The 207,211-nt window shown below is 37.3% G+C and overlaps 8 protein-coding genes across 11 annotated transcripts; 5 read left to right on the forward strand and 3 right to left on the reverse strand.

The window, feature by feature from the left end:
• Nucleotides 1–6,748: 6,748 nt before the first annotated feature.
• On the forward strand, nt 6,749–11,919 carry LOC134750603 (charged multivesicular body protein 3). Its single transcript, XM_063685808.1, has 7 exons — nt 6,749–6,878; nt 6,952–7,012; nt 7,113–7,292; nt 7,388–7,428; nt 8,691–8,864; nt 9,636–9,790; nt 10,626–11,919. Exons 1-6 carry the CDS (start codon nt 6,834–6,836, stop codon nt 9,786–9,788), a joined length of 654 nt encoding a protein of 217 aa, XP_063541878.1. The 5' UTR covers nt 6,749–6,833; the 3' UTR covers nt 9,789–9,790; nt 10,626–11,919.
• A 1,300-nt stretch (nt 11,920–13,219) lies between these two features.
• On the reverse strand, nt 13,220–24,211 carry LOC134750673 (solute carrier family 53 member 1). Of its 2 annotated transcripts, XM_063685905.1 has the most exons (12): nt 23,880–24,211; nt 23,400–23,553; nt 22,868–23,103; nt 21,832–22,093; nt 18,383–18,753; nt 17,686–17,833; nt 16,477–16,503; nt 15,962–16,156; nt 15,416–15,588; nt 14,868–14,998; nt 14,462–14,617; nt 13,220–13,395 (listed from the first exon to the last, which is right to left on the reverse strand). In XM_063685905.1, exons 1-12 carry the CDS (start codon nt 23,946–23,948, stop codon nt 13,284–13,286), a joined length of 2,034 nt encoding a protein of 677 aa, XP_063541975.1. In that variant the 5' UTR covers nt 23,949–24,211; the 3' UTR covers nt 13,220–13,283. The 2 variants fall into 2 exon arrangements, with proteins under 2 accessions (XP_063541975.1, XP_063541976.1); XM_063685906.1 differs by lacking the exon at nt 16,477–16,503.
• Nucleotides 24,212–25,132: 921 nt separating this feature from the next.
• On the reverse strand, nt 25,133–168,288 carry LOC134750549 (exosome complex component CSL4). 2 transcript variants are annotated; one of them, XM_063685752.1, is made up of 4 exons: nt 168,278–168,288; nt 26,502–26,694; nt 26,152–26,400; nt 25,133–25,402 (listed from the first exon to the last, which is right to left on the reverse strand). In XM_063685752.1, exons 2-4 carry the CDS (start codon nt 26,670–26,672, stop codon nt 25,154–25,156), a joined length of 669 nt encoding a protein of 222 aa, XP_063541822.1. In that variant the 5' UTR covers nt 26,673–26,694; nt 168,278–168,288; the 3' UTR covers nt 25,133–25,153. The 2 variants fall into 2 exon arrangements, with proteins under 2 accessions (XP_063541822.1, XP_063541821.1); XM_063685751.1 differs by lacking the exon at nt 168,278–168,288 and having other exon boundaries at nt 26,502–26,867.
• LOC134750646 (coatomer subunit alpha) lies at nt 27,096–50,887 on the forward strand. Its single transcript, XM_063685866.1, has 22 exons — nt 27,096–27,425; nt 28,820–28,936; nt 30,009–30,245; nt 30,942–31,079; nt 31,684–31,847; nt 32,553–32,690; nt 34,464–34,547; nt 35,182–35,362; nt 39,860–40,012; nt 40,556–40,776; nt 41,040–41,177; nt 42,110–42,213; nt 42,964–43,130; nt 44,054–44,251; nt 44,333–44,514; nt 44,974–45,103; nt 45,309–45,417; nt 46,304–46,436; nt 47,392–47,567; nt 48,072–48,287; nt 49,456–49,661; nt 50,569–50,887. The coding sequence occupies exons 1-22, from the start codon at nt 27,198–27,200 to the stop codon at nt 50,824–50,826; spliced, it is 3,678 nt and encodes a 1,225-aa protein (XP_063541936.1). The 5' UTR covers nt 27,096–27,197; the 3' UTR covers nt 50,827–50,887.
• On the reverse strand, nt 51,996–67,364 carry LOC134750701 (facilitated trehalose transporter Tret1-like). The gene is made up of 11 exons (XM_063685931.1): nt 67,028–67,364; nt 61,653–61,805; nt 61,096–61,298; nt 60,378–60,564; nt 58,359–58,523; nt 57,366–57,502; nt 56,889–56,981; nt 54,302–54,413; nt 53,716–53,830; nt 53,225–53,374; nt 51,996–52,051 (listed from the first exon to the last, which is right to left on the reverse strand). Exons 1-11 carry the CDS (start codon nt 67,089–67,091, stop codon nt 52,012–52,014), a joined length of 1,419 nt encoding a protein of 472 aa, XP_063542001.1. The 5' UTR covers nt 67,092–67,364; the 3' UTR covers nt 51,996–52,011.
• LOC134750702 (platelet glycoprotein V-like) lies at nt 55,002–56,783 on the forward strand. Its single transcript, XM_063685932.1, has 2 exons — nt 55,002–55,139; nt 55,531–56,783. Exons 1-2 carry the CDS (start codon nt 55,118–55,120, stop codon nt 56,766–56,768), a joined length of 1,260 nt encoding a protein of 419 aa, XP_063542002.1. The 5' UTR covers nt 55,002–55,117; the 3' UTR covers nt 56,769–56,783.
• Nucleotides 89,134–114,046, forward strand: LOC134750600 (homeobox protein slou). The gene is made up of 4 exons (XM_063685805.1): nt 89,134–89,958; nt 109,959–110,115; nt 112,850–113,003; nt 113,337–114,046. Exons 1-4 carry the CDS (start codon nt 89,679–89,681, stop codon nt 113,583–113,585), a joined length of 840 nt encoding a protein of 279 aa, XP_063541875.1. The 5' UTR covers nt 89,134–89,678; the 3' UTR covers nt 113,586–114,046.
• A 23,953-nt stretch (nt 168,289–192,241) lies between the features above and the next one.
• LOC134750449 (uncharacterized) lies at nt 192,242–195,447 on the forward strand. 2 transcript variants are annotated; one of them, XM_063685605.1, is made up of 4 exons: nt 192,242–192,419; nt 193,695–193,862; nt 194,441–194,794; nt 195,178–195,447. In XM_063685605.1, exons 1-4 carry the CDS (start codon nt 192,330–192,332, stop codon nt 195,424–195,426), a joined length of 861 nt encoding a protein of 286 aa, XP_063541675.1. In that variant the 5' UTR covers nt 192,242–192,329; the 3' UTR covers nt 195,427–195,447. The 2 variants fall into 2 exon arrangements, with proteins under 2 accessions (XP_063541675.1, XP_063541676.1); XM_063685606.1 differs by having other exon boundaries at nt 192,243–192,419; nt 194,441–194,650.
• The last annotated feature ends 11,764 nt before the right edge of the window (nt 195,448–207,211 follow it).

Consider the following 207,211-nt stretch of genomic DNA (forward strand, 5'->3'; position numbering starts at 1 on the left):
GGGGACATCATTGGATCAATCAAAATTATTCGTGAGGGGTCTGAAACAGAATACAGCAGGCTCTACATTCAACTAGGGAACAAAGTTAGATTATTTTATTAAATTTTTTTTTATATGTGTTGTTAACACACATTAAAAAATGTTTAAGGTCCTTCCTTCCTTCGTTTCAACCTCATAGTGTGGGATCAAAATAAGGGTCTTAACAAAGTTTGAAAACAAATTAGTTTATAAAATTAAATATTTTGTCTAATGTTTTTTTTTACCCGATGGCCTAAAGGTTTGTCGCGAAAGCTCAAGACGCTAGTTCAAATTGGTCACTTTTTCTTTTCTTTCTTAATACACGTGATGGACACGTGAAAAATAACAAAAAAATACGGTAGTACCTACTTACTAAATTGTAATACATATGATTAAATTGAATTATCTCGTTAATTTGTTTGAACTGTAGACCTCTGAAATGAAGATTACTTGAAGGTTGTTTCTGTTATTTGTTTTTATTGTTGAGATATTAACATGTGTACTCTACAGATAACCTATAAATTGCATACAGGACACACCTACATAATATGTAGGTCAACGTATATTATACCTACGTTGGAAAAAAAAAATAAAGATATTTTGTAAGTATATTGCACGAGTATGATATGCGTTTATTTTTAGATAACTAAGAATAATCCACAAAGTTTTGTGAACAACTTACCCCCTTATTTATAAAATTAAGCAAACCTCTGTGAAATTTTGTCATTTTCTAACAAACTCAAATATCAAAAACTGACAAATAGGGCCAAATATTAACGCTCCCATCACTGGAATTCTTCTTAAACACATCCAGGAAAATAATATAAAACTTTAACGGCTCTACACTTTCTGGTACTTGCGATCTTATATCTATTGTTCATTTCTTATTTTTCTCCTTATGTTGGCATGCTTCTTAACTGTCAAAACTGTCCCCTTTCCCGCTCTTTTTCTAATAAACTGTACATAATGTCCTGTGTTGTCTGCAGGGACTGGTCCGCTATCCCTTATCGGGGTTTTATAAGGGTATTGCATAAGGCTTAACTCACCATACCCTTTGCCAGACGAAACCCTTTGTTTTGCTTTTAAAAACCTTTATATAAAGCTACCACATTTGAGTAATCGGTAGCCCAAATACCCTTACAAAACCTTTATCATCCGCTCACCAACACCTTGCATATTGCTTATAAGGGTTAGCCTTATAAAGGGCTTCCCTTTTAGCATATAAGCATGCTAATTTAAGTCGTCTACCTTGTTTATAAAGCACACATTACTTCGAATACGAGCGATCGTCGGCGGCGACGGCGGCGTTCTTTGACTAGGCACGTATTTTCTTTCCTTTTCATACACTACCGTAGATATATACTAATCCTGTCTCTTTCACGCAAAGGGAAACCTTTATAAAAAGCGCTTAAAGATAAGGGTAACCCTTATTAAGAGCTAGCCCTATTTTTGGTTAGCTTTTCGGTAAGGGTTAGACAAAGGTAAGGGTATGAATGGGCTTGCAGTTCAAAAGGGAAAGTCTTTCAATGTGTTAGCCGTGTTTGTGTCGCCATTGAAAGGGTTTTATCGCGGAAAGGGTTGTCTGGTCCCTGGCACAGATTAATAAATAGTTACTACGTAACAGATACATCATTCCCATACAAAAGCGAAAATACCTACTCTATAATAGCCTACAAAATCTTAATAATAATACCTGCTGCTCAGGACGAGAAGAAATGTACCATAAGTATGCGCACAAATAGCCGAGACTGCCTTACTCGCCGTGCGAGCCACGTGCCAACGCGTCATCGTAAGAATGCGCTAGGGTTGTACTGTTACTTATGTTATTATTGTAATAAAACGAATGTTGCGAATCAACTATATTTTATATTAGTCAATCAAATATTTAAAAACAACACTTATAATACCTGACTCAAAAAACTCCTTAATTTACGATTTATCTACTTATGTTCAAATAAATAAATAGTGACAAAATTCATAAAGATAGATTTTAAATACTACTCACCTTTCTTCGTCTCTCGGAAATGAAAAAACCGGCCAAGTGCGAGTCGGACTTGCCCACCGAGGGTTCCGTACTTTTTAGTATTTGTTGTTATAGCGGCAACAGAAATACATCATCTGTGTAAATTTCAACTGTCTAGCTATCACGGTTCATGAGATACAGCCTGGTGACAGACGGACAGCGGCAGCGGAGTCTTAGTAATAGCATAGAGTAACTTATACTAGAGCGGTACTGTCATAGTAAATTTTGTAACCCCAGTAAATTCACTGCCATCTGTCGACACACTTTAAAACTAAAAATGAAGATTTATAAAAATACGATAGAATGTATTTAAATATAGATAAATGATTTTTTTTATTTGCATTAATTATTTTTATGATTTTGACCCATGTTCTTTCACTGATATGCGTTAAAATTGTTAAATAACAAACGAAACCGTCAACGCCATCTATACGACTGTAGGCCAAAACTAGTAGCGCCCTCTGAACGAGAATCAAATTTTCTTGATTTTCGAGGCACGTTTTTTCCTTAGACTGTATCCATCTATTACGGAGTTAAATCTATCTTTGGTAATAGGGTGCCGTTTTTACCCTTTGGGTAAGGAACCCTAAAAAAACGACAAATTTTCTTTTGTTTTTTGACTTTTACACCCATCTACTGCACAATAATTACGTGGTTTCGGTATTTCGAAGCGTAAGCGCGGGAAACGTGCGGTGCGAGCGCTCAGGCGGGCGTTCGGCGGCCCTCTGTCGATTATATCGTCGACGATACGCCGAGCGGTAGGCATATAGCGCGTGGCTTTGAGCGAGTGAAGGAGGCCTGTCCCTGGTTGTCTGTGATGTCCATAACAATAAATGTTTTTTGTTCTAGGTTTAGGAACATTCTCTTCGTGCGTTGTACGTCATAAAACGTCATCATTGGCAAAATCCTTCCTGCCAAAACCCACAAGAGGGGAAAGCCATTAAAAAAAATTTAACGCATTGTCCCTAAAAAACTTGACGTTGGCAAAGTGGCCTGGCAGCAAAAGCCATTCTAACTAAGGTGTTTATGACTAAGGCCACTGTACCAGAATTCATTACTTAATCTTCTGAATTTATTCTAATATCCTAATTCAGTTTCATGCATGATTGACTTGGTTCAATGTTATTTGTGGTATTTTCTATAAAAAGGGACCATATAGTCGATGGCGCTTACGCCATTATAAACGATGCTCCGATATAAATACAATGCCGCGCGAAGCTGTGCGGCGTAAGCGCCATCGACAATAAGGTCCCTTTTTATAGAAAATACCAAATTTATTTCGCAAGTCAGTCTATAAACAGGGGCTGAGCAAGACCAACCTCAATTATATAAATATTTTTAATATTAATAGTTAACAATGGCTAAGGTTCTCAACCGATTATTATAAATATATGATTAGCCAATACTCACCTGTGGGAAACATGTACAAGTAACTTATAGATAAATATGCGTTTCGCTGCATTTAATATAAATAAAGAGATATTGAGAAATGAGTTACAGGCAGTGGCCTAGCGTGAATTAATCTATCCATGGGGAAAGTCGCATCTGCAAAGCCCTTTTCTTTCAATGTATATTCCCAAGGTAATAAACAGGACCCAGGGTTCTTTTAGGATACAACCGGGAAAGAAAGAGGGTGTATCACACAACAAACAAAGGTTCAGCAGTAAAAATCAATTAATAATCAATGTAGAAGGAAATTAGATACTGTGTTTAAAATCTCTTTACAATACAAATACTCTTTATTGCACACCTCATTACAGAAAATAACACAAGTAATACAGAAAAGAAAAGGTTAAATAACAGGCGGTTTTATCGCTAAAAAGCGATCTCCTCCAGACAACCTTTAGGTAGCGGAAATTAATAAATTTATGTCATGTCAATAGGTGTTTCAGATTCAATAAAATAATTGTAGGTTCCAAAAATTGTGCATATTAATACAGCTAAATCGATTCAAGAATCTACAGCACACATGCTTGAGTATAACACACATGTTTGGGTAAAAACTTGCTTTACTTTTAGAACTACATATGTATCTATTCTGATATAAACTGGCAACATTCCAAAAATATCGTTGTCATGGTCACAATAGACTAGATATAGTTGGTCAAACCAAATTGTCAGTAAATAAGAACAAAAAAACTATACCCATCCTTTTCTTTTGGGTGCTAGTACTAGTGTAAGACAAAGATAGTAAGATTATCTCTGTCTATGTTTGAAATGAGACAGTCCTTTGACAAACTATATAATAAAAACACAAAAGTAATGGTTAATGGTTATGGCTTCCTTTATCAGTTTATAGTGCTATACTAAAGGTGCCACTGATTTTAAAAAGTGATTTATATGAGACTGAAGATTGTAAAATTTTATAACTATTTTAAGTATCACAAAAATATATTTAATTATGACAACCTATTTAGTTCAGGGGAAAAAATCTCAAAAAGCCACACTTTTAACTAAACTCTTATCCTACAGACAAGCAAGGTTTTCATATTTTCAAACAATTTTGTCTTTATATTGTCTTCCGTAAACACAATAGACATGACCTCATGACATAAAACTACTTGCAAACATTGTAATTTTGACAGAAGTGAATATATTATTCCTAGTCACATGTTGACCATGAGCCATGAAAGCGGTAAAGGGTTTGAAACGTTGGGATGAATTTTAAATTCATTATGTGATCTGTCTAAATAGTGAAATTTGAATCTCATGAATTTAGTTACCAATTTGGAGATAAGACTTTGAAACACCTTTCTGTATGATATGATACTAAGGTGGATTGGGATAAGATTTAAAGCATTTTTCATAAGGGGTAAGACCACGGTGAGACAAACGGCATTACGGGCGACTTTTCATCTTACCCCTCATAAAAATCCTTTCAATCGTAACCCAACGCACCATACAGTTGTTTATCATATGCAAATCCCAACCAGAAAATGCAATCAACAAAAAAACAAACAATTTAAAATTTCACCTTTATTCTGACTTACTGTGCCGCTATGCAATTTTGTGCACTAAAGTGTTTAAAACACTTAAAATGGAACACCACAAATGAGTGCCAATTTCAACATAATAGTCAAGTAATTCTCCTGCAATACAGATTCCTAAATTGACAAAACCTGTATGTTGTAACTATAATTGTAGTTGTTGAGTAAACATTAACTTATCTCAAGATAAGAACAATAATATACACCTGAGTGCAGGTCAAAGATTCTTAACGCAACAACTCAGATACTGTTTGTGTGGGAAAACAAAAGACTTTAAATAAAATGAAATTACCATTTTATTTCAAGTCCTAAGGTCCATTACATGATTTTTTACATGCCTTTTCTTAACTTCCCTTATTAGAAAAAGACTTGTTTTATATGTTACAGGCTTTCATGAAACAAGCCCTAAACGGATCACAATGATCTTTTTATATTAAAAACCGGACCCCTGAAGAAACTAATTGGAGTCCCTAGTCATATTTTTGTGACATTCTAGCTTATGAAAATAAATTTAAAACCGGGCAAGTACGAGTCGGACTCGCCCACCGACGGTTTCGTACTTTTTAGTATTTGTTATTATAGCGGCAACGGAAATACATCATCTGTGAAAATTTCAACTGTCTAGCTACCACGGTCCATGAGATACAGCCTGGTGACAGACAGAGGAACACCCAGACGGGTAGCGGAGTCTTAGTAATAGGGTCCCGCTTTTACCCTTCAATTAAATGACGCATGTCTAATTACACAAAAGTTTTAAAAGTAGTAATATTATGTGATAATGTATAATTTAACACATACCGAGCACCATTGACGCTTAGTAAAAGATAAAACTGATAAGTATTTGAATTCAAATGAAATCAGTACCAAAAAAAGTAAATTTTACAGATTCTTAAGATTTTTGATGAATGAGACAAAGAGCCCCTTTTGCAAATTTAGAATGTCTATTAAAAAGACTTGCAAACACTTGCAACGTGCTTGCAACATACGAGCTGTCTTGTCTTGCAAGCTATAATTCAACGACTGTATTACAAAGAATAGAGATAATAATCAAGTACTTACCTAATATTAAGCTCTCCGGATAGACGATCTAGATTGCAGTGGATTAATCACAGGAATACAGCACTTACAAAGTTTATGGAGTAAATTTTATTTGTTCATTCAGTCATTATTCTGAGGAATGAACTTCATTCACAGTAAACAGAAATGCCGCAAACAACCCGCAAAGTCCCTGAGTAATAATACCAGTGTATTGAGTAATGATTTCCTCAGAAATGGATTTTGTTAAGTTTGTATTAATGAATATACTCCGTTTTGCATCCATTGGTATTATACACATAATTAGTCTAGTTTACTACATAACCTTTATTTAAGATTTATATTACCTAGTTCAAGTTCTTTGTGGACACTCGTTTTTAAATAACCGGCAAAGAAGACAGTTTTAAGCTTGGCTTCGGGGTAATTTCAAAAAATGGCAACAGTTTAACTGTCAAATTTTTGACGTATACGCTACGATTGACGCAAATACCTTGTTGTTTATCTTAGATATGTTATAAACTAACTTACTATGAGTGAACCTAAAAGTTCATGATAATTGATTTATGCTATTTTAAAATCATTATTTTTGCATAAATAACTAAAGGATTACCCAAACAAAAACTAGATACAACTTTGTATCTATTTACGTTCCGTTCATCATCAGAGTACGCAGATGAGGTCATCGGGCTTGGCAAGTGTCACATTAAGAATCTGTCAAAACAAATTGGTCAATGATACTTGTGTCGAAATTTCCTTAATTTACCAACAAAATGGGTCTATTTGGCAAATCTAATGATCGAAATCCAAAAGAAATGGTGCGTCATTCTTTAATTAACATTCACAAACTCTCAAATCGATTAGGAATGTATATAAGCTATTTAATTTCAGGTAAACGAATGGTCACACAAACTACGCAAAGAAGGGTACAATTTGGATAGACAAATCCGAGGTATGACTAATCTTTAAGGCATTAAAGCATCTCGTATTTGTTGGTTCTTGTAATGGACTGCGTAAAGGCAGTGAGTTTACGGTAATACTTTGTTTTCCAGCAATACAGCGGGAAGAGGAAAAGATCAAACGTTCGTTAAAAGAGGCAGCCACAAAAAATGATAAGCAAGTGTGCACAATATTGGCGAAGGAAATCATACGATCGCGGAAGGCCATCAGTAAAATATACACTAGCAAAGCACATTTGAACTCGGTACAAATGCAGATGAAAAACCAGTTAGGTAATTCAACTATCATTGTATTGTATATTTTATGGCCACAGTAAGTTTGTGTTCCCACAGTTTTTTAATGATTTATAATTTTTGATTTGTTGCAGCTACTTTAAGAGTTGCGGGGTCATTGCAAAAGTCCACTGAGGTATGCAGTTTTTTGTTGCAATAATCTTTGAAGTATTTAGAAGCTATAGTTTGTCAAAGGACTGTCTCATTTTAAACATAGACAGAGAGAATCATACTATCTTTGTCTTACACTATTAGTACTAGCACCCAAAAGTAAAGGATGAGTATGGTTTTTTTTGTTCTTATTTACTGACAATTTGGTTTGACCAACTATAGGTAACAAAATAAATAAATAAATACCAGGAAATAGGAAGAACCATGGTTACTTCCAAATAAATTTGGTAACAATATGATTATCTTGTTAGACTTAAATAAAATTTTGCAATCATAATAAAGGGTTATAGTATAAATATTGATTTTTCTAAAACTGTAGAGTTAGCTAAAAAACCATATACCATCAACTGCTTCAACATTGCCTAAAGGGGTCCACTGAGTTGTTCGGAACGGACTTTTTTTTTTCTAACTGACAGGCCGATATCGTCCGGCGGACTGATAGTCAGTGGGCCCCTTAACCATGCCAAAAATTGCTTGTTGAAGCAGTTGATAGTACCATAAATTCTTTACGACATAAAAAACCAGCCAAGTGCGAGACGGACTCGCGCACGAAGGGTTCCATACCATTACTCAAAAAACGGCAAAAAAATCATGTTTGTTGTATAGGAGCCCTACATATTTATTTTATTCTGATTTTAGTATTTGTTGTTATAGCGGCAACAGAAATACATCATCTGAGAAAATTTCAACTGTTTAGCTATCATGGTTCATGAGATACAGCCTGGTGACAGACAGAGACGGACAGCGGAGTCTTAGTACTAGATACTGTCAACCCATTTTTAGGGTTTCCGTACTCAAATGGTAAAAACGGGACCCTATTACTAAGACTCCACTGTCCGTCTGTCTGTCACCAGGCTGTATCTCATAAACCGTGATAGCTAGACAGTTGAAATTTTCACAGATAATGTATTTCTGTTGCCGCTACAACAACAAAAACTAAAAAGTATGGAACTCTCGGTGGGCGAGTATGACTCGCACTTTTTTATAATTTATTATATAACTAGCGACCCGCCCCGGCTTCGCACGGGTGCAATGCTGATGTATTATACATATAAACCTTCCTCTTGAATCACTCTATCTATTAAATAAAACCGCATCAATATCCGTTGCGTAGTTTGAAAGATCTAAGCATACCTATGTATGCTTAGATCATTATGCACAGACATCCATCCAGACAGCAGGAAGCGACTTTGTTTTATACTATGTAGTGATAAATAAACTGTATAGGTAATGCAAGCAATGCAAGCCCTCATCCGTTTACCAGAGATAGCCAACATCATGCAAGAGATGAGTAAAGAGATGATGAAGGCGGGTATAATTGAAGAGATGCTGGATGAAACCATGTCTGCGGTGGAAGATGAAGAGGAAATGGAGGAAGAGGCGCAGAGTGAGGTTGACAAGGTTTGTGGACCTTATTGCTTTTATTTTATGGTTTACTAGCTTTTGCCCGCGACTTCATCTGCGTAGAGTTGTAATTTGGGTAGCTTATTTTTTTATCCAATCTGTTTTTTATCGATTTCGCATACAAATTTCCACCCCACTTTTCACCCACTATCTACCCTATGTCCTTCCCCGGGACTCAAACTACTATGCCAAATTTCAACTAAATCGGTTCAGCGGTTTAAGCGTTTATAATATTATTATGGATTTTGCAATCTACGCTGTCTATAAGTCAACAGTTTGATGCAGAAGAAAATGTTCCTTTATTTGTAAAATCATTTCAAAGCGTAGGCAACCCTAGTGTTGTTTTACCGGCGCGTGCGGTCAACGACCCGCGATTTGAAGATCGCTCCATTGTATCTGTTTAGGTATATATAACTGTTATATAATCTGTGGTGATGAGGATCATTGAAGAGGAGGATAGGAGGAAACGGTAGCATCGTAAAGGATGAAGACGACAGCTAGATCTACGAAATTAGTGGACCTTATTGCTTTTTGGTTAAGTTTCATTTTGCGATGGTGAACCGTTTGGCCTTTTGATTAAGGTTTATTTTAGTAATAGTTTGCCGTAAACTAATAGTCTAGGCCAGCGGTTCTCAAACTTTTTTGGCGACGGAACCCTTTTGGAAAGCAATTTGACGGAGCCCCATATAAGAAAATTGCGTCTGAAAAATTAACTGTGGACCAGAGATATAGGAGAGCTTATATATATTTTATTTTTATTCCTTTCAGGTGCTATGGGAGCTCACACAGGGCAAACTGGGAGAAGCGCCGGCACCCCCCACGGCCGTCGGGGCGCCGTCCACGAGCCGCGAGGCGGAGCCCGTGGCAGACGAGGCGGAATTGGACGAGATGCAAACCAGACTCGAGGCGCTGCGATCTTAGTGGTAAGGAGATAAATTTTCATTGCTTTTTATACTCTGCATATTTGTACTGGGTAAATTGTTAATTCGTTGTTGACTTTCGCGCAGTGTTGCCAGGACTTTGAGTCATAAGTTAGGTAAATTTTGTTTAATAAAAATGACAAAAATTTGACTTTTGCAATAAAATGTATTGCAAGTCAAATTTTTGTCCTTACATTATAACATTAAAAAAAACCTGCCAAATCATAAAAGTCACGCACATTGTCGCACATGTCATAGACGAGGGCCAAAAGTCACGAAAATTTTTATTTTTGTGACCATCTGGCGACACTGCTTTCACGCGTGAGGTTTTTTTGTAGTTGTTTTGTGGGAGGATGTGGCTTGGAAATCTACTTAAAAATAATAATAGTGGTTTGTAAAAATATCAGATCGGAAACGGAAAATGGGCCATTTTAAATTTTGAAACCTTTTCTATGCTTGTGCCGCCCACCGCCCACCATACAAAATAGGGCTAAAGAAGTTGAATCTGGTTGTATTTTCAATTAGGTTGAATTTCGGTTCAACAATTTTACGAGACAAAGGAAATGCTATACTTGTTTTGCTACGCTTGTTTTAATTAAGGTTGATATTCCATTGAAACAGGGTGTACATCGTAATGTACATTGAGCGGCATCAACACGAGGTTTTGCTACTATTTCAACCTACTTATCATTTGCCTCTCTTTCAGTTTTTAGTATGAAAATTCGAGCCCACGAAAGGTGTCATTTTTTGCCACTTCGAGCGCGAGCGTGTCAGCAGCTTCCCCCACCACACAAAACGTGTAGTATACCTAATTTAATCAAGTACTTTTCTTTTTCAGATACGAAACTTACTTATAAAGGACTCGCTAGACGGCATGGAGCGTGAAGTTTGCTATTGCCTTGTATTTTGTACATAATAAGTTCTTAGAGAATAGCTTAACGTTTAATGTTCTGCATTTTCGAATATTTAAAATTATTTTTATTATAGTGTATTTATTTACTAATTGGCAGAACTAACGTCACATTATTTTCTGTATAAGTGATCATTTTTAAAGGTTTAACCCATACAACGATATTAAAAATTCAACGCTAATCAACAAACAAATTAGCCCTTTAAACGCCACGCCTATCGCGTCATCGTAAATCTCGTCGGATTGCAGGAAGGTTGATATTGACGTTGACGTATTTAGAGGTTTTCTTTACATACCGGGAACATTATCATGTCGATTATGGTATAGCGATGTGAGCGTAAGTTATTTAACTTTCACGATTTCTACACATTATTAAATTGTAGACTTTTTTCTCATACCACGTCGGTGGCAATCAAGCGGGGTCCCTTTGTTTGACATAATTATTGAAAGTCATAATGTAATGATTGTCATATTATCATTAGTCATAATTCTGAAACCGTGAACTTTTTAGGATTTTCCTCGGGTCATTCTTTAGATAGGTTAGGTTAGGTTTGATTTATGGCAATTCTGAAAAGTTACGCTTTTCTGAGTAAAACCAAATTATGACTAACGAAAATGTGGACAAACAATACGTTATGACTTAAAACTATATAGGAAACAATAGAGACCCCAATAAAGCATACGGCCCGCCTGATGATAAGCAGTTACCGTAGCCTATGGACGCCTGCAACACCAGAGATATTACATGCGCGTTGCCGATCCTTTAAAAACCTGTACACTCCTTTTTCTACTGTACACAATCAATTACTGTCAACATAGCGGAATACAATAAAAATCGGCTTCTTTCGGTCTTAGTTGTGATTGTGACGTTCGAATGATCTTTAGTCTCTGTGATAGAATAAGGGAGGAACCGTTTCTAGTTATTATAATGTCATTGTTATTAATAAATTTCACGCTAATTTTCTTCCATAATTTGATCACTTGTCTCTAATTTAGTACAGATTTAGCTCTCATAATACATTAAGAAAGTGTTATTTAATCTTGTACTATTTGTTTCCGATGTTACCTGTATGTAATTTGGCATGTTTTTATACAGGATGTTTTTTTAGGAACTCAATCACAAAAGTTATTGTATAATTATAATTACTATTGTTATGAACATGCTGTTGGAGCCTGAATGTGAAGTTTATACGATTGAAATAAATTAATGCACTAATCATAATTTGTATTTGTATTTACAGATCCTAAGATAGTAAACTAATCATGCAAAAAAGTACCTATAGATACCAATATCTGTATAAAACCAAAGATAGATATAACTCCGTAATAGATGGATACAGTCTAAGGAAAAACGTGCCTCGAAAATCACGAAAATTTGATTCTCGATCAGATGGCGCCACTAGTTTTGGCCTACTCTCGTATAGAGGGCGTTGACTGTTTCGTTTGTTATTTATAATTTTAACGCATACCAGTGAAAGAACATGGGTCAAAATCATATAAAAATAATTAATGCAAATAAAAAAATCATTTATCCATATTTAAATACATTTTATCGTATTTTTATAAATATTTATTTTTAGTTTTAAAGTGTGTCGACAGATGGCAGTGAATTTACTGGGGTTACAAAATTTACTATGACAGTACCGCTCTAGATAAAACTCTAAAACTTAAAACTCCAAACATAAAAAAAACCTTTTGACAGCTATTTGCCAAAACGAAAAATATTTTCATACTTAACTATTGTATTATTGTGCGTTTAAACCTCTCGTCTGTGTATGACAAGGATCTTGACCGAATTTGAGTCATCTTTTTGCATTGCATTTTTTTCTGCTCTGAATATACAGCACAACCGAGGTTTAACCTTTTAGACGCCAATGACGGATATATCGGCACTGCAGGTCCAACGCCAAAGACGGATTAATCCGTCACAGCCCACAGAGCAACATAGACCTACGTGCATGTGCATAAAGTTCAATTTCAGTTTTGACACTTCGGTGACGTGGCGTACGAGCTTTTGTGTTTGACACGGCGCCGAAAAGGTTAAACCCACAAGTTTTGACACCACACACATGAAACGTTAAACGGTTTTCTTGTTGGATTTAAATGCCTAGAACCCGGATAGAACTGTTACTTTTTTGCTAGTAAAAATTGACCCTTATCACCAAGCAAGACAGGTGATTATAGGAAACTAGAGAAAACGGCGCGAACGAGTTACCAGAGGACGGTCTCACTCGCACTAGTTACAGTATTAACATAAAGTGACTTATCGTAAAGTTGTTATTATTGTAAATTGTTAAACCGAATATCAACCTAATTGAAAATACAACTAGATTCAACTTCTTTAGCCCTATTTTGTATGGTGGGCGGTGGGCGGCACAAGCATAGAAAAGGTTTCCAAATTTAAAATGACACTAACAGTTCCATGTCTGCACACGACTTTGGTCGCGTGTGCCACTCTCTACCATTCAATCCCTCGTGCCGAGCGTTCTTACTTTAAAGGGGGTGGAAAAAAAAGTCAAATATAAATGATTTCTATAAATATAATGATAATTGGTAATAATACTATGTGTCGTGTATCACAGTGGGTCACAGCATCTTGGCAGACAGCTCTAGCTGCAGGTCTTGGATGGACTCCTTCTTGATCAGCGGTCGCAGGTCCAGGTCTTTCACCTTCTTCATGTTCTTTTTCTTTGTTAACCTGAACAAATAGCTTAAATTATAAACTGAAATAGATTTCAGACCAAAGAAACAGTGGTGGCCGAGGCCGCAATCGAACCGGTGTCTTCCGCTTACGCGGCTAACGTCCGGACCACTAGACAACCCGGCGGCTTAAACTTTAGAGTAGCTTTTGTGAATAAGTAGTTAGTTTAATAACAAAACTTCCGTGAGACCCAGACATATTAAATATATTAACGTGAGTTACCCGTTATTAATATATTTAATAAGTAGTTAGTTGTGTCAAAAAATGATTATGGTGTTTAAATTTCAAGAGAACCAGTCTGCCGACATAGACAAAATATCCACTCATTCATTTTTTACATGCAATCTCCAAAATGTCTTGGATTGGATACCTATGATAAAGTAAGTGCCTACTGAAACACTATCTAGATAAGAGTATGATGTCCGCTTGGTCGGTGTACTGCGGATCTGTGTTGCACGGCTCTGAATACCGCTGTTGGTTATGGGGATCAAATATATCAAACTATAGTTAGTTTATTTTAGCATTAGAAAGAAGGTAAGCGATCTCTCTTATTCTGTCTCTTGTGATGTATCTTTATTAAAAATCACTTTTGAAGAAAAAGTCACAGCAAATGTGTAAATCATAATACGATCTTTTACATTCTTTTGCTTTCATAAGTAATATAAACTAATTTTTTAAAAGCGTTTTACGATATTTTTCAATAAAAAGACACGTCAAGATTGTTTACCTTTTTTCTAATGCTAAAAGAACGACCTATAGCTTCTGCCCGCAAATTCGTATGCGTGGAATAATGATGATAATTGATGAAAACTATCCTATATCCTGCCCTAGACTTCAAACTGTCTCCATACCAGGTTCAGCAGTTAAAGTGTGAAGAGGTAATAGACAGACAGAGACTTTCGCATTTATAATATTAGGGATATTATTACCTATTGACAACGCCGTCCGGATGGTCCATCATCCGGATGATGTCAGCTTGGTCGGAAGAGTCCAGCGGCGCCACGGAGATGTCCCGGACGGGCTCGAAATACCTACCGCAGTAGTCTGTATGGACCAAGCTTACCTATTGACAACGCCGTCCGGATGGTCCATCATCCGGATGATGTCGGCCTGGTCGGACGAGTCCAGCGGCGCCACGGAAATGTCCCGAACGGCTCGGAATTTCCCGCAGTTGTTCAGGTGCTCGTTCTCCAGGCGGAAGAAGTTCCAGATGAATCGTCTGTAATATAAATTATATACTATTCGAAGTTACTCATATAAAACGTTTGTCAAACCAAAACACGAGTATATACAGTTTATACAGATTAAAACTTGTTTGTCCTTAAATGTTTTCTAGTATTTTATGAACCTATTTTGACTAAAATAGGCACCTTCAATTTTAAGAACTGATTGTTGCCATTCATAAGGACTACACAATTTTGTTATGTCGACCAAAATCGATGATGCAAAAAAATCACATAAGGATTTACCTGAACACCTCCAACGGTGCAAGAACGGAGACCATAGTCTCATTAGACACAAAACCGTTGTCGGTCAACAGGAATGAAACGATCCAGATGAAACGCAGCACAAAGTCCTCCACTATCGCGAAATAGTAGAACTGTAACAAAAACAACTATGTAAACATAGTGACGAAACGTATTTAAAGTTTTTAAGATGTAATTTATTATATATTTTTTGTCACTAAACCTCTATTTTCGATTAATAACGTAATTGACATCTATGGCCTTCTCATAGAAAAAGCGGACAGGCTTTATTGTTTTTAAAACCATACTTTGAATTTTTGGAACAATGCAAAGCTTTTGACACTGTATACATCCCTACATTTATAGCGAATTAACAAAGCATTGGAATTCGTGATTAAGCCTTTAAAACTATTACTAATTACTTGACCAACCACACTGCATGAATAAAAATAATAATATATTTTAGGGACAATGAAGTGATTTCTCCATGTGGGAATCCACAAGGTAGTGTTTTTAGGCCACGACTTTTTCTAATCTACATTAGAACTTACGCCTGGGTTATATACGATTTCCTCTCGCAGAAATCGGTTCTCGGCAGTGGGCGGGCAGCTGAACAGACCCCAATCCATCTTCACGTCCCACGTGTACGTGTACAACGAGGATATCAGCTGGCATACGAACCACGCGTATAGAAACGGGTTGTCGTATCGGTCTTGGTAGTTGTCTGGAGAAAAATAAGTTTTTATGTTAAATGCCAAAAATAAGTTTTTATATAAAACTACAAACTGGAAACGGTGGCATTAAATAAATTTTGTCGAGTGGTAACTTATTACTGAGTTTCAAAACCACTTACTTATGTTGATTTTCATGGTAAAAACTATCCCATGTCCTTTCCCGGGACTCAAAATTCGACATACTAAATTTCATCTAGCTTGTTTCAGCGTGAAGAGGTAACAGACAGAGAGTTACTTTCGCATTTTTAATATTAATATTTGTGACACTAATTAAATAACTTTGAAATCATGTCTCTAGGGACAATTAACTTTGCGATAGAATTTATTGCCAGACAATGTTAAAGTAGGATTAGTATAACTCACCTGCATAAAATAATCGTAGTGTAGTAAACAACGCTACAAAAAACGTGGTGGAATATTTTCCCGCGTTAAGTAAATGTGGGAAGGCTTCCCGACTATCCCGGTAACGCCGGAGACATTGCGCGAAGCGGGTCCAAGCGGGTACTATGCTTACTAGTGCGCGGGTTATGATGAACCACTTCGTTGATTCAAATGCATCTAAAATAAGTTCAATAATAAATTAAAAACCGTTGTCTTACGATACTTTTACTGTAGAATCCAACTTCATTGAGGAAAAACTTGGCTGATCGTACTTCAATACTTTCTGGGACTTTTTTCCACGATTTCATGGTTGGTCCTTAAAAATGTTCGCTATAAGCTTAATCTTTTTTCAGTTTGTTTGTTAAAATTTAAAATGCATACTTTTACTATCAGTTATTCTTATCAATAAACGTTATCAGACGTTATCTCTGCTTATTTTATAACATGTCAAACGTTAGTTACTTAGTAATAAATAATAAAATAAAAAATAAACTTACTTAATGGGGTAGTAGGAGAAGCGATATCTGAAAATGATACATAAAATTAGAAAAGAAGAATATGCAATGCAAGGAATCAAATATTAATTCTTTTATCTACACACAATCATAAATCCTCTATGATGCCTTCAAAATCCGTAAATAATGGCCAACATTAAGATAAACTGTTTTGTTACAACAAATTTTTTATCTGTGAAAATGTTATTATTGCTAAATAATAACATCGATTTCGATAATATTATTTTATTAAAATATCGAACGTCTGAAAAACATAGAAATTTGATTTGACCTCTATTCTAATATCAGTCGAGATGACGTTTTATTCGAAATGAAATGTTAATTGCATAAAAATTTGACAAATCTCGCTTGTTAGTTGGTATCGAACGATATGGCAATCGACCCCCACTCTAGTTTGTCTCTGAATTTAAAAAAAAACTACGGATGCGTGACATGCGTGAAAAAAGTTTTCTTAGCCGCCATTTGATGATTTGACGTGCAATTTATCTTTTAATTAGTTTGTAAGTAAAAATAATTTGTTTTGTTGTTTTTAAAGTAACTCTAGCAAAAGTTTCGTGTAAAATGTGCGATAAAGAAATTTCGGAGACGTCACCTCATATCCGCGAATTCCGCCAGAAAACAACTATGCCCCAATGCCCCAAGTTTATAATATGTGTGTAGATAAATCAGTGTATGTAACTGTACATAATTAGGCATTAAAACACTCGTGTGATTCTTTTATGAAACTCACTACGTTCGTTTCATAAACCCACACTCGAGTTTTAATGCCTTTCATTATGTAGCAGTCACATAAACTACTGTTATTCAAGGTTAAATAAAATACGGCTAATGTGTAATGAACGCTCAACAGAAAGAATAATGATGGACCCTTATATTATCTGACTTTGTTTATTGGCGAAAGTGTTTAAAGTCAGGCTTAACATTCCATTTTGGCTTCCAGATAGCAGCCCCATAACGCGTAATGGGGGCCTTTGTAAACTGTAGAGGGAAGCACCTGCTTATTGGTATGAATTTTCGATTTAGGCCACACCAACAAGCACAACATGGCAGTCCGTCTAAAGCGTACGGTATAGCATTGTTTACAGGACTAACACAATGCATGTGACTTGCGGAAATGCCTCAAATAGCGCAAGCTATTTGCGCCGTGTGCAAGCACAAAGTCTAGTAAGTATAGAGGTAGTAACAACTCACCATTAACTTTGAACCAATCTCCGCCCGCCACGTAAAACGCGACCAAATAGTGGAAGTCAAGGAAGGCCACAGCGAAAGAGTTCCACTGGTCCGCCAGCCAGAAGTCCGCGAACAGTACTGGCATGAACGGAGCGGCTAGGATCCGTCCCTGAAATACATTGTAAATTAAATAACATGTGGTTTTTTAAATAAACCAGAACTTAAACCAGCTTTCACAAAAAAATATTTTAAATGTTCTGAAATTGTATACCTATTTCAGAGACGGGACCGTAAGCACAGAATAAGCAATTTCGTGCGTAAGAAACGGCAGAGATCGTTTGTGAAAAACGGGCCAGAAGGATATATTTTGCGAAATTAATTAAAAGCAAGGGCGAATAGGACTTGATTCTGGAAAGGAACATATTGCGAGTATGCTAAAAGTGGTATGTTTTGTCAAAAACACGCATTATCTGTCATGATGAGAACCTTGCCTCAGTGCTCTATTTGGATTAAACTTTGGCTTTTTAACGGCGACAGCGTTTATGTTTCAATTCTTCTAAACCCATTCGATTCTTACAAACCAAAATTCTATAAATTTTCTTTGCTTTATCACCTAGCTACCTTCAACTTCCGTTATCAGATCAGCTCAATGTTATAATGACCGGTTTTTCATAAGTATAACACATTAAAACTCAGTCGAACGTTAATGAATACTCACACATATCCTCAAAAACCAGAACCTCGCCTCGTGCCGAAACATCTTCAACGGATTCACCAAAAACACCAACATTATAATGACCAGCGCCAATGGATTCACAAAAGGCGGTATACTCAAACTCGCACTATATATAAAGCTGAGTATACTCAAAGCCCAAACTACACCGAATATTGCTGCTAGTTCCATCAGATGTTGTTCTGATAAATGGTTTCTTGGGTCCAGCTCGAATATTAGCACGTGGTTGACGCCTGACGACCGCCAACCGTAGACATTGATGCCTATCAGGAAGATGAATTCGACTAGAAGGAACGGTCCTCGGTAGAGTCTGAATGCTGTTTTGAAGTTGTCTGTGCCGCCCTCGTGGAATAGCGCTGGAACAAATGATTGTTATTATCGTGACTTTCAAACATTGGACTCTTATACTGATTTAAACTAACACGATTTTGACGTGGCGTCACGTTCGAAACGTCAGGCCATAAATAAACGTAAGTTTGTACGCGATTAAGTCCCGTATTAGTTTTAAATTATTGGACTCTTAACTGCATGATGCAAATGGGATTAACGGTAAACCTGCTTCTTTTCGAAGTCGGATAAAAATTGTGCTATACTTATTTACATTAGAAGTAGAAGGCCGTTTCGGACGTATAAAAAAAGTTTAATTCAGATCATTGATCCATAGGTAACATCCATAGGTAGTATAAAAATCTTAAAGACCATGGTAATTACTAAAGAAAATACTTAATAACAAAACAACAACAGAACTAAGAACTAGGTACCAAAAATTAGTTACAACGCTATAAGGTGAAATTTCATTAATTTCTTTCAAGGTGCTTAGACAAAATACCGGATGCGTGTACGGAGACATATACGTGCGCGTTGCAATGTCATGGCATACCACCGCTTGCGTGACGTGTGCGTGCACGGCTCCAAAATTTTAAGCGCACGCGCACGTGCAAGTCTGCCCGTCGTACACACGCAGCAGGGTCTTCAGGCTCTTTATTATACTGTGCAGCAGGTGTGCTCTGGCCGTTAACACATTGAGTGCCGGGACACCGCTCGGCGAGTTCTCTGTTTGTGATCGCTTTCCTTTACAAAGCGGGAAAACGTTGGTACCTAGTGAATGTGCTAAATATTATAATAGGTACGTATTTTTCCCTAGTCCAACACAGGGGTCGGAAACCGGTATTTGCTCCATACAAAAATACCGGTATTATTACGTTCTTTTTCGTTCTTTTGTTTATAATTTCATTTTTAATGGGACGTTTTAATAATGCAAAATTGTTTTCTAAATACATGATTCAGTCCTACGTAATGAGCATAAAAAAATTCAAAATATTGGGCTATTTCGGGGTTTTTAAAAAATCCCGGTTCCGAGCCCTGGTCCAACAAGGAGGGACAGAAGGACAAGAAGGAAGTTATTGAGGGCGCCACTGACTTGAATAGAGCATAATATTGCGTAATAACTCCAACTCTATAATTATCACATTATCAAGCGATTATCTCTAAACCAACAAGTTCAAACAATATTTACAACTATAATACGATCTATAAGTCGCCATAACACACAAACCAAGGTAAATTTACTAGGCTTATCAGTACGCAAATACCAATATTAGGACTAACAGCAGCAGTAACAATTGTAGACCTTAAGTCCGTGGAGGAAGGCTCATGAATAGTCAGGTCAGCAATCAGTTTTAATGTTGATAAAGAAGATAAATTTGAATCTTATTCGAATATCTCTTATGATCTAATGGAAAAAATGCTTGAGATTGAGGTGCACATTTTATCATATGATAATGAGACTAACTGAAGCATATATATGTATAGTAAGCTATGTACTGTATTTTGTATTTAAGTATCTTTTGAATACATTAGTTTTTACGTTGCTGGATTCGTCAATCTATGCTTCCAAAGTTAAAATGGCCGTTTTTGTTTTGAGTTCATAGATCGACGAATCCAGCAACATAAAAACTAGTTTGATGTGTTCAAAAGGTGCTTAAATACAAAATACAGTACATAGCGGCCCCCTTTTTTAAATATCTATCGTTAAATTTAAATAATCACAATTATTTACCAGTGACGCTAGTGAGCAAGTTGATGGGCTTAAAACAAAATTTTCCAAATCAGTTCAGCCGTTAGAAATTAGGGAGCAAAGTTTTGAAAGTTACAAAGAAGATCCCGACCAATTAAGATTTTTTTTAAATCGATTAAAACTGAATGGACATAAAGGACATCTTAAACAATTAACACTAACATTAAATAATTTTACGATTTAGACTCACTTGTTTTTAGTCACTCGCGCGACATGTTTCGACTGTTTAAATTCGACAATTAACACATTTCTTGTATTAAATTGAAATCTAAGTGTTCGTGAGTATGTTATTAGGAACAATACGAGTAATTTTCATTCACAGGGCAAACTACCCAATTATTGGCACTGAAAAGTACTGCACCCACATTCGAGAATTTCTGTTTTGCCCTACGGTTGACTGGTAGAGAATGCCTTGAGGCATTAAGTCCGCCTTTGTACGTGTTTTAATTGTGCAATAAAGTTTAAATAAATAAATAAAAGTACCAGTCGTTGTGATCTCTTTTTGCGTCTATAATAATTAAGTTGAGTAAGCTAACTTTTGGTGGGTTGTCGACAAATTCATTCGGCTCATAATTTTCAGATCACAGCAAAATATATCATCGTATCAATATTAAAGCGATATAAACTAATATGTAGGGTTCAAAACGGATTGTGCACTATACTTCATAACTATCCAGATGTTATTTACTATCGTATATTACAAGATGAGCGCTCATTGAGTTGATGAATACTATTGTATTCTTAATGAATCGTAAACTTGTAGGTACACAACATCTATACATACATTGGTACTAAGAAATAAACTATTATCACTGTCATGTGTACATCAGAGGGCCTACCGCGAACATAGAAGTTCACAAATTACGGGCATCTTTCTCTGTCACTCTTATTACGCCTTATTTGGAGTGAAAGAAAAAGGTGCCTGCAATTTTCGAACTTCGTTGTTTGTGGTAGGCCTCCTGATGCTTTATACGAATTAAAGTTACCTTTATTTTTATGGCTTCAATCCTTCTATGCCTAAATTATAAAATATTTCTGTTCTACGGCCGGAAAGAGTCAACTTTCGGCCCACTGCGTTAAACGAAGACCGTTTTCTGGCTGCGTCGAACAGAATAGTACATAGTATGTAGTAGGAAATTCGCAACGAGTGGCGATAAATTAAAAGTGCCGTCTAAAGCAGGTTGTATCAGGAAAATAAGGGTATTTTTGAATACCATGACGGTGGCAAACAAGCGTGCGGGCCGCAGGCAGCCACCGCAGCCTATGAGCGTTTGCAACTCTAGTGGAATAACGCGCGTTTTGGACCCTACAAGCTTACAAGGTATTTTATTTTATAACAATCAACTTAGGTACTCACCAGATAGTACAACAGTGATGAACAGCACTATAAAGGAGCCTGAGAACAGCCCGACTTTAAACGTTGTCCACGGACTCTGCTGCTCACCGAGCGGCGGAACCCTTAGCTTTTTCATAGCCTTCTGACGGTCACCGCCTTCTAGCTCGTTGGTTACCGTTGCCTCAGTGTCGCTGATCAGTCTGTCTATGTCTTTGTTGGTGTAGAAGTGGGACGTTTCGACGTGTTCGGCTCGCCATTGGGCGCCGTTTGTGCCGTTTAATAACTAAAGAGAACAATTAAATTAGATTCCTGTTTTCAGTGCCCAGGGTAAATGTTGATGTCCATTTTACAAAGTCACATTTACAATTTTACATACAAATACATATTGGACCATAACTTAGAATTATAAAAAAAATGGAGTAGTAGAAAATTAGCTATTTCCTGAAAAGAAAGAAGTGAAGGACTGCAGGTGTAGAGTAAATAAAGAATTATCTTTGCTGACAGCGAAGGAATATACCCTGCCCCGGACTGACGCCAGGCAATCGCGACGCTTTGACCTCATGATAATCAAGATATTATGTAAACTAGAGATGGCCCGAATATTCGATAATTATTCGGTATTCGGCAAGTTTTGCAATGTTTGTATTCGGCGGAATTATTCGGTTAAAAGTGCCGAATATTCGGCAAATATTTTCTTTTACCTTTGTCTTGTTGCAACACTGTAAAATATAAGCTCATCAAAAATTTTTCAAGTACTCTATTCTATCAGGTTACGTTTTCCCGTTGTCATTAAAACACATGTTGAATTCATAGGATGTTTTGATTATGCGGAGTGTGTTGAAAATTTGTTTGCGAGACCCTTGCTTTCTGATCTGTTGGTTTCCCGGGACTGCCTAGGAAGCGCTTCATCTAATGTAATTCAAGCATTTTCAAATGGTTTATTAAAATGATACAGATGAACCGAACATCTGGCCGAATATTCTTATTCGGCAAACTCCATATTCGGCCCATCTCTAGTGTAAACAATATTATACGAATATATGAAGTGTTAACCTACCTTATCATGCTTCTTTAATATCTTCCTAAATCCTGTATAATTCAAATTCTGATAGTTCTGCAGCAGAATCAAACTGAGATAAAACTCGCTGAACGCCAATTTGAGTTCTTGGACCTTCCGTCGAGGTATGGGTGCTTTCTTGCCGTCCCCACCTGCTTTGGGTTTCATACTATCATACTGACTTTTCAACTCGCTCTGTAATGTGGCAAATTTCCTTGTTGCTTCTGCTAGTTTTTCTGTGAAAGGTGTAAGTATAGTATGAATTTTCTCAAATGATTTTTACGCCTAAGACCCTAATCTGTTAAACAAATGCCATTGTTTCTTTTATGCAAGCGGTGGGTTCCCATTTTGAGCGCATAGTAAAGCAACAATGTCATTTAAAAAGTGGCTGTATTGTGGTGGTTTCAAATCTATGGAGGTTCACCTCCTAACTAGTCCAAACAATGTTACGGAGTCAAAAATTGTGTTCCAAGCATTTCTCTCTATACCTTCTTATTGCTTGGCCAAAGATGGTTCCATATATTAAATGTACCTGAGTAGAATGTAGTGATTTTCTTAAGCTCCTGGTCACAATACAGGAAGAAAGTCTCATCAAAATTGGCAAAATGACGGGACAACACCTCAGGCTCCACATTTTCGGCTGATGGGGCTTCCTCCACTGCTGTGTATAACATGGCTTTCATTTCCTAGAATTAGTAAAAATATTTTGATTACATTATTTTATTGTCAATGTTTTAAAGTACAAATGCATGCAAATATGACTCATGCTACTAAATAAAACAAATGTATCAAGGTATTCAAGGTGTATGTTTTATAATATTATACTGTTTGCCTGGTAAACAGAGACATTAAGACATGAATAGACTATTAAAGATAAATATTGCAAAATCTGTTCATTTTCCGGAGCTGCAGTAAGGCAATGAGTGTAATGGACATGACCTTGCCCCTGAATCTTTAAAATATAAAATATTGTTTTTAGACCAAACTATTACAAACAGAATATAATAAATACCTCATAGTTGATATATTGTTTACGCCATTCCGGCGTTATGTGGGCACCTAAATGCTCGGCGAACTTCATCTTCAGGCGTCTGTCAGGCTTAGGAGATCGTTAAATACTGCTACAACTGAATCTATACACTGCCATAAAGACTAACGTTTGTTTAGCGATAACCGGACAATGGTGACCTCATTACACTAAAGTTAATGCGTAACAAAACAATGGAATGATTACAGATTTATCTTAAATTTATAATCTTGCTCGGCTCCTGCGTAACTTTAAATTTTCCTTGTAAATTTCATGAGCGAAAACTACATTGCCTACAAATATTTTCTGAGAATTTGACAACTAGAAGTACCATGCGTTCAAAAACACGCTGTCAATATTTGTTGACATTTTGATTACAATACAAACAAGAGTATTATATCTAATATTAAAATCAATTGAACGAATTATTAATAATAAGTCAAATACCATAAGAAACTATTGTTTTATAGCATTTTTATATGAAAAAAATTACATAAACCGAGTTTTTGAATAAGAATAATTACGTGCTAAAGATTTCTGAACGTCAAACATGTGATTGATTGACAGCTTCGTTCAGAAACCAAATGAACGGATTTCGCCCTGTAAAACGTGTAAACGCTATTTACCTTTCTATAGTTGGTCAAACCAAATTGTAAGTAAATAAGAACTAAAAAAACTATACTCATTCTTTTCTTTTGGGTGCTAGTACTAGTGTAAGACAAAGATAGTGGTAGAGAAAATCATTTCTGTATAATTATAGTTGGTCAAACTAAATTGTCAGTAAATAAGAACAAAAAAAATACTTATCTTTTTCTTTTGGGTGCTAGTACTAGTGTAAGACAAAGATAGTATGATTCTCTCTGTATATGTTTGAAATGAACCCTTTGACAAACTATAACTACGACACATGTTAGATAGAGGCAAACAGTCATAAAACGCAACTCTTGCCGGGTTTACTGCGTTATGTGGGTTCCCATAAATAACAACTAAATAAATAACATTTTTATTTTTACGGTGGAATAAATATCCGCAAAGGTAATACATTTTTAATAACACAGACCTGCCATTGCGGGTTACGGGGTCCACAAAAAGTCATACAGCAGTAAATATGATTTTTCGTACATAATCAATCAAACCTTGATTTCACTTAAAATATGGTGAATAGTTTTTATGATGATGCCTCATCATTATATGATCATTCATAGCAATCATAGCCTTTTTAGTATTAAAACAAGCAATACACCAAATAATTTTATTAGTTAATCTTTAATTTCAACTACTTCCTTCTTAACTTTAGTAGGGAACAAATTTTGATTCATAATGTTGTCCGGGATAACTCTGGCCACTTTTCTGGGTTCCTTGACCAGTGTTTTAGGACACTGCATCTCTGACCAGCTGATGGGCACCATTCCAACTCCCTGTGGGGATCCCTCGGCTGTTGCTATGACGACGCCCAGCTCATTCTCAGCTGTTGATATGTGGTACCAGTGGATTTCTGTCATTGGCAGCTGAGTGTTGTTCAGGAATTGTTATAAAAAAAAATTGAAGATGTTTTTATTTGCTTCAAGCAAGATCTTCTAGGCTTAGATAACACACCATTAAAGTGTCCTCTAGATTGTGTGATTAAAACATTGCCATTGCCCATGTTATATCTGTAATACCCTTTAAATTACCACGACTCATACTGACATTGAAATGAGGACACTTCACAGTTAAGCCTTTGTTTTAATACTAGGGTACCTACCCAGGTTAATAAAAAAACCGGCCAAGTGAGAGTCGGACTCGCCCACCGAGGGTTCCGTACAACTGTTTCTTTTTACAAATTTATAGTTTCCAATTTTCAGATTAGTATTACAATATTACTTGCCAAATTTCAGTCAACGGGAAGTACCCTATAAATTTTGAATGCGTAAAGAGTGTCAAAATATAAGGTTTTTTAGGTTTTAGCAGCATAACCGGCCTTATCTTTTTTTTACATTAACTTAGAAGTTTGATTTTTTCACAGCTTTAAGAAGCTTAGACCTGAGTATATGGTTTTAATTTCAACTCCGTACCTCCATGCATTCCCAAGATAAAGGGTCTTGACAGACAGACGCACAGACGGACGGACGGCCAAAAAAAGGGTATAAGGGTCCAGTCTTTTTCTTTTGAGGTACAGAACCCTAAAAATTGATAATTTCTTCCTATTCTCTTATTATTTCTACATATTGTGCCCAGTGATTTTTACCATATTTAAATTTGTTAAAACAAAGGATACAACTCTAGCCAATATCACATCTCCTGGCCGAAAACATTTGTAAGGATCAATTCTGTCCTTATCAGTACTCTTGATATCCTCCTTTTTCAAAATGCCCTTGTACGGTCTCACCAGGACTGACGGACCAACACACAGGATGACACTTTGCACCATTCGGGAATTCACCACTGTTACTTTAGCTGTGACTATGTCACCAGCTTTTGGCAGGATGCTTGGTGTTCTTGGACTTTCTACAGATATGACTTTGACCTGAAAAAAAGATCACATGTAATAAATAAATGATAGATCTTATGTAAAGAAAATGGTTCTTCAGTATTGTATAGGTTTTTTTTCTAAACAAAAATGATTACCTTAGTTTTCTCATCATCTTCAGTTTTTAAGACTCCAGTCAATGTGGAATAAATGTAACCTTTAAGTTCATAGGTTCCAGGCCCAGCCATGTGCTCCTTGTCGGCCAAACTCAGTCTCATACCGGGAATACATATTTGCCCAATTTCCTTCAAATCTTCACTCACATTCATATTTAGTTGAGGTTATGTTGTGGTTCTCAAAACTATCGATAAGTGTCTCAAAGTGAATTAAATCAATTTTGAATTAATTATAGTTTTCTGTACTGAGAAATACTACTAATATTAGGGCAAACAAAAAGCAATAAATGTAAGCAAATCAACTATTTGCAACAAACCACCACTCCAAGCAAACTTTGTTCTTTGTTGACATCGCGTCACAATCACATGCGTCACATGCGTGATGCGTCACGGTGACGTTTTTTTTTATACATTGCCTGTGATGCTAGTTGCACTAATTTCAATTAAATCTCGTTAGTATTCGTTTTTGACATTAACTTTATTAGCATCTACCATATATTTACGTTCGGATACTTTGCTTAAAGCACGACTGATTGAAAAACCGATTATTATATTTTACCGATTCGCATTGCACATCCCTGTTTGGACGTGTCACGTCAGCCGGTTTGACATGTCGATCGTTTGTATCTTTCTGTAAGAGTCTAATTTAACTAAATATCTCTAGAAATTCGCGTGAAAATGCTGACGAAATTCGAAACAAAGTCGGCGAGGGTTAAAGGCATATCATTTCATGCCAAACGACCATGGGTTTTGGCTAGTTTGCACAATGGGGTGATTCAGCTGTGGGACTATCGTATGTGTACATTGCTGGAGAAATTTGATGAACACGATGGTCCTGTACGTGGCATTTGTTTCCACATTCAACAGCCCCTATTTGTGTCCGGAGGAGATGACTATAAAATCAAGGTAAGGTCTTTTAATGCCGACAGGAAGTATCTGACACTGGATGAATATCTACATGTTTTTTGATACAGTGCATTGCGACTGTTTTCGGTGATACATACTTTAGAAGATGGTATTATGTGCAGGTTCCTAGACTATATTCAGCAATTACATTAAAAATGATAAATTTGACAACAGTTAAGAATGTTCCCATTATGAAGATGAAAATGTAAACTACAGTTTACAGTCCACATCAGTGTTGCCTTATCTTAGTCTGAATAATAATTATCAGTAATTTAACATTTTAAATCTCAAACAAGGATATACTTTTTATTGAATACTTATTTTTTTTTTTAAAGTTTGAAGTTTTTTTTGAAAGTCTGCATTGCTGAATTTATTCTGTGGAAGGAAAGTTAGGGTTTCCCTTTTCAACATCATCCTGTCTCTTATCCGAAATGAAATCAAGAAGTGCAATGAGTGTTTAACTAAGTCTGATGTAACCATCATGAAACTTTATTTATAATCTTATTTACTTCCTTTTTAGGGTTCCGTACCCAAAGGGTAAAAACGGGACCCTATTACTAAGACTCCACTGTCCGTCTATCTGTCTGTCACCAGGCTGTATCTCATGAACCGTGAAAGCTAGACAGTTGAAATTTCTGTTGCCGCTATAACAACAAATACTAAAAAGTACGGAACCCTCGGTGGGCGAGTACGACTCGCACTTGTCCGGTTTTTAGGTAATCTTTTCTTAATTCAGGATATTGAGGAGAGCTATCACTTAACATGTTTTTCTATTCTACGCAATTAATGTTTTAAACCCATTTTAAATAAGAAAGTTTAATATCAAAAAGTCAAAAAAACTGATCTATAAAGAATACTATACATATTTAGTAATAATAAACAACTATTCTTTTTTTTGTTGTTGTACAGTCAAAGATATTACTTTCCGACCCATTTCGTACCTAACTAATTACTTAGAAATATTCTTTTATGTCATAAATCCAAAGGGACAACTTGAAATCACCATTCATTACTTTAGATTTCTAATAAGAAACCATCACATGTGTAATAGGGAATTACGGGAAACTATGCGCAGGTCTATCGAGAAACAAGAAAATCGAAATCTCTGTCACTTGCATATTCGAGCGATAAAGAGGCAGATAGCGAAATTTCGGATTCGTGTTCGCCTTGATGCATCAATGTCATATTTTATTATCTCTGAAAACTTGTCAAAAACCTGTTAAAGGTACAGTATGTATAAGTTACTCTATGGTTTACTAAAAAGGCTAGTGCTGTAGTGCTACACTATGGTGGCAGATCATTGCAGTAATATCCCCTATTTCTTAAATGTGTGTTTAAATATGCCATTATTCATAAATATCACACAAACCTAAAATACAGATTTACCCATTCAGGTGTGGAACTACAAGCAAAGGCGCTGCCTTTTTACCCTGCTGGGACATTTGGACTACATCCGCACCACATGCTTCCACCATGAGTATCCATGGATCCTTAGTGCCTCAGATGACCAGGTAAGTCACAAAAAAGTTTCAAAGTTTAATTTTCACATTTGGACATTAAAATTATATTTCTAAGTTACTTACGTATTGAAATGAAAAATGAAAATGAAAATATTTGTTTCAGACACCAGGTGTCCATATTTTTGTCTACAAGACTATTAGTACTTAACAATAAAACATAATACTATAAAACTATATAAAAATAAACGTTAATGTTAGTAAAACACATAATGCTCATTGGATCGAACACGTATTACTGGGGCCCGTTTCTCAAAAGCTTGTAACTTGTAATACAAGCGGATGTCACTTTTTGACAGCTTTTGTTAGAAAGGGATTTCCACTTGTATTACAAGTTACAAGCTTTTGAGAAAAGGGGCCCGTTTATCAAAAGTTTGTAGCTTGTAATACAAGTGGAAGTCCCTTTTTGACAGCTTTTGTTAGAAAGGGACTTCCACTTGTATTACAAGCTACAAGCTTTTGAGAAACGGGCCCCTGGTAATCATCCATGTCATATCATTTACATTTACAAACAGAGGTACAAATAAGATTATGGCAGATGACCTAAGTTGTGCACTATGTTATTCCTGGTGACTACATAATCTGTCTTATGCAGCGATTGATAATAAACATAGATTAGGAACTAGCTCTGCAAAATGACCTCACACAATTTGTGCCACGCTGGGTGGGGCGTAAATATTGAGCCACGGCGCTATTTAGATCGAAAATGGCGGCCCGTTGTCACAGTCGTAATAAGAATACTAGATTATTTCTTTAAGGAAAATTATTGTGCTGTTAAATGATGTGCTATATTGTTGCCCGGTACTGAGCAACTCGATCAAAATGTATAAATCGTTTGTTGCGCTCCGGTCGCGTGCGTGACTAAAGCCAGATTCCAAAACAAACTTGAATATTAAAAAAAATTGTTAGTAAGATGCGTTGGGGTAAGATTGAACGGGTTTCTCATGAGAGGTAAGACAAAAAATCGTCCGCATTACGGGCGACTTTTCATCTTAACCCGCATGAAAAACCCTTTCAATCTTACCCCAACGCATCTTACTTTTTTTTATTGTTTGCACCTTCACAGACAATCAGAATATGGAACTGGCAGTCCCGCCAATGCATCAGCGTCCTCACCGGCCACAACCACTACGTGATGTGCGCGCAGTTCCACCCGACGGACGACCTGATCGTGTCCGCGTCTCTGGACCAGTCCGTCCGTGTGTGGGACTTCAGCGGGCTACGGAAGAAGAATGTTGCTCCGGGACCAGCTGGGTTGACTGAGCATCTTAGGAACCCGCAGGCGACAGATTTGTTTGGACAGGTTCAATAACTCATTATTGTTATACAGGGCGTTTAAAAAAAAACCCCTAACCGCTTAACCAAGTTCGAGATTAGGAAGGAAAATTAAATTCAATGACTTGTCTTGTAGCAAAGAATTTGGCGTACGGTTATAACAAAAAATTCAAAATTTTATTATGTTTGCAAAACCACCGATGTATTTGTACATTTTTTCGGCCGGTCAGTTCTATTCGGTCACATACTATAATTAACAAATACCCAATTAGTTAACTAATTTAGCGGTATTTTTTGCAGGACAAGAAACCTGTAAGTGGCTACATGAATTATAATTAAATACTCATGTTAATCATACTTGCGTATTTACTAGCTATATTCTTTTCCTTAACTAAAAAAACATAGTGAAATTAGTGACGCAGCCAGCTATATATCTAAAAAAACATGTCATCACAACATGCCAACATCATAAAAAAACATCAGTGTCATGTTTAATTCATAACAAATAATCTGTGAAAACTTGTCAAGAAATGTTTAAGACGTAGACGTAGTAGGTAGGTTACAAGTTACTCTATGATTCACAGTTTGTGCTAGTGCTGCCTCTGGCCCCAAAACATTGTGTATTACTTGGTAGTACCTACCTCTACTTAACTACAGTTCTTGAACAAATTTAAACAAGTTTCAGGAACAAATTTGCGATGTTAATTGTATCCTATTATTTCAGGCTGACGCAGTAGTAAAGCACGTGTTAGAAGGGCACGACCGCGGCGTCAACTGGGCAGCGTTCCATCCCACTCTACCGCTCATAGTGTCCGCCGCTGACGATCGCCTAGTGAAACTGTGGCGTATGAACGATGCCAAGGTAAAGTGGACTTAAAGTTTATGAGTCTAAGGTTGAGACCTAACTGGGCAGCTTTCCATTTTCATCCCACTCTACCGCTCAGTGTCAGCTGACGATGGCCTAGTGAAACCGTGGCGTATGAACAATGCCAAGGTAAAATGGACTTAAAGTTTATGAGTCTAAGGTTGAAACCTAACTGGGCAGGTTTCTATTTTCATCCCACTCTACCGTTCAGTGTCAGCTGACGATGGCCTAGTGAAACCGTGGCGTATGAACGATGCCAAGGTAAAATGGACTTAAAGTTTATGAGTCTAAGGTTGAGAGTCAACTGGGCAGCATTCTATCTCCCTTGTTGATGACCGACTTGTCAAACTGTTGCGTAAACTATGGCAAGGTAAAATCAACGCAAGTGCTAAGACACTTAAGGTCGAAACTTAAGTGTCTGCTGCAGATGATACACTCTTCAAACTGTGACGTATGAACGATGCCAAGGTAAAGTGGACTTATAGCTTATGTGTCTAAGGTTGAGACCCATAGTTAAGGAATACAAGCTCGATTTCGAGATCTCGCGAGATCTCGAGCGAATTTTCGAGATTCAATCTATTGACATAAACTTTTTTTGCAGGCATGGGAAGTGGACACGTGCCGCGGACACTACAACAACGTGTCCTGCGTGTTGTTCCACGCCCGACACGAGCTGATCCTGTCCAACAGCGAGGACAAGTTCATACGTGTCTGGGACATGACCAAGAGGACTTGTTTGCACTCGTTCAGACGCGAACATGAACGGTAAGGATATTTTCATTTCTCATGCTCTGAAAGAGGTTCATTGTTGTTCTAAAAGGTGTGCAGAAAATGATACGTGTCTGCACTAGAGCATTTTACGTTCGAATTACGTTTTTTTTTTTACGATAAGCAATTAAATTTTGAGTTTAAATGGATTTGTTATACAATTTCCATTCTGATATTTGTAAAGTGTTAATTGAAAGTACCCTCAAGAAATACTGTAAAAAATTATACTTAGTCACGTTTTTAAAAAAACACATACATTTTACTTTCCTCGTATTCGAAATGAAAAGTAGAGTGTTTAACTCGGGTGAAAGGCATCATTTCAGCCTCGGACTATTGGCGCTCGAACGCATTACTCGGCAGGAATGAGTGCCTTCTATCCCTTGGTTAACAATCTACTATTATACGTTAAAACTTGAAACAAAGTTGGACGCTTTAAGAGAGGGACCACTTGGCGAGCGATTTACCTTTTTAGGGTTCCGTACCCAAAGGGTCTTAACGGGACCCTATTACTAAGACTCCGCTGTCCGTCTGTCTGTCCGTCTGTCTGTCATGAGGCTGTATCTCATGAACCGTGATAGCTAGACAGTTGAAATTTTACAGATGATGATGTACGGAACCCTCGGTGCGCGAGTCCGACTCGCGCTTGGCCGATTTTTTCAATTCTATTAACGTTTATCGTATAATAATATATAATTGTTGCAGGTACTGGGTGCTAGCGTCGCACCCTACCCTGAACCTGTTCGCGGCCGGCCACGACGCCGGCATGATCCTGTTCAAACTGCAGAGGGAGAGGCCTGCGTACGCCGTGCATAACAATCTGCTTTTCTACATAAAGGACAGGTAAGGAAAATATAACTCCACGTCAAACGTTGTACCTCTACAAGTTCAGTCACGGTCTAAAATATCGATGCGAATAGAGGGTCCAAAATTCCTAAACACTACCTCAACGTTTAGGCAGGTTTTCAGGGTTCCGTACTCAAATGGTAAAAACGGGACCTTATTACCAAGACTCCGTCCGTCCGTCCGTTAGTATGTCCGTCTGTCACCAGGCTGTATCTCATGAACAGTGATCTAGCTATCACTGTTGAAATTTTCACAGATTATGTGTTTCTGTTGCCGCTATAACAACAGATAATAAAAACAAAATAAAATAAATATTTAAGTGGGGCTCCCGTACAACAAAAGTTATATTTTTGCCGTTTTCTGCGTAATAGTACGGAACCCTTCGTGCGCGAGGCCGACTCGCACTTCGCCGGTTTTTTTATGCCTTGGCTGTGCATGTGTAGCCCAACTAGTCGAGTCCTATGCTGATGAGTCGACTTTTATGGTTCGCTTTATGGTCTTGTTTAGAATAGGGAATATTACGCGAAACTCTGCGTAGAGGGTGCCACTACCATAAATAATCCATCACAATCTTTGAAATTTTGTTATCTAACCTCTCTCACTCTTGCATATTCGAGCGATAAAGAGGCATGATAACTAAATTTAGATTTTCGCGTTTCCCGGTAGGTCCTCTTGTCCTCTATAAACCATGGGGACTGTATAAAGGATTTCGCTCTATGTATGAAAAGTGTCCATCAAAAAACAGTAATTAGGCGGCGTCACCATACACCGAAATACTACCAAAAACAACCTACGTAATTTGGTCGGGTTATTTGTTGCCTTATATGGTTCATGTTATACTCATGTCCCAGAGCCTAACTAGCGCCACCGGAGAGATTAGGAACTATTATTTAAAGCTTAACGCGGTCACTTTTACAACAATTCTGCCATAAGAGATTGCGATCCTTTCTATACCATCCATACTATAAACAAACCGCCTTGATGCATCACAATGACATATTTTATTATCTGTGAAAACTTGTCAAAAAAAAAACAGTTTAAGGCACAGTATGTATAAGTTACTCTATGGTTTACGACAGGTGCTGCACTCTGGCGGCAGAACGTTGTAGTAATACCCTCTATTAACTTTTTTTATAAGTTATAAAGTCTCGAGTAGTAGAAAAATAAAAACTATATACCTTTTAACTACTTATTAATCAACATAGTCTGTGTTTTGCGTGCCACGCTTAACATTTAATTATCCTTTAAACCACAGTTGGTGAAAATTACTTTTAAATATAAATGAATTAAATCTTATTCTTGTTTTTTGGCTTTTAGCAGGGGTGCGAAACTCCTCGCTTCGGGTAAAGTCGGCTCCGTTCGGCTCAGCATTGTTTTGAGCAATTATTAGGGTTGGCACAACTTGACGTCCCTGCGTGCACGACCATAAATAAGATAATGACTTGAATTTTGACAACCCTAAATAACCGAAAGGGATAGCACCATATATTAGAAAGGGGCCGCAGGGTTCGACCCTGAACCGCTGTCAAACTTTTTGTAGGAAGTTTCCTTTCTGTACGGTAGGACTATTATTTGTGCCATTTTCAACCAAAAGGGTACTTATTGTCGCTTGTCAGTAAGGCGCTATTTCCATATTTAAAAAAAAAACATAAATAAATATAGCTTCAATTAGAAATCTACCTTATGAACTAGCGACAATGTGGTACCTTTTGATTGAAAACGTCGCATTTACTCTGTGCTTTTAGTAAACTATCTTATTTATGTCAACAGGCAGATTCGCAAGTTGGATATGCAGACGAACCGCGATTCTCCGGTCATGCAGATCAAGGGAAGCGGCAGGAATCAACCCTACAGGTAACATTGTTTTTTTTATTATTATACTACGCCGGTGGCAAACAAGCATACAGCCCGCCTGATGGTAGGCAGTCTCCGTAGCCTATGGACGCTTGGAACTCCAGAGGTGTTACATGCGCGTTGCCGACTTAAATACTCCTCTCCCTCGTTGAGCTCTGGCAACCTTACTCACTGGCAGGAACACAACACTATGAGTGTAGGGTCTAGTGTTATTTAAGTCTGTCTCGCTCAGGTTACGATGTTAACACGACAGCTAAACAATAAGATTGCTCCCTTGTATAACAACAATTTTAACTGTTATTAATTTTGTATAAAGCAAAAACGTCTGCGAACGATGTCTTTTTTTAGTGTTCCGTACCCAAAGGGTAAAAACGGGACCCTATTACTAAGACTCCGCTGTCCGTCTGTCACCAGGCTGTATCTCATGAACCGTGATAGCTAGACAGTTGAAATTTTCACAGATGATCTATTTCTGTTGCCGCTATAACAGAATAATATAAATATTTAAATGGGGCTTCCATACAACAAACATGTTTTTTTGCGTAATGGTACGGAACCCTTTGTGCGCGAGTTCGACTCGCACTTGGTCTGTTTTTTTAAGCTTAATTTTAACCGTACCTTGTCACTTTTCCAGCATGTCACTAAACCACGCGGAATGGTGTGTCCTCGTGAACTGGAGGATCGGGGAGAGCAGTTCGTACGAGCTGTACTTGGGGCGGGAGGGCGGCGACACCGCGGAGCCGCTGCGAGCGCCCGCCGCGCACGCCGTGTGGGTCGCCAGGAACCGCTTCGCTGCCCTGGACAAGAACCACCAGGTTAGAACCATAGCTTAGCTTAGCTGTACTTGGGGCGGGAGGGCGGCGACACCGCGGAGCCGCTGCGAGCGCCCGCCGCGCACGCCGTGTGGGTCGCCAGGAACCGCTTCGCTGCCCTGGACAAGAACCACCAGGTTAGAACCATAGCTTAGGGCACAATGCTGACACAATGAGGGCTACCGCGTTTAATCTTATTTTACAGTACATATGGTGCTACTTTCTCGCACTAGTGCGGGAATGAGCACTTTTCGTGCATATGTCGAAAGTTTAAAGGGCCATATGTACTGTAATACGTTGTACGATACACGTGCGAAAAGGTAATTCGCAACTCGTGTCGATTTAAAACACTCCCTGCGGTCGTGTTTTAATTTATCGCCACTCGTTTCGAATTTCCTCTTTTCCGCACTTGTATCGTAAATAACTATTATTTATCTGGCTCACAAAACAAGTTATAGACATTTATATAAATTACATTAATGACTTACAGTTCAGATCTGGACCGTAACTCTAAACATGTGTGCACAAAAGGAAAAGAACTTTCAGTTAAAATATAACGCTACAGGGAGGAGATGTCCAGGAATAGTACATTACTACAGAGGCCGGGAAGGAAGGGGTTGCCGGCCGAATAGAATATACGGCTGCACGTAGTGAGGCCGGATAGTTATGAGGCCGACAACCCGTTTTCACGCCGATGTATGTATAGTGCTTTTCTCAAACGTTTAATATAGGTATATAGTTTGTCAAAGGACTGTCTTATTTCAAACATAGACAGAGAGAATCATACTATCTTTGTCTTACACTAGTAGTAACACCCAAAAGAAAAGGATGAGTATAGTTTTTTTTGTTCTTATTTACTGACAAGATTTGCTTGACCAACTATATATCATAGTCATAGTCATAGTCATTTTATTCATATAACAATATACATTGCGTTTGAATTTCACATTATATCACAATAACAATTTTATAAATAACAATTAAAAATTAAAGTATTAAAACTATCTAACATAATAACAATTTGGCTTATAATAAAATAATAATAATTCCCAAGTCTATGTCAATTCATCTAAATTAATTATTCGATACTATTGATAATGTCAGAAAAAAAGAGAACAAAAAAAAAAAAACGATTCATTAATACTATATTGTACTCTGAGCTGACAAAAACTCATCAACCGAATAAAAGCACTTCTTTAACAAATAAGTTTTGAGACAATTTTTAAACAAATTTAATTTAGTGACTGTCTTCAAATCGGATGGCAATCTATTGAATAGAGTAACTGCCTAGTAAGCCGAAGTGTTTGACCACTTGCAGTTTAGTGGTTATTATTTGTGGTAAGTCCTTCCTTCTGGTTTCCAATCGCTTTTGTCTTTCTTCCAACGTTTCAATGCAGTTAAGGTACTTTATAAGGTCGCTAAGAATCACAAGAATATAGACACTAGGTACTGTGAGAATTTCAAACTTATTAAAATAAGTTTTACATGATGTCATCTGAGAAATTCTGGCTATTGTTCTGATAGCTCTCTTCTGGGCCACAAAGGCAGACTGAATGTTGTAAAGGTAGCTGTTACCCCAGAATTTAACGCTGTACCTAATTTTAGATTCGACCAACGCGCGATATACCATTATTAGTTGAGCCGTATTTGCTTCTTCTCTAAGGCTTCTTAGTGCCATAACAGGCCGAACTTATAGAGTTGACTAGTGACGATAGTTCTTCTTTCCAACACAAACTCGAATCAATCCTGACTCCGAGAAATTTAACGCAATTCACTTGTTGAATTTCAACTCCATTTGATAAAACCTGCAGACTGTCTTTATTTCTCGAAGTGGTTTTAAACAGTAAAGCATTGGTCTTTGCACAATTCAGTTTGAGGTTGTTTGTGCTGAACCAGGTATTTAGAGCTTGCAGAGTAAAGTTGACATTGTAGCTCAGCTGTATCATGTTCTCCGCCGATACTATAGCGTTGGTGTCATCCGCATAGACCACAAGTTTTACATCCGGAACAGAATTCCCTATGAATGACACTAGGTCATTGATAAAAATTATAAAGAAGATAGGACCCAGGATCGATCCTTGTGGAACTCCTCTTTCCAACTTGGTTATTTTTGATCTATGTACCGTTTCTTTGCTGTCTTGAGTCCATTGAACCTCAACGAACTGTTGCCTGTTTGCAAGGTAAGACCTAAAAAGGTCAAACATTTTCCCTCTTATGCCGTAGTGTTCCAATTTTGCAAGCAGAACTTCATGGTCAACGGTGTCAAAAGCAGAGCTCAGATCAAGGAATAAACCTGTTACTTTCCTTTTGCTATTGAGTTGGAGAACTATGTCTTCAATCAGTCTTGTGATGGCATCATTTGTGCTTCTGCTTTTCTGGTATCCGTATTGTCTGTCACTTAATATATTATGTCGATTGAGGTGCCTTTTTAGTCTGTCTTTCATAAGTCTTTCCAGGACTTTGGACAGAGTTGGTAGGAGAGAAATAGGCCTGTAGTTCGTAGGATCAGTTTTTGGTCCCTTTTTATGAATGGGCAGTACTTTAGCCACCTTAAACTGGTCAGGGAAAGTACCAGTCGTGAAACATTCGTTAAAAAGGTACACTAATGGTTCGGCAAGAATATCTATGTTGTCTTTGATGACAGATATGGGAATCTCGTCGTATCCACAGGATGTTTTGGGTTTTATATTTTTTTAAATGTGTTTTAGCTCTACTTCATTCACCGGATCAAAAACCATGTTATTTTGAGTTTTGACGGCATGAGCCTGTAACAGTGAGAGTGCTTCTTTTGTAGTGCTACATTTGCTGTTACTTTGTGTGAATTTGTCTAAAAAGGCGTCACATACATCCTCAGGGTTGTTAAGACGATTTGTAGCCCCCTTCTCTTGGGTAATTTTTAAGCAAATATTGCTACTTGTCTGTATATATCAATCAAATATCGTTTTTTTTTAACTAGGAGTATTCCAGGGTAGCAAAACCGTCTCGTGTGATGCGGAAGGGTCCTGGATTTTCCCCAGGCTACCATCCCCCCACACAGACCTACCGCTCTAATGGCCCTAGTGCCATATAGAGCCCAAGTCAGGTTAAAAAAAAATTTTTTTTTTTTAATAGGCGTATTGGCAGAATGTCATAAACGAACCAAAAAGCAAATATTGCTTATTTTTTTTTAATGGCTGAATTCCATGATGCTGTGCCACAATTATATGAGAAATAGAAATTAAAAAAAGGCCACTTCCCGGCCTAGGCCTGCAACTTTGTATGAAATTTCATTACAGACTTCTCGTCTACCCGCGCCTGAAACGTGATACTTCCCAGCCTAATATAAAGAACGTAATATCAATATTACTTAGCATGTTTGAGAAAAAATATATAAACAGTAGTAAGATCTTAAGTCTACATATACGTAATTAAGTTATCTACTACTTAAACTAGGTCTAAAACTAAGCAAGACATAATTTCGCCGCTAGAGGCGCTAGTGTAGATGGAGGTCTTTCAAAATGTCAAATGCATAGAAGTTTTCAAGCTTTTTTATGGGGAATTTTCACTCCTTACTCATAATTGTGGTAAATCTTTGTCCATCTTTGATTAATCGTGGTAAACGATAGATATAGCTCAATGAATGTTAGTGGTTTAAAAAAAGTGCCAACTAAAATATATGCAAAATTAAACAGGTCGAAAAAATGGCACATTTAGACGTTAAAATACTTTTGTGTACATTAGACCGTATTGATTTTATAAAAATAAGCATAAAAGAATTTTGAGATCTGTTTTTCTGGTCCTACATCTACAGTGGCGCCAACTGGTGAGCACAAAAACGGTAGCCCTCATTTGTTAGAAATATCACGTTCCACAACATACTCAGTGGGTGAGCTATAGACAGGAACCGCCAGATGTATAAGTTTAAGATTGTAACCGCCTTGGCAACTAATATATCTGAAAGCAGTTTATACGAGTAGTCGCCGCACATGCAGTTTGGGTGGCTAGGAACCGCTTCGCTGCTTCAAACAGGATTATAAAAGCAAATAAATTAAAAATATCTCGAGTATCTACTAAATAATATTTTTCGTTATAAGCAACACTTTTATTTTATCTACCATTTTCCCAAAATTATACCTTAAGCATAATCATAATCTTCATAATATTTTTATTCAAAATAGATTCATACAGAACACTTTTTGAAAGTCAAAAATTGTAGAGAATAATTAAACATTGAATATATAGGTCTATTAAAATTACATAATATATAGGTCTATAAAATTATAACTTATACTTTACGTAGTTGGTCTTTCGACTCGGATGTTAATTTGACATTTAGACTGGATACATCTCTAACAAAGTACCTAATATTTTATTGATTCCATATTTGTAATTGCTTTTTTTTTTAAGTTTTGGTTAATTTTATTGCTTGTAAAAATTGACATGTAAAAGTGCCCCTGTGGCCTATTTGCTGAATAAATGTTTGATGTTTGATGATAATTTAATGCCTATGTATTTTTACAGCTCGTCATAAAGAACCTGAAGAACGAGGTGTCCAAAAAGATCTCCACGCCAACTTGCGAGGAGATCATGTACGCCGGCACCGGGATGTTGCTGCTTCGCGAACCAGAGTGCGTTCAGCTGTTGGATGTTCAGCAGAAACGAACCATTGCCACGGTAAGACCCTTTAGAATTCAGCAACATTTAGATTATATTTTAAACTTAGATTCCGCTATCGCTAATTTTCCGACCTCTGTATCTTCTACAGACAGAGAAATCTTAGTAATAGGGTCCCGTTTTTACGCTTTGGGTACGGAACCCTAAAATAACAGCAATATCTATGGCGACCGACCAATCCTACCAGAGAATGGAAAGGTATTTTTCAATCGATTTAATTTTATATTCAATTTATGTTCGACAGCGAAATTTAGCGATAGGTCGTTTGCCGCGCGGGTTTTTAACCTTTTGGACGCCAATGACGAATATATACGCACCGTAGGTTCAACGCCAAAGACCGACTAATCGGTCATAGACCACAGAGCAACATAGACCTACATGCAATGCATATTATTATGCATAAAGTTCAATTTCAGTTTTGACACTTCGGTGACGTGGCGTCTGGATGACTGCTTTTGTGTTTGACACGGCGTCGAAAAGGTTAAGAGTCACATCAATTCTCTTACCCTTTCTATTTTTGGCTTAACCCTTTCAATTTTACAGGTGAAAGTGTCCAAATGCCGCTACGCCATCTGGAACTCCGACATGTCCCTCGTTGCTTTATTGGGCAAGCACACGGTCACCATCTGCACCAGAAAGCTGGAACAGCTCTGTTCCGTGACAGAAGGAGCCAGGGTCAAGTCTGGAGCCTTCGATGACAGTACTCCGCAGCCAGTGTTCATATACACCACTACCAACCATATCAAGTACTGTTGCAGAGACGGGTGAGTGTTTAATGAAGAAATGGCAAAATCAATAGTAGATTGTTAACCAAGGGACGAAAAGCACCCATTTCTGTCGAGGTAGTTTGGCACTCGATCGCAGTGAGTATTTACCCTTTATCCTTCCCGGGGACTCGAACTATCTCTATACCAAATTTCAACTAAATCGTTTCAGCGGTTTAAGCGTGAAGAGGTAACAGACAGACAAACACACTTTCGCATTTATAATATTATTATGGATTATGGATTTATGTTTTTTTTTGCAGTGACTATGGCATCATCCGTACCCTGGACGTGCCAGTATACGCCGTGAAGGTGCTAGCTTCAGAGTCCGGTGCTAGAGTGGTGTGCCTCGACCGTGAGGCCAGGCCCAAGGTGCTGAACATCGACCCTACAGAGTACAGGTCAGTATATAAATGGTACATGGAGTTTATCCAAAAAAAAATTTGGTGTCTTTATACTCAGACTAGACTAGCCTCTGTCTGCGAAGTCTTTAGTACATTACGATACAAGTGCGAAAAATAAGAATCCCTCCCTTTGGTCGTGTTTTAATTTATCTCCACTCGTTGCGAATTACCTATTCGCACATGTGTCGTACAACGTTTTACAGCACATATGGCCCTTTTAATTTTAGACACAGTTGCCTAATGAGCTTATTATCGCACTAGTGCGGTAAAGTAGCACCATATGTACTGTAATAATAAGCTCATGTAGCTCATATATCAATGATAAAAAATTTAAATGTCAAATAATTACAATCCTTGAAACAAAAAACCTCCATAATCACATACTAAAAATCACCAGTTTCTGGATATTTTAAAATTTTCAGAAAATGAAAATATTTCGTAAATCTAAGTTAAAAATCGGAAAACGGATTAGTTTTACTATTTACATAATATATAGGAACAAATAAATTTTATCTAATAATGTATAAAATTAGATGTTTTTGTTGTGTAGGCTGCATCCATCACTATGCATTTAGGCTGGTTTTAGTGTCACGCGGACCGTCCGCAGACGGTCTCCGCGCGAACCACTCTAAAACGCTCCCTGTATTGGTCCGGTGCGGAGCAATCCGCACGGACGGTCCGCGTGACACTAAAACCCGCCTTAAGGCTGGCGTCCACTAGGCTCGCCGAGGCGAATCGCAATAATTCGCCTTCTATACTATGCCTTTTATACTTCTTTACTATGAAACTGCGTCTATTGATGAAGAGCCGCGGCGCGTCGAATCCAATTTACCATTCATAGTGTATAGAAGGCGAATTATTGCGATTCGATTCGCCTCGGCGAGTCTAGTGGACGCCAGTCTTTAAACGTTCATTATGTTATGTGTCAGATTCAAGTTGGCGTTGGTGACGCGTCAGTACGACCAGGTGCTACACATGGTGCGCACCGCCAAGCTCGTGGGGCAGAGCATCATAGCCTATCTACAAGAGAAAGGTACTCACTATACCAGTGGTGGGCAAAGTACGGCCCGCGGGCCAGATCCGGCCCGCGGGAGGATTTTATCTGGCCCTGGCCGGTCATTTGAAAAAATAAAATAAATCAAATAAAAATGCATTTTTGCTGTAAGTCTGGCCCTCCTCTGAAATCTCTTCAAGTTTTGGCCCCTCGTGAAGAAAGTTTGCCCACCACTACACTATACCAAGTTTTTTATGGTTCCGTACCCAAAGGATAAAAACGAGACCCTGTTACTAAGACTCCGCTGTCTGTCCGTCTGTCTGTCCGTCTGTCACCAGGCTGTATCTCATGAACCGTTAGAGTTGTCAACTGTCTAGTTGAAAATTTTCACAGATGATGTATTTCTGTTGCCGCTATAACAACAAATACTAAAAAACAGAATAAAATAAATATTTAAGTGGGGCTCCCAAACAAGAAACGTGATTTTTTTGCGTAATGGTACGAAACCCTTCGTGCTCGAGTCCGACTCGCACTTAGTCAGTTTTTTTTTGGAATATTATGTCCTGGATGCCAACCCTTTAAACCAAATCTCGTAGAATAAAACTAGAGAAAGGGATAAGCTATGATATCTATGCATACCTTTGACTATATGACTGATTATCAGATTTTTTCATTCTTTTTGAAATCAGTTAAAAAACTGTGAAAATAAGTTATAATTTGTCGACCTATCCAATATATCTTATGTCGATACCTACTAATATTAAACTAATAAGATAATGTATATTTTAGGTTATCCCGAAGTAGCCCTTCACTTCGTGAAAGACGCCCGGACGAGGTTGTCTCTGGCCCTACAGTGCGGCAACATCGAAGTAGCCTTGGAAGCAGCCAAAAGCTTAGATGAGAAAGCTTCGTGGGACAAGCTCGCTGAGGCTGCCTTGCAGACTGGGAACCATCAGGTAATGTACTAAATACGACCTTATATATAGCATAATAAGGTTAAAATCTTGGTGGGTCAAGAGGTGAGAGAATTATGATGTTGACATACTAAATAGGACCTTATGAAGTGTGTAATTAGGTTCAAAGTCTAGTTGGCTTTGCGGCAACATCGAAGTAGCTCTAGAAGCAGCTAAGAGTTTAGATGAGAAAGCTTCATGGGACAAGCTCGCTGAGGCTGCCTTGCAGACTGGGAACCATCAGGTAATGCACTAAATACGACCTTATACACCGTGAGCTAAAATAAGCCGACAGATTTTAAAGGTGTATTCTTAGCCGCATTCATAGATTAAAATGTCATACACAGTTTATTGAAATCAGTCTTGTTTTAGAGATAGTGACAAATATTGTGAAAATTTGTTTTTTTTAAATAACTGAGTGAAAAACACCTTTTTGGCTGCGACACTGCCACTATATGACTTTGTTTAGACATACCTACTGACAGACATTAAAGTTTTAATGGAAACTCGCAATTTTTATCTGTAATAAAAAAACGACTTATTCATTGTAATGTTTTTTTTCTTCGCCAAAACGTAAAAAGAAATAACGTGTCGTGTGCAGAAAACGCAAAAAAAAATCCGTATGATCTCCTTTGCTTCTTATGACCTCAGGAATGCGTGGTTAAAATCTGTCGGGTTACTACAGCCCACGGTGTATTTATCTAACTTTTTGTTGAAAGACTTGCACGCTTACGCTCACTTGCACCATTAAGTAACCCGGAGTTAACCGGTTAAACCTGGAGTTACCACGGTTACCAGTACAATTTGAAACTGGGTTAACGGTTTAACCCCGGGTTAGTGGGATGGTGCAAGTGGCGCTTAGTCTCTTACTATAAATTTATTTAAGTTCTAAGTTAATATAGTGACATAATATTTCCTCCCAACAGATCGTAGAGATGTGCTATCAACGCACGAAGAACTTCGACAAACTCTCCTTCCTTTACCTCATCACCGGTAATCTGGACAAGCTTCGCAAGATGATGAAAATAGCAGAGATTCGGAAAGATACATCTGCCCAGTTCCAAGGAGCTCTGTTACTTGGTGATGCCGCAGAAAGAGTCAGGCTGCTTAAAGGAGCGGGACAGGTAAAATATTCAGCCAACTAATAATAGTTTCTTACAAGTATAACTGGAAGCAAAATTTGAACCTCATTAAATTTCCCCTAGCTATCTCTAGCCTACCTGACGGCAGCCAATCACAAGCTCGAGGAGGACGCGGAAGCCCTGAAGGCCCAACTGGAGGCGGCGGGCGCTCCGGTGCCGGAAGTGAAGCTGCAGAACAAGGTGCTCCGCCCCCCGCTTCCGGTGCACAACTCGCAGCCCAACTGGCCTCTACTCGCAGTCTCCAAGTAAGTATAAAACCGAAGTGCGATTCTAACTCGCGCACCGAGGGTTCCGTACTTTTTAGTATTTGTTGTTGTAGCGGCAACAGAAATAATCCAGTCCAGTAATTAAACCTTTTTTTTGCGCTCCTCTAAATTTGTCGATGATTATACACGGTGGCTAAAAAATAAGTGCATTACCGTTGCCAGGGAGGTTTTGGGATTATGCTGATAAACTTTTATTATGGGATCAACCCCGAAATCGCGAAAAAAATTTTTGGCTGTTTCATACATTTTGGCTGGTCTATTTTCTATGGGAGGGTAAAAAAAATATTCGCGATTTCGTGGTTGGTCCCATAGTAAAAGGTGCTCAGTATAATCCCAAAACCTGCCTGGCAACGGGAAGGCACTTATTTTTTTGCCACCCTGTATACTAATCAAACCGCAGTTTGGTGAAAGTTTTCAATGTTTGCTCGTCGTGTACAGGTCCCTGTTTGAAGTCGCAAGCGCAGCTCGCGCCAGCGGTCTGGACACGGGCGTGGGCGCGGGGGCTGACGAGCCCTTGGAGGCTGCTGGCGCCTGGAATGACGATGAAGATGTACTTCAAGATAACAAGGTACAACACGATTTTTACGCCAAAGACTCTAATCTGTTAAACAAAAGCCATTCATTCTTTTGTGTTAGCGCGTGGCCAGTGTTTTGAGCGCGTGGCCATTGTTTCTGAGCGCGTGCCACGCTCTCTCGGGTCTCGCCCGTGACAGTGAGTTTTATTTTTCCTTTATTTCTAATTAATTGACCCGTACCAATGTTATGAACTACAGGAGGCTGGTGACGGCGCTGAGGAGCCAATGGAGGATGCTTGTGATGATGGCGGCTGGGATGTGGGTGACGAGGACCTGGACCTGCCTGAGGAGCTGGCTCCTGTCTCTGGTAATAAACAGTTTTATATAATTGCTGTGTGATTTTTTCTGGGCATTTTCTGCAACTCGAAATCCAATGTTTCTATTTTTCGTATTTATGAGTACAAAACGGAATAACTGGTACACCACTGGTATTGGCTATTAATCACCGGCAGTACGAATTGTTATTTTTATTGTGCATTTCATACAATTTTTCAACCAAATATGAACGCTCTATCTTAGTAGTTCACAAAGTTGACTGGGCTCCGATCCACCTATTTAACAAAACCTGACATTTTTGGGGCCCAACTCTTGGCCTTTAAAAGTGGGCAATAAAATATTATTGGTAACACTCAGATTTCCTAGCAGTTTCAGCACCTCGTTCGCGGACCGTAATTTAGGAAATGCTGATCTATCTTGTTTTTATCACGTTAGAAACGTCGATCGCTAGATTAAAGCCATGAATTTATTAGCCAAATTTAACGTTCCTTGTTTATGTAATAGCAAACCTACCTTTATTTCATTCATGTTTTTTTTTATACCACGTCGGTGGCAATCAAGCATACGGCCCGCCTGATTTTTGTTTTTAGAGTTCCGTACCCAAAGGGTAAGAATGGGATCCTATTACTAAGACTCCGCTGTCCGTCTGGCCGTCTGTCCGTCTGTCTGTCACCAGGCTGTATCTCATGTACCGTGATAGCTAGGCAGTTGAAATTTTCACAGATGATGTATTTCTATTGCCGCTATAACAACAAATACTAAAAAGTACGGAACCCTCGGTGCGCGAGTCAGACTCGCACTTGGCCGGTTTTTTATTTATTTTAGTGTAAGCAACACGTTTATTTTTTGTGTTTTTGTTTATATGTGTGTATTGTGGCAAACAAATAAATGGTTTATCTGTATGTATGTATGTGTAGCGGACATCGACGGCGGCGACGACACGCCGGCCTACTTCGTGGCGCCGACCCGCGGCTCCAGCGCGTCGCTGTCCGCCAAACTCAAGACCGCTCACGACCACGTCGCTACCGGACAGTTCGAGATCGCTTTCAGGTAATATACACGGTGCCTAAAAAGTAAGTGCATTCTCGTTGCCAGGTTTGGCATTATACTGAGCAAGAAATCGAGAAAATTTTTTTATCCTCCCATAAAAAATGGATTTTTTCGCGATTTCGGGGTTGGTCCCATAGTAAAAGTTGCTCAGTCTCAAATCTCAAAACCTGCCTGGAAACGGGAATGCACTTATTTTTAAACCCACCAAAAACATATTCATGTAAAATGTTGCTAAGACGAAAAGTTATCAGATCTCTTGTAGAGCCAAGCTTCTGATTCTACAAGCCCTAACTTCACAAACTACACCTTAGTCAAATTATGTGGCTTGGCCGTTTCGCTACCCTCACATGTGCGTAAGGTAAAAAAAATATTTACTATTCATTATTTTTTTATTATAAAATGGTTCTTGTAGGGTAACGAAACGGCCAAGCTACATATTTTGACTAAGGTGTAGAGTTTGTGAATTTAGGGCTTGTAGAGTTAGAAGCTTGTCTCTACAAGAGATCTGGTAGGTATAATCAAAACCCAAGTTATATAAGGGTTAAAAAAATGACAGCGCTTCGAGAAAAGGTAGGAAGTGCCCTTGCGCTTCGCTTTGCCCGTCTTGGCGGGGGCACTACCGTGCCCCAGATATCTGTCTAGGTTGGAATTACAATATTTTATTGTAGCATGCTTCTTATAGCCTGCATTAAGAGCAGTTATGTCAGTGATGTTTTTGTTAATGTATGACATAACCTCGTAAGGCCCAATCATACAAATGAAAAATCCAAAATTTGCCACTAATTTTTTTAACCTATAGTAGATTTTGAACGAAACAAAGCAAAAGCAACTCTGTTCTAATTGAATATGATTTAAATTTCATCGAACTGAAGAAGCACTATAGGTATAGGAACGTGGGCCTTAGAAGGATAAAGCGTTCAAAAGGTTTATAAACACGTATTTTCATTTTCCACAGGCTTCTAAACGAGCAAGTGGGCGTGGTGAACTTCGAGCCGTACCTAGAAACGTTCTTAGCCATGTACAGCAGCGCGCGACTAACATTTGGAGCTCTCCCGTCCACGCCGCCGCTCGTCGCCAACTTACATAGAAACTGGCAGGAGGCTAGTGGCAAGGATTTACTGCCTATAGTCAGTAAGTATACACCATAAGTAAAATATTTATCAGTACGGTTTTTACTCACTATTATTTTTAGTCGCTTTTGGCGACATGTTTCGGATTCTTTGGGAATCCATCCTCAGGCACGAGTGTCCGCGGCGGTTGTACGTCGTGCGTGATAAATATTTTGAAATATGTCTCACAATAGTTTAAGTGACACCATAAGTAATTGTAAATACTGTCCGACCGAAGTTTCGGTTTGGGTAGGTTTCGGCATAAAAATCACGTTTTGTCCGAAGGTAATCGGTTTCGGCAAAAAATCCAGTTGGTTTCGGTCGGACGCTAACTGAAAAGAAGAATAAAATTCAAAAACGTGTGTTTCTTTAGTATTCTTCATAAGCTATAGTAAAATTGCTTGACTGATTGAAGCATAGGTTTATAGGTGCCGTGACCAGGATCAGAAAATTTAATTAGTCATAAAATTATAACAAAACAGACATTCAAAAAATTAATCTTAACATTTGTTAAATCTATTTCCAGCCGCAAAACTCAACGACCTTGTCACCCAGCTCCAACAATGCTACCAATTGACGACGGCCGGCAAGTTCACCGAGGCCACGGAGAAGTTACAACGCGTCGTGCAACGCGTGCCGCTGTTACACGTAGAGGGGAAAGCGGAGCTGGCCGAGGCGCAACAACTACTGGCTATTTGTAGGGAATATCTGTTGGGACTGCAAATGGAGTCGGCTAGAAAAGGTGAGGATTCATTTTATGGTGGCCCATGACGGGAAAATTCTACGAGGGGTTCTTATGAGCGTCATTTGGGAGCCTGTGACGAATAGTTGCAAACTACCGAGGGCTTTAGATAGAGACGGTCGGGAAAGTAGATGTTATAACGATACACTGTATAATGGCACTGTGTAAATTCATCGACCTACTGCTAAATATCCGTTGGGTGTGCAGGTCGAGGCAGCTATAAAACGTAACATTTGTCTTTCTCTTACCCTCCATCTCTCGTATTGCTTTAAAGGGGAATGTGTGCTGTTCATTCCTGGTCATCCATTAATTACGTCACACATTCAGGGAAGGGGTCAAGAAAATGTGACATGTTGTGACAAGGAGGGGGGAAGGATAACAAAATTATGAAATGCGTGCGACATAATTTATGGATGACCGCTTTTCCACACATAAGTTTTTGCAGTTAATGGCGTATTTGCTAAATATTTTTCTGTTATTATTATTTTCATTGCTCCGTCACTTCATACGTCATTCGCCAAGTGATAAAATTGATAGAATGATCGCACTTTAATCAATTTAAATTAGATTAAGCCTTTCTGTGCCACGCCGGGCACATGTGGGCGATTTTAGTATGCAAAATAATGGGTTTTCACTTTTTAAACTACATTTTATAGTATGAAATAATTTGGATATTAAAATGTTTAATTTTGTACAGATTATATGTCATGTAAGTACTGAAAAAATATTTATGGATGGTTTTTCCTGAGACATAGTAAATGGTTTAAACGAAATTAATGTAATAATCTGTTACACGTTTGTTTTTGTTTGTTGATTTTCTTTATTTTTTGTGATTAATCAAGGAATTTTAATGTCGTGTCTGACCCTCATTTTATTATTTCGTGTTCTAACCATATTTTATGATATTTACAGATGTAGTCCATAATTGTTTTCCATCGTGTTTTCTCGGAAACGTTCGTATTTGTCATGCTACTTCAGTCAACCTCAGTACTTTTTGTACCGAGACTGACTGAAATAACAAGACACAGTCGTACGTTTCCGTGAAAATACGATGAATGGATGGAGTGCACTACATCTGTACAAACCTGTACAAAAATACTTCCTCGTGCTTTTTCTTTGGCATATGCATACAACTTTTTTGTACATATTATTCTTTTTATTTTCACAGCAATGCCCAAAAACACCCTTGAAGAGCAGAAGCGAACCTGCGAAATGGCAGCCTACTTCACGCACTGCAAACTCCAGCCTGTCCACCAGATCCTGACCTTGAGAACTGCCCTGAACATGTTCTTCAAACTCAAGAACTATAGAACGGCGGCCTCATTCGCCAGGAGACTGCTCGAACTTGGACCTAGGCCGGAGGTCGCTCAACAGGTAAAATATCAAAACAAGATAAGACTACTTTACTGCAAACTGCAGCCTGTCCATCAGATCCTGACCTTGAGAACAGCCCTGAACTGCTGGAACTTGGACGTAGGTCCGAAGTCGCTCAGCAAGTAAAGTATCTGTTTAACACAAGATAAGACTACTTCACTGCAGACTCCAGCCTGTCCACCAGATCCTGACCTTAAGCACTGCTCTGAACAAGTTCTTCAAGCTCAAGAACTATATGACCGCTGCTTCATTCGCCAGGAGACAGACCTTGTATCTAAAGTAGGTCAGCTAAAGTTCTGAAATTCTGGTGGTAAATTGAGAGTGAAGGGAAGGGAAGGGAAATAGCCGGCCCTTTATCGTTGAAGTAGCTAGTATTTAAAAAATAAATCGACTTAGGGTCGGTTGCACCAAACTGTTTGTTATCGTTAAAGAGTTCGCAAAATTTTCATAATAAGCGCCGCGGCGCGCCGGGTGACGTTGATCAGTCTGTCAAGTGCGATCTTTGGATGTTTAGAAACAATCGATTTATCCTCTAGCCGCCCAGACGTCAAAACTTGCCAAGACAAATGCAATTTTGATTTGTCAAAACAAAGATTCAAATAAGAACGGAACAGGAGACCTTTTTATAGGTCTCTGGGAGGCTAGAGGATACAATTATTAGAAGCACTTAAGACTACAAAATACCTTATTAAGATATTGCCCATTTGTTTTCTAAAACTGCGCGAACTGTTGAATAAAAATATAAATTTCCATTACTTTTTTGTATAAAATTCCTGGGACACTCGAACATCAATATATTAAAATAGGTGAGTCGCGTTTTATAGGTCGACAATTGCTCGATAAGTTTCGAGGAGCTTTATCTAGAACCATTCGCACTAATCGATAATAAACAACATCTATTTTACAGGCAAGAAAAATCCTCCAAGCCTGCGAAAAAACCCCAACCGACGAACACCAACTACTATACGATGAGCACAACCCCTTCACCATCTGCGGCATCAGTTACAAGCCGATCTACCGCGGCAAGCCGGAGGAGAAGTGCTCCCTCTGCGCCGCTTCTTACCTCCCCGAGCACAAAGGAAAACTCTGCCCCGTCTGCGGTGTCGCCGAAATTGGAAAGGATGTCCTCGGACTTAGAATCTGTCCCCTTCAGTTTACTAGATAATGTGTATTCCGTTCTGCATATGTATATAATTGTAAGAATATATAATAAAAGTATTATTATATTGAAGTGTTTTTATTAAAGTAATATAACAGTTTTGTGAAGTTTATTTTAATATTGTCTTCGGTTACCGCGATAGTTACTCATGAAATAAAACTATGAAAACGGATTATATCGCGTATATTGAATTTATAATACATCCCGACGTTTCGCACGTCGTTACATACCCAGAATGCTGCGCGAGGCCATTGAGATTAAGAAATATTCAAACTTTAATAGGGAAGATGGCTTTTCTCTACCACCAGCTTGGGATCCTGTAGTCCATCTGATAAAGGAGCAAGCGAGACATAGACTGTGAGACCTTAGTGTTGGATGATGCTGGACATTCTGATGTTTTGAAAAGATGTGTCCCGCCGAGTTTGTTGCCGGTCCCATATTGGGATACCCTCCTACAATTTAGGAGGGAATTAAATCTTCTCGGGTCCGTGGTGTAGGGTTGGAGCCGGCGTAGTTTACTTGAAAATAATTGAAAATAATTGTAGTGTATAACTAGCCTTATGAACCGATTTTGCATGTACAACCAGCCTTAAAGTTTGTAGTCTATGATTGTTCATTATTTTAGTATGTAGGTATTTTTGCACTTTGTAATTTTTCCTCAGTCACCCGTTGACCACGAACGCTGTAAAGGGTTCGAAACGTCAGGATGTATTATAAATTCAATATACGCGATATAATCCGTTTTCATAGTTTTATTTCACAAGTTTATTTTAATTTAGCGTAACATCAACATGTTTTTTCTTATACATAATCCTATATAACATTAATGCTCTATAGGTTGATACTTGCCCAATAGTTGCCACCTTCTAATAGAAATACAGGTGATAAACAGGCCGTCAACTATTGGATTAGGCTGTCAAACACTAGAACGTTTATGTATGATTTTCCTAACTTAGTGACTAATTTTACATATGGGCATTCCTAATAAACCCTTTTAAAGCCGAAAACAAAACAATTAGTTGCGAGTTGTCGTACTTGTAGCGCTAAAAACATTTCTTAAGTTTTATGTCCAAGTAACCTTCATGCTTCCAAAGATTTATAATTGCTAGCTTGTTTTGGATATAACAAATGGCGGTTAGAATTCGATATAAATAAAACCTATAAAAGGAATCCTCATAATTCTATTTATTTCTAGACATCAACTGGTTTGGGCTCCTCTTCCTTGTTAGATCTGAAAAACAATACGCACTGTCAAAACCTGGCATTTTGCATGCTTATAACTTTTGTATATATAGAAAGTAGAAAAAAAAATATTTTTATATAAAGTCAGTCAGCTACTTCATGTACTGTTGATTATGGAGACAAGCTCTGTAGATACGCCAGCCCACGTGCACAGAGCACGCAGGCGGCAGAGAGCGTTGTCAATGTGCTAATTGCCTACAGGGAAGACACCTACGTAACACACAATTTGGTGACACGTAGGTACAGTTTAAAGCAGAAGCTAATCAAGCTAATAGGTATTTAAAATGAAATAAAACAACTTGACAGTAAAGAGAATACAGGAGAAGGAGGAGGAGGAGGAGTGTGTGGAGAAATACAGGGTGGAAAACATTAATGGGCCCTGGAGCTCATTTTACTTAAAGGAAACATTCTTTTATTTTTCAAAAGAAACAAAACTAAATATTTGAATGCAAAGATTTTTCATTTTTTTTTTCAATTTTGCTTGTCTAAAAATATTCTTGAATACTAATATAATATTCGATTTTATGGATATTTTGTACGACATACGAGTGTGTTGGAGAAATGTTATCATTAAAATACTGTATCAAATAGTAGAATAAAAGTTTATTTTTTGAAATTTTTAGTTGGTTCGATTCTCGGGCGAGGCAAGCGAATATAAAAAATCTTTAAATGCAGTTTTGTTTTTTTCTAAATAAAAGAATGTTTCCTTTAAGTAAAATGAGCTAACTTAAAGTTTTAGGACACTTTCCCTCCAGGGCACATTAGTTCTTTCCACCCTGTATATCTCCACACACTATTTTGTAGTATATTTTGTCAATATTTTGTAGTAATTGCACTACTATAAAATTAAGTTAAGTACATATGTAACTAGAGACTGATGACCCCACAGTCAAACTCATTATTGAGTTTTGCGGGGCTATGATTATTGTATGAATACTCTGTATTTTATTAAATAAATAAAATAATAAGAATAATTCTCTTTACTGTAAAGTTGTTTTATTTCATTCTAAACACCTATTAGCTTGATTAGCTTCTGCTTTAAACTGTACCTAAGGTTTTAAGGCACTCCCTCCTCCAGGGTCCATATTTTTTTCCACAATGTATACTCGCCCGCTTTACCCGCTTCTACTTCGACTGTAAACGTCAGTAGATGAGACCTTACTTGTTAAGCATCGCCTGTATCTCATCGAAGGTCTTCCCCTTGGTCTCGGGTAAGAAAGCCGCGGAGAATATGAACCCGAAGCCGCAGCACACGGCCAGGATCCAGAACGCCGTGTAGATGCCGTATGATGCTTCTACTTCACGGAAGAACCTGGTACATCATAGAAATGTATTTTATAACAAGTTTTTTTATACCACGACGATGGCAGATAAGAGTGCGGCCCTCCTGCACATAGCTAACACAGTGCGTCGTTGGTTGCTTTAAATAGAAGGAATTCAAAAAACTGTTTATACTAGTTGATTACAGAAAGGAAACGGGAATGCGAACGGCCTGATTTATTAGGCGAATGAGTTGTGGCAAAAATTCAAAGTTTTTTTCGTCATACACGAATTATTTTGTTTGTTCTTATTTATTCTTTTCATACCTAATGTTCTCGAAAAACAAACAAAAACCGTTCTTATGAACCGAAATAAATAAATTAGCTAGATAACCTGGTCCATACGAATCCGGCGAGCCAGCACATGAAGGAAGCGATGCCGCTAGCTAGGCACTTGGTCCGCACCGGGAACATCTCCGCCACCAGGATCCACGGAACTGGGCCCACACCTGCGAAAAGTCATTTATGTCAACCACCCAATAAGTACTTATTTAGGCTTTCAGACCGACATTTGGACTGCTAGCATGCAGCAATGTTTTATGACCAAGAACTGATATACCTATGTACCTGAGGGCGATAAGTCGTAAATCAGCTAAGAGCATCGGACAATAAAGCATCGTGAAAGTCTACTGCCGCTCTTTTGATGAGGTAGAGTAACTATGATTGTACCTATGATTGACGAAATTTGTACCATGGCTGGGGTTGAGTTATTGTGTTGTGAAGTACTTTTGATACACAACTGGGTAAGTTGCTCACAATGAAACAATAACAACTTACCCAGTGTGAATATAATCATGTAGAACACGAGGTAGACGAGCGGCGCCGCGGAGAACGAGCTGGCACCTTGAAATGCAAGTCCAGCACTGCATACACTCCGATCAGGAACTGACGGAACAACAGATAATTAGAAAATAACTCACCCAGTGTGAACAGAATCATGTAGAACACGAGGCAGACGAGCGGCGCCGCGGCGAAAGAACTGACATCCACTTTGAAGTGCAAGTCCAGTACTGCATACACTCCGATCAGGAACTGATGAAAAAAATGATTGAAAGAAAGAAATAAGGCTACGACCACGGGCTACGGCCAGACTGTCGTTCTCCTCCTGCCTTTTCGCGGGCCCAATGTAAAGGCTAGCGGACCGTATTTTGGAAACCCCTGCTATAAAGTTCATTAGGCTTTACTTTCGAAACTGTTTTAAAAATCGCAAACAATTAACTTATTAGGTACTAAACAAGCGCTTTACACTACATTTCGAAAAAGAAATAAGTGGGTTCCGGGCCCGAAGAAACGGGGAGGGGTGCACTGAGGTTGGGTAACTGTCATCGGATTGGACGGTACCACACGGTACGAAAATGAATGAAATGGATGAGTCCATTTTTAAGAGCTTGTGAGCAACTATGCGCCTGGACTATCATGAAGAGCAATTTACTTCTGTAGTTCATGAGCTCTCATTTTCGCAGGAATTCATATTAAATGCTAGAAAAGTAGAAAGGCCATTCGTAACACCGACCATCGGTGGACCTGTTTATGAACTGTCAGCTAATAGGTAGTGTGAGCGATGGTACGACTTAATACTACTCTGGAAACCGGCTTGATCGGTCGTCTATTTTATAATAACCGTTGGAAGTAAAGTAAAGTACTTATACGTTTTAACCAATGGCCGGTTTTCCTCATTTGATAAATTATGTTAATTTAGCCTTGTGAGCAATTTGTTTACAAATTAGTGCATAATAATGCGTTGTAATTCGATGTTGGGTAAGTGATATTTACAATTATTTCTTTTAAGACTTGTTAATAATATTCTATAGGAAGTAATTTTATTTATTAGACAGTTTTACATTTATAAAGCTTGAGTAGAGATACGGTAAAAAAAGTTGGTAGTTATAGGTGCTTTAAATCGTGTTGCAATAACAGTTTAGTTAAGTGAAATTATTGAAGATCCCTTGCATCCCTTCCGATCTAATTAAATTTACCATAAAATATTTAAATATATACCTACCCGATGTAGCGGAGATAAGTGCTCAGACGAAGAAAAAGAAAGACGGTTGAATTTTCTAAGCTGAAACCACCGGCACATTTGGCCGGCCATATTAATCTATGCTCGAGTCAAAATTTACGTTCTTCTATACTTTCATTAACATTGCAGAAATGGCTTCAAAAGCGTGGATCATCCTACTAGCAACGACGGCGGTCAAAGCAGACCCCACATGTACTCACCGTGGCACCGACGTGGTCTGCTCCACTGACAACTCGGACTATGTCCTCAAACGGGGCCTGGTCTCAGAAAACAGCAAAACTACTGGCATTACCCTTCGCAACTGCAGAATCACAGACGTCGAAATGGAGTCCTTCCACCAACTACCCGCTTTGGAGTACCTCGATATAAGCGTGAACAAAATATCCCGATTGGAACTTGGCGTCCTCGATGGATTCAAGAAGACACTTTTCTTAAATCTCTCACATAACAGATTGACAGAGTTTCCTTTGGGGTTGTTCGATGAAAAACCCAATTTGGAAGTGCTTGATTTGAAAGGGAATAAATTGGAAAACCTTGAGCTTGGCATTTTTGATCCTTTACACAAGCTGAGACATGTAGATTTATCAAGCAACAAAATTAAAGGAAGGAGCTTAAATCCCTACATTTTCGACCAATCTCCGCAGATCAAATTCATGGATTTTTCAAGGAATGACATGAGTGGTACTCCAGAGAATATGCTAGCGGCTTTTGAAGCTATCGATCTTCTCAATTTAGATCGGTGCTCTTTAAAGGAAGTCCCTAATTTCGCTACCAGATCAAATTTACGAACGATGAAACATCTCGTACTATCAACGAACGAGATAACCAAACTTGAAAATCCTAGAATCTTTACGCATTTAGAAAACTTGGAAAAGTTAAATCTAATTGCAAATTATATAACGGAAGTGCATCAAGACGTTTTTAAACTATTGAAAAAAGTACAACAGATATTTTTAAGGTATAACAAGATGAAAAATATTCCAGAGACCCTGTTCCAAAATATGCGTCATTTAAGCAACATCGATTTATCAAATAATGTTATAGAATACATTCCAGTTAACGCATTCCGCGGTACAAATTTGAAGAGACTGAATTTATCTAATAATCGCTTCAGCTACTTACAAGACAATTTTAACCTAGAATTAAGAAACTCTGGAGTTAAATTATCGCATTTATTCTTTCAGAATAACCCGTGGCAATGTGCGTGTCTTAACGACATTTTGGTAGAAGTTAAGAAGTACGGAATATCCTACAATAGTGATAAATATGATGGGCAACGCCCTGTTTGTGTCACGAACGAATTTACTTGTAAAAGGCAATCGAACTTTAATAAATTTTATAGTGAACTATATGATAAGGTTATTTAATAAATGGGCTAGTATCTTAAACCATATCAAGTTTTCATAAGAGTTACCTTACCAACACCCTTCCCCCTCCTCCCCCTCTGGATCCGCCTATGTCAGTAGAAGGAAATAGAAATAACTTACTAAGAAAATGGTTAGTCCGAGCGAAGTGGTCCACATCAGGAACTTCCTACCGAGCCTGTCCACTACCAGTGGAGTGACGCAGCTTGTTATGACCTGTGAAAATAATTAATTTGATATGGGACACTCGTCTGTCACTTTGTAATGATGATTATTAGGTACCTTAGGTACTTATTAAGTAAAATCTAGTAAAAACAGAGAAGTAAAAATATAATAATAATACCTATGGTCCCGATTGCGGCGGACATCTTGGTCCCTATCTCAGTAAATATTTAACACAATTTGTCATGACGAGGACCCGTCATTTAACTGCTAATGCTTGCAAACTACCAACGCTGCCAACATCTGAACAACGCCCATTATTTGTATGATCCCGTTTCTTCAGAAGCTTATTGATTGATTATTTCGTATCTAGATATATTTTTAGTACAAGTTGCTTAGGTAAGGACGTAAAGTTATTCCGTCAATGGTCCCACAAACCTGGACACAGCCCATGAGAATGGTCCCGTTGGCGGCCGACATCTTGGTCCCGACTTTCTTCAGCAGCTCCTCCATGTAGAACAGCAACACGTCGATCCCGGACAGCTGCAGCAGCATGGCTAGGAATACGCAGATACCTGGAAATCACAAAATATATACGAAACTGTAGGTAAAGACACAAACAAAATGCTAAGAAATCAAATAAAACGTCTGTAAATCCCACAAAATTTAGCCCTCTGTGATACACAAGAGTGTACGAGAGCATCCATAGTATTTTTGTAATGGGACCCACCTCATAATCATGAAATATTGTCTATTTTCATACATATCGGCTGGATATGGTGATGAATTGATGATCTATCTTTATGATATACTAGTACTTAGCCAATTATTTAAACGCGTAAAAGTTTTTCACTATGACCAATGAGCAGTGTGGGTAAACGTTTAACACATTCACCACTGAGCTACGGTCATAGCGCTACATCGTAGTCGTCGCCGATAACATGGATTTCGCGGCATGTAGCGAAAATGCTTCGTAGAGGCAAAACGACAACGTGTTGTCATTAGCGCTGAATGGGTTGGAAACACACACCCTCTAAAGATAGGCGGCAGTGGCAACAAGACCATAGGGGAAGCTGTTCTACCGCGGACAGTTTTTTCTTTTTATGATTTTTGGAAAAAAAGTAAAGGTTGCAGAATTATTGTTTATCCGAATATCGTAAGATACCTACAATAATAAAAACTATATGTAATAGGTATGATATAAAATTTAAAGATTGGGTTATTTATTTTGATGCGATACGTTGATGAAAAAAAGGGAAAGTGTCCTAGGAACAACATGATGTACCTTGGTCATGTCCCGTTGTACCTCGGATATGATTGATATGACTTTGCCACTCGAAAATCCCAGCTAAAATGCATCTAAAACAAAATTTCAAAACAACCTAACAACATTTTCCATTACTTGCTATACTTACCTAATGCAATACTAACCTAATGCCTTAACGTTACCCCTGGTAGCCCATAAGTCCTTAAACCTGGGTTCTTCCTTGAACTCCCGAGCCACCATGGCTTGCAGTCCATCCAACTCTGCTTGTACTGCATCTTTTGATGTTCCTCGTAAGCTTTGGAGCACCTTTGAGGCTTCTTCTGTATGGCCTGAAAGAAGGTGGATTATTTATATGACAACAGAAAGATAAAAGAAAGAGGAAATTCTTTAGGCATGGAAATAACCTGCGCTTTCTAGTAAGCTATCAGAGAGGTTGGCTTCATCTTCATCTATTCATAAAAACTGTCTGACTGAAAGAACTGTCATGTCATAGACAAGTCTGCCAGTCACCAATAAATTAGGCTAAAAATAATAATATAAAAACCTCCTGACGACTTGGTGACAAAATTTCACAGTTTAAAATTAACTGTCATATTGACAAAGAGTAAAAACTGAAATGGGGGTTATGCTGCGAGTAGGATGCCGGTCGTCAGTAGGCCGAGCACATGATTGACGCGACAGTATCTCGCCGCGAGATAGACTACGCGTCCTTTACTAACTGCAAAGATAGATATAACTCCGTCATAGATGGATACAGTCTAAGGAAAAACGTGCCTCGAAAATCACGAAAATTTGATTCTCGATCAGATGGCGCCACTAGTTTTGGCCTTCTCTTGTATAGAGTGCGTTGACGGTTTCGTTTGTTATTTATAATTTTAACGCATATCAGTGAAAGAACATGGGTCAAAATCATATAAAAATAATTAATGCAAATCAAAAAAATCATTTATCTATATTTTAATACATTTTAACGTATTTTTATAAATCTTCATTTTTAGTTTCACAGTATGTCGATAGATGGCAGTGAATTTACAGTGGTTACAAAATTTACTATGATAGTACCGCTCTATCTTATTATATCCTCTTTGCTAACTGTATGAATCAAGGGGGACGGGTAGTCTATGTCGCGGCGAGATACTCTAGCGCCAATCATGCAGGGATGCAGGAGGTTAGATGAGAACGCAAAACTTCATGACCACGGTATTCTCCAAGGTCAAACAGCCGATGCGTCGGCATGCGCAGTAATCGTCAGTCATTCACAAATCAATTGATCGTCACGGTCCACCAGACGAAATAGTTGACAGATTAAAATAGCTCTTAAGGAAGTGGGATAAGGTAGAGTTTGTCTTGTGATAAGATGTTTATGTACCTGTTTTGATGAATGACTTGTAAATTAAGAGAGAATTGGCTCATGGCAGATTGGTTTCAGTATATTATGGATTTATTTACATTGCTTATATTATTCAAATACTGGCATACCTATTTTGCATAATGATTCCGATAATTGTGCCTTGCATTTGACGCCACGCAAAATACGCCGCGAGTTCTCTAATCGTGTATTAGACCAGGATCTCTACCTCTACAACTGTGTCGTATGCATAATACATAATGCATAACCGCAGCTTGACTTCTATTCCTTGTAGTGGTGTTCCTAGGGTACTCTTCTAGAGTTTACTCGTCATAATTATAAAAGCAAAAACTGTATTTTTTCGTAAACCGCTAAAACCGGTAAAGGGAACATAGAATAGAGACAAGATATATTTATTAACGTAGGTATTACATATATATTTGTTATACTGTTACTTCTAATTTTTATCTTATTTTATTTATTTTCGCTCTCTTTTATAAATTTATTGACTTTCCTCTAGTCTATTGTACCCAGTGCTATATTTGTCTACCGTTCTTCATCAATTCTCATCTACTCAAAGGTTAACTGGAAGAAATCCCTTAATGGGATAAGTTCGCCTTTGTACTGCCTATTTCCGTGCCATATTTGTGTTCTGTGTTTTGTACAATAAAGAGTTTATACATACATACATACAAGATCCTCCTAGCAGCGGTGATGCCCCAGTAGGATGTGGGACCAATGGCGTACGCTAAGAGGAAGCCGACGTTGATGAAGAGGAGAGAGTGATACAGAGTGAGATAGAATGAGTGGAAAAAGCTTAGTAATTGAATCTTACCTTTCCAGACCAAATAGAAGGGCGTCTCAGGAATGAACCAAGTGAAAGGCACGTAGAATAATGACAGGATCCCTCCAGCAGCGGTGAGGCCCCAGTAGGATGCGAACGGACCGATGGCGTACGCTAAGAGGAAGCCAACGTTGATGAAGAGGAGGAAAAGCGCGCTGAGGGCACCGCGGTTTGCGTCCTATAGACAAATATATACCGATAAAAGGGTCATTCTACAGAAATCTCATTCCCCTTGCCACACCTTGCCTATGCATAGGTACCGTAAAATGGGGTAAGTAGGTTTTGCGGGGAGAGTTGGGTTATGAATAGGGAGAGAAGGTTTGAAAGGGGGGTGAGATGGGTTTTTAGGGCTACTGCTACAAAAATAATGTATTCCAATTTAAAATGGAGCTATAGAGCAGTAGGAGTATTAACTCATAATAAAAAAAAAACGATCCAACAATCTTCCAAAATCACCTTTGTATGAAAACCCATCTCACCCCAATTACGAGGGACTACGGGGTGAGGTGGTTTTTCCTGTTTATCGTCAAGGTTATGAAATGGAACTAGCCAAAATAAAATAAAAACTAAAATACAAACGTCCGGAACACTTATTATATACACCATTCAGTTTGCATATGTAAAAATAAGATGTTATCGAGGTTTGAATGTCAGTTTTGCTCCTACTCACCCCATTTTACGGTACTCATAGACATAATTGATAACATACCTCAGCAATCTCGCCAATATAGAGCGGTATAGTAGCAAACATCATCCCTGTGGCGCATCCCCACATCAGCCGAGCGACGTACAATGTTGGTAACGTTGTAGCCACACCAGCTAACAGCCAACCCAGGAGAAGCGGTAGATTAGTGGCGATGATGATCCAGCGGCGACCGACGTACTTGGATAGGGGGACCGTGATGAGGGGACCTAAACGGTGAAGAAAATTATGTACATTTATATCCAGAATAAGATAGTAAATTGATTAGAACGCCAATGCCGTAGCCATACCGTGTCCGCTTTTAACTGGAGGTCGTAGTTTCGAACCCTGGTTTGTACAAAATAAGTCCTTGAAACTCTTCGGTAAATGAAAATATTGTGAGGAAACCGGACCAAGAACTATTAGTTCCGTCTTTGGGTTGGAAGGTCAGATAGCGGTTGCTTTCTAGAAAACTGCTGCGCCAATTCTTGGTATTTAAAGACAAAAGCAGACCTTGGGCTCTTTTATATGCTAAAAGGGCTCAATCCCATCAGGAAAGGCTCTAAGAAAAGTTTAAGTCTCACCGAAGAGACCGCCCAGCACCAGGAGCGATCCGATCCAGGACTCTTCCTGGTGAGAAGGCGCTTCTTGCAGAGGACTGTTGGGACCGCTCAGGAGAGGCATCACGGGGGACGTCCAGCCCATGGACATCCCCGTGCATAGGCTGCCGTAGCTTGCTGTTGGGAATTACATTTAAATAAATAAAAAGTGTCAAGGCTGAATTTGAGGGACGGAATGTCTATGGTCACGGACGGAATATTATTCTATGTACTTACCTACACAAAAAGCCAGGTGCCATAGACAATACCCCGTGACAATAATAATAAAGCTTGACCAGGAATATATGATCACGTGCCATGTTGCGGAATTTCACTGGAACTATTTTTTTCATACTATACTGAACTGTCGCCCTATGCACCCTCTTGACAATGATCATATATTACTGGTCAGGCTTTAGAATATTTATTTAGATTCCGTCATCCGGGGCAATAGGTTTTTTTTTCTATATAAAATAAGACACACAGCAGTGCGTTAAATCTCAAAAAATGGACTAGAAGAGAAATTTAAGCACTCAAGACATACCGTTAACCGGGGTGAATATGGATAGCTGGGGTGAATAGGAACAAACCTTAATAAACGGTGATTTAATTGACAATTTCTTAAAAAATACCTACGCAAATTGTATCATACCAAATCTACGATTATTTTCAATGAAATATTACAATTTGTGTGAGTATTTTTTATGTAATTGTTGGGTTCAAATCCTTTGGGTCCTATATCAAATTTTAAGTTTTGTCTTATTTTATATAGAAAAAAACCCACAGACTACAGACCCTTTTTGGGTTTCCGACAGTTTGAATGGAACCATGTATAATCTGTGGGTTTATAACCTCATTTATACACATGTACACCGGAAAAGTATAACGATTTCACCCTTGTAAATCTTGTAATCAATGTTACAGCAATTACTTACGATCTGAGAACTAACAAGCTATTGTATAATAAACATAAATGTTGCTAATAAAGTGCAAATAAATTATTCAAGCATGACTTAATTCAGATTTATGTTAATTGTTGTACTAGATTTGTATCAGCTGTCACGAGATTAATGCAACATATTCCTATGCACTATTGCTATATGTACCTATGCTTCGATTTCATATTTTCAAATAGGTACAAGTTCGGAAAGTCAGATTTAACTTGCCTACTAATGATAACAAACCGACGAGTAAACGAATGGAGGCTGATATTGCGCAGTTGATAGGTTAGGATTGTTAGTTTTTGTTTTTTGTTTTAGCCTTAAGTAATACTAACATTATCCTTGTTTTGTTTTTGTTTTGTTATTTGTTAAGTACTAACCTATGTTTATGGATACCTAATGTGTCTGAAATAAAGTTTTTCAATTTCAATTAAATAATATTAACCCACCTTTTGGCTCCTCCGAAGTTGGGTAAAAAATTGTCCGCTGTAGAATCCTACAATCAATCGATCATGATTGTCATTAGATATGTCATATCTCATAGATATACATAGATAGACATAATAAAACTATATAATATAACTTCAGTACAAACCTAAACCTAAAAAAATTGCACAATAATATTTGGCAAAACGTTGAAAAACAGCCGGTAGTAAATACTATGGCTATGGCATCTAAATCTTATACCTGAGTATTTTTCTGTATGTATTATGAATAGTCAACATAAAAAGTAACGGAGCAGACAACGCGTCAAAAGTAGCTATATATACTCCATACTCTACAATTTTTACCATTCTCTTATCTACATATACAGAGTGGCTGAAAAGTGCGTTCTCGTGGCCAGGGAGGTTTTGGGATTACTTATATACTGAGCAACTTTTACTATGGGATCAACCACGGAATCGCGAAAAAAAAATTTACCCTCCCATAGAAAATGAACCAGCCAATATATATGAAACAGCCAAAATTTTTTTCGCGATTTCGGGGTCGGTCCCATAGTAAAAGTTGCTCATTATAATCCCAAAATCTCCCTGGCAACGGGAATGCATTTATTTTTTAGCCACCGTGTATATAGAAAAATTAAACTGTTGCAGATGCCATTTTAACGTCGACATATATATCTAATTGCAAAAGTAATATTATAGATTTTAATGATTAGTTTATTTATTGTGTTTGTTATATAAGTTGTAAACCTACGTATTGTTATTTAAATAAAATAAAATCAAAAGTAATCAAGGGGTGGCAGTCAGGCAAATATTTTTGGCACATTGTTTTAAACATTACCTACTATTGATGACTGTCCATTCAGTTTAATCTACTTTTGTATCTCAGGCTTTATAATTGTAAACATGTTGTAAATATTTATAAACAAACCAGTTGCAACTGGCCTGTTATTCTCTCGACTTACCGAACGCAATCGAAACAAGGACGAACAACTTAATACATACGTATTTAGGTAAATGAAACTTTGACGTAAGGTGCGTTGGGGTATTTATTTTATTTACTAATTAGGTGATTTATATACCATACAAAATTTGCAGATGTTAAGAGGAAAGGGGACGGCCGTTTTTCGATAAAAACGTAGTCCCCATTTTCCTCTCTGTATATTGACGTTATGTAAAATATTTTTAAATAATTTATCCCTACGTTTGAATTTTATCGATTTTTTAATTATTGTAAATTTAGGAGCGAAAAACAGATTTCATACAAACATTTAAATAATTAAAAAATTAAAAAAAATCAAACGTAGAGGCATAGCTGCAGTTGATATACAACAAATTATATCAAAATATTTCAATAATGTTAATATCCAGAGAGGAAAATGAGGACTAGGTTTGTATGAAAAGGCGATTTCGCGCGGATCTTAATCCAGAAACATTAATCCGTCAACTACCGATTTTTGCCTGTCTTAGCTGCTTACTGGTGATTAGCTGCAGAACTGTAGTAACCTCTGTTTCATTTACCTAACCACTATAGCTATGAGTAATAAATTGGAGATCACTCTTCACTGGTATGCCTACGAGTAGTTAGCAAATAAGATCACTGCAATCACAATGTCGGAAATGCAGAACTAATTTACAAGATCGAGGCTCGATCGGTGGTATTGTATTGATTCGCTATTACAGCTTGTGGGTTTATTTAAATTAACATAAGCTATGTTTACACGGAAGTAACTGATTTGTAGTAACTAGTGGCAGTGTATGTGTATAATGAAAATACGTTTAAATCGAATGTAAAATGTAGAGTCGAATGTAGAATGTAAAGTTGGCATAGCATCAGATTAAATAGTTTGAAGTAGAATATATGTGGCGTTACACGGGTAAAGGTACCTTATAAATGGCGGTCGGCGCTTACGCTGTTAAGGGGCCCACTGACTATCAGTCCGCCGGACGATATAGGCCTGTCAGTTAGAACAAAAATTTGACAGTTCCGAACAACTGACAGGCCGATATCGTCCGGCGGACTGATAGTCAGTGGGCCCCTTTATTAACGACGGGGCTACGCGACGTAAGCGCCAACCGCCATAAGGGTACGTCACATATTTTTATTTCTTAGGCATTTTATCTATCAGGGTGGCAGATAGATACATTTGATGTGTTTTAATGTATTTAAACTTTAAACCCCAACTGTAGAGATATGTATATCACTATTTGTAAAGCTATGAGGGTGGCAGATAGATAAACTTGATTCGTTATTTTATCCGCTATTCTACTTATGCACCGTGTACCTAAAATATTATAATGTTACCTATTCATTTTGGAAAACTCCATAATAATGGGTCAATTTAAACAATAATGCATCTTGAGGAAATAGGTTAACAGGTTAACATATTACTTTAAAATGTTAACTGAGTAGCCGACCAGCCTTGATTTCGGTGTCTCGGTGTGGACAACTTTGAACAAAAACTCGGTAAAAAATATCTAGGTATGCAAGTAATCTTAATTAGAGGCCATGTTTTTCGAACGAAGTTCCTTATCGGACGGTTTGCGGATGCTAGGTGATAAAAAAAAAGTTTAGGATTTAGCCGTCACAGACCATATTACTGCGATAGATGCAAATGTTTAATATTTGCGTCACATACCATATTACTGCGATAGATGCAAATGTTTAATATTGGCGTCACATACCATATTACTGAGATAGATGCTAATGTTTGATATTGGCGTCACATACCATATTACTGCGATAGATGCAAATGTTTGATATTGGCGTCACATACCATATTACTGAGATAGATGTTAATGTTTGATATTGGCGTCACATACCATATTACTGCGAAAGATGCAAATGTTTGATATCGGCGTCACATACCATATTACTGCGATAGATGCAAATGTTTGATATTGGCGTCACAAGCCATACTAGAGAACACAACACAACAGAACAGAACACAACAACACGAGAACACTAGAGACAAGACAAAAACATGACATGAGCATAACATGAGCATGAGCATGAACATGAACACTTCACCAGCCTTTCTTAACTTCGTTCCAACCGAGTGTTCTATGACACTCGATCACTCTTTTTTTTATTACACTTTTTTGGACCTTCATCTATACAGGGAGGCTAAAAAATAAGTGCATTCCCGTTGCCAGGGACGTTTTGGGATTATACTGAGCATCTTTTACTATGGGACCAACCACGAAATAGCGAAAATTTTTTTACCGTCCCATAGAAAATGAACCAGCTAAAATGTATGAAACAGCCATATTTTTTTTCGCGATTTCTGGGTTGGTCCCTTAGTCAAAGTTGTTTAGTATAATCCCAAAACCTCCCTGGCAACGGAAATGCACTTATTTTTTAGCCACCGTGTATGTAGGTATTAGTCAGAATTAGGTACCTAGAGAGAGTACCGTAACTAACTTTTGCGGTGCCAGATTTAACGTGATAACTGCGTATGGCATCACACGGCTTCCTTCACTTTGAAGTTTAGATACACACACTCAGCGTCAAATACTCTGTAACAGTCAAAGTGGCCAAATAGTTCGGTACACCATACTAAATATATGGTGTACCGAACTATTTGACTACTCTTGTTGCTATAAAGTATTTGACGCTGAGTGTACTTAATTTTAAATTACCTATTTATTGTTATAGCGGCAAAAAAATGATACATTATGTGAAAATTTCAACTTAGACATACACACAGGCAGAAGGCTTAAATAAAATAACTTTCTGTTTATCACCCTTAGGGTACAGAACCCTAAAACATATATTAATATGGCATATATAGAAATGCATACCAACTCGTAGTTTTGTATTCGGGTCACACACATTTTTAGTATGTATGTAACAGTACTTCAAAAATCGGATATTATGTACATAAAGTCGGAGCATCCCAGCGGTTGTCTTGGTACAAAAGGGTTGTGTACGATTTTTTACTTAATTTTTAGTAAGTAAACTTAAATTACTTACCTAACGATGCTGCTAAATATTGACGCCATTTTAATCTAAATTGCGCTTTGAACGTATCAAACATCACTTTTTATTCATAAAACCACAAACAAATTAATCACTTATGAACTCTATTTTAAACACAATATTTATTAGTTTTCGAATGGACTTTATTTTTTTTGTTTGTTAATTTACTTCGACGCGTGCACTCTCTGCCATAGCTGTTAATTTGTGGTAGCATATGCTTTGTCTCTCGTCCTAGAACCGTTCCCTTCACATTTTTTTGTTTTGATTTGTTTGTTATAAAAAAATAATTGCTGTTTAAGCCTGTATTGCTTATGAGACATTTGAAGGTCGTGGAGACGACCAAGGAAATGTTTTGATGCTATCACATGAGTAAAAATAATTTAATGTAGGTAATGATCTTTTTCACTTTTTTTTTGCTAAGGAATACGTACTGGAAGTAATACATTATAAGAGTTTTCCCTGATAGTCTTAAACACATATCAGATGTCAGGTGAGATGGCACTCGTTTTGATAAAAAGCACAGTGCAGTGCAATCTTTTAGATTCCAAAAAAGCTTTTCGGATGCAGCCGGGATAGCACTAAGATGTAAGTACGTGCGTTTAATAAATATATAATAATAAATAAATATTATAGGACATTATTACACAGATTGACTAAGTCCCACGGTAAGCTCACACAATTCTTAACAATGCATTTTTTTTATGGAAACGTGAGTGAATCGTCTATAAAAAACCCGTAGGGGTCAGATCAAAAACTAAGTAATTAAGTCCGAATCACGCTTGACTGCACATTTCTAATAGGTTTTTCTGTCATCTATAGGTAAAGAACTATTTTGAGTATTTTTTTCAAAATTTTAGACCCAGTTGTTTCGGTGATAAAGGGGGGGGGAATGGTAATTTTTTGCCTATTTTCTTGAATAGCTTCTAAACGGTTTACCCTAAAATTATGAAAAAATATATATTTGATATAGTTTGAATAACTTTATTTTTGATTTCTCATTTACCTCACAAAAGTGCCCCCCATGTTTAAAATTCATTTGTTTACGTTACATGTCCATCTTTCAAAAGTCAAAAAAGTCAAAAGCATTTATTTGTTCAACATAGGTAAGGTACATAAGTACAGGTCTCACATAATCATTGTATCACTATGTTGTGCCGTAAGGCGTACTTACAATTTTCCATTTTAGGCCGGTCCGCACAGTTCAAAATGTATGAGAAATCTACATTCATTCTCACATTAGAGATTTTTTGAGATGTGATGACCTATGTTACAAATAATATATTTTGAAAAAAATCTCCACAAAATATGTCAATTTGTTTTTATAAATCCAAATTATTACTAAAATAGAGAAATAAACCAAAACATCAATCCCCACACTAGAGATTTTCTAATATGCTGTTCTCAGGCATATACTCATTAAGTATTTATATTTTCTTCCAGCTTGGCACAGAAACCTGCCCCCAATAACTTTCTTTATTAAAATTTTTTTTTACATAAAAATAACAACTAATGTGTACATAAAAATTACATGTTAGTTAAGCTCTTTATATTTACTATATTCTACAAAAAAATCTCTAACGTAAATGAATCCGTTTAATTACTATTAACCATTTTTTTCGAATTTTTTTTTGTTGCTTATTGAAAATGGACACTCGACTTTTGTTTCACTTTCATAAATCTCTTACTCATGTTAGTGTAATAACAAAAAAAATCTCACGTATATGTAATATTGTAAGGAATACAACCATAATTATTACGACGTCCAAGCTATTTAAATTACCCACGCAGGCACTAACTGACGGGTACTGATTCACTGTAGAGAACGTTTGATCGACTTCCATATCTCCGTCTCACTTCAATGTTCGCGGTAGACGATCGGTCCGCTTGAACTGCCGAGAGTTCGCGATGCGGTCGACCGTTAATTCTCCCATGACTAACTTACCCAGTTTCATCGGTACGCGTAACGATTGTTTACGCATGTTTAATTTTGATTGCGCGCCTACTTAACACACCTCAGGCAAAGCTCCGATAAAACGCGCAATGCATACATTGCGGCATATATCTCACGTATGTCAGCTATGAGGCTATGACATAGCAATGACAGACAGTGGCAGTTAGTGCCAAATTAGAATACAGACTTTTTTACCAACCATAAAGTTTAGTGCAAAGAGAATTTTAAACTCCTTAGTGAAAACCTCACGGTTTGTGCGAAATTGAGCGTTAAGCTATGCTATGCTAATAAAGATGATGGTGTGATTTACGGAAATTAATAATAGATATAATTTATTTTATTGTATAATACATTCCCGTTTCATTTACACCGGATATTATATCTTTTTCCGTAATCAAATGCGTTTATAATTACTGTAACCGTCTGTGTAGTGTACCATAATATACGCGATGGTTTGTCCTCCGGGCCCAAAATCGATGATCCCCTTTGATTATTTATTTTAAATGAACGTCAAAATCCAGACAGGAAATTTGATTTTGACATTTACGGCTACTGCCGTAGCAGTCGACAGCAATGTCGCGCTTCAATATTGCTGCAGTCGACTGCATTGCTGCAGAAAACGTGAAAAAGGTCATTCAATTCAATGGGTAGTAGGGTTATGAGATGAAATGACGCAATAATGAAACTTTAGTTAATTAACAATATTATATTAAATAATTATTACATACTATTTTACTCGCAAAAAGGTTTACTACCAACATACTTCTTGGTGCCCAAATGAAATAAATAGTACATTTCGATGCTAGTGCGGAAAGTATGTCATTACTTCACGACTTTCACGAGTACCGAGATAGGTATCTTGGCAAGACTCGGGACGAGTGAAGAATGACATTTCCGCACGTGTATCGAACGACGTTATTTAACACAGTTGCGAAAAAATAATAAAAACAACAAGTGAGGAATAAAAACAACAAGTAAGGAATAAAAACTTGGAAACTTAAAACGCCGCTTAGTAAGAAAAAACGCCTCTTTTTTGACAGGCGTTTCGGCAGCTATTCCTTTAAAGTGATATTTTCCAGAATGAACAATAAATGGGCTACATTGTCCATTTTTTTATTTAGTGCAAATCGCCACACTGTAATTGTAACAGGGAAAATTGTCACAAAAAATTACATATTTAAATTTTTTGTAAACAACTCATTTTTTTTGTATGGAAAGGTCTAATAATTTTTTCAAAAATGAATTCCTCGTTCCTAAATTATACGAAAATGATATATAAGTTGCCCTAGTTGCTAAGAACAGGAAGAAATATAGCATAGATTGGACTTGGGGAGCCGACCCTTTCACCCCCCTTTTGGGGGGCGTTACGATCTCGTGGCTACCGGGCTGAATCAGTTTTATTTGCCCTAAGGATCAATCAATCGTGCCAAGCGGCATCGCCTGAGACAAAAGTGCATACTCAATGCGCTTACTTACCACTATAATTTAATAATCAAATTAAGGGGCCCTGGAGGGAAATTCTCTGAAAACCTTAAGTTAGCTCATTTTACTTAAAGGAGACATTCTTTTATTTTTAAAAAGAAACTAAATTGCATTCAAAGGTTTTTAATTTTTTTTTTCAATTTTGCTTGTCTAAAAATATTCTTGAGTACTAAATATTCGATTTTATGGAAATTTTGTACGACAGACGAGTGTAAGACCTAATGTTTCTTGAAGAAATGTTATCATTAACATTAACTGTATCGACGTGGTATCGACTAGTAGAATAAAATAGGGAGTGTTTATTGTTTGGAATTTTTAGTCGGTTCGATTCCCAGGCGAGACAAGCGAATTTCAAAAAACCTTTGAATGCAGTTTTGTTTCTTTTTAAAAATAAAATGAGCTAACTTAAGGTTTTAAGGCACTTTCCCTTCAGGGCCCATAAAAAAATTCCACACTGTATATTCAGAGCACGTCTTATTCTCAACTGTTAGACTTTAGACTAATATAACTTGATCCCAAGTTTCCTTACAATTATACGTAATCGAGGGCCAGGTTCATACTGGTTTCATGTCGCGATGCGCTCGCTGACAAATACCAAGCGGTAAGAATTGCTGACATTTGCGTCTTTTCACTCTCACAGCTCCCGCTACTAAAAGCATCGGATGACAGGATCGTTGAAAAGGGACAAACATATCGTTTGACGTTACGTTACTCTTCTCGTGAATTGTCAAAATTTAAAATTCGAAATTAGCTTTATAATTTGTCCGGGCGGCTATTCGAAGTATAACTAAGTGGACGGTCCTTACCTTACTAACCAGTAAGATTCAGATCAAGCATAATAGATAGTTGTAAGACTTCAAGGGTCTATTTATATCTGACACAGCATCCAGTATTCTAAACGTTTTGTGAATAGATATAAAAATTTGACAGCTATCGTTTTTCATATAAAGACAGACACTTAATGCATTGAACTATTGAACCTTAACGCAATGCCATAAGCCATAAGGTATACTTTCCTAATATACCTTGAGGCTAATTCGAACTTTGTTATTAAAGATATCATTTTTTTAATTTGCGTGTGCGTTTCGCTCGTACTAGTTAAAATATGTTTTGGAGCGAGCGAGACGGTCGGGCGAATGATAACAAAATGATATATTATTGACATCTTAAATAAAGTTCGAATTGGCCTCTGTGAATGCCTGGAAATACCGCATACTTTTTAATTTTTTTATGCTGGAAATTGATTTAATTATCGAGAGAAAAATGAATACGTTATTCTTCCATAACTTGTGCAGTTACTGGCAAAAAACTAGAAATGTCCATTAATTGTGCAGAACATTATTTGCTGTTTGTTTCCAAAATCTTGCTGCTATTCTACAAATATAGTAGTGACTCGGGAGATTTTTAAACATGATCGATATAACTACTTCATAACCACCATAGTAAACTTTTCTCTCGGTGTGGGAGTTCCTCGGTCATGAAAAACTTACAAAATAATAATTTGTTTCAATAAATCTATAATTTACATTATTGTCGAGAGATATTCTGACCGTGTAGTCGTATAAACTTCATAACCCATTCTACGAAAAATATCTTATGTGGGAATTATTGTTTAAGTAGTATAAAAGATTTAAAAAAAAGTTTTATTTCTCAAAAACGGGAACTGATATCAAGTTGTTACTTTACAGACGGGTATTCAATATGATATAGAATTCACCCATGTAGAAAAATTTGAGTGTGCATTTAATGTAACTTAAACTTTATATTGACTCCACTATTTATGGACTGTGGCTGCATGCTGAGCACAGTTACCATTACTTATCAAAATCATCTAACAAAAATTCACTTATACTTTAATATGCTTTGTCAATTAAAAATTTAAATAACTTACTTTTAAAACTAATCATGTCATCTGTATTTCTTAGCTCATTTGGAATTTCTTTGGGTCACAAACTTACATGTGTACCAAATTTCAACTTAATCGGTCCAGTAGTTTCGGAGAAAATAGGCAGTGACAGACGGACAGACAGACAGACAGACGCACGAGTTATCCTATAAGAGTATAAGGGTTCCGTTTTTTCCTTTTATAGTACGGAACCCTAAAAAAGCCCTTTTGATAAGACACTTCTCCTTTCGTAATACAGAGTATAGAGACTATAGAGTTAATCCTGTTTGATAAATTGACATGGTAAGTTTTTTGTGGTATCAAGCGATCCTGTTTTTGCAAGGGTGAAAATAAAATCGGTCTGGATACGGAGCCGATTGTACCTAATAAAAGTACCTACCAAACCAAAACGAATAATCTAGATATCGAAATATCAAATCACTTATCTTCCTCTAAACGAGTCGAACGATTACGATAAATATCAGAATAATTACGATTGTCCTTGATATTGAATGCAGTTAGAATGTATTCTTGACGACAGTCAACTTTGAATCTTTCCGTTTTTTGTTTAGAGTTGTTTTTACTGTGTCTTCGTTTTGAGTGGATAGGCTTGGTTGATTGTAATTTGTGGTTTTTATGGGTTTTTACAAGTAAGGGATAATTGCGAAACGAAAGTGTTTGATGAACTTTTTGTGCTTAGTTTTATTTTAGCCTTAATTGTTTAGAATTGGAGGCTAAAGGTCGAATGAATAATTGAAGTTAAAACTAGTAGTGTGGACCATATGAAGAGTTCGATTAATTTTAAACTAACCTTTTTTACTATTTTTATACTTACTAAACATTTTTACAATTTGTAACACAGGGCCGTGTTGCCTAATAAACTACAACTCGCGGAACTCCTTTTCTAATTCCACTTATTGGAAAAGGAGTTCCGCTTGTAATATTAGTTGTAGTTTATAGCGGAAGCCGCTCGACCTCAATTTCAAAGGAATACCGCAAATCGATGTACAGGTTAGCCGTTTGGCACACGCATACTAGAGGTCAAAACAAATTTTTTGACCCGCAGTTCCTAAAAAAATTTCGCTGGGGGGGGGGAGTGGTAAAACATTATTTTTTTTGTATGAAAAAAAAAAGATCCAAAACCTATCGTGTGTAGTATCATACGAAAGGGCTTTTTGAGGCGATTCTAAAAATATATCACATCATTACATTTCGGGCATTTTTTTTATTAAAACAAAAAGAATTTTCGAAACATACCAAGTTTGGGCTCCTCCAGACACGATATGGCAGATTTTTTTTGTACAATACTTTTTTTTAGGAACTGCGGGTCAAAAAATTTGTTTTGACCTCTAGTATGTGTGTGCCAAACGGCTAACCTGTACATCGATTTGCGGTATTTTTATACGAACGGGTAAGACTATTATTATGCAACACGGCCCTGATTAAATAAATTTATTGAAGGCGGTTTGGTAGGTTTAGAAAAACATAAAAAGGGTAAAATTGCAAGTCAGTTATATCGGAGTTCATTTTTTTCTAGACCAAAAAAAAAAAGGAAATAAATAGACATTATTTATTTTATTATCAGTGCAACTGTCTTTTATTGAGAAAGTGTATATCAAGTTTTTTTTTTTATATTTTAGTGTTTTTTCTCCGGAAGCATAAAAAACTTTGCGATTCGGACTCGCGCTACTAGTGTTCCGTACCACCGCAGATTTTTTTACGTTTTTTTGTCTAGACCGACTAACGTTTAGCCGGTTTTTATCATGCCGTACCAATACTTTCGTAAGTATACTCTGGCAAACCCACTTTGTCAGTAGAAAAAGGCGCGAAATTTAAATTGTGTATGGAAGACTGACCTTTCGCGCCTACTTTTCAAATTTGCCGCTTTTTGCTACTGACGGAAATGCTTTGCCAAACTATATATTTAATATTACATCTAGTTTAAGATTTGTATGTCTAAAAGCTATAGAGATACATTTTTTTATTATTAGCCATACTTCGTCTTCCCGCCATCTAATTTCGGCCTGACTACACTATCTATATGGAGGTCGGACTCGCGTACGAAGGGTTCCGTACTATTACGCAAAAAACGGCAAAAAAAATCACGTTTGTTGTATGGGAGCCCCACTTAAATATTTATTTTATTCTGTTTTTAGTATTTGTTGTTATAGCGGCGACAGAAATACGTCATCTGTGAAAATTTCAACTGTCTAGTTATCACTGTCCATGAGATACAGCCTGGTGACAGACGGACAGATAGACAGACAGACAGACGGACGGACAGCGGAGTCTTAGTAATAGGGTCCCGTTTTTACCCTTTGGGTACGGAACCTTAAAAAGCGTATAGCCTCATACGCTTAGGAAATTCATTATAAATAAATAAATAAATCTTTAAGTAAGTAAGTAAGTCGTTTATTGCAAACCATGGTACAATACAATAGATGTTACAATTAAAAAAGATCACATGGCACCCTGGTAGGGTATGACAATTATCCTTAAAACTACATTAACTAAATACTAAATAAATTAAATATAACATTTAGTACTTACAGATAACACTTCTTAACGTTATATTATTGCTTTTTAATATTTTCTAAGTATAGGAACTTTGTTTACTATCATAATAAATCATCCTGCATAAATTCTTCGATGGTATAGTATGGTTTTTTTAATAGAAGGGACTTGAGTTTATTTGTAAATAAGTGATTTTTTTGTGTATTTTTTATTTCTGTAGGTAGCTTATTATATATTTTTATTGCTCGGTAGTACGGCCCTTTATTGCTTTAAACCTTAAATATTACATTTTAGATAATTTATTTTCAATTCTATGGACTCCGCCCGGTGGAGGTAATTTTTACTTCAATCTAGTTAGTATTAGTGTTAGTGTTAATACTCCATAAAATATTTTTCATTAAAAATATAAGCATAAATTGTAAACACACAATAGCATACATAGAAATAAGTACACATATTTGTGCCAATTAAACTTTATGTATTACCCAGATTACCTCGCCTATTAATACCTATCACCAGTATCACGGCAGTCAATGGTTTTAACTTTTTTTGCAACGCGTTTATTGTAACCAGATACCAATTAGCCAGCACCCCAAGTGCCGCGTTAAAAATATTGTGGCGGGACACTTTCCCGCCGCGACACCGACGCCATATTGATTTTTCTTTTTAAACGAGCAGTTTTTGTTTTCAGCCAACATCGTCGCGTTTTTTTTTTAAATAAAGTTTATACGATATGTTCGACGACAACAAGGGCAACTTTTGTTACTGAGGATTGTAGTAAGTACGAGATGGTACGAGGCAAGATAAGTGTATTATAAATTTTAACTCAGTACAACTAGCGTCATCTGTTATTATTTGCATTAAATGATACCAGTTGCACAGAAAGGCAGTTTCCATTCCAACTTTATTCGCCTTAAGCCCTTGATTATTCTCAATGTGCACTGCCGTAAATTACCTGCTCACGCTCACAGATGGCGTTACAGGTATGTTACTGCATATATTTTTTAAATGATGTATTTTAGCAACTTTGGTTTAAAGTTAAAAAGCTAGGTAGGTAAACTAGATGGGGGGGTATTGTTGTAAAAAAAAAACCTCTAAAAAGTAACAAATTGCACCAAATGATTACATCAATCAAATTAAAAACGAACAGATTACAAACGCGTATCAAAACCGATTCGGACCTTTTTTTCCCGCCACCTCTATCGTCTTTTTGCTCATCGATTTCAAAGCCGTATGTTTTTGAAAAAGGAACGTCGCTGTGAGAGCATCCACTAATTGATGGTTCGGGCGGATTCGACGCGCTGCGTTCGTGTAATGTTGAAGTATCGATAAAATCGATAAAAAGTCGGTGAAAAAAGTCGATGTATCGAATCGGTTGGTACGCCTGTCGGCACCAAATCTGTTTGGATGTCCACAGATGTCAGTGGGAATCGAATGACGTTAAAATTAGTTAGATACAAACATGTGGCAATTTGAAAGTATTATTGTGTTTTAATTAGGGAATGTTAAGAAAGACGGTGACTGTGCACAATATTAATTGCTTGAGGGATACGAGTGGCAGATGGAATTGAGATTATTTGTCATTGCTTTGAATGGTGAATCGTTGAAATTTTAACAACTTTTGTAATGTAATAGCTTTGTAGTGCTGTGTAGGATTGGTAACATATACTAAAATAACATCGCAGTGCTTTATATTTTATTTATTTATATACTTATATTAACCTATTGTCTATTTCGTTTCTGCTGTCTTCTGTTCGCCCCACAATGATTCTTTGTTTGGACTAACGGTTGAATAAATATTTAGAAATGTTCAGTACCAATTCATGTGTATTTTAATTTCATTTACCTACTTTAAAAATGGTATAATTTCAAAAATGAGTATGGTAAATATGCCTCCAATCTTAATTTTCTTTTAAGTAATTATATCAGACATCTCTTTCATTGTACACGTTACGGTGATTATGCAAAACAATAACGGGTTTACGCAAGATACGCCTGAACTGAACTGAAATAGTTACCTCCCCGCTTTTTATTCCAATGACCCCAAACAATCAAACCCTTAGGCGAACCAGAGAAATACTGAACTCAACTTCCGTAACAATCATGTGTCATGGGAAACTGCCCTACACTGGTTCGTTCGTCTATTTTCGAGGGCGATAAGAACTACATCCCAGAGGGCAATTTGTCACACATCGCGACAGAATGATTTATCACCATCCACAAAGACTGAATAGGCCCCCTCGTAAACCAAACACCCAATTTGGGAGTCATTACGGGCATAAATATCCTATAACATGTAAAGTAAAACCGGTCCTAATGACGTTATAATACGGTTCAATAACAATTCTCAATGATCATGTTACTATCTGTGGAAATGAGTTTGATCTATTTATAAAGTTCCCGCCAAAATTGTCTATGGTTTCCCGCCATTTTGCCGCGCTGTCATTTCTTAAGGATGCGTTCGCATTCCTCTACTAATTGTATGTATCGCGCCGTACGAAACACATTTGTCAATTGTCGCCGGGCCCCCTGTTCATAATTAGTTAGTTAGTTATTTCTGGAACGCTTTGACGGCTTATTAAGATTTCAAATTGAACACAAATTAGATGTCATGCCTAACTTATTTCTTAACTGGTATCGAGATGAGTTTTCCTGCTGAAAAATTTGTCTGTCGACGTGTGGACAGGTTCGTTTTCCGGGCGTCAAAAAGCTATCTGTTAAGTGGCGACATCTACATCTGTGTTCCATATTGCTTAGTTAATGCCTTGTTCTATTGGTTTTTGACTACTGAAATTAGTCAAAAATAATAAGATTTCACTTTGTTTATCTACACAGATAGATTTGACACGATATCAATGCGAGGCTTCTAAGAAGTGTAAATTTGGGAAGTTTTTAAGTGACATGCTATTGGTCATCACTTTTAAGATATCGCCTGACCAGACTATCTGCAAGACGTTTAAACGATGTTTGCCCTTAAGGTGGTTCACCGGGAATGTCCGCGATACACGCCAGCCTAAGCTGCCGGTCGCCTTCACTGCGGCCCCGAAACCTGGCCCCGCTCAAACGGTATCACCAAGCTAGGGGTCGCGGGGTTGGATAACGGCCGGTAGTGATAAAGCTGGCTTACACCAGATTACACAGTCGTCCTCAAAATGACGACGGAAGACCGCCCCACGAAGATGGGGCGCGAATGGACACAGTCTCCGCAGCAGGGATGCGGTAGAGACCCCTCACACCCTCCCAAAAGGGTATCGAGAAGAAGCAACTAACTAACTAATGTCCGCGATTGTAGCTATATCCAAGATACATCGTATGCATGTTCAATTAAAAAGATACACACACATAAACTAAAGAGAAACAACTTCAAATGAGATCAATTAGTAAAAGTCAATGCATCATGTATAAACGGCACAATTAGGAGTGCGATATCATGCGCGGGAGCACTTTGAAGTCACTAACAGGCAATAACGATCGCAAGTAATAGGTTTCATAACGCATTATGTACCAATCGCTGTTCTAAATGTGGCTATAATAATAATAAGAAATTCTATTATTGAAGATGACGATTGAACTTGGATCAATTTGCTATGCCTAATGTAATTTCGCAGTAAAGGTAGGTTGGAATTGGAAAAAAACTGGCATATTTTTATCGATATTGAACCAGTGTGCACCGGTCAAAGCGCATTAAATACATATATCAGTCAATATCAATAGTAGCGGCTCCGACTCTACCATTCTGTACACTACTACACAACACGATTATTTAACAGTATCTGCCATTCCCCAATACATATCTAAAAAACCAGGACAAGAGCTAGTCTGACTCGCCCACCGAGGGTCTGTACTTTTCGGTATTTTTTGTTATAGCGGCAACAAAACCCCCATATAGCAAAATTACATCGAAATCGTTAGAGCCGTTCCCGAGATCCCCGAAATATATACCTATACAAGAATTGCTCGTTTAAAGGTATAAAATGAATAGTCGCTTATGACATTACTCCTTTGAGTCGGACCAGCGCCCGCGCATATAGCTGTGATTTATCAGCCTACGTTCAATTTACTCGAAAGACGTTTATTTTATTTTTATTGCCGATCCATTATGCGACATTTGGGTTCTGTATTTATTTCATCATTCATATTCATATCAAACCAAGTTAACTGTGCAGACAAGTGCGGGAGCACCGTGAACGTGAAATTCCCATAAAAATCCACACTGCCTCAATTAGTCATTGTCAAGTCTGTGCTGAATTAGTTTCTCTTTGTAGCATTTGACATGATACAGGCATGAAAGTCATGTGACGCGAAAGGTCAAGGATTAGGTAAGGTAGGTAGTAAGATAGGAATGAATGTGGAGGGAAATAAGAGGAAAGGAAAACTAAGGGAAAGGTAGATGGGACTGTGTGAGAGATGGTATGAAAAGAAAGCAGGTGAATGACGAGATGACTAACGACAGAGAGACGAGCGCCGACCCCAAGTCACAATGGGAAAAGGGCAAGCGAATGATGATGATGTATCGTTTGACTTTATTGGTTCTAAAAAGCACTTTCTTAACAGATTACATTATTAGCGGAACCCTAATTCTCGCCTCGCGGTAGATTTGTTAAATACAAATTGGTGATTAAAATTCCGTGCGCTCCTGCGAGTATTCCGAGCGAAGCGAGGGTTCTTTATGAGTTCCTGCGGGTTCCGGATGTTTTGACTGCTGTTAATAAGGACATTTGACTGTTGTGAATTAAAATATGCTGTTAATAATGACATTTGACTGTTGCGAATTAAAATGAATACACTAATTGAGTCCGTGTAACAAAACAAAGTTAGGGAGTGCATTTGACATTACCTAATGATGACATCGCAACACTTTGTCATTGCAAATGAAATGCAGTTAGCTTAAGTTAGATAAAGATAAAGAGACAAAGAAAGTTTATTATTCAAGTAGGCACATTACAATGTGCTTATTGAACGTCAAATAAAGCTACGCCGGCTCTAACCCTACAACTCTGCCTTGAGAAGATTGAAATCCCCCCCTCAATTGGAGGAGGGTATCCCAATATGGGACAGGCAACAAACTCGGCAAGACACATTTTTTCAAAACAATACATCTTATTATTAACATCACTTTAATTTGCATTACGAGTAAATAAGAAAAAATAATTTTTTCCCCTCACTAGCTCGGAAAGCCGTCTTTTAACCTTTAAAACAAGCGGAGAAAAACGCATTTTATCCACTAGTGGGGAAAGTAATTTGACCTTGGATAGAGCGTGTTTAAGTAGCTTTTGACAGATAGCAAAACGTAAAACGCTCATAATAATGGTTCGTTCGATATTAATTATCATTAAATAAATGGTTTGAGAATTTAATAAAAAATACCAAATATAGCTTTATTTAATGATTTTAAGTCATAAACCTTAAATTCCTTAAGAAACATTTGTTTTTTTAAATGATGTTGAATGTAATTCTGAACGCACAAGTTGAGTCGATGCAATTTCAAAACGCATCGTCAGAAATGTCAACATTGTCAACAAAAAATTTCTCACCGACTCCGACACACTTCCAGTTTTCTGTTATAATATCGTATTATCGTAAAAAAATGAGTGATTCCAGTGATGAAGATGATCTAACGCCTGTGGATGTATCACTTTCCTCGCTATAGTGCGGGGAAAAGTTTTGTGTTACACACGGGTGCAAATGTATTTTACTTCTCGTGTGTTTCAATTCCACACTCGCGGGTAAAATACAACTTTGCACCCTTGTATAACAAATAACTATTAAATTACTATAGAATTCATGCAATTACATAATGTAGGTACTTTTCTTTATAGAAATTTGATTCAAAAATATATATGTACATAAAATCATACAAATACGTAATAAAAACGCGTTCCTCGTAATAAAATTGATACAATAATACTATTTGTCGTTGGAACAAATCCTGACAACTTCTATAGGTTTAATTTTAGATTTAGGTATAGTTAACGCTATCTCTACTGAGCTCGTTCACTTACCTGTACTAACAATGGCATTCTGTTAAACAAAAGCCATTATTTCTTTTGTGTGAGCGCGTGGCCTTTGTGCCTGAGGCTCACACACAATGGCCACGCGCTCAGGCACAAAGGCCACGCGCTCACACAAAAAAAAAATGGCTTTTGTTTAACAAAATGCCATTGTTAGTACAGGTAAGTGAACGAGCTCAGTAGAGATAGCGTTAACTATAATTAATTACCCTCTTCGGGGTAAATGGCTTTCGTTTTCGTCATATGCCATAGCAAAAGTAGGCAACAAGCTGAACATTAGGCAACCCGGTGAGAACATAATTCTATCGACGCTCCGTCACAAGAACAGTCAGCAGAAGTAGCTAAGCGGGCGAAGTGTTCAAAATGATTTTGACACTTTATTGAGAACACTAGCGTGTGTATAACGTTTTTGTCTCCTTGCCCCTTTGATACTTCTGCTGTTGACTGTACTACTACTGTACTGTTATCCGTACTTATGTAATAAATCCTCTTAAACCCGAAAAATAATTTTTTGAAGTTACCTACCATTAATTTGAGAGATCACTCAGACATTTCGGATCGTCTAGCATCCTTAATGATCACTTAAAAATAAAGTGTCATAATGAATCCAGATAGAATTTTAATTGGTTCCTTCAACGACGTAAACGTATGGACTGGCAGTTGTGTGCTGAAATATTCGCCTATTTATCTTTGCTTTCTGGCGCTGAGCCAATACTATATTTTTATGTTATTACGTTATTAGCATTGGCAATTTATGTTCCATTTATGTTATTGCTTGTTTAGTTCTTCGAATAGTACATTTTCTATGTGGTTACGATGACGACCGAGGCGCGAGGTCGTAAAACTTCACATTCACGTTTACGTGGTCATGGCAAGAGTGAGAGAGATAGTGATATCGCCGCTATACTTACTCAACCTCGTATCTACAACATTCCTTTGATGACAAAAACACCCGTATTCCGAATGAAAGAAAAGCGACATTTCCATCAAATGATTGTTGCAGATATGAGGTTGGGTTAGTATAGTGACGATATGACCTCGGTCCTTACATTGGTTTGCAGATAGAATAGCGAGGAGGAGCAGGAGGAAACATCCTTGCACTTGAACTCTTCGGAACTCGTGCGCGGATTTTACGCTGCATCATGTGAATAAGTAAGGTACCTTATGTTACGTTCCTATTGATTAAATTTTTTTACTAATGAGTACGTAACGCTATTTTTTAACACTTTTCATAAAGCTAAGATGCCGATATTGCCGATATTTGGCATGAATACATAATATCCATACTTACTACAATATTATAAATGTGAAAGTGTGTCTGTCTGTCTATCTGTCTGTTACCTCTTCACGCTTAAACCGCTGAACCGATTTAGTTAAAATTTGGTATAGAGATAGTTTAAGTCCCGGGGAAGGACATAGGGTAGTTTTTAACCCAGAAGTCATTGTTTAAGGGAGTGGAAGTTTGTTCGGGGAATCGATAAAAAGCAGATTGGATAAAAAATAAGCTACCCAAATTAATAACTCCACGCAGACGAAGTCGCGGGAAAAGCATATTTATTTGAAATAATGTTTCTGTGGAATGCCCTTAATAAGCATTAATGGATTTGCCGGTTTTAAATAGTAGATATGTAAGGATTATTTTATTTATTTTAAACGTTGTACCTAATCCTTATTTTTAAATAATTGTTACATTATTAGGTACTTATAATTCTACCTGTAAAAGTACAATCACTTTAGGGAATTTCAAAATTATTGTTAAAAAAATTGTCATGTCGTTGTCTGCACAAACGCTTTCTACAAAAAGCGCGTCCTTAAACTTCGCAAGTCTGTGGGTCCAGTCGTGCGTTTTTTCGCAAACTTTTTTAATTAATCTGAGGCCCGGACGGATGGGATTTCAGCCAGACTTGTTTATTAATGAGAGGAGTTTTATTGTCTCGCAGATTTATATCCAAGATTTGTTTATACCTAGGGTAAACGTGGGATAGTTGCCCGTAATTTATTTATTACGATAAATTACCTGTTATATAGCATGCCGCTCTACCTTAACATTTAAATATATTATTTATTATTTTAACCTCGCGTCGAATGATGTTATGTCAGATCATTTTTATATTGAGTAGCAGTCATGCAGCTGCATTGTAGGTTAGACCAAGGAAAGTCTGCAGAGATTTTGATAGCACACGCAGTGCAAGTGTTATTTATATGTCATCATTTCATAGAAGTTTGACGTTTAAAATAACACGTGCACGTGCAGAACTCTAGTCATTTTCTGTAAGTTAAGCATATTAATTTATTTAGAGATGAAATATTCAAATAATAAAAATACGGTAAAAACATATTTATTTAATTATATTTTAAATTTAGTACAAACAAAAGACAGTTTAAGGGACAGTGTCTTAGGGAACATCAGCGACGTGATAGGTATAGGCTTTATAGCCATCATAATTTGGGCACGTCCATAAGAGACGTGGACCTAATTGCTATATATGATGCTACAAATATTTGTAGGTAAAGATACTAAACTCCAAGAATAACACCCCATCATGTATTTTATACCTACGTACTAGGTAAGTACATATAGAACAAAAGGGTCGGGTATTTCCGGGTGGATGCCCACGTCGACACTGCGAGTGATTAGGGCAGATTAAGGGCTTGTGATCAAGCCCTAACCTACAGACCTAGAGTCCGACCAACCTAACTGCACAGATTTAACAATGAAAAAAATAAAATGGATATGACTTTTATTGTCGCATTCCACACCTTCAGACGATGCAGTTAACCGGGCAATCGGGTAAATAACTGGCAAATAACAAATAATAATAAAATAAAAACAACTCGTCTTATTTTATAACTTACAATATCTTAAACATGAGAATAATTACATGGTCTACATAATTATTCCGTCTAAGATTACGGTTAGTTTTTAGGGTTCCGTACCCAAAGGGTAAAAATAAAAACGGGACCCTATTACTAAGACTTCGCTGTCTGTCTGTCCGTCTGTCACCAGGCTGTATCTCATGAACCGTGATAGCTAGACAGTTGAAATTTTCACAGATAATGTATTTCTGTTGCCGCTATAACAACAAATACTAAAAACAGAATAAAATAAATATTTAAAGGGGGCTCTCATACAACAAACGTCATTTTTTTGCCGTTTTTATATATACGGAACCATAATGGTACGGTTTTATTAAAAAAACCACTTGTACCTGAGTAAACCTCATAGACCTTGAGGTCTATTGCGAACACTGAATGTCAAAATTGGTGTACCTATTTCCTCTTTTAGCTCTTCACTGAACTGAATGCACAGCAGGCAAATTGATGCGATTGATTTATTTCAGGCGCCACACATTAGAGTAGATTAATTTAAAAGCTTATTCGAAATTTTGTTATCTGCCTCTCTATCGCTCTTGCATATGCGAGCGAGAGATCGATTTTCGATATTCGCGGTAGAACCTCTGATTACGAACGCAACGGGTGCTGACAGCTAGCCGCAGGGGGCATTGGTTCCACTAGCAGTGATGAGTTGAGGTTTTGGGTGAACCGGAAAATATAAACAAAGTAAAAAAGGTTAGGTACTTAATGTCATTTAGTACCCGTTTAGAGTGATATCTTACAAGATATAGGTATCTTGGATGTCATGCCCAATTGCCCGTTTCGGTGCAATCTGGGGCGAAACAAAGTCATTATAAATTGATCTAAAGTTTTATCTACAAGTTACATTTCACATGTCTACGTAGACTTATAAAATGGTAAATTGTATTTTTGATTCGCAAGACAGAAGCCTAGAAATACCTAAGTATTTATATTGGCATAATAAGACATTTATAGGATATTTTTGGTGTCCCTATGTTTGTCTGTCACACATCAATGTTGATGCAACGCTATACCTATAGGTATAACAAAATATATAAATCATGTCCACTTAGGTATCTAAGCCGTATCTTATTTGACTTGCTTTTTGCTTGATTTTTCTAGAACAAGTTGTCTCGATATAGGCAAGCCGGTGGGGATCGAGTTCTAAGTATGCCCTGCCACTGCAAGTTATAGTGTTCTATAGTCCAGAAGTTCTGGCGCCAGATAATGGTTAATAAAGTCCGTTGATAGCGCTCCCAGCGGGGCAAGGTACGCGAAGGAATCCCGCTCTTTTTATATGAACTACCATTCCTATACAGCCTGATTTGGATCTGTTGGCCTATTATGGTACCATTATAATCGTTTTCCGTGCTAACGTGTATTCGGATAATTCCAAAAAGGGAGTCCTAATACAACGGAATACCTATGACTCCTATGAGTGATTTTTGAATGAATTTCGGGATTAGCCAATTTTCGAAATTACCCTAGAATATATCGAGACGCTGACAAAAATATCTCCAAAAATAAGTAGTATGATAAATTTATAAAATGCATATATATGTTAGTCTGTAAGGCAGCGGCGGCTGGTGATTCTATATTATGGGTGTTCACTATCACAGTAAAAAACTACACATTGAATTAACCGACACAAAATACGGTCATTGAACTCTCTTATAGAATTTCGCTATTACGAATATCTTGACGACCGATAGACGCTAACTGCAGTTCATTTTATAAATGGATTCTAGGTTGTGAATGTTGTTTTCAAATTTTATGGAAATATGTGCTAAATTGTTAACACATCGGTTTCGGTCCAAGCAAACTCACCGCACAGCCGTCGCCCGGCCCGCCCGCGCCCGCTCCAAACAAGACATATACTTAGGTACATACATGTACTTAGGTAGGTAACACGATAAACTAAAACACCTAGTTACTTTTATCACAGCGACATAACACAACCACGGTGTTTTTTCATATTGATCTTATTTAATGACATATAAGTTTTTGTTTTTGACGAACATTGTTACGAAAGTTCAAGGTTTTCCTTTTATATTGAACTCGAGTCGATTTTGTAAACTTTTTTCACATTCTCCCGTTAAATTCATTCTTTTTAAACACCTCACAACAAACAAATTATGTGCACTTACTGCTTAAACTCTTGGTTAATTATTTATAATAAAAAAATGCCAAAATTCCATTCACGCGCGTACTTTAAAATTGACTACTAACTAAGGTCTGTTTACAAACAAGTGACAATATGGCGCACACAATGCGCGCGCATTCGACGAGAGGGCGCAAGGTCAAACGGGCTACGGAGCGCCGCTCCAATTTTACCTCTTTCTTCATAGAAAATCTTCTGTTTCACGTGCGGAACTGTAGCGAAACTTCTCTTTCGCTCTCATTGAATTTCCTATTGATTTTATGTACTAAATCTTTTTCATAGGAGCGCAATCCAAAGCGCTCTGCTTCGCGCGTTACCTATGATTCCTATGAAATTATAGGAGTAGGCCGAGTAGTATAGGCCGTCTATAAACTTATAATGAATAAAGGTAATTATTTAATTGGTATTGACTTTTGTACGATAGATCTTAAAGAGTAATATATTAATTAGGCACTATAATTTTATGGGAGTGCACTGCACAAGCGCTCCTTAGAGGAAGCCGCGCCTGCTGTAAGGTATTTGTAGTGTGGGCCTTGTTGCCTGATTAAAAATTATTAAAAAAAATATATGTTAGTATGTAGATAGGTATTTGTAATGAAAAGTTATGCGTCCAATAAATATAGTAGTAGTAAATCACTTTATTGTACAAAAAAAATAAGTATAAAAAATCCATACTAATATTATAAATGCGAAAGTCTGTCTGTCTGTCTGTCTGTGTGTTCCCTCTTCACGCTTAAACCGCTGAATCGATTTAGATGAAATTTGGCATAGAGATAGGTTGAGTCCCTGAGAAGGACATAGGATAGTTTTTATCCCGAAAATCATCCCTTAAGAAAGTAAAAAGCGGAGTGGAATTGAGATAATTAATGAAGTGTCTGCTAATTTGTGTGCATAATATGCTTAAATTGAATAATTGCTATAAGACTTTCTCCAGGCGCTATTCTTACTCTAGCTGGGCTTACTAAGTCCACGCAGACGAAGTCGCGGGCAAAAGCTAGTATAAAATAAATATAAGTCTATTATTTTTTTTATTTTATTTTTTTATACCACGTCGGTGGCAATCAAGCATACGGCCCGCCTGATGGTAAGCAGTTACCGTAGCCTATGAACGCCTGCAACACCAGAGATATTACACGCGCGTTGCCGACCCTGAGGAGGAGGAGTGTCTCTTCAAAAGGGCTTATTTTTGTATGGTGTTCATAGAGAAATAAGCCCCTTTGAAAATACTCTCCTCATATGAGACCAATAAATATATTATAATCTCTATAAATAATATTTATTTTACGTGGTAATACCTATTTTAATGTAACTCTAATCTTTTCTCTCATATCCGATCTCCAAGCACCCTATAGGCCTATAGATAGCTTTTTTATTATCGGAAGGGCGTATCGGAGCAGAAATCGTGGGTATCATCGTGCTCTCCAAAAGGACATCATTTATATGGAAAGTAGTGTCGGTTACGTCCTTTTGTATGCAGTTATAGCATTGGTGTTACTAAATGACGGATGATCAGCTGCCATTAGTCTTTTAACATAAATGATACAGCGACTAAGACAGTAATAAGAAGTTTATTGGGTTTGAAGTTTGACGACTGGTCTGGCCTAGTGGCTAGTGACACTAGTGACCCTGCCTGTGAAGCCGATGGTCCTGGGTTCGATTCTCGGTAAGGGCATTTATTTGTGTGATGAGCACAGATATTTGTACCTGAGTCTTGGATGTTTTTTATGTATTTATGTACTTGTATATTATATACATATATCGTTGTCTGAGTACCCGCAACACAAGCCTTCTTGAGCTTACTGTGGGACTTGGTCAATCTGTGTATGAATGTCCTATAATAATATTGTCTTCGGTTACCGCGATAGTTACTCATAAAATAAAACCCGTTGACCACGAACGCTGTAAAGGGTTCGAAACATCGGGATGTATTATAAATTCAATATACGCGATATAATCAGTTGTCATATAAACAAACTATTACTTCTTTCTTTCTTTATTTATTCTTAACAATAATTATTGTGTCGAACATAGTTTCTTAATAATTAAAATTATGTACATTGTACCTATTAAAAATTAAAATACATATTGAAGATAGGTATAGTATAAAATTACAAATTACAATTACAAATGTCAACATATTTACAAAATTATTAAAATAAAAATTCACATGTACACATCCAATTTAACAATCACTTACTAGAAAATAATTACAAATGCCAAACTCAGTCAAATTTCAGTACTACACTTCACTTCAATAGTATATATATGTTTTTATTTTAATATTATAGTTTCTTAAGAATTTGTTTTGACGACCGGTCTGGCCTAGTGGGTAGTGACCCTGCCTGTGAAGCCGATGGTCCTGGGTTCGAATCCCGGTAAGGGCATTTATTTGTGTGATGAGCACAGATATTTGTTCCTGAGTCATGGGTGTTTTCTATGTATTTAAGTATTTATATATTATATATATCGTTGTCTGAGTACCCATAACACAAGCCTCCTTGGGCTTACCGTGGGACTTAGTCAATCTGTGTCCTGTAATATTTATTTATTTTATTATTTATTTATTTGGTTTTAATAAGAGTAAGTATAATAATTATTAAAGGTTTTGCATATAGAACTTGTAAACCATAGTTCTAGTAGGTACTGGGGCCCGTTTATCAAAAGCTTGTAGCTTGTAATACAAGTGGAAGTCCCTTTCTAACAAAAGCTGTCAAAAAGTGACATCCGCTTGTATTACAAGTTACAAGCTTTAGATAAACAGGGCACTGGACTTTATTTGGGTGGATTTACGATGCCTAATAGTTAGTACCCATTGTGTGCCGGTCATTCCATTCATAATAATAATAAATTCCATTCAGACTGTGTGCGCGGAAACAGGCTAAGTACCTAACCTAGTAGTAGGATAGTTTGTAATGCTTTTATCACGGAAACCGTCATTCTACGCAGAATAATCGCGCGCAGAAACTAGGTAGTAAGTAATAAATAAATTTAAAATATCTGTGTCATAGAGTTCCTAACACTTATTAAAAACTGATTTGCTATATTATAGGTATACCGCTCAAATTCCGTCATTAGATATTCGTATCAAATTGTCAAAATAATCTTAAATTCTCAGCTAAATATGTACTAAGAGAACTTATAATGTTATCTCTATCTTTAAATCCTTATCCTACAAATGCGGCCTCATGTCATGTCATGACCTTTATCTGACAAATAGTTCTAAAATCTCAAGAATCTGACGTCTAAAAATCAAGCCTAATAGCCAGTATTGTTTCAGCATTTACGACGCGTGTTGTTGTCATACAGTTTAACGGTGTCGGCCATTACAAACAGTGCGGCCGCGGACTCCAACCACCTTCTCTAATATTCATAAGTCAATTTCCTGGCCCATTAATACGTAACGAAGTCTCGCAAATGGCCTTATCGCTCGCGCCCGATTACTTGCCGCCGCTCTCTTACATAATTCAGCGTATTAAACGAAATTGTTTAAACCTTATTGCTCGATTACGTCTCCCCACCCCTGGCACGCCTCGGGGCCCGTCGCCAATCGCAGCGCAGCCCCCTCCTAGCCCACCGAAGTCCCCGCCTCGCGCGACTCCCGTTTCAGTTGGTACCGAACGCTCCCGATAGACGGACTGGATTACAGTGTCCATACGCTTTACAATATAAACTTTTTTCTTAAGTGTCATGTGATAGTGCTTTATAAACTAACTTTTTTCAAACTGACTGAGCACGAGAAATATATTATCCAGACAGATGTACAGAGTTTACACATAGGCCTTGCTATGACGATGCTTGCGATGGCGCGAGGGTCAGAAGAAAGGCGAGAGGATGAGGCAGAGGCCGAAGCGGGGGCCGAAGTAGATGTAGTGGGCGTTGAAGAGGCCGCGCCCGTGGATTTAACGAGGAGGCTCGGCCTCACGAGGCCGCCGGAGAGGTCGGCGATAGCGTTTTCAGTAGAGAATATTTTAGACCCTAATAAGTTTACTGGAAAGTCGGAGGTGCCGTTGAGATACGACGAGCAGTATTGGAGACCACATTATGATAGAGATGACAGTGATTCAGGTGAGTTTTTCTTCGACATGCAATAGGTATCCTAACCTAATCCATAATATAAATTTTCTATTTGTTTGTAGGTTAGGTACACTAAATTATCATCTTCAAATCTAGTATGTTGATAAATTTAGTAGCTGAATAAGGATTCATAAAACTTAGCAACCTCTTAAAAAATCCGTATTTTTTTTTTCTTTTTCTAAAAAACGGAAATGTCAGAATGACGGATAGGGACAAAATAACGGTTTAACGGTTTGTTAAATTTGGCAAACGCTTATGATTAACACCATATTTACCTATTTAAAGAAAGTGCGTATTAAACTTGCTCGTATATTTTGGCTATTTGGTTTAGATAGAGGAAGTTTGTTTTTATGTCTAACAAAATACAAACATTTTATATACATATTAGGTAAATAACTACCTATTATCATGTATAAGTAAGTCAGTAATAAACACACTATTGTACGAAACAAGGATTGATAACAGCAGATATACCTACCTAAATTAGAAAATACAAAGGCGAACTTATCTCTATGAGAGATCTCTTCGTTATTCGATTAAGTAGGTTATGGGTATGGGTAACAATAATAATGTTCAGGTATTTCTTTTGATGATCTTATTAAAGTTATGTGTATTTAGGTTTTGTACTTTAGGTAATATTGGTAGGTACTTTACATTAAACTAAAAGATTCAAAATTAAATTAAACATTTAAATTTTACTACAGAAAAAGAAAATTGAAAGGGAAAATGTTGTGCCTAAATAAAAATGAAAAGGATTCCGATAATAAGGGTGGATTTTACAAGCATTCGGTAGGGTGCCGATGCCGCGCGATTAGCAAAGTTAGTTGGATTCTTATTAGATCATATTTATCGTGCGGTAAAAAAAGTTTCTGTTATGTATTATGAGTTATGGGAGAGGTTGAGCAATAATCACGTTTCGTACATATTTAGTATATTATTATTCTTTGTAATTTTATTGCTTCAAGCTTCAATATATGTTTTTAATATTTTAGTTTCTTATAAATTTGGTTTTAATAGTAGAATAATTATTGAAGGTTTAATAACTAACCTTCCTTAAAATATGATAAGAAAATAAAGTTATTTCCAGATCCGTGCTGGGCTTTTTGTAAAATCTAAGATAGAGTTGCCGGCAACGACATAAATTTAGTCTGTCCCAACAGAAATTCTTTGGCAAAGCTGCGGACTATTAAATATTCCTTAATAGATACTAATAACTCAAATTCAGATTTACTATTCCCGAAGTAATTCAGCGAAAAAAAGTGTTGGTACATTACAGTATATAACCGCAAAAAATAAATCTAAAAGTAATTTACATTGTAACAACGTGGTAGCAACACGCTTGCACGCTCACATTCTTAATTGAGACATCAACTTTGACACGACACCACTTAAAACGTGCGTATGAAAAACTTGAAATTGATATATTTTATCACTTATTGATATGCCGTTAAAGCTCAAAATCATTTAGGATGTTTATTTGAGGAGTGTATTGTATTTGTTTGTTAATAAATAGTTTAAACGGCGTCACGTACTCAATCTATTTAACAAAGCAGGAGTAATAACTACCTAATAGGTATTGTTGATTTCAACTACCGGTAATTTTAATGACTCAATTTAAATAATCGTTATTGCTAGATATTTTTTAATGGACAGAGAATTGTTTTACCTCAGCAGCTCAACCAAGCATAGGTAGGTAGATACCTACTTTATACTGACAATATAGACGGCAAAATGATTGTTTACCCACTGCGCTGCATGAGAAAATATATTTATTTATTTATTCAGAATACTAGTTTTTAACTTTTTATTGAACTCTACGATTACAATCGTAAATACGAATAGCAAGTAGAATTTTATAAACTCTTTCGTTTAACCTTAACTCACAACTCACAATCAACCTTCGTAGCATAAAAAAACTTTCTTCCTTATTTATGAATTAAGTGTTAATTAACTATTAGAAAACGGGTAAATAAGGCTACTGGAATTACTAGCTATATATGTATATGAAAATGTCCTGTAATGCCGTATTTTAAACAATTAGTTTTTTTTCGAGTGGATAATGGAATCCAACGCCGCGCCGGCGGATCCTTTAAATTGAGTTTTAGAAACGGGATGAATCGATATATAATTATAATATACTCGTACCGGTATATCACCGTTAATAGGGGATACTTTACGTCTTGCTATAAACTTGAGAAAATTTAAGGGGTGACTAAAATTTGTCTGGTCGCCTATTAAATTTTCTTATTATAAATATGAGTGCGTCAAAATTTGTCAAAAATAAACTCTGTGTGTGTCTTGTGTGTTTGTTACGTGGCGTTGTTAATTAAATAATTAAACTATATTATCTCTATCTTCTTGCATTTTTATTACAAAAACGTTACGATTGAATTACATTTTATTTAAAATTGTTTTTTAATAGCCGCACTTAGTTCATCAAATAAGTGCAAATCTCGCCACGATTCACGGTACGCTACCGTCGGTAACCGATAGATGTAATAAATTATTAAAATGTAAATATTTTCCGAATTAAAATAAAGTGATATAACGTCGACTGCTTATTCTCAGCAGCGACATCCAGTATTTTTTTAGGGTCTCTATTGTTTGTTTGTTGTATAGTTTTAAGTCATAATGTATTGTTTGTCCACATTTTCGTTAGTCATAATTTGGTTTTTCCCAGAAACGCGTAACTTTACAGGATTGCCATAAAACAAACCTAACCTAACCTAACCTATCTAGATAACCTGAGGAAAATCCTGAAAAGTTAACGGTTTCAGAATTATGACTAATGATAATATGACAATCAGTACATTATGACTTTCAATATTATGTCAAACAAAGGGACCCCATTTTTTTTAGTCGGACTTTAGGTAAGTACTGACGTAGATTTAATACTTGATTAAGCAGCTAACTAACGATGGTGATACAACCTTATTGATCATTATTAACGGATCCGGATTTACTGTCATCTTGCTTGTTTTGGTTCTGTCACGCCTGTCAAACTGATCTGCTGGAACTGGGAAAACCAATTACGTATATATATATAGGTACAATAAACTTTTTTTGACAGACATTCCGATTTTAATTTAAATTACTTTGATTTGGCTGTTGAAGTTCAACTTACAAAATAGTGGTTCTACGGTTGTTGTCACGGTTTCGCGCTCTTTGATAGAGAAAGATAGTCTTATTGCGATTCCTATAAAAGGAAAGAGAAAATATGCCATGCTTTGTCCTTATCACCGACCGGGTGGCGTCATAGGTAGGAGGCGATGGGAAAATACCGAAATTTATAAGAGTGAAAAAAATCCTATGCTGCCCAAATTTTATATGAATATTCTTTCTCTTACCCCCGGTCGCTCGGTGGCGCGTCTATTACTACTTGTTTAAACGACGTCCATGGTTTTGCGACGGAATAGAGACAGAGTTGGTACACTAATGCATTGAGAGGAGATGTTGTTTATATTTTATTTCTTATACAATATTTAAATTTGGATAATTATGAACTTTCGGAAACTACTTATATGTTGTTTACGACAAAACCAAACTGCACACCGATAAATCTTTTCAAAACACAAAAATACCAGCTACGTACCTAAACCTGACCTAGCCTAACCTGTTACTTAATACCTATATACAGTTGTTATACCTACAATACGTACCTTATACCTAATAGAAAAATATTTATTTAAATTTAAGTTTACTATGTAGTAGATAATAAATTAGTATAAGCAACACATTATTATTTTTATATTTGGGTTATGCCTACTGTCATTTATGATTAGCTTATAAAAGATTATCAATTACTCTTACTTGTCACTGTTCGTTTTCATCATCAACCACCACCAATCAATTGGAGATTACCCAATCTCCCAACACAATTAAAAAAAATAAACTTAAAAATGAATAAATTAATATCTATATACAACGAAAATTGATAGCCCATATTAATCAATTAATTATTGTTTTGTTAAGAATCGAACTATATTCAAAACGTAAAATATTTTAAAGCAAACGGTTTTTTGTATTTTTATTATTACTATTAAGTAGACATTATTACGTTCATAACATTCTAGTTTTCCCTGTCTTCCTTTATTTTCCTTCTCTCCCTCATTGTGTCATAAAAATATTAGTCGAAGAGAAGTGGCCGGCCGGTCAGTTGACAGTCCGGAAACTGTAACGCTGTCAACGGGACAGATGTGGCGTCCGTCTCCTGTTTGGCTTATCTGATTATTTAATTTATGTCGTATCATTTCTCCATTATCAAGCATTTTAATTCATTTAGGCAAAAAACAATATTGTGTAAGTATATAATACCTTGCGCCGTTCAAATTATAGCAATATTTTAGGTATACGTACTTACCTAAAATACGTTGTTGTTGTACTACTACCTACTACGGTAGTAGTTAGTAGCGGTAAAAGGCAAAATATTGTGGCAAAGTAAAAGTTCTGTACGTGTTTATGTTTATACACGTAATATACTTGCAACAACCAAATACAGATACAACATTTAATTATTAGCGATTAGGTAAGTACATAAGATTTGTATTTTTTATTAGGCGTGTTTGTAAATGTATCTTCTGTAGTGACTAGTTACTTAATTACATTTAAAAATACTTGATATTTGAAAACTAAATGGCATTTTAGTTTAAGGTAAATTTATTTATTAAAACCGAAAACATTTTTATTTAATAACAAAATTCGAATAAAACAGAACCTTAAAATTATGTCAACTTACAAACTTAAAATTAATACCTACATAAAAAAATAAAAAGATGGATGACCTAGCAAATAAATAATGCATTGGAAGATAATTTATTAGACAAACTCGATCAACATTTAAAAACATAATTATATCGGGTCTGTCGCGAATTAACGCCCGATATAATTATGTTTTAATATGTGTTCAAACCGCGGAAGTTTTACGTACAATACAGGCCATTTCGACTGACATCAGATTGATGTCATTTAGTTATCGTGCGTCTCGCGCTAATACATATACGGACAAGTACAAGCTAAATGCACGATAACTGAATGACATCATTTAGATGTCAGTGTAAGTTCGAATTGGCCTGCCGTATTTCCGGACCGATACGACCTTCAAACCTTCAAGAAAAGAGCGTACTCCCATCTTAAAGGCCGGCATCGCACTTGCAACCCCTCTGGTGTTGCGGGTGTCCATGGGCGGCGGTGATCGCTTACCATCAGGTGATCCGTCTGCTCGTTTGCCTCCTATATTATGAAACAAAATAGAGTGTCCGGTCAGACAGTCCGGAAACAGTAACGCTGTCAACGGAACAAACAAAGGTGGCGTCTGTTCCCGGTGATTTGATGCTCATATTTTTAAACGTTGTATTTGATCTTTAAAACATATTGTCAAATAGTCAAAATAATTCATGGAGATTTCAATACCTACCATCACACAATTTTATGTTTTTTTTCTGAAGTCAGTGTAGTTTTACCACTTTTTCTATTAGTTGTTATATGCAAAATGTTGCTTTAAACCAGATGAAATTTGGTATTTATACCTATAACAACAAATACAAATAAACCTATTTATTTTAATTCTATTCCATTTTTGTTCCAAAAATGAACGTGATTTTAACTATATTTCCTAACCTGTAGTAATCGTTTATTTATTTATTTGTAAAGTGTATAATAATTGTTTTAGATAAATCGGAAACAAAACTAACTATAGGCGTCACCAAAGCCAATAATATATATGTACCTACTACTTGTAACCGACTTAAATTTCAAGTTGTCGCTACTTTTTTCAAAAAATCTACTAGCGCCATGATTTAACCGGCGCGACGGTACGAAATGTACGAATATAGCCGACTTAACACAAAATCTAATTTTTAGCAAGCAGACGCCTGCCAGCGATGCTATTAAGCTTACAATAAATTTAAAAGTGGAAAAATATAATAGGTGAGACGTGAACTCACGGCCTCTGCACTCTGCTCTGCTCTGCGGCTGGGCTTTGGCAGAGCGCTGGTGTATCGAATTATCGATCCAGAGGCCGTGAGTTCAAGTCTCACCTAAGGCAGTAATTTTTCCACTTACATTTTTTCCCCATAATTTTCAACTACCAATTCATGTGTCAAATTCTATCGTCTAGGTAGGTACAGTATTTTTACTACCTCCGTAAACTCAGTAAAGCAGTTATTGCGAAGCGTCCAAGCTTTAGATCCAATTTGATAACATGATGCTGCCAAATCCTTTGATCTGCCCAATGGCTATGGCTACTCGGCCGTAATGTTGCATCTCTGTCATTTAACAGGAAAGCGAAGGGGATGCAGCGCGTATTAGGCCAACCATGTGAAGAGATCGCTTATCTGATGCTTATCTGTGAATGATATTGGTTCCGCTATTTGACTGTAGATAACTTGTATGTTATGTACGACATGTACAGTCAGCTGCATAGAAAAGGAAAATTTGAAATTTTATATGAATCATGTTTTATTTATTTTTATTCTTTTATTTTTGACATGTTTCCTGTAACTTAGTTAATATTTTAGTAATACATATTTTAATTTTTAAGTTTGTATTTTAATTTTAATAGATTTTTATGTTTCAAAGCTTTTATGAGCCATGTTGAGCATACAAAGTTCTGTAAATTAGTATGGACGTGGGGTACCTTTTTTCTGCAGCTGACTGCACCTAGGTATTGAAGGTACTTAGTTTGTTAGTATTAGCATTGATTATTTTCCCTCCCCCTCCCACGAAGGGTCTCTATTGTTTCCCAAAAAGTTTTAAGTCATAATGTATTGTTTGTCCGCATTTTCGTTAGTCATAATTTGTTTGGTTCAGAAACGCGTAACTTTTCAGGATTGTCACAAAACAAACCTAACTTAAACTCTATCTGTAGGATAACCTTACGAAAGTCCTGAAAAGTTAACGGTTTCAGTTTTAGGACTAATGATTAATATGACAAACAATACATTATGGCTTAAAACTTTATGTGAAACAAAGGGATCCCCATACGAAGAAGATGTATATGGCAGTTATAACATTGCATGCACTAGTAAGCGGGTTAAAATAAAAAGAACTCCGCAAAAAGTTGTTATTATCGGGAATTGAACACCATAAAAAACAATTAAGACCTAAAGTAACTAACTATGTTAAATATAACTAACTATGTACCTGATATTCATTATTAAATTGTCAAAGCTGTAAGTAGAATTACAAACTCGTACTTGGTGAGCATGATAGTTTAGTTTTTAGTATTAAGTTCAATGTTTTTGTACGCCGTTTGGTAAAATATAGTGAAACTGTAATAATTATACAAACTGACCACCACTGTAATTGTACCTATATTTACAAATAAAACACTTACTTACTTATAGTTTGTCAAAGGTCTGTCTCATTTCAAACATAGACAGAGAGAATCATACTATCTTTGTCTTACACTAGTACTAGCACCCAAAAGAAAGGGATAAGTATAATTTTCCTGGTTGTTACTGACTGACAAATTAATTTGACCAACTATACTTACAGTATGGCAAAAAAGAGTAGAAATTAAAAAGTGGCAACACTGTAGTGTCGTCCCTTTCAAATCAATCTAAGAAAAACGGGACGACACTACAGTGTTGCCAGTTTTTAATTTCTACTCTTTTTTGCCAGACTGTAACCTGTTTATTACTTCAAATATTTACTTATCGGTACCTTTAGGATGTAGAGTTATTTAAAATCCAAAAAAAATGTAAAAAATAAGATAGTTGTTGACGTATCATGCAGAGTGCCTTAAATATTGACTGATAAGGTCTAAGTATTACCTATTGTTACTAACATATTTAGTTTTAATTTAGGATTAGTTATTTTATTTTATTTTAAATGTAAATGTAATTGTATATGGAATTTTTTATTCTGAAATAAATTAATTAAATTGAATAAGCAAAGCGGTCAGATACGTGGGTAGGTAAATATTGTGTACATTGATTCCTGTTGTTCTAGTGTAAAGTTTATTCGATAGCGTGACATGACGTACGCATTAAGTCAAATTTTGTATGGGATTTTGAATTTCCAAAAAGTCCCGCTACGCGCGCTAATCATAATCTCATACAAAATGAGACTTAACGCAAACGCGTATGGATGGTATAGAAAGGATGCCAATCTCTTATGGCAGAATTGTTGCAAAAGTGACCGCTTTCAGCTTTAAATAATAGTTCCTAATCTCTCCGGTGGCGCTAGTTAGGCTCTGGGACATGAGTATAACATGAACCATATAAGGCAACAAATAACCCGACCAAATTACGTAGGTTGTTTTTGGTAGTATTTCGGTGTATGGTGGCGCCGCCTAATTACTGTTTTTTCATGGACACTTTTCATACATAGAGATTTGGCTCCTTTATATAGTCTCCATGCAAACGCGTAGGTAAGTACGTCACTAGACTAGGGGTTCTGAAAATATGTAGTGAAGTTTAAGAAAATAAGAGAGCTCTATATCCCTCACACATACACCCACACTTCAATTTTAAAAGTCTAGGTACAAACTTAACAAAAAAACATTAGGTACTTCCTTATTACCGGGCTATTTTATTTCCAACGCGCCCCTTTTATAACTTTTAGCTGACTTACATACTTCAAACAAACTCTATAATAAAACTCGAACTAAATATTTACACAGGGAACACAATTTGGGCTCCATCGGCCTCGTATAATATGCAATGGAATATCGCCCCTGCACCTTCTAGTGATGTACCGCAAATATTACCATTAAGAAGATATTATATATTTTCAGAAAGTACAGGAATATTTAATGCAAAAACAACGTGAGAAAAATATCTGAATTTAGTCATTGACTTAGGTACCTATTATATTACCTACTTCGTAAAGACGGGCCTTTACGAAGTTTAATAAGTCTTCTAAGTTAAGGCCTTTGGTGTTTTGAGATAAATAATTATCATTTTAATTCTATCGTGTTTCAAACTATGATACTTAATTATTTATAGCTAACAATTTACAAAACAGCTTTCGATAATTCTTTTAAATGTAAGTAGTTTATTATAAATAATCCCAGGAATAAGTCGAAGCAATTCATTCTTGTAAGTGACACCTGTTTAGGTATAGTTAACGCTATCTCTACTGAGCTCGTTCACTTACGTACTAACAATGAGCGCGTGGCCATTGTGTGTGAGCCTCAGGCACAAAGGCCACACGCGCTCACACAAAAGAAATAATGGCTTTTGTTTAACAGAATGCCATTGTTAGTACAAGTAAGTGAACGAGCTCAGTAGAGATAGCGTTAACTATACCCACGTAACACCTAAATAAAAATTAACATAACATGAAACTTTGGCGCGAATCTTGAAAATTCAACATTCCTTATTTCTCCTTGACCGAGGATTTATTAGGCAGAAATATTCTCTAGAACATCCCATCACTGCTCGTATAATATGCAACAGAAAATCGCCCCTGCACCTTAAAACCTCACCAACCCGCTAACACTGAAAATAAGAACGAGAATCTGCTTGCCCGACGATTGGTCGACAGAGCGAGACAACACACACGTCTAGTAAAGATAGAGAGTGAGGGGGATAACCGACCCTTTGCGCACCAATCCGTGAAATTAGACTCGTCTAAACGAATCTAACGATTATTTTATTATCCTTTTTGCGCTAAGATTTGTTCCTTGCTCAGTCAAATAAAAAGAAAAGGTGAGTAAGCGAGGGTCAAGCGTCTCGCGTTTAGGAGCGGCCTATTTGCCGGGTGTTTAGGCAGGAGAGCAATGGCCGCTACCTCCCGTAAGGCGCAGGGGCGGCAAATTTTCTGCGTACAGTAGAATCCGCTTATAATGACATCGAAGGGAAGTGACAAATACGTCATACTGAGCGGACGTCATATAAAGCGTAGTTGATTAACTTTCTTATTTTGTTAATTTTTCCAAATTAATCTCAAAGGGAAAGACGTGGGGACGGCCACGAAAACCAGCGAATGTGTCAGTATAATCGGACAGAATTTCATGAAAATAGGATTAATAGGTTAATAATATAATAAGCGATTTATCACTATAAGCCGACTTTGTCAACAAGAATTTTATATGAAAACCAAACCAAACTTCGCACAATAATTACGTCACAGCGAGCGGTTGGTCAGTATAAGCGGAGCATAATAAACGGATTTCTCGATTTTTACACTAAACTTTTGTATTTTGTCAAATGATTTGTCTATTTTTGAAATACATTTTATAATATTGAACCAAGAAAGCAGGAAAAAAAAATGATAGTCCATAGTAAGCTAACTTTGCTCCGACTAGTCAATGACAATATGTGGGAGTGACATTTCTCTTTCTTCTTTCAATGGAACGAGTTTGCAATTTCTGTTCCTCAAAGCAGGCTTGTGCCCTACCAAACTCCAAATGCTTTCTTTATAAAACACTGACCTGTTCCAGCAAAGTGATAAGTCCCACAAGTGCGTGAAGTGCGCTTGTGTGTGAAATGGGGTAATTTGACCCATTACCCATGATCATGTAAATTTTCCTCCTTAAATATGTAACTTGATTGGTATGTGCGCCTCCATAATGCCTCGCCTACTGGTAAGTGGACGCCCTAGCCTATGACAACTATGGTCTATGACGTCTATGACCAGTCACATGAGAATAAAATTGAGGATCGTCTTGCGTTTAAAAGCGGCCTATTTGCCGGGTGTTTAGGCGCGAGAGGAATGGCCGGAGGCGCTGGGGCAGCAAATTTTCTGCTTATTTGAATTTGGAATCTCAATTTTCCAAACTTATTCGAACCAGGTACAGCTTCATGATTCGAACTAACACTATGTCTGAGGGACTTCCGGTTCGAACGCCATCTTGATAGTAGCCTCGCGATTAATTCCTTTGTTTTTTGCTCATTAATATTGTTTAAAGTGTAATATCGATAGCTTTATTATACAATAATCTAATGTGGTAGTGTGCAGTGAATGGAGAATTAATCTCAAAGCATGTTTAACCACCATTTTGGAGTCAACGACCGGTAGTCCACGTGCTTCTCGTAAAATCCAGCTATCGGTTTTACGAGACAACTACAACAACCACCGAACAGCGTCGTGCTCTAAGAGCATTTATTTTGTTCCTACCCTTTTACGTGTCATTGGCTATGGGCAACACCGCCCTCAAGTCCATCAAGAAAAAAAAAAAAAAAAAACTATGTCTGAGTCTGACACTGTTTTGTTCCCGTATAAGGTCAATACGAGTAAGGGTGGCTGCGGGGTGTCTAAATGTGACTGGCCTTCACATGGGGACCTGTTTACACATTGATTAGAGTATATTGCGAGTTCATACATTTGCCACTAAATGCAGATGTATGAACTCGCAATACTTGGACCTAGACCTAGATTTACCTAATGAAATAGGAATTGTGTAGTAAGCTACACAATTCCTATCTCATTCATTCTTACTAAGACTAACATTCGTTATATTCACCTCTTTGAAAACGAGGAGATCCATTAGTTACCACTATTTTGCGTGATACTTACCAAACATACGGCTGTTTTGCTGTCTTTTATTTTGCGTGATACCTATAACACATACCTACCGCTGTTTTACTGCCTTTGAAAGAGGCCTAGCAATAGTTAGGTAATACTTATAGCTAAATAGCGGTAAGTATCTAACACCGCTACTTCGCGTTGTATCTACCTAAAATTACAGCTGTTTTGAGTTTAAAATCACCCAAAAACGTAACCCAGCCACAAATTAGCATTCGGTGCGCGCGGAGCATTTTCACCTAATTTCCCCCGTAATTAAAAAGTCACCGAAAGTAAGCCGTTCGTTAACAACTTCCGGAGTAATAAATACTTTGACGTTCGCTCCGGGGTGCTCGGAAGTTTGTAAGGGTTGAGAAACGATTTTTGTTTGTTTTTGGGAATATTTTGAATGGGGGAAGTAGATTTTGATATCGCGAAAGGAAAGCGCTAAAATAGGCGAATAAAAACCTTTTGACCGCAACACAATATTATGCAATAACAATGACATAAGGGAGCATATTCACCACTCAGACACTTTTTATATTTTGATTTTTCTAAAATTGGTCTTTAATGATAGATTGCTCAATTACCTAGTTATAACATTTTGCGAACATTCCGTTCCCTACCCAAAAAATTTGAAGTCTATAACTTTTATAAATGAATGAATTGAATTTTAGTAGAAGCTCTCGAATGTACAAATCTACCCCACCGAGAGGGTACATTCGTACATAGGTAGGGGAACATTGAGAAAACATCAAAATAATTATCAAATATAGTTTTGATTGGCCATGAAAATAGCAATGACGTAATAAATTAAACGTTAAAACCTTTTGTCAACAAAATAATACTTTTCTTACATAACAAAATGTAACACGGTACAGACAGGTTTTTGTGAGACAATGTTCCTTCCAAAACATCTTTTGCCGACGTAATATTTTCTTTTATCTTTTAATGTGAATCTAGTGTGTCTTTCTGCTTATGATTACCTACAATTTGTGCAAATTTTGGTAATTGGGGTACATTCGTACAGTTTATTTGTAATACAAATGTGCCCCTGTTATAGGTATACGCACCTACCCCAAAGGTAAAAAAATAAAGATCTGTATTTGTACCTGTCCATAAATCATGTAGAACAACCTACAAAATATATACATTATTACTCTCGTGATCGTATAGTTACTTAATTACCATTGAGCAATAATTTCATAATTATAATTTAACACTACTTCAGCACGAAACATCTGAGAAAGAAACAATGCCTTTTGTTTAACAGATTACGGTATTAGGCGTAAAAATCATTTGAGAATATTCATTCTATAGTAGTAGTAGTATTTAGTACACACATAGATCATTTAATCATTTCTATTAGGAATTATTATATTGCGCTATTTTTATACGGTGGAAAAGAAATGAAAAGTGTAAAGTCAGCGTCACATCAAAAGTAGCGGATGTCACTACGCCTCAAAAGTCATATTTATCTATTATCTAAGTATGTTCAGTGAAGCACGTTTACTAGCTAGAGCATCTTGCTAACGTCCCTACCTTTCTCAAGTATTAATAAAGCTTTATCTATACAGAAGCCTTCCTTCGAAGTTGAATACAAACATCAATCACAACTACCAAGTACCGTGACGGCAAACTGCATGCCGACGATACTCCTCAGAATCAGAGCCAACCGCACCCTCCCTTGTAATCGAGAGGCTTTATTAATTACAAACTTGGACCGCAACCCCCTTCTTCCACCCCCAAAACAATATTCACTCTTAACACCGAAACTTAAGGTTAAGATTACCCCAACCAGCCCTTATCTTTTGGGCGTAAGCGTTCTCAACAATGCTTAAATACAAACTGAGCAATTTTCAACCATGCGTCTTTTGATTTAAGGTTACATTTGTAACGGGGAAGGAAAGCAAACAGACGATCAATTTGTTAAATGAAGAAAATGGCGAAGTGTAATTTGGGTCCCATGTTAGCAGTTACGCTGAGCGGTATGAACGCTTTTGAGTTAATTTGTACGCTGCTCCATCGATTTGCAAACGGAGGCGATTACTAAAACTAGTGTTTTGAGGGTTACGGGTTTATATCAAGGAAATTAACTCGCCTCCCGTCTTCTTAAAGCTATAGGTATATATACGACGTAGTCGTGGCCAGATCATAGAATTTTGTCATTTTAGAATTGATCAATTCATGACATGGTTAGGTTGGACTTTTTGACTACCAACCAACCAAATCATTTCATGAAATGATTGACACATCGTGAAATTATGAACTCTAAGATCTGGCCACGACATATAGATGTAAAATAAAATGTAAAAGTACGTTAGTGAACGCTGAATAGCTACTATTAGTGATAAAAAGCAGGAAAATGCGAAATTATTTCTCTTCGAGAAATTGGTTAAAGTATACTTGATTTTAGAACAATCCGGGTTATCGAGACGGGAACATCTCGATAAACTAGACATGCTTTTAGATACTAGACTTATATTGACCGGGATATAGACCGTGATTACCTTTTGTGTTATTTGTGAGCTCCCGATATTTCGACGCAGTTACATGCATCATGTTCACGGGTGACACACACAAACAACACAAAAGGTAATCACGGTCTATATCCCGGTCAATATAAGTCTAGTGAAACTAACCGTGAATCATTCAAAACTCTAATGCTTTTAGATAATCTACAAATCGCGCTAGAAGCGTACTCTATATTCGTTTGGGACAGGATTACATAAGGGTATTTATCATAATGATACGCAAATGTTTCAAAGAGTTTCGGAAACCCACATTCAGGGATTCCTATGTGTCATAAGGGTGTTAGTGTCCTTTGGTCCTTTTGCTAACTTTGCTTTACTGGCAACCCTCTAAACTCACAGCTCACAGTCAAGTCCATTTGTCTGCTTTAAGCGACAGGCAATTCCCTTCCCACTTCAACAAATCATCACAAACTCTCCAAATCTCAGCAATCAAACTAAGCGTTTCAACTCTGCCAATTCTAGATGTCTACCGACGTCTATCCCTGTCGCTCTTGCGTTCGAGTGACAGAGATGGACATACAATTTCGAATTTCGATTGAGGTACCCCTATCGACGCCTCACGGGGACTCTACGGCTTGCAACGTAAACCCGACGGGGAGCTAAGCCTACAAATGTCTGCTTGTTGACAACGGGGGATAAAGTAGCTCTTAGCCTTGTAGGGATCATGGTGCATGTTGATACATGCTTTGTTTGAATTGGGTGCAACTGCAACTGACACATTGGTACTCTGTAGTCTTTGAGACTAAGTTGTATACAGAAAATATAAAATAAAAGTGTGAAAACGGATTATATCGCGTATATTACAGCGTTCGTGGTCAATCCGTATAATCCGTTCACGCTTATAATCCGTTTTCATAGTTTTTAGGGTTCCGTACCCAAAGGGTAAAAACGAGACCCTATTACTAAGATTTCGCTGTCCGTCTGTCCGTCTGTCACCAGGCTGTATCTCATGAACCGTGATAGCTAGACAGTTGAAATTTTCACAGATGATGTATTTCTGTTGACGCTATAACAACAAATACTAAAAAGTACGGAACCCTCGGTGCGCGAGTCCGACTCGCACTTGGCCGGTTTTTTTAATTTCATGAGTAACTATCGCGGTAACCGAAGACAATATTACAGAAAATATAGTTCGAATAAATTTTAAAAGTTGAAAAATTACTGCCTTGCGTGAGACTTGAATTCGCGGCCTCTGGATATGGATGAGGTCTTGGTGGCTCAGTTGGCAGAGCGCTGGAGTATCTATCCCGAGGCCGTGAGTTCAAGTCTCACCCAAGACAGTATTTTTTCCACTTTTAAAATTTATTCTAAGCTTAATAGCATCGTTCGCAGGCGTTGCTGCTTCTTTACACAGATACACCTAGTCCCACAGTAAGCTCAAGAAGGCTTGTGTTATGGGTACTCAGACAACGATATATATAATATACAAGTACATAAATACATAGAAAACACCCAAGACTCAGGAACAAATATCTGTGCTCATCACACAAATAAATGCCTTTACCGGGATTCGAACCCAGGACCATCGGCTTCACAGGCAGAGTCACTATCCACTAGGCCAGACCGGTCGTCGGAAATATATTTCGATTGCCCAATTCACATTCCAGTGCTTTTGTACTGAAATGGCAAAATCTGTAGGGCAAATGGCAAATCTAATTAGGTCATTCTAGTATCTGGGTACTTACGAGTAAGTATACCTATATGAAGAAGGTTTAGCGTTTTATACTTCACGGTGATTAAGAGCCCCCTGAAAGCTGGGCCGAATCTCACCTTCCCATACAAACGGAGTTCCGTTCTCATTTTAAAACTACATAGGTCTGTAATTAGTTTATATAGCTCCAGTTTATAAAACAAACGAAATAGAGCAAAAATTAAGTTTTGTATGAAAAGCTTAAATTCTCTGTATTTCTTTAACTATGGTATCTGAAGTAACATAAACTAATTACAGTCATAGATGTACCTTGCCCTTTTGTAAGTACAAAGTTTCAGCGCAAACTAGCTACTGGTTTTAAAATGAGAGCGGAACTACGTTTGTATGGAGAACCGAGCTTGGCCGATACAACAATTATCAGGATAAAATAACCCTTAACTAAATCTAACTAACCATTCAAATGCATCAAAGCACTTTTAAGGACGAGAGATTGATCAAATAGGTGGTCAGACTTTTTGTTCTTGCCCGGTTCCTATTTGGCACGATCAATTAACAAGATATGCGTGCGCGCGCGCACGACAGACAGATCGCCGCCATATTTATTTGTTTTGATTGTCTTAGGCGTTGGCGCCACTGATTTGCTAATAGTGTTTAGACTTTTCGATTTTATGTAAGATAGCAAATTTATACGATATCGTATGTCGGATGACACTTGAGAAAAACTGCTGCTAGAAAGTCCTTTTATTTTTACATTAACAAACGCGGGATCCTATTACGTACTAAGGCTCCTCTGTCCATCTGTATGTCTGTCACCAGGCTGTATCATGATAGCTAGACAGTTGAAATTTTCACAGATGATGTATTTCTGTTGCCGCTATAACAACAAATACTAAAAAGTACGGAGGTTGAGGGTGGGAGAGACCGACTCGCACTTGTCCGGTCTTAATACTTATTTCACTGATGCCTTAAAATTTCTACCGCTTTGCACGTTAAAATTGAATGTCGTCTTTTATGTTTTCAACGTCTTTAATACCTACTCAAGAGATACTTAATTACTGCAATTGGTGTCAGTCAACGTACCTAATTAACAAATCAAAACTATGTCTTTTTCTGCGGTCACAGATAGTAGGTACCTATGGCGCAATTTCTTTTTTCAAAGACAGAAATTAATGAAACGTTACACTTAAACAGTTAACCGATATTAAAATCTTATTTTTTAATACAGTTGCTCAAAAAGTGCCACTTTTCGTGGCTGTTTAGCGTGCGGAAAGTTGGTTTTCGCGAACTAGTGCTTTTTACTTTTCCAATTTTTTTAAATTTTTATTTGTTCCAATTCATGACTACTTATTGATGAGTGTTAATATTAGTTTCCTTTAAACGTCGTAATCAACATAAAAACTTACTGTTAATGTAAGAATACGAAAAATATGCATATTTCATATTTTATTACTTACCTCTTCATCATTATAAGTATTATAACACGTTTATTTTTCGTATTGAAAAACCGTTCTTAATAATTTGTCTGAATGGAACGGAACGCCTGTCAAAGAAGAGGCGTATTTTCTTACTGCAAGAATGTTTTAAGTTTCCAAAGGCAACATTAGATATTGTTTTTATAAATATACGATACACAAATAATCGTAAATAACGATATTTAGGTAATAATAGTACAATGTTTTAATATTTACAATTGTTTCTGTCTTATAGAACATGCATTTGGAAAAAAAACTTTCATTGAAGTGGGTTCAATAATAATAACAAAATCTATTCTAGTCGAATAAAAGCTAGAAGAAAAACACCTCTTCATAATGTCAATGTCAATGATGTCACAGAATTAATAATATAAAAGTTCCGAATTCCATTCCTTACTTGTTGCTTTTCTTATTTTTTCTCAACTGTATTAAAAAACGTCGTTCGATACACGTGCGAAAATGTCATTCTTCACTCGTCCCGAGTCATATCTCGGTACTCGTGAAGTAATGACATACTTTCCGCACTAGCATCGAAATGTACTATTATAGGATTTGTGGTTTAAGTAGGTACGTCTAAATTTTGGTGCCACGTCCATTATATTTCCTAACACTAACAATATGGTTATTTCCTATATTGTTCGTTTTTTTTATCCTGGTTTCCCCTTGCAAAAAAGTCTGTTAGAAAAATCAATACAAATTTGTACCAATAAATCCTCTACAACATTTAGTGAAATCCAATTAAGTGTCTTTGTTAAGGAAAGCTATAAACACATCATCATTAACTGCTTTTAAAGGACTCCGGCCTAAGCAGTCGAGTTTGCGCCTTATATCCATCACCATGACTTTTACAGGTCCCACACCAAACGATCCTAAAACAAAATCCATTCCACTGCATTTTTGACTTTAAACTTTAACATCAAGGTTGAAATTGCAATAACTCGCTCAGTTAATTAAGTCGTTTTGGTTTGTTAGTCTCGACATCTGCTCGTAATTATATCGCGTTAATTCGTGTCGGATAACTCTGGACGATCAGTTTAGTGTTAAACAGTCGTAAATACGTTTGTATGAAGCGCTTAACTTTAAACCTTATTTATATCTCACTTAAGTGTAAAATCGTTTGAATATAGTGATTCAGTTTGGACAGTCGCCTTGAGCAATGTAGTTGTAACTATAATTACTCAGCTATAAGGTATGTTTTAGCGTGTCATTTTAGGTAGTTATATTCCTTCGCTGGATGTATAGAAGTACAGTTTCCGATATGTTTTTGTTTGTTTAACAAAGTTTCGGATTTGCTTTACGAGCTGCTGAAAGGAGTGTCGAAGCGAAGTGTTATCACTTTTAGCAGAATTTATAGAAAAGTCGTAAAATTGCAAAGTTGCTGTCTCACAAGCAATCGGTGATCAGTGCTCTGGGGGCCTAGTCAAGAAGAATCGTACATCAACATGCGCCAAACGAAAAGAAAAAATGGATCGGGATGACTGATGCTACGAAAAGTCAACACATTATTAAAGTTTCGACACTTTCGACTTCGACTGGCCTTCTTCTATTTTATAATCAAAATGATCATAATGCGTGAAGCTAAAAGTACATTCTTCTACTGATTAACAGTATTGTAGTCTCTTCTCTATGTTTAATAAAATTAAAGTTTTTAATCCCATGTTTGTTTTATGGAATAAATTAAGTAGGTAAACAATTTTTTTAAATAAAAAAATATTGCTATAGAAGAGAGAGAATATAAATGTGCTAGTTGCGTTAATTTCGGTCACATAAATATGAAAAAAATTGCGCAGAAAACTTATATATATACATATACATATATTATATCTACGTAAATGACGTTAAAAGCCGTCAATTTAGCAGACATCTCGCGCACTAAGTGCCCGACACCATTTCACTAATTTTATTATTTCACGGAACAACTGTCGTAAATTATACTTTAATGTTTCCGGACGTAAGAAATTTGCTGCCAATGTTGCCACATCAAAAATTAATAGCCGTTTTAAAACTATTTCGCATACAACACCGCGAAGCGAGCAGGAAGCGGAAATGTCTATTATATCATCTTAAAAACATGAAAATTTTATGAAAACGAGATTATGAGGAAACGATAAAATTAAAGATATATTCGTTTTCCGAAGCGTGTTTAGTTTTTATTATTGGCGTGATAATAAATCTATTTGATAAATATTTTAATGGCGCTGATAAAATGTTGTGTGAATTAAAGAGTTTAGTGTTATTTTAGGGATTAGCATTTATGAACAGGATGGGATTATAAGGTTTTTCCTGTTGTTGATAGCTGACATGGCACATAAACTATTAATTAAATGTCTATGATTTCCAGGTTTGTATTTTTATTCAGGCCAGTTTTCCGAACTATTATTGTTTAGAAACATGCTGAAACTGCTAAAGAAGTTGTAAATAAAACAATCAAGTTGATGCGTCCGTTTGAAAAAACTTCGATTGAAGGTCTAAGCTAAGCCAATCACATCACAGTTTGAATTTTGCACACATGTATCCGAAATAATGGTACATACGGATAAAAGTGATGTTATAATTTTAGATATGTAGGGAATACCTATACATACACTGAGTTAAAATGTAGGCAGAGAGGTAGAGTCGCTAACACAAAACTGTGGTTTTTACAATACGTCGATTTCCTCGTGATTACGTACTACACACACTTTCACAACTCGAGGGCTGAGGGCTGAGCGGTGAAAGGCTTAGACAAGATAAGTCAGTGTGTGTGCGTTTAAAATTTGCTTGTCATTAAGTCAGTTTTGTCTTAAGCCATCGTAACTGTCTATCTGTAAACCATGTACCTACCTACTTGAATGGGTGTCATATATACTCCAATGTCATAATTATTAATTTTCCTTGTTGCAGTCAACCAGCAGCACTCAGACCTGGAGACGGATGAGGTGGAAACAGACGACCAGACTTCCAACATGGACGACGACCTGCTCACGCAGTCGGACCTCGACGAGAACGGGGACCCCAAGAGCCCCAGCTCCAAGAAGGGGAAGTCCGGGTCTTCTAGTAGGTGAGTCTTGTTGGTTATTTTTATGCGCAACCTTGATATTTTAAGTATTACGGCTGCTATAAAGCCGAGATTCCGTTGAGGTGATCGAACATATAAAAAAAATTGTCGGCTTGGATCCTGCCCGTAGAAGAATTGGTAATGCAATCATGTCCCGGCAAGGTTCAATGTAGGGTTTAAATCCCACCGCAGTTGATTATTTTTGCAAAATCTTGTTAAATTTGGGGGCATTATAAGGGTATTGTAAGGGTGTTGCCAGTACAGTCTGCGATCTCACCCAGGCTGCTCTTCGGATTGTAGAACGATGGTGTAGAGAATTCGACCTATCAGTCAACCCCACCAAAACAGAAATGGTAATGTTCACCAATAAAAGAGCGCTTGGTAACTTTACCAGACCAACACTTTTCCAAACCGAGCTACAGCTGACCGATGAAGTTAAGTACTTAGGGCTAACTCTCGACAGTAAACTCAACTGGAACAATCACATCAACAAACGTATAGACAAGGCGGGAGTTGTCTTTTGGCAATGCAGAAGGATGATTGGTAAGAGGTGGGGACTCAACCCAAAAATTACTCTCTGGCTCTATAAGACCATAATCCGCCCCTTACTCTGTTACGGTGCTCTGGTTTGGTGGCCAAGAACAAACCTAGGCAACGTACGAGACAAGCTACAAAGACTCCAAAGGCTCGCATGCGCGGCCACCACTGGCTGTACGAGGTCCACACCGACTGCAGCCATGGAGGTCATGTTAAGCCTTCCACCGCTGCACAACAAGAGGCCAGTCTCTCAGCGGTAAGGCTGCGAGCCCTTAACATATGGTCCAACATCATAGGAGCTCTTCACACAACTTGCCTGGATAAGGTATATGACGAATTTCCAGTGCTCAATTCGGGCACGGATCGGATTCATAAACAAGCTATCTTCGACAAAAGGTACAAAATACAGTTATACGAGGACGACAATTACGAAGGACTCAATCCTCGGGAGCTCAGAATCTTCACTGATGGGTCCAAAACAGACAGCGGATCGGGCTCTGGAACCTTCTCAGAAGACCTGAACATGTCAATCACCACTCCGCTAGGAGCCCATAACTCGGTATTCCAGGCTGAGTGCATGGGCATCATAAACGCGGCGGCTGCCATTACTGCAAGGAAGGTAGTAGGATCCTCCATCCGCATACTCTCCGACAGTAGAGCAGTCTTGATGGCTCTAAAAAGCCATATAGTCACATCCAAACTTATACACGAATGCCACGAACGACTAATGGAGGTATGTCATAACAATAAGATCACCCTACAATGGATCAAAGGACACAGCGGATCCCGGGGTAACGATGCTGCGGACGAGCTTGCCAGGCAAGGATCGAGTGCGGGAGCGATTGGCCCAGAACCGATCCTCCCGATACCGTTTAGCAAGGTACGTTCAATGCTGCTGGCACGTACAGGGAAACTACACACAGAACATTGGCTAAACCAGACTGGATGCAGACAGGCCAAACAAGCCATGCCTGGCATCAACGGAAAGCTCACAAGGGTGCTCCTTCAATTAGGAAAGACCCGACTGAGCATGGTAACCAGTGTCATAACAGGTCATGGACTATTTAACAAACATCTTTTTATAACAGGTGTCACAGACAGTCCCCTATGCAGAGGATGCATGGAGACAGAAGAAACAGCCTCTCACGTGGTGCTGGAGTGCAGCGGAGTGGCCCCATACAGGGCAAAACATCTCGGATCCCCGAGAGACCTCCCCGAGGTCCTACTCAACATCAAAGGTTTGATAGGTTTCCTCGAGGAGCTGGGCTGGCAGGACTAGCCCACCCCCATGTCACGCAAAATAGGCGCCAGTCGTCGAGTTGCGGAAAATCGCCCGAACTACAATACAATACAATACAAGGGTATTGTGTCTTTTTGGAAGAACCATCTTCCTCTTCTTTTCTTTATGTTTTTCACCCTCTTCTGAACAAGTAAATAATTTCAGCAAAGATACAAGGCACGTGTATAAAATCAGACTATTTGCACAGCTTCTTGCAACATATACTCCACGCTTTGTGGCCTTACTCCTCTTAAAAGCAAACATAATATTTATTTACGGCGCCGGTTTGTCTGCCAAAGCCAATCCGGTTTAATGAATATTTAAATACATTATATACTTAGGTACCTAGCCTAGACGTACCTTAAAGTATAGGATAGACAATTTATTGAATAATAAGTTTTCCAAAAATATTGGACAGCATAATTGCCTACGGTAACTTTTCCTTTCTAGTTTATTTATTAAAAAAAAGTCATATGAAGATGAAATACCTACCACCATTTGATGTTCCTTCAAAACTCAAAGATTTAATATATCTGCAAAAATAGATAGGTAACTAAATATCTTTTGTTATACATGCCTCCTCTCTTGTCCAATACAATTTTAGATAGTTTTCAATGGGATGATACTATATGTAACAGCCGCTGGTAGGACTGCTGGTCAAATTATGACTTTGTTTACGGTACTTAGGTTTGGACAAGCTGTATCTAAACTGTGGTCTGACTTAGTACCTACACATTTATTGGTTTATTTTAATGTAAGTATCTTAATGCCAGCCAAAGGGAACAATCTATCACCAGTCAGCAAGTAATGGTGTCAAGTACGTCTCTCCATGTCTTCTATAACTCCTCGTACGGTTTGCGGTCCCTCTTTTAATTAGGAAACGTAAACACAATTTAATCTAGTCTTTTCCAATTGTTGTAGGGACAGCAAAGGCGGCACGAAACCGCGGCGCGCGCGCACCGCCTTCACTTACGAGCAGCTGGTGTCTTTGGAGAACAAGTTCAAGACCACGCGCTACCTGTCCGTGTGTGAGAGGCTTAATCTGGCGCTGAGTCTGAGCTTGACTGAAACTCAGGTTAGTGTTAAAAAGGTTTGCAATCCAACATGAAAAAGGGCACTTACGCATTGCGTCCAATAAATACAGTTTGCTACAAATTGCACTTTATTTTTCTAACATGGAATTAAGAAATGTTGTGACATCAGTATTGCTACCTTTGAAGGATTTGGGGATGCATCCTGCTCTCCTGCCTACTCGAGTTCGATTCCTGAGCTCTGTTGGTACTTAGTCAATGATACTAATCAATATCCACATTAGTGTTACGTCAGAGCATTCTTTTAACTCACATTCATTTGTCATAACATAAATTAGCAAAAAAACTTATTCAAAATCAACTTTCTTCCCCTGCAGGTAAAAATCTGGTTCCAAAATCGCCGCACGAAATGGAAAAAGCAGAACCCAGGCATGGACGTCAACAGCCCTACCGTACCCCCACCCCCTGGAGGGGCCTTCCCATCCGGGGCTTACCCTGGTGGGTTACTTTACTCTCACGGGGTCCCTTACCCCTTCACCGGCCCTGGACCCTACGCGCCATACTTCCACCATCTAGCCGCCAACCACCACCATACCCATGGGTCCTTAGGGCACTCCCATACGTGATTATGGGCGCGCCCAGGGTCCCAGGACCTTAGGGATAAGGAAGATGAACCTAATTAACTAGTGTTATGGAATTAGTGCAATTGTGTTTAAGTGAATGACTCGATTGTGATACGTATTTTTTAAGATAGTTTTAATTTTCTGTGTTCAGTGGTCGTGATAAATGACATTATTTGAGATATTCTCTTAGGTGAAAGATGTGATGTGACCAAGTCCTAAGAGCATTCAACTTCGATTCATTTCGATTATCTTGAAATTTTCCGTTATTAAACATCATATTCGTATGATATTCTACGTTTCTAAAAGAAAAGGGTTAAGATTTAAAATACAATATATAACTACATTTTATTTTTGTCACTGCGTTCAATTGAAAACAAGAGATCTTAAAAATACTAAATACACTGGTTTTACAGCCTACATAAAACATCGATTTAATTATAATGCATGATGTTGTCTCGTATTTGCCTTGTAAATATTGTAAAATATGTAAATAGTCTTTATGATTCTTATAATTAATGTAAGATTACTTTTAATTCTTTTAATTGAAATTGCTATGTGCCAAAATATTATATAAGTTTAAGGTTATTTTTTTCTTGATTGCATATTTTATGTTATAACAGTGCTGAATCAATATAATAGACTAAAATTGATGTTCATACACTGATGATTATTTTAAATTGGCCTGGACGTGTGGTCCCTGTGACCAGGCCAATTTTAAAATTGCAATTTGCATTTTTTTTATTAGAGAAACTGTAAGAAACGTTTATAATTAAAGTGGACTCGCCATTTATTTTACAAATTGTTAAAAAATCAAGTCGAAAACACACACACACACACACACAGGTAGATTTAATCCAATATATGTAATTTCAAAGTTTTAATTAATTGTTAATGGTTTACCACACTAATCAACGCTACGGATCCACTATAGACTAAAAGCTTCCTACGAACTGAAAAAATAATTTTGATTTGATATCATATTCATATTGTTCACTGAATTGCAATTAGTGTGATGTCCTGATGTCAAATCAAAATCAAATGTGAAACTTTAATTCCAGGGGTCCTAGCCAAGATGACATTCGAAGACAGAAAATACCAAACTTAAATAACGTATGGAAATAGTCACGTGACTTTTTGTAGCATCTGTTACCCCGATACATTTTTTTTTCTCGATGTACGGTTGTCGCTTTGGCTAGGCCCCCTATAATGGACACTGTAACTGTAACGAAAGAGCGTTGAGTGTTTAGAATGGGATATTTTCCTTAGATGTTTTAATTTCAGATAATTATTATTTTATGTAAACTTATCAACAGACTTTATTTACCACCAAACCAAATAGATGCCGAAGAAAACTTTTATATATTTTGTAAAATAGCATTAAAGTATGTAAAATAAAGTAATTTATTCGCAAACGATGCTCAATGCTGTACATACGGAGTAGCCAGGCGGACGCCTATTAAATTGATGTTGACATAAATAGTTTCAAGTTATTTTTTAAAATTGTTTTATTTTACTCCCCTTAAACAAATACAAATTTGCTAATTAAATACACAAACCTATAGTCTGCATCTTCTCAAATGATTTTCACGTCGAAGACCCTAATTTGTTAAACAAAAGCCATTGTGTTTCTTTTATGCGAGCGATCGGCCATTGTGGGCCATTGTTAGACACAATGGCACGTGCCGTGGCACGCGCTCAGAGATAATGGTACACAATGGCCGACCGCTCCAATAAAAGAAACAATGGCTTTTGTTTAACAGATTAGGGTCTTAGACGTAAAAATCATTTGAGAATATTTATACTATACCACACAAAGGTATAAGAATTTTACAAAGAGCTAAAGGGGCCCACTGACTATCAGTCCGCCGGACGATATCGGCCTGTCAGCTAGAACAAAAATTTGACAGTTCCGAGCAACTGACAGGCCGATATCGTCCGGCGGACTGATAGTCAGTGGGCCCCTTAAGGCCCCTTTAGATACGAGATGTTCTCAAAGTAAATAAAATATAATGCAATTGGGAATCAATCGATATTTTGCCGATATTGCCTTTAAACCGTGTAAACGTCACATAGGTTTCTGATTTGTCACGGGACCATTCGTGTGTTGGTCTGTTCTGCTGAGTCTGCTCCCTGCATCCTGTAATATGTGACTGTAGCCTTACCACGACTGCCTTATCAGTGTCAAACTGACATATTCACTAACGTGTGTGTAACTTACTTTCCATATGTGGCGTCTCCTCTAGCTGTTATGCCAGCACCACACTTCGCTGTATTTGGCAAATATTCGTGTGGATGCAACACTTTTGTTTTGTATGTCAAAGGAAAGAGAAGAGATGCAACACGAATATTTGCCAAATAAGGCGAAGTGAGGTGCCAGCATTACTGTCGACGTCGTACCACAATAATCTAACAGATGGCGTTAGGGAGCTAGAACGCAATTAGCTAGAAACCTACATCGCGCTTACGGAGTTTCAAATGTCACTTACTATACACGGTGTTACTTGAGCCACTGAAAACAGTGAAAACCTGAGACACCCCAACAGATTTTATAAAATTTTAAACTCATCTTGAGTATTTATTATTTAACCCGATAAATATAAAAAAAAAAAAATTGTTTAGTTTTCTTAACAATTCTATTCGACTGGTAATTATACACAAGATACTTCGTCGTTTTAGTGACATCAAACAATTGCTATAGTACCATCGTAAACACTGTTAACTGACCATTTGCATACCTTACTGCAACGAGATAAGGTTTACCAATGGCCAGTTAATAAGGGTGTTGCTCATTGACAAATAACGTGTCAAATGTTAGTTATTGATGTTGTTGCATTACAAACTTGTAGACTGAGCATGTAAAAAAATAAAAAATAAATAAAAAAATTACCGCCATTAATATATAGCGCAATCGATTCTCCTATCGATTCTAAATTCTAAACAAACTGTTTTTAGGTTTTCAGTGGATCATGAAACACCGTGTATATACTTCTTCTGACTACCTCTCAGTGGACTTCGGTTCCCAGGTATAAGAGGCCGGTGTCGATTTTAGTTGCAAAAATGCAAAATTGATAGATTTAGTCCGTGAAATTGTACACCTTTTGTTACCTAATTGAAATAACAAGTACTGGTTTCTATTAGCACGTCTTCTTATCTTACCTTTTATCAGATCAATTTTTTGAAAACAGACTCACTAAATTAGTAATGTTTGCTTTTCTGGTGGACGTTTAGGTAAACGCGCGTAAAGCACTGATTTTGTCGCTCTTATTTGTAAATTTCGTAAAGTTTGGACAGCTAAACATGGTAATTTTGTATTACACATATCCTGTACTTGACATTTATCAGAATACATTTTTATTATTATGACTTTGAAGTAGTGGAAATGAAAGTTAGACGAAATCAAGTTTCTCCAGAAATTACTTTAAAACAAGTGACAATTTCTCTGAAAATCGACTTAATTTCAACGTAATTTTGATACTAAAACAATCTACAACATTTGCTGAAACTATTCTTATACATCAATTTGTATAATTTACCACCATGATTTTTTGATGAATTTTTAAAAACTGCCCCTTCTCTTAATGCATTACCGGTGACGCACGCTATCGCGACCTCATTGTTAAAAGGCAAGATGAGAAGACGTGCTAATAGAAATCAATACTTGTTATTTAGATATTACGTAACAAAACGTGTATAATTTCAACGACTAAATCTATCAATTTTACATTTTTGCTCCAAAATCGACTACGGCCTCTTAACACCCACTGGAGAGAGTACTCTCTATTGCCCTCTCTACTTACCACACATATAGGTACATCTCGCACTAATATGCCAGTAGGAGCGAGATGCATATTATACTTAATGGAAGGTATGCTCACGCTAGCGAATATCTCAGTGTCAAATTCGCGGTAAGGCTACTGTAGCGGGCAATCGTCGGAGGATGCAACCGTAAAAGCGCTTAGATGTAAAGGGGCCCACTGACTATCAGTTCGCCAGACGATATCGGCCTGTCAGTTGTTCGGAACTGTCAAATTTTTGTTCTAACTGACAGGCCAATATCGTCCGGCGGACTGATAGTCAGTGGCCCCCTTAAAGGAAGAAAACGGTGTTGATGCATATATACCTACCTACTTCAATGTTTTGGATCACAAATGGGTAAAACATTACAAATGGTAAGCAAAGACCTATATAACGCCGTATAAGATGATTAAAGCCTAAGGAAAAAACGAAAACTCCGAAATCGAGAAAACTTGATTCTCGCACAGATGGCGCTACCACCAATACCACCAACCGCTGGCCTATTCTCGTTTAGATGGGGTTTGACGGTTTCGTTTGTTATTTAACAATTAACACATATCAGTGAAAGAACATGCGTCAAAATCATATAAAAGTAATAAATACAAATACTGCCATTTATCCGCACTACTTACATATATATATATATATATATATATATATATATATATATATTTTTATCGTGTGTCGATAGATGGCAGTAAATTTACTGTGACTATAAAATTTACTATGACAGTACCCCTCTATCCTATATATTATCTTTGTGGTACGTAAATAAACACTTGTTCTGGAGGTAAGTACAAGATTAACAAGATTAATAAAAACAAGTAAAAGTTTGTATTGGAACAATAAATAACTGGCGAGTACGTCCGCCTTACAGTTGGCTAGCTGTTTCCCCCGCTCAAAGTCACCCTAGCGATCAAAATAACACCATTTTCCGGTCCTGTAACTATCACCCTAGGCTTCAGATGGTACGATAAAGGTGCATAATCTAGTTTAACTTGATTTTTATTTTTAAATCTAAGTCACTTCACTTGAAATTGATATTTTAATAATTAGATACCAAAAATATACATAAATTAGGCATATACATATACATTTTATTACATAGGTGTAAGACATTTATGACTTATATTATAATAAACACTTGCATAAAAGCAATTTTTAGGGTTTCGTACCTCAAAAGGAAAAAACGGAACCCTTATAGGATCACTCCTGCGTCTGTCTGTTCGTCTATCACAGCCAATTTTCTCCGAAAATACTGGACCAATTAAGTTAAATTTGGTACACATATGTAAGTTTATGACCCAAAGACGGACATGTAACGTAAACAAATTAATTTTAAACAGGGAGGGAGGGCACTTTTGGGCGGTAAATGAGAAAATTAGAAAATAAAGTTTTTTAAACTATATCGTGTTACATATCAAATGAAAGCTCATTGTAGGAATCTCAAATATATTTTTTTATAATTTTAGGATAATCAGTTTAGAAGTTATTAAAGAAAATAGGCAAAACTTGACCATCCCCCCCCCCCTTATCTCTGAAACTACTGGGTATAAAATTTTGAAAAAAATACACAAAATAGTTCTTTACCTGTAGATGACAGGAAAACCTATTAGAAATGGTTAGTCAAGCGTGAGTCGGACTTAATTACTTAATTTTCCGACCGTCACAAAAAAATACATTGTTAAAAATTGTGTAATGTACGGAACCCTTGGAACGCGAGTCCGACTCGCACTTGGCCGGTTTTTTTTAATACCTAAGCATTTTTAATTTTACTTGTAGTATTAATTTCGGCGTTTTTGGCATATTAGTAGGGGTATCATAGACCGAGGTGAATTGGAACACAAGATGAATTGGATCCGACAAAAAAATTGATATTAAAAATATTTCTTACGACTGGCTAAAGAGAAGACACAGTACAATTTTATTATTTTAGTGTGCTCATATCAATGCAATATTTCAAATATCAACGGATTTTTCATCTGTGAACCGATTCACCTCGGTCTACCCTATATTTTATAGGCGTAGTGGTTTGTAGTGCGGTAGCTTGCACTTTTCTCCTGCTAGCTAGTTACGCGGTTTTTCTCTGATTACCACCCGAAAAGAGAAAGGACAACCCCTAAGAGCGCAAACTGTAGGTTGCGCTCTTACTTAACTTATTGCCTGAGGCAAAATCCTATATTTATTAGCCACTTCACTGTAGGGTCTAAAATATTAGAATTCTGAATAACCCACCAAAATGTAAACTTGCATGAACAGGAAAGGCAAATTAGAATGTGAGTGTGTTTACCTCCTTCCGACAGAGCGAAACTAATCATCGTAGAAAACCTACATCATCAAAGCAAATTTGTTCTATTTTAAACTGACGGGCCACCACGCTCGTTAAACAGGCCTTAAAGACAGACTTATCACGGCTAACTAGCTTTTTTTCAGTCGCCATGATGGATCCGCCGACATTCCGCGGCGCGTTTGAGCACAAGATGGCGGATCATCTGTCATTTATAATTGTATGTCAAGAAACTCACGCGTGGCTGCGAATTTGTTTAGTTTATTGCGGTATAAACGGTGCTATTATTGTAATACTCGTATCCTTGGGGATGGTACCTAATTATATTTTATAGAAATAGAAATAGAAATATATTTATTTGCCATTATAGTTATTTACTTAGCTGTTTGTAGACTTGTTTCTTCAGATTCTTTTTATAGGGTACCTAGGTAAAATAGGTATTATATAATATTAATACATATTATGTAGGTAACTATACAGTCTTGACCTGCAATAAGCGACAGACGAATTAATTCGAACTCAATATGATTATCATTTGGTACTACTGCTACAACATCAGTGCAAACACTGCAAACCGATAGATTTATTATCCTAATCTATATTTTAATTACAATTACAATCATCATCATCATATATTTAAGAGAAAGACTTGTCGGTTGTCGGTGGAGCAATTTCCATGTTTAGCGGTCCTCTGCCTTCTCTTTGACAGCCTGATACGTCCTCCCTTCCCTTCCCTTCCCTGCCCTTCTTGCTCTTTGCTTCAACTTTCCCTTCTATGATGTTTGGATAAATTGGCCGTGTCGTATCGTGCCCAAGCATCTTTCCTCTTCTATTATCTATAGTTCTTAACAAACTCCTCTTCTCTCCTACTATACGTAAAACCTCTTATTACAATGCAATTACAATGTAAAGCAGTAAATATTTTCAGCCCAATAAGGCCTCTTGTACACACACGTTTTTTTGCCGTAATAATCCGTGGTAAACAAACCGCGTCTAGACACGGTCTCCAACACGTTTCAGTCCTTCACAACCATAGACATAGTATACATAAGTAGTTATAGACGCGCCACCGAGCGACCGGGGGTAAGAGAAAGAATATTCATATAAATTTTGAGCAGCATAGGATTTTTTCTCTTTTACTCTTATAAATTTTGGTATTTCGCCATCGCCTCCTACCTATGATACAACCCGGTCGGTGATAAGGACAAAGCATGACACTATTTTCTCTTTCCTCTTATAGGAATCGCAATACGACTATCTTTCTCTATCAAAGAGTGCCAGGCCCTTGTTCACAACTGAGTAGTACAGGTATGTTATGACGTCCGTTGTTTTACCGCGTCGTGTACAAGCTCGGGACGGTTTGACCACGGCGCCGCTAACCCGCAGTGCCGTGTACAAGAAGCCTAATACTCCGACTTCAGTTAGATGCCTATCCGTAAATACAGAAATAGAACGATTTAACTCAAAATTAGACCGATCGCGGCGCCGAGACCCAATTTATTTCATAGCCCAATCCAACACGAATACATCAAAGCCGCTATAAGCGACGACATATAAATAAGTCCTTTGAACCAAATACAAGATCCGCTCCTGTAACGTCTTCATTCCACGCAAACGGTTCAACACTTACGTTTATTTCACAATAAACTAAATATAACGGCGCTGGGACGTTTTCGACAACCAACAAGTGGCAATTAAAAGTGACAAATGGTATGAATACGTGTCATGTCGGCGGGTGTCGGCGCTGCGTGTCTGAATGACAAGCGCTTGTGATCTCGATACCGTTCAGTTCTTTTTGAACGACGTAAAAACAACAGTTTTGCGGGGAAAACAAAGAGTTTAGCAGTTTGTTGCTTTTGCGTGGTCGTATTTTGAAAGAGTAATCGTAATAAACGGTCAGAGAACTTTGAAAGATTAATGCTTGAAGGATACCTCTTGTTACGATCCGTCTTTCCGCCACGCATAACTTACTTGAAACTTTGTAAATTATCAGACTAAAAACTCAAAGCACAAACTTTCTGCAATAGTTATTTGTACAACAAGAGAGGAAAGTTGGTTTTTCTTGCGAGGGACTCAAAAACACGAGATGTAAAATAACTTTGCTCTCGTGTTGCACACATAATTTTTCACCTCAGTAGTGAGAACATATTAAAGGTTAAAATGTATTTCGAATTACACAGAATAAACAGAAAAAAAAGTATTATAATATGTACGATACGATACGATACGATACGGGACCGGACCGGACCGGACCGGACCGTACCGTACCGTACCGTACCGTACCGGACCGTACCGTACCGGACCGTACCATAAAAAAATGAAATAAAAGTATGAAGTTCATGGCCATCACTAAATTAAAAAGCTACATTGTTTCACTCCCTGGAGTGAGGAAAGTCGCACTTTCCTCACTCCAGGGAGTGACGAAAGTAGGCTTGTTCGAGCTGCTGAGGTGAAAAATATTTTCCGTCATTTTTCTTCCAAGTATTATATACTAAGCTTTAAGTATACTGTTTTGCATGGTAGGGTTTAATTATAATTGTACTGTATAACATTAGTATTTAAGTTTTGTTACTATCACTTTTATGGTTCATGCCTAAATTAAATTGTTATTTAATTTAAATTTAATTTATAAAAATGCGGTCTGCCAATGTCGTTATTTATACCGTTTTTTTAAAGATAAAAGCAAGTGTCGCGTTCATAAAGCCGTGACGGTACGCAACACGTGTCGTCTAGTACATTAAAAAGCGATAATTTTGTTCTTCTGAATCATGAATATGACGGGCGTATCTCCTCCGGTGTTTTGTGAAATATTAATAACGGCCGACGGAAATACTTTGGCTTGTTATTTAGAATATTTATCGGGGAAAATTGTAAACAGTGGCTTTGGGAAATACGTAAAGCTACGCTTCTACTGTTTTTTTAATTTTTGTGTTATACTAGACTAGAAGGAAGGGTAAATTTCTGGAAACATACATAAGTGTATGTATTTTAACTATAGTAGAACCCACTGAATACGATCACGTTTATTATGATATTCCGCGCAATATGCCATTTTAATTTTACATATACTTTCCCGCTTAACATGTGTTTTTAACATGGCGTGTCCTAAAAGTAAGGAAAATTTCCCTAATTTTTCTTTTAGGTAGGTACCTACTTTACTTTCCCGTACTTTAATGTACTTATTTCGTATGTTCTTAATTAATTACTTACATAATTTAATAATACTACGTATGCTTCGAGTTTTCCACTATATAAGTGATTGACACTCAAATAATTTTCCACCAGTTTTTCAAGTAATTTTAACAGATTGAAATCGAATTGGAAACAGTAAGCATTTGCACGCACTCACCAATCTATTCTATACATCTATATGACCTATCCTAGGTAATAATTTTCCCGACCTACTTTCTAGAACTAAGTTAAACTGAAAATTTCGAAATGGTAGAAGTAACGGGATCAAAGCGTTGTGATGGAGCATTTACAGTTAATTAAACATAACGCGTTAGTTTAGCGTGAGACGTCAATTTCATACTGTCTGCTAAGGGAGTTCCTTTGGAACAGTGGTGCGATTTTTAGTGGTTGAAGATCTGGTGGCAATGTGCAAATCCCAAGGTGCAAATACCAAACAATTTATTATTATCAATTAATGTTACATACGCCTTAAGGAGCAGCAATTCTCAGCTTATTAAATATTATCAAGGAAACCACCCCCTAACTCACCTAACTGTGATAATTGTCAGCGCGCTCTACCGCGATGCACTAGTCTGTCTCGCGAGTACTTTATTATAATTATAATTACGTAAGCCGCTAAAAAAAGATTATCTTCACGCATTTAATGTCATTAACGGGTCTAAATATATGTACAAAACGCGAGTTTAAAGTTTTATATACTTCTAGCTTTTGTCCGCGACTTCGTATGCGTGGACCTAGTAACATCAGCTAAAGTAAGTATAGCGCCTAGAAAAATTCTCATAGCAATTATTCAATTTGAGCATATTATGCACACAAATTAGCAGGCACTTCATTAATTATCACTTCATATCTCAATTCCACCCCGCTTTTTACTTTCTTAATGGATGATTTTCGGGATAAAAACTATGCTATGTCCTTCTCAGGGACTCAACCTATCTCTATGCCAAATTTCATCTAAATCGATTCAGCGGTTTAAGCGTGAAAAGGGAACACAGACAGAAAGACAGACAGACAGACAGACAGACTTTCGCATTTATAATATTAGTATGGATTATCTTCACGCACAGCGAGAGCGACCGCGACTACAGCATACTATAACTTATGTGTCTTATGACGTGCTAAAGAAACCATCCCCTAACCGTGGCAAATGTGAGAGCGCTCTTCCGCAATGTCGCTCGTCGCTCGTCTATCTCACAAGCACTTGAAGGAAACTAATAGGAATTGTTACGGTTATTTCCGCCAGACTCGCATTCAGGTTGACAAATTATACGGAGGATATTTAAATACCAAATCCCGGATATACCTAAGGATTTTATATTCAAAAGTAGACGGATTTGTTTGACGCGACCATGTGACGACTGACAACGAGCGGCACATAACATTATATTCGATAAATTACAACGTCCTAGCACGAGTTTGACTTGTTAAGCTTTAGGTACTTACTTTTGCAGTAGGTACATGTCAGTGACTGTTAAGGGCTCCACTGATTATCAGTCCGCCGGACGATATCGACCTGTCAGTTAGAACAGAAAGACAGCTCCGAAACACTGACAGGCCGATATCGTCCGGCGGACTGATAGTCAGTGGGCCCCTTAAGTCTCTTGTTTCATTTTTATGCCAATTAGAATCTTCAAGAGGAGGCCTGAACTTATTAACTTGAGTTTGTGTGAAAGTAAACGGATAGTAAATAATATGTTTCGTAAACTAAATGTTCTTATGTCACAAACAATTTAGCGGACACCAAAATTTCGTTAAATTTGGTCGAGTTGTTAGCCAAGATCGTTGATAGAAAACGCCAATCGAAACATATAACGTATGGAAATAGTCACGTGACTTTCCGTAGCATCTGTCATTTAAAAAAAATTCTTTAGTTTGGCGTTTGTCGATGTACAATTGTCAACTTGGCTAGGCCCCCTGTACTCTTAATTGTGCTTTGTTCTATTCGCTAATCTGTTTACAATTAGATAAGGCAGTTTCAGTAGTGCAGCCAAAACTCAAATTAACTAATTAATGTCAAGCTATTATTTATACGATGCACCTGCTACACCATTTTCATCAAATAATGGGTCATGTTCTACTAAAGTACTAAGAAATGTTAGGGACTTATGACCTTTTCTGCGAGATGTTTTGTAGTAACAATTCGTTTAATTAGTTTCATTCATTAGTCGGTTTAGTTGCGTCATGCAAAGTAACAGTTGTTACTTTGGCAGCATTTACAGCTGTCATATTATAATGGGTATGTATAATGAGTTAATAAAATAAGCAATTGAATTACTAAATAGATAGACAAAATATTACTCGTCAAAAAACGGAATCGAAAATTCAGTCGGAACCTCGCTCCTTAAAAACATTATTGATTTGGTTCTCTCGTCCTGTTTACAGGGGCCTGGTTATTGGTTCTACAACTAAACAAACCCAAAGGAAATTTTAAGCTGTGAATTAGGCTAGTTCCTAGCAACTGTGGAGTAAATACAGAAATCTTCCGAACAGGGTTTTTACTTCAACTTGCTAGCAATTTGAATATGTCCTCAAAATAAAGCTCATTTTAACCAGAAAACAGTACACTGACTGCTGCTCATTCGTAAGAATCAAACGACAAATCAGTTTGATTGTGTGAGTTCAAATTTGATTGTTTCTGATGCCTTGCTGCCGTTCGCTCCGGTCTCTAGCAGTAGGTGTATTGTATCTAATTGTACATCGACAGGCTGATCCAAAGTAAAAAATCGTAATTTTTTTAATTTCTTTGTTACAGCTACACCGGTCGTTATACTTGTTATGATACTTTGTACTCTATACTGATTCCAAATATCCTAATGCATTTGTATATTTCGGCTACAGACAACGACCAATCCATGGATCTGCTCTCCAATGATAGTGCAACTTTGCTACGTCTCAGGCAAAATGCATAATAAAACATCTTTATAGGTATCTTTATTTCGACAAAAATCCTTCCTAAAAACAAAAAATCTTAAGCGACATCCATATACAAGTAGCGCACGTCATTTTATTTACTTTAGAATTATACATTTAATTTTACAAAATCAAAATGTTACCTTAACTGAAAGCGTTAAGGTTTAAAATACTGTAAATGTAGGACGAAATGGCGTATAAAATTTACGACGTCAAAATATGGCGTTTATATATGGGACATAAAGTTTAAAGTGGAATAAAGATTGTCATCTATTATTAATGAGGTGATTAGCTTATTTGGATAACTAAAGTGGATGGATATACTTACATAAAATTATAAGTGGATGGATATAAGTAATAGTACATTATGATACAAGTGTGCTAAGTTGGTCATTACACACGAGGCGATATTGTGCAATAAGAAAGCCGATGTGTGTAATAACCAATGCACACGCGTTTCATACGACGTTTTTCAACACACTTGCGAGAAAAAGAAGAAACTCATATTAATCAAATTTTAATCGTTAAAACAGTTAGTATTGTGTGTTGCATCTGTCATACTGCCGGCCGCCCCTCGCTCCGGCCGCGCGCCGCGCAGGCGGTCAGGCGCGCCCGTGCCCGCCAGTCTGACCAATTAAAGAAGGCTCCCTTTCCATGCTTATTATTAGCAATCAGTTACCTTCTTAACTCAGTCGGATAATATAATGAAAAAGCACGAGTGGAATAATACACTGAAATAGCACGCGTGTGTAATATCTAGGATTATGAGCCAAAAATCGGTGGAATAAAAACGTCGTTTTGAGCAAGTGTGTTGAAAATAAATTTATTAGGTAGTCCCGCAGTAGATCAAATAAGGCTTGTGTTTAGCTAGGTAACCTACTAGTCGACGATATATGCAAATAACTTTCAATCATTATCAATCAAGTGTAGGTATCATGGAAAAATAGAATTCACAAAATATTACAATACATATAAATTATTCGTATAACTCCGGTGCTTATCATATAAACAAATGGCCTTACCGTGATTTGAACCAAGATCTGACGGCTTCGCAGATGGATAAGTAACAGCGGACATTAAAGAAGCGTAATAAACTTGATGTGAAAAAAAAAAACACCTATAAGTACTCTATTAAAACAGAATTTGAATTCATAAAGCACTGCCTATTTGCTAGAAATAGCAGCAATAGCATTATTCGACTGCCACACTCACACCTTCCTTGCCGTGCGGGTCGCGGAAGTTAATATTCCGTCGCACAACAAATCGACGAAAGCAATTTTCTCATACGGATTTAATTCAGGCTTTTACTGAGCTAGGCGGTGCACAGGCGGACGGGGCATTGGTGTAAAAAGCATCTATCTATTTGACGACCGGTCTGGCCTAGTGGGTAGTGACCCTGCCTGTGAAGCCGATGGTCCTGGGTTCGAATCCCGGTAAGGGCATTTATTTGTGTGATGAGCACAGATATTTGTTTCTGAGTCATGGATGTTTTCTATGTATTTAAGTATTTATATATTATATATATCGTTGTCTGAGTACCCATAACACAAGCCTCCTTGGGCTTACCGTGGGACAGTCAATCTGTGTAAGAATGTCCTATAATTTTTTTTTTTTTTTTCTATGAAAGGAATAAATTACTGATTAATAAATCATGCAAATTAAGTAGTATCATCTTTCTCGCCTTGTCCCGTCTTTTTGGCACAGCTCATGGGAGCCTGGGGTCCACTTGGTAACTAATCCCAAAAATTGGTGTAGGCACTAGTTTTTACGAAAGCGACTGCCATCGCCATCGGACTCCCCAGCCTAAAGAAGAAACTAAGGTCATTGGGATTAATCCGGGTTTTCTTCACCGAAAAGCGACTGGTAAATATCAAATGATAGTATCGTAGGTAATATAACATACAGTCCTCGACCAAAATACTTAAAACTAAGTTATTAAATAACTAAACTAACTAACTAACCAAACAAAGGATCGCGCCGCTACTGCTTCCGGGTGTACCCAACCATCGCTATGATTCTTTTTAAAAGCTTAAAGCGCGTTCAGGATCCACCTAAATATGCAGCATTTAAATGAAGTCTTACACCGTACGCTTTTCCACTGCCCGGCCCGATACGACAAAATTTAGAGTTGTGGCTACCACCAGTTTGGCACTGACGTAAACGCTATCGAATGAAAAGTAATAGGGGATATTACTGCAATGTTCTGCCACCATAGTGCAGGACTAGCCTTTTTAGTAAACCATAGTCACTTATACCATAGAGTAACTGATACTAGAGCGTTACTGTCATAGTAAATTTTGTAACCCCAGTAAATTCACTGCCATCTGTCGACACACTTTAAAACTAAAAATGAAGATTTATAAAAATACGATAGAATGTATTTAAATATAGATAAATGATTTTTTTTTATTTGCATTAATTATTTTTTTGATTTTGACCCATGTTCTTTCACTGATATGCGTTAAAATTGTTAAATAACAAACGAAACCGTCAACGCCATCTATACGACTGTAGGCCAAAACTAGTAGCGCCCTCTGTACGAGAATCAAATTTTCTTGATTTTCGAGGCACGTTTTTTCCTTAGACTGTATCCATCTATTACGGAGTTATATCTATCTTTGCTTATACATACTGTACCTTTAACAGGTTTTTGACAAGTTTTCAGAAATAATAAAATATGACATTGATGCATCAAGGCGGTTTGCTTAGGTACAGAGGATCTACCGGGAAACGCGAATCCGAAAATTCGTTATCTGCTTCTTTATCCAGTGACAGAGATGTTAGACAAATAAATTTTCTTGTTTCACGATAGACCCTCAGATTGTGGTAGTGGCGCCCTACGCAGAGCTTCGCGTAATATTCCCTATTATAAAAAATGTAGTGCACCCCGGGTACAGATGTGTTCATGGTGCAATATTGGCGTATGTGAATACCATTTGGGTCAAAAAGGTTGGGGAAAACTGGTGTCTTTCTGGGTCAATACGATAATTAACGATTTGGGTACATTTCAGTGAGGCTTTTATCATACTATTTTAATAACAAAACTTCCGTGAGACACAGACATATTAAACATATTAATAACGGGTCACTCACGTATTTTAAGCGTGAGCGTCATCAGAAGCTTGCGTCGACGGTCATCATACATTAAAAAAAGTAAAAGGTTGGAACGTGCCTATGGGTTCGGAGAGAAAACTGGGCTTGACGTCCACAGGTAAGACGCAATACTAAACAATCATAATACTAAATATACTTCTACTAAAAAAGGTTTTGACCCATTTACCACTGGCAGAGCGGCTATGGGACTCAATGTTTACCGGCTTGCCGATTTAAAGCAAGACAATGAAAAGAGGATAAATAGTAAAGCGGAAAAAATACCTGGCCTTAATTACAAGTCCACAAAGTCAATTGGTGTCCCTAATATAAATTGACAAATATTCTGTTTTTCGTTGTGAAATTAAGACCGTTGAACACTGGTAGTACGCCAAACATAAAATATGCGACATAAAATAGAATAATGCGACATAAAATAGAATGAATGCGAAAAATTAAATTAAATGGAACTAAAAAATTGCTATACTAAATTGTTGCCATGTTTAAGCATTTTACGTCAAAAATGTAACAGTTACGTAGGAAGTGGCGCCCTCAATAATCTTCTACAATTTCTTGTCGGACTATAGTTGCGCTATTTACACCTCTTGCAAACGAAAGGGACGTCATGTCGCAACGCCATGAAGCCAGTCACAACCCCACATCAACCCCACGAAGTTGGGGCCTAAAACATGCCTAAAACGTAAACTCTTCGACAGTGGGCACACGCGCGCGAACTGTGCGCCGGTTATAAAAGAAGTGAATGGTAGTCAATTACCCGCCGACGCCGATCCGCCGATATCCGTGACTTCTGCTAGCCGGCTAGCATACAAATGGTTCTACTCGTAAGATGCGTCAAGATCCTAGCACTTCGTTTGCGAGTTCCTCGTGTTCTTGGTTCTTGGCTGCACAGCGTGCATAAATATCGTGCAATATAATGCACGCGACCAATTAAGTCGAGTCGAGTCGAGTTTTCCGCCGACAAACTGTTCTGCAGTTTGGCAGATAAGTGTTTTTATTACTCTGTAATCTCGTTTTTATGGATTAAATAAATTAAAAAAAATAGCGAGCCTAGCGTAAAATTCAGAATTTATAAGGTAAAAATTTTTTTTTAACGAAATGGAAAATTTTACCGATATCCGAACCGTCGCCGTCGGGTACTGTCGGATGCTGCAGAAAGTCCTCTTGCCCATCTGATAACATACATTCGGCTATAGTTCACTTAACCTAAGTGAACTGTACCTACAGCAGTACCGCGTGCAAAATCGAATACAATTTGACCCGATTGCTACGTAATAACAGTGAAGGATGAACACTACAACAGCTAGATAGTACCAGAGGATATAATAGGATAGAGCGGTACTGTCATAGTAAATTTTGTAACCACAGTAAATTCACTGCCATCTATCTAGTATCGACACACTTTAAAACTAAAAATGAAGATTTATAAAAATACGATAAAATGTATTTAAATATGGATAAATGATTTTTTTTATTTGCGTTAATTATTTTTATGATTTTGACCCATGTTCTTTCACTGATATGCTTTAAAATTGTTAAATAATAAACGAAACCGTCAACGCCCTCTATACGAGAGTAGACCAAAGGTAGTGGCGCCATCTGATCGAGAATCAAATTTTCGTGATTTTCGAGGCACGTTTTTTCCTTAGACTGTATCCATCTATTATAGAGTTATATCTATCTTTGATAGTACCTTTATAACATAAGTAAATGCCCACAGAATTTCCATTTTCTTGACTTCAGTAACTTTTGTATGAGCCACCGCCTCCGGTCCGTAAGCCGCACAAGTCTTAAGGCTCCTCCAGTTTTTTATGTTTTAATTGAAGGATAAATCGACGCGACCCGGGGATCAGCAGTCGGCATTAAATGCCGATGTGGATAAGCGTTTAAATCCGGTAAGGCGGAAAAGGTAAGGCTAATAGAGCTATCTGTAAAGACGGCGGGCGTTTTTATAATCTCGGAACTTTTGTACCTATCTATCGACGAAATATCATTTGTTACTCGGTTGATCTAGACTTATATTGACCGGGATATAGACCGTGATTACCTTTTGTATTATTTAAGAGCTCCCGATATTTCGACGCAGTTACATGCATCATGTTCGCGGGTGACAAAAAAATAAAATAAAAAAACAAAAAATAAAATAAAAAAACGGGGGATAAATAATACAAAAGGTAATCACGGTCTATATCCCGGTCAATATAAGTCTAGTGAAACTAACCGTGAATCATTCAAAACTCGGTTGATCTTTCGGTTAACGCCAATAAAGTAAGGTAACTTTCATAATGCAAAAAAATCAACAATACTTGGAAAGTTTTAAAGTCCTTGATCCCCATAATTAGTCAAAACTATCTTGTATAATAAGATGAGGCCAACAGGTTTGTCTACAACTCCCTTAACTCGAAAACTAAAAATACACTTTTATTTTTAGGGTTCCGTACCACAAAAGGAAAAACGGATCCCTTATCCCTCTCTGTCTAGCCGTCTGTCATCTCGCTTATTTTCTCCGAATCTACTGGACCTATTAAGTTGAAATTTGGTAGACATATGTAAGTTTTTGACCCAAAGACGGGCATGTAACGTATCAAGCATGAATTTTAAACACGGGGGGGGGGTCACTTTTGGAGGGTAAATGAGAAAATATCGTATTACATAATATCAAATGAAAGAGCTCATTGTGAGAATCACAAATCTATAATTTTAGGATAAACAGTTACGAAGTTATTCAAGAAAATAGGCAAAAAATTACCATCCCCCCGTTAAAAAAAATACTCAAAATACTTCTTTACCTATAGATGATTAAAAATGTGCAGTCAAGCGTGAGTCGGACTTAATTACTTAGTTTTTGATCAGACTACGGGGTTTTTAAAGACATTTCACTCACATTTCACATAAAACAATAGGTACATTGTTAAAAATTGTGTAATGTACACTTAGTACGCGAGTCCGACTCGCACTTGGCCGGTTTTGAACTTTTTTCTTATATTACGTACTTTACATGTATTGCGCGTGAGGCACGTGACAGGGTAGCCATATGTAATCTATCCGACACAGCAAAGCATGTCACCCTAAACGTTTCCAAAATACCAATTAATTGAACTGTTACAAAAATGATTCATTTCTTAGGTCCCCGCGCAACGACGCGTGTGATTGCGATGCGACACAATGCGACGCGATCGTCACAATCACAATGCGAGCGGAACGCGTGAAACGATTACGATTACGATGTGAGGGCATGGCTTAATCGGGTCTTTAAGTGCATCAGTTACTTTATAACTAGATACTGAAAATACAGGGTGGAAATTAATGGGCCCTGGAGGGAAAGTGCCTTAAAACCTTAAGTCAGCTCATTTTACTTAACGAAAACATTCTTTTAAATTTATAAAGAAACAAAACTGCATTCAAGGATTTTGCTTGTCTAAAAATATTCTTGAGTACTAAATATTCGATTCTATGGATATTTTGTACCACAGACGAGTGTAAGACCTAATGTTTCTTAGAGAAATGTTATCATTAATATAACTGTATCGAATAGTAGAATAAAATAGCGAGTGTTTATTTTTTGGAATTTTTAGTCGGTTCGATCGGCGAGGTAAGCGAATTAAAAAAAATCTTTAAATGCAGTTTTGTTTCTTTTTAAAAATAAAAGAATGTTTCCTTTAAGTAAATTGAGCTAACTTAAGGTTTTAAGACACTTTCCCTCCAGGGCCCATAATTTTTTTTCACACTGTATACGGACTTAAGTTGTAGTCATTGGTATAAGAGACAGAGAGGTCTTGAGAAGTATTTGATAGACATGCAAATGAGGAGTACAGTAAACAAAATAAAATTATGTGCAAAAAAATGAGGGCTATCTTTTTTTTGCCCACCAGTTGGCGCCTCTGTTGATGGTGGTCCAAAAGACTAAAGAACAGCTGTCAGTCATTGAAGTGACAAGTGACATTTGACATTTCGAACTATGGAAAAGACCACCATCTACACTAGCGCCCCTAGCGGCGAATTCATACGCGTTAGCCCTCATTGACAGTAACTTGTTTATAGAGTAATATTTACATAGAGAGATAAAGTAGCGATTTGGCAATACATAGTTATGTACCTAACTAGATAATATGTATCTAGCGTACGAAAAACCTTAAAAAATAAAGTCTGAGGGCGTCACGGTAAATCCGCTTCGGCCATAATATGACTGCCGTTCTACGGAATTAGCTGCTTACCCAGTCGAGTGATTAAAAATTATGCAGCGAGCGGTGCACAGTGGGCCGAGCGGAGCGCAAAAGATGCAGCGCGCAGACAAATTTAAATCTTTTAAGACATTTTGAAGTAAAACTTATTTAGGCGCGACTAGAGGGTAACAGATTTCTTTTTCGGAAGGTAGTAACGCTCAGTAGTGACACACGCACAATACGACACAAGTTCAAAGTGCCAACATAGCGATAAACGTCAAAGAAGTTTTACTTCAATCGCGCGTAAAGATTACACGCACACACTTTTTTTATATTGTGTACTTTGTATCTTCTCTCTGTTTTTAGGGTTCCGTAGCCAAATGGCAAAAACGGAACCCTTATAGATTCGTCATGTCTGTCTGTCTGTCTGTCCGTCCATCCGTATGTCACAGACACTTTTCTCTGAAACTATAAAAACTATACTGTAGAAACTTGGTAAGTAGATATTCTGTAAACCGCATTAAGATTTTCATACAAAAATAGAAAAAAAAAACAATAACTTTTGGGGGTTCCCCATACTTGGAACTGAAACTCAAAAAAATTTTTTTAATAAAACCCATACGTGTGGTGTATCTATGGATAGGTCTTCAAAAATGATATTGAGGTTTCTAATGTCATTTTTTTGTAAACTGGATTGTTTCCGCGAGAGACACTTCTAAAGTGGTAAAATGTGTCCCCCCCCCCCTGTAACTTCTAAAATAAGAGAATGACAAAATGAAAAAAATATATGTTGTACATTACCATGCAAGCTTCCACCGAAAATTGGTTTGAACGAGATCTTGTAAGTAGTTTTTTTTAATACGTCATAAATCTTAAACCGCAATTTACCTTTCACTCACGTTTCACATAAAAAATACCCTGTTAAAATTATGTAATGTACGGAACCCTCGGTGCGCGATTCCGACTCGCACTTGGCCGGTTTTTTAGCATTTTTATAGAGATACAGTAGCGATTTGGACATAGGTTTAAATTACTTTATTATTGCTGTGTTACATCTAAAGTATTGGGGATGAGTTTACATGCTTTAAGCAGTACATATTCACTATATAGAAAATAATACTTTTGACGAAAATATCATTACATATTTCATTGGTGATTGAATATTGAAGTATTTTTTTTAACAAGGTTCCTATCTCGGTAGTTAATGTATATTTTTGCATTTTATACCATTTTAGATTAAAAAGGGAACATGTGATTGCAGGGATATATTTTGATTTTTAGTTAAACATACCGGTAACTATCCTTGCTTTCTCGTCAGCAGAAATATTAAGATTTAAAACAGGGAAATAATTATTTTTGCCATAAGTTTTTTTTATACACCGTGTTATTTAGGGTTCCGTACCCAAAGGGTAAAAACGGGACCCTATTTAGTAATAGGGTCCCTATTTAGTCTTAGTAGACTCCACTGTCCGTCTGTACGTCTGTCCGTCGGTACGTTTGTCAGTCTGTACGGACGGACGCAGAGATGAAATACAACCTGGTAACAGGCAGACAGACGGCTGTCTGTTTTTATACTACGTCGGTGGCAAACAAGCATACAGTCCGCCTGATGGTAAACGTTCACCGTAGCCTATGGACGCCTGCAACTGCAGACGTGTTACATGCGCGTTGCCGACCCTAATACCCGCAACCTCGTTGAGCTCTGGCAACCTTACTCCTTGGCAGGAACACAACACTATGAGTAGGCTGCGGTTTTTTTAAATTACTTTTATAAAAAAAAAAAAAATTCAATAAGATACTAAAAGTAAGTAAGTAAGTAAATATTCTTTATTGCACCAAAATTATACATTTTACATACATGTAAAACTACAAAGAAATATTAAAAGAAAAAATAGAACCAGGTAACAACAGGCGGTCTTATCGCTAAAAAGCGATCTCTTCCAGACAACCTTTGGGTAGCAGGAAATGTAGAACTCATACAAAAGTCAACAGGTAGTGCAAGGAGCTAAATATGGAGACTATTAAACACAAACACACATACTACAATTACTACTTATACATATAAGTATTAAAACGAAACCTAACACACAAATAAATATACAATACAATATATATATATATATATATATATTTATACAAGCAAAGTAATCGTAGACATTGTTTTATACATTGCTGTTGAATTCGCATGCAGTTAAACAATTTATTATAAATTTATATGATTATTTAGTACTTTAAATGCGCATTTAATTGTATGTATTACAACAAATACTGAGTGAAATTTGGTCCTAACTTAACCTATTATACCTATAAAACGATTCCCTTATCAATATACCTACAATTGGTAATTACATCATATAATAATAAATAAATTTATTTTTGTCTAACATGGCTCATTACGTCTACAATACCCTCTGTGCAGTCGCGGTGGGCGCGTGGCGGTCTTTATTGCCCAAAAAGCTTTTTAAAACGACAGCGCGCTCACGCGAACAGTTCTCACACAGTCACACACTGACGGCGCGATTCGGGAAATGAATTAGAGATTCACTAGATATGGAATAGTAAAGATATGTGACGTTCCACGGCATAAGGTACCTTATGGCGCCTTATCCAACATTAATTGGAGCGGCGTTAATATTAGTGTAAGCGCCAACCGCCATAAGGTACCTTTACCTGTGGGACGTCACATATCTTTACTATTTCATATATCTAGTGAATCTCTAATTCATTTCCCGAATCGCGCCGTGAGTCGTTTCTGGGATTGATATCTATTTCAGTTTAGAATTTATATACCTAGTGTTATTTTAAACGTCAAACTTATATGAAATTATGACGTATAAATAACGCACTGCGTAATGCTATCAAAATCGTTGCAGACTGTTCTTGGTCTAACTCTAGTGTGACTAGTACTTTAAAAAAAGAAAGAAATAAAATATTTCATAAAATAGTTTGATTTGTTGCCTAGTTAATTTAGCAATATTTGAACTAGAGACTGCCTGCTTTGTATTTAGGTAGGGTAACCGATCCACTAGTTCGCAGCTGTCTTCGAAATGAATTCAACTCCAAAGATCAGGAAACTTGGTGAGTTGTTGGACAATTCTATTAAGCGGGAGAGCTCAGAACAATGCCGGTCAACAAGTCCTACAGATTTGAGTTTTGACTGATTTAACGTTAATACCAAGTAAACTAGTAGTAGTAGTTTGACGACGTCTGGCCTAGTGACACAGAATAAGTAATAGTATTACCTATACTACCTATTATCATACAGAACGGCCAGGCACCGCCCCGCCCCGACTCGAATTACCTCGCCGCGCGACAGACATCTGGCGGACTTCTGGCGTACTCTCAGTACTATTTTTAAGCAACTTACTCACACTATGACGCATGACGCGTGTACAGACGTGCCGTTCACACATAGAAACGCAAGTGATTTTTGATGTATAGCGTGTCCGCCCTGTGCTAGTAGGTAGTGACCCTGCCTGTGAAGCCGATGATCCTGGATTCGAATCCCGGTAAGAGCATTTATTTGTGTGATGAGATGAACACATATAAGTATGTATATCGTCGCTTAGCACCCATAGTCCAAGCTTTGCTTAGTTTGGGAACGCCTATATTATTTTTACTGTTATTATTTAGATAAAAGCTATATAATTGTTGACGGAGTTTTTATTCGGAGGCTCGAGTATTTTTAAATAAAACCGGCCAAGTGCAAGTCGGACTCGCGCATGAAGGGTTCCGTACCATTACGCAAAAAACGGCAAAAAAATCACTTATGTATGGGAGCCCCAATTAAATATTTATTTTATTCTGTTTTTAGTATTTGTTGTTATAGCGGCAACAGAAATACTTATATACATCATCTGTGAAAATTTTAACTGTCTAGCTATCACGGTTCATGAAATACAGCCTGGTGACAGACAGACAGTCGGACAGATGGGCAGACGGACAATAAAGTGTTAGTAATAGGGTCCCGTTTTTACCCTTTGGGTACGGAACCCTAAAAACGTTTAAAAAAGAATCAATAAAGGATTCGATTCGGAAGTTTTTAAAGCGCTGTGCCTCGTAAAAACGAGTAGAGCTCTTCAAATTTAGACTCAAAATTCTCTGAGAATATATCTGCGGTTGCGTCTAATTGCCACGACTCTTTTCATACATTTTGTATGGGTTACGGCAATTAGACCGCAAACATATTTTTTAGCTTCAGTTACGTTTTACATTATCAATGCCTGCAATGGGTGCAATGCCTTTCGTTATTAATTTCAACTGTGTAATCAGTATTTTTCTTTATAACCATATATTCTTTGTAACCAACTATGTAAGTATGTCGAATTAACTAGTAGGTAGCTAGACTTTGTGGGCTGGCTGAAATCCCCCTGCGTCATAAGCCCGCGCCATAGATCAGTGGCCTGAGTGGCTTGACAACCGACGGTCGTTAGCACACCGCTGACACAGTACGTTATAACAAGTATATTGACTGCATATCCATAAATCAAAACGAAAATAATTATAAACGTTATAAAAACTATGCTAAGTCTACATACGTGACGTGTCGCGTCTGAATTAGTCGGTCATAGTAGTTAGACAATTGACAAGGCTAATAACCATTACGAATCGATAATCGATGTTCTAATTGCGGCAGTAACCTTAGATGCACTTTAGAGCGCGCACACACACATAATATATACTAAATTACACGCCGCGGAAACGAAAAGTATGGACCCACCGAAAAAACGCCGCGCAGAAACGCTAGTGTGTAAGAGCCCTTAGTTCATTTGTTGTGCGATTATCGCATTGGTATGACATCGTGAGACTTGAATTCTGGCCGAACTGGCCGAAGGTGTTGTATGGTGGCCCTTGACTGCCTGCGGAGCTCTCCACGTACCCCCTGCGCAAACTATATGTATAATAATTATACTTTATTTGATTATACTGTGTGCAGTATCCTTCCGTTTTCCCTACCTTGCCTATAGACAGCTTAGTATATTTATCACAAGTTAATAGTGATTATCGCATGAATCTAGTATAACTGGATCGGTCATGAGGGGTGGGGGAAAATGACCGAACGGGATAGTCTTATGTATCTTTCAGTAGGAGTAGCAGAGAAAGCGCTGTTATTGTTTGTCCTTGTCATAGTTTCACTTTTCCACCGCTGCCACAACCGAGGTTGTGGCAAACAAATAAGTACGTGACATGTCATGTTTGTTTGTTGCTTGTTTAATTATCGTTGTTTTGTATGAAATTGTGCTTTCTCTTATGAAATATAGTGATGGTTAGCGTTTTGAATGCTTGAACTTTGATAAAATACTGGTGAATTGTTCTGTAATCGGCTGTAATAGCCGCTCTGAGCAAAAATATGAGATCATAACCTTTCACACGTAAGTACGGTATTTTACACCTTCCTCTTAACGCAATATGTGAGAATAACATCGTAAAATTACGTTACACTCAAAGCAATGTAGAATCAAACGATTTCAATAAAAATATCACAATTATTTACGCAAATTAACAAAACATTATTTGTAAAATTATCCGCCCAAATTACGTAGGTAGGTAGGAGTCTGAGGTCAGCCATTTTTAAACTTCTTCTTAATTTAGCTGCATAACAATCATGTTAGGGATACCAGATGAAAATATCATAATTTTATGGGTAATTTTGACCTCGAAGTTTTTTCGTACTTCTAATTCCAAAAAATAAATAAACAAATGTTGTGAAGATTAAATGTGGTGTACATTAATTGGTGTGATTGCGATTAGTGATTTCTTTAAATTAAAACCCATAATACATTTTATTTTACGTTTTATTTACTAAACATGTTTAGTTTTGTACCACCTGCGCGAATTCTAGGAGGTATTTCATTGTTTATACGCCTAAAAAGAACGGCCCATTGACATTTTATTTAACAATTTTTTAATACCGTCAAACAAGCTAACTTTGCCTCCAGGGTAATCGCCCCAACGTGATATCAAATATTGGGGTAATTTTTACCAATATGGTATCCCCACGTTTATGACGTCATCTATGTCTATCCCTTACGGGCGCACGCGTATAGCTGGTCTATGTAATGCTAGGTCTATGGATTATCGTCATCTTTCGTTTGCCCTTTTCTAATCCAATCACTTGGGGTCGGCGCAGCATGTCTGTGTCTTTCGTCATCTCATCATTCACCTGCTTTCTTTTCATATCATCTCTGACATAGTCCATCCTCCTTTTTCTTGGTTTTTAATGATTCAGTCAATATACTGGGTGTAATATTTTCACCGTGGCTGCGATACGGTGCAGCTTTGTGATGCAGATAACCTTAATCCGTGTCTGTCGTCGTGTCAACACCAGCTACCCTTCCGTACTGCTGTATAGATATAGATACGGCAGTACCTACGGAATATTTTTGTTGGGTATACAATGTTGGAATATGGGTCCACAAAGAACGAAATGTAACTGGAGTTATAATAAAAAATAAAACAAAAAAAATTGGGCAAGGCATCCCCTTTTTTCCGCCACTCGTAAAGGCTTGGTGCATATTCCCGGCAGTCATTACAAAATGATTTGAGGTCGTCCCGCGCCATACCTATAGAAACGAGATATAGACATGAAAGGTTTATCACCACAGTTTTAAACCATTTTCATGATACGAACACCTTGACCTGAATGAATATTTGATGTTTTATATTCTAAATTGTTTCTTCTCTTTTTAGATTTCCGTATTTAATATGGATATGGATCACGTGTCCCCGGCCCAAGATGCCTATAAGGTCTTTGGGTCCCAAATTTAGATAAACACTGACCTACATTTTAAATGTAGCGCCTTCAAAAAATTCATTTTTTGTCTAAATATACAGGTATTATTTATTTTTATATGTAGAATTTAAAGATCAATTAATTAATTTGCTTTTGAACTGCCTACTTCACCCAATGTAAACCTTTGCGCTCCACGATTCCTATTATTTTGATAAAGTCGCATCCACATTAAGCTCGTCGCAAGCATCGCGAAAGGATTATCAAGGGCTGAGATAGCAATCGTATTTAATCACCACCAAATTACTATGGAAATTAATAGCTCTCAAGTTTCCCGCCGAACTAAACGACTTAACTCCATACAACTTCGGGAGACATACGACTTTTGTAAAATAAAATTTGTGTCACCGCTTATTTGCGTGGATCTCGTGATCGTTGTTTGTGACAATCGAATGGGTAACTGATTTACATACCCTCTATCGCAATCCGGTAAATTGAGTCCAACGGTTGGATCCGGGTATGTCCTTAAACTACGTCCAAAAGAGAGATATGGGTACTGTGAATGTCATCTTGCTTTGTGTGGCACAGGACAGCGGATGTAATTCCAGATCAGATCTAGAGCAGAACCCAACTGGGGAAGTACCTTACAGAAAACCGCAGCCAAATAACACTAGACCCTACTCATAGTGTTGTGTGCCGGTGAGTTAAGGTTGCCAGAGAGTTCAACGAGGGTGCGGTGTTAGGGTCGGCAACGCGCAACGCGCATGTAACTCCTCTGGAGCTGCAGGCGTACATAGGCTATGGAGACTGCTTAACATCAGGCGGGCCGTATACTTGTTTGCCACCGACGTAGTATTAAAAAAAAAACGGTCAGTCATGGTTCGCTGCACTATGAACAGAGGTAGGTATCCAAGATAGGTACTTACCGTAAAATGTGCCTATACTTCACTCCCTACTGGGTAATTGTGTTCCAACAGTTTATTTATATGAAAACTATATCACAACCCCATTTAAGTGTTATATGTATATAACATGATAGTAGTAATGGTCTGCTTTAAATCGGCAAACAGCAAACATACCTACAAAAATTATAATATATGTAATAATTTTAAAATTTAAAATATTGTCTTCGGTTACCGCGAAACTCATGAAATAAAACTATGAAAAACGGATTATATCGCGTATATTGAAGGGGTCACCCGTTGACCACGAACGCTGTAAAGAGTTCGAAACGTCGGGATGTATTATAAATTCAATATACGCGATATAATCCGTTTTTCATAGTTTTATTTTAAAATTTAAATTTTACTGGATTTTGGAGCTAAGTAGGCACATATTTACGGTATTGTTTTTCTATAATTACCAAAAACGGTGGAAATACCCGAAAAACATTAGCGATATATATACATATCTCAGAAGCAACGAATCCCAAAACAAGCCAATTATTTTAATACACAATCAAAGTTGACTCAAGACCCGAATTAAATTGCATCGGTAGCCAAATTACTCAAATTATATTTGCCCTCCAAAAAATTGTTTGCTGATACAATATTAATAACAATTTGATTCCGCTATCGGCCGCCATGTTTGTTTAGCTGTCAAAAGCGCGTGCGCGCCACGCGCCATAGACTATGGAGTAACGTTTTAATCTGATGAGACCGCGGCGACTTGTGTTCAGCCAGAGGATAAAATAACAATAGTCTATTCAAGGAGGTTTTGACAAGAATTATCTATAGTATGGCATAATTAAAATGTTATCTTTTATAGAGGTTCTCATAGGGAAAGCGGTTTTTAATGGGGTGGGTCTTGCTGATTGAGTTATAATATAAAAATTAAATAAAGTAACAGGACAAGCGTAATTTAATTTACCTAAAATTATACATCACAAATGACACATCATTGAGACGGGAAGATTATCGCATGGATGTATCGTTAGCGTTACCTATCTAACAATGGTCTGAAAAAAAGTCCTGTATAAATCCAACATCCACCGGTTCCGCTAAATCTTCTGTAAGATTTTTTGTAAATTGTCTGTAATCCAGGGTTGCAGACATTCGGCTACATTAGGTATGTAGCTTTTATTTTACCTTCATTGCATTGATCTTAAATAAGATATGATAAGATAAAATAAATTTTCGAACAAAATCGGCAGAACTAATTTTAATTTTGGCACACCAATAGTTTATAACCTGGCAAATTTGGAATAAGTATTCCCTAAATAGTTGCAATGTGGGTTGCCATTTAGTATGTATACATATACAGTTTAATGAATTCGACTTACACGGCGTAGGCAAGGGCTCCTACATAATAATATATCAGCTAAACGTACCAGGTTCTTGGAAATCTCCGCTTGAACGGCAGTCTATTAGTAGCCCGGCGAGAAACGGGAGGTCCCATTTCGCGGATGAGCGCCCACCGGCCGGGAGTACGGGAGGTCTATTCAAACTAACATTTCGACATCAAAAAGATATCATTGTGTTATCATGCTTCCTTGCGTCTCACTGGCGTTAATACTTGTACGAGCGAAATCCATGATAACTAAATCGACATCATTTAGATCTAAATGTACGTTAGTGCCTTCAGGGCTCATGGCGCCGTTTGCGACTATTATGTTAATCGATATTTTTCATTTGCATGTGGCATCAGTGGACTAACTAATAGCTTCAAACTTCGCTCCATCTCAGGCTGCATAGCTAACGCGCCGCTACGGTAGCGAACGAAACGCAACTGTCACTGTCGCACTAATATGGAAGAGTGATAAAGAGAGACACAAAGTGTTTCGTTGTCGTAGCGCAAGCGATTGTCACATTGGCTGGGCACCCAGGTGTCAGGTGTCAGGCCCGCATCGCCTAAAGGTACATTGTCCCGGTTAGAATACCATACAAACGTGATCTCCCAAGCTACTTTTGTTCATCTATTCTGGTCAAAATATTCAATTGTCCCAATCGACGTCTCCATATTTATAGCAATCCTAACATACTTCTATTATTCATATACCTACTAATATTATTGTAACTTAAAAGTTTCATAATCAGGCCATAAAACCCAAAACTACCTATACTACCCATGTAGTTAGTGCCCATGTCGTAGTCAGGTAAAAACCGTCGCTGATAACACCAGAAATAGTGCCTGAAAATGTCGATGTAATCACTCTAAAATCTAAACAATAGCTGCCTTACACTGCCACGCTGACTGCCCAATTATATCGCATGGCAACACCGTCTTTAATTCATAATAAGCTATTCCCCCCGGGCAAGGGACACAGGATATTAAATCACCATCGGCGAGATTTCGATGGGATCCCGCATAGGGATGAGCCAAATATATTCTAATCATAGACAAATTTGTACGTTTTATTACAGTGCTACAAGAATATTACAGTGGCGGCCATTATATATTGCAAATATAAAAATATAGGACGTGTGGACGCAAAATCGTAAGGTTAATGACCGATCAAATGGAAGTGCGGACGCAAGAATGCCAATTTTCGGTGGCTATAGTATGCGCGTTTGGAGGCATTTTTTTAATTTCGAGCGTTCGGATGTCACTAACTTAATTTCTGATCAAATTGTCAATTTCATTGTCTCCAACGCCCACTTCCAGATTAAGTAATAGTAGAATAACCATGCTCCACCCCGCCCGAACGAAATTACCTCCCCCCGCGACAGTACTTTGACTGAAATCTGACTGAACCTCAATACAATTGTCAACGCGATTAAAAATAAATGCCAGTGTATTGTACGTATGTGGGTGCTAGAGGGACATATCAACAACGCAACCTTATTTCCGTCAACAAGGCTTGTCCGGGCTCGAACAGTCGAACATCCCTCGTTGTCCGCTCCCCTCTGATATCTGTTTAATGTATTTGCGAATCAATTTATCTGTGCGGTGCCATTGAGATCGAGATCTCGTCTAGAGGTGTGGAGTTACTGATTTGCTTTTGGTTCTGTTAGAGTTCCGTGGCTAAGTAAAAGAATGAGCCCCGTAGAGTTTCTTAAGCCGGATCTCGGGTCAGAGGTTTTTCTTTAAGAACCGGTAATAGCTTTTTTATAGATATCAATTATTAAGCATTGTATATGGTACATGCCTAAATAGAAAAAAAAGAATATTTGACTTTAATGAGCGGAACCCTGTCTCTAATCATTTTTTTCATTGTAAAATGTTATTGTGTGTACCTGTGTGTGTTTTATGTGCATTGAATAGCCACATTATACAAGCAGACGTACCGTAAGGTTGGGGTACTTTAGCCCTCCAAGGTTACTTTGCACACCAATGAAAACCTATTTTATTGAATTGATAAATTCTTAAAAATGACATTATGTGATTAATCTGTTTTTGTAAGGGCTAAAGTACCCCGAACTTACAGTACCTACAATCAACATCTTACATAATATTATTACACCAACATAATAAAATGAAAATCGTTCGTTTCTTATTTAACATGTACTTATTTACCTAATAAAAGCTAAATCGATTTACCACCGGCATTTTACCATTGATCATTAACTTTAAATTAAGACATTAATTGCTCATGCCGTTTATAATTAAGTTCAAAGATCAGCCACTATAATGACCTTATTACTACTAAAGGTCGAACACCAATTGGTCGCAATTAAAAACATATTTCAAAAATGGAATTGCTATTGTTCAATTGTTTCTGTCTGCACTTGCCGATAAGGTGGCATTTCGATTTTGTTTTCAATAGATCCAATATTATTAAATTGTCTCAAAGGAAAATCAACTTAGTTAGCATTTAAGGTAAAGTTCAAAGTTGTTTGTTACTTCAGAGGGGGATATGTGATTGTCAAAGCAGTGGATTTGTTTAAAATATAATGGAATAAAGAAACGGTAAACTGGCAACACTGTGAGGGGAACACTCGTTATACCGTGTAGTGCGACTGGGTAGTTTTGGTCGTATGCCGTAAACCGGGGTTACCTTGATTTGCGGGTCGTCTTTGATAACAACATCCATCCACTGCTAAAGTGCTTGTTTTAACGAGTTGAAAAACAACAAGAATTATTTTTGGCAACTTCCGATATTTTCACGTATACTTTCTGTACATTGCAAGCATCGCACATTTCTCGCGTCAGCATTTAATATAATGAATTACTTTATAATAATTATTGCTGTTTATGCGATTACGCTTTAATTCGATTTATATTTCAGTTTACGTACGTATGTGATCCTAGCTAGTACTCATTATATACCTTGGTTATAAATTTCAATTTCAATTTATTTATTTCGCTTGAACATACACAGTTGTTATGGTTACATGTCATTGGGATGTTATAGGTACATAGTGTAGCTATTAAGTGTTACATGCATGTATGGTCTACCACAATATGGCATGCAAAATCTTAGACTAACTTAAAATAATAATCTAAATAATCTAATTACAATGTTTTAGGTTAGTTTAATTTTTATACTCTATGTTTAGGTAGTTATTTATTTAATTTTAAATTGTATTTCAATAAAAATTCCTTAAATATTACAATTAAAATGTCAGGTTATCAAAATATTCATTCAGATTATAAAATGGTCTTATTAGTAGAAATGATTTTAATTTCTTGGAAAAGTCAATAATATTATCACATTGCCTAATGTCCTCATTTAAAAAATTATAAATTTTAATTCCTATGTATTCCAGACTACTTTTGAAATGTGAATAATTTTTAGATTCTGGTAATTGTATGTCAAATTTATGTCTTAATCTAGGGTGTCTATTTTTGAATAAATAAAAACATATACATAAATTAGTGTTTCCATCAAGATATCAATCAACCATCAAGATCAAAAATCATATCAGCTCAGATGTATAACCCGCACACTTTCAGTACTTATATAGTAATAAATAGGTATCGTTTGTGCGTCTATTTGTATCAGTTGATATGTTATCAAAGTAATCCCACACCTTAAAATTATAAGTAGGTAACTTAAAAAGTAGTTATCCGATTTAATTTATTTTATTTTATACGGGCTTTTTAGCGGGTTTACTTTAGATTGTCAGTAAAAAAATCAAAGTATTCTTTTGCCCCATTCTTAATATAACTTTGATCGCGTTGTTTTTATTTATTTTTGAGAAAAATATGTCCATATTTTTTTTTTATTTGGTAGGCTGAAAGTAGAGAAAAAAACGATTATTATATTTATTTTAATTTCATATTTCTACGTTAATTAGGATCGTTAAAAAATGGTGTCAAACTCTAAAATTGATCAAAGTAACCCCGGTTTACGGTGCTCGTTTTTTTGCGCCAATAACCTACTACGACCACAGGTTCAAAAGTTAAAATGGCTGTGACATACGGAATCCGGATGCGGACATGAAGATACTATAACAATTCCGTTTTTGCTATTTTGGCTACGGAACCCTAAAAAGCAAAAATTTCTAGTTATCAAGATAAGGTAGGTAGATACCGTTGTTTTATACATATAATACAAAACACAACTTTTAATTAAGCCAAGTTGAGTCAGACGACGGAGGAATAATTAAAGATAAGAAAAACGTAGTTCTTAATAAGGGAAAAAAGTAAATGGATTAATTCAATGATCCAAGACAATTTCAATTCCGTCTTATTTAGTCTTATTTAAATAAGTACATACTTTTGTATGTTGCAGTCTCATGTAGTCCTATTAAACAAAAAGGATTTGGTAATGTGTAGGTAAAATCGCTCTGTGTTGAAAGTGGACTTTAATTTTTAATTGTTATTTATAGTTCACTTTCACACAAAAAACCCATCGCTGTATAAGTATAGGTACCTACGTTTTTTTGTGATATTAATACCATGACATGTTATAAAAATTGAAGATATATATATGCTAAATTTGTTTTAAAAACTTGGCATCTGAAAACGAAAGTGAAACGATCCACTCCTACAAGCGCTCGCGCTCTTGAAACGCATTTTATCTTTTCAGCAATACAATAATCCATAATAACCTTGTCACAATCTCTTTTATTCTAGAATAAATAACGTTCTTCATAAAACATGTAAAAACATCGTTCAAACATCAAACAGCGATCAAGATCAAACAATCAAGCTACACGGAAAAGTCCGTAGGCACCATTCAGAACGAATCACCGTACAAAATGATATTATTTGCAACGTAATCCGCGAACAACTACGAGATTGATACTACACTGGGGTGATATTGACATTAATTTATATGGATACGGTTTAAAAATGTAGGTATAATGGGTAGTAGCCGCGACGCTAATAAAGTCCCTAGGGCGATGTGAATTTTTGGAAGGAATAAATACATATTTCGACACGCAATTTTGCTTTATTGAGCTTGTGACTCAAGGTCGAAAGTCGCCTATATTTTTTCCTAGAATTTTACTAATCAAGAAAAATGGCGCTGTAATCTACGCCGAAACATAATGATACTACGTGATTATCCTTAGTTCCAAATTTCGCCGCTTGCTTCTGTAAGTTGGCCGCTCTGAGTAGTATTTCGGCGGGAAAGTTTCGGGTGCGTTCACATGATGGATCGGCTAATTGCGCAGGATGACAGGAGGCGTCGGATGGCAATTTTTTCGCCATTAGATACTCGCATTCGGTCATTTTATTCGCACGCATTTTTTATAGATATTGCGGTTATTGTCAAATTATGAATGATGTCAAAATTATTACAGAGATATTGTAATATAAGGCAAACAATTATATATTATTTACTGTCAAGTAGGTCAATTTGGAACTCTTGGGACTCTTTAGAACTTTCTCATTTAAGCTTTGAAACCACCATATTATTGATTTTATTTTGGATTACCTGAAAGCTATACTTACTGCCGTGGCGCAACGACCCGAAGTGGATCTTGGCCTCCGACACCAAAGACCGCCATGCTACTCTGTCCAAAGCCGTTTCTGTCGTCTTCTTCATCTCTCCAGCGGTACCTAGGGCGTCCAAGCGGTCTTCGGTCAATTGGTACTCCAGAGTACACCCTCCAGACAGCGCGATCTTCCCCCATTCGGACTACGTGCCCGAGCCATCGGAGTCTGGCGGCTTTCGTTTCTCCAATGATGTTGGGCTCGGACACCAGATCTTCAATCTCCTGGTTCTTGCGGTCTCCAGGTTCCATCCTCTGGACGTGTGGGCCCAATACCTGAAAGCTATAGATTTTTTTTCTTTTTTTTAATAGTGCCGTGAAACCCTATCGGGATTGTATACTTTGTATCTACACTGCATTCGTGGATACATTTTACATTATACATTGTTGTGATACATAGGATAAACATAAATTGTATAAAGTTACAAATGAGATTACTTAATTACAATTAAGGAATAAAATTATCGGCGGGTAAAACTATTTAAATAATCGCTTAATTATTTAAATAAATTATTTAAAGTACTCCATTCTACAGTTTGTGTTTTCGAAAAAAATTGCTTTACATACGGCCAATATTGACCAAGTAATTTAGCTAGTTAACACAGTTATCAATCTACAATAATATGGTATTGGTATCCGGTATCCTATGCGTGTAATTGAATTATACTTATTTGCACAAAGCAATAATGTATTAATATCTTCCTAATTCTAATAACAATTTTACACGCCGCCAGTAACAAACGAATAATACGTTTACACTTATTAGGGTATCAATAATAGGACATTATGCAAATAAGCTTTACAAAACACGTGTCCATGTTGAAATTAACGTAAACTTTATTGTTAAATAGCGTGTAAAATGCCCTTCCTTTTGTATATACAAATGGAAATAACTTTATAATTCAACGGTATCTGTAAAAGGTCTCATTTACACAAAGATCAAAAGAAAACATGCGCCATTTTAGAACTAAAATACTAGTATTCGTCCAGCCAGTATGCATTCGGAGTCAACTGCGTGTAAAATTTAAATAAACGGTTTGACGCTAATGCTTCCTAATTTGAATTTCTGTCGCGGTTTAGATATCTTTATTCGCCAAATTCGAAATTCGAAATTTAAATAATAGAACCATAGACGAATGAATGGAACATTTTAAACGCGTCAGTGATTGCTTTCATATTTAAAACTGGTTGGAAATGTTTGAATTGTACAAGTAACGTGCCTAGCAATTAATTACTAAATTTTGATGTGATAAATTAGGATACATTACACGTAGTTTTGTCACGCTTGGGTACAGTTTCACTTATTCAATTAGCATCTGTTTCCTTTACAACTGCATTGCTATCATTTGCAAGTCTACCGTTCGAGATAGGCAACCCCTTTACTGAAATTTGTGTTGTGGCCTCAGTCCACGATATCTTCATCAATCTCTTGATCTCTACAAATAGACAGACATTTATTCATAATATTTCCCATAATACCTAGGTACGTATATTTATCTACATTTACCTACCATTAGCATAAAAAAAACATTATACATATTTAGATGTTTGCGCTGGGGTCTGTGAGATCTATTCACATCATATGCGTTTCAAGTTTGGTACACAAAGAGGATAAACATGCGATAACAAAAATATTGAATCAGCCAAACCGGGGTTATGAAATGGAAAAGCATTTAGATACATAAAACTAATTATATTTACATGAAATGTGCAATATTACATCAAATACAAATATTCATTAATAACACCAATGTTAATACAGTCGAAAGAATTAACAATTATACATTGAGCTTAGAAATAAATACAAAACATTACAAAATATATATTTTTTTTTTTGTTACAAACTTAATTTTACATTGATTGACTATAATTGATTACATAATGTATATATACGTACCTATATACATTGTCCCTAATAAAAAAATAATTAGTAATTCCAATCGTTGATCAGACATTGAGTCATTTCATGTCTACTCTATCATCATCATGATCATGATGATGATGATATTGATGATGATGATGACTATTTAATTTACATTTGCCGTTGTTTAAAAACTCATCCACCAATAATCGTAGGTGTTTTTTTTATTACTATATTATAAACTGATCGGCGATTGGCCCTAGTCACACCTGAGACCTGATGGAAAGTGAAGACAGGGCCTAAGATGGAGCTCACCGGTTCAGTAATAGCCATTCTACAACTGCGATAAAAGACCCTATTATGTCACGCGACAGTTAAAATATTAAATAAATAAACAGTACGTACAGCAGACTAGATTAACAACTAAACATTTATATACATATGAAACTAATTACGTTTCAAAACGCGCGATATTTCACCCGCCATTGTTTAAAAACTCATCCGCCAATAATCGTAGGTGTTTTTCGACGCTCTACAACTACAATGGGTCTCGTTACCGCGATAAAAGACCCTATTATGTCGCGCGACAGTTGGCGGTCCCCGCGGGAGCGGTATCTCACCGGTTTGATTTATCGCTGGCGCAGGGGCCACGATAATTAGAGGTTATGGAAGATTTGGGATATTGGGACGGTGTCGCGTGGCAATTATTTTGGCTAGTCTTTTGCGGTAGGGGTAAAATACAGAAAGTACATAGAGTAGGTTAATGTATAGAAATATTTATACTCTATTCAATGCTGTTGTCCTAATGTCCTAATAGAATTGAAAAACAAGTCCGATTCTGATGATATCTACACTATATACTTGTTATGGTTGTGAACTGGTTTTGGTACAACCTGGACGATTGGCGCGCATCTTTCACTTCAATTTGCATGCATCAGTGAGTGTGAGCTATCATCAAAAGTCGTATCAAAATATGATCGATCGTAACAAGTTGTTAAATCCGAATCAGGTCCCTGCTGGGCCCCTGATATAATATTCATGTATTACATTTGTAAAGATGTCCAGATATCATAGTAATTAAACATACTAATATCTATCATAAGTCTAAAACCTCTTATATAGATAGATCTAAAAAGAAAGATCGATTGCGATTATATAACAATAAACATCAAAACTATCTGTATTTTTTAGGGTTCTTTAATTTACTGCTCTATTAACCGTGAATAAAAATTGACAATGCATTTCTCGACACACCATAACGCACCACAGACAATCCAAACTTTTTTTTAATTAATTCCCCGCACGTGTCTCGTTTTCCCGCGCGCAGCATCCCATTAAAGACTCGGTGGGATTATCGAAATCAATGAAGAGTCAGTGCGGTCCCCCTGATTCAACTGGTGTCACAGCACAGTAGAAGACTATCCTCGATTTTATTTGTAAAATAAGCTTTTCAACACTTCAGAACGCAAATTTCATTGCATCATTAGAATCATTACTTATAATTGTGTATATTGGGTTGAATGTGACAAGAAGCGAGTGCTTGTCTAACGATCGGAACAACAATCCCGTTTCTCTTGAATTCGGATGGAATGCAACCAGTTACCAAACGTCATAAGTTCATACGAAATGCTAATATTACATGTCTTTTCGGACGACCACAGATCACGGGGCAATCTCAGTGGAGTGTTTGACCGCGGAGAGGGGTAATGTGCTATGTGCTTCAAGGAGGTAAGCAAATAAGTGATGTTGGTTGAAAAAAATCGATCAGGGAGACAGGTCGTGACGCTGTAGAAAGTTAAAATAAAGTAGTTTTTGGTGATTTGAAGCCTGATTCATATATAACAATTTGCGATAGTTTTGATCTTATTTTGATACGACCTTGATGATCGCTTACTCTGGTGCATGCGAAATAAATTGAAAATCGTGCGTGAGATGCACGCCAATCACCAAGACTTCAAGACGATCGCCAAGGTCGTGTCAAAACCAGTTCTAAACCGTAACAACCATTTTGCCGTTTTAGAAATTTTAGAATGCTGTAGTTTTACAAAAAATATAAAACAGGACTGAAAAATATTCTCCCGATACGTAGAGGTTATATTTATTAATTCAAACTACATATATAGAAACTTATAGCCTTGACATATTCTCTACCAGTCAACCATTTGGGTCAAACAGAAACTTGTAAGAAACACAAATCAACACTAACTTGTTCTGATGCTTATTACAAAAAAAAATACACGAGAATATTGTAAATGCAATCGCAGGCTCCTTGTTTCTTACGGCAGAAAATAGTACTTCCTTACCCCAGGGTACCCAGACGTAATAAGGTGCCTAGACAAAATAAATGTCAATACACTGAGATATAAAAAAGTCCTTCCCGTAATCTAGTCCTCATTACACTTGTATGCATGTCGCAATCGCAAGGACCTTTCCAGTTCCCACCGTCACAAAACGTCTTATGCGACACTGTTTTAGTACAAAACTACCGTCTTTTTACACTTACCCATATCACCCTTATTTGCGAAGCGTAACGCTACGTCAATTTCGCCGTAACTACATTTGTAAACTCATTGAATTGTGCACCTTATTTTGATGCTAGCAGGGTATTTATTTGAATGTTTTTTGAGAGTAGTTAATATAAAAGACGCATAAAGACGCCCCTGCCTGTTAAAACGTTAATCGAATCTGGACTAATGGGATTTCTTTCTTGGGGGACGGCAAAGGATTAATTTATATCAATTTAAATGCAGCACGGGGTGGTTTTATTGGGGGCGATTGTGCTGATTATTTTATTATCCGAGTGGACAGTTTTTTGCTACTCTTATTTTGACCGAATATTCGTAATATTTCTATACTTAGCAAATAGTGCTTTATGTGGCAATCTTTGCCGTCTATATTCCTTGACAGTTTTTTAATTAGCCATTTTGGCCCAACTTTCCGGGTGCGTGCGGCATACATGTCCATTGTCCAGCCCAGATTGATGAAGACAATAGAGCAAGCAATAAACCTAAGTGCGGGTAGCTCGAAAAGCGTGTCCAGTTAGATGCTGACACCCACATTCGTCAGTCAATTTAGCAACCATGAGTGTAAAATTCCACCTAAAACGCCGGAATCAAAATGTAAAATAGATTAAAGGCCGGTTGCACCATGCTGTTCCCTCTCTAATCTTAACATCGTTCGCTAAAAATGTTATATGTGAAGTTTCATAATTCTCTCCTGCGTTACGTAGGTAATTCAGTTCATCATTAGTGAACTAGCTTAGCTAAAGTCCGTTTACCTAAGATAATGTAAAGAAAACGTTCCCTAAAACGCATCAGCCTGTACACAGCACTTTTTCCTACGGTTTGTTTGCCCCGCTCTAATGTATGTGGGAGCCGCCACATGCGGATTAGAATATTTAGAATAAGGACGAGCGAGCTGTTGTGGAATCCTTTTACTACTTTTCACCGAGTCCAGTATGGCTTTATTGAATTTATATAGTGAGGAAACTTTACGTTCATATGTGTCTCGTGCCGCTCGCCATACAAAACACCAAGGTATCTAAATTTGTGGTAGTAATTAGTGAGTTTTGGTTGTCACCTGACCATTTGATAATGCATCTATTCTGTTTTTAATGTTAAATATCACGCTAACAACACCATAGTAACTTTGCATATTGAATAACTATTGGGCATGCTACTCGTAGTGAAAAACAGTTTTGCGTAGTTTCTCAGTTTACGACCGCTGCCAATTAGCGTTGCCTAGCAACGCGTGGCGGATTAAACTCGATGCTGCGACACTATCGCGCGCCCGAACTTGTTATTATTCTTATTATCAGAATTTGCAGAATATTCGAATGCTAGTCTTGTGATTATATCTATTTGAGCATACAAAACCCAATATTCAATATAAAGCAGCATGATGTCGGCACTACTTTGAAAAAAAACTCGTATCTTGTCATCTTGTTCTGTCAATCAAAAGATAAATGTAGTATCTATGTATGTGTTGCATACAGATTTTCTGCCTTTCGACTTTGAGTGGCAGTGTGACATACGAGATCTTTTCAAAGTAGTGCTGATTCGCGAGTTTTTTTATAGACTGAAATGATTCTCTCCATCTAGCACTTAGATTTTTGCTATAAAGTAAGAATTAAAAGATAGATGGATGGGAAGTTTAGGCATATTCTTCGTACCTAGTACCTACCTCTACTCCATGGCCCCTGTTTGACCCGAGAAAGTGATATAATACGTGGTGTGGTGGCCATTATAATGCAATTTTTGTGACAATTAGGTGAGTCAATTGCACAAGGAGAGTGGTGGTGGTGGATAAAATGTATAGAGTCGGACTAAGCTAACTCTGCATGGCATTTGTAATGACAAAGTGTGGAATGTCATCAGTAATGTCAAATGTCTAGGAAAATATGCCGTTTATAATGATACTTATTCCATTCAACTTTAGGTACTTATATTATTATTAAAAATATGTACCAAACGTGCTCAATATTTGAAAATTTTAGCGCTGTCTTAACCGCATGTCGAATACAAACTTCACTTGACTATACTTAAAACTACGACAAGAGTAGGTAACTAGGTACTTGTCTGCTGACAATGTCTCGGGTATGTGTAGTTTTTGAAGTCTTGAGGAAATATGGCATACTTAATGTACGAGACAAATAAAATGGAGGAGGAAGCTACCGCGAACTTTGAAATGTGGAGATCGTATAAGTCATAACGGTTGAGTCTGTCTAAGCTAACTTTGCACCGACTTGAACAGAACAAAGTGACATAATCTCGTAATAAACGTCATATTTTCACAGAAATTTGACGTCAATGATGACAAAGTCACACTTTGTCACTCCAAATGCCGTCCAGAGTTAGCTTGGTCCTACTTACGGTCAGCTGCCGAGAAAAGTGACACCCCCCCCCCCTGCATTAATAGAAGTTTGTATGCAGAGGTACTAAGCGGATAGTATTGCTAACTGTACATTTCTGTCGATTCATGCAAAAACGGTTAGAGATTGAGTTATCATCATCACTCGTACTATACAGTTACATGAATTTTCAAAATCAAATTTTGACAAATGTTTCGTCTTTTTAAATCCAAAAGTATAAAAGAAGAATTATAAATTCAATATACGCGATATAATCCGTTTTCATAGTTTTATTTCAAGAATTATTAACTTAACGTTAAAGATAACCAAAAGCGCGTCAATTTTGAAAATACCGCGACTAATTTTCATCAACACAGGCAATATGCGAACTTGCCATGTTTTTTAAAGCAAAAAAGGCATAAACGTGAAAAGCGAGCAAAACGCAGGTGATTCGGAAACGGTTGCAATGCAGTTTGCAGTTTTGTTAATAGTTTAATCCGCGCCGATCGGCGGGCAGCCGCATGGAATAACTACTGCTGAATATTTTACCATTGCTGCTCCTACTAGCTGAACGTTCGTAAAAAATATTTGTTTATCTTAAATATATGCTACCATAAAAAGCCGTTTTTAATGAAAAAGCGTTTTCCCCAGTTAAACGCATTTTCACAAGTTGAAGATAGTTTGGGCATTTTTTTCTGTAGTGATGCACTGGACTTTTTTTTTTTCAAAATAGGTAAATTTAATGTTTTTCCTACTCAGAATCACAAACTCCTTCGTTCCTACTAGGAGGAAAAAAGCGTCCCAAGTTTTATTTTTCCATTCCGTTACCATTTTTCAAACACTGCACGGCCGAGTACGGCGGTAACGAAATGGAAAGTACAAAAAATGTATGAAAAATATGGGACATTGTTTCTTTCCTAGGAGCATGGAATCAGCTCATGATTCTAAGCACAAATAACATTAAATGTATATATCCTAAAAAAAGTCCAGTGCATCACTATACAGAAAAAATGCCCGTTTACCGTAAGGCCTTAGTGATACCTAGTATTAACTGGAATTTTTCAGTCAAAACTAGTTTTCGCAAATTGCTTTGGTAAAAACGCGTTTTCACAAAAAAAAGGGGTTTTTACCCCCGTAAAACTTTCGTTTTTGGTGAAAACGTCCCCACAATATATAGCAGAGATAGGATACTTAATGTTGACATGTCTTTAGCCTTTTTTTATATAAATATTTTATATTCATTTGTCCTTAGTAGGGCCCAGCATCGCGAGTGTCCGCAAACACAGCTCATTCGAATACCCGGCAATAGGGAGTCAAAACAAACTTTTTGTGTTCCCGACAGATTAATCGATGTATATCGAATCGACTAGATTTTTACACGGATTCATTTACTATGTTGCCTATATTACACGTGCTAGCAATTTTCAATTACTTATTGGATGCAGACCAAGGGCCGATTACAGACGGACTGCAACCCGACTGCAATTTCTATGAGAACTGCACGCAGACGTTGCAGTTCTCATACATGTTGCAGTCGGGTTGCAGTCCGTCTGTACTGGTCCTAAGAGGTATCAATTCAAAGCTGCCGAATTAAAGATGGGACGCTGCTTTAGTAAGTACGTGTATTTCTGATCTCGGCCCCACTGCAAGTCGGCCTTTCACGCACGAAAGTCTGCGTTTAGTCAGTGTCCGATCTCGGCCCTTTTTAAGCTCGGCCCCCGGCCTCATACCTTCGTATGTGCTTCGCGCTGGGACACTTCGGATTTCCACTCTACACGGATGTCGGCCTTTAGCCTTCGCAGAGCCTCAAAATACCCTTTTAATTTAACCATAGGAACGTATCGTATCTGATCTTGGTAAAAAAACACGCTTCATACAGTACAATTTATAATTAACATACGAATGACACACATAAGAGTTTAAAAGGAAAGTGGACTACCGCTTTTCCATACAAACGTAATTTTAAAATCTGTTATATAAAACTTCATAAATAATTATATCATAAAAAGACCGAAAAAAATTTTCCTTCAATCCACCTACTCAAAAGGTTCCGGAATCCGATATTCGGTAATCTTAAAGGAAGCAAACATTAATCGAAATTGTAATAAGATCCCAAATAAGCAGGTGCAAATAGGCCGGGGGTAGTAACTTAACACCGCTACCGGCACAGGCTAATCATAGAACTAACTTTTAATGTTGTAATTTTGTAGTACAGTAATCAATGAGTAAGTACATATTAGGTAAGATAAAACAATGATAAGAGCGCACCGCCAACAAACTGTTATGTTTTACTTACATGTATGTTTTCTTTATATAACAATTAAAAAAAATGAATAGCTGTAATAAACGGAAACATTGGATTGGAGATTCACGTTATATTTGTTTGTAGCGGTTTTGTTTGTCAAGCTAAAACAGAAGATACAGGGTGTCCGGCGGCTGATTTCCGATTTCAAAATTTTATAAAAATAAAACTAAAGCAAACCAAAACTATTTATTTTCGCGAAAAGTAGATGATTGTGTGGAGTACGCAATACACGGTCGTCGTGAACGCTGCTCGTACTATTAGTGCTTGAGAAAGGAGACCTAGGCTCTCCGAAACATGTCTCGCGAGTGACTAAAACAAGTGAATCTAAACCGTGAAATTATTTAATAATTGTTGAATGTGGATTTCGTTTTTTGAAAATCACATTTTGTAAATGTCGACCTTCGCTGTGTAATTGTGTATGTGTCGCAGGCAAATTGTAAGAATCCGCCGTTTACAAACGGCGTCTTCAATTTACAAACGTCCTCACGTTTACAAATTGCCGGAGGCAAATTATTAGTGCGTACACCACCATTCTCACGGCCACCAAAATCTCAAGGTCACCCAACACTGAATCAGAGCACCCCACTATCCACGTGGTCTTGTCTGTCCTACCCCTTAGAGAGAATTGCGAAATCGGTGGCGCGGAGGGAGAGCAGCTCTCGCCCGCTGTACGCCTGTGACGGAGCAGTGTAGTGACCGTGCTTCAGCTTCGTCACGCGAGGGCGGAAGGGCGGAATTTCCGCAGCGCCGGAGCTACCTACGCCCCTAATAAGTCCGACAAACTCCAGATTTAATGGACACCCCAGCGTTTTTCATAGTTTTGATGTGCAGCGCCACGAGTGCTAAATTAAAGAACTAATTCGACCAAGATACCGCGGCAAATTACAAACGGCGATGTTAACGTCATAAGATATTTTACAAATTGCCTGGACTTTTTACAATTTGCCTTCGGCATTTTACAAACGGCGTCGTCATTTTCCAAACGTGAAATCGTTTGTTAAATGACGACGCCGTTTGTAAACGGCGGATTCTTACAATTTGACTGCGACACATGCACTCCTCCAACCTTTTCCGCTTATTCCGAAAAATGTACGCTTCGCTTTCGCTCGGTCAAAAAAAGATACTTTACTAGCCAAATCATTTCCAATTTCCAAATATGTACTTCTAACAAACATTGAAATCAGAAATCAATGCATTTATTCATGATATCTATGAAATATACTATTATTATTGTTAATAATTACAACCTACCCTTATACCCGTATTCAAATCCAAAATGAACCGGTTTACACTAGTAATTAAGGGCAGGCATTATGTATCCGAACACAAAACTAAAACGAGCCGGTTATAACCGGCCGGTAATTAAGGGCGGGCATTACGGAGGCGTGTTGGCCGGACAATTACGGCCGCCGTAAATTGGGCCGCGAATATTTAATAATAATTGGCTTGGCTTTGTTTAACCGGCCCGGGTGGTACAGACGGCAAAACCGGCATAATCTAGCCAATTTTTTTCTTGATGAAATGAAACATGTATTTTGAATTTCCAAACAGTTTGACAGAACGGTAAAAGATCTTTTTCAGATTATCTTACACGATATTTGCTATGGACTCGGATATATTATATACCTAATATACAGATAGAAAATTTTAAAACCTTTTTCTAGCAGATCTAAATTATTTTGAATTCACCCCGCTCAAAATCGTTAGGATTTCTATCGATATTACAATCCTACCGTTAAAAAAAGTTTTCCGGATTTGGTCATTCCATTACGTCTCGTTCTAGTGTTTGCTGATACTCCCAGCCTCGTTAAGCCGATTGTACCCGGTTATGCGAAAAATATAATGGCGCGTCATTTAGGTACACGATTATAACAATAATCAACAACAACGACATAAAATGTATCTTACTATCTTTAATTTGTTTATCCGGATGTTTTTGCTGACACTCCCAGTCTCGTTAAGCCGGTTATGCGGACAATATAATGGCGCGTCATTTGCACGATTATAAAATTTTTAACTAACACAACCCTTTTTCCCAACACTCGTACTAACTATATTTATCCGGATGTTTTTGCTGACGATTCCAGCCTCGTTAAGCCGGTTATAGCCGGTTATGCGGACAATATAATGGCGCGTCATTTGCACGGTTATAATTGGGCGATAACGTGACGTAATAGACAACTCAATTTGCATCTAGACATGACTGGGTATTAGGTACATAACTATCAGATTTTAATATTTAAGGTACATACATATAAGTAGACACACTAATACTCCATGGCGCAATATTGAACTATAATTCAAGTTATTCTTATTATAATTATTACATGAAAAATGTAGATATAATTCGTGTTGATATCTTCTGTATACGTCGCTTTGTTGTCTTCTTCTATTATGTGTAGGTAGCGTGTAATTTTTACTTTTAAAACACAAATATGAGTAGGCAATAAAAAAACACGACGAACAAACGTCTGTAACCAAACTTTCAGCTTCTACCTTTTTTGAATGCCGCCATTTTTAGTAACGAAAATATGCTTGATTGCCAGATTATGTTTGAATTATTCTTTTTGTGTAAGCAGTGTGGCACACCAAAAATTAAAACTGTGGACAATTTTTAAATACTTTGAACAGTCGGAATCAGTGTGATCACACTTCGTTCGCTTAAGAAATTTTTCCATAGAGAGAGGGTAATTTTCAAAACCTGTAAAGTCATAAACTTAATGATTTCCACCCCTTCATAAAACTACCCTTTGACAAAGAAATACTGATTTATGTTCATTTGAAAAGCGCAACATTTTAAAGCTAATTACATTTTCAACCCAGTGACTTTATTGAGTAATCCCGTGCAGGTGTCCTTTATCCCTTATTATACTGTGAAAGGACAGGTACGGTATTAAACGTAGACATATATACGAAACAGACGTCGCATCAAGATCAAGTTAGCTCGTTTTGCATACGACATATTTAGGAAATGATGACGTTAAGACGGACAACAGACAAAGTCACATAGGTACATCATCGTAAAAATATATAGGTATTTTAAACATACGAATATTTATAATACTAGTATGGTGGAGGGTAGATTTAGTTTTCTGCCAACAAACTGTTCTGCAGTTTGGCAGATAAGTGCCTTTATTACTGTAATCTCGTTTTTATGGAATAAATAAATAAATAAACCATTTGAATCAAGTTATAGAACTGCTCTTCATCTAACATTGGAACGGACCTAATAGGTATGCATATGTTTTGCTTGAAATATGTTTAGCTATTATATAGTCTGTCCGCTTTTCTAAGATCAAGTTATGCCATAGTAAATCTATGGCGAACTTGATCTTAGAAATCGGACGGGCTACACTTGACTTGACTATACGCGTGTATTTTTGATATATCCGCAAATTAAAACAAGAAAGGTTTCAGTGGTATGTAACAATTTTTAATGTTTATTTTAATTTAATCACAAGTGCGTAATTATTTTTTGAAAATATAATAATAAGCATTACTTGTGACAGATGACGTTGAGTCAGTAAGTACGACGTTTTTAAAGATTGTCCATTAGGGCCTATACTAACTACTCTTAGAATATGCGCTCATATAAAAAAAAACATGCTATAGGTATAACTTTGAATTTCAAGTGAGAACGGCGATAAAAGGGTTAGAAGCATTATTCATAATCATTCACATGCAAAGATTGCAAAGTAGGTGCGTTTGGGTCTACTTAGGCATAATGTCTATGGAGTAGGAAATTCTTGTCTATGTATCATTCTGACAGTGGTGTTTAATTTAATCCTAAACACCTGTAATAACTGCCGCCATTTTGCGTGTCCATGACTTTATACTACAGTGCGCACATCATTGTCGCAATTATATTTTACTATAATAATCATCCTTAACGGAGTAATAATGAAGTTCTTATTCCTACTGTTTAACTTTGTTTTTTGTCTGTTTGTAATAATTGCTAGCACGTGGTAATTGAGAAACATTATTTGGCAACATCGTATAAGCAATATAACATTTAAAACCTTCGCGCTTTGAACACATATTAAATCTGTGATCGGATCTATCGCGAATTTGTTTGTAAATGTGATTTAATATCGTATAAGCAAGTTTTAAGCAATGGTTAATATTGCGAAAATAACCTATCCAACTGCGACGATTCCTCAGTAAGATAAATTGTACATACAGCAGCAAAAGTGCATTGCTACTTTATGAATGAATTCCATTCATAATGTGTGCATGCAATTTTTTTTAGCTCGCTGTAGAATATAGCGGAAAGTAGTCATAAGTAATTTATTTTCCCATGAAAAATACTATTGTTTCATCCCAGATTGCTCCAACCCAACGTAGAAATCCGCTTTTTTTCAGAAATTCACTAAATTAAAAGTGTGTTATACTGATTATACTTATAGGAAGGGTGACTCGTCTTCTGACAGCTTTTTCGCTTCAAATTTTACGCTTTAAAAAAAAATTACATTATTTTACTAGGAAATTCCACGTGTCGTATCGCTACGGAACGTAGCACGTAGATGTTTTCAACGTAGCCGGTGCTACGCGATGCGCATGAGTTGAATGTCTTGTGACTTCTATTTTGTAGAGCCGTAGCCGTTCGAAATTATTCAAAACATAAGCTTTGACAAATTGACAGCAAAAGATAAATGGCACAGGTCAGGTTCAGGCGGGGTAAGAGAAACATACTTTATTTTTCTCGGGATAAGAGAAACCGTATAAGGAAAGTGCATTAGGTTTATTTACCCCTTACCACCCTTACCACCCTTACACCGCACCAACCTTATATAGCTTTAAAATACTGCAAGTGATGGTATTTTTTTGTTAAATTTGTAGCTTAAATACCTAGTTAAAAAATAACGAAATAAAAATTAAATCATTTGATTGTAAGGAAATTACTATAAAAAAGAGAGATAAAGTATACTGTATAACTTGCAAACAAAATAAGTCATTACCCTCACTTTTGGCCTTAGATGAAAATAATGATTAGAAAATGCGAAATAATAATCACTATCGACCACAAAATTATTCCTATTGTTTGTTTGTGTATCTGCCACAGATAAGCTAATTTATGGCGGCCCAAATGGCGCGCATTATCACACAATTAACTGATTCATACAAACACGCCGACAGTGGCTCCCCGCGGCGTGGCACATTATTTTGTAGGGTTCCGCTGTTGTTCGTCATAGACCAGCAAGATGTAGAAAAATTCCGAAAAGTTGTCGGACTACATATGTTTAGACATTATATGAATTGAAGTTTCCATTTCCGAAATAGGAACTTTCCGGAATGTTAGCCAATATATCCTAAATCTTTTTAAATTCCTAAAATGTTCCGTCGCCAAGTTGCCAATTGCTTATAACATTTTATACCATATTTTTCATATTCCCAACTGTAGCATTTAAAAGCAGGCAACAGGCGAAGAGGCTATAACTTATCATTACATAAAATTGCTCCATTTTACTTTTATACAATCTGCTTACTATCGAATAATGTAGCCATTGCTCTAAAATAACCATTACAAAAATTGCCTATAATTGTTTTATTTTTATTTGTATAATTTGTTAATATCATGCTGCACGGAACTCTCCTAGCCCCAATTAAATCTACCTTCACCCAATATCACCAAACTGAATCACTCGTAATGGCAAGTGTTGCCATATGCGATTGTTGTAAACGCCTGTCATTACATCCAAATTATTGCCAGCCTTAAAAGAATTATGTGCATGTAAATACAAAGTCTCTTACGACATTATAGTTCTGACAGTTGAATATAGAGGGTGTAGTCTCAAAGGAATGGGTTGACGGCTCGTTTTCTAAATGCCAGGGTAATGTGACGCTATCTATCTACCGCAATAATGAAGGAGAGTTAGCTTTAATAAACATCTGTGTTATTTTTTAATTGTCATCGATAGCGCATGGAATTAGTTGAAATTTAATTGATAGCATTAGGTATGGGTCTCTATTATTTCCCATAAAGTTATAAGTCATATATAATGTATTGTTTGTCCAGATTTTCGCTAGTCATGATTTGGTTATTCTCAGGAACGCGTAACTTTTCAGGATTGCCATAAAACAAACCTAACATATCTATAGGATACCCTGAGAAAAATCCTGAAAAGTTAACGGTTTCAGAATTATGACTAATGATAATATGACAATCATTACATTATGACTTTCAATAATGATGTCAAACAAAGGGAACCGATTAGGTATACCAGCTACAAAACAGGGTAAACTAGAATTTTCAATCGGTACAATACTATAATAAGTATTAGGCACCTACTATACATATAAACATTAACTATTTTCTTAGAAGATTTATTGAAGAATTGTTGATGCACTTTCTCTTTTTTTTTCAAGTATTTTTTGCTATTAGTATGGCCATTTTGTTTGTTAAGGAACGAGTTAATAGTATGCGTTAGAAATGGGCCATTATCCGTTTATTTCCACATACCCAAATGTGCGTATCATTAGTGTGCTTAGTTATTATTATTGTTATTTTATCTCAGCTCTGTTTTTATAATATGTATAGATCGATCGTACCCCTATACGGCATATATAGGTACGTATCTAAAATTGTAGGTACTTGTACAATAGTTCCTTCTAGTACTAACATTCACAGGTTTTTAGGTATATCTTCATCAAGAAAGATTATTATAGGTTTCTATTGTTAGCGGGGTTCGGAACGTGCCCTAACTGACAGCGCGGCTGTCATCGAAGCGAGCTGTCAAGATAGCTTCCCGCCTTATTCACGGAAGCGTCGGTCTGAAGCATTGTAGTCAAAGTCAAAGTCAAAATACTCTTTATTCAAATAGGCCTAGCAAGTCTAGCAACAAGCACTTTTAAATTTTGTGTGTATCCAGTTTAAAATAAATCGTTTACTTAAGCAAGACCTAGTGCGTTTTGCTGTTATTACTATTTTCTTCGATTGAATTAAGGTATTATCTACGTAGTCAGTACCCTCTAAAAGTTGTGCTACATCTCAAACGACTGCTCTAATAGTAATAAATTGCATTAATGTTTGCGTGTTCGCCGTGTAAACACTGCACCCTACTCTAGGGATCAGCTACTTCATAAAACATTTCATCTTTACACTGAGACCATCTATTATACATTTACCTCCATATCCGTAAAAAGTATGCCTCACCAGAGTTCACATATACTGGTTTATGGGTAGTGTGATTGCGAATGATCCCTACACAATGCTTTGCGCTTTCATTTTTTCCATTCACTTTATTGGGATTTAATAACAAGTATTGTTGACTTTGTTGTACAAATGCCGATTAGATAAAGTTTGATTAATCAAATTAATGTGCCTGCAGGTTTATTTTATATTTTTTGCAGTTACTTAAAAACATGTGTATGTTCCAATAATATTAATTTATGTAAACATGAGAGGTAGTTTTTATAAATTACAACATGGAATTACAAACTTAAAAAAAAATCCTAAAATTATTTATTTTGTATTCTTAATTTTAACTTTTGTAACACAGGTTTTTTATTTACCTGGCTCAGAAGTCGGGGACTTCAACAACACCTATTTTGTACTTGCTTCTGTCGTTTTTTTTTTAATTTCATCTAATGAATAATTTTTTTCATTTTATCTAATGATTATTATATTTTCGAAAGTAGAAAAATCGCTTATTTGTTTTATTATTACATTAATATACATAATTATACTTAGTCTACCGTTCAATTAATCAGGTTTAAAATATACTACAAATCTGTTGGCTGTATATCATTAATATGGATTACATGCAACAGTTTTTTTTAATCACAAGCTTTATGTTTGTGAGTAATAAAGGTGTACGGTTTAGGGTTGGGATAAAAGGGATTCTATTAGACAAATGTAAACGCGTAATGGTTGCTAACAATGATTAAGTATTCGTGACATTTTTATCAGGAAGATTTCAACTTACTCTCTTCTGTAACATGTAACCTTGACTCTAATGCGGTACACTTTGGTTTATATTCCTCCTCCGTTCTCAAGTTTTCATAATCTCTATCTAGATTCTAGAACCTTTAATTTCAGTAGGTCGGCCAAGGAATTTAATTTCAGTAGGTAACATTTCGTATTTTGTCACAGTGACAGTGTAAGTAAGTATGACAATAGTAAGTAAGTAAGTAAGTAAGTAGTATGAGGTCCCTAGCGACTTTCACATTGATTGTCACTGCGAGAAGGTACGAAATGGTACAAAAATTACAATATTTGATTCTACCTTAAGTAAGTTCAAATTATCTGTCCGACGTGAGAATACAAAAAAAATTAATACGCACGAATACACGGTATTACACTATCGTTTTAATGAGAAAGCCATTGTATCGCTGTTATAAGTTTGTAGTACTCGTTTAAAGTAATTTTAAATCACCCTTTAGCTATCTGACCCACACTTCTGTATTGTATTGTTTTGTTTATTGTGATATGTATTAAAAGATATTTGCATTCTATAACTGCTTTGATCTGCAAAACGACTTACCAGCCGTTTTATACATATATAGGGCGGCGTAATCGAAAGCCGTTTACAATAAACGAGATATCGTTAACACGGTCCTTAGAGACTGCGCCAGTAACCCCGTGTCTATGGAGATGATTAGTAACCTTGGGATGTATTTGGGTCATTTAAACTTAAGTAACATATCTTGTTTTGTATAAATTAACTTTTTAGCTTTAACTAGTTTTTAAGACATTGCTACGCCCTTGCAGGGTGACCATGTACCAAATCTCTATGTAACACCTTTTATAACCATGGTTTTTGCATTAAATAAATGAAAATGAAAGTATTAGTAGTAGTAGTAATAGAAAGCCGTATAGAATAAACGAGATGTCGTTAACACGGTCCTTAGAGACTGCGCCAGTAACCCCGTGTCTATGGAGATGATTAGTAACCTTAGGATGTATTTGAGTCATTTAAACTTAAGTATTAGTAGTAGTAGTAATAGAAAGCCGTATAGAATAAACGAGATATCGTTAACACGGTCCTTAGAGACTGCGCCAGTAACCCCGTGTCTATGGAGATGATTAGTAACCTTAGGAGGTATTTGAGTCATTTAAACTTAAGAATTAGTAGTAGTAGTAATAGAAAGCCGTTTAGAATAAACGAGATGTCGTTAACACGGTCCTTAGAGACTGCGCCAGTAACCCCGTGTCTATGGAGATGATTAGTAACCTTAGGATGTATTTGAGTCATTTAAACTTAAGTATTAGTAGTAGTAGTAATAGAAAGCCGTATAGAATAAACGAGATATCGTTAACACGGTCCTTAGAGACTGCGCCAGTAACCCCGTGTCTATGGAGATGATTAGTAACCTTAGGAGGTATTTGAGTCATTTAAACTTAAGAATTAGTAGTAGTAGTAATAGAAAGCCGTTTAGAATAAACGAGATGTCGTTAACACGGTCCTTAGAGACTGCGCCAGTAACCCCGTGTCTATGGAGATGATTAGTAACCTTAGGATGTATTTGAGTCATTTAAACTTAAGAATTAGTAGTAGTAGTAATAGAAAGCCGTTTAGAATAAACGAGATGTCGTTAACACGGTCCTTAGAGACTGCGCCAGTAACCCCGTGTCTATGGAGATGATTAGTAACCTTAGGATGTATTTGGGTCATTTAAACTTAAGTATTAGTAGTAGTAGTAATAGAAAGCCGTTTAGAATAAACGAGATGTCGTTAACACGGTCCTTAGAGACTGCGCCAGTAACCCCGTGTCTATGGAGATGATTAGTAACCTTAGGATGTATTTGGGTCATTTAAACTTAAGAATTAGTAGTAGTAGTAATAGAAAGCCGTTTAGAATAAACGAGATGTCGTTAACACGGTCCTTAGAGACTGCGCCAGTAACCCCGTGTCTATGAAGATGATTAGTAACCTTAGGATGTATTTGAGTCATTTAAACTTAAGAATTAGTAGTAGTAGTAATAGAAAGCCGTTTAGAATAAACGAGATGTCGTTATAAGTAACAAGGTCCTTAGAGAAGTGCCATGTCCAGTGTCCATGAAGATGATTACTAACATTAGGATGTATTTGTGTCATTTAAACTTAAGTTATGTTTAAGATACGAATTTTAGTATTGTGGCGTTTATGAGTCAGAAACTTTTTTTAATATGAGTTGTTATACGTCTTTTCTGCGGACATCATCATGAAAAAAAAACGGACCTTAAAGCCTTTTTACTTTATCCATATAAGCATATTAACTTTGAAAAGTTATATGAAAAAAGTCTTAGAAAATTTTACCCAAACCGTCAACTTTGTCATGTCCACAGAAAAGAAGTCGATTTTCCCGAATGTTTTTGACGCTTATTGTAACTTTCGGCTTTGTCACCTTAAAAGTTAGTTTCCATATTGTCAATATATGTTTTGCTCTTCTTTAGTTTATAATCTTCTCCCCTTATCCATAAAACTTTAAATTGATTGGCTTATTTTTTCAACTACTTTCTGAAGAAGCCTAATTTAGAAATTAGCATTGCTACATTACTTGTTACAAATACAAAGGATCTCAGTATTGCTAACAGTTCAATTATTGCTTGTGAATAAGTAATTATTTATCATTTATCATTTATCATTTATTTATTGTATTGTCATGTACATAATAGGTGTTACATAATATAAAATCAGATCATGACACCCTGTAAGGGCACACAATAGTAATATTATTCTAGGCTAATTACATTTACTTATTAGTAATCAATTTAAGTTAAAATAAAATAAATGACCGCAAATCTTAAAACTAAATCTAAGAATATATCGTCAAAAATAATTATATTGGTAAATGATTAATTGAATTGATTTGTCAGTTTATTATTAATAGTTATTATTTCAATTTATTGATGTCGTATAATAATAAGTAGGCTAATGGTAGAAAAAAAATGTCAAATTGCAATGTAAAATCCTAATTTCATCAGTGTCTTATTCATAACATTACTACATACTTAGCTAAAATAATAATATAATGTATTACTGGAATTTATTATGCGCATTACATTGCTGTGAATAGTGTGAATAGAGGCAGACCGACGATTTTTATTTGTTATGTTTCTTCGATATCATCAATAAATTCTTGAAGGCTATAGTAGTTTTTATTTATTAGAAATTGTTTGAGTTTATCTATGAATTTTTTTTCAGATGTTTCGTTCTTTATTTTATCTGAGAGCTTGTTATAGATCTTAATAGCCATCATGTTTGGGCTTGCTTGGTACAATTTTAAATTAATTTTTGTTGTAATTGCCAAATTATTTTTGTATCTCGCGGGGTATCGTCGTGGTTGTTCATAGACTTTTGTGAATAAGTGGGGATATTTCCGAACGAATTTGCATATTTCGAGAATATAGATTGATGTTAAGGTCAGTAGTTTGCGGTTTAAGAGCGGCTTACAACTCTCTGGGCTTTTGATGTTGCCTAGAATACGTACGCATTTTTTTTGAAGGATGAATAAATCTTCAATATTTGTAGCATCACCCCAATGTATAATACCGTATTTTAACCACGAGAAGGCATATGCGTAATAAGCATTGAGAGCTGTTCTTAGGTCGGTGCATTTCTTTAATTCTCTTAAGGCGTATATGAATTTTGACAGTTTGTTTTTAATTTTTGTCACATGTGCCTTCCAATTCAGATGCGAGTCGATGTCTAGTCCGAGGAGCGTGAAAGTATCGACACACTCGATTTGAGTTCTCATAAATGAATATTCTATTTTCAAGGGGTCTTTTTGTCGGGGCCTAAATTGCATTATCTTTGTTTTTGTGAAGTTTATTTCTAGATTGTGTTGTTTTAGCCACTGTGTGAGTTTTGTGAGTATGTTATTTAGGTCAGTGCATAGGTTTTCATTGTCATTACAAGAAGTAATAATAGAGATGTCATCTGCAAACATTACACACGTTTCATTTAGGATTTTAGGCAGGTCATTGATGTATATCAAGAATAATAGACACGAGAGGGCGCCACCTTGTGGTATTGAGCTTATCATTGGCAGTGAGTCGGATTTAATTTTATGAATATTTCCGGATATTTTGTCCATATGTTGAATTTCGACGTATTGTACGCGGTTTTGCAGATACGATGAGAACCATTTGTGTGCCTCGCCTCTGACACCTATTCCATATAATTTGTCCAAGAGTATGTGATATTGTACCCTATCGTAGGCTTTGGACATATCGAGTAGAATACCTATTGCGTATTTTTTATTGTTTAGTATGTTTGATATTTCCTGCATGTATTTGTATGTAGCTAAGATGGTGGATCTATTTTTTCTGAAGCCATTTTGGGATTCGTGAAAAATGTTATATTTCTCGCATTATGCTGCTCTAAGATGCTCACGAGTAATTATGGGTACCTAATTTAAATGCTATCTACTTATTTACTGGAAAAACCAATGTCCATTCGTAATAAAATATTAGCAATGACACATAATAATTACCTAATTATTTCATCCAATCAAGGAACGCCATTACAGCGAAGATTACCCATAATAATTATAAGCCCCCCCCAACATATCATGTTCGACAGTCCCGGTCTATAATTAAACGCGCTGTCACAGTCACAATAATACCGTATCTAAATTAACAACAATTAATATTCGGCGGAATGAACCTCCCAGCAAATTTAGTTCTACCCCATTCATTCCCCAACCTTATAACGTCCTAATCCCCTCAAAACTTAATGCAGTTACGCCATTTTGAAAATAACGGCCGTAGTGCAAGGGTGGCAACGTTACCAACTTAACTCAGATTTACCTAGACGAAAACCAACTTATATTTTACGGTTTCTAAAACAACAAAACATTTAAATTTCAACCTTATCACATTACTCTAGGGTGAAAGGTTGTGTTGAAAGAGGTTTTGTAGGTTGGCAAGGTGGTTCAGCCACTTCATTTACGAAAATGTTGGCATGCCTGGCTTAAGTGTTGCACGCTGTTAAATTAATGAGCCAATCTCAGCGGCCGGGGTTGCCACCTCCATATTTTACAAGGTGGTAATGCGTTGTAAATGCTAGTGCTCTGCGCGCTTAATGTTGCCAGCGTTGCTTTTATTTAGTTAACTACCCGGTTTTCGTAATTAATGTTAATGGCTATGTTTTGTATAATTTCGTGGTTTAGTAGTGCTCGCTCAGTTTTGTTATTTTCACTGGATTTTGTTTATTTTCATAAGGAGAAAAAACCTTATGGAGAAAAGCTGTTCAAGTGTAGTATGTAGGTAAGTATAGTGTGTCAAGCCATTTCCGTCAGTAGAAAAAAGCGGCAAATTAAAAAAAAATGGCGTGAAGGGTAATCGTCCCATACAAAATTTTAATTTCGCGCCTTTTTCTACTGGCAAACCTGTTTGACCGACTATAGAAGGTATTTTTTATAAGAAACCATAAATGTGCAAAGGCCTTAAAGTAGCATTGACAAAAATCTATAACATTCTGACTGTAGCCCGGTGTCTGGGTCACCTGTCATCTTATTAACTACTTAGGTTACCTAAACTTAGAAATTTGCGAAATTTGACACCACAAATTGACATGACTGTAAGATATAGCGAGAGCATGAGAGGGTGTCATCACAGGCCTTTGCTTTGGTTTGCTTTCAGAACCGAGACATGCATTAAAATTTCACCGGCACGGACCACATAGTTACTACAAGCGAGTGTATGTATCTAGGAGTAGGGCATAGGGGAGGTGCGGGCAGGATGGAAAGCTTAACTTGTGCTAGTGCTTGTATAGGAGGTGCAAGTACTTACGTACTGCTTTCCCTTAGAGTTGATCAAAGAAGCCGTCTAGTCTTAGTAAGATGGCATTTATAGTTGGTCAAACCAAATTGTCAGTAAAAAAGAACAAAAAAAACTATACTCATCCTTTCCTTTTGGGTGCTAGTACTAGTGTAAGACAAAGATAGTATGATTATCTCTGTCTATGTTTGAAATCAGACAGTCCTTTGACAAACTATAGTCGAGAAATTGGGACCGGTTCCGCCGTGGCATGGTAGCCTAGGGGTACAAGGCGTTAACCCGGATTGCTATAGACGCCGGTTCGAATCCGGCCTTCACCACATCTATTTCAGTTTAATAACTAATCAAAATATTTAATTAAAAAATAATTTGATTTGTTCCCAAAGTTGTGCTAGTGGGTTAATCAAAATTTTCTTGTCACTGGTTAAAACCCTTTAAAACCGGATTTTGATCTCCTGAGATCCAGAAGCATATTTTTTTTAAATTTAATTTAGTTTCCTTTCGTTATTTAACAAAAGTTGAAAATAGATTATGAAATATGTTCTATTTCGACCGCATAAGTACCTGATGTTGAACCTCTCCTTCCCTGCACTATTAACTACTGTCACAGGGCGGACACGCTATACATCAAAAATCACTTGCGTTTCTATGTGCGAACGGCACGTCTGTACACGAGGCATGCGTCATTGTGCGAGTAAGTCGCTTAAAAACAGTACTGAGCAGTTGGGAAAAGGTCGTCAATCTGGTGTCGCGGGGCGAGGTAATTCGAATCGGGGCGGGGCGGTGCGTGGCTGTTCTTTGATAATACTATTACTTATTCTGTGCTACTGTTAGCTCTTACATAATAGAAGCACGGCACAATGGCCGCCAAGTATTCCCGTAATGAGGCTCGCGCCGGCTAATGACGGGGGCACTGGAGCGGTTTGCTTTAGCTGTACTCCATTTCAGATAGACTTAGACAGAAGGAAAAATGGTACTTTATAGAGCTATTTTTATGTCCCGAGACAATCAGTAAGCAAAAACCGGCCAAGTGCGAGTCAGACTCGCGCACGAAGGGTTCCGTACGATTACGTAAAAACGGCATAAAAACACGTTTGTTGTATGGGAGCCCCACTTGAATATTTATTTTATTCTGTTTTTAGTATTTGTTGTTATAGCGGCAACAGAAGTACATCATCTGTAAAAATTTCAACTGTCTAGCTATATGGTTCATGAGATACAGCCTGCTTTAAAACTTAAGGTACTAGCTAACCCAACGGGCAAGGAGGTCCCTATAAAATACCTCGCCACAATTACCTGTTTATCTCGCATCCATCAGTGCCACTCGGGTCGTTTTCTCGGCTTCCTCTCCAGAATTAGCTCATTTGTCCATTGTCAATATTAATGGGAGACAAAAGGGAACCCTTAACGATACAAATAAGACCCCGTGCCCCCTGTACCGATTGTGTGTTGTTTTATATTTAGGTACATAGAGAACTGACAAATAAGGTATTCTTATCAAATGGGAGCCATTAAACTATAGCAAGTAAATCAAGAGATGGTTAATTAATGACTCTTTCCGTAGTTAATAAATGCAAAATGTGGGTCTTAGCATTTATCATAAACAAGAGCTATAGCTTAAGTTTTCGTTACATTAAAGAAATGTCGCAATACTGTCCATGATTGGAGAAAAAAAAAACAATGTTTTAATTTATCAATTACAGTTGAAACTATTGCAGTAGTTGAAAACACAAAAGACGCCTAGGACATTCAACTTTTAACGCGCAAACTAGTAGAAATTTTACAGGTACCTAAGGTAAGGTAGGTAGGTAAGGTAGGTAAGGTTACAGGTATCAGTCAATGAAGGCGGTTAAAAAAATACTCCAAATTTTACTATTAGCTGGATTGTTAGGGGTAGTGAAACAATATCATTCAACAAATAATGTACTCATAATGTAAAATATATGTTTTTCAGGATAAAACTCTTTTTTCTAATTAGGTAGTATTTTGCGTAATTGCGCCGCGCCTGTACGGCTACCCATCAGTTTGGCACTGACATAAACGCTATCTGTGCATCTCGCTCGTACTCGCATATTAGTGCGAGCGAGATGCACAGAATAGTACATTTTACAACTAGTGTGAAAAGACATTTCACACGTGTTGTAAACGACGTTTTTTAATACAATTGCGAAAAAATAATAAATTAATATATCATTAGTAGAATCATACCACCAAACCAAACCAAAACCAAAAGTACCTATACAGCCCGCGATACGCGAGCTGCCGCAGCCCGCGATACCTTCATACTCGTGCGCGCCCCGGCCGCGGCCGCCGCGGGCCCGGCGCGGGTTGGTCAACGACACCTCCGAGTAACTCATGAGGCCCTGGTACCTGCTCCGCGCTAAATTACATTATAACTGCGTTTCGAAAGTATAGTTTGGAACTAAAAAGTAAAAAGCACTAAGTTCGAGAAATTGAGCTTCTCGCACGCTACGCAGCCACAAAAAGTACCACTTTTTGAGCAACTGTATTAAAAAGTAAATTACGTTCTCGATGGCGTTTATGTCAGTGCCAAATTTATGGTAGCCGTACTGGATACATCATAGTCATCATAGACATAGTATAGTAGTTGTAGTTATAGACATGAAACCGAGCGACCAGGAATAAGAGAAAAACATATTCATATATTGACAGGTTAATGTATGGCAGCATAATCCTTTTTCTCTTTCACTCTTATAAATTTCGGTATTTCGCCATCGCCTCCTACCTATGCTGCCATAACCAAAACATGAAAAAAAAAACCCGGTCGCTGATAAGGACAATGGACAAAGCATGGCACTATTTTCTCTTTCCTCTTATAGGAATCGCAATAAGACTATCTTTCTCTATCAAAGAGTGTCAGGCCCTTGGAACACATAATTATTTCCATGCAATATTCTTTTTCACCTCAGCAGCTCGAACAAGCCTACTTTCGTCACTCCCTGGAGTGAGAAAAGTGCGACTTTCCTCACTCCAGGGAGTGAAACAATGTAGCTTTTTAATTTAGTGAAGGCCATGTATTTCATACTTTTATTACATTTTTTTTTATGGTATGATACGGTACGGTACGGTACGGTCCGGTCCGGTCCGGTCCGGTCTCGTATCGTATCGTATCGTATCTTATCGTATCGTACATATTATAATACTTTTTTTTCTGTTTATTCTGTGTAATTCGAAATACATTTTAACCTTTAATATGTTCTCACTACTGAGGTGAAAAATTATGTGTGCAACACGAGAGCAAAGTTATTTTACATCTCGTGTTTTTGAGTCCCTCGCTACGCTCAAGATTCTACCTTAGAATCTTTTGCTATCTCGGGACTCAAAATAAACACTCGCAAGAAAAACCAACTTTCCTCTCTTATTGCACAAATAACTATTGTCATTATTCGCATCGCCTATATAGACTACCTAGAAAGAGGGGGGGCATTTTGCGCGCACCAATATAATAAGTACGAGCGAGATCCACTGCAAATACTGCAATCAATATCAAATTGAGATGTTTAAAGTTGCACCGGGTTGTATTGTGTATTGTGTACTTACCCACTTTTTCAATTTAATTCAACGTATGTTCGGCTTAGACGAATTTTATTGCTCACATATACGGAAATACAGGGATATAATGAGGAATTTAATGTGGTTCTTGCCACTTCATATTTTCATTCAAATTTTATATTTATGGTGACACTTCCACACTCTGTCACTGCAAAATCTGTGCGGATTATTTGTTACTCCATTGTTGTCCGTATCACCTACCGGCTAAGCCGGGCCAGCGACAAAAAACCACTATAAAATCTCATACGTTCCATTTAAAAGGGCAAATAAAACCCAGCTTCGATTTGAATGCGACCAATACCCACAGGGAATTACAAGGGACTCCTTTACCACCCTAGAAAAACATGTATAAACCCTTTTTACGTGGTTTTAAGATCGAAAATCGCTTGTTTTGTAAAGATTTAAAGGTAAATGTATTGTGGTTTTGGTGCAGGACTCAATCAATTTACACAAGTCGTGTTGACCAGGCAAGACTCCTGGATAGGTAAACTCTCCAATGTTATTTATTTGTATAGCGGTATTGAATTTTCTTGGATATTTAACTGTGTCCGTAGATCTGCTTTAAATTTGCTTATCTATCCATCTAATTTATTCATCATTCTGTGTAGGTGTCCTATTTAAGGTGAAGCGGTATTTCACGCCGAATCAGCTTCTCTCCCTATACCAAGCACAGGTACGCTCGTGCATGGAATACTGCTCCCACCTATGGGACGGTTCTGCCAAATATCAGCTGGCGGCCCTGGACTCAGTAGAGCGCCGGGCTCATAGACTCTTTGGCGATGATCCATCGGTCAAGTCAAGGATACAGAGCCTTGAGCATCGCCGTCGAGTCGCTTGCCTATCGGTGTTCTATCGGATACATTTCGGGGAGTGCGCACAGGAACTGCACGACCTGATCCCACCTTCCCCTTTCCATCATCGGACATCCAGGCGCGGGGAGCGTATGCACCCGTTCGTGGTCCACATTCCATTCGTTCGGACGAAACGTTTTGCCTCCTCCTTTTTGGTACGGACGGCTAAGGAATGGAATGCGCTCCCGCCATCTGTATTCCCTGATCAATATGACCTCGGTCTCTTTAAAACAAGAGTGAATAGGCTGTTACTGAACCGGTGAGCTCCATCTTAGGCCCTGTCTTCACTTTCCATCAGGTGTGACTAGGGCCAATCGCCGATCAGTTTATAATAAAAAAAAAAAAAAGGTTTGTACTTTGTACAGGTCTTTCCTATAATTTTAAATAATCTAAAATTTTAAGCGTAGGGACTCGAAGGGCAGAAAACTTTGATCTCAGAAAACCTCAATAACGGAAATACAAACAAAACTATTACAAAAATTAAACAACTTTCCTTTGTTTTAAATTTTCCAGTGTCCATCTACTAGATAACGCAAGTCACATGTGCAGCAGTCAGCTTTCTGATCTAAACTTAGAGCATATAACCAAACGGAGACGCCTTGTCTGTAATTTTCTGTACAAAAAAGTGCCGATTTTTGCGGGGGAGGGGAACGTCAAATGTATACGTAACGTAAAAATAGCCATGTCAGATAAACGTCAGTCCATAGTCCATACATTGTGTGTGACCATTGGCCGACTATTTTCGACAGAGGGGAACGCCTGTTAATGGCTACTCTGTTTGGTTATATCCTCTAAGGATCTAAATGATCAAATGTCAAAGGAGTGACTAGTAGTTTAAAAATTATGTTGTCAAATACAGGTGCGCGCCCGAGTTGTATATCAACAACTCAGGCAAACTAAGTTTTAGTGAGTGCTTAATCAGTATTTAATGCTGATTACTTAACTTATCAGTATTTCCTTAATATTAAATTTACATAGATACCTAACCGGATAACCGGAATGTAAACGAGCGACGATGGCGGCAGATAAACCGTACGCGGTTTTCGCTCGCTATTTCCAAATGTACTAATACATAATATTTTAAGATTGTTTTGGATGAATAAATTAAAAACAAAACATCGATTAGAAGCTTATGGTATGATTCATAACATAACGATTCCCGCCAAAATCCACAAACCAAACGAACACCATAAACAAAATAGCTGCGATCAAACATTCCACGATATCCGAGTTGGCGGAGAACGGAACGCAGCCGTGAAGGAGCCGTTCCGAAACCGGTAATAATTGATGAGTGCATTAGACACGTGTCGCGCATCTTTTATTCAGCGGGAGGTTCCTGAACGCGGCAGCGATTCGCGGGTTACGAGCGGATGTGAAGAATATTCTAGAACTATCTATGTACATATTTCGTAGGTTGGATTTTTCTTGGTCTTTACTAATTTTTATTTTTGGAAATAATTGCATTAGGTAGTTGTTATCCCCTACCCTAAAATAGCTTTACATGTTTTAGAGATTTACTTATTTTACTTTGTTTTTTTTTTAATGACCGACAGAAGTTCATAATTGGTTATGAGAAATATTATAACTCACTATATCTGGTCACGTTCGACAGAAATACCCGCGGCGCTCGTATGCACTAAAGATTAACTTGCGTCCTTTACTTATATAATCTTCAAAATTGAACCTGTACTTAGTAAACTTAGTTAGGTAGGTACTTAACATTTGTGCATGTAAAAAATAACAATACCTAAGTTGTATTTACTTACACTGTCTAAGGCATGGTATGCAAGTTATCCTTAACAAGAGCTGGATCGTTAAGATATCGCTATACATTATGGGTACCTAAATATATCTCCTGAAATACGCCAGCCAGACTATCGTATCAGAATCCAATAAAAAGCTCACAATAAGAGCGGTAAATCAGAAAAAGATCTGCTAAGCAGAGATTGGATCCAGCGAACCGTCCGTACATTTCAACATACCCTCTTAACTCTACCTAGCACTTAGTAATTTCGTCTAATCCGATATACAAGTTTTAATACCCTGGGACGCTGCCCGAGGCGAAAAAAGGGACCCAGTTAAGTCTCGAAAAACTGCACGTTTTCACACGGTCCGCCCCCAATTACAAATGGAGATTTTTGCCGTTCATCAGCTATCGTTCTTTCATTCACCGTTCTATTGAGTGAATGAGAAAGAATGATTGAAACAACTGAATGGGATAACGCACGATGTGTCGGTTTATAAATGTTTTGGGCAAGGTTTTAAGAGCTTCGTAATGGATTTTTAAATGCATTTTCGGATTAAATTAGAAGCTTGTTACGCAAATGATTAGCGGTAAATATGTTAAGTGTTTCACGAGTTAGGGATAAACACATTTAGCGAAATTTTAACTCCAAAAACGAATTATCCCTCGCCGCTTTTAAGTGGGTTACCTACGTGAGATAAATCTAGGCCAATTAAGAATTAAATAAATGAAGAATGAATTGTACCTACTACTAGTATATATCCAGAAACTAAAAATCGCCTTGAGAAAAGCAATTTAGGATTTGTTTGCTGCTAAAGGAGAGACACAATGAGAAAAACTAGTAGTTAATTTTTTTTTTACCTTCTCGTCATTAGTATTTCTGTTCCATATCTAGTTAACAAGAAACTATTGCCTAGTCCGTTAGTCTGATGTATGTAGGCTTACGTCAGATTCTTAGTAAATAGGAAACTGTAATTTGGCATGAGTTTAGATATTAATCACGGTAGTTTTTTGGGTTCAGTTTGCGAAATAATAAGCTTTATAATACAATTGTCGCCGGTCAACAATCAGCGCTATGAATCCTTATTCATCGTCCTTACTCTACATAATTTGTTTTGTTTGTTCTAATCCAGGTGCATTTAACTGCTATTACCAGTTATAATCGATGCACGATGATATAAAATGCATACGTCTTATAACACCAGCACTTTGACTTCTAGAAAAGGTTTTGAGGCCAGTCCAGACGGGGTGATCAAATCAACCGATTAGATCAGAAAAGAAATTGGCGTCTATCTCCCATTTAATCACCAATTTCAGATTTATGGTAATATTTGAGCGCTCTTACTCTGTTGGCTCAGCGACCCAAAATGAGACCTCCGACACAAGACAGCGCCTCTCCTCTCGCTCCTGTGTGTGTGAGCGCTCTAAATTAAAAAAATGCCCACAAATACTAGCGTCACAAATTGTTATTCTTGCGTCTGCACTGCACCTGCATTTTCATCGGTAATATCGGTCATAATCGGCGGTCGAAATCAGCGAGCCAAATTGAAGTTTGCGTCCGCACCACCTGATTTGATCAGACAATTTAATCAGATTGGCGAAAAATTGTCCTCGTCTGGACTGACCGTTAAGGTACTAGGATAAAATAAACTCCTGCCTCGTTATTCACATTCGCAAGAGCGAATGCAATTAAAATTCTCCCCAACTTACAAACTCCAAAATCGACGCCATTACAATGTTATTTTTCACGAAACCGCCACCGCAAAAGAAACAAGTCCAAACTTGGTGCACTTTGACTCTCGATACAAAGGGGAGAGCTCGTTACAATTCATAATTCACTAGGAAAACTCTCGTACGTTTTCCCATTACGTATTTTATAAGGTTTTTATTGCATCGCGGTGCCGCCAAAAGTTGGCGCTTGACGCGGCACGGGTGCGTTCAGAAATTGGTTTTTAGAAATGTCGAGGTGTAGTTTCGAATTTTATTAAAGTGGAGATGTCGGTTTGAAACGTTATCGGATTCTATAAAGCATTCTGAAAATGCAAGATGAAATAAAATGCGGAGTACCTAAAACCGCCTATATAAAAAAAAATAGTTTTTGCCAAAAATTTCATTTTTGGTACAAGATTTTATCGCTGACTGTGCTTTTCTTTCCACAGGCAACTAATACTCATCGAGACAATTCTAAAACCCCAAACACAATTAGGTTGCGTTGTTTTATCACAGAGTTCCTATGACCACCTCCTGTTTCCATCATCAGAAATTTTCAGCTTCATCGGAAATCGGGAAGTGGGTCAAATTTAACTTGCAAGATTTGACCTGTGCAAACATAGTTACATATTACATACATACTTATTTACATAGGTACATTGCAGGTTAATAAAAAGCTTGTAAAAAGGCTTATTCCTGATATAAAAATACTTAGCCTTTCACTTTACAATTTTGTTTGTAGAAATGTATTAAAAAATAGAGATCCATACTCCATTTTCTCATAAATTAAAAAGGCTTCAAGCCCTCATTCTAACCTAACTATAATAGTTGTCAGCCATTAAAAGACGGTTTAATATATAATTACTTATTACTTGCCTACCTTTCATCGGACTTTTTTTCTTTTTAGGTCTCAGTCTTAAAATATTTCTGCATACATCTACTTTTATACATCCGTTTAATATTACAAAAAATATTTAAGAAAAATAAATACAACTGTAAAGGTCACAAATAAACTTATTTACAAGTTGAACTGAGGTAGCAGCTAAATAAATTGTGAAAGTTGGGTATTTTACAGTGCCATTACAGGGAAACAAATTTAGCGTGAAACGAGCCGCGAGCGCCACGTCCTCTGCGACCGAAAAGTTAATTTGTGCCGTACTGCAAACGGGACATAGAGTATAATATTCGCGAAGTGTCGCGAATAACTTCTGTTCTTATTGTAAACATGACACAGCTAAGAATTATTTGTTAACTCTACCTGAGGTTAGCTACGGATACCTAACCTCTTCGCCTAGAAGAGAAATCCACGCCCTGCCACGTCACATGCAGTCATGCAACGTCAAATGCAACTTTCTTATCAGTTTTTGAACAATCAAGAGAGCCTTTACCAGCTGGTGCGGTGAAAAATAATAAACTATTTCAAACCATATTTTGTTCCTTTTGATGAATAAAAGATGATGACCTAGATAAATCCTCCTGGAGGCTCGACACCCATAGGCAGTTAAGCTCACCCAGTCTACATTCGTATTTATACATCTTTGTAACAGAAGAAGGAAATGTCTCCGTTTGATTGCATTAAATTTTAGCAAATAATCCATCCTCTGAGAATATTCACAAGGGGCCCATCTATGTTTAAGTGAGTCAGATGTTAAGCAAAATTTCAGTCTGACTCTAAATCTTCATTAACAACTTTGCTCGTGTTTAAAATTTAACTTGGGTAGGTATTAAGAGTTATTTTTAGCAGCGGTCGGAGAGCGGTAGACAACTATATCGGACAAATGATAGATTTTTACTCACACACCCACTTTGTTAGTAAAAAAAGACAGCAAATATAAAAAAAAAATTGGCGCGAGGTTGACTTCCCATAGAAAAATTGAATTTCGGACCTTTTTTACTGAAAAAGTGGGTGAGTCTGTGTCATGATACAACCGCCTTAGTTCTTATGTCATTTCATTAAGTTAAATACTAACGTACATTGCACCCAATTAAACAATAGAGCCTGCGTACACCGCTTTACATAAACTCAGCGCGCTAAATATCGCCACCGCGGCCTATTAATTAAAATACTCCGTAAATGTAAACCGAGCTTTATTCTCGCCGCCAATTAAAGCTTTCGCGCCAAAAATTATGCGGCTTAACGGCTCGGCGTAATTTTGACAAATGACCGTTCGAAATCCGAACGATCGATTAGGGTGTTTTCATTGAAAATTGATATTTGGAACGCGACCGGCCGTGCTGTTCGTTGGGGTAATTTTAGTTACTGGCTGAACTTAGTTATATACATTAATTGTTTTAGTTATGTTAACAGCTTTGTGTAATGTTTATTAGGTATTTCACTTGGTAGGTTAGTCTTAGGTCCGATCTGTCTTGCGTAAATTATTGACGTCTTCTTACGTCATCTATTATTAGCAGCTTATTGAAAAAACAGCTTTTTATATTAAAAAATAATTGTCGTTGCATGACATTCTATTATAAGAAGTTAAATAGCTTTTAAAACCTATCTTGGTAAATAAGGCATAGTCTTCGCTGAACAATATCCAAAGTAAAGCCAATTTAAAAATAAACATGAAAGTCATCTAAAATTCGGACACGCTCGTAAAACGGGAACTATTATAAAAGCTGTCAACGCGGTGGGTGTAACGGCTCCCCATTCATCAGGCGTCGCTAAACACCGCCGGAGATAGCCGCCGTAAACCGACAACAATGCCCGCTCGCACTCAATAAAAGATGATAACACATGAAATATGAACCCGTAGACCCCCTTGTCTAAAACTAATACACACAAACAAAAACAAACCCTATTAAAAATGATTAAGGTCGGTAAGGATTCATCTCTCGAAAGCAGTTAAGACATTTCACGAATCAAGAAACTGCCACCGTAATAAACGTGCACCAACGAAAACAAACCGCACTCCGCTCACGAATACAGCCAAATTTCCCAAAGAAAACATACCAAGTTACAACGTTTCGGAACGCGACCGTAAGGGCGCAAAACAAAAGCGCGGGAAGCGCCGCTATTGGCGGAGGAGGTAGGCGGGCTTCGGATAATATGGCGGAAATATTACGAGGGAGGTATTCAAGGTGCACCGGGAGGACGGGAGGCCGCAGGGAGTAGGAAGACACCCCCTGAGAGGTTAATTACCCCCGGCCGATAAGGTAGCGGCTCGCTAATTACGTACTTATAGCGGACTGAAATTAAGTTATCGTTGCCGGGAGAACGACGCTCACTTTGTTTGCGTTCCGTTTTACGGATATGTATTTTGGGCCGCTCGAGAGTTATGGTAGAAAATTGCCGAGTCGGTTTTATCTTTTATGGGTAGACGGGAGATAATGGAAACGTTGTTCAAACATTAAAGTGCTCGAGGGACTATTTTCTAATCGTTTAACTTAACTCATTGCTTTGTCTGAGTGAGTAAATCATCTACTTACGACTTTAGCTGTAAGTAACATTAGTATAGCTAATCTAATTAACTGAGACTCACAAACTTTGCTGTATTTCAAATACAGCACACATCACATAACCCTATGCATAGCTATTTAAGATATCTTAACATAAAAAAAGATACTTTGCAGTCGCAAACAACGCAACTGGCAGCTGAGGCTTCCAAATAAAACGGCGAAATAAAAAGATGTTGGCGACAAAGCGTATAGATCGACCAAGTTTATTTTCATCACAATAACTCCGCATTGTCTTTAACATGTTTGCATTAGAGATGATTTTTGCATGGGTTTTCTTTAGGAGGGGGTTTGTGTAAGGTTGGTAGGTTTATACATATTTACCACAAAAGCGGCTCAGCGAGAGATCGCGGGATCCTTTCCCCGGTTTTATTTTTCCAAGCTCTAAATGGAGTCGGTGGAGCATTTAAATAAGCTTCGCCGCCTGAAGTATGGTAATGTTGGTAATACTCGGAAGAAACCGCATCAATGCTTGCGACAGACGCCATTTTGAATTTGACTTGTATGTACATACCTCTATATAGGTGCTTAGCGTAAATAATGTAGGATGAGTGTTTTTTATTTACATTAATTTTAATAAACTTACTTACCTTAGACTTTATTTCGACTATAAACATTTTTCCTGTTTCATGTTCGCTTCTTTGAGGCGAGGGACAACTAAAATGATACTTTCCTAATAACTTAGTCGAATCAGTTTCTTTTTTCGAACTGCCAAAACGATTAGCCACTATGGACTTATTAGGTATATGAAAACTGAATTGTGACGTCACGGTCAAGTCATCTACTTTTTTTAGTTCTATCCGATTATTTGTTTCAAAAAATATCTGCTCTCTACGTTTTTCTAATAATTATTTTGTGCTTTATTTCGTCCATGGTGTGAAATACATAATTTATTCTAAACACAGGAAATATCCATATTAAATGTTATTTAAATCTGTTTACTAGTTGTGTGTACATAAGAATATACATAGCCTAATTTATTAAAAGTTGCGCCACTTCTTTTTATTCGGAAATTTGTATGTTATTTTTAAAAGTAAAGAGTAACCACATGTAAAGAGTAGTAAAGACTAAACTAAAGTTACCAAAACAACGCTAAAGTATATGAAAAAGCTAAAAACGCCCGCTAAAATCTCCGGCCGAGTTCAAACAAGTACCGTTTCAAAACTGCTCCAGAAATTATTAATGAACCCGAAATGTCTTAAATTAAAGCTTAACACGTTTTCAAATTGCCGCGGCGTGCCTGCCGCGTCGCGGATGCGTTACGCGACACGTCGCGTGACAATGTCATTATGTCAGACGGTTTTAGGGTTCCGTAGCGTATGGTGTAAAAATTTGTAAATGAGAAGCTAGCATTGCCGCGTGATTTTATAAGGGTGGCATTGTGTTTCAAAATTTTATGGGTTTCATTTGATTTTGACATTTTTCGCCTTATTATTATTTATTAAACTCTCACTTTATATTCATTAAAATCTTGGTTTTTTTTAATGTCTTGTCAAAAATAACATACGAGACAACGACAACAAAACTCGGGTAGTTAATTTGACAGATCTGATTCTATCTTACAAATCTGTAATCGAAAACTCCGTAGATAACAAGTTTTAGGAAACTATCCGGCTCGAAGGACCATATTATTATTTTTTACTTTTTATTATTTAGCGCTACTGTTTCATACATTACACCGCTACTGTCTAACCCTGTGATCTACCTCTCCTTCATAACACTTAATAATAACAGAGACAAAAACCCTCTAGTGTGTGGGAATGCGGTAGCCTGTAAAGGCGTTTTTCTATCATAATTTGTTCCTAATTAGGGCACAAAAACTTACGGCGCCTTTGATCGGGGGCTTAATGAGGAGCGATGGATTCTGCGTTTAACTGTGCAGCTGTTGGCACTTTTTCAATGGAAAAAATATTGCTATAAATGGAATGGATTAATAAGTAGAAAAGATCATGACCACTGATAATGTATTACAATATGGGTCATTTTATTTCAATCTGTACACACAAATTTGGAAATTTAAAATAATTTTACTCATACATACCTAAGCGTTGTTTTGGTAACTTTACATGTGGTTAGTTAAAAAAAAACTTAAGAAACTTCAAAAATTTATTGTACACAAGAATATTTACAGGGGTGTTAAGATTAATCTAATTAAACACAGTTGATAAAATGTAATGTAGTTAAAAACTTAGTTCTATAATATACCTAGTCTAGGAAAAGAAACGTCAAATAAAATGTTAAAAATCAACGTTTTAGGTAACTAGGTACCTTTCGTATTTTTATGGCGACTTTAAACATTCATTCATGAACTTGTCATTTCTCCAATCAATCAACTAAACGATAACCATAAAAAACAAATCCGCGCCACATTTGACTTTAAACGCAGCGTTCCAAAACCGCTCAACCGCGTTCCGTTCCACTTGCACCCTGATCAAAGCGGCGACGTCGTAATACCAAGATTTACATCTTACGGAAGCTAATTATATATAAAATATTTCATGAATAAAACAAACCATAACGCCATTCGTTAAGAGCTATATTCGTGAGATAATCATGTTACTTACTTTTAACACTGTAGGAGAGCGTGCGTGCAACGGACTGTGGCTTAAGGTGTGAAGTCGCTTTAAGCGTAATAGGTAACACGTTTTATAAAATTTTGTGGGATTCCTACGCTTGAGATACTGTAGCGGTTAAATTACTGTCTTTCCGGTTTGTATTAATTTGTGTCTTTCAACGGAAGAGGAAAAGACGCCGTACATTCACGTTATTATAGTCATGGTCAATTTGGTCGGTTTTTACTATAATACACTTTATCGTGAACGATAACGACATACGTCAACGCACCCGTCCGCGGAATCCGATTCAGATGTAACAATTTGACGGTCGTCTCACTTCATTTCGCATACATCAATCAGCGCGAGTGATCTTTAAAGTCGTATCAAAACCAGCTCAAAACCGTAACAAATTGTTAAATCTTAATCGGGCTCACGGTAATGTAAAAGCAACTGCATACAATTAATGCAAACCACATTGCAGTGTGAATTGTATTAAAACATGCCATTGCCGAGTACACCTACGGTAAAGGCGGCTATTAAAATTATAAATCAAAAATTTCGCCGGAGCTAAAAGAGGATATATGATATTTTCATGTCCCTCTCAACAGAAAGATGACTGAAAACGTCCGACAAAAGGCATATAACATGTAATAAGCCCTGAAAGTATAAAGGCGACCATTACAGAACTGAGGAGCGACCATATTATTAGAGAATAAACAATCACTGAACACCTAACTCATTCGAATCCCATAAAAATGATCGCAACGCTGATATCGGCCGTAATCGGCGTATCTATGATACGGAACCAATCAATTAGAGCCCCTTTCAATTACGCCCGCCGGGCAATTGCCTTGCCAGGGATTAGCCCTCATTACGTGACAAGGGAATGGCGGAAACGATGGGTAAATGCGAGGATTGTAGTTGTGATGACAGGTGTGCAGAGGCTGCTAGTGACAAGTTGTCAGATTGGCTGAATTCTAATGGGGTTGGCAACTGTCAAAAGGTTGTTATAGATGGCGCCAGCATAGGTTTTACCTGTCTCGGCCTGGCTTCGACCTGATTCGGCTTAAAGGGCATAGTATCCAGGCCATAAAAAAACAAGTTATCACTATTCGTAGGCGCCATTTGTAAAATACTTGAACCGGTCAACCCCATTGGTGATCGAATCCGAAAAGTGATATAGATTAGATTAGATTAGATATTTATTCTGTTAATATGAAATTACATTATAAATTATGCCAGACTAATCTACATGAATTTATATTATGATCGTCATTGACTAGGTATTTACATAACATTATTTAATAAATTAATAGATACAAATCAAAAAAATGTCTTACAAATTTTAAATTAAATTAAAAATTAAATTTTATGCATTCATGTCAAAAACATAAACAAAACTAACCGCTAGAAAAGACACTAGCACCACGTTCTTTCGTTAGGACCAAACACTGCCACAAAATATTACCAAAGGCAAGCTTTAATATACGGCGAATTAAAGTTAGACCAAGCTAATTTGGCAGCGATTTTGATAGCCCAGACGGTGCGTTTTAAACGTCAAAAATAATTTAGCAACTACAGCATTTTGTATACTGATACTATGTATTAAGATGCTTGTGATACCTGTTAACCGATGCCTTTGACCTGCGAAAGGCATTGCCCAGATAAAACAGCTTTAAATAAAACTATATGAATATTTTTATGCAGAATACGGAAGAGCAGTTAGATCAATGAATGAGTTGTGGGAGACTAGGTATTCACTATTTTCGCATAGGTGGGTACTTAATACAAGTAACATCACCGTACTTAATATGACAATCTTATAGAACCGTACTAGAGTTAGACCAAGATAAGTCTGCAGCGATTTTGATAGCCCAGACTGTGCAAGTGTGCAAGTGATATTTTAAACGCCAAACTTCTATTTGCACCCGTGTGTAACACAAAACTTTTCCCCTCACTATAGCGAGGAAAGTGCAACATCCACAGGCGTTAGATCATCTTTATCAACTGGAATCACTCATTTTTTACGATATTATAACAAAAAACTTTGGAAATTCTGTACTTTTACGTGAGAAGTTTTTAAGTAAAATTTTTGTTGACAATGTTGACATTTCTGACGTATGAAATGTCAATGATGCGTTTTGAAATTGCTGCGACAACTTTTGCGTTCAGAATTATATTTAACATAATTATTAAAAAACAAATGTTTATTATGGAATTTTAAGGTTTATGACTTAAAATCATTAAATAAAGCTAAATCTGGTATTTTTTATTAGATTCTCAAACCATTTATTTAATGATAATTAAAATCGAACGAACCATTATTATGATCGTTTTACGTTTTGTTATCTGTCAAGCTACTTAAACACGCTCCATCCAAGGTCAAATTACTTTCCCCACTAGTGGATAAAATGCGTTTTTCCCCGCTTGTTTTAAAGGATAAAAGACGGCTTTCCGAGCTAGTGAGGGGAAAATAAGTTACTTAGTTTTTTGTACAACATATATATATATATATATATATATATATATTTATCGAAGGGAGCAGATAAAATAGGGATATGTGGAGGTTACGCCCTCTTGTGGATGTATTGTCATGTGAGGTAATTAGGTCGTTTGTCACTGTCAATGTAACGGACTGCACGGTCCCCGGCAGATAAGCAGTCAACTCTGACACCTGTCATTTTAATACGTTTACCTATAATGACTTTTAGGTTGCCGAGTCTGAGTTTTTTTGTTACAGAAAGTAGAAATATTTATTCCGACTAAGATAACTTTGCAGGTAGTGTCATTATACGCGTCTTATTTTTATTAAAATTGACATTAATGATGACATCACTACACTTTGTCATTGCAAATGCCATGCAGAGTCAGCTTGATCCGACTCCAATATCGTTTCGTTATTTTATTTTTATTTTTAGCCACCTTTTTTTAATTTAGTTTTTTCAGATACTTAATTTCTTATTTTGATACGTACCCATGCAACATCTTATGTCTTTTGAATATCCTGTTCCTGGCTTTCAATTGAGCACGATGGTATTCAATCTTATAAGAATATGAGATGAGAGATTGCAGTTGACGAGTCTTTAGCCACAATAATCGAGTCTAGGTTGGTTTTACTATCATCATCATTGTCAACATCATGAGCCAATTTATGTCCTACTGCATTCTAGGATTTGGGGTTTAAATGTGTGGGTACTTAGTTCTTAAGCCAGCTTTTCGATTTCTCAGCTGATGTTTTGTATGTATAGGTAGGCTTAAGAACAGTAAAGTTAAACGTTTAACGTGTATTGCTATTAGCAAACGTAACTAGCTACCAGAAGAGCTGAGCCGTGTGACGGACGATTGGGCCGTCACTGGACCTGCCTGTATTCAGGTACACTAGATAGTCAGTAGATAGATGACTTAATGACTGAGATATAGATTACTGTCGTAATAATTTGCTAATTAATCAATAACAACTCATAAGCTTATTTTTTAGGGTTCCGTAGCCAAATGGCAAAAAACGGAACCCTTATAGATTCGTCATGTCTGTCTGTCCGTCCGTCCGTATGTCACAGCCACTTTTCTCTGAAACTATAAGAACTATACTGTTGAAACTTGGTAAGTAGATGTATTCTGTGAACCGCATTAAAATTTTCACACTAAAATAGAAAAAAAACAATAAATTTTGGGGGTTCCCCATACTTAGAACTTAAACTCAAATTTTTTTTTTTCATCAAACTCATACTTGTGGGGTAGCTATGGATAGGTCTTCAAAAATGATATTGAGGTTTGTAATAACATTTTTTCCAAACTGAATAGTTTGCGCGAGAGACACTTTCAAAGTGGTAAAATGTGTGTCTCCCCCCTGTAACTTCTAAAATAAGAGAATGATAAAACTGAAAAGTAAGTAGTTTTTTTTAATACGTCATAAATCGTAAATTTACCTTTCACTCACGTTTCACATAAAAAATACATTGTTCCAATTATGTAATGTACCGAACCCTCGGTGCGCGAGTCCGACTCGCACTTTACACTTTACACCATTACATAAATTTTGATGACACCAGAAAAAATAATACTTAGCCGCAAGAGCGGTCGAGTTGTTGGACTGCTAAGGTCAAATAAGTCCTGAGGTCAACAAGCAATGAAACTTAAAACTGAAGATAAGAAGCCAATGGGGAAATAAACTGTAACCATTTCAGTAACCATATATCCACGCTTGGACTTCTCCCTCCCACCTCCGATTGAGGTAACTAATTGTAAGAATTTTACCAAAATTAAAATACTGCTCACCACTTTATAATTATACAGCTGCATGAAGCGACATCTCTTCAACCCTTGCTAAGTCAACACTTCCTTCTCTTCTGATTTCAAGGGATTCAATGACTTCCCGATCTCGTTCTTCATTTAGCAATTTTAGCAGAACATTCGAGTATCAATGAATGTTTGGACAAATAGTTTTTTCACTTCTTCTCACTTATTATCTTTACCAATATTTTACTTAGCATAGAAACAACAGAGCGGTAGCACATCAGCACATTTTTTTTATTATTATTGATATTGAATATTTGATAATTTTGATAATATCGCTAGAACCGAACCGTCACTAATTTTACTATCAACTGTCATTTCAAACGCCAATGTCATCATCATCATCATCATCATGTCAGCCGATAGACGTCCACTGCTGGACATAGGCCTCCCCCAAGGCTCGCCACTCCGACCGATCCTGTGCCGCTCGCAACCACCGAATTCCCGCGACTTTCACCAGGTCGTCGCTCCATCTCGTTGGAGGCCTACCGGCAGTTCGTCTTCCGGTACGCGGACGCCACTCCAGAACCTTCCGGCCCCACCGGCCATCAGTTCTGCGAGCAATGTGCCCCGCCCACTGCCACTTAAGGTTTGCAATTCTGCGAGCTATATCGGTGACCCTAGTTCTACTGCGGATATCATCATTTCTGACTCTATCACGCAGAGAAACCCCGAGCATAGCTCTCTCCATTGCCCTTTGCGTGACCTTGAGCCTTCTTATGAGGCCCATCGTTAGCGCCCACGTCTCAGATCCGTATGTCATCACTGGCAACACACACTGGTCAAAGACTTTTGACTTAAGACACTGCGGCAATTTGGACGAAAAGATACTGTGGAGCTTCCCGAACGCTGCCCAACCGAGTCGGATTCGACGAGTGACCTCTTTCTCGAAGTTGGACCTACCTAACTGGACTGTTTGTCCTAGGTATACATAATCGTCAACAACTTCGAGCGCAGAGCCTCCGATTAATACGGGAGTTGGCACAACATGGACGTTAGACATGATCTTCGTCTTGTCCATGTTCATTTTCAGACCAACTCGTTCAGATACTCTGCTGAGATCAGCGAGCATCGCACTGAGGTCCTCCATGGTCTCAGCCATGACTACGATATCATCGGCAAACCGAAGGTGAGTGATGTACTCGCCATTTACATTGATGCCTCGTCCTTTCCAGTCCAGAACCTTAAAGGCATCCTCCAATGCAGCGGTGAACAGCTTTGGGGAGATTACATCTCCTTGTCTGACTCCCCGCTGCAACGGAATAGGCTTCGAGCTCTGGCCCTGTAGTCGGACGGACATGGTGGCGTTTTCGTACAGACACTTCAGCACTTCGATATACCGGTAGTCGATTTGGCACCTTTGGAGAGACTGCAGCACAGCCCAAGTCTCGATCGAATCGAAGGCTTTCTCGTAGTCCACAAATGCAAGGCAAAGGGGGAGGTTATATTCCTCAGTCTTCTGTATAACCTGCCGCAACGCATGTATGTGGTCTACGGTACTATAGCCTTTACGGAAACCTGCTTGTTCGGGAGGCTGGAAGTCGTCAAACCTGCGTGCGAGACGGTTCGTGATGACTCTCGAAAACAGCTTGTAGACATGGCTCAGAAGTGAGATGGGTCTATAATTCTTCAGCAAGGTGTTATCACCTTTTTTGAAGAAGAGCACCACCACACTTCTGTTCCACGCTTGCGGCGTTTTTCCTTCGCGCATGACGGAACTAAACAGCGTCTGAAGGGCCTTAAGGACTGGTTTACCACCCGCCTTCAGGAGTTCGGCCGTAATTCCGTCATCACCTGGGGCTTTGCCATTCTTAAGTTGTTTGAGAGCCATACTAATCTCATACAGGCTGACGTCCGGGATATCTTCGGTATAGTGTCGAGTTAGTCTAGCTCTAGGGTCTCTAGCTAGATCCACGACGGGTGCTCGGGTTGTTGTGTATAACTGTCCATAGAACTTCTCGACTTCTCCCAAGAGCTCAGGTTTGGATGAGATGATCCTGCCGTCGTCGGTCTTCAGTTTTGTCAGTTGGCTTTGGCCAATAGACAGATCTCTGGCAAACACCTTCGAGCCTCTGTTGCGCTTGATAGCCTCTTCAATACTGTTAGTATTGAATCGGCGTATATCTCGCTTCAGAGACTTCGAGATCCGTCTGTTGAGCTGCCTATAACGACAAACGTCACCTGACGACTGCAGAATCATCTCACGCCTCACCTCCATGAGCTTGAGAGTGGAGTCCGAGAGTTTCTTGGTTCTTGTACGACGAGTCTTGAAGAACTTGGACCCGACCGTATGAACAGCTTCCACAAACCCGTCGTTGTAATCGTCCAGGTCGCTAGCTAGGCATTCGAACCGGTTTTGAAGTTCGAGCTGAAAGCTCTCGGGGTTTTGGAGCTGGGCCGGTGCCGGGCGGAGCGTAGACTTTATCAGTCGAGATCTCTCAAGCCTAAATTGAATATTCAGTGTGCCTCTTACCATACGGTGATCGCTCCCGGTTTTGACCGAATTGATCACAGAAACATCACTGAATATTTGCTTCTTCGTCGACATGATAAAGTCGATCTCATTCCTTGTTGCACCGTCAGGGCTCACCCAGGTCCACTTCCTGTGCTCACGTTTCCTGAAGAAGGAGTTCATCATATAGAGTCCTTCCTTCTCCATGAAACCAGCCAGTAGGTGGCCCCGGTGATTCCTACGCCCCACTCCAAATTGCCCCACTCTCAACTCTTCACCGTCTCGTTTGCCCAGCTTAGCGTTGAAGTCCCCCATAACAACTGTGAAGTGAGTTTTGGAGCTATGCATGGCTCTGGAGATATCCTCATACATAGCCTCCACCTCATCGTCGGAGTGTGTCGAGGTCGGTGCGTAGACTTGTATGACCTTCAACGAATAACGTTGGGTCATTCTGAGTACAAGGCACGCTACCCTGTTCGACACACTCTCGATCTTCACCACGTTGTTTACGAGGGACTTGTGGACGATAAACCCGACACCTCCCTGGGACCGTTGTTCGCCCTCCCGGAAATAGAGCAAGTTGCCGGAATTCAGAGTTATCATGTCCTCCCCCTCTCTACGGACTTCCGATAACCCTATGATTCCCCAACGTAACCTGCTTAATTCTTCCTCCAGTTCTAATAACTTTTCGTCGGTCCGCAGCGTACGGCAGTTGTATGTTGCCAGGGCCAAGGGTCGTCGGTTATGGTAGCCGGGCCTCTGCCGGTGATTCACTGTAGCACCCCCTGCCCCGCCATTACCCTGGCCGCTACCGGAGCCAGGAATAGCGGGGCTGCCGGGGACTAGGGGTCTGGGTTTTATTTGTGTCTGCATTATTTTGTTTTTTGTTTTTATCCCTTGGGGGGGATTGCCGTAGTCGTCACGCTTGGCAGGCGGGTTGGCGACCGCAGTTTGATAGAGGTAGTTCTCGGAGGACGCTGCTGCCCATCCACCGGATTTCCTTCAGTCGCCTCTTACGACACCCACGGAAAGAGAGGGGGGGTGGTGCTATTCTTACCCGGCACCACACGGCAATGTACCTTAGAGCATTTATTAATTAATGCTAAATTATTTATGCTAAATAATTATTGCACAAACCTTATTAAGTGCCGATGTTATTGGGATTAGGGACTTTGTTAGGGACCTAGCTAATATTGCGCAATACAGCAGTTCGTCTATCACCTGCCTTAAATACAAATTGTATTAAAAATAAAACCTTCATACAAGAATTAAAAAACAACACATTCCAAACCCAAACCATCAACTGTCAACGTCAAATAATGAAAAGTCAAAATCCCGGTAACAATGTTAAAAATTGTCTGTATGAAAAATGTTAAGGCCTGATAATGGAAACGATCGCCGCGGCTGGGCTGGGGGTGGCGCTCATCCTCATTCTGTTGGTACTTAGGTGGAAGGTCAGGACTATGAAGCAGGCGGTAAGTAAATCTGTACCAAATCCATTGAGTTATTGCTATATAAGCCCAGTCCAGACGGGACAATTTTTCGCCAATCTGAGATGATTAAATTGTCCGATCAAATCAGGCCGTGCGGACGCAAACGCCAATTTGGCACTCCGAATATGACCGATATTAGCGATAGAATGGAGGTGCAGACGCATTCGCGATTGGGGGCAATTTTTTAAATCTAGAGCGCACAAATATCACCATAAATCTAAAATTGGGTTGAATTTCGACAACCCTAAATAGCCGGAAGGGATAGTGCCATATTAGAAAGGGACAGCATGATTCTACCCTGAACCGCTGTCAAACTTCGGTTTTGTAGGAAGTTTCCTTTCTGTACGGTAGTACTATTATTTATTCTGTGGTCAGGCTTTAATAATAGTTTTTAAAGCTATAAGTTTAAACAGTAAATTGCAGCTGTATAAATAGTTACTTAGTTAGGCTTTGCCTTGTCTGTTGTAGGGCCTATTAATTCGTTATACTTTACGCACTCAATATACATATATCAACTTTGACTTACAAAATTGCCTCATCCTCACTCACTTTATACTTAAATGAAAAGTCTGGGCTTCCTTATAGGTGACGTTTACTCGAGAGAAGTTCTAATGAATATATAAATAACTATAGTATGTAATAGATATACACATAATTATACATATACACGGTGTTACTTGAGCCACAGAAAACCTGAGACACCCCAACAGTTTTTTTTTATTCATCTTGAGTATTTATTTTTTAATCCGATAAATATTTAAAAAAATATTAGTTGTTTAGTTTTCTTAACAATTCTATTCGACTGGTAATTCTACACAAGATGCTTCGTCGTTTTAGTGACATCAAACAATTGCTAGTTACCATCGAAAACACTGTTAACAGACCATTTGCATACCTTACTGCAACGAGATAAGGTTTACCAATGGCCGGTTAAGGGTGTTGCTCATTGACAAATAATGTGTCAAATGCTAGTTATTGATATTATTGCATTACAAACCTGTAGAATGGGCATGTAAAAATAATAAAAAATAAAATAAAAATTACCCCCATTAAAACATAGCGCGATCGATTCTCCTACCGATTCTGAACAAACTGTTTTTAGGTTTTCAGTGGGTCCTGAAACACCATGTATATTCACAGCCAACCATATCGTATTGACGTTGCAGTCAGTAACCTAAGGTGAAAAGCTACGAGACACCTTACACTTGTTTACCACAAACATTGGTATAAATAAAATATAAGAATCTTTATTTACAGCCCCAGCCTGAACTTGTTGCCGACGCGGACGTGCTATCGGGATGTCGTTCATCACAACTAGTCCATCGTCTGTGTCCGCACAACAACGTCGTCCAGAGCTTCGATGTAGAAGCTAAGGACAGCTTGGACGACCACCTCGATATACTTGCAAGGAAGCTCGCTGAGAAGGTACGTCTAAATTCTGTCTTCTTTGAGCTTCGGACAACTAGCCCATCATCTGTGCCCGCAGAACAACGTCGTGCAGTGCTGCAAAGTGGAAGAGAAAGATTCCTTGGAAGACCACGTCGAGATAGTCACTACGTCCACGACCAACATTACGTCCTCTTAGCGATTGGTCCACGGTAAATATCATAACTCGTTTAGAGTTTCGATGTGGAAGAGGAAGATAACTTGGACGACCACCTGCTCCACTCCACTCCACCACTTGGGCTGGAAGGTATTTCTAGATATTTTCCTCTAAGGTTTTAGTCGTATTAATACTCTGTCTTTTTACAACGTCATTCGTCGTCGCTTCTATGTGTAAGAGAAAGAGAGGAGAAAGAATGGAGTGTAAAATTCATTGTGAGATTAAATACCTATATCCTCTGCTGAATTTTCCTTCTCGAACCCCACCATGCCTATTTCTAATCTAGTGCGATTGTATCCAGTTCTGGTGATCGGAGACTTTTCTCCTACTAACATCTCTAACTAGTATACTATATTATCAGCTTTATTTTCAAAATTATTGATTTCTTACCGATCAACAGGAAAGTCGTCTCCGTCTCTCAAAATCCAAGATCAGAGAGACACAAAACGAGATTCAAAACCTTCACGCGATAGACCAGAACGTCCGTCTCCGCTACCGGGAAATCATGGACTCGCTCCGCAACGACCTGACGAGCAACGAAAAAGAATGCCGTAGGCTGCAAGGGCAGATCGAGTGGGTGTCGCGAAGAAGAGCTGAGCTGAAAGAAGAGGCGAGTTTGGCAGCTATAGGGTTTGAGAATTTACACCGTATTCCAGAGTACGGTGCGTTGACGTTGAGTGATCAGGAGAGCAGGAAAATGCGGGAGGTGAATCGATCGCCGCAGAGACATGTTGAGCTGTTTGGAGATAGGACGGTAAGAGAGCTTACAGTACGCTCCCTAGTTTGTAACTCTGTAGGTACCAGGTACCTATAGTTAATACATATGACATGACGGTCATTATTTTTTCCTAGTGTAACCGAGAAAACATGCTTATTTTATCTTTAGGGTATATCAGCATAGTCTCTGCTCCTAAAAAGAGATAATCGTTCCGATCAAAGAGTCAGCAACTCAGCATTTTATTATTAGTTCATCACACATTTTGACGTGTGTCTATAATATATGTGGTACAATATGAGCGAGCAATCATCTATAGGTAACCATTTAACCAATAGACAAGCTATCTTCGCAATCAAATTCTTACCATCCTTACATGCCCGCAGAACGTGACCGAACCTAACACTAAAATTCCTAAACAGGTGCGCCGCGGGCACCGTCTCTACGGTGAAGCGGCTGCGGAACTCGCCAGCAATTTAGCCGAGCTACAAAAAATGGGGGCACCTGAAAGGGTTACCGAGAAGTCCATCCCCCCCTCCTACCTCTACCAGAGACACCGGAAGGAGCCCCATCTACCGAACGCACCTATGGCCCCTCTGGTCATCAAAAGTTCTCCGTCTGATATGGTTCAGATAGAATCATCACAACTGGGATATCACACGCCGATGTAATGCCGTGAATTTTGCGGTTTTATTTTATTTTATTTACTGGATTTTTTAATAAGTTATACAATATTTATTTATTACAGAATATTATTGAAATACGTATTATATTTTCAATAACTTGTAATTCCTTAGCAGTCTCTCATTTGATAAAAGTTTAAATAATCTACTCAAGTCTTAGTTTTACCGACTGACCTGTTCGATAATTCGAAGTTCTGAGATATTAATTTAAAATAAAGACAATAAGTAGGTTGCTCTATTATCGATTCTCAAGAAATATTACATCTAACCTAATAATTTTTAATCATTATTTTATTGATCAATAACAATACAATAGCGCAAAGTCAACATCGATATCGCAAGCGTATCCAAAGCGACAGACATGACCGCTGCACTCCCCCTTTATAACCTCCCGTTAATACCGAGGGTTTAAATCCCCGAAAAAGTGAGCACTTGCCTTGTTTACAAGGTTTTAGATTTTAATTTAGATTGGGGTTGGCGCGCACTGACTGTCAAGCTGACGTAAGCGACCGCCAAAATGGCGGGTAAAATGAGTCTTTTATCGTGCACGGTACGGTTGCAAGGTATTTTACGAGGGTGCGTCCCGCGTATCCATTAAAATCGCATTCGTATGTGATCACCTAATACAATATCATCAAGTCTGGGGTCGCTTTGTGAATAATTTCTCGGCAATCTGCTCGCGCTGGAGGATCAGGATAATTTTATAATTTCATAATTGTTTGCCTTTGGTTAAAGTCTGGAGGCTAGATTAAACAGTGCGGTCTGAATCTGAGTAGTACACAAGTAGAGACACAAGAGTGTGCTTACTAATCAAATCTTTACATTAGTTTGAACAAATATGAGGTCGTTGGTGCACATTATAATCATTATTTTACTTTATAAAAGTAAGCATTTCATTAATCGTTTTTGCGAGTAGTTAAGTAATTAAGAAAAAAACTGATAAAGAGCATAACGGGCCATTCGGGCCATATAGGTAATATTACTGTTGGCTTTTCCCTCCGATCGACTTGTACTACTGTTACAGTTCCGGAATAAGGACCTTTGTTTATATATATTTTACAAACCATTAATTGGCCAGTGGTCGCCGGTTGTTGGATCGACTCCTGGCTGCCTACCAATCAGTTTATCCCACTTATGTAGCGACTATCATTTGATTGTCGCTACATTAGTCAATGAGGTGAAGACATATGAACTTTTTTGGTTGGGAAGACCATTATAGGGATTCGCTGAGACACAGTCAAAAAGGAAGAGCTCCGCTCCCTCTGCTCTACCTCTACCGACCTTCTGTAAGAGGTGTATGTGTAATCGCAAGAGTTAGAAGCGACAAAAATGCTTGCAAACGGCCGTACGAACCTGATAGACGGTCTTTTCGACATTGACCTAGTCTAGTGTAATGTGTGTAGTGTAGTGTGTGTTGTGTAGTGTAGTGTAGTGTGGTGTGTGTAGTGTAGTGTAATTCCAACAAGGGCCAATTCTGGGTAACATTAGCTCGCCAATCCTCTAGGAAGTCTAGGACGCAACCGAGAAAGCTCAAAGATGACAAAGCTTCGTGCAGAATACCATTTACTAAGTATTAACATTTTAAATATGTACATGACATATCTGGATACTTAATAATAAGATAAAAGAATGGTTAAATCACATAGCAAACAAAGTAAACCAGACCAGAGCACTACAGCTTACCTCGCGGCTGTAGTATTTGCACTCCACCGCAAACTACCTCATTTTTAAACCACCCTCAGGCAATTAAAACTATTGTCACTCAACTAGTGTTTGTTGATCCAATACAACAATTTACTTAGCAAAGCTCCTATCTTATAACCTTCTGTTATTGCAAAATAAACTATGCGTATTAGTAAGTAAGTCCACAATTAAACCTTTCATCGCATCACTCGAGTGGTTCTTGTATGATGCAACTTACTTTACAAACATCTTATCTCACCATATTTTGCTATTCTGAAATCAACTCTATCGACATGCAATTAGGATCTTAATCTAAACTATTGTCACTTGACTCTAGTGTTTGGTATTCCAATACGACTAATTATTTTTCAAATCCTCGTATCTTAGACAGCTCTCCCGTTTTAAACCCCACTCTATTTTTCTTTCAAGAAGGTGCACTTTGTAATAAAATGTGAAATTAACTTGTGCTGTTTGTGGAAAATAGCTTCGGGCGAAACAAATGTGATGTAAAGAAAAACAAATAGACATGAGGCGCAGATGTGGCTAAACTAATTAAAAAAGCTTGGGCAAATACATTCTGTTGAAGTTGACGTCATTTTGAGATCATTTTAAACAAATTGTGTTTAGCTTTTTTATAAACGATTCTTGTTTGCTGATACGTAAGTACCTACTTAATCATTTGATGTGGAAGATGGGGTTCTATCACAGAATTAATAATAGTACTACCATACAGAAAGAAAGAAACTTACTTGTACATTGTGAAACCGGCCCTAAGTATCCAGATATGTTATGTACATTTTTTTTTTTTTTTCAATTTATTTAGGTAAACAAACAATCACTACAAGGGAAACTTAAATATAGTAGTTTTAACACTATTTACAGTATGTGTGACCAACACCGTTCACCACTTAATAAATACAAAAATTTTGATTATTCGGAGCTTATATACAACTGGAGCTTAAGGCTCCGGGAGACATTGATAAAAGAAAATATAAGTATTATTAATACATTATAAATTCATGAAGAAGATAAGAAAAAAAAAAAAACCTTAACGCTAACCAGTTAACAGTGAAGTGCATGCAGTATTACGTTATATAAAAAAAAATAGGTACTAACTTACGTTTTATATATGTATATAGATATTACATTTAGTTACTATCTCTAAGTACATCTATTACAAGCTTTTTGTATACACCAGTACTGCAGCCAAAAATATCCAGATGGTTAAAATGTGTGTTATAAGTATGGACGAGCCTGCGAAGAGGAGCGCGCTCACCGGCGTGGGTGCGGCAGCGGCCGGTTACGAACAGCCGGTGCGGGCGCGCCTCTCGCTGTATACTACGGGTGGGCACTTTATAACTGAGCTTATTGTTAAGGGCAACACAATCATAGTGGTTGTTGCAGAGACCGTACAGTACCATAGCCTCGAGTAACATTCGCCTGGAACTTAAATCTAACAGATCATATTTTTTTAGTAACTGCTGGTAAGATAATCTATGTTTGTAGCATCGAAAGTGCATAGTATTTAAGAATTTTTTTTGGACTGTTTCGAGAGCCTGTGAGTATTTAGTATAGTAGGGGTTCCAAATTGTGACAGCGTGTTCTAAGTGGCAGCGAATTAGGGACTTAAATAATTGCAAGTAAGTATTCGGTCGTCGAAATTCAGTACTAGACCGCATAACGAAACCGTACATCTTGAATGCTTTACTTATTATGCTATTTATGTGTAAGTCAAGGTGCAGCTTTGAGTCAAGTGTGATTCCAAGGTCCCTTATAGATTCAACTATTGCAAGATTTGCGTTACATAAGATGTACGAGCTATTTATAATTAATCTTTTTTTGGTAAATTTTATAAGTTTGCATTTATCAAGGTTTAACTCAAGTTACATATTTAAAATGTTAATACTTAAAGAGTTAGAAAATACAAATACCTTGGCTGCTGGCTTAATGAAACGTGGGACCCTGAGCAGGAGATTAAAACCAGAATTGGTATTGCCAAGAGTGCCTTTCAAAATATGAAGAAACTGTTGACGAACAGGAAGATTAATTTACACTTAAGGTGGCGAATGGTGAAATGCTATATTCTTCCAATCCTCATGTATGGCTCCGAAAGCTGGACGCTAAGGAAAAATTTGATCAGTAAATTACAGGCTTTTGAAATGTGGATCTATCGTAGAATGCTTAAGATAAAATGGACCGACAAAGTTAGTAACGAAAGAGTCATGTTATTAATGAAGAAAAAGGTGGAAGTCGTAACAACTATTAAAGAAAGGAAAGCTTCATATTTCGGACATATATATAGAAACGCAAAATACGACTTGTTAAAACTAATAATTGAAGGGAAGATTGAAGGGAAACGAGGACGTGGCAGAAGGAGAATATCATGGACAAGGAACATAAGAGACTGGTTAGACGTGGACAGTACAGAAAAACTAATTCGCATGACTACGGATAGAACGGCATATAGGCATAAGGTCGCCAACCTCTGGGACGGAGAAGGCACTTGAAGAAGAAGAAGTACAGAAAGGAAACTTCCTACAAAACCGAAGTTTGACAGCGGTTCAGGGTCGAATCATGCTGTCCCTTTCTAATGTATGGCACTATCCCTTTCGGCTATTTAGGGTTGTCAAAATTCAAGTCATTATCTTATCTGTGGTCGTGCACACAAAGGTATGTCAAATTGTGCCAACCCTAATCATTGCTCGGAGCATTGCTGAGCCGAACGGAGCCGAGTTTACCCGAAGCGAGGAGTTTCGCACCCGGGTTCTATCAAACAAGTGAAAACTCACAAATTTATTTACATACATGATATATACAGTGGTACTAAGTAAAGAAAAAGAAGATTAATATAAACAAACAAGTTAGGTTTTGATGTTTTTATCTTTCTCGAGTCAAAAAAACGGTTTCAAATTTTGGCAATTTATGTAGGTAGGTGAGGATCATTAAAGGATGGGTATGTTTGTGTCGAGTCCATTGTAGTGTCAAAATTGATCGTAGTTATGCAGAAAATAACCAACTCCATTTTTTTATCAATGCAGAAAGCGACCAAATCCACTGAGTTATGGTGTAAGTCACTTTGACAAAAATAAAAAGTTGGTCGCTTTCTACTGCTTTCTACAAAACTACGGTCAATTACTGAATAGATTTTGATAGATGGTCGTATCAACCCGCGTAGCGACCCGCCCCGGCTTCGCACGGGTGACACAAAACCTTAACAAATTAAACATCTAAACCTTCCTCAAGAATCACTCTATTGATAGGTGAAAACCGCATAAGAATCCGTTCAGGTGGCCTAGCCAAGGTGACGCTCGCTTGCGCTTCGCCAAAGAATAAAGTAAGTATAATAGCGCTTCGCCATCGGATCGCTTTGTGTCTCTCTATCACTCTTCCATATTAGTGCGACAGTGACAGTTGCGTTTCGTTCGCTACGTAGCGTCAGCGTTTGGCATGTTGTCTACGGGGCCAGTAGTTTTCGAGTTTATCGCGAACATAATACACACAGACAGACACGGCGGGCGACTTTTTTTATAAGGTGTAGTGATGTTTATCAAATTCAAAAAATTCGGATGTAAAAAACCGTGGTGGGGTATAATTTTACATTTTATTACTTTATTCAGAGTTAATAATTTTCAAATTGATAGTTCTCTATTACACATTGCATATCTCATAATCATGTAAAGTTAACCTAAAATTATTAATTAATATTCTGTACAAAAAACCTAGAATAATCCTTTTACTCGCAAGGGGTGAAAGCCAACAAGCCATAAAAATTCCGACCGCGGCCACCTAATTGAAAAACGCTTTGCTTTCAACACAGACCACTTTCTAACTAGATCAGTGGTCCGCGGATCACTGTGGTCCATGAAAGCAACTGAAGTAGGGTTACTCCTACGCAATTGGTGGTTCATGGAGAAAAAGAAGTCGAATAGGGTAGTTGACACGTGTTGAATTTTATAACTAAATCCAGTTATATAAATAGATAGAAAATGAGCAATTTATCACAATAAATTGGAAACTTAAAAATTATATGGGAATAATAAAAAAAATACAAGACCTCAAAATTTCGAAAAAAATAGGAAAAAAATAACGGTACCATTCGATCCCTTACATTTTATTTTAAATAAAAAGCAACAATATACGTAAACGCAACATTTCATCAACAAAATCGCAATTTCCTTGTTTTCCATACATCGAAACGGCTTCTAAGCAAAGTAACACAGTGTCGTCACGGTGTGTTGCCATTTTGTAAGAGCGTTAGCTCAGTAAAGTGCGGGTGCCAAACTTTGACCATCGTTTGTAACTTTTGTAAGTATTGCTTTAAGACAATGGGTTCCAAATGTCTGTAACATTTGATCCTCAAAACAAACCTGATCGACTGATACCATAAAAAAATTGTCAACTACCCAATTGGTGCCTTACCACTGAACGGTTAAGAACCACTATTAAATACCAGAAGGAACATAGAAGATGACTCGCGGTCAGCACACACCGATCACAATTTAGTATGTTAGAGCGCGACCGTATATTTCTGTAACCTTCGTCCGTTTTGCTATAGGTATATATAATTCAATTCAACTAATGCACTATTAAGATGCAATTATGTGGTGCGGCTTGCGTATTAGGTATAAAGTACTTTAAGTAAGATCGCCTATTGCGCGTGGTGATTTCGCGATTTTCGTAAACTATAAGTATTATATTACATATTTCTTGTCCGCATACTCACAAAAAATGAGCTAAGATCGTCTGAAAATATGGAAGTTATAATGCAGTGTCTGTGCGAGCTAATCTATGGCTCTGTAATAAACTGGCTGTTTTAAATTTAAATCGCCTATTATTGAAACGTTTCCATAATTAATTATCTTGCCGTTTAAGGGTTTGGCAGCCGGTCAACATTGTAATTATGACCGCAGAGTGAAAGAAGGAAAATTTAATGAAACGTAGGTATATTTCCTGCGCCGAGCGCGACTTAAAGCCTACCTACAAAGTATCCAGGCCAGTTTATGGAATTTCTGTTGAAAATCGATTCAAAATAACCACAAATCAGCCAGAAACCCATTTTTTAAACATATTACAATTTTACAAGCCTAAGCAAAAAAAGCCGCTCGTATACATATAGCATATAGGTATACCTACATATAAATTATAGCTTGTAACTTTGTAAACAGGGCAACTGGACATTAGACATTTTTTAACAAAAGAAAACTTGATTCTTATTAAATTAATATGTGCTACAATAAACCTAAGGGCAAAGCCTGAAGACTCATATGCTGCCCCTTTTACTCTGTTTTTTTCAAGTTCTTGCCACTAAAGTTTTGTCTAAAAACTCCTCTTAACCGACCCCAAGCTACAATAATATTTACTATACATATGTAGGTGTAAACACACAACTTTAAGCAAAATGGTGGCCAAAAACCAAACTCTAATTCATTCAAACTTCATAACTGCTTGTGTGAGACTCCTCACTTTATACAACTTTGTACCATTGGCACTTGAAAAACAAAATTGTAGTACAAATTAAGAACCAAGTTCAAACTAATTTGATCCTAATTACGATGAGTTAGGGTCGAAATTGCCATGTAAACGGGGTTGCAGGATATGTATGTTACCGTTAGGGTGATAGGGTGGCTAGTGGACCAAGAAATGAGACTCGTGACAAAAGGATGCTGATGCTAAGACGCTGGGGCATAGAGAAATAATATGCAGTAGTTGAAGTTTGAACAAAGTCAAACGACTGTTTAGGTACTGGCGTCAGATTTTGGGGCACGCACGCAATGACATTTCATTAATGACAGCGACATTTGAAATTTATATTTGTACCGATAGCAAGTTCAAATTTGATGGAAGCCTTTTTAGGGTTCCGTACCCAAAGGGTAAAAACGGGACCCTATTACTAAGACTCCACTGTCTAACTAAACGATGTCAGTTTAGTCAGTTAGTTACCATTCGCGAATTCATTTTGCTCGGATATGTCCGTCCGTACATGTATTAGCGCGAGCAAGACACACAGGCGAATGAGAACAAAATAACATAATTTAGATATCGTTTTGGCTAGGTGTAAGTTTCAGGTGGCGCAGTCTAGAGGGCGTGCTCTGGAGTACCAAGTGGCCGAAGACCGTTTGGACGCCCTAGGTACCGCTGGAGAGACGAAGTGCAGAAAGACCTCAGCGAACTCGGCGCCGTCGACTGGACAGAAACGGCTATGGACAGAATAGCATGGCGGTATTTGGTGTCGGAGGCCAATATCCACTTCGGGTCGTTGCGCCACAGCAGTAAGTACTAAGTAGGAAATTTGGATTTGCCTCAATCATTTTGGCTGGCCAGCCAGACCGAATACTGTCGTAGTATATTTTCTGTGGCGACAAAATACTCGCGGAGGAATCGGTATTCATAAAATTTATGGATTGATGGAGATATTTACGAGTAATCAGTAGAAAATAACATTGTTAACGTCCCTACAGTGTGTAGGAGATTGTTGCCGGTTTATGAGGCTCCGGTCGCTATTGAATTGGGGAAAATTATGACGTAAAACTTGGATATAAATATGTTATTTTGGTTCTACAAAGAACGTTATTATAAAAAGCCGCTTTATTTATGAATAAGTATATATGTTAGGTCAGATTATAATAAATAAATACATTAGATATACTTAATTATACTTGTTGTTCACGCGAAATAGGCGCAATATATGACGTCGAGTTGCGGAAACCAAGCCCGCGAAAACCTATCCATACTAATATTATAAATTCGAAAGTCTGTCTGTCTGTCTGTCTGTGTGTTCCCTCTTCACGCTTAAACCGCTGAATCGATTTAGATAAAATTTGACATAGAGATAGGTTGAGTCCCTGAGAAGGACATAGGATAGTTTTTATCCCGAAAATCATCCCTTAAGAAAGTAAAAAGCGGGGTGGAATTGATATAATTAACGAAGTGCCTGCTAATTTGTGTGCATAATATGCTCAAATTTAGATTGCTATGAAATTTTTTCCAGGCGCTATTCTTACTCTAGCTGCGGTTACTAAGTCCACGCAGACGAAGTCGCGGGCAAAAGCTAGTAACCTATAAAACCTATACTTGTTGTTAACCATCGCACACAATGACACGACGTTTTTTTAACCGAGATGCAGCCGCTAAAATTTTTGGTATAGCCGCCTCTGTATTATAATTGTTAGTACATGGCTTTAAAAAAAAAAAATATTTCAGACTTTAAAAAAACTCCATATTTTGTTAGTAATACTTAAACTAGGGAACCTATAAACTACGTGTTAGTCTAATTATAACATTTACAACATTCACTATATTATATTTATTTTTTTATTTTATTTATGCCAACGAATTGGTCCTACAATAAGAAAAGTTACTAGAGTAAGACCAAGATAACTCTGCAGCGATTTTTATAGCACAGCCGTAGCCCGTAGTGCAAGTTTTATTTAAACGTCACAATTTCAAAGAAGTTTGGCGTTATAAAAATCGCTGCAGAGTTACCTTGGTCTGACTCTAGGCACGTAGACTTAAGTTAGACAATTAGAAAAAACAACTATGTTTCAGTTTCAATTAGAGCAAAATCCCTCAAAGTTCTATCGCTAGACGCGTTCATTCAAAATTTCAAACACCGAAGCACCATCGCAGTCGCGCCTGCACTAATCCCAAAACACCCCTCACGAAAATAAGAAAATATAAAAAAAATGGCAGAAATAAAACTCACGGCGCGGACGGACTTGTCTGCTACCCCCGGAATGAAAACGACACGAATTGGGGAGGTTTTTGTCTGTGTTGCTATTTTTTTGATGCGGTTATGTTCACATGTTGCATAGATCAATGTTTGAGTTTGTATACCTACAGGTATACAACCTATCTATCCAAATCAATTCTACAGTCACTAATTCATCATATCGGGAGTTTTCCAATGTTTGCTCTCGCTGCATTTAGGCTCCGTTCAGATCCCCAGTAAAAATATTGCAACTACTATATACCAGAACTAATTTTTCTCTGTTTTCCCCATAGAGGAAATTAAATTAGAAAGTCTTATTGGGATTAAATTGGGATTATCTCAATTCCACCCCGCTTTTTACTTTTTTATGGGGTGATTTTCAGGATAAAAACTATCCTGTCCTTCTCAGGGACTCAACCTATCTCTATGCCAAATATCATCTTAATCGATTCAGCGGTTTAAGCGTGAAGAGGGAACACACAAACAGAAAGACAGACAGACAGACTTTCGCATTTATAATATTATTACTAGCTTTTGCTCGCGACTTCGTCTGCGCGGACTTAGTAACAGCAGCTAAATTAAGTAATATCGCCTCGCTAGACAAAGAATGAAGGACTTTGGAACAGGCTATCTGGAACCAAAGGAATTCAAAACGCTACCCATAAGGTCCATTATCCATATGGAGATAGTGGGGAAGGCTCTTGAGTAGCGGACGGATCTTTCCTAGGGGGTAACTGCACAAAAGATCCCTATGGGTCGAAGTGTATCCGCAAGGGCCCCCGAAATTACAAGATAAGTAATATCGCCTGGAAAAATTCTCATAGCAATCTAAATTTGAGCATATTATGCACACAAATTAGCAGGCACTTCGTTAATTGTCTCAATTCCACCCCGCTTTTTACTTTCTTAAGGGATGATTTTCGGGATAAAAACTATCCTGTTTTTTTTTTAATACTACGTCGGTGGCAAACAAGCATACGGCCCGCCTGATGTTAAGCAGTCTCCGTAGCCTATGTACGCCTGCAACTCCAGAGGAGTTACATGCGCGTTGCCGACCCTAACACTCCTCTCCCTCGTTAAGCTATGGCAACCTGTCCTTCTCAGGGACTCAACCTATCTCTATGCCAAATTTCATCTTAATCGATTCAGCGGTTTAAGCGTGAAGAGGGAACACACAGACAGAAAGACATCAGACAGACTTTCGCATTTATAATATTAGTATGGATAAGTATATTATAAGTATGGATTATCTACAACAAAATACCTACCTACATTCTCAAGAGCGAATAAAAGGGCGGGTAACTTTCAGGGGTCATTGTCATACCTATCGTAGGTACGTACCTGTCATTATCGTACGTATAAGCTCTTTCAGTTGTGGTACAGCATGTTGGATGAATGACGAGAAACTCCACAAAGTTGCATTACTTGCATTTGACAGAAGAAAAAAGTACCACCCTTTCTCAATTCAATTACTCACCCAATACAAGTGTTGACGAATTTAAAAATAGGTAACACACGAAAAAACGAAACACTCCCGTCGGTTCTTAAATTCTCTAACGCTAAGCATCACATATATACTGCTTGCATTAAAAATGCACAAACCTAACAATGCTCCTACAATAACGTTTTAGCGTGCAAATTTAAACTTTAAATCGAAGAGTTAAAGGCTGTTATTGTTTTCGGGGATACGAGGGAATGTCTGGCGATATTAAAACTTTGAGCCACCCTTCTAAGTAGGCTCTCTTTTTCTTTTTGTCCTTAATGTAAAAAAGAAAACGCCCAAAGTTTCGGGCAGAGTTTAAATTTTTCCAGCCTTAATGCGCTTATTACGAGTGGGGAGAAAAAATTGGGCGGTTCTCAAAGTTTTATAATAAAATAGTTGGCAGATGTTCGGATATACGAGAATTGAAGTAGAAGTAGGTTTGAGTTGGAATGAAACAGAACGCAAATGTTTTAAGTACTTACGTAGCGGTTATTTCGGTTTAAGTAGGTTGGTATGCTATTTTGTCCATAACACATTGCAGCAGGTACTACATTGTTTTGTCTTATCCTCCTAAGGCCCAGCATACAAAAATATGCCATTTAAATTTGAAATCAAAAGTGAAGGAAATATCGTTAATTTCTTTAATTTCGTTAATTTCGTTTGTTTTGAAATCGAACGAAACAAAAGACATTGAACTCTGTTCCAATGGGGTTGGCAACTGTCAAAGGTTTGCAGAGATGGCGCCATCATAGCTTGCCCCTTTTTCTATGACATTTAGCTTAAAGGGCTGACATCAAGGGCATTAAAAAAACAAAAAAATTGACACAGTTCTAGGGATTGACAGGGCAAGCTATGCTGGCGCCATCTGCTAAACATTTCGACCAGCCAACGGTACCCCA

The sequence above is a fragment of the Cydia strobilella genome, chromosome 20, assembly GCF_947568885.1.
Source record: "Cydia strobilella chromosome 20, ilCydStro3.1, whole genome shotgun sequence".
Classification (NCBI taxonomy): domain Eukaryota; kingdom Metazoa; phylum Arthropoda; class Insecta; order Lepidoptera; family Tortricidae; genus Cydia; species Cydia strobilella.

Coding starts and splice junctions, on each gene's coding strand:
- LOC134750603 (XM_063685808.1), top strand. CDS start 6,834: ATGGGTCTATTTGGCAAATCTAATGATCGAAATCCAAAAGAAATG. Junction 7,293..7,387: donor GCAGATGAAAAACCAGTTAG/GTAATTCAACTA, acceptor GATTTGTTGCAG/CTACTTTAAGAGTTGCGGGG. Junction 8,865..9,635: donor CGCAGAGTGAGGTTGACAAG/GTTTGTGGACCT, acceptor TATTCCTTTCAG/GTGCTATGGGAGCTCACACA.
- LOC134750673 (XM_063685905.1), bottom strand. CDS start 23,948: ATGAAGTTCGCCGAGCATTTAGGTGCCCACATAACGCCGGAATGGCGT. Junction 17,834..18,382: donor TCTGGTTTTTGAGGATATGT/GTGAGTATTCAT, acceptor AATGTATTTCAG/GGACGGATCCTAGCCGCTCC. Junction 15,589..15,961: donor ACTACGATTATTTTATGCAG/GTGAGTTATACT, acceptor ATTTTTCTCCAG/ACAACTACCAAGACCGATAC.
- LOC134750549 (XM_063685752.1), bottom strand. CDS start 26,672: ATGAATGTGAGTGAAGATTTGAAGGAAATTGGGCAAATATGTATTCCC. Junction 26,401..26,501: donor AAGATGATGAGAAAACTAAG/GTAATCATTTTT, acceptor TCTTTTTTTCAG/GTCAAAGTCATATCTGTAGA. Junction 25,403..26,151: donor ATGTGATATTGGCTAGAGTT/GTATCCTTTGTT, acceptor AACAACACTCAG/CTGCCAATGACAGAAATCCA.
- LOC134750646 (XM_063685866.1), top strand. CDS start 27,198: ATGCTGACGAAATTCGAAACAAAGTCGGCGAGGGTTAAAGGCATATCA. Junction 44,515..44,973: donor CCTCTACTCGCAGTCTCCAA/GTAAGTATAAAA, acceptor CGTCGTGTACAG/GTCCCTGTTTGAAGTCGCAA. Junction 45,104..45,308: donor ATGTACTTCAAGATAACAAG/GTACAACACGAT, acceptor TATGAACTACAG/GAGGCTGGTGACGGCGCTGA.
- LOC134750702 (XM_063685932.1), top strand. CDS start 55,118: ATGCGTTGTAATTCGATGTTGG. Junction 55,140..55,530: donor GCGTTGTAATTCGATGTTGG/GTAAGTGATATT, acceptor TTAACATTGCAG/AAATGGCTTCAAAAGCGTGG.
- LOC134750701 (XM_063685931.1), bottom strand. CDS start 67,091: ATGTTTGATACGTTCAAAGCGCAATTTAGATTAAAATGGCGTCAATAT. Junction 60,565..61,095: donor ATATTGGCGAGATTGCTGAG/GTATGTTATCAA, acceptor ATTTGTCTATAG/GACGCAAACCGCGGTGCCCT. Junction 52,052..53,224: donor ATACAGGCGATGCTTAACAA/GTAAGGTCTCAT, acceptor ATTGTTTTTCAG/ATCTAACAAGGAAGAGGAGC.
- LOC134750600 (XM_063685805.1), top strand. CDS start 89,679: ATGACGATGCTTGCGATGGCGCGAGGGTCAGAAGAAAGGCGAGAGGAT. Junction 89,959..109,958: donor TAGAGATGACAGTGATTCAG/GTGAGTTTTTCT, acceptor TCCTTGTTGCAG/TCAACCAGCAGCACTCAGAC. Junction 110,116..112,849: donor AAGTCCGGGTCTTCTAGTAG/GTGAGTCTTGTT, acceptor CAATTGTTGTAG/GGACAGCAAAGGCGGCACGA.
- LOC134750449 (XM_063685605.1), top strand. CDS start 192,330: ATGGAAACGATCGCCGCGGCTGGGCTGGGGGTGGCGCTCATCCTCATT. Junction 192,420..193,694: donor TCAGGACTATGAAGCAGGCG/GTAAGTAAATCT, acceptor CTTTATTTACAG/CCCCAGCCTGAACTTGTTGC. Junction 193,863..194,440: donor CAAGGAAGCTCGCTGAGAAG/GTACGTCTAAAT, acceptor ACCGATCAACAG/GAAAGTCGTCTCCGTCTCTC.